The following is a 288358-nucleotide window of genomic DNA, read 5'->3' on the forward strand; positions in this document are numbered from 1 at the left end:
TAAGGTGGACGAGCTAACCCAGCACCAGAGGGAATACTGGCAGAGTAGCATCATGCTAACAGAGCTAACACCGGACACGAACGCCACATTGGAAGGATTTCACCTGCTGTGGGCGGACAGGATACAGGAGAGCAAGACTGAACACACTGGTGAAGAAGGCCAGCTCAGTCCTGGACCCTGTGGAGGTGGTGGCTGACAGGAGGATTATGGCCAAGCTGTCGTCTCTGATGAACATTTCTTTTTCTATATATATTCTGATAGATTAGATATATATTGACATAGAGTGGTCTAGACCAGTGTTTCTCAACTGGTGGGTCGCGACCCAAAAGTGGGTCGCGGACTCGTTTTGAGTGGGTCGCGGGCCTTTGGCTGGGGAAAAAAAAAATGTAAATGAAAATTGTGACACCATGCTTTTTACAGTGTAGAAGAAGACAATCAAAGTATTTTTTTTTCTAATGGGAAATAAGCATGGCTAAATGTAAATAATTCAGTGACTACATTAAATATGGACTTTATTATATTGATAAAAAAGGACGACAAGAACCTCAGTGTGTTGTGTGCACCGAGGTGTTGGCAAGTGAAAGTATGAAGTCAAAATTAAAGCGGCGTTTGGAAAGAAAACACTCTTCTCTCTTTTAATAGCATACTTTTTGTTCTAACATGTTATGTCATGCCAAAACTACATATTTTTGAATCTTTTTGAAACTAGTTCTCACTAGTTAGACTTACTTGTTTCATGTTTGTGCATAATATTCTTGAAACCTTGTTTCCCTAATATGCACTTTTTGATTTACATTAAAATGCAGCTAAAAGAGTGTAAAGGGCATATTCCTTTTTCTAGCATCGCCACTTGCTGGTCGTTTTGGGTCTACCATTACACTTGTTTATTTTGTGTGTTGGCATAATCTGATATTCGGTATCTCAGGTTCAAACTGCACCATCTTTATATTAAATCAATTAGATAAATTGAAAAATGTTCCTTGATTTGGGTCACGACTTATCCCTAAGGTGTGATGGTGGGTCCCGAAGCCAGACCAGTTGAGAACCACTGGTCTAGACCTCCTATGTTTGTAAAAGCGTCTTGAGATAACGTTTGTTGTGATTTGGCGCTATACAAATAAAGATTGATTGATTGATTGATTGATTGATCTTGGACTGGGCTCTGAGCATGTCATGGATTGGCCATAGCAAACATGAGCATATAAGTGTATCTGGTACCAGACCACCTCAGACTAAAGGTCAATGGGTCTCATTCACCACCAGTCTTAAGAAGACGTCTCCATGTGAGTAGAGCGCTAACGTGTTACAGCTACTGCTCTTTTATTTCCAACCAGAAGAGAGAAGGTCTATGTCCACACTCATCACTGACCTCAGTCTCATTTCTATTTCAGGCATATGTTCCCTTTCATATATTCAAATCCTGGTGATTCCCAAGGCTGCTACCTCAGGGGGTCTCCCTTTAAAACCAGCAATGACGCACTCACAACATAAAACACTGTGACTCATCCTTCATTGTTATTCTCACTTGTAGAAACACACCACACCATCACTACGGAGCCTGCAGTTGATCATTTCTAGGATTTTCACAGACTAAGAAGGACATGTTTGTGCTGACACAGGGCTTTGAGTGAGATGGTCTTCAGATGAACTTCAACAGCAACTCAGTGGCAGCTTTATATGTTGAAGTTAGAATGAAACACTGAGTACAGATTGTTGAACATATTCTATGGCAGGACTTCCATGTGAAAGACTAACTTCTAACAACAGCAAGCAACACTTCTCATGTTATAACTTGACCCTCATCATTCATCCTCCAGCGATGTGGCTGCAAGCATCCGACCTGCATCCTCAACTGATATTTCTCAGTATGTTAGCCTTAGGTCTTCACCCTTGGTTGGCCCAGGCAAGACCAGTTCCTGATCCACAGCTTAGATCAATCAATCTTTATTCATACAGCGCCAAATCCCAACAAATGTTCTCCTCAGACTCTTTCCAAACAGAGCAGGTCTAGACCGTACTCTATGTTCTATTATTAACAAAGACCCAACATCAAGACAGGATCAGATCCAGTCCCATCTTACAGACAGGACTCAGTCTGATCTCATCTTAATCCACCATGAGCAGAGCACTTTGCAGCGTTTAGCAAGTTACAGTGGCAAGGACAAACTTCCTTTAACAGGCAGAAACCTCCAGCAGGACCAGACTCATGTTAGACACACATCTGCTGAGACCGTGTTGGAGAGAGGGATAGAGGGAGATGAAGAGAGAGAGAGAGAGATGATAGTGGTGAGACGGATAGTAGTAGTTGTAGCAGCTGGAGTCTGGCATGTCCACAGCAGCAGAGATCCAGAGGAACCTACGAGACAAGGGAGCTCAGGGACTCCAGAAAGGTCTATGGTTAGTATACGTCATACAGGTTACATGAGCAGTCTCAAAGTTCTGTCCCATTCCCAGTTCTACAGTTTGAACCCTTACAGCCTCCTGCCCTCAATCCCTTTACAGGTGATGTCAATGAAGTCAAGAAGGGCTCAGGGTTCAGGTCTAGGGAGGACATTGAGATTGGGTCATCCTGTCCTCTTCATTTCAGCCCCCTCTCCCTTCCCACCCCATACAACACACTTGTGTACAGTGGCGTTTCTATGTGTGAAATATTGTAGGGGCAACAACCTCTTATATTGATATGCTACATACCAGGGAAACTGCAGTACTCTCGCTACTGATGTGGGTTTTTTTTCCTTGTCAGGGGGTCACTCATGTCTCCACAAAACACTCTGCAGAATATTTATAGCTAAAAAATGATGGCAGATATTTTTGTGACATTAAAAGTGAACTTAATCTGTTTGCACAGTTCTTAATGTTGACAACAGGAGGGACTATGCCTGATTTACCCCAATGACCAGTCACCACTGATTGTATGCAAGCCTTTAATTCCTGTGTCTGTGTCCTGCACTAAACTCCATCCTAGCAACACAAACAGGGAGACATTCAAACATCACAAAAAGCATTCTTTTGAACAGCACTAGATACTCAGACAGGAAGAAAGGAGCTGGGTAATATGGTTTTGTCTTTATTTCTACTTTCCTCCTCCTATCTGCGGCCTCCTCCTCCTCCTCCCACCTCTTCATGCTTTCCAGTCCTCTATGAAATGAGGACAGATACTGGAGGGTGTGGGGATGCACCAGTGAGCTCCATAGAAAATGTATTAGCAGCTCTGATACTGGCCAACCTAAACTGTGATTGCTGAAGCACTTTTTCATGGTGAGATGTCAAATGGATGTGTCATGCTTGATGAAAATAATTTGTACTCAGTTTCCTGCCCCCCCCCCCCCTGTGTTCATGTATAAGCTGTGTGTATGTGTGTGTTTGAGTCACCCAGCCATCTGCATGGGATTTTATGCTAATTAGGCAAGAATTATATTTATGTGTATTTACAGTATATATATTTTTTTACTTGCATCACTTGTAACATTAAAATCTCTGCACCAAGTATAACCTCAGCACTTCCAAATGTGCAGAGTAGCTCTCCTCCACTCCTCTAATGAACCACGGACACCCGGATTAATTCTACGACCTCAAACATGCACGCGCACACACACGCGCACACACACACGTACACACACACGCATATACACACACACACACACACACAGGGACTCAGATTATTTCACTTAGCAGAGTGTCTTCAATGAAAGAGTGAAAGGAAACTATTCAGTGTAATAAACTCAGCAGCCCATCAGCTGCATGAACTCTCATTAACTCCTTTAGAAGCAGACTGCCTTCAGATTTAATCACTGTGTTTGTATCCTGCAGCCATTCTTCTGAGACTCACACCAGTGGAGCGTGTCTGTCTTACAAGTCCATATGGCATTATCACCACCACCCCCGAACCCCACATCCTCATCAAGATCTGGATTTTTAGTAGGGGTGTAACGATTCATCTCCTACATCGATGTATTGATTTATATTCCTATGATCCGACTACATCGATCTGTGCTCGGCAAGTTGTCCTTCCAGACGACATATATGAATCTAACATCGTTTTAAAAGGTAATAAATGGATTGTATCCATACTAGGAAATAACACATTGGATTTAAGCACGGCAGACTTTATATGGATGTGTTTTTTTTACACTTTTAATGATAAAGACGTTAAACGTTACTCAGTTCAGGCTGCCTGTCTGTGACGTCATCACCACACGCCAGCAGACAACAAAACATAGCATGGAGGACGGCAGAGGAGAAGCCGGCGAGACAGAAATGATCAAGCCACCATTGTGGTCCAGCGTGTGGAAACACTTTGGCTTTTGCAAAGACAGAGATGTTCTAAATAAGTCGCTCTCTGTTTGTAGGATATGTAAAGGTCAAGTAAAGTTACCACGGCAACACCACAAATCTATCCAACCACCTCTCAATGCAGCAGCAGCGCAAGGTAACATCAGCTCTGCAGAAGCCTCAGGCCTCGTCAGCGTGTTTAGTCAGAGACTAGGACAAAACTCAGCTCAGGCGATCGTTGTTCCAAAGAATAGTTACACCCCTAATATTTAGTGTCTTGTACTGTTTAGATATTTCTGTGTTTGCCTGCTGTTGTGTGTTGGTTTCCCCGTTGGTTTCCCCCTTGTCCCCTTTCAAAGCTGGCCGTGGTTTCTCTCACCTAACCCACCTGTTCCTCACCTGCTGTAGTCAGTTCATATTGTGCAGTTGATCCTTCTCAGTGTTTTTCTTGTGTTGCATTGCTTCTGTTTTTTCCTGTGCCCCAGCACCTCAACTTGCCAGCCAGCCTCTGAACATCAGAACAGCTTGCCGCCACACAGCTGCCTCGGTTCAATCTGTGCTACCTTACTGGACGTCCACCAGATTTGTGTTCAGTATGTCTCCGATCTGCAGCAGGACTGTGGTCAGGCTCCGTGCTCTCTTGTCCATCAACACCCACCGGTTGTGTTTTCAGAATGCAGTATGGAGCAGGACCTCCGGACAGCTGGAGTCACGTGACCGAGGTTTTCCCGTGGTAATCACTAAATCAAGGATTCTCCTCCTCCTCTCCTCATCCATGTTGTCTTTCTGGTCCTCTGAAAACCTCTGACCTGTTGACTCCAGGCCTGGCTCCGCTCATCATGACTTTGGTTTGTTGTTGTAGTTAAGTGAAATACGATCTGGTGATAACACAGAGTGTTTTATTCTGAAAATTAACCGGATGTCCGTGATGAACCATGTCCGGTCCATCTCCGATCCCTCACAGCACTGGATCTGATAGGTTTCTATTCTAGTCAATGTGTTAACTTCCACTGGATACGCTCCGTTGCATTCAGGCTGCATCTCTGATCCGGCAGGTCTGAGTCCTCCGGATCAGATACACAAGACTTCTATTTTTGCTGGATGCTGGATCACGACGCATCAATCTCAACAGAGCAGATGGAGCGGGACAGGAAGTACATTTTCAGAATAAAACACTCTGTGTTATCAACAGATCGTATTTCACTTAACTACAACAACAAACCAAAGTCATGATGAGCGGAGCCAGACCTGGAGTCAACAGGTCAGAGGTTTTCAGAGGACCAGAAAGACAACATGGATGAAGAGAGGAGGAGGAGGAGGATCCTTGATTCAGTGATTACTGTGGGAAAACCTCGGTCACATGACTCCAGCTGTCCAGAGGTCCTGCTCCGTTGTGCAGCTGATCAGAGATGGACCAGATGGAATTCCCGTGTTACCATAATCATGTCATATAAAGGAGTTAATACTAACACTGCTGCCCTACTGTAAGCTACTGAACAGTGGTACTAAAATCAGCCCCTCATAATAAGAGTTAGCTCATTAAGCCACATTGGATATGATCACACCTCCATTTATCTCTGTCTGTGAAGCAGCTCTTTAAGGAGTCAGGTGACATTGAGTGGAGCACTGAGTGGGCTTTGAGAGACCCTGATCCTCGAACAGAGGAACAGACTCATGACATAAGAGGATGAGAGGAGGTCTTTGATAAAGTGCATGTATTCATGTTCTCTCTCTTCTGTTAGAATGCAATCTGAGGGTTGTTTGCTGAGGTTCAGATTTCAGAGCAGGGTTTGATGATAATTGATTCTGTATTTTTTTGTTTGTTGTTTTAACATTAAGAGGATTTACCATGGGTTAGTGCTTCTATACTATTAAATGGCCTAATCCTTAATCCACATGTAAACAAAGGTGTTTATCTGGACACAGCGGGGTATGTATGTGGAGATACAGTTTTGGAAGAAGGTTAAAATGTTAAGAGTTGATACACAAACACATTTCATTAAAAATATTCTTGATTTCAGAAGAAATGCAATTATACTAAAAATGAGCCATCAAATGTCTAACCTCACACACTCGTGCACAATTCAACACGCCACTTTGGGCCGATGACTAGCAGAGGTGGTGGGGGGGCTGATGGGAGATTTAGGTAGGGACAGGCGCACACTATACTCTTTATTATCTTTTACCTCTGAACATCAACTTGGTCCAACAAACTTGTTTTAAAGTGTGTTTTTAAACTGCCTCCTGTTTTGGATTGAGCTGATGTGGCTCAGTTAACTGCTCCTGCTCCTGCCTCAGATCTTCTTCTGTCTTGTCCTCCTTCAAAGCCCGGGCTGACACACAACAAAAAGGACTACTTCAATTTTAAACTTAAAGGCCCTGTGAGGAGTTTTGAACTGGCTGAGAAACAGACTGGAAATGATACTGATGCCTCTTTATAACCTTCAATATCAAACAAGTCCATCAGGGACAACACTGACACCTTCTCTGTTGTCATTTTTAATGCCTGAAACCGCCCTGAGGGGGTAGGTGTCAGACCAGATGATGGACATCTTGCTTCAGAAACAGCCTTTCTTTGACTGTTTTCATGGAAAATAATCACATTGCCTGATAGAGTTGACTGTTGAAGACAACAGGGTGAGGCTTTTGTTGAAAACACTACTTTTGCTTGTATAGGACAAGAGATAAGAGGTATCACTTTGTCCACAAGGGGGCGCCAGAATCGATACAAAACAAAAGTTCCTCACAGCACCTTTAAGTTTGAAACATTTCACTTATGCTTTAGTAATATATAGACTGCAATGACATGAACCATTTCTAATTCCTATTTATTTATAATTCCAAATTTAAAATCATCGCTGACTGGACAATAGCCATGGTATAATGGCGATGCACTTGGCCTAGAACTGGACAGTCTGGAGTCAGTGGCTGAGAGGAGGTCGATGGACAACCCCTCTCACCCTCTCCATGATGAGCTGTGGCTGATGGGAGCTCGTTCAGTCAGCGCATCATTCCACCACGGTGCAAGACTGAACGCTTAGTGCTCCTTAGTGCCCACCGCCATCAGACTGTTGAACAGTAATGGAGGCCACAGACTGCACCATGCTGACCCCCCCCATGAACAGATCCATAACATCCCTGCTCTGTCTGTCACACTCCATCATCCCATCCCGAACTCTCTCTTGACTGCTGCTGGCATTATAATGTATAATATACTGTATTATATATTTATCTTGCTATATAATATATTTTGTTAAATTACATTACTATTCTAAGTACAACTCATGGTCATATTACATACAAATATTCTTTCTATTTATTGCTTAATTTGTCATTACCAACCATAATCACACCATGTCAACCTGTCACTACTGAAACATTTTTTAATACTGCCTGTAATTACTGCTATTTAATTTAAATTCCATTTGTAACATTGTATATATCTAAATTGTACTCTAACTTTATTTATCTATTTTATTTTACTTATTTCTATTTTTATTTTATTTTTTATTTTATTTTTATGTGATTTTGTTTTATTTTTATTTTGTACTTATTTTGTACTTCTTCTTTCTTGATTGTACTTATGTCTGGGTTGCTGTAACAACTGAATTTCCCCCTCGGGGGATCAATAAAGTAATATCTTATCTTATCTTATCTTAAAAATATCATTAAGAAGTCTCACCTCTCCACTTTCTACACACAGTCCCTGCTCCCTGTCTTTCACCTTTTGGGGTGGCTGATGTTCCTAAAGACTTACGGACACAATAAATGATTCCAAAAAATGAATAAATAAATGTTCCCAGGTTTAGATATTCACTGCACAAGGTAGGACAGGCAGGGCAACAGTGTTAATTACTTGTTGTTTGTTAATGACCTTTCGTTCATGACCAAGACATGACATTAAAAAATCACACGTTTGACGTTAAAAACTCTGACGACATGCACGTTTTGTTTTTCATAATGAGACTGGATGGACTAAAATATCAGTGGTTGTCTGTTGGATATTAAGCATAGCTTCCCCCACTTTGTGTTCAGTCTGTCTAAAAACAAACATATTAATTCCTCACAGCGTTCATTTCTGTCAGTTAATTTCACAAGGTTAAAAATTGTCATTGTCACCATGTATCTTCCTCTGTATCACTGATTCTTTTCAATGAAGATCAGCGGCAGAGCCACAATCAATTACTGGGGTGACTTCAGTTTAATATTTGACATTTGCTGCTTGTTGCTGCTATTAACTTCAGTGTCTGTGTGTCAAAGCCTCAATTAGATCTGATTGTTCATCAATCAGAGAGCAGAATGAGAAAGACATTTCCTAGTTTTGATCAACTCTGAATAATCTAAGATGACAATGCAGCTGAGAGCGCAGGGAAGTGAGCGTCTGTCCAACAAACGGTGCAGTACAGCCCTTTCCAAAGCTTGATCCCTAAGGCAACTGGACTGGTAGAAATTCTTGAAGACGTTTCACCTCTCCTCCGAAAGGACAAGGGTCCTAAGTAGGGTGGTTAGTCTAGTTCCTGACAGTTGTTCTCCTATCACCTGACAGTCATTCAGTACCTCCTGGCAGTCGTTAGTCTAGTTCCTAACAGTCATTAGGGTGATGGGTCAGCTGTGAGTCGTTAGAGTCACATGGTCTCTGGTGTGAGTATGGTCTTAGTTGTTTTGACAGAGAATTTAAAACAGCATTGTATGTAGGAGACAAATGGTGTCTTAGTCCACCACCTCTGTTAAGAGAAGGGTGTTCAAGCTTAACATAGATGGCTTCCTTAACCCCTCTTTCATACCAACGCTCTTCTCTGTCCAGGATCTGAACCTTGCTGTCCTCAAAGGAGTGTCCCTTGTCCTTAAGGTGCAGATGTTCAGCTGAGTCCTGGCCTGAGGAGCTGGCTATATCGACCCACAGCTGACCCATCACCCCAGCAACTGTCAGGAACTAAGCTAACGACTGCCACAAGGTACTGAACGACTGTCAGGTGATAGGAGAATAACTGTCAGGAACTAGACTAACGACCCTACTTAGGACCCTTTAGTGACACCTGGACACACCCACGACTGTTAAGGCTGATTTATACTTCTGCGTCTCCCCTACGCAGCAGGGGCTGACGCGGACATGAGCCCCACATACTTGTGCGTTGGTGTGTCCGTGTCGAGCAGCAATTCTCTGCCGAAACACCTGAGGGCAGTGTGGTCTCTCTGATAGCCGGCCGCCTGCTTCCTGCCCCGCTACGATCTCTGTTTACTTTTCCACAGAGATTCAGAGCGTGTTATGTTAATCTACAGCTGATACATGTTGCTGTTTATCATACAGACATGATTACATGAAGAATAGAGAGGAGGAGATGAAATACACGGACGATGTGCGGCTGATGTCCGGGATCCCGGAAGTGCTGTAAATGCGGGAAAGACAAAGCCGTCGAGCGGACCAATCACAGAGCTTGCGGTCCGCGTCGGCTCTACGGGGAGTTACATTTTGGAGGAGGTGCACGTCAGCTACGTGCGTAGGCCACGGCGTAGGTACGGGAGCTACGCGGACCCCCGGCGTAGGCCACGGCGTTGATTCAACGCAGAAGTATAAATCAGCCTTTAGTGGCTTAAGGCGGATTTATACCTCTGCATCGAATCGACCTACGCACGTAGCTGACGTGCACCTCCTCCAAAATGTAACTACACGGACCCCAAGCCCTGTGATTGGTCCACTCGGCGGCATTGTGTCTCCCACATTTATATCACTTCTGGGATCCCGGACATCGGCCGTGTATTTCATCTCCTCCTCTCTATTCTTCATGTAATCATGTCTGTATGATAAACAGCAACATGTATCAGCTGTAGATTAACAGAACACGCTCTGAATCTCTGTGGAAAAGGAAGCAGGTGACTGGCTATCAGAGAGACCAAACTGCCCTCAAGCGTTTCGGCAGAGAATTGCTGCGCGACACGGACATATCGACACAAGTATGTGGTGCTCATGTCCGCGTCAGCCCCTGCTGCGTAGAGGAGACACAGAAGTATAAATCAGCCTTCACATTTTCTAGCTCTTCCCTAGTCTGGTCAGAACTGAAGAAGCCTTTCGGAGGAGAGGTGAAACATCTTCAAGAATTTCTACCAGTCCACGCCTTACGGATCAAGCTTTAGATTACCATGACCTGGATGACTGAGAACCTTCACAGACACAGTACATCCCTTTGCAGTCATGAACTGGCAGATGAGAACAAATGTCGGGCATACAGAGTGCGTCTATCATTTTTTGCTCTGTTTTGGACATGTGTGTTCATTACTCTTTCATTGAAATCAAAGGCTGCTTGACTTCCACACGTTAACAGTTTTAGCTCACTGAAAACGAGGGGTTTGGAAAACCCCCTCCAAAGTGGAGACTTTAAAAAATGCTGTTTTGTTTGTATTTGTGGGGACAGCAGAAATGGAGGTTTGGGATAATGCTGACATTATTACCTAAATTGCAAAGGGCAGTTGTATTTTTATGTGTATTTCTTATGCTCCATAAATCCAACATGGTGGGCGAACAGGTTTTTGTTTATAATGTTTGTTTATGTCTGATCGGTGTCATGTTTAAATGAAGTTAAGGTGTTAACTTAGATTCGGGAGCAGGACCACGCCTAAACCACACCCTCAATCACCTGACAAGCCTACTTAAACGTAGCAAGACTACTTAACCGCTCGTCTGTTGCTCTTCGAGACTGACAGACCGTGCATCACCGTTCTGATTTTGCGCTAAGCGTTTGAACTTACCATGGAACTGTTTCTGCACGACTCCGATGAGGATCTATATGACGAACCTTCCCGTACGGGGAGTCCTTCACCTGAAGAAGGGCAGTCTGACTTCAGCCAGGAGTCCCTGCCACGCCGCTTGCGCTCCGTGGTCCGCCTGCCGCGGCCGCGTCCTGTCCGGTCACGCTCCCCGAACGCGGTATCTCCTACTCCGGAAAGGAATCGGGCCGTGTCCCCAGCGTCAGCTGGAGCCGTGAACCGGGGGCGCCGCAGGGGCGGTCGGCGCCTGTCCTCTCCTCGCCTTTCTCGCCGCTCCGTCCCGGGCAATCCGTCGCGGGGTGCCGCGCCCTCCACCTCGGGGCCAGCCCCGCGTTCTCCACCCGAGTCCGACAGCAGGAACTGGACCGTTGCCCGCCTGCGACGGTTCCTCAAGTCGAAGGGCATCGTCTTCCACAGCAACGACAATAAGGCAAGATTGTTCCAGCTCTACACTTCTTCCACGACCGCTCCAGCGTCGACAATCAATCTTCCCGCGCTACCTGCTTCCTCACCAGGGCCAACCTCCGCCAGCGACGTCAGACGTGACGTCATCAGGCCTCGGCCGCTCTCCCAGCCTTTACCGGCTTCACCGGCTCCCCCTGGTGGGGAACAGGTCGTATCACCCCCTGTGCCTGCTCCCTCTGTGTCTGTCTATTCTCAAGCTATCTCAGCTTTCCTCTCATCCCTGTGTCCGCAGGCTGCACAACCTCCCCATGCACATGCATCCTTTCATCCTTTCATCCCTTCCTCTACCCTTCCTTCAGCCACTCCAAGCAACATGGCTTCTATTCCCCCTCATCCCACAATAGCCAGCTCCTCGGCTCCACCAGGAGCCCCTCCTCAGTTCAATCAAGCTGGCTATCCTCGACCCCCTCTTTTTCCTGCTGACCTGTCCTTTCCCCCCTCCCTCCCCATCCCCACCCCCTCCCTTCCCCAACACCCAAATGTTTTCCCTTACTCCTGTCACACCTACACTCTCGCCACAGCGGCTCCACCCGTCCAGCCGGCTTCAGTAGTTCACCGCCCCTCACCTGTCTCGCCCACGTTACGCCATCAGATTCTCTCTGGTAATTACGTGGACTTAGCACAGCTACTTCACCCGTCCATCATCGACACTAGTCAGCCTAGGGAATTGCAGACTATTTTCGGCCCCGTGCAGCTCCGTCACCCACTTCCCTCCAGGTCCAAGGACTTGACACCGGCAGAATTCGCCCTGGCCTTTTCGCTCTACCGTGACATTGTGTGTTCGGCCTTTCCTGCACGTAGGGCCGAGCTCGATGACTATTTGTCCATCATTCTCGACATGGCCCTCAGATTCGGCGGTACCGGTTTTTACAGTTACCACGTCCACTTCGCCAATCAAGCAGCCGGGCGCATACAGCAGTTTAATCAGAACACCCACTGGGGCGCTCTCGACTCTGAGCTTTACTGCCGCATCTTCGCAGCCCGTACTTCCCTCTCCTGTGAGTTCTGCGGGGCTCCCTCTCACCCTGCCACCTCGTGCACCGTTAGCGCTCCTCCACCCAGCTCGCGCCCTCCTTCTTCACGCCACCCCTCCATCTTCAACCGTCTGTCTCCCGCTGCACCTCCGCCTCCGATTATTCCCAAACCTCTGAGCTTACGCCCGGCCGCTAATGTTCCCATGCCAAAAGGGGTCGATAAAAGGGGACGGCCTGTCCTCTACCAATCCGGCAGGATGGTATGCAACAACTTTAACCACCTCGGCTGTAGCATGTCCAACTGTCGCCTCCTGCACGTCTGTTCCTTCTGCGGGGGTGCCCACGCCAGGAGCACTTGCCCGCACAATCCTACAACTCCAGCGGATTGACTAGCACGCCACCTCGACACACCCATTAAGGTAACGGTCCTCGCGGCAGCTTTGAAAGATCACCCGGACAGACAGTTTGTCGAATTTCTCCTAGATGGTTTCTCCCGCGGTTTTCATCCTGGCATCGACATTCTTCCGGACACTTCACATTCCTGCCATAACCTCCAGTCCGCTCTTAGGGAACCGGATATCATGGACTCCCTGCTGGCTGAAGAGGTCAGGCAGGGATTCATGATCGGCCCATTCGACAGTCCCCCCTTCCCCGTGTTTCGCGTCAGCCCGTTAGGCGTGGCCACTCGGAAATACTCCGGGAAAAAGAGGCTCATTATCGACCTCTCTTCCCCGCACGGTTCGCACGTCCCTAGCATTAACAGCGTCATTCCTGCCCCGGATTTTTCTATGCAGTACGCCACAATCGACCATGCCATAACCCTTGTCCGTTTAGCGGGCATCGGAGCCTGGCTCTCTAAAGCCGACATAACCAGTGCTTTCAAGATCCTCCCCATCCAACCGGCTTTCTGGCGCTACTTTGGGGTACGTTGGAAGGGGGCCTATTACTTTGCGGTGCGTCTCACCTTCGGTTGCAGAAGTAGCCCAAAGATCTTCGACTCCCTTTCTGAGGCACTTTGCTGGGTCCTCACGAACAATTACAGACTCCCGTACATTCTCCACCTCCTCGACGATTTCCTGGTGGTCACGCCGTCGTCCTCACCTCCCAAGTTCGGCCTCGTCACCCTCACGAAAGCCTTTGAGGAGCTCGGCGTGCCTCTTTCGGAGGAAAAAACCTCAGGGCCTGGCACCTCCATCGAGTTCCTCGGCATCACCCTAGACTCCATCTCCCTCCAGGCATCTCTGCCGCAGGAAAAAATTCAGCGCATCACTCTGATTCTCTCCAACTATCTCTTAGCCGATAGGTGCACCAAACGCCAGCTGTTGGCTCTCCTCGGTCACCTGAACTACGCAATCCGCATAATTCCTCAGGCCAGGTCTTTCCTCTCTAACCTCCTCACGCAAGCTGCAGCCGTCCCTTCACTTCACGACAGGATAGTGCTGGACAACGTCTGCAAAATGGAAATGCGCATGTGGCTACATTTCCTGTCGGCATGGAACGGCATCTCGTTTTTCTACAACGATTTCGTTTCCCGACCCGACGACATTCAGTTGTACACCGACGCAGCTCCCTCTGTCGGCTTCGGCGGCTTCTACAAAGGGCGTTGGTTCGCAGCCACCTGGCCTCCGGAGTTGAAGTCTCTCGACTCCGAATCCCGTTCTCCTTCATCCACTCTTCACGAGCTCTACCCCGTCGTCATAGCGGCCTTACTTTGGGGGCACGAATGGTCAAGAAAATCAATTCTCATACACTCCGATAACACAGCAGTAGTTGAAATCATAAACAAGGGCCGATCTCACTCCCCAGCCATCATGCCGTTTCTACGCAGACTCACATTAATCTCCGCCCACCATCAGTTCATTCTAAGAGCAGCTCACATTCCAGGATATCTCAACACCATCGCTGACGCACTCTCTCGTTTCTCTTTTCAGAAATTCAGACATTTGGCCCCAGAATCCGATCCGCATCCAGTACCAGTCCCACCGTTTTCAGCAACGATATTCAGCTAGCTCCACAGCTAGCTAACCTCTCTCTCATCTCACAAGAAACCATCCTCAACAGTCTAGCTCCAAGCACTCTCTCCGCTTACCTCACCGGTTGGAACTGTTTCAAATCATATCACTCCACATACCAGCTGCCCTTTCCGTCTCTGGACATCGTGTCCATCTGCAACTTCATCTCTCACGCTCACTCCATTCAGAAAATCCGGTCCACGTCCATCCAAACCTACCTCGCCGGCGTTAACTTCTTCATTAAACTGGTCACTGGCCTTCACTGCCCTTCCATCTCCCATTCCCACGTAACCATGCTGATCAAAGGTTTCAAAAAACAGGAACCTGCAGTCACCTCAAAGCGCCTTCCACTCACCTCGGACCTCCTTAGTCTCTGCATTCAGTCTCTCCGTTCAGGCTACCTAACCCCTACCATTGATTCTACCCTGGAATCCATGTTCCTACTGGCTTTTTTCGGTCTCCTCAGATGTTCCGAATTTGCCCCTACCTCTTCCGTCTTTAATCCTCACCATCATCCCAGATTATCCGACATCACTGTACACACCCCAGATTCTCTAATATTCACACTCCGACGCAGTAAAACCGATCAGCTCGGGATCTCCTTCCCAATCTACATCTTTCGCCTCGACTCTTATCTCAGCCCGTTTGAACCACTTACTCAATACATCAGCACTAGGTTCGCAGCTCTAGCATCTCCTCACGACCCACTCTTCATCACCGAAACCGGAAAAATGGCAACTCGATTCTGGTTTCACAAACACCTGCACCAAGTCCTCCGCATTTCAGGCATCACCTCCGAACACTACTCAGCCCACTCATTCCGCATCGGTGCAGCATCCACAGCAGCCAGGTCAGGCATCTCCGATAAAACCATACAGATCCTCGGGCGCTGGTCATCCCAAGCATATCACACATACATTCGCAACAGTCTTAGTGATCTGCGTCAAGCCCACGCTCAACTGAGCTCCATCTAATCCAACTCTTTTGGGGATCAAGATCAGCTCCGGCTAGGATAACGCTGAGACGTAATCCCCATCCTGAGTCTCCATCCGCTGGGCTATACGACGCACAATAAATCATTATATGTTCAAACTTATATTCTCGTGTGGCGTGGTCCTTGCTAGTGAAATGAAGTTAAGGTGTTAACTTAGATTCGGGAGCAGGACCACGCCTAAACCACACCCTCAATCACCTGACAAGCCTACTTAAACGTAGCAAGACTACTTAACCGCTCGTCTGTTGCTCTTCGACCCGCCCTCCCTCACCTTGCTCTGCTTCAATTGCCCTTTATCTTACCCCTTACTACTCAACGCTCTTTTGTGCCCTTGTCTAATTCCAGGTACTGCCTGGGATCAAGATCAGCTCCGGCTAGGATAACGCTGAGACGTAATCCCCATCCTGAGTCTCCATCCGCTGGGCTATACGACGCACAATAAATCATTATATGTTCAAACTTATATTCTCGTGTGGCGTGGTCCTTGCTAGTGAATTGCTTGTTAACAAGAGAACCTAGCTGTTCTTCGTCATTATACTGCAGAGGCTAAATAATGTTACACAATTTTAAGTTTTCCATTCTCTACTGTTTATTATTATTTGCAGCATGCTTAAGAAGATGCTCAATATGCATGCACACAAGGTTCCTCTATGGTGTTTGATGTGACAGACTGATTACACATTACGCTACTTATTAGCAGGCAGTGGTGGACAAAGATACATGTCTTCATGACTTCAGTCAAAGTATAGATCCTACTCCAATACAAGTGAAAGTTGTTCAGTCAGATTATGACTTGAGTTAAAGTCCTGGAGTACTTGAAGTATTCACAGTACTTTTTAATCCTCCCCTTATGTTGCGGGTCAAATTGACCCATTTAAAAAACTGATAAAGGTATTTTTTCACCATGAAACATCTTCTACTTGGCTTAATTAGCGTGAACAACATAAAATGAAAATGGTTCATTTCACACATTTGCAACCTCCCCTGCATGTTTATATTACATAGACAATGTTCGTGGGTCAATTTGACCCTGCAGTCAAAGTGGAGGCTAAAAGGAGTCGGAAGTGTCAAATACTAAATGTTTCTTTGCAACTGTGTGACAGATTCACTTTCCAATGTACATAAAAAAGTTTTGACATTAACTTTTATAAAAAAAAACCAAGTGAGTTATCCTCTTTGAACTATGATCTGTGAGAATTAGAGAGCACCAATGCACTAAATATTAATTTAAATGGTTAGTAATGGAGTTAATAATGAGATTCTAAAAAATGTAAATTGGGATTTTTTGGGGTTCTGTCACTTTTGAATCATTAAATATGCCACGGGTCAAGTTGACCCAGGAATATTATTGCTGTCCCTTAAAAAACAAACATAACAGGAGGGTTAAAATATCTCTAAACGTATTTTCACAAAGCGTGAGGTCCGTCAAAATGCATGGGTGTACATTCTTCTCTGTTCTGTTTATCTAGAAAACATGATTTCATATCTAAAAAGTCTACCATGACATCTAAACTAAGTTACTACAAGCACAGACAAGTTTACAATGTTCCTCTGGAATCAAAGCAGTGTGTTAGCTCCAGACCTCCACATGCTTTCTCAGGTTTGATGCTGATGTTTTGGAGGCTGTGATGAAGTTTGTGTGGTAAACAGATCAGAGATTTACAACAATACAAACAATCATTCTTTATTTCTAAAGCTCAAACGTGGGTTTAAAATATGGCCGTGGTGCTCAGGTAGAGAATCATCATCCTTCTCAGTCATAGCCATCATCACTACGACTACATGAACGCACTGATCTGAAGAACGTTTGATCTACGCTCAACCCAGGTACGGCTACACCACTGAGACAAACCAAACACAAGGACACCAACAGGTCACGGTCTTTGGGATCTGATTTCAGAAAAGAAGACTCATCAGCTGACTTCAAAGATAAAGTAGAGAGTAACTAGAGCACTGATAGAAATGTAGAGGAGTCAAAAGAATGATATTAGTCTTTAAATGGAATAAAAGTAATAAGTTCCCCAGCAAAAAAGTACAGATACTCAAAACATATATTTAAGTATATTTACTTTGTTACTGTCCACCACTGTTAGCATGGCATGCTAATCTGAGTGTTTCAACCTTTTCTTCATTGTTATAGGAAGAGATACATATTCATAACACATCCATCCATCCATTATCTTGACCGCTTATCCCGTTAGGGGTCACGGGGGGCTGGAGCCTATCCCAGCTGGCTTCGGGTGGAAGGCAGGGTACACCCTGGACAGGTCGCCAACCTATCACAGGGCTAACACAGAGAGACAGACAACCATTCACGCACACACTCACACCTACGGGCAATTTAGAGTGATCACTCAACCTGAGCATGTTTTTGGATTGTGGGAGGAAGCCGGAGTACCCGGAGAGAACCCACGCATGCAAGGGGAGAACATGCAAACTCCTCACAGAAAGGCACCCGCCCGGCCAGGGATTCAAACCAGGAACCTACTAGCTGTGAGGCAACAGCGCTACCCACTGCACCACCGTGCAGCTTCATAACACATCAACACATCAATAACATCACCTGGTCTGCCTACTTCCATCTTCGTAACATCAATCGTCTCCGCCCCTCCCTCACCCCCCACACTGCCGCCATCCTTGTCCACAGCCTTGTCACTTCCCGTCTGGACTACTGCAACTCTCTCCTCTTCGGCCTCCCTCACAAATCCCTCCATAAACTCCAACTGGTCCAGAATTCAGCTGCCCGTATATATTGCCTGAACCCCCTCCATCCACCACATCACTCCTGTCCTCCAACAGCTCCACTGGCTCCCTGTTCAGTTCCGTATTCAGTTCAAAGTCCTTCTGTTGACATTCAAGACCATCCACAACCTCGCCCCCCCCATATCTGTCCGACCTCCTCCATGTTCCCACTCCCTCCCGCTCCCTCAGATCCTCTTCCTCCATACACCTGTCTGTCCCCTCCGCCCGTCTCACCACTATGGGGAGCCGAGCATTCAGCCGCTCTGCTCCCCGTCTCTGGAACTCATGACCACCTCAACTCAGAAACACAGATTCTTTCCCCCATTTCAAATCACAACTCAAAACACATCTGTTCAAAACCGCTTACTCTGTCTGACTCTAATTGCACTGTCATTTTTGTTTCTATTCTTTTTCTTACCCCTTGTTAGTTTATATTGTTTTCATTTTTGACTCTGATTTTGTTTCCTTTAATGTAAATTCCTGTATGTATATATTTATATTTGTGCGGTGTCCTTGAGTGCCGAGAAAGGCGCCTTTAAATAAAATGTATTATTATTATTTATTATTATAAACACCTCTGGTGTTGAAAGGATTGTTCTGATAACATAGATACAATGGTGTTTTAAAATATATCTGCATACCTCTGAGGGTAACCTAAAAAAATGAAAGACCTGGTGGCCAAGGAAAGTATTATTTTCAACCTTGGTGACATTCCTGTTAAATGTGTGACAGCCTGTAACTCTTATACTAATCACTAATCACCTCATTGAATTCCTCTAAATAGAGAAAACATATTCGTTTAGGGCTGCACGGTGGTGCAGTGGGTAGCGCTGTTGCCTCACAGTGAGAAGGTTCCTGGTTCCAGGCATGTACCTTTCTGTGTGGAGTTTGTATGTCCCCCCCATCCACAGTCCAAAAACATGCTCACCAGGTTAATTGGTCACTCTGAATTGCCCGTAGGTGAGACTGTGTGCATGAATGGTTCTCTCTCTCTCTCCATGTGTGCCCTGCGATGGGTTGGGGTGTACCCTGCCTTCCGCCTGAAATCAGCTGGGATTGGCTCCAGCCCTCCGTGACCCCAAACAGGAGAAGCAGTCGAGATAATGGATGGATGGTTTTTCATTCAAACCTAATCATTTCCTATCGACTGAAACTGGGAGACAAAAGTTTTAATTTGTTGCTGATTAAAACTAGACTGAAACATAAAGGCAAAGAATTACTAAAATGTGACAAGAACTTCATAACATGTTGATCTGAGGACAAATCTTAAATCTAAAACAATGCCAAAACTAACAATGCGGTTAACAAAAATTCACCCTGTAGATGTCAAAATCTCATGAAAGCAAATCAACAACCTGGTTGGTCTTCTTCTCCTGTTTGCATAAACCCTTTCTTCATCATGTGCAAAGGCAACTGTTGCAGGTTCTCTAACTAATGCCAACATTTATACTTATACAGATATCAACCAGGATCCTAGCTATAAAAATGCTGTGCCAGCAAAGACCTGTAGCTCACCTCACACTGAGTGTTTTTGAAGCAGCACCTGGTACTTAGAGCCAGGTGCTGCTGGCTCTAAGTGCTCTAAAAAACACCTTTAGTGGACACGAGCCCTGAGGCTCACTGCTACAGCTGAGCAATCAACTAGCACACCTCGTTCCATAATGCAAGTTTCATTGAGCTGCTCGTGAGCTGATAAAACAAACACAGACGAGGAGGTGTGAAGCAAGACACACCGGGCCAGTGGACGTGCTGCGTTACAGTAATGTGGTTCTTGTTGACTCAATGCACTAGACCAGCGGCCCTCAATAGGCAGCCCCCCTGCCGGCCGTCTATTTGTGGCCCCTGAACTTTTATTCCTTCACTGTGTTTTGGTCGGGTCAGCGCGTGAATACTGGGACTTGTCTCCATGCCAACGAGACACTGAGAGCCTGTTACTGGGTCAATTAGAGTCCACTGCTGCGAGTGCAATTTTAACTTTCACTTTCGTTTTTGGAGCAGTTTACATATTGGCACGTTGCCTGCTGTCAAAGCCAAGATTGCACGAAAATGTTGTGTTCCAAATTTGCTGCTAAAAATAAAGTGTACACTGAAAATTGACAATTTAAAGAAGGATGGACTGAAACATTTGCATTCAGTCTCCCTCCAACCAGCACAAAACTCATGTCCTTAATATGCCAGGAGACTTTAGCCGTGACGAAAATTTCTAATTTTTTTCTAATTTGGGCACTATGATACGAAGCATAGGACTTTTAAAGAGACATTTCCTTAAAATTCAGAGGTGAGAACAACTAAAATAAAAGGCACTGAAATCTTCATATCAAGCTGCAAGCAGGATTCTCATCACATCTTTGACTCAACAACAAAAAGCAACAGAGTGCTCACTTAGATTGGCGTGGATTTTGGGTAAGCACAAGAAGCCATTCTCAGATGCAGAAATAATAAAAGAATGCATGACTGAAGTGATGGACACAATGTTTGAAGGCAAACAAAAAGAGGAAATTGTTACGGCTTGAGCAAAGGACCAGGACCCAAATGCAGAGTACAGAGAAAAAATTATTTATTAAGCAAAAAAACAAGGTTCAACTAAAGCGCCTTGCGGGTAAAAACAACTGAGAAAAAGTACAAAACTAGGAGTAACACAAAATCACCCAAAAAGGGGGAAAAAGGTTCTATCAAAAAACTCACAAACAAAAAACTAGGAATCAATCCTCTGGAAAAAACTTGAGATAAGTACACAGAAAGTGTGACTTGAATCTCCTCAGGAGCAAGGCTACAATGGGACATGGAGCATGCGGCTAGAGGAAATTATCTGGCACTGGAGGAGTGTTTGGTGGCAGTTTAAGAAGCCAGTGCTGATGAGAAAATCAGGGACAGGTGTGCCTGATGAGCCTCACTCCTGAGGAGACCGGCCCCGCCCCTACCCATGCAACCTGCAGGCAGAGAGAGAGAGGGTTAGGGCAAATAACAAAAATCAGGACCATAACAGAAATGAGAGCTAAAATTAAGCAAATCCCCCTCCATTATATTTGTTTTGGATTCATAACAAGGGTCTTGTTTTGTTTTATTCAACTACTATATAAGTAATATATTTTATTTTAGTTCATATTTTTGTTGTTGTTTTGAATGAAAAGGACATTCTGTTTTGAATATTACAGTATTATTGCATGTGGCCTGACCAACCTAAATAAATGGACCTTTGACTCATTCAAAAAATTCTTTGTGGCCCTTTAAAATTTGGATTTGAGTACCCCTGCACTAGACGATGCTGTTGCAAAGAGTCTTAGTATTGCGGGCGCAGAAATGGGGTCCCTGAATCTGCAGCCTCTGGGTCTGCAGACAAAGCATCCCAAGCTTACCCACAGGCAGTTTGTTGGCCTGAGAAAGATCGGGGCTCGCAACCCTGCTCTGACATGATGAGATAAAATAACACAAAACTTGAAGAAGAGCATGCAGCCTTTGTAGATTTGAAGTCATGCGTGGCTCTTTATGGTTATAATGTCCTTTAATTAAATCTATTTCCCACAACTTCCTGCTAGCCAAACATTATCCTGCTTATTACCCGGCTACTAACCTAAGATACAAACACGTAGTTAAAAACATTGATTAAAGATGATTTTCTTTCACAATTCTTTTTATTGATTTTGATATTACAGTGCATGTAAGCCTGACAGTGTAAAAACAAGTAGGTACAAAGAATCTGTGCACAAATGACAGCATTTCAATGCAACATATTGCAGCAATTTTACTGGCCTATTCACGACCATAACCCCAAGTCCCTCCCACCCAAAACCTCACACTACTTACATAAGGCAACAAAGACAAAAACAAAAAACAAAAAAACATAAAACACACAAACAGACAGACCAAATTAGGGACGATAGATAAATAATGGACTAAAAATGTAAAAGCTAGACAAACATTAAGGCATTAGAGATAGATAGGAGGAAGGGGGGGGGGGGAGAAAAGGGAAGATAGAGAGGGGAGGGGGGGGGGCAACAAAGCTTCATCTGGCTGAACAGTTGTTTTGTCTAAGTATTCGGTAAAGGGCTTCTAGGTCTAGTCAAAAGAATTCCTTGATCCTGCAAGTGAGAATCGGATCTTCTCAAGTTGAATATGACTGAGGATCTCCCTGAGCCAGCTGTTATGGGAAGGAGGGAGCGTGTGCTTCCACCTGAGCAGGATGAGGCATCTAGCTAGTAGAGTTGTAAAGGCTAAGACATGCCGTTGGGCCGCTGAGAGGTTGGGCACTCCAGAAGGTGGGACAGTGAGTGGGTCAGGGAGAAGGACTGTGTGAAATACTGTTCCCAGTGTACCAATAATTTGACTCCAAAAACCTTGTAGTTGTGGGCAGGACCAGAACATATGGGAGGTGATTAGCAGGTGAATTCTTGCATCTGTTACAAGTGTCATCAGTGTCCGGGTAGATTTTAGCCAGTCGTGCATTTGTGTAGTGTGCTCTGAATAAACCCTTACACTGCAGATTAAAGATGATTTTATTGATTTAAATGATTCATGTTTACAGTTTTTTTAAAATAGTCCCAGTGATTCCTCGTCAGTGATCGTTCCATGGTGATGGATTCCTCTCTGCCTGTTGTGGTGGATTGAACATGAAACTGTCCTCATTCAGCTCTCCTTCTTCTCTGAGCTCTGTGGTTCACACACCTTTAAAAAGAAACTAATGTCACAACTTTGAACCCTGCTGCTATCATCACCACCGCTCATGGTTTAACTTTCTTTGTAGAGATCACTAACCTAAAGTTTCTCTCACCTGCTCCACTCCTTCATCATATTGATGGACAGGATCCAATATGGAAATGTCCATAGTCTGCTGATTTAGCATGCTAACGGAAGCTAAAGGTTTCACCTCATACGGTCTATGGTGTCAACAACCAGAAGCTAAATGTGTCTGAACTCTTCTCTGTGGATTGATTTGTCTCTGGTATTGCTCATGTTAGTGAAAGTTAATAACCATCGTCAAGGGGTTAGGACCAATCAGAATCAAGCACATAGCTGGAAGATAAGTAAGAATAACTTTTGTTAATTTTGAGCAGAAATAATGGATTAACTGTTACAGAAGTTAATGTATTCTTTGATGATAAACAGTAAATCTTCTGACATGCCAAATGGATCAATCAGAACCCAACCTGAGGGGTTTCAAAAGGTCCTGGTCAGTCCAGGTTCACACAGTGAGTAGTTTGGAGTGATACAGCAGTCCTTCTGAGAGTAAATAATAGACTAAGACCTAGATAATGGGGGCTTGATCCAGGTTCTTCTTTGGTGGCTCAGGCTTGAACATTGAAGACTTCAGCGAGACTCAACCCAGGCTTCAGGTTTTGGTGACTCCACAGTCACAGGGTCGAATTCGTTAAGCGTAAAAGCAACTTACGGTTAGCTTGTAGAGCGACCATTACTCCCAGTGCTCTGATAACACTGCTGAGATTTTCACAAGCCACTGCTCTGGCCTTATTTTATTCTGCCTGAAGCCATGTGACACACAGACTCTCTAAACAAGAACACAGCTGATACTGGAGCCTTGAAAGCATCATTTTAAATGCAGCAGATGGCACACAGTGATGCAACAGCAGCTAAGCTATAAGGCAGTTCAGTCCAGAATGGATTTACAATGTGATGTACTCGCTGCTGTTTTCACTCCAGATCCTGTGTGCCCAGTTTTTCACTTCTGCTGGTACAAACTGAAGTTATACGTACATCCTCCTGTATGTGCTTCAATCATCTGATGTGAAATAATGACTGAGCTCTTGTAATGTAACACCTGTTAATGAGGAATCTGCAGTTAACATATCAAAATACATGATTATGCACCATCATATCAACAGATTAGCACACATTTGGCTGTTGCTGACTACAGCTGTTGCTGTCACCTCAATTCCATCCTTTGCTTCATACTAGGTCGACTGAAAGTAAGGATGAGTCAGCATTTCAATATGACGACCGCTGATGATGTAACATCGAGATAAAATAGGATACGATCTCGCCTGATCTCATCTTAATCCACCATGAGCAGAGCACTCTGCAGCATTTAGCAAGTTACAGTGGCAAGGACAAACTTCCTTTAACAGGCAGAAACCTCCAGCAGGACCAGACTCATGTTAGATACACATCTACTGAGACCATGTTGGAGAGAGGGATAGAGGGAGATGAAGAGAGAGAGAGAGATGATAGTGGTGAGACTGATAGTAATAGTTGTAGCAGCTGGAGTCTGGCACGTTCACAGCAGCAGAGATCCAGAGGAACCTACGAGACAAGGGAGCTCAGGGACTCCAGAAAGGTCTATGGTTAGGAACTTTAATGGGACAGGAAGAGTTAAAGTAAAAGACAGGCAGAGAGAGGAGAGAGAGGGAAAGACAGGATCCCAGTGTGCCAGTCTAAGCCTATAGCAGTATAACTAAGAGCTGGTCCAAGCCTGATCCAGCTCTAACTATAAGCTTTATCAAAAAGGAAAGTTTGAAGCCTACTCTTAAAAGTAGAGAGGGTGTCTGTCTCCCAGACCCTGACTGGTAGATGATTCCAAAGGAGAGGGGCCTGATAACTGAAGGTTCTACCTCCCATACTACTTTAGAGTCTTTAGGTACGATGAGCAGGCCTGCATGTTGGGAGCGTAGTGTTCTAAAGGGGGTAATAAATAGATGTAGTATCCATTACATCACCCATCTGTTTCTGAAGCCCTTTTTTGAAGCTGATCGTCGGCGGGTGCCATATTGGAAATGCTAAACTCAACCTAACTTATGTGGAGCTAGTGTGATGCAAGTGGACACTTAACACTTCTGCATATGTTGGAGGTAGCCGCTTGTTTATTACTGATCAAATACCAACTCCAGTTGCTTAATTTTGGTTTAAATTGGTAAAATGGGTTGCTTAGCTCCGCTCGAGTGGCTGCTTGTTGCAGCAGCTCTCTCTTTGTTGTTCTTTTTTCATATCTGTTTAGTTCTCTTTGTATTTGGAGCCTGTCATGACTTTTAATGACTCATTTGTTAGCCATAGACACCAAACTGGCTACGTTTGCAGTGGAGTTTTTACTATTTTTGTTCCTGTCTGTGTCCGGAGATCCTGCGTGTATCCATGGTAACATTGTTTACATATGAGATCAGCTGTTAGCTGCCCGTAGCATGTCGATGCTAAACGATGCTAGGCCTGATGTTCCCTGTGAGCTGAGAAGAAGGAGGCATGGATGACGTGCTGGTACTGAGGTGCAAGCTAAAAAAGACGACATGGACCTGTCCTTCCACCCACCGTTATGGGGACTGTAAGATCTATCTACGATAAGGTGGACGAGCTAACCAAGCACCAGAGGGAATACTGGCAGAGTAGCATCATGCTAACGGAGCTAACACCGGACACGAACGCCACATTGGAAGGATTTCACCTGCTGTGGGCGGACAGGATACAGGAGAGCAAGACTGAACTAACTGGTGAAGAAGGCCAGCACAGTCCTGGACCCTGTGGAGGAGGTGGCTGACAGGAGAATTATGGCCAAGCTGTCGTCTCTGATGAACATTTCTTTTTTAGATATATATTCTAATAGATTAGATATATATTGACATAGAGTGGTCTAGACCTCCTATGTTTGTAAAAGCGTCTTGAGATAATGTTTGTTGTGATTTGGCGCTATACAAATAAAGATTGATTGATTGATTGATTAATTTAAGTCTATTACTGAATGCTACAAATCATTTTATGTTTGCTAGCATAATAACCAAGGTGAACACACTGTTCAGTCCTCTGTGTTTGTGTGTGTGTGTGCGTGTGTGTGTTTGTATGCGTGTGGGTGCATGCGTGCGTGTTTGCGCGCATGTGTGTGTGTGTGTGTGTCTTGTTTGTGTCTAAGAGGGAGCAATAAAGAGATTAATATTTGCTGGAACCATGAGGAGCTGGTTTAAAGATAATCTAAAGGTCTTCCTCCGACACTGGAGATACACACTGGGAGCAAAATGGAGATCCTGCTGAGACACACACACACACACACACACACACACACACACACACACACACACACACACACACACACACACACACACACACACACACACACACACAAACACTAATCCCAGTAGCAGTATGTTGAGAGCAGTTAAATGGGTGTCATGTGGAGTTATTGGAACAGTAACCTTTCCTCCTGTTATTTATCCAGCTCAGACCTGCCATCAGAGCACGTGTTTCAGAGTCACATCAACACTTTGCAGCATGTTTGGGTCAAATATTATTCACAGTGGTGTTATAAAAATTAAAAATGCCAGGTGGGCCAGGGAACTTTATTTTAGTGAGGAGTAAAATACACTCAAATAACATAACCTTTATTTTTAATGAAATATAACAGAGATCAGAGCACACAGATATCAGGGAGCACTAGAGAGGCAGACAGACACAAGCCAAAGACTCACAGAGACCCATGCATGCACCAACACAGATCAGATCCCCAAGGGAAGGTCGACGTTACAACAGAGGAGCCAGAGGAGCTAAAACCATGACAAAGACCCAAAACAAATATCATTGTGACCCCCCACACCCCCGTCTGGAACACTGTGCTCCATTTTCAGGGATTTAAAGTTAATGTGGCTGAAAAAATACACACAGTTAAGGTAACTCAAAAGCCCTCTAATATCTGTGTCCTCTTTGTGAATCTGTAGCATCTATACCAGGGGCGTCAAACTCATTTCAGTTCAGGGGCCACATACAGCCTGAGTTGATCTAAAGTGGGCCGGACCAGTTAAATCATAACATAATAACCAATAAATAACAACAACTCAAACTGTTTCCCTTTGTTTTAGTGCAAAGAGTACAAGTACATTCTGAAACCATCACATGAACTATCTACAAAAACAGATGTTGTATTTTTCACCATGATGAGTCTCATAGTGGGCCAAATATTTGACTCTTTAAGCCCTGAGACCTGCTGCAAACACATCAAACACACAGGTTACACATTCACCTGACACAGAGTGTAATGTTTACATCAAAAGAACAGAGATTATAATAATTAAGAAGGTAAAGTTGATTATTTTGGACCCCTCAGCTCCAGCATGAACAGTTTGCTTGCTGGACAATGTTGTGTTAAAAGTTAGTGGATCATTTTTTAGAGCTCTAAAAAAAAGTCCCTGAAAAAAAAACGCCTTTAAGGTGCACTCCGTCAGCACTATGATTTTATGCGACCCCCAGAGGACAAATTTGAAATAGTAGTTACTTTTATTGAAAAATTGCAGTTAATGTCTTCTCTGTAATTTTTTCCGCGGGCCGGATTGGAACCTCTGGTGGGCCGGTTTTGGCCCACGGGCCGCATTTTTGACATCCCTGATCTATACCAATATACAAGATATCTCTGCTTGTTGCGTGATATATCTCATAATATCTTATTTTGTTCACAGAAAAGTAAGAACTTGACAAGCTGCACAGCTCATAACATTTCAAATCAGTGACTCATTTCATGGTTTTATAAGGGGTTGGTCTGACAGCATGGGAGTGATGGTAGAGGCCGGTTTTGAAGCTGCTGAGGTCTTCATGTCTCAGTTTATTGTTTTTTATTTGACCTCTGTGTTGTCAGGATTATTCCACTGAGAAACTAAATATCTTTTTAGTAGTTATTCAGCTTGGAACCAGCATTAGGACCAAACTCACTAGCAAGCTTGAATGCCGGAGTACAGCTGGTGAATGTTACCTCGCCCAGTCAGTCTCCAGTCTGCAGAGATACCACTCTCTGATCTTACATTGGACTTCCACCAGATCTGTGTCCGGTCCGGCTCTCTCGTCCGTCAACACCCACCCGATGTGTTTTCAGAATGGAGCACAGAGCAGTACCGTGACTGGAGTCACAAGACCAGCGGCTGTGGCTCAGTGGGTAATGTTGGTCGTCTGCCAATCGGAGGGTTGGTGGTTTGATCCCAGCTCCTGCAGTCACATACTGAGGTGTCCTTGAGCAAAACACTGAACCCCGAATTGCTCCCTCTGCTGTTCAGGGGTGTGTGAATGTGTATGAATGAAATAAGCTAACAGTGATGGTCTCTTACTATAGCAGCCTCTACAATCAGTGAGTGAATGTGCTGTGAATGGGTGAATGTGATGAGTAGAGTAAAAGAGATTTGAGTGTTCAGAAGACTAGAAAAGAGATATAGAAGCACAAGTCCATTTAGCATTTACCAAGGTTTTCTTCCTCCTCTCCTCATCCATGTTGTCTTTCTGGTCCTCTGAAAACCTCTGACCTGTTGACTCCAGGCCTGGCTCCGCTCATCATGACTTTGGTTTGTTGTTGTAGTTAAGTGAAATACGATCTGGTGATAACACAGAGTGTTTTATTCTGAAAATTAACCGGATGTTTTCATTTTGTTTTGGTGAAACCTGACTTCCTGTCCCGCTCCATCTGCTCTGTTGAGATTGATGCGTCGTGCTCCAGCGTCCGGCAAAAATAGAAGTCTTGTGTATCTGATCCAGAGGACTCCAACCTGCTGGATCAGAGACGCAGCCGGAACACAACAGAGTGGATCCAGTGGAAGTTAACACATTGACTAGAATAGAAACCGGAGCAGCGACAGATCGGAGATGGACAGATCTGGTGGAATTTGGCTGTTACTCTTTCTGGTCTCACAGAGCTAAAAGTTTCATCTCTGCTCTACACCACACATTTTATGCAGAAAAGCAAACTGACATGATCCACCTCTGCGTTTTGCTATCTCCCCCAGAACAGCTGGACTGTAGGTTCAGAGTCCCTGCTGCTGCTGTTGAAGAAGGACCAAGCATTAATCATTCAAGCTGCCCGCACAGATTATTAATAAGGCTCTTCAGATATCCAACCTCCTTAGAGCTGAAGAAACCATCTGATTGTGGATTCCACTAAAGCAAAGCTGATTTGTTTCTTGAAACATGTAAGCAGAGGATGGAGCAGGAGGTGAACGATTGGAGGGAGCTGGGAAATGTGATAACTTCCAGTACAGTGCTGGGTCTGGCAGTCAAAGAAAGGTGACTGTGATGCATTACTCCAACACAAAGACACCATTCAATACCAGGGGGCAGGGAAATTGATCTGCAGCTACCTCAGGGGAGCCATTGTTAGAGGCTTCCTTGTATTAAATGACAGAAAACAGCAGGAGATGAGAATGGGATGGGAAAGGAAGGCAAGGGGGTGGCTTTATAAGACAGTGGGGGAGGAGAAATTAAAAAAAGAGAGAAAGGAGGAAAAGTGAGAAGGAATGAAAGAGCAGTCAAAGGCTGTAGTTACAGTCAGGGGTTATCAAACCTTTATTGTGTTATCTGAGGGGTTTTTGGTGCTACGGCACAAAAGCCTTTCAAAGTCAGGTGAGCTTGTATTGGGTGATGAGGTCCATTGAGTCTGGTGGTTGGGATCTGTTAAAGAATGGAAACACAATATTCTCAAAGGAAAATGGGCATACCATCCCAGAGGTAAGCAGTCTACATACACCAAAGGAACAGAGACAGTAATATGTTTGCAAGTGGAATGAAAGTTCATTTATGTGAGAACTCAGTGAGTATTAAGGTTCACTTGTGCACATGATAAACGTTTACTCTTCTTTTGTCAGACACAGGAGATTAAACAACAGGAGTCATGAATACAGAGAGTTTTTTTTTATCTGTAATGTCTAGCTGGTCATGCAATACAATAACTCCAGGTCCACCAATACATGTGCCATTTGTGTCAGTGTGCATATTTTATATAATCATGACTTTAAGGTGATTTTTCCACTTAGGTGTGTCTTTTTGCGGGGAGTGCCACAACCTTGATTTCAGAGCGCTTCTCACCTGCGTTTACTGTCGCTCTAGGTTACTAAAGTCGTCCTGCGACACTTCTGCTGCCTTAAGTAGTGACCGTTGGAAAATTCATTCAAAACCTTTATTTAATCTCGAAAAGACATTAAAGGTGACATATCATGCAAAATGGACTTTTTAATGGTTCTCTACCTGAAATATGTTTCCCTGGCATGTCTACAAACCCCCTGAGAATGAAAAAAATCCATTCTGCCCCTGTTCTGATTTCTCCACCTTTCTGTAAATGTGTGTGAAACCAGCCGTTTCAGACTTCAGTGTTTTTGTTACGTAACAACAATATCCGGTCTGTCACGGAGTCAGAGCTCGGAGCTTGTTCAGCCCATAGACTGTATAAAATAATACTGAATCCCTCCTCTGTTTTTCATTAACTGCACAAATGTGTGCTAACAAGGAGCTTAGGAGGGAGGCATGCAAGTTGTAGGCTGCCTTAATAAACACAGGGGTCGGTTTTACTCCCCTCGTCTGCTAGCGCAAGTTAGCATAGCTACATAGCTACATGTCGTAGCTGTAGCTGTGTAGCAAGACACACGTCGACATACTGACAAATAAAACAACAAGAAACACTAAATCTGTGACCAATCCTTCAGAAAAGGTCCTGCTGCCTTTCTGGTAGAGGTCGGTTTTACTCCCCTTGTCTGCAGATTTGAAGATCTAGTGGATGATTTTTATTTGTCATGGATAAGTGCTAGCGCTAATTAGCATAGCCACATAGCTACATGTTCATAGCTGTAGCTGTAGCTGTGTACCAAGACACACGTCAACATACTGACAAATAAAACAACAAGAAACACTAAATCTGTGACCAATCCTTCAGAAAGGTCCCGCTGCCTTTCTGGCAGAGGTCGGTTTTACTCCCCACGTCTGCAGATTTGAAGATCTAGTGGATGATTTTTCTTTATCATGGATGTTCGTAGCTGTGTACCAATACACACGTCTACATACTGACAAATAAAACAACAAGGAACACTAAATCTGTGACCAATGGTTCAGAAAGGTCCTGCTACAGGCGCCTCTCCGTCAGGATCAGATTCTGGATCAGATTCAGAGGGTTGAAGTAACGTGATCTCTGAGCAGCCGTGTATATTCAGCCAACATGTAAACATTAGATCAACGTGCTGGAGAGCCGAGGCACATCCACTTCCTGAGGGGGCGTGGTCAGAGGGACAACAGAGTGTTCTGATGAGGACTGAAGAAGAGGGCTTTTCAGGCAGACCAAAATCTGATTTTCAAAGTGTTTTTTTGAGCATAAACTTTAAAGACATGTTTTGGGGACCTCTTAGACCAATATATATTGATGAAAAAAGCGTGATATAGGATAGGTTTCCCTCATTTCCAATGTCCTCTAGGTCACAGGCACATTAGAAACAACGAACAAACACAATCATTCACAAAACTACATATTAATTAAAACAGATACAGTTTGAGACACAGTGGTCTGACATCAAAGTCTTAACCTCTGCAGAAGAGGGAATAGATGTCAACTTTAAAGTCTGTTGGAGGGTATTACATGACTTAGGGGCAGCAATGGAAAATGCTGATCGACCCAGTTCAGTGTTAACTCGGGGGACTTTCAGAATGAGCCAATCAGAAAATGCTCTGTATGCTTCATACTTGCTTCATACTTTCATTCAATCGCATTTCTTCAAGAAACTGTAAAAAGTATTGATAAAAATCGTGTCAGAGCATCAGCAGCAGCTCTGAACTTTGAAATTATACCTTGAAAAAACGAGCGTGGTAACTTTTCTCCTCCATACAGACCTTCGCCATTGTTGTCACAAAGCTGATATGAGAAGTCAGGACACCTGGTCTCCCAAATTGTTATTTCCTGTTCACCAAACAAAAACGATCTTGTCATACGTGCAAATACAAATGCGTGAATGTTTTACGTTCACTTGCTCAATTCGCATGTCAAGACCACAGGGGAAGGGGGGGTTCCCTTCAAAAAGCCACTCTAATCTGTTGTTATAAAACAAGGTCTAGCTTGCAGAGCTTACTTCCTATAGGAAGTAAGCTCGTTGTACTATAGTACAACCGATAGCTGTATTCAAGTGACAGACAAAAGTTTGAACAACTCAGCAGATAACCCTCCTCCCTCTCTGTCCTCACAGTGAGCTCCTGTTTATTCCTGATCCCATAAAAACAGGTAGAGTCACAGAGTTCAGGAAGCTGCACAGAGATAGAATCAAAGTTTCCCAGATATTCTAGATGAATTAACCTCCGCTGGACATACGTCACATCATATGTCACTGGAGGATCTGCACAATGATTGGCCCTCAAGATTTGCTGGAGTTCCGCCCCTTCTCCTTCCTAATCAAGAAGTAACATTGACGACACGGCTGTGTTGCAACAGTTTTTAACTGAGGATGCTAATTGCTGGAAACGATGAATCACATTTAATTTGAATAGAAAATAGAAGCTGCCAGCGCTAAAATCGGCTGCAGTGCACACGGCACCTTCCTCAAACTTCCATGAGGCCTGGTTGGAGTAAAATGTAAGCTTTTGTGTTAACTGCCACAGCAATTTTCTGTAACACATCTATCTATCTATCTATCTATCTATCTATCTATCTATCTATCTATCTATCTATCTATCTATCTATCTATCTGTCTGTCTGTCTGTCTGTCTGTCTGTCTGTCTGTCTGTCTGTCTGTCTGTCTGTCTGTCTGTCTGTCTGCAACAGTGGCAAGATCTTTGATAGCCCCCCGTTTGGCCTGCCCTCTGATGCCCACTTCCTTGCCCAGTCCTGCTCCCCTGCCTCAGCAGCCAGATTGGCACACCAATTCCTTTCACATGCTTCATTGATGGCATCCTCCCTAGGGACTGTTGGCTCGACCATGAAGGCATACTGGCAGGAGTAAGACCAGAGGACCAGGTCTGGGTCTCCACCTGTTAGGAGTCCTTTAGGTCTGCAGTGTACCTACGTCCGAGGCTTTTCATGGGATGGGCTTCTTCAGGACTCTTGGTGTCGTCCATCCAATGTTTTCCTTGAGTTTTTCCAGCAGGCGTTTAGTTGTTGTTGTGATGTTCATCATGTCATCTGTGTATGTTCTGATTGGACATTCACCGCCAACCAACTACCCTGATGCTCTAATGATGAGCTCCTTCGTCATGGTGAGAGCAAAGGGTGCTCTGGTGCATCCCACCATTATCATGATCTCCAGTCCCTGCCAAGTGGTGGTACTGCCCTGTGCGATTACGCAGAACTGCAGGTCTTGGAAGTAGGCTTTGACCAGCCTTGTTGTGTTGTTGTCTTTTTGACAAAGCTTATAGTTAGAGCTGGATCAGGCTTGGACTAGCTTTTGTCATGCTGCTATAGGCCTAGACTGCCGGGGGAACTGGCACACTGACACACTGGGATCCTAGCTCACCCCCTTCCCCCACAACCCCCTCATCACTTACTTTAACTCTGCCTGTCCCATTAAAGTTACTAACCATAGACCTTTCTGGAGTCCCTGAGCTCCCTTGTCTCATAGGTTCCTCTGAGCTGCCGTAGACGTCCTCCTGCTGTGGACGATCTGGACTCCAGCTGATACGGACATGCTGGACTCCAGCGGCAACAGCTTCTACGAGTCGTCTCATCACTATCACTTCTCTCTCCTACTCCCCTCTATCTGTCTTTCCAGACCCAACTCGGTCGAGGCATGATGGCTGTCTAACATGAGTCTGGTTCTGCCTGAGGTTTCTGTCTGTTAAAGGAAGTTTTTCCTCACCACTGTAACTAGCTAAATACTGTGAGGTGCAATGCTCATGATGGATTAAGGTGGGGTCAGACTGAGTCTTACCCTGTCTTGAAGTTGGGTCTCTGTTCATAATTTGACATAGTGTGGTCTAGACCTCCTATGTTTGTAAAAGCGTCTTGAGATAACGTTTGTTGTGATTTGGCGCTATACAAATAAAGATTGATTGATTGATTGATTGATTGAATAAGTTGAATGCTGCTCACAGCACCTCGTGCACACTGATCCAAGATGTTGGCGAGGTCTAAAAGAGCCACATGGAGGTCCTTCTTTTCTTTTTTGGCTATCAACAACTGATGCAAGATGATGTTGGAGTGCCATTTAGGCATGTCTTATGCAACAAGGATGTTGACACCTTGACTCAATGTGTATGCTGATTGACTGACATTGGACCATTGGCAATAGGGTCAGCCTTCTCTTGCTCTTTACACAGCTGCTGGATAGAAGGTTTTAGAATGGTGACAGGACTACACTTTGGAAAACGAGTGATGCAGTGCAGTTTCACATAAATCAGGACACCTGGTCTCCCAAATTGTTATTTCCTGTTCACCAAACAAAAACGATCTTGTCATACGTGCAAATACAAATGCGTGAATGTTTTATGTTCACTTGCTCAATTTGCATGTCAAGACCACAGGGGAAGGGGGGATCCCTTCAAAAAGCCACTCCAGTCTGTTGTTATAAAACAAGGTCTAGCTTGCAGAGCTAACTTCCTAGTACAACCGATAGCTGGATTCAAGTGACAGACGAAAGTTTGAACAACTTATCAGATAATCCTCCTCCCTCTCTGACCTCTCAGTGAGCTCCTGTTTATTCCTGATCCCATAAAAACAGGTAGAGTCACAGAGTTCAGGAAGCTGCACAGAGATACAATCAAAGTGTCCCATATATTCTAGATGAATTAACCTCCGCTGGACATACGTCACATCATATGTCACTGGAGGATCTGCATGATGATTGGCCCTCATGGCGCGCAAGATTTGCTGGAGTTCAGATTTTCTTTACTCTTGCGAATTTGCTTTGTTCACGTATAATTTGCTTTTATGCTCTAATCGCGCAATTCCTACCACCCAACTTGTGTCACCTGAGCACATCGTCGACCTGTCCTTCCGCCCGCCGTTGTGGGGAGTGTGGGATCTGTCTGCGGTGGGGTGGACCGGGGGGAGTGCTGGCAGAGTAGCATCATGCTAACAGAGCTAACACCGGACACGAACGCCACATTGGAAGGATTTCACCTGCTGTGGGCGGACAGGATACAGGAGAGCAAGACTGAACTAACTGGTGAAGAAGGCCAGCTCAGTCCTGGACCCTGTGGAGGTGGTGGCTGACAGGAGGATCATGGCCAAGCTGTCGTCTTTGATGAACATTTCTGTTTTAAATATATATTCTGATAGATTAGATATATATTGACATAGAGTGGTCTAGACCTGCTATGTTTGTAAAAGCGTCTTGAGATAACGTTTGTTGTGATTTGGCGCTATACAAATAAAGATTGATTGATTGATTGATTGATCTCACATCTATTTGCATCTTTACACTGACTTTACATTTCATTCATTTGTATTAATGATTTTATTCAGGTTTGGTGTGAACTCCCCTTAAGACCACTGCTAGAACTAGGTTTTGTTTTGATCAGACATCTGCCTTCTTTTCCAACCATTCATTTAATTTTCCGTTTGTCTGTAATCAATAATGCATGATGTTTGTTTCTGGATCAGAGCTGAAGGTAATGCCGTGCCCGGAGTCATCCCTTGTCAGCTGAGCTTGCACACTGCCATTACCATTTGGGTGGCCCATTTAAGCTGTCAAACTCATTAGCTCACTTGTAAATGTTTAAACATCTCTCAGCTCGCCACCTCTTCTCCAACATGCACCTGTTCCCTGCAGCTCCATCAGTCCATGGATTTCCCTCAGCGTTCAGATCTGTTGGGGAGGAGAGACCAAATAAGAAAACTTACTGCAAATGATATGTACATTTACAAAACTTACTTTGCAGTGCATCACGCTGAAGCACCTTTAATGGAGACACAGGGACTGATTTAATCTGTTGCATTTTCTAAAGGATAAAAAAATAAAACAGTGATTTCAATCTGAGAAAGAAACTCATGTTAATCATTGATTTCATCTCTTTTAGCTGTCAAGGTGCAGCTGCTGTAGATCACTAACATTGGGGATGATAGTTGCCAAGAGACTTATTCTGAAGGAATGGAAGTCCCCATCCCTTCCTTCTTTTCAGGAATGGATCTCTAACATGATGTCAGTCATACAAATGGAGAGACTCAGGTTCCTACAATCTAACTCTGTGAAGACATTCTCAGCTATCTGGAGCCCGTTTCTTGCCTTCTTGAATTAGAGGGACATGTGATGGAAGTGGAGTATTTCTTTATATATGCCGACATGACACATAGCACTCCAGAGTACACAATTTAATTGGCAGCTTTGTATGTTTTTTTTATGTTTTTATTTTATTTCTATTTTTATCTCTGCTTTCTCTGTACATTATTTATGTGTGTATGTATGTGTATGCATACGTACATGTGTGTGCATCAGTGTTGTTTTTGGCAGCTATCTTAGTTTTAGTCTTAGTCTTTGGGACAAAAATGCTTATTAGTTTTAGTCACATTTTAGTCATTTCTATATGTGAGAGTTTTAGTCGCCGAAAACTCAAAAATGTTTTAGTCTAGTTTTAGTAAAAATAAAAAAGGATTAGTCTTTTCAGAAATTAATTACTGGAAATTATATAAAATCTGATATTGTTTATTTTTATAATAAACAATATCAGATTAATATACACAAATTGTTCTTTCTCATAGGCTAGATACTAAATACTTTGACTTTTAATACTTGTCTTGTAAGCGTTCCCCACAACAACATTCTGTCAATCAAGTGTTTTAAGTTTAAAGCATGTTTGGATGTGAATCAGCTGACTGCACACAGAGGAGACGCTCAGCTGGGGGCTGCAGCTGAGTGACAGGTCTCTTTTTTTCTCCTCCACCGGACTGATTCTGACCCGGTTGCGCTCCTGGCTGACACCTGACCACATAAACATGCTCATTTTTCTCAATAAGAACCAGTAGACAGAAAACTGGACACTGTGAGTCTAAAATATGAATCTGTTCAGTTGTCCTGTTGCAGTAAATCCACATGATGTCTGGGTCTTCACTGACTCTGCGTCTGTGGAGATTATTTATGAGTCTGCTCAACATGTTGATATTCAGTGTGTTGATTATTTTGTACACTTCAGTATGATCTGTTTAATACTATCAGTTATATACACTGTGTTGTGAAGGAAATTTTGATTTAGGGAAAAACACATTTGGCATTTGACCTGGAAAACGTTCATGTTTTTTTAATGGTTAATCAATAATTGATCGTTAACATTTCCAAAGACCGATCACAGAAAATACTTGAAATGTACATCCCTACTTTGTGGTGATTTTTAAGTGTTGATAAGGGTTTGTGGTGTTACCTCGTGAGGTAGAAACAGTAGCAAGTCAGGTTCTGCACAATACCTGACGTTGCACAGCATCTTCTTTTTTATAGCAGATTACTTGCTCAATAGGCAGAAATGTCATGCATTTTGAACGTCTTGACAGACCACTCACTAACTTTTTTCGTCCAGTCTCGTCTTGTCAACGAAAACTCACACACGTCTTGTCATGTTTTCGTCATCAAAGAGCCATGTTTAGCTCGTCACCATCTCGTTATCTTCATGAAAAAAAGGGGCGTCCACGAAATAATGTTGTCATCGTTGACGAAAACAACACTGGTGTGCATATGTGTGTTTTGATGTATATATGTATTTCTATTTATTTTATTACTTTTCTTTGTTTATTTTGTCATTTAAAATTATTTTTCAACTAACATTTTCTTCACTTGTTTTCTATTTATTTATTTATCTGTTTATTTTATTCATTTCATTTTTTATATTTTTTATTTTATTTCATTTCACATGTCTGAGCCCCTGTTTGATTCTATTTGTTTTGTCTTGTTGTTACACTAAAAAAGTTACAAATAAAATATATTAAAACATTTTTTTAAAAAGGTGCAGCTGCTGTAGGAGTATTAAGCTGTAATGTATGTGCATTACATAACTGATAAAGTGAGATACAGAAACACTGGATCTTTACACTGACATACTCCTCTTTTCATCCCCTCTTCTCCATCTCTGTCACACACACATATTAGGGGTGCAACAATACATGTGTCTGTATTGAATTGTTCAATACAGTGGTCAGTGGTTCGGTGCGCCCTGTGAATCGCTCTGTGCTGAAAGTTCAGTGGATCTGCGCTCTACTACTCTGGGCTGCATTGTCGAGCACAGAACCACTGAACTGCGCACGCCTCCCTTCAGTCCAAGCTGCTGAGACAGAAGTTATATGCTAAGCTAGCTCACTGCAACATGGCGAATGCTTTACTTTTACCTGAAACCGAAGGTCCTCTACCATCCTTCAAATCTGGCGTTTGGGACTACTTTGGTTTTCGTGTTAAGTCTGACCCTGATGGAAAGCTCAACGTGGACAAAATTACAACGGTATGTTGTAAGTGTAACACGATGCTAAACTACGTCAGTATAAACACAACAAACATGACAACACATTTACGCCAACATGACCCCCGTGTGAAAACAAGTGGAACCAGAGAAATAATGAAATAGCACACAGGCTACAAACTTTACCCGGGTCATTAAAGCTGGGGTTGGTAATCAGATTTAGATCCACTTTTTGTGATACTGGTTAAAATGATCTTTATGTCCTGATGGCAATCAATACATAATGTGTTCTTAAAAAAGAGGTAAAAAAAGCTGCTATCTACAGCCGGAGTAAACCTGGGAAAACACCAACCAATCACAGTTTTTTGGCTCCCCAAATTTTAAACCAATCAAATCCCGTCCAGCCGTTCTGCCCTCCTCCTGCGCGTACATTTCCCCGGCACTCCTCCGAGTCCCCGTCTCCTGCCTCTACTTCCCCTGACTCTATTTACTGCCCCTCTCGCTCGTCCTCGGGCCTGTCCCCTCTGACCTGATGAGGTGCTTTGCTCAGGACTGTAGTCCGGATCAGAGTCTAAAAAGCTCTCACCAACAAGCAGAAGAATTAATGACATTCAGTAAGTCCTACAGAAAATATATATGTATTGTAGCGTCCGTCCGGACGCTGTAGTGATGACGAGCCGATTGGTGAACATGTTGATCTTTAATAACCGGTCACTGTCGGCCGTGATCACGCCAACCAACAAAACAACAATCAATGTTTGAATGAATGAAGAACTTCTCCTCTTGTCTCTCCTCTCTCCCACTCACACACTCTACACCTCTCATGATGCCTTCACTGACTGTCAACACTGTAGGAATTAAGAACATCTACACTGAACATGTTTAACAAACAGTAGAGCTGTTACAGTATTATATATGTGTTATAACTTTTCTCCTGATATCATGTCACCAGTACAACTGGATAATGCTAGCATGACAGTTGTGAGTACTAACAGCAGCCATGTTTGTTTGTGTTTTTAACTTTCACTATGATAATGTTTTGGTGAGGACCGGTTTTGAATCAGTCACCATCATATGGTCGAGAATCAGCGGCGCTCGTGCATGTGAGCGGGGGGGGGGGCGTCGTTTTGGAGGAGCTCTGAGGGAGGAGGGGAGGGGTCAGACAGAGTCATGAGGAAATGCTACATTCAAATTCATGCTGGTTTTCCGAGACTACCAACCCCAGCTTTAAGACCGCCATTAGCACGTGATTCAAAGAGGGCAAACGAAATCGACTAGCTACTTTTATTTAACATGCGACCCTATACTGTTGTGCATAACTCCGGGTTTCAGAACATGCTGCCCACACTTGAGCCCCGTTACAAAATTCCTTCACTACAGTGGCCCTGAAGGACAATAGTAATAAATATTTCAGAAGGGCAAAAATACATTTCACTAAACAAAATACATTTCACAGAGCAAAAAGACATTTCAGAGATAACAAAATACATTTCAGAGTCACTCATACTTCACAAACCTATACTGCAGTTCCTGCTTTGTACAACAAGACAAATTAAATTGTGTTTTATTTACTGTTTGTTATTTAAACTCTGTTTGTTTTGAATGTTGTAAGGTGACCTTGAGTGCCAAGAAAGGCGCCTATAAATAAAATGCATTATCATTAAAAGCCCAATTAGAGACAGCAGTGTCCACAGCATGCAGTGTCCGCAGTATGCAGTAAGTATGCACAGCAGAACATGTATCCGGTATAGCTGCACCTGATACATCTAATTCAATTTAAAAACTGTACTTTTGCGTTGAAACTAATGTTGGTAATTTCAATAAACTACAATTTTAAAAAAGGCATGGAAATTCATCTTTTTTGTATCAAAAAAGTACCGAACCATGATAAAAATGTATCAAACCGAACCGCAAATTTTGTGTATCCTTGCACCCCTAACACACATATAAGAAGCTGATGTGGTGTAAGCAGTTCCTCCCTTGCATAGGCTTTGTTGTCACCCTGCTATTTCTGTACGTGTGTGTTTGTGTATGTGTGTATGTGTGTATGCACACAGCACAAGTCTGAATGTGCTTGTTATTTTGGTCTTCCCAGAGGCGGTACTTCACTTCACACTCATACCGCCCAATACTGTAGCTCTCTTGTGTCTGCAGATTTACACACATTTGCACACCTCAGATGAGTCCAGCAGTAAACACAGGCACAGAGGGGGAGAAGTATATCGCAGTGCTATTCTGCACAGAGCGTGAAAATCTCTGATAATTGCTCTCTGTCTGTGGTACATCAACAGTATATGGCCCGCTGATCACAGAAGTGCTGAAACACACAGACAGGCACATTGCTTACAATAAATGTAGTACTTCTAATTCATATTGCAGACTGGAAAGAGCTTTCAGGGACATCTGTATCATTGCCTTCTGCAAAACCTAGCTTGCTGAGTCGGTGCGTGATGCCGAGGTCAGCCTGGACAACTTTACCCTCATCAGGTCTGACAGAACAGGACAATCGGGGAAGATGAGGGGCGGAGGGATCTGCTTTTACATCAACAACAGATGGTGTAACAACATCAAGGTGCACCGCAGATCTCTGCGTCCCTTCTATCTCCCCCAGGAATTCCCAATGATCGTGGTCTGCTGTGTTTAAATGCCCCCAGGGCTAACACCAAGACGGCAGCGGAGCTGGTGGCCGAGGATTTTAATGCTATGATGGCAAAGTATTTGAGATTTGAACACATGCAGGCTGGACAGTGTACGACCATCATTTCAGCAGTTTGTGGATATTCCTATGAGGAAAGTAAACATCTTGGACCTGTGTTACGGTAATATCACCATTCTGTGCTCGTCCATATCCACCGCTCAGACTTGAAGACCACATCGTCATCTGTTTACTTCCGCTCTACATACAAGAACTGAAGCGCCACAGGCAACAATACTACAGCGCCCAACAGTGGTTGGAGGACGCCATCACTCATCTCCAGGGCTCCCTGGCATGCACTGACTGGAGCGTTTTGGATGGAAATCTGAAAGTTTCTGTCTTTACGGATTACATCATCTTCTACATAAATACCAGCATTCCTGTTAAAACAATAAAAAAGTATTTCAACTCCAAACCTTGGACTAACTCCAAACCTAACTCAACATAAAGACAGAGCCTAAAGGAAAAACACCAAGCCTTTAAGCTCAAGGACTGGGAAAGCCTCAAACTGGAAAACAGAACATAAATAAATGAGGTTTTAAGGGCAAAACTGAAACTCAAGGATAAACTGGAGTCTGAACACCAAAATGAACACCCAGCAGGCATTCCAAAGGGTGAACATCCTTACAGGATGCGAACCCACATCCAAACCCAACACCTGGGCAGTAACTGACCCAGAATCCTTCATAAAAGGACTGCACACAATCTTTACCCGTTTTGATTCGCTGGATTTTACAGCTGAGTGTGAAGCTCTGCTGGAAGCCCTCCCTCTACTGGAAGCAGTCCAGCCAACCCCCCTTCACAGAGGAGGATGTACGGCGCCAGCCCACTGAACCCAACCATTATGGACCTGATACCCTCACAGCCATAATATTGAAGTGCCTGGAGAAGCTCCTACTGAATGCCATCCTGCCAGTCGTCACCCCACACCTTGATCCCCTTCAATTTGCCTATAAGGTCACAAGGAGCACGGTGGACACGTTGGCCTGCATGCAGCATCTCCTCCTTCAGCACCTGGACTCTCCAGGTCACTTTGTCAGGATCCTCTTCGTGGACTTCAGCTCCACTTTCAATACCATCCAAAAGCTCCTGATCCAGAAGTTAGACCAGCGCAACGTCCCCTTCTGTCTGATCCATCTCATCCATAACTTCTTAAGTGACAGGTCTCTGCAAGGGACGGGCAATTATTTTGGTATATTCAAATATTCGTTCACTTTGTAAAAATTGAAGACTTACTTTGAATATTTTCTCATTTTAAAAGTACAATTTATCATTGTTTTTAAAGGTGCCTGGTTGTAATACAGTATTCCCTCCAGACGGTGGCTATAGAGCGTCTTAAATCTATTTGCTAACTGCATTAAGTAATAGAAGAAGAAGAACAATGATAACTGCATTAAACAGCAAAAGAAGAAGAAAATGTAAACCAACTATCAAATAGTATTTTGGCTTGAGATGCCCATCCCTAGTCTCTACTCCCTCTACACCAATGACAGCACCAGTCCATCACCTACTACCACATACCTCAAATACTCAGAGGACACAGTGATCATTTCTCTGCTTACAGACAACAACTCTGTCCTGGACTACCACAACACCATTACACACTTCACTCAGTGGTGCGATGATAACCATCTCCATCTGAACATCACTAAGACAAAATAATTAATAATCAGCCCCTCCTCACCTCAGCACTCTATCATCATCAACCATCAAGCAGCAGAAACAGTCGACAGCTTTAAATACCTCGGGGTAACATTGGACAATCAATTCACTTTCTACCAGCACATAAGTGACATTCAGAAAAGGAGCCATCAAAGACTGTCAGCCATGCTTAAACTGAAAGGACTCCCCAGTCTCCTTCTGCTGCTGTATCAAAGCATGATCCAATCCATCCTCCTGTTCTGTTCCACCTGCTTCTACAACATGTTCTCTGTTAAGAAACAAGGCAGAACCACCATGTCACAAGGCAGAAGTGTTGGTTTTAACATGAATCTATTGCACAATCTTTTAGGCATGCTTTTATACCTTGGGTTTAATGTGTTTTTATTGATTGCATTTGTTTTGTTTATATTTATGTGTCTCACTGGGTGTCCCCCAAGGGTCAGTTTTGGGTCCACTCCTTTTTATTATCTACCTCCTCCCCCTGGGCATACTCCTCCGTCACCATGGGGTCCATTTCCACTGTTACGCAGATGATACTCAGGTCTACATCTCCTCAAAACCCACCGCTGCCATTCCTCCCACTTCCCTCATCACCTGCCTTGCAGACATCCGGAGCTGGATGAGCAGGAACTTCCTGAAACTCAATGGGGATAAAACCGAGGCCCTGCTCATCGGCTCCAAATCCACCCTCACCAAATCTCAACACACCCCAGTCCCACCCATCTTCATCGACGGATTCCCTGTACCCTTCTCCCCTCAAGTGAAGAGCCTCTGCGTCATTCTGGACAGCACTCTCTCATTCGCACCACACATTCAAAACATCACCAGGACTGCATTCTTCCACCTCCGCAACATCTCCAGACTCCGCCCCTCACTGTCCCAATCCAGCACCAAAATCCTGGTTCACTCATTGGTCACTTCCCGTATTGATTACTGCAACGCCCTCCTCACCGGACTCCCCACCAAACTCATCAACAGACTGCAACTCATTCAGAACTCAGCCGCCCGGATCATCACCCGCACCAAATCATCTGACCACATCACTCCTGTTCTGATTAAACTTCACTGGCTCCCTGTCCAACACCACATCCATTACAAAAACCTTCTCCTCACCTACAAAGCTCTTCACAACCTGGCCCCCACTTACCTCCAAGACCTCCTTCATGAATACACTTCCCGCTCCCTCCGCTCAACCTCTGCTGGACTGTTAACAATTCCACCATCACGCCTCAGTACCATGGGTGCCCGAGCCTTCAGCTGCTCAGCACCCAGACTCTGGAACTCCCTCCCCCCACACCAGTCTGACTCTATAACATCATTCAAATCCCAACTCAAAACTCACCTGTTCAAACTGGCATATTCACTCTAAACTGGACTCTCTGCACCTCACTAGTTTTTAGTTTTTATTTATTACTTTTTGTTTGTTTGTTTGTTTGTTTTTATGATGTTTTAATGATGTATGATTTTATGATCTGTAAGGTGACCTTGGGTGATCGGAAAGGCGCCCAAAATAAAATGTATTTTGATTATTATTATGTATGTTTTTACTATCAATCAATCTCAATCAATCTTTATTTATAGATCACCAAATTACAACAAACGTTATCTCAAGACGCTTTTACAAACATAGGAGGTCTAGACCACTCTATGTCAAATTATGAACAGAGACCCAACTTCAAGACAGGATAAGATTCAGTCTGACCCCACCTTAATCCATCATGAGCATTGCACATCACAGTATTTAGCTAGTTACAGTGGTGAGGGAAAACATCCTTTTAACAGGCAGAAACCTCGAGCAGAACCAGACTCATGTTAGACAGCCATCATGCCTTGACCGAGTTGGGTCTGGAAAGACAGATAGAGGGGAGTAAAAGCGAGAAGTGATAGTGATGAGATGAGTCGTAGAAGCTGTTGCCGATGGAGTCCAGCACGTCCGTATCAGCTGGAGTCCAGATCGTCCACAGCAGGAGGCGGTCTACGGCAGCTCAGAGGAACCTACGAGACAATGGAGCTCAGGGACTCCAGAAAGGTCTATGGTTAGTAACTTTATATGATTTAACCTTCTGCCTTGAGAGACTGATTACAAGTTGCCTGCACCGGTCTAGCTTGTTACCTTCTGATGGACAGTTATCTGACGAATGAGGAGCCAAACAAACCCGACTCTCCAATTTCCAATCGTTCATGGTTAAACCCCGACAGGAAGTCGGCCATCTTTTTTTTCTCTGGTTTTTCACCTGATTCACAAGGGTACGTATTTAAGAGATCTCGCCTTAGGCCTTTTCTCTAATCAAGTCCAAACCACACACATTCTGTAGAAGACACACTGAAGATTCAAATTTGTTCGAGGCTTACCGTTCAGACTAAAATTGTGGGCGTGGCAGATGTTCAAGCGGTGCATCAAACGCACATCTCGCCATAAACAGGAAATCTCACCAAATCGTCAACACGCATTGGCCGTGCATCCCATTTATATATTTTGGGACGCTCTACAAAGAAAGTAAAAAATCTGCTCCAAAGCGCCCCCTAAAGGGTTAAAAAAAGGGTGAAATAACCCTCCCCATAGAGAATTTTTTTGGCTACGTGCATGATTTTCATGCATATTCAGGGCATCAGGACACACAAAAAAGCCTCTTGCACCCATATCCTAAAACCAACAGAGGGCCTTATTAGGGCCCGAGCACCAACTGCACGAGTGTGATCACTGTTTCAGCCTTGACCTCATAAAGTGCAGCACAGCAACACCTGCTGCACAACAGGCGTCGGCGCACAACAGGCAGTGCTTGTGCGAGGGCCCGCTCATAGCCACTTGCGGTTTTAATTATTATTATTATAGTCCCTTACTAAAGCAGCCTCTACCATCAGCGAGTGAATGTGGTGTGAATGTGACGAGGAGTGTAAAAGAGCTTTGAGTGGTCAGAAAGAAATGAGATGCAGGAGTACAAGTCCATTTACCATCCCCTCCTCCATCCCTGTGACTCTCACAGAAAAAAAAAAGATGCATTGCTTCCAAAAATAAACATCTATTTTAACGTTCTTACCAAAAGAAGAGGGAAAAGATGGTAATCTTGAAAACCGGTACATTGTGACAGCACTACTGTCGTTGAAACCTTCAGCCTGTCAAATCTGCTTCAGTTGGATTGTAATTCCACTGCTCGTCAACATGAGGTTTAAATGCTCAAATCTGGCTCACACTGTATACACTCAACATTTAACAGTCATTGAGTCATTACACACACACACACACACACACACACACACACACACACACACACACACACACACACACACACACTTACATCTAAATCCCCATCAAAAATAGGTTACCCTCGAACAGATGTAAAGCTCAAAGGAAATAAAATTCTGCCACTGGAGAGTTCCTCCACACACAGTCTGAACGTGGCCGTGTGCCCATGTCACTGCATCAGTGTGAGTCAGTACCGTGTGGTAATCAACATGCATGTCAGCCCATACATGTGCACACATGAGTGTGTTTTTTTCATGGATTCCATTTTATTAGCTATGGTTTACTTATCCTGCTACACAGACGAGAGGTTGGCATGCTGAACATGGAGCCAGCGGGAGATAAGGATGGCGTGTGTGTGTGTGTGTGTGTGTGTGTGTGTGCGTGTGTGTGTGTTTGAGAGAGAAAGAGGGATGAAATTAAACAGTAAGAGAGGACTGCATACTGCATACAGAAAGAGAGAAAAACAGTGGCTCAGAGAAAACGGAGGTGGCCTGTCTGGTGTTGACTGCAGCATATTTATGAGCCTCGGTCTACCAAATGAACCAAACTAGGGCAAACAGCCGAGGTAATCACAGAAACTGATGACAACTAGGCTGGTAAATATGCAGCATGACCTTCTTTGATGAGGTGAATCGCATGTGGGCTTTATGTATGAAATGTGCTACGATTGTAATTATAAACATGTTGGAAAATATTCATCTTTTAGTTATGACTGATGTCTAAACTGTGTATTGTTGTCACACTGCATTCTGCTCTGAAAGTTAAAGCAGATTGGAAGACTGTTTCATACTCTCAACTCATCATTCATTCCTCTATCTCTCCCTCTCTGTCTCTTCCTGATTTGGTGATCGGCTAATTATAGGCGTTAACTCCTTCAAGTGTTAAACCAACAAGATTGAGCCTCTGCTCTCCGGATGACCAATCATCCTGCTGCTGCTGCCAGAGATCTAAATCTGCTCTCCTCTCTTTCACCGGTCCGTCTCCGATCCGCTGCAGTCCGGCTCCGTGCTCTCTCGTCCGTCAACACCCACTGGTTGTGTTTTCAGAACACAGCACAGAGCAGGACCTCCAGACAGCTGGAGTCATGTGACCGAGGTTTTCCTGCTGTAATCACTGAATGAAGGATTCTCCTCCTCCTCCTCTCCTCATCCATGTTGTCTTTCTGGTCCTCTGAAAACCTCTGACCTGTTGACTCCAGGCCTGGCTCCGCTCATCATGACTTTGGTTTGTTGTTGTAGTTCAGTGAAATACGATCTGGTGATAACACAGAGTGTTTTATTCTGAAAATTAACCGGATGTTGTCATTTTGTTTTGGTGAAACCTGACTTCCTGTCCCGCTCCATCTGCTCTGTTGAGATTGATGCGTCGTGCTCAAGCAGCAACCTCCGGCCGCGAGAATTGAAGCCAATGCGTAAGTGTTAAAAACTGCAGTTCATTTAGTGTCCACTTGAGGCTGGCTCTGGAAGTACCAGAAACCACATATACACATATTCAAAGAAGACGATCTTTACAGCAGAAATAAACACGTTTAATGCTTGGTTCAAAAAACGAGTGTAGTCTTGATAGCTAATTTCTCAATGGGCACACACTGTACGGGGGTCAATATTTTTCATAACACAGCAATATTGAAGATATTAAGATTACGAGTTTTCTATTACAAGAGGCACAGCTGACTTGATTGACAGGTGGGAACACTGTAGCTGTTGGCCAGGAGGCTAAAGTCCCACCTCTTTACCTCACACTAGTTCGACAGAAGTTAGGTTGAGTTCAACATTTCCAATATGGCTCCCGCCAATGATTGGCCTCAAAACAGCGCTTCAGAAACAGATGGGTGACATCACAGAGACTACATCTAATATTTATATGGACTATGGTCGTGCTCCGGCATCCGACAAAATAGGTCTTGTGTATCTGATCCGGAGGACTCCGACCTGCCGGATCAGAGAGGCAGCCGGAACGCAACAGAGCGGATCCAGTGGAAGTTAACACAATGTCTAGAATAGAAACCTATCAGATCCAGTGCTGTGATGGATCGTAGACGGACCGAACAGGGATCTGGTGGAATTTGGCCGTAATGCTACAACCCTCCTCCACCACGGTCACCTCCAACCAAGCTCCATCTCCGCAGTTCATCCTGCATCCTTCCTTCACCACCACCACCACCACCTGTGTCCAGACCATGTGATGTATAATAAATGGACGTAGTATCTGTGACTTCACCCATCGGTTTCTGAAGTTTTGAAGCCGATCGTCGGCGGGTGCCATATTTGAAATGCTGAACTCAACATAACTGCTGTTGAGCTATTGTGAGTCAAAGAGGCGGGGTTTGAGCCTCCTGGCCAACAGCTACTTCTTTGAATTGGTGTGTATGTGGTTTCCTGTAGTTCCGGAGCCAGCCTCCAGGAACTACAGTTTGTAACACTTTCGCACTGGCTTCAGTTCTCGAGGCTGGTTCCCACTTGGTCCAGACTCTAGTAGGGGAATCCTGTCCTCCTAGTCCCCATGACCCCTTCAAGGACATAAAGATGTTACAATGAAGTCAAAGAATTCTCATTTTTTCCGAACTTGTCAAATAAATAATTTTCACTCATATTATCTAAACGTAGGAAACAAATAAGTGTCTGCTTAAAATGAAGTCTCTCCTGATTTAAATGTTCTTATGTTTCCTGTTGTGGGTGAAAAAGATCAGGACTGGGTTGCAGCAGCTATTCATGCCTGCTATTGAATTATTTAGTGGTTGGTTGATGACAAGCTATCTTTTATTCACCAGTTAATCTGTTACTCCTCTTTAAATATAAAAAATGTTAAAGCTGGTGAAGACTTTTCATTTGTAAATAACACTTTACTTCTCCATCTGTCTCACATTACACACTTCCTGTCACATCTGTAGTGACATGACGCACTGCATTGCAGGTTGAATGTCCTGTGGGTGGGTGCTTCCACACAGGGATTTTGAAACCTGTTACTCTGTTAATACACACCCACAGACACTGCAGGAGGACTAACACACTGGCACAAGCAGCAGGTTTGGGTTGTAGGGACGGATTGAGCCTCCAGGACTCTTTGGTAATGAGTAAACACAACCTTCTTCCTTATACAGTCAAAATGAATCAGTGTACAGAGTTGTATCCAGATGTGCTGCTGTAGGCATTACATGCTGAAACAAATTCAAACATCTGGCAGGTCATCTGGATTCCTCCAATCTGGTTGGCACTAGGATTGTTGCAATAACCGGTATTGACGATAGCTGTCTTAAAGGTGACATATCATGCAAAATGGACTTTTTAATGGTTCTCTACCTGAAATATGTGTCCCTGGCATGTCTACAAACCCCCGAGAATAAAAAGAATCCATTCTGCCCCTGTTCTGATTTCTCCACCTTTCTGTAAATGTGTGTGAAACGAGCCGTTTCAGACTTCAGTGTTTTTGTTACGTAACAACAATATCCGGTCTGTCACGGAGTCAGAGCTCAGAGCTTGTTCAGCCCATAGACTGTTTAAAATACAACTCAACCCCTCCTCTGTTTTTCATTACCTGCACAAATGTGTGCTAACAAGGAGCTTAGGAGGGAGGCATGCTAGTTGTAGGCTGTCTTAATAAACACAAAGGTCGGTTTTACTCCCCACGTCTGCAGATTTGAAGATCTAGTGGATGATTTTTATTTGTCATGGAAAAGTGCTAGCGCTAATTAGCATAGCCACATAGCTACATGTTCATAGCTGTAACTGTGTACCAAGACACACGTCGACATACTGACAAATAAAACAACAAGAAACACTAAATCTGTGACCAATCCTTCAGAAAGGTCCCGCTGCCTTTCTGGTAGAGGTCGGTTTTACTCCCCACGTCTGCAGATTTGAAGATCTAGTGGATGATTTTTATTTATCATGGATAAGTGCTAGCGCTAGTTAGCATAGCCACATAGCTACATGTTCGTAGCTGTGTACCAAGACACACGTCTACATACTGACAAATAAAACAACAAGAAACACTAAATCTGTGACCAATGGTTCAGAAAGGTCCTGCTGCAGGCGCCTCTCCGTCAGGATCAGATTCTGGATCAGATTCAGAGGGTTGAAGTAACGTGATCTCTGAGCAGCCGTGTATATTCAGCCAACATGTAAACATTAGATCAACGTGCTGGACAGCCGAGGCCACATCCACTTCCTGAGGGGGCGTGGTCAGAGAGAAAACAGAGGAGGACTGAAGAAGAGGGCTTTTCAGGCAGACCAAAATCTGATTTCAGTGTTTTTTTGAGCATAAACTTTAAAGACATATTTTGGGGACCTCTTAGACCAATATATATTGATGAAAAAAGCGTGATATGTCACCTTTAAAAAAAAATGAAATGTTGTTATCGTGCTGAAAATGAGCAGACGGTAATACTGTTTAATCAGTCAATCAATATATCAATCAATCAATCAACCTTTATTTATAAAGTGCCAAATCCTAAGAAACATTATCCTCAGACTCTTTCCTAACAGAGCAGGGCTAGACTCTAGGTCTATGTTCTATTATTAACGAAGACCCAACATCAAGACAGGATCAGATCCAGTCCCATCTTACTGACAGGACTCAGTCTGATCTCATCTTAATCCACCATGAGCAGAGCACTTTGCAGCATTTAGCAAGTTACAGTGGCAAGGACAAACTTCCTTTAACAGGCAGAAACCTCCAGCAGGACCAGACTCAACTAATGGTTCTGGGAATTGTTTGTGCAGTTCTGGTGACTGACTCTCTCTTCACCTCCCTTTGCTTGTGTTCAGATGAACAGTAAATGTGAGGATTCATCTGAGTTTTCAATAAATGTTGTGATACTATTGTGAACTTGGTCTCAGCAGATGTGTGTCTAACATGAGTCTGGTTCTGCTGGAGGTTTCTGCCTGTTAAAGGAAGTTTGTCCTCTCCGCTGTAACTAGCTAAATACTGTGAGGTGCAATGCTCATGGTGGATTAAGGTGGGGTCAGACTGAGTCTTATCCTGTCTTGGTGTTGGGTCTCTGTTCATAATTTGACATAGAGTGGTCTAGACCTGCTCTGTTTGTAAAAGGGTCTTGAGATAACGTTTGTTGTGATTTGGCGCTATACAAATAAAGATTGATTGATTGATTATTAAACAAAAACCCACTGTCATCTTCTTCATGTGATTCTGATACATATTTTTCAGAATAATAATCAAAAGTGAACAAAGAGGAAGGTCTAGGACTCATTCCCTTCATACACACCTGTCCTCTGGAATAGATGTGTGAAGGCTTTTTCCTTATTGAAGAAGGATGAACCATGACTAACACAAACAGTGTTAACGTTACATTAACATACTGTACATGCATATGAATGATACTCTTGTCTCATCTACCTAGAAGTTCAAAGTCAAATCAAAAGGGAGTTTTAAACTCTGTTGTTTGCTCTGAAGAGAGGTCCTTGATCGTACACACATTGACCACAGTGTTCAGGTTTATCCCATGATTAGAAAAGGTGAGGTTAATAGACAGAGACTCATATATTTGATAACACAACTACAGCAGCTCTGTAACTCTCTATACCTGAAATGGAGTCTTCATAGTTTGATAGTTAGACTGTCAGTGCTCAGCCTTGAGCTGTTAGCAGATGAAGAGAAAGGATTTCTTCAATGATGCTGGTTTTTAGTTAAAGGGGACACACGCTTCTCCTTTTACAGCGGAAGAGAAAATTAGCAGTGTGTGTACGGGAGAGTGTGTGAGCTGTGTGAGAACTGCTAACCTTGTGCTTAATGTAACGGTATTGAAGGTCAACTCAGCGTCAAGGTACCTTCAGTAATTAGGACTCCCACAGAGAGCCCAGCATCTGTGTCTCACTGAGCTACGTGCTTCAGCTCAGGCTGAGCTCACTAACATGTCACTTTTTACTGGTGAGGGCGATCAGCTGAAACAAGAGGGCAGAGTTATAAAGGTGAAGTAGTCCTTGAAAGAGAATCAATTGGGATTCCCTGATGTTGGGGTTTGGGTAACAGAATCATGACAGGGTGAGACAAAACCCTGACGCTAAGATCCTCCTTATTACTCAGCTACTATCTTAAGATTCAAACACGTAGTTAAAAACATTGATTAAAGATGATTTTATTAATGATTTATGTTTACAGTTTTTATAAATAGTCCCAGTGATTCCTCGTCAGTGATCGTTCCATGGTGATGGATTCTTCTCTGCCTGTTGTGGTGGATTGAACATGAAACTGTCCTCATTCAGCTCTCCTTCTTCTCTGAGCTCTGTGGTTCACACACCTTTAAAAAGAAACTAATGTCACAACTTTGAACCCTGCTGCTATCATCACCACCGCTCATGGTTTAACTTTCTTTGGAGAGATCGCTAACCTAAAGTTTCTCTCACCTGCTCCACTCCTTCATCATATTGATGGACAGGATCCAAGATGGAAACATCTGTAGCCTGCTGATTTAGCATGCTAACTCAAGCTAACGTTTTAGCCACAGAGGCCATGGTTACATGATGTTTTTTAATTTGGGATTAATTATTCAGAATTAAATAATTCTGAATTAAAGTATTCTCCTTCACGTTTACATGGAAATAGTCATTCTGAATTGAGGTTTACGTGGAAAACACCTTTAATCGTCTTTATTCAATTCCTCTTAAGGTCTGGGGGTTAGGAAGGGTTCTGATTGGACAGGGATGGGCGTGACATATTTACGTCTACTGGAAGAAAACAGACTCCAGTTCCTGCTTCTTTTATTTTCGGTTACAACATGGAAGACCACACAATAAGAACAATTAGACGCTACAATTAGACGCTACAGCTTTAAAAAGGTCCACATTTTTATGCTTCCATCCATCAACTCTTTTCATGGTATCCATTTCTTCTAAGGCTCCTATTAATTAAATAGTCTCGGTTCGAGTTCAATGCTTGCTTCGGGCGGCCATCCTGGAATATGTGCCCACCAGCGCAGAATATCAATCAATCAATCAATCAATCAATCAATCAATCAATCAATCAATCAATCAATCAATCAATCAATCAATCAATCAATCAATCAATCAATCAAGCTTTATTTATTTAGCACCTTTCATACAAATCAAATGCAACCCAAAGTGCTTTACAGTGATTGACAAACAAGAAAGAAGCAGAAATGAAACAATGGCAAGACATATTTGGGGACAATAATAATAATAAGAAAAATAGTAATAATACAAATTAAAAATAGAAACAGCATAAAATAAAATAAAATAAAATAGAGACCAATGCACACCAAAATAAAATATGTGTAATTAAATTAATTTAAAGCATCAAAATTAAGAATAAAAAATAGTTAAAATAAATAGATTTAAAAAAAGAGTAAGGATAAGAGTTGAAAAATAAAATTAAGGCTAAAAATATCAATAAAACTGAGTAGATAAATTAAAAAAGGAACTAATGAATAAATAAAATAGAATAAGATAAACAGTTAAAATTACTAAAATAATAAAACAACATTTAAATCAATATTACAGTAAAAGGTAAGTAATAAAATTGTTAAACCTTACATAAAAGCCAGACTGAATAAATACGTTTTTAGTTTATGTTTAAAAGTTTCAATATCTCTATCAGCTCCTCTCAGATCCTCCGGCAGGCTGTTCCATAGTCTAGGAGTAGTGTCTGAAAGCAGCGTCACCAAATGTTTTTGTTCTGCTCTGAGGAACAGCTAAAAGAGAGGAGCTGGAGGATCTGAGAGACCCTCCTGGTTTATATACTAAATGTATCTCTGAGATGTAATCTAGTGTGAGGCCATGCAGCGCCTTAAAAACTAGTAAAATAATTTTAGAATCAATACAAAAAGAAACAGGCAGCCAATGTAAACATTTTAAAGTAGGTGTAATGTGTGCTCTCCTTCTGGTCTATGTTAAAACTCTTGCTGCTGCATTTTGTATTAACTGCAGTTTGTTAGTTGTGTTCTTTGGAGGACCAGTAAGGAGAGCATTGCAGTAGTATAGCCTGCTGGTTATAAAAGCGTGCATTAGACTCTCTGTGTTCCTCAGAGAGAGAAACGGCTTCACTCTAGAAATGTTCTTTAAATGATAAAAAGCTGTTTTTTGATATTAAACGAACATGTAGTTTAAAATTCAAATCAGAGTCAAATAAAACACCAAGGTTTCTTGCTTCTTGGCTTGGATTAAGTCCATGAACATTTAGTGTGGAGGCCAGAATATGTGCGTCATTGTGACAGGACAAGGGAACGAGCATGTGCAGAACAACCGGAATTCATTTAAAGCGGAATAAACGTATGCATGATCGAGGAATTATTCAATTCAGATTTAAAATCAGAATAAACCAGACACTTACTTTGGATTTAAGTTTAATTCGGAAGGGTCATTTTCATTCAGAATAAGGTGTTTACAAGGTCATTTTTAATCTTTTTAAAGAGGATTACATTTATATTCTGAATTAAAGAGGAATTCAAAGTCTCATGTGAATGTAGCCATTGTTTTATGCTAACAGAAGCTAACGGTTTTATCTCACCTTACAGTCTATGGCAGGGGTGTCCAAACTTTTTTCAAAGAGGGCCACATATGATGTTGTAAGAATACCTGAGGGCCAGTGGCTCCTACTGAGACTTAGGAATCCCAAAAGTTATATATGAAATATTTATTTAATAACAATCATTTTAAATTTTGTCTCAATAAATCAGTAACTAGGAAGTCCTCAGTTCTCCACAAGCCATGTACACATGAGCAAACTTTATCTTCTTCTGGAGGAAAATGTTTTTCATTAGGGTCGGGCAATGTGGGAAAAATATTGTATCATTATTTTCCTATGGCAGGATCACGATCTAGATTTCATCACACTTCTTTTTCATGTTGTTTTTAAGACCTTTCTGACCAGCAGACAACATTTTAAGAACTAAATAATTCTTTTCCTGAGTTCTGAACATTTTTATGCACCAAATTTTGCCTTTTCTGCACAATGTCATAATTTGATCTTGTCTTGTGTCCTCTTTTTTGTCTTCCGAACTTTTAGTGTTCATCAAGAACATTTTCACATCATGATAAAAACATTAATTTGAAAACTTGTCAACTTTAAGAGTTCTTGTGTTTCTTCTTTATTGCCATCTTGCAGAATTCCCAGAGCTTTGGCTTTAGACAGGTAGTCCATATGAAGCTTTTTGAGACGTTTCTGGATTTACTTTAGTTTTGTTTGTTGAAAGAAACTGTGATTCATTTCTTTGCTATAAATAACACAATTTAAGATGGAAGCTTGGGGCCATAAATAAATGGACCTTGGGCCGCAATTGGCCCCCGGGCCGTACTTTGGACACCCCTGGTCTATGGTGTCAACAAGCAGAAGCTAAATGTGTCTGAACTCTTTTCTGTGGATTGATTTGACATGACGTGTGATCAGTTTGTCTCTGGTGTTGCTCATGTTAGTGAAAGTTAATAACTGTGGTCAAAGGGGTTTCGACCAATCAGAATCAAGCATCTTACACAGCAGGAAGATCAGTAAGAGAGCCGGGGAATATATAGACAGTAACATTGTAGTATATGTGATAGAAGTGTGTGTGTGTTCAGATCAGGTTTGGCGGGGCCTTAGTGTTAGGCTCGGCCCTACTCGTTGGGGGTCCATCGGGGCTGGGTGGGTGGCTGGTGTCCCTGTCACCCTCCGTCCCCCTGCTGCCCCCTCCCCTGTGGGGGCCTGGTCCGCGGCTGCCCTCGGGGCCGGGTTTTGCGGGGTTCCCTCGCGGTCCTCTTGCGGGGGTGGGGTGGCGCGCAGCTGGGGGGGTGTTACTACGGCAGCCATTGGGGTGTCCCTCCATGCCCCCGCGGCCTGGTCCATCGGTCGCGGGGCGTGGGTGGGGGGCGTGGCTGGGGGGAGTGGTCGGGCCGTCTCGGGGGGGCGGGGGGGATTGGCCCTGCCGCCTCCGCCCTCCTCCCGCTCCGGCGCGCCGGTTGGTGGGCTCTGGTCCTGGTCCTGCCCGTCTGCCTGGCTGTCTGCTCCTGGTGCCGGGCCCCCCACCTTTGGCTCCGTCTTGGGGGGCTGTAGGGGCGGTGTTGTGGGGGTGTCCCTTGGGGGGGCTGCGGGATCTCTCCCCCCTCACCCCCCTTTCCTCCTACTGGGTGACCTGGGGGTCGCCCTGGGTGCTCCGGCGGTACCTGTTTGCTTCCGGTCTGGGTCCTTGGCTCGTCCCCTGGCCTGGGTCTCCCGCGGCGGGTTGGGTCCTTCGGTCTGACTGCTCTCGCGGCCCGGGTGCCGGGCCGTACCGCTCGGCTGATCTGACCCAAGTGATTTCATCTGCACCAGTGGTGGTCTTGTTACACAAATAGAACACAGCACGGCGGCAACCCTCTGCGACCCAAGCTTCAGTAATGATTGTGGACACTAAGGGTTGCTTAATCATTAGTATCACCCCACGGATTTTTTTTTTTGGCATCATGATGAGATGGTCCCTCCCCATCTAAGTGTGTTAGGTCTCTCTCTCCTTCTCTCTCCCTGTCCCTTTGTATATCCTTATGTAATCTTTCTTTCACTTTCTCTTATTTTTTTTATTTTTTTTGCCCACCTAGGTGTGCACGCCCTCTTTTACAGAACATGATATTAGCTGTCAATAAAAGATAGGCCAGAGTTCTAAGAGGTATGGTGATGGTTGCATGCACACAGTCACAAGCACAGAAGAGAGAGAAAAAAAAAAGAAAAAAAAGAAGAAAAAAAAAAAAAAAAAAGAAGTGTGTGTGTGAACTTTCTTTTTTATGACTACCTACAAATTGAATGAACATTAAAGTCTAACTTGTTATCGTTAATCACAATCTAATTCATGCCTGAAAACAGCATTTGGTTTTCAAAATGTTGTGCTATCCATCCTTAACTTAGACAAGATAAAAGTATAAATATACAAATATATAAAGTATTGTCATTTTGTAAAGCATGGTATTGTAAGCCTATAAAGGGAGATGACAGTTAGCTTCCAGACTTAAAATACCTCATAACAGAAATAAATCCTCTAGTAGAAATACCAACTCACAGCAGAGTGTTTGCCATGTTAGAGTGAAAAACAGAGAGGCGTCTTTCACACCTTAACTCCTCAGAGAGACACTGTCAAGACCTCAACTCCTGCTCTGCTTTCTGTGTAAACAAAAGGAACGAGGACAGCAGGGGTACCTTTCCCTCTCCTCTCTCTGTGGATCACCAGCAGCAGCTCTGAAGGGAAATTAAGTCAGTGGTCAATCTAGTGTCCACATCACACCTCCTGTGCTGTCCCACAGATCTGATATAAATACTAAGAGACTCCTCAGAGAGACGTTTAAACAGTCTCCTCCCTGCTGCACGGAGGAAAGCAGTTTCTCTGTATATGGCAGTAAAGGCTGATTCTTCTGTATCACTGGACGCTTTGCCACAGGCTGTGAGGGTTCTTTATTTGGAAGTCCATTCGCTGACGTCTACAACATTCAAATGGAAAAGCTAGCATCTGTTTCTCCTTCATGCCCACAGCTGTGTGTTACTCCTCAGAGAGGTTTAGTGACTTAAAACAATACCTGCTTGGTGTAGTCAGGATTCTTACCTCATCTTGACAGCACTAAAATACTGCAAATAAACCATGTGTTTGTTTTAGAACTCTACGCTCCCAACATGCAGGCCTGCTCATCGTACCTAAAGACTCTAAAAGTAGTATGGGAGGTAGAACCTTCAGTTATCAGACACCTCTCATTTGGAATCATCTACCTGTCAGGGTCCAGGAGGCAGACACCCTCTTTACTTTTAAGAGTAGGCGTCAAACTTTCCTTTTTGATAAAGCTTATAGTTAGAGCTGGATCAGGCTTGGACCAGCTCTTAGTTATGCTGCTATAGGCTTAGACTGCAAGGGGAACTGACACGCTGGGATCCCATCTCACCCCCTTCCCCCCAACCCCCTCATCTCTTACTTTAAATCTCCCTGTCCCATTAAAGTTACTAACCATAGACCTTTCTGGAGTCCCTGAGCTCCCTTGTCTCGTAGGTTCCTCTGAGCTGCCGTAGACGTCCTCCTGCTGTGGACGTTCCAGACTCCAGCTGATACAACTAGTGTTGCAGTCAGGACCACATTAACCGAGACCAAGACATGGCCGAGACCAGAGTGTACCAAGACCAAGACATTTAGGGACCGAAACTGAGTCAAGACCAAGACCAGGGAAGGGCAAGACCAAGACAAGACCAAGTTCATATATATCAATGAAAAATCTCTCTTATCATGGTAATACCAGGGGCGCAGAGTGTATCGGTGGTGGTCTCGACTGGTCTTGATATAAAATACTCAGTACAAATGCTTTCGATTCCGAGACGAGACCGAGACCTTAAACAAGCGATCTCGAGTACTACAACACTAGCTACAACTACTACTATCTGTCTCACCACTAACATCTCTCTCTCTCTTCATCTCCCTCTATCCCTCTCTCCAACACGGTCTCAGCAGATGTGTGTCTAACATGAGTCTGGTCCTGCTGGAGGTTTCTGCCTGTTAAAGGAAGTTTGTCCTTGCCACTGTAACTTGCTAAATGCTGCAAAGTGCTCTGCTCATGGTGGATTAAGATGAGATCAGACTGAGTCCTGTCTGTAAGATGGGACTGGATCTGATCCTGTCTTGATGTTGGGTCTTTGTTAATAATAGAACATAGAGTACGGTCTAGACCAAGCGGCAAACTCCGGTCTCAAATGATGAAGCCAATGCGGAAGTGCTATAAATTGCAATACATCGAAAATCCGCTTGAGGCTGGCTGCAGAAACACCGGAAACCACATAGACATGAATGGGAAAAAGACGATCTTTACAGCATTAATAAACATGTTTACAGCCTGGTTCAAAAAACGTCTTGGCCCTACAACGCTAATCTCTCTAATGGCACACACTGTACGGGGGGTGAATTTTTTTCTAACGTGACGGTTCAGAAGATATTAAGGTTACGAGTTTTGCCCAAATAAGGACATGACTGACGTGACTCCCGGTCGGGAACACACAGCCATTGGCTAAGAGGCTCACACTACGTCACACTCTGCCTAGTTGAGTTCCACATTACCAATATGGCTGCTGCCATCGATTTGCTTCAAAACAGCTCTCAGGAACAGATGGGTGACGTCACAGATACTACGTCCATATTTTTTTCAGTCTATGGTCTAGACCTGCTCTGTTTGGAAAGAGTCTGAGGAGAACATTTGTTGGGATTTGGCGCTTTATAAATAAAGATTGATTGACGTGGGTTCAAAAAGATAAAGTAAAAGCCAGCATTGTCAGAAAGTCCCATCCTTTCCCATCCTTCCTTTCCAGGTCAGAAGAGGGATACACTAAGAAGTGTTCTGGGTTGCTGGTACGACCGGTTCAATGTGCTTTGAAATCTCTCCAAAGAAACTCTCAGGGGGCTAAATTAAGTTGAAGAAGCTGTTTATCTGTCGATGGTTTCCAGATGGAAATTCAGAAATATATTGGAAGGCTTTAAAAGTCAGAGAGTAAAAGTTTCATGGTGATGTGCTGCATCTGGAGGACCGAAAATCACCATCTAAATTCAGGAGCTGCTGCTTGGTGTGCATTTTCTGTTCTCCAACACATTCACCAGGACAGTGTGAGGTTATACAGATAATAGTACGTGTTTACATGCACCGCAGTAACCTGGTCACTGTAAACCTTAGAAATCAATTTCCTCTCCTCCCTCTGTGGAGTGACGGCTCAGTCCTTTTAAGTGTATTGTACAGAGTCTGTGAGAAACGCTGTTCAGCTGTTATAAGTGTCTTATTTGAGTTGTATAAGCTACTTTGTGTCAGTTCTAGTTTCAGGCAGGCTTTGAATAATAATACAGATTATTTTGTGTTTAAGGAGGGCAGCTTCTCGTTCTGTTTCTGTCACACACAGACGTACCCGAGTAGAAAGAAGAGCAAGAAACACAATTTATTTTACATATAACACAGAGATCTCTTTTCATGCTGGCTTGTCATTGGCTGGAGGCTGACATAACTGACATAAAAATAGTACCACTACGGCCAAATTCCACCAGATCCGTGTCCAGTCCTTCTCTGATCCTTCACAGCACTGGATCTGATAGGTTTCTATTCTAGTCAATGTGTTAACTTCCACTGGATCCACTCCTTTGTGTTCCGGCTGCGTCTCTGATCCGGCAGGTCAGAGTCCTCCGGATCAGATACTCAGGACTTCTATTTCTGCCGGATGCCGGAGCACAACGCATCAATCTCAAGAGAGCAGATGGAGCGGGACAGGAAGTCAGGTTTCACCAAAACAAAATGAAAACAAACTCCTCAAATACATGATTGCTCTGCAGGGTACCTGAACAATCACATTGTGAAGTTTGCAGATGACATGGCTGTGGTTGGACTGATCTCCAACAACAACAAGTCTTTGTACAGGCAGGAGGTGAAAGATCTTGAGGACTGGTGCAGATCTAACAATCTCTGCATCAATGTGAGGAAGACTAAGGAGATGGTGGTGGATTTTAGGAAGAGAGGCCGCACCCCTCGTCACCCCCTCTACATCGGAGGTGCAGCTGTGGAGATGGTGTCCACCTTCAAATACCTGGGCCTGCACATCTCCAATGACCTCATGTGGTCCACCAACACAACCAGCACCATAAAGAAGGCCCATCAATGCCTGTACTTTCTGAGGAGACTGAAGTGGGCTGGCCTCAGCCCTGCTGTCCTGACATCTATTTACCAGTGTGTGGTGGAGAGCACAGTGACAGCATCCATCACTGTCTGGTATGGGAACTGCTCTGTGGCTGACAGGAAGGCTCTGCAGCAGTGATCAAATCTGCTAAAAAAACTACAAACAGCAGCCTCCCTTCCCTGGAGGACATATATGTCAGCAGGTGCAGAGGCAGGGCGTCGCACATCATGGAGGACCCTACCAAACCAGCACACTGACTGTTCACCCCCCTCCCCTCAGGCAGAAGGCTGCGCAGCCTCAAAGCCAGAACAACAACGCTAAGGTGTAGCTTCCTTCCAGAAGCTGTGAGACTTGTGAACTCTCTTTAGGTCTGTTCTCTGCACTTTACCGCTGTGATTGCACGCACACATTACTGCACTTTACCGCTGTGATTGCACGCACACATTACTGCACTTTACTGCTGTGACTGCATGCACACATTACTGCACTTTACTGCTGTGACTGCATGCACACATTACTGCACTTTACTGCTGTGACTGCATGCACACATTACTGCACTTTACCGCTGTGACTGCATGCACACATTACTGCACTTTACCACTGTGACTGCATGCACACATTACTGCACTTTACCACTGTGACTGCATGCACACATTACTGCACTTTACTGCTGTGACTGCATGCACACATTACTGCACTTTACCACTGTGACTGCATACACACATTACTGCACTTTACCACTGTGACTGCATGCACACATTACTGCACTTTACTGCTGTGACTGCATGCACACATTACTGCACTTTACCACTGTGACTGCATGCACACATTACTGCACTTTACTGCTGTGACTGCATGCACACATTATTGCACTTTACCACTGTGACTGCACGCACACATTACTGCACTTTACTGCTGTGACTGCATGCACACATTACTGCACTTTACCGCTGTGACTGCATGCAGACATTACTGCACTTTACCGCTGTGACTGCATGCACACATTACTGCACTTTACTGCTGTGACTGCACGCACACATTACTGCACTTTCTCTCTGGTTTTAAACTACATTTTTATATTTACTTATTGTAGGCTTGAGGTTATGTATTTATTTCTTTATTTATAGAGTCTAGAGTTGTTATCTATTCTGTATGCTGCTGGACCTGAGTAATGTGTTTCATTCCTTCATGTTTTTAAATGTGACTGAATGACAATAAAATGAAGCTTGAAACTTGATCCTTGAAAAAAAAACCATTATAATAAATAAATTAAAATAAAATCAGACAAATATCAGAAACATAAAATAAATTCATGATAATAAAATAAATATATTAAATCAGATAAATATCAGAAAACCTAAACAAAACCAATACCATGAAATTAATGAAATCAAAACAGATAAATATCAGAAAAAAATAATATCAGAAAAAAATGAAACAAAATCAGTACAATAAAATAAATTCCTATTAATATCTGAAAATAAAATAAAATAAAACAATTACAATAAAATCGGATAAATATCAGAAACATAAAATAAAATCATGGTGATAAAATAAATTAAATTAAATCAGATAAATATCAGAAAAATAATATAAAATACAATAATTAAAATAAAATCCATAAAATAAAATCGGATAAATATCAGAAAAATGTAAAAAGAAAAAAAAAATAGGTAGAATAGAATAAAAACAAATATGATGCATAGACATTGGTAATAATAGTTATATTGGTAATAATGCAGTCCAGGGCTAAAAAGAAATGACTCCAAATTAAAAGCCAGATTAAAAAGGTAAGTCTTTAGTTTACTTTTAAAAACACTCGGAGAGCTCGATGTGTTAATGTCATAGACTGTATAAAATATGGACGTAGTATCCGTGACGTCACCCATCTGTTCCTGAGAACGGTTTTGAAGCAAATCGACGGCAGCAGCCATATTGGTAACACGGAACTCAACTAGGCAGAGTGTGATGTAGTGTGAGTCTCTTAGCCAATGGCTGTGTGTTCCCGACCGGGAGTCACGTCAGTCATGTCCTTATTTGGGCAAAACTCGTAATCTTAATATCTTCTGAACCGTCACGTTAGAAAAAAATTCACCCCCGTACAGTGTGTGCCATTAGAGAGATTAGCGTTGTAGGGCCAAGCCGTTTTTTGAACCAGGCTGTAAACATGTTTATTAATGCTGCAAAGATCGTCTTTTTCCCATTCATGTCTATGTGGTTTCCGGTGTTTCTGCAGCCAGCCTCTAGCGGATTTTCGATGTATTGCAGTTTACATCACTTCTGCATTGGCTTCATCGTTTGAGACCGGAGTTTGCCGCTTGGTTAATGTCCAGAGGCAGAGAGTTCAGAGGTTAGGGGCATTAAAGCAGAAAGCTCTCTCTCTCTCTCTGTGAGGGACACATGAGGAACATTTAAAGGGGTCGCTGGGATCACACATGGTAATCCATTCAGCTGTTGTTCCTGATACAAGGGTTCTTCCTGTTGTTGTTCATTTTGGAGTTTCTGGGACTTCATTATTTAACACTGACACTGTTAAATAGCACTGACAAGTCGTGCTCCATATACAAAATATAATGTGATGAAAAAAAGACGTGATTGAAGTTGAGTACTGCTTTTTAATGAAGAGGCTGGTCTCACTGCCCTCTCTCCAGTGGGTAATCCAGTCTGACACGACAGCAAACTGAAGCACACAGGACACTGACAGACTGACCATCCCTCTCAGCAAGACAGCACAACAACTCACGTCAAGCTCCATAATGCTTAGCTGCCTCCCCTCCCCTCCAAACACACACACACACACACACACACACACACACACACACACTGCTCTGTCTCCCTCTCTGTCTAGGGATGAACGGATCACAGGGAAAGAAAGTGCAGAACTTGCAGTGAAAGCAAAAAAAGAAGAAGTTTCTGCGACAAGGTGAGAGGCAGGGAACCGGCTTCCTGGGTCGCTCTCACATGGAATTAGAGTTGAGAGGTTTTTAGGGACAAAGAGGCTGAGTCAGTAAACAAAGGAGTATAATGGCTGACTCACAAACATTGACCCTGATGTTATTTGGTGCAACATCCAAAACAATGACTGGTTGGAATGATTCGTCAGGGGGGAAACAAAAATAGCCTCACAGTAAGAGCACACTTTGGTTTATTGAGCTGTTTCATTATAAAGCTGCATGAAAATATTTGGACTTTAAAATGTATGCAAAGGTTGAGCACCATGAATAAAACATGAAGGCAGCAGGTACTGTGGTCAAAGGAGATATGTTCAGGTCATGAGGCGTTTTTTGACAAGAGGAGCGTTACCCCTGAACTACGTGCATTTCGACCGGTGGACGCAGGGTCTAAATTTAGTTCAGGGGTAGATTATCTCCCGTGAAAAGCCCCTGCTAGGGGGGTAGTACTTTTCAAAGGTCCCAGGACTTTTAAGGGGCAGGGCCTGCAATGCTGAACGTGTCTGATTGGTAGATTAACAGCAGTGTTTTTATTCCTCCCTCCGTCCACAATAACATCACACACATCTGTGATTCTCTTGATTTCTCTTTCTTTCATTAGTTTTGATTTGTTCTATCTTTTTTGTATGTGTGTGTACTTTTCAAAAGAAGAAGCTGTGATTCTCTTGATCTAGCTGCTTGTAACAGTAGTCTTCTCTCAGCCCACTGGAAATGCGTCTCTCCTCCCAGTTTTAAAAGTGACCCTGTAAACTGGAGACCTTCAGCTGAACATGTCAGTGTTTGTGGAGTTTACACAGCTGTTGAAACACAGAGGGAGTTCCTGGGAATGCAAACTAGTTTAGTTTTTATTAAGATTTCAAAATATCCTCATCAGATATTTAATGATCGTCTAAAGACGTTTATGAGGGATGCATCCGGCTGAAAGTCTCCAGTTAACAGGGTCGCTGTTTAAATCAAAACACCGGCCGATCTCTGCCACGGCTTTTTGAGTTCAAAAGGATTTTAAAGGCGTGTTGAAACGTCTTTGCTACTCGCGCTTATCTCCTCTCACGTGTTGATTCAGTGAATCCATCTGTGATGAAATATAGCACCATCTAAAACAGACCAGCTGAGTCTCTTCATGCTAACAGGCTAACTGTTGTGTTGCTCATAATGATACCTGCCTGTCCGTCTGCTTCTATGGTGTCATCTGTGATGAATGGCCTCTGTCTTTGTTTTACTGCCCTCTACTGGTCTAGTGGTGTAGTGCATTTACTTTGTTTTTCTCCATACGTCACTGGCCTGATTTGCACAATCTACCCGGGACTTCAGCCCACGGTCGAAACACAGACAACAATGGGGGCACAGGAACCTTTTAGTTCAGGGGAAAGTAGTTCTGGGGGCTAAAAGACCCTGTGCACCTATGGTTATATGGGACAATGATATTCACTTTCTCATTAAGCATGGAAATGTGTGCTCTTGTACTTGAGGCTGTGGCCTTGAACATCAGGGGCTACTGTGGCCATATTTATTTATACCTCACTAAGTAGCTCGTCTCATATCTTCTGAAGTAAATATCATAACAACAGTCAGTCAGTCCATCCAACTAAAGATTGACTCACTGTCTCATCTCAGTTAGTAAAACCCTCTGTCTGAACACGAGTCACAGAGCCTCTCTTTGCTGGGCCTTCAGTCTGGAAAGCTACAATATGCAGGGAGAAGCTTCAGTCTCATGCAGAGCCAGATTAAAATTAGCTCCCTCGCTGTGAAAAGTTGAAGGAACAGAGTTTAACAGACAAACCTCGGGTTCCAGACAGCTGAGCACAGTGTGCCAGAGCCGCAGGACAAGAGCTCAATGTCATTTCACAGCTTTAAGAGGAGAGCCGGATGCTGCCGGGGATTTGGTGGAAGAGAACAAAAACAGAGGATGGTGAAGGGAGGGGGACTAATCCACATACATCACTGCCTGTCTGCCCACACACACACACACACATGCACACGCACACACACATTGAAGGGCCAAAGGGTCAGCAGTGTGTGCCTCGTTTAATTATGATGAAATATATGGCAGGAGCATGGACTGCACCCAGGTGCATACTGGGAAGACAGGCTGTCACCAATCTGTCAGTGCCTGTCTGCCGCCGCTCGGACACACTTCTCACCTGCACACTCACACTCACACTCACACTCACGCTCACACTGATAGCCATATTAAAATGATTCTGCATCATCTCAGTTTTGAAGGCTGAAAACATTCAAATCTAATTAAGAGTTGCATTAGAGCAGTGTCAAAAACTGGGCTAGTATGTTAAAGTGCTTCATACATGTAAATGTAACAGTATCATTACTACAATCACAGGGTATTCAGGAATACAGTTGTGCTCATAAGTTTACATACCCTGGCAGAATTTATGATTTTTTGGGGCATTTTTCACAGAATATGAAAGATAAGAGAAAAACTTTTGTTTCACTCATGGTTAGTGGTTGGGTGAAGCAAAATTTTTATCAAACAACTGTGTTTCCTCTTTTTATATCATAATGACAACAGAAACTACCCAAGAAACCATAACTTCTGCCAGGGTATGTAAACTTATGAGCACAACTGTATATTGATGACAGAAGCCATTCTGGTACTCCTACACTTGGTGGTTTTATCCCTTATGTTTATTAAGGACCTTTACTTGTTATTGTAATCATAAATTCAGGACAGAGCAGACTGTTCTTCCTGAGGAGACTCAGGTCCTTCAGTGTCTGCAGCAGGCTTCTGAAGACCTCCTATCAGTCTGTGGTGGCCAGTGCTCTCTTCTTTGCTGTGGCGTGCTGGGGTGGAGGTATCAAGACGGGTGAGGCCAGCAAGCTCAACAAGCTGGTAAAGAAGGCCCGCTCTGTGGTTGGCCTAGAACTGGACAGTCTGGAGTCAGTGGTTGAGAGGAGGTTGATGGACAACCCCTCTAACCCTCTCCATGATGAGCTGTGGCTGATGGGGAGCTCGTTCAGTCAGTGCATCATTCCACCACGGTGCAAGACTGAACGCTTCAGGCGCTCCTTTGTGCCCACCGCCATCAGACTGTTAACGGAGGCCACAGACTGCACCATGCTGACCACTAACTTAGTGTTACTGTTTATAATGGCACACTTGTTGAGAAGAAAATTTCAAACTGGCACTCGGTGTCACAAAGGTTGCTGACCCTTGCTCTACATCATAATAAATCATTTAGAATTTAGTCTTTAGCTCCTGTTACCTTTAACATAATGGATGTAAAATTGTCAGCCCACTCGCTCACTGTCAGAAGAAACATGCAGGTTTGAGCTCCACCTGTCAATATCAAACAGGATGCTACATTATCTAGTGATGGGAATTCCTGCTCTTTTTAGAGAGCAGGTTCTTTTGGCTCGGCTCACTATAAAGAGCCGGCTCTTTCGGCTCCTGAGTGGCTCCTCAGATTTGTTCTTGTTTGAATGAATGTATTACCTAAAATAATGTTAAATTATACATCAAATTAATTAGTAATGCAAAAAACATACATTATATCAAATGTGTATCATTTAAAAGGCTTTATTTATGTACTCAACATGGAGCAGAGTTCTACAGAAATTAAATTATAAAGTACAAAAAACAAGACTCATCTCAACTAGACAAAAAGGTCCAATCTCTGATGTCTGTATATAATTTATAAACTTTGAAACACCTTCATTAACAGCAGGTTCCCTTCACTGTCTTTATTCTTCACTTATTGCACTGATGGATAAACAGTTCTAATGTCCATGACCTGGATGACTGAGAACCTTCACAGACAGATCTAATGTGCCTTTGTAGTTTTTTGTGGACCCTGATTGATGACATTTTCACCTTGCACAGTCTACACTCTGCCTTTAAACAGTCTATGCCATGTGTCAAACTCAAGGCCCCCGGGCCGGACTTGGCCCACGGTGGCATTATCTTTGGCCCGCGAGATAATATCAAATTATTTATAGAGCTGGCCCGATGGTATTTTGCACGCACCACTAAAACTACAAGTCCCACAATGCACTGCATGTCAATCGAGGGCCCGCATGCGAGAGCCGTTACACGACTCCTCTCATCATCAGCCTTATGAAGCTAGTCACCTGCAGTCAACTTTCAGATATCCCTCTCCCCCAAAAACGGCTAAACGAAAGTAGGACTTTGAAAACAGGGGGGTTCAAGACAGGTGGGAGGCAGAGTATATGCATGTGCGTAACAGAGGAACTTTTGGGATTAAGATCAATGCATGGCACAACTACGGGGAAATATCTCTTTAAAGAGGTATCCAGATGTGTAAATGAGATGAGATGAGGCTGCCTTTGGATAAACGTGTGGGACTGACGACGGATTGAGCGCCCGCGAAGTGCAGGCACAAGAGTGGATTAGTGGGCAGGATCCGGGAGAAGATGTGGGAGGAAAACAGCGCAGGTGAGCTGACAGCTGACCACTGCATCATACATCAGGAATCACTGTGTGGCAAAGCCTTGAAAATGGACCATGTGATGAGCACCATAACACGAGCAGTTAACTTCATAAGAGCCATAGGTTCAAATCAGCGCCAGTTCAAGTCTTTTCTGGAGGAGTTGGGTTCAGAATATGGTGACTTGCCCCATCACACAGAGGTGCGATGGCTGAGCCAAGAGTGCTGAAAAGGTGTTTCGGGTTGCGTGAGGAGATCTGTCAGTTCATGGAGAGCAAAGGGAAAGACATAGCAGAGCTCCATGATACAAAGTTTCTGTGTGAAGTGGCGTTTCTGTGTGACATCACGAGCCATCTCAACGCGCTCAACCTGCAGCTTCAGGGGCGGGGCCGTGTGATCACAGACATGTACGCTGCAGTGAAGGCTTTTAAAACCAAGCTGCGCCTGTGGGACACGCAGATGCTGCAAGAAAACTTGAGCCATTTTCCGTGCTGCCAGACTACCTGTGTGAACAACTGTTCACACAGAAACAAAACATCTCACAGGAGTTGTCTTACTGATGAACACCTTCACAGCTCAGAGCCTGACCCCAAACATTGATGAACTTGCATCCAAGATGAGATGCTGAGTATCTGGCTTAGACTAGTGTGCATCACAGAGCAGCAGACTGAGCTTTAATGTTTCCTTTTTGCACTTCTTCTTGCTACCACAGGGCATTTTTGGTTTTTCTTTGCAGATTTTTTTTGCTAATGTTGTTGGCCTGTGGAAAAATAGAACGAAATTAGTAAAGCTCATTCATTAGATAAGCTGCCGATTGAGCAATAAGAAATGAATGCAACATATTTTTCATTTTTTTTATGTTTATAACTTAAGCTTTGCTAGTTCAATGTTCAATATGTGCAATAAGTTCATTTCAATAAGTTTTGCAACAAACATTAAACCAGTCCGGCCCTTGACTTGCACCGATTTTTTTATTTTGGCCCTCTGTGTACTTGAGTTTGACACCCCTGGTCTATGCCATTGAACTGTGTCTAAAGTTTACTCTGTTTCCTGCAGTCACTCGTTTTCTCACCTTTCCAGTGCGTTCTCTGTGTTGCGCACGTTCTCCCTCTCGTCTCCCTCCTGTTGGTGTGCTTACTGTGCTGTGTGTGTCTGTGACCCCTCCCCTCCCCTCTCTGCTCAATTTAGACAACGTGATTGGTCATTATCACATTATCACAACATTATCACAAGTCATGACAAACGTGAGATAGCGAGCCAGAGGCCTGAACCACCTGAATTTGTTTTTTCCTCTATATGGATTGGGTGGAGTAACATGTTTCATTTCAAACCTTATTGATTAACTACAGTTGAATTATATTGACATCTAGAATATAAGATTAACATGTTTACAAAGACCTGCTCAATTAAACAATCTGGTTGTGCTCATGCCCCCGTGATCATTTTTGTAGGGGTGCTTCAGCTTCTAACAACACCCATGCTGCACTCTTCATCAGCTCAACTGCCCTCCCTACAGCAAACAGCTGTTTGTCAAGGGATCAATTCTCATGAAACCATAGAAAATAACATTTAAAGCACAAGACTGAGTAAGCAGCTATCTTGAATACCTATCTCAACAGCCTCAGAGATGTGTAGTTGCCTCAGGAGGTGATGGAAACCTGAGTGGAGAAGAAGCCTGCTGTATGAATCAGCAGTTATTGACAAACTCTGTCACGCATCATCCATTCATGAGGCTGTTTTCATTCTTAATAAATACATTGTCATTTCCTGTTTTATTTTAGTACTTGCCTGTCTTGGGTTTCCCATCTTTAGTGCCAAACCCAGCCTAATTAGTTCTACCTGTGTCTTGTTATCCTAATTATCTGTGTACCTGTGTGTCTATCAAGCAGCAGCCTCTTGTGTTAGAAGTGAAGCCACTGCAGAAGTGCTTAAACCTGCAGTGCCATGAGTGTCCACTTGAGGCTGGTTTCAAACGATCAGGACACCCCCTTGACCTCCATACTAAAATGCCCCCCTTATACAAGTTTGACTACCCTGCTGACTAATAACCCCCCTTTATACAATCAGCATTTTAATTTGATGACAGCTTGGGTTTCTTTGGATTCACATTTGCTCACGTTGTGTGACAGAAACATCCTCCTGTCCACAGCATCAGGCTTCAGAGCAGCACAGCTTCATGTTATCACATTTCTTCCAGTGCTGAGAGCCCTCTCCAAAAGGCTGCGTGAGGCGGGGATGCACAGGTACTCTTCACAAGTTTCTCCAGTCTTTGGAAAAGTACTTCTTGTGTTTTCCACCAGCCAAGTGGACTTACATCACTGTCCACCTCAGGTGCCATCAAATAGCTCTTGATCTCTTTTCAGTCACAGTGTGCAGAGACTCACTTTCTCTGGCCCGTGTGTTTTCTTCAAATATCTGCCAAAAGACTTCTTTGTCTTTTCTGCTGCCCCTGTGTGAGTCGCCTGCTCCGTCTTCTGCTGCCATGCCCTGATCTGAAGCGGTTCAAGGGCCTGGGGCAGAGCTGTTGCCCTCTGTCCTCACAGTCACAAGTTCTATCATGGTCATTGTAGTGGTTTTTGAACCTGGGATCAAGTGTGAATACAAAACCGAACAGCTCATCTACACAGTCTCCAGTGCACTCAGTGTTCAGGTACTCCAGAACGGTTTGGTTGATTGTTTGTGTAAGGTCTGAGCTGTCAGACTCCACCGCCGGGACTTCAGTGTTGAACAAGGCCAACACAGGTTTGGAGTGAGAAACTTTCTTTTTCTCTCTTTTTAACATTCATCTGCTGAAAGTGGAAACTTTCTGAGTTTATTCAGTAAAACACTTTTTTAAGGGGTAGGTCTACAAGCATGATTTATCACATCACAGGTTAGAAGCCAGTCCTGGTACTGTAATCCTCTTACACTGGTGTGATATGCACAATCCACACCTGTAATACGTACGTATGTCTAGAGCCAGAGGTAATGTTAGGACTCTTAACATGATGTTAGTTTTTTGTTTTAAAAATATATCGGATATACATTAAACAAACTCTAATGTTTCATATACAGTCATGGACAAAAATAATTGGCACCCCAGAACATTTTTCAGAGAATACTCAATTTCTCCCAGAAATTGTTGCAATTACAAATGTTTTTGGTAAACACATGTTTATTGCATTTATGTGCATTGGAACAACACAAAAAAAACAGAAGAAAAAAGACAAAAATGACATAAATTCTGTCCTGGGCTGTCCTCTGCACTCCATAGAGGAGGTGGGTGAGAGGAGAATGTTCCATCATGGACAATCCCTCTCACCCCCTGCATGAGACTGTGGGGTCCCTGAGCAGCTCCTTCAGCAGCAGACTGAGACTCCCACCCTGCAGGACGGAGCGCTACCGCAGGTCCTTCATCCCATCTGCAATCAGACTGTTTAACACCAGCACTGCTGTGTCCCGTTAATCATCTGTTCTCATTTTTCATTCCACTACATGGAAGTTACTATGTGACTTGGCACATTCACAAATAACTACTGTATCCATCTGAATCGCACTGTTCTTCATACTGTGTATGTTTGTTTAAATAACCTGGTGCAATTTTTATCATGCAATAACTTACCTTATCTATTTATCAGATAGAAGTGTACATAGTGTGTATATATCTGGAATAGTTGACATATTTAATTTTATTTTATTTAATTTTATTTTATTACATTATATTTTACCCTTGTCATTGCTATTACTATTGTTATGATATTTTTTAACTATGTTAGTACATTGTTGAATTCTCCTGTCCCGTGTTGTAAGCTGCTGTAACAAAAGAATTTCCCCCAACGGGGGACAAATAAAGTATATCTCTATCTCTATAATTTTACACATAATTCCAAAAATGGGCCGGTCAAAATTGTTGGAACCCTCAACTTAATATTTGGTTGCACACCCTTTGGAAGAAATAACTGAAACCAATCACTTCCTATAACCAACAAACTTCTTATCAATCCATCAATCAATCTTTATTTGTATAGCGCCAAATCACAACAAACGTTATCTCAAGACTCTTTTACAAACAGAGCAGGTCTAGACCACTCTATGTCAAATTATGAACAGAGACCCAACTTCAAGACAGGGTAAGACTCAGTCTGACCCCACCTGAATCCATCATGAGCATTGCACATCGCAGTATTTAGCTAGTTACAGTGGGGAGGAAAAACTTCCTTTTAACAGGCAGAAACCTCGAGCAGAGCCAGACTCATGTTAGACAGCCATCTGCCTCGACCGAGTTGGGTCTGGAAAGACAGATAGAGGGGAGTTCTTGCAACAGCAATTTTGAGATCTCTCCACAGTTGTTCAATGGGATTCAGATCCAGACTCATTGATGGCCACTTCAGAACTCTCCAGCGCTTTGTCTCCAACCATTTCTTGGTGCTTTTGGGTCATTGTCCTGCTGGAACACCCATGACCTCTGACGCAGACCCAGCTTTCTGACACTAGGCCCTACATTGCAACCTAAAATCTTTTGATAGTCTCCAGATTTCATGATTCCTTGAACACAGTCAAGGCACCCAGTGCCAGAGGCAGCAAAACAACCCTCAAACATCTTTGAACCCCCACCATGTTTGACTGTAGGTACTGTGTTCTGTTCTTTGTAGGGCTCAGAGAATGACGTGCTTTTCATAAAAAGCTCTACCATAGTCTCATCTGTCCACAAAATGTTCTCCCAGAAGGACTGAGGCTTACTCAGGTACATTTTAGTTAACTCCAGTTTGGCTTTTTTATGTCTCTTTGTCAGCAGTGGGGTTCTGCTCGGTCTCCTGCCATAGCGCTTAATCTCATTCAGATGACGACCTACAATCCGAGCTGACACTTCTGCACCCTGAGTCTGCAGGACAGTCTGAATTTGAGTGGAAGTTGACTGAGGATCTTTATCCACCATCCAATTTTTCTCTTCAGTCCCCATCCAGGGAGATTCGCCACAGTTCCATGGGTTATAAACTTCTTGATTATATTACTCACAGTGGACAAAGGAATTCCAAGATCTCTGGAGATGCTCTTGTAACCTTGATTGTTCATATTTTTCCACAATTTTGCTTCTTAAGTCCTCAGACAATTCTCGGCTCTTCTTTCTCTTCTCCATGTTTGGTATGACACACACAGGCACACAAACACAAAGGTGGAGTCAACTTTTATGCACTCTAACTGACTTCAGGTGTGATTGCTATATTGCCAGCACCTGTTACCTGCCACAGGTGAGTTTAAATGAGCATCACATGCTTCAAATTATTATTATATTATTTACCCAACATTTTAAAAGGGTGCCAATAATTTTCTCTGGCTAATTTTTTGAGTTTTGTGTAAAATTAAGTCAATTTTGTATTTTTTCTTCTGTTTTTTGTGTTGTTCCAATGCACATGAATGCAACAAACATGTGTTTACCAAAAACATTTGTAATTGCAACAATTTCTGGAAGAAATTGTGTGTTTTCTGGGAAAATTCCAGGGGTGCCAAAACTTTTGTCCATGACTGTAGAAACAGGTCTGGAGGGATCTTTAAATTCCACCTCATAGAATCACCCAAACCCCTCACCAAGAGCAGTATGAAGTCTGTGTCCCAAACAAGGCTTCATACTGCTACTGATTACTCCAGTTAGTAATCGTCCACAGCTGTCCATTGTCAAGCAAACCATGCCGTCCTCCTGCAGTGACCATGTTGAACATCTTTCAGGCCTTGGGCGATGATGCAGCCTGAGTGGTCCTCTGAGAAAGTTTGCAAACAGAACATCAAGCAACATACATAATGCTCTGTTAATGAGAGGTTCGGCTCAGATGTTCTGATCGAACAGAAATCTGTTGATGAGACAGGATGTGAAACGTTCTGTAGTTTATGCTCCAGAGGTTTGAAACATGAATCATGCTTATACGTTGCTCTAAATAGTTGTTTGAAACCATCTCTGCCAGCGCTTGAACTGGCTCTGTATCCTTTGCAGTGTAATAAGTGACAGTGTTATTTCTTTCCATCTGTTGCTCTACTTGTTGTGAGGCACTCATTAGCAGAACGACTCTTCCAAAGGTTGCTGAGTGTGTTTTTGTTTGCTCGTACTTACCAGGGACCGTATGCACCTCCAGCCATTAGCGATGAAAACGGGCCATTTGTGCTAATGGTGGTCTGCATGAGCCAGGTTAGCGCCCCAACAAAGCATTACAATCCAATAACCTCAATCAATGTCCTCCCTCCATAACTGTCTGGCTGCGGTTCAAGACTGGATGTCTTTAAATGTCCTCCGTCTAAATCCAAATAAAACAGACTTACTGTTAATCAGACCCGACACCTTCACCACTGCAGTTCAACGGTCTATTGGCCCATTAAAACTAAATATCAAACCCACTGCAATAAACCGAGGAATCACTTTTGACCAGCACATGACTTATGACCATCAGATCTCCAAACTCAGTAGCGGTAGACCCCACTATTACAGGTTCTAACGGGAGGATTAATGCACCTGTTAGGCTGTTTAAAGGATAGAGGACATCGTGCTCATGTGTTACCATTTAAGACGAAATTATGTGAAGACAACAGATATTTAGGGATCGAAGGAATCCTTTGGAAAACTATGACGATGTTGAAATATACAGCAAATTTAGATTAAGGAGACACAACATAATTCTTAGGTAACCTACCAGCAACACCGTGAAGTGAATCCTTCCCAAACAACTCAGTTAACAAGTCCTCATCCTTCAATGGGGGGGCAGGCGGTCCTCCACCTGGACCACGTTGGTGCCTGTGCTTGTTGCTCAAAGCTGCTTTCATGTTGCTTATTTTATTTTGTAGGTCTTCTACTGTGCGCTCAGAAACACCACACACATTTACCCGGTTCAAGATCTGAAGCCAGACTTTCCCTTTCTCCTTGTTTATCTTTGAGGATTGACTTGCTGATAACAGCTGTTTGTTCATTCTAGATTCTTCTAATCAAATGTCCATTTCTTCTTCTGCTGAAACATTGTTTGTTCTTGATCTTCTCTCAGTCACAGCATTACCGCTCGCCATGTTTATTGTTGTTTATGCGTAGTAGGCATGTGCAGTTTGAATTTGTTGGATCAGGGTTTTCCAGGAGGTTCCCTGGACATATGACGTTTTGCACCAGCCTCACTTTCATGGCGCAATTAGTTAAATGGCCAATTATTTGCAGTCGTGCATGCGGCTAACGCTACATCCAAACGGGCCGTTCCATAACGGTACGTTACGACTAATGGTCCCGTTTGTGTAATGGCTGGATGTGCATACAGGCCCTGGTCAGTTGATGTCGAATGATGATTCCTGAAGCTGTCATGAGTTGACCTTGTTTAGTTTGAGATCATTCCTTGTGTTTTATCTGTCTTTGTTTCCTGTTTTATTTTGTAGTTCTTGCTCCCTGTGTTTCTAGTTTAGTTTTACTTCCTGTCCGTGTGTGTTTCCCTCCTTTTTGATTAACCTGATTAGTTTCACCTGTGTCCTGTGTTCACACCTGTGCTGGATCATTGTACATCCTGTTCATCTTCTCCTGTGTCCCCTGTTTGTTCTTGTCTCCTTGTGTTCCCTGGGTTTTATTTGGGTTTCAGTTTCTTGGATATTTCAGTAAGTTTTGTTTGCACCTTTTTGTTCTTCTGTTATTAAATCTTGATTTTTCTCCACATGGGTCCTCCTCCGTTTCCCCCTGAGTGACAGTATGATACAACACAGGACAGGGGACACAGAGGAACTAAATATACAGAGTCATCAACACAGGTGTGAACACAGGACACAGGTGAGACTAATGAGGGGAATCAAAAAGGAGGGAAACACACGGACAGGAAGTAAAACTAAACTGGAGACACAAGGAGCAAGAACTACAAAATAAAACAGGAAACAGAGACATAAATACAAAACTTAACAAATTCAACTGATGACAGAAGCTTGTCATATTCTTCATATTCAGTGCTGGTTCATTCAAAGAGGGTGAAACAAGTTAGCTGGTAAGCTGTCTTTAACAGCAACCACTTCCTGTAAAAGTCAACAGATTGGCGTCTTTTGAATATCTCCAATCTCTTTGAAGCCAAACCACCTCCATGCCAGTGAGGATGATCCACTTCTTCTTCTCCTTCTCCAAGTACATCTTAATAAGTCAATTCAAGGCAAGTGGTTTTCACTGTTTATTAACTTATTTTTAATATCAGCCATGCACTCAGCTATGCTAGCTTGGCTCATTTTTATGTGTGAACACTGTCTTAGAGGCTTGAACTTATTTGTTTTGTGCATGTCAACTCTCACGGTGTGTTATGAGTGTTTTTTGCAAAATGAGTGTTAACTCGATATTGTCATTTATTACCCGGCTGTCTTACTGATCTCCCGGCTGTGTAAGAAGGCAAGGCAAGGCAAGGCAGCTTTATTTGTATAGCGCATTTCATACACGAGGGCAACTCAATGTGCTTTACATTAACACATTAAAAGCATTGGAGACATTCAGACAGGCATAAAAGAACATAATTAAAATGACAAATATGATAAAACAGAAAAGAAAAGGAAAATTAGAAATATATTAAAAATTACATTAAAATGTTAATTTAAAGTGAGTTAAAATAATCTAAGATAGGAAGGCAGAGGTAAATAAAAAAGTCTTAATCTTTGATTTAAAAGAGGTGAGAGTTTGAGCAGACCTACAGCTTTCAGGGAGCTTGTTCCAGATATGTGGTGCATAATGACTAAACGCTGCTTCACCATGTTTCGTTCTGACTCTAGGAACTGAAAGCAGACCAGTACCTGATGACCTCAGAGGTCGAGGTGGTTCATAAAGTAGTAGCAGATCAGCAATGTATTTTGGGCCTAAACCATTCAGTGCTTTATAAACCATCAGCAGGATTTTAAAGTCTATTCTCTGACAGACAGGAAGCCAGTGTAGAGATCTAAGAACTGGAGTAATGTGGTCTACTTTTTTGGTCCTTGTTAGGACTCGAGCAGCAGCATTCTGTATGAGCTGCAGCCGTCTGATGGACTTTTTAGGGAGTCCTGTAAAGACCCCGTTACAGTAGTCTAGTCTGCTAAAGATAAATGCATGGACGAGTTTTTCTGCATCCTGCTGAGACATAAGTCCTTTAATCCTTGATATATTCTTAAGGTGATAGTAGGCTGACTTTGTAATTGTCTTAATGTGGCTGCTGAAATTAAGGTCTGAGTCTATGACTACACCAAGGTTTCTGGCTTGGTTTGAACATTTCATCATTGCAGATTGGAGCTGAGCAGTAACCTTTAACCTTTCTTCCTTGGCTCCAAAAACAATCATTTCAGTTTTTTCTTTGTTTAACTGAAGAAAGTTCTGGCTCGTCCAGTCATTGATTTGTTCAATGCATTTACTCAGTGTTTGTATGGGACTATAATCCCCTGGTGATATGGTGATGTAAATGTGTGTGTCATCTGCATAGCTATGGTATTTTATTTGGTTGTTTCTTATTATCTGACCTAAGGGGAGCATGTAGATGTTGAATAGTAGAGGCCCCAGAATGGATCCTTGAGGTACTCCACATACGATTTTCATCCGCTCAGATGTGTATTTACCTATAGACACAAAATAGTCCCGGTCATTTAAATAGGACTTAAGCCAATTTAGTACTGCACCAGAGATTCCCACCCAGTTTTCAAGTCTGTCCAGTAGTATCTTGTGGTCAACTGTGTCAAAAGCAGCACTAAGATCAAGTGATACCAAAACTGAGATTTTGCCGTTGTCTGTGTTTAAATGAATATCATTGAGGACCTTGACTAGAGCGGTCTCTGTGCTGTGATGTGATCGGAATCCTGATTGGAAGACATCAAAACAGTCATTTATCATTAGATAATTGTTCAGTTGTTGAAAAACAGCTTTTTCAATAATTTTACTTAAAAAAGGGAGGTTTGATATCGGCCTATAGTTGTTCATTTCTGATGCATCTAAATTGTTCTTCTTCAGGAGGGGGTGTCAAGAAGCTTGATTCTGATTGGTCCAAACCCCTTGACGACAGTTATTAACTTTAACTAACATGAGCAACACCAGAGACAAACTTTTCTGTGGATTGATTTGACATGACGTGTGATCAGAGTTCAGACACATTCAGCTTCTGCTTGTTGACACCATAGACTGTAAGGTGAGGTAAAACCGTTAGCTTCAGTTAGCATCAAAGCAAAGTTCAGTTAGCATGCTAATGCGGCAGGCTACAGACATTTTCATATTGGATCCTGTCCATCAATATGATGAAGGAGTGGAGCAGGTGAGAGAAACTTTAGGTTAGTGATCTCTCCAAAGAAACTTAAACCATGAGCGGTGGTGACGATAGCAGCAGGGTTCAAAGTTGGTCTCGTCTCACCCTGTCTGGATTCTGTTTCCTATTACCACCTACTAACCATACATTATTCCTTACATAGTCACATCATTTAGACAACAATGAAGATATCACACACCCCTATGACAACCAAATAGTTTACAGACAGAAGGGTAGCAAGCAATAAGGACACACGAACAGAAACAAGCTGACTGATAGGGCTGACATGGGGGGATAAGGAGTCAAATAATAGTAACTTAAAGCTGGGGTTGGTAGTCTTGGAAAACTAGCATGAATTTGAATGTAGCATTTCCTCAGGACTCCATCTAACCCAGGGGTGTCAAACTCATTTCAGTTCAGGGGCCACAGACAGCCCAATTTGATCTGAAGTGGGCCGGACCAGTAAAATCATAGCATCATAATAACCCTATAAATAACAAAAACTCAAAATGTTTCCCTTTGCTTTAGTGCAAAAAAGTACATTCGAAAAATGTACACATTTAACGATCTATCTTTTTACATAAACAGCTGTTGTATGTTGACTATTATGCCCCCCCCCCCCAGCTCCAGCATGAACAGTGTGCTTGCTGGACAGTGTTGTATGCAGGGGTGTAGTGCTAGTGCTATTAGTGACGGAGCACACCTATGACGTACACACATGTATGGTAAGCATGCACACGATATGTGGCTCCTTTTGTCGAAAATAGTGGATCCACTGCTCCTGCTTTTTCAAGTTTACATATATGATAACTTTAGTGTTGATTGGATCTTGAAGTGCTCTAAAAAGTCTACGCATTTCCACCGGATTATACAAACTGCAAATATTCTTTTTGGGGAGAAAAAGTCCCGGAGCGGCATTCAGATGCGCTCCGTCAGCACTGTGAATGTATGCGACCCCTAGAGGACAAATCTGTAATAGCAGTTACTTTTCTTGAAAAATTGCAGTTAAGGTCTTCTCTGTAATTTTTCACTTCTGGAAGTCATCTGCGGGCCGGATTGGAATCCCTGGCGGGCCGGTTTTGGCCCGCGGGCCGTGTGATTGACACCCCTGATCTAACCCCTCCCCCCCTCCCCTCCGAGCTCCTCCAAAATGACGCCCCCACTCACATGCAGGAGCGCCGCTGATTCATGACCATATGATGGTGACTGATTCAAAACCGGTCCTCAGCACATGGTTTGTGTTTTGCACTACGTCAACTCATGTCTCACTCAGCGGTAAGAAAACACCAAAACATTCTCATAGTGAAAGTTAAAAACACAAACAAACATGAAATGTACAGATTTTTTTTTTTGCAGCTTTTTTTACCTCTTTTTTAAGAACACATTATGTATTGATTGCCATCGGGACATAAAGATCATTTTAACCAGTATAACAAAAAGTGGATCTAAATCTGACCACCAACCCCAGCTTTAATCTAAAATGAGAAAGCTTTACAGAATTCACAGAGCTTTACATAAGGAATGCACTTACTCATATAATTTCCACAGGCAGTTCAAACTGCTCAAGTCAGCCTCTGCAAATACTGAAAGCTGCAGTGTCCAACGTCACTACAAGTCGAAGGACAAATCTTTTGACCACTCCTGCCCACTCACATTCAGAGGACACAGAAAATAAATGAACCACAGCCACAATCTATCTATCAGACTCCGGGCTCAGACGTCACTGCACAACAAAACACAAATGTTTTCAATATGTCTAAACATTCAAAGTTTCACTGACTCAGGAGTGGGCTGATAGATTCAAAAAAAAATCTGAATCCACAAAGTAACTTGAATTATCAGATGAATGTAGTTAAGAGAGAATTAAAGTTCTGTATGTCCCTCTGAGATGTAAAGCAGCAGACGCTTAATGCCTCTAAGTCATTGGTTCTTCAAAACTTTACCTACATGATATTTAAATGATTAGATATTTGAACTCTTATCAAATGTGTTTTTGGAAAGTTTAATTTAAAATGAGTGGATTGGACTACTCAGTGTTTGTCTTCAGTGTATGAATGATGTGTGAATGATATCTTATGCTGCTATAGGCTTAGACTGCTGGGGGAACTGACACACTGACACTGTGATCCTATCTAACTTACTTTAACTCTTCCTGTCTCATTTAAGTTCCTAACCATAGACCTTTCTGGAGTCCCTGAGCTCCCTTGTCTCGTAGGTTCCTCTGGATCTCCTCTCCTCTCCCCTTCAGCAGTCTACATCAAACTCACACTGGTGGAAAGAGCAGCAACAAAGAGAAAAGCAGACAAAGATGGAGAAGCCAAAGAAAAGGGGATATCACTGACTGGTGACCCATTTTTCAGACGCTGACTCTGAGGGCTGGAGCTAGGAGAGAACCTTGATGTGCTCTTCTATATATTACACATTTTGCTCACAACATTGGTCACGAGCAGCCATAAAAATAGAAGGTAGACATCCCCACCATGTTGTCAAACACATTTAAGAGGTGATGTTATGCTTCTTTATATTTTACAAACAAAAACTAATAATGTGTGCAAAGTTTCAGACTGTGAGGTAAACTAGTGCTGGAGTAATCCCAGGTTGTGACTGCAGGAGTGAGGTGAGATTTTCTGATATCACGAGAGTCACAGTAACTCTACCTGTCCCATTAAAGTCACTAACCATAGACCTTTCTGGAGTCCCTGAGCTCCCTTGTCTCGTAGGTTCCTCTGGATCTCTGCTGCTGTGAACGTGCCAGACTCCAGCTGCTACAACTACTACTATCCGTCTCCCCACTATCATCTCTCTCTCTCTTCATCTCCCTCTATCCCTCTCTCCAACACGGTCTCAACAGATGTGTGTCTAACATGAGTCTGGTCCTGCTGGAGGTTTCTGCCTGTTAAAGGAAGTTTGTCCTTGCAACTGTAACTTGCTAAATGCTGCAAAGTGCTCTGCTCATGGTGGATTAAGATGAGATCAGACTGAGTCCTGTCTGTAAGATGGGACTGGATCTCATCCTGTCTTGATCAATCAATCAATCTTTATTTGTTTAGCGCCAAATCACAACAAACGTTATCTCAAGACTCTTTTACAAACAGAGCAGGTCTAGACCACTCTATGTCACATTATGAACAGAGACCCAACACCAAGACAGGATAAGACTCAGTCTGACCCCACCTTAATCCACCATGAGCAGAGCACTTTGCAGTATTTAGCTAGTTACTGTGTTGAGGAAAAACTTCCTTTAACAGGCAGAAACCTCAAGCAGAACCAGACTCATGTTAGACAGCCATCTGCCTTGACCAAGTTGGGTTGGGAAAGAGGGATAGAGGAGAACAAGAGAGAGAGGAAGCGGTGATAGTGACGAGTAGTAGTAGCTGTTGCCGCTGGAGTCCGTATCAGCTGGAGTCTGGAACGTCCACAGCAGGAGGACGTCTACTGCAGCTCAGAGGAACCCACAAGACAAGGGAGCTCAGGGACTCCAGAAAGGTCTATGGTTAGTAACTTTAATGGGACAGGGAGAGTTTAGGTAAGTGATGGGGGACGAGAGACGTGTGTGTCTTGATGTTGGGTTTTTGTTAATAATAGAACAGAGAGTACGGTCTAGACCTGCTCTGTATGGAAAGAGCCTGAGGAGAACATTTGTTGGGATTTGGTGCTTTATAAATAAAGATTGATTGATTGATTGATTGATTGATTGATTGATTGATTGATTGATTGATTGATTGATTGAATGGGTGAATGTGACGAGTAGTAGTCTCACTGCACATCAGAGTAGAGTGGGATTGTGCATCTAGAAATGTAAACACCAGATCTTTGATTTTAAAATATTTTATTTCATAAACAATATCTAAATCGAACTTGTTTGGTCACATACACAGAAAGGATAGAAAATGCTTGAATAAGAGAAAAAACAATAAGAACCGGGCAGTCCTCTCTGCTCCTGGAGTGACGACTCATAAATAGGGCTCATCATGTGACGACGATGGTGAAGACTTAAAGAAAAGCCTGATGGTCAGAAAACTGTGCTACACATGGAAGATGCAGGTTCAAACACCTGCCCTGCAGAAGGTTCACATCCAACTATACCAGAATCCTGCTGTCACCACGCCTCTGACCTGCATGTGGAATCAATACACAGACGGTACACGCTTCTTATTTCTACGCTGAAGTTGCCTTATCTGCTACACTTGCTTTTATTCATATCAAAGATAAAGACAAATTAAATCTAGGCACCTTTATTATCTTGTTTTATTCTCATCTTACTACAGTGTGATTACAAAATAGAATCTTGTTTAAGACAAAACATGGAGGCAAGCCGTCAGTATCCCACAAACAGACATAAATAAATCTATCCATTGTACTGAAAGACAACATCTTGGACCATGGTGTCAATTGGAGCCAGAGAGTTCTCACTATGTTGGAAGACCTTCACCTGTGTGGCTAAACTATCATAAATGATCTCTACTATACATAGCCAAATATTGCAAATATTGTGCAAGATCAAATACACTGATTGTGCAAATAATGTGTGCTCCTCTACTAAAAAAGCTTGGACAGGTGTCAGTTTGTAGTTTTAGAAAATATTTCCCACGATAGAACAACACTAGGACGACACTAAGGAGGCGTTCGCTGTATAGAGTACCTTTTGCTGTAGATCATAAATAAATGATAAATGTCTTTTGTTAAAGAATACACTGAAATGCACATGTCACAAAAGCCATTCACTTAATTGAGAAAGAAAACCTCCACAGGCTCTGGACTGTGCCCCGTACGCTGGGAGGTTTCAGAACGAGCTGCTCCGGTGTTTCTCTCAGAGCTTCCGCTTGTCTGTACACTGAGATCCGTCCGTCCGTCTGTCTGTCTGTCTGTCCATCTGTCCGTCTGTCCGTCTGTCTCTCGTGTCTGGCTCACCAGTGAAGCTACGGGCGGTGAGACGTAGAGGAGGAATGACTGAGGGGTTTGGTGAGCTGTGCTGGGCTGGACGGTGCTTCACCACGCTGTGCCTGAGACAAACTGTGCAAACGCTACTGTGCTCTTCGTCCTCTGGGCTACGGGTGCTGGCACTGTGTGGTCAGTGCGGTAACGCCCCAGAGGAGGCTGTTGATGTGTCTTCGTGTGTGTGTGTGTATGTGTGTGTGTGTGGTACAAACATTGGCCAGGCAGTGATTAACTGGGGTCGCTCTTTGACCAGTCAAACTGTAAACAGGAGTTGAAGTCCTCAGCTTTATATACAGTCAAACAAAAAGAGAATAGAAAGGCAGATTTGACTCCCTCCAGTTCAGAGAAAGAGTTTCTCCTCCTCCTCCTCCTCCTCCTCCTCACTCTGAATGTCCTGTTTCTTTACCAACACAATGGCAGTCTGTGCATCCAGAGCTTTTTATGTTTTCTCCAGTGGCTGAGAAATCAGTCGTATGAGGTAACCAAGGAGTAGATCATACTGCAACACAGAGAGAAGACAGACGACATGAGAAGTGACACAAACTCTCTGATTGAACAGGCAAAGGAAATAGTGACAATTACATAACCGTTCAAATCATCTTATGGCCTGTTTGAAGCATTCCCATAAAACATTCAAGCAGTGTGTGTAAGTGTGTGTGTGTGTGAGTGTGAGTCAAATATTGCTCCCATGATTCATCTGGATACTGCTGTCTCAGCTGCCCGCAGATTTAATAGGGAGTTTGTTTGCGTACTTGAAAGAAGAAAACTGAGAAGTGGACTTATTTATTTCAGCTGCTGACAGAAGACTTTTATGTTTGACGTCTCTTTGAAGCTCCTCTGTCATCATCTGCATTACTCCCAGTAATGATGTGTTCACTCATGGAGTATTCTAAAGAAAGGTTTGTCCACTGATGCTGTCACACTGTTTCACCTGTGTGTGAGGGATCTAACCTGACTGATCTGTGGCTGTGGATGTTATAAAGAGGCCTGTGGGAGGTGGACACTGCTCCTACATTGCAAACATTACACATACTGCATCGAGTATTTCTGTTTGCTAACTTGACTTTCTGTGATTATGATTGAAATGAACTACTCCTTACTGATGGAGAACAAAACAACAAGGGAACTCTCAGAGCTGTATGTTGGTGTTTTACAGCTAATCCACACCTCTAAACCTATCTCTCTGAAGTCTTTGTGTATCTATGAATGTTCCACACTCCTAGCATGTGAAAATGTTACGCATACACCAAGCTTGTCTCTGACTTCAAAGTTGTTATTTTTTAATTTTTACTCTAGGGCGCCGTTTGTAAAGTTGTGCACACTGAAATTAACATAATAATAACATTTCTCCACGTTTAGCTCCAAAACGTCATGAATACAAAGTGTGAATTTTTAAGTCACTTTTTTTTTTATCACATCTAGAGCAATATTTTTTTCTTTTCATGTTTAATTTGTTGTGACAAATATATTTAAGTTAAAACCACTTTTAAATCTAAATATTAAATCTAAGTGATAATGTTAAATCTGAATGCTAAATCTAAATGCTTAATGTTAAATCTAAACCTAAATGTTAAATGTTAAATCTAAATGTTCAATGTTGAATCTAAATGTTAAATCTAAATGCTTAATGTTAAATCTAAATGTTCAATGTTGAATCTAAATGTTAAATCTAAATGCTTAATGTTAAATCTAAATGTTAAATATTAAATCTAAATGATAAAAATTAAATTTAAATATTAAATATAAATGTTAAATATAAATGTTAAACATAAATGCTTAATGTTATATCTAAATGTTAAATCTAAGTGTTTAATGTAAATATAAATGTTAAATGTTAAATCTAAATGCTAAATGTTAAATCTAAATGTTAAATATTAAATCTAAATGTTAAATATGAATGTTTAATATAAATATTAAATCTAAATGTTAATTATATATGTTAAATATAAATGTTAAATATTGAATATAAATGTTAAATATAAATGTTAAATATTGAATATAAATGTTAAATATAAATGCTTAATGTTATATCTAAATGTTAAATCTAAGTGTATAATGTAAATATAAATGTTAAACATAAATGCTCAATTTTAAATTTAAATGTTAAATATTGATCTGCGAACCAAAATATTAAGCTTGTATGCAAATTCACATAAATTCACAAAAAAAATCTTCATTAGCAATACAAACTTCAGTTCTCTGTACCATAGACCGGGTCAGTACTGACTCTGAGCGTTGTGAAATCTCTTTATGGCCTCCAAAACTGCCTTTTAACATTTTTAGCTAAATCAGTGCACATTATGGATGGCGTTCAGTCCGGCAAGTAACCCATAGGAGTCAGTACTGACAGACTGTGGTTGGGATATCTGTATCACTTTATGAAGCTTTTATTGTGGTACCACCGCTGGGCGGCAGTTTGAATTTGCATGTTATCTAAATATTTAGGATCGCAAAGCAACATTTAACATTTAGATTTAACATTTAACATTGATATTCCTATCCAATATTTAGATTTAACATTAAACATTGAGATTTAACATGTATATTTATATTTAAAGTGTAATATTTATATCTATATTTAACATTTAGATTAAACAATCAGCATTTATATTTAACATTTATTTTTATATTTATATTGAGCATTTAGATTTAACATTTAACATTTAGATTCATATCAAGAATTAATATTTAACATTTAGATGAAACAATCAGCATTTATATTTAAAATGTATTTTTATATTTATATTGAGCATTTAGATTTAACATTTATATTAATATTGAGCATTTAGATTTAACATTTAGGTTTATATTGCAAATTTCTATTTCTATTTAACATTTACATTTAGAATTTAACATTTAGATTTATACTGACTGAGAATTTTTATTTAACATTTATATTTATATTTAACGTTAAACATGAACATTTAACATTTATATTTATATTGAGAGTTTCTATTTAACATTTATATTTAACGTTAAACATTTACATTTAACATTTAGATTTATATTGAGCATTTTTATTTAACATTTAGATTTATATTTAACGTTAAACATTTACATTTAACATTTAGATTTATATTGAGAATTTTTATTTAACATTTATATTTAACGTTAAACATTTACATTTAACATTTAGATTTATATTGAGCATTTCTATTTAACATTTATATTTATATTTAATGTTAAACATTTACATTTAACATTTTGATTCATATTGAGCTTTTGGATTTAACTGTGATTTTATCTTAAATATTTGTCCTCAACAAAAATAAATGTGAAAAGATCACAAATGTTGCTTTAAATGTGATAAAAAATTATCTTTTGAAAATTCACACTACATTTTTACAACATTTTGGAGCTAACTGTGGAGAATTGCTGCTGTTATTTTCAGTGTGCACAACTCTACAAACAGCGCCCCACATTTTACCATGAGCTCATGTGAAAACCACACCCTTCCTTGCATGTTAGTGCTTTTTGATTACCGTATGAGAACAGGAAAAAGAACCTCTGAATGCAAAAGAAAGAGCCAAAGCCGATGGAAGCATCATGTAATGCAATGAGCATATACAACACAAGCATCAAGCACACATCTCTGCAGAGCGTCAAAGAGAATTCACCATGAAAGTCATGTTCTTTATAAACTGAGTGAACTCATGCCACGCTGTGATCAACATGTACAGCTCCTCCACACAGTGGTGCGAGTTCTCCCTGAAAAAGAAATTGATGAGTGATTGCATTAGACAACATCCAGCCAGAACCACAGATTGGAGATTCAACACTTATCTCACTGAGCTGTGACTTGACAAGAACAGATCAGCAGCTCGCTGACAGTAACAAGTGCTTCCAAACATCTGTGATCATCCCCAGAGCGTCTCCGAGCTCCCAACACCTCTGTTAAACTCTGCTGGTGAGAGAACTGCAAGTTCACTGGGTTGACTCATAAAAGCCTTGGACAGAGAGGAAATATGATGCAAAGAGAAGGAGAGAGGCAGAGCAGGAGTGAGAGAGAGAGAGAGAGAGAGAGAGAGAGAGAGAGAGAGAGAGAGAGAGAGAGAGAGAGGGAGACAGGGGAGGATGTGTTCGGGGAGGGGCAGACAGATCAAAAGTGAAAGGCTGCTTCCTCCTCAGGGACTTGACCTCCTCTCATTAGACCCTCTGGGAACTGGCTTCATCATTAGTACACTGACTTGTAGCTCTTTAAATTACAGCACCTTCCCTCTCTCAGTCTAATGAGACATTAACTCAACATTATGTAAGCTTAAATATGAGATACTGCAGCAAAGAGGAAGGATCAGTGGAAATATGTAATGCTGCTGCTGTTTATTAAGCTAGCTATTCATGATCATCACGTCGTCTTGAAGTAACTGAAATACACACACACAGTCGTATCTCTCCTTTAAATCTATAGAGAAGCTCTTAATATTCTTCAATTCATAAGGAATGATGTGCCGTGTCTACTAAGGTGTGCTCATCATGACTTTGGTTTGTTGTTGTAGTTAAGTGAAATACGATCTGGTGATAACACAGAGTGTTTTATTCTGAAAATTAACCGGATGTTTTCATGTTGTTTTGGTGAAACCTGACTTCCTGTCCCGCTCCATCTGCTCTGTTGAGATTGATGTGTCGTGCTCTGGCATCCGGCACAAATAGAAGTCTTGTGTATCCCGTTGCTTAGCGCCGCTTGAGTGTCTGCTTGTTGCAGCAGCTCTCTCTTTGTTGTTCTTTTTCATATCTGTTTAGTTCTCTTTGTATTTGGAGCCTGTCATGACTTTTAATGACTCATTTGTTGACCATAGACACCAAACTGTCTACGTTTGCAGTGGTGTTTTTACTATTTTTGTTCCTGTGTGTGTCTGGAGATCCTGCGTAACCATGGTAACATTGTTTACATATGAGATCAGCTGTTAGCAGCCCGTAGCATGTCAATGCTAAACGATGCTAGGCCTGATGTTCCCTGTGAGCTGAGGAGAAGGAGGCAAGGACGACGTGCTGGTTTTGACGTGCAAGCTAAAAAAGACGACATGGACCTGTCCTTCCACCCACCGTTATGGGGACTGTAAGATCTATCTACGATAAGGTGGACGAGCTAACCCAGCACCAGAGGGAATACTGGCAGAGTAGCATCATGCTAACAGAGCTAACACCGGACACGAACGCCACATTGGAAGGATTTCACCTGCTGTGGGCGGATGGAGGATACAGGAGAGCAAGACTGAACTAACTGGTGAAGAAGGCCAGCTCAGTCCTGGACCCTGTGGAGGTGGTGGCTGACAGGAGAATTATGGCCAAGCTGTCGCCTCTGATGAACATTTCTTTTCTATATATATTCTTGTTGAAATTCTCGTACTGTACACCTTTTTGTTTGCTGCTGAAACTCCATGAATTTCCCCGTTGTGGGACGAATAAAGGAGTATCTTATCTTATCTGATCCGGAGGACTCCGACCTGCTGGATCAGAGACGCAGCCGGAATGCAACAGAGTAGATCCAGTGGAAGTTAACACATTGACTAGAATAGAAACCTATCAGATCTGGTGCTGTGACGGATCAGAGACAGACCGGACACGGATCTGGTGGAATTTGGTTGGAAGCAGTGACCGTTAGGTCTGTTTTAAATGCTCTGGATGCTTCATACTTTACTCTTTTCATTCAATGACATTTCATGAAGAAACTGTAAAAACTAGTGATAGAAATTGTGTCATTGTTAGCAACATCAGCAGCCGCTCTAAATTTTGAAATCGTTCCTTAAAAAAACAAGTGTGATAACTTTTCTCCTCCATACGGACCTCCGCCATCGTTATTAGAAGTCCCACCCCTTCTTTATTCTGATTGGTCGGTGATCAAGAAGTGACTTTGATAGTGCGGTAGTGTTCCAAAACGTGAACTGACACAATCAGCTGACCCTGAGCATGTTATTTGCGCTGAGAACACTGAGTGCTGGAAATGCTGAATCCCAGTGGACTTGCGCAAAAAAAGTGAAGTGGTGGAGGCCTTGAGGACAAGAACCTTTTCCACCAAGCTTACACACTGTAATCCGTCTCCCTGGGACTGGAATGACTCCCTCCCCCATTTCATCCTTCTAGTATTGTATCTTTATTCTAATGTATGTAATTTTTTACTGTTGAGTGTTGCTTTTAATATTGCTATGTTGTAAGGTGACCTTGGGTGTCCAGAAAGCCGCCTATAAATAAAATGAATTATTGTTATTATTATTAAGAAGCGTCTGTATTACATGAGTAGTATGATCCTCCATTTGTCAAATTGCAACAGGATAGAGACATGGACTAAAATCTTTGTATAATCAAGTAATTATTTTTAATTTTAATTTAAACATAATTGTGGTATTATTGTGGATAATGCCGCTTATCACCACACACTGTGCCTTTAACTAGACGTTAATCATTCAGATCATTGTGAGAGGGAAAGTGATTCCTCTATTGATGATATCTTTTGTTTCCCACAGTGTTAATATTGGCAGCCTGTTAAGATTTAGTCTCAGTCTTTAGATGAAAATGTTAATTTTAGTCATATTTTAGTCTTTGATTTTTGTCAAGACATTTCCTCCCCTTTAAATAATTCCTGTAGTGGATCAGATATCGGTATCAGGGTTAGACCAAGTGTTAAAATCGTCAATATTTCACTCCTTTAACACTTTTGTGTAATATCTTAAGTGAAATAATTCAGCCTGTCACTGCTAAAAAGTCAAAAGAAAACATTCTTTTTTTTTTTTTTTTTAAGTTACATTTTTGGCTTTTTTGCCTTTATTTTACAGGACAGCTGAAGAGAGACAGGAAATGTGTGGAGTAGAGAGTGGGGGAAGACATGCAGGAAATGGTCGACCAGCCGGGAATCGAAGCGGCGACCCCTGCGACGAGGACTGTAGCCTCTGTATGTGGGGCGCTTAGACCGCTAGGCCACCAGCGCCCCACGAAAAGAAAACATTCTTGATGTGACCACTGTGACTGTATTTTGATTGTCTTGACTCACAGAAAAACCTGCAGTGACAGGCACACTGGACAGACAGACAGTCAGTTCACGGCACTCTGAAATGCATCTGCATCTTTGATGACGAGGAGTTGATCCAAACTTACTAACCGTGTCTGATGTTTCACCAAACTGGAATAAATCAAGCTCTGGATGCTGAGCTGTTTCAGGCGATAGCAGCAAAAAGGTCAAATATTAATCAGACGTCCCCCTGTTGTGTCTTTGTCACTAACACACACCGGGGGTAAAAATCCTCAATGAAGATGAGACAGATGCATGGAGGGGAGGAGAGCTGGTTCATAAAGCACACCTGCTGCAGGTAGAGACCAAGCTAACACTGATCCCCTCAGATAATAACTCAGCCTGTCACAGGAAGTCATCACGCCATCTTTAAAGATTAGACGCACAGCGGGGGAAACATGGATTCTGAATATCCGATGGTCCGCCACTTCCGTTTTTGTCTCATTAACAAAAACAAAACATACGTTCGTCAGAGTTTTTATTATCAGTGAAGCACTTTAGCTCATCATAGTCTCATTTTTGTCATAAAAAAGGAGTCATTGAACATCTATCATCGATAATGAAATGAACACTGGTTCCCCTCACACACTGCTAGCCCTTGAAGAACTTTGGGGTCGTGTCAATTTTGGCGCCTCCTGTGGACAAAGCATTATGTCTCATCTCTTTGCTGGTCTTGTCCTTTACGTGTGTCAGACAGTGCTTCCTGATTACAGTTTGATAATGCTGTCTTTTGAAAATCTAACACGCCAGCAGTGGGCCGTTAAATTGCTTTGTTTGGCTCCTCCCCTGTGGCGGCATTTACAGACACATTAAAATAACTACACAGAAACTAGAACTCATGTTGCTTGTAGTCTGATTTGCTTTAGTAGGTCAAAGAGAGGCATCAGAATTCATTCCAGTCTGTTTCATAAGCGGCTAAAAACTCCTCACAGGAGCTTTAAACTTCAGTCTGCTCTTTTTTTGAAAGTTATACCCAATTAATGCTAATTAGCTGTAGCTGATTATAATCCCCTGCTGCTGGCGGTGTTTGTTCTTTTAATTAGCCACCGGATTACCATGGACATCATAGACAGGGTGACTTGAGTTTGGTAGCTTGTTGTCTTACAGTAATAATATTGTTTTTTCTTACACAGCCAGATCATGAGCTCCAGCTCTCCTCTCTCATCCAGTCCACTGGCAGACACTCGCACTTGCTTGAACATTGAGATACAAGCGAGAACAATGAATGAACACATTTACTTCTGCTCCTGTGACCAGTGCATTTTGTTTCCTGACTTCTTATCAGTGCACGTCACATTTGTGTCATGTATCCATGATCCCAGCAGGGGTGTGATCACCCTTTCAGAAGTTAGGGGGGGGGGAATTGTGAGGGTTGCTAGGATTTTAGCACAAAACATTATTTTTTATCCTGTTGTTCGATTGTTCATGTATTTTGGCCTTTATTGATTGGACAGCTGAGAAATACAGGAAACGTGGGGAGCAGGAAGTGGGGGAAGACATGCAGCAAAGTGAAATGGCTAGGATCAAACCAGTGGACGCTGCGTCAAGGACTAAAGCCTCTTTACATGGGGTGTGCTTAAACTGCTAGGCCAAGGGCTTCGCCTTTCAACCCCCTGATACTTACAGTGTAGGGTTATTCTGAATGTATTGAGGAAGAGGTTATAAAGACGTTTTTCGGCTGGAGGGACTTTACCCCTGAACAAGGTGGGTTTTTTTCGACCGGAAGACCCGGGGTCTAAATTTAGTTCAGGGGTAGAAAAATCTCTCCCTAAAAAGCCCCTGCTAGGGGGGTAGTACTTTTCAAAGGTCCCGGGACTTTCGGGGGGCGGGGCCTGCAATGCTGAACGTGTCTGATTGGTAGATTAACCTCAGTGTTTTTATTCCGCTCACCGTCCACAATAACATCACACATTTTTTTTATTTCAAAATTTGTTTTGTCAATTTTTTTTTTCAATTTTTTTTTGTTAATTTTTTCTTTCAAAATTTTTTTTTTCAAAATTGTTGTCAAATTTTTTTTTTTTCAAATTTTTTTTTTCAAATTTTTCCAAAAACCATTCACAGTCATTGTTTTTTTTTCCATCTGTGATTCACTTGATTTCTCTTTCTTTCATTAGTTTTGATTTGTTCTATCTTTTTTGTATGTGTGTGTACTTTTCAAAAGAAGAAGCTGTGATTCTCTTGATTTAGCAGCTTGTAACAGTAGTCTTCTCTCAGCCCACCGTGAATGAGTCTCTCCCGATGTTCCGGTTTTAAAAGTGACCCTGTAAACTGGAGACCTTCAGCTGAACGTGTCAGTGTTTGTGGAGTTTACACAGCTGTTGAAACACAGAGGGAGTTCCTGGGAATGCAAACTAGTTTAGTTTTTATTAAGATTTCAAAATATCCTCATCAGATATTTAATGATCGTCTAAAGACGTTTATGAGGGATGCATCCGGCTGAAAGTCTCCAGTTAACAGGGTCGCTGTTTAAACCAAAACACCGGTCGATCTCTGCCACGGCTTTTTGAGTTCAAAAGGATTTTAAAGGCGTGTTGAAACGTCTTTGCTACTCGCGCTTATCTCCTCTCACGTGTTGATTCAGTGAATCCATCTGTGATGAAATATAGCACCATCTAAAACAGACCAGCTGAGTCTCTTCATGCTAACAGGCTAACTGTTGTGTTGCTCATAATGATACCTTCCTGTCCATCTGCTTCTATGGTGTCATCTGTGATGAATGGCATTAGTCTTTGTTTTACTGCCCTCTACTGGTCTGGTGGTGTAGTGCATTTACTTTTTTTTTTCTCCACACGTCACTGACCTGATTTACACAATCTACCCGGGACTTCAGCCTGCGGTCGAAACGCAGACAACAATGGGGGCACAGGAACCTTTTATTTCAGGGGAAAGTAGTTCTGGGGGCTAAAAGACCCCGGAACTCTTGGTCGACATGCACCGGAAGAGGAGACCTAGGGGTCCTCCCCTGGAACATATTGAGCATCCACTACTTAATTCCCTACATTACAGTGAATATTTTTGTGACCATCTGCAGTAGTCCAGTGCCTCTCATTCCTGCCGTCTCATGGTGCGTTCAGGATAACTTGAAAAAACAAGCTCAGACTTGTTAAAATGATTGAACGGCTGACAAAATCGATTCACAGTAAAGACAAGTGCAGGGGTCATAGGGGACAGTACAGCAGGGGAGGTGCCCCGCGTCCGCTACGCCCCTGGATCCTGGTATCAATAACATACAAGGTTTCACATGTAATATTAAGGTATAATAATAGAAAACCAAACATGTCTTCACGTAGGATTTATGCCATGAATCACAACAAGGCTGCTTCCTGTCTCTCTAAAAGTTTCCCATCCAGCTCTCCTGACAGATGTCGCTCATTTCACACTCCATTAGCTGCTAACATCTGTGCAGGTAATGAGCCACGCTTAACCTTGCATGGCCCTCATGTTTGTGAGTGAGCAAATAGAGAGGGCAGATTTTAGTGGGGGAAGAAGGGAGAAAAAAGCATCATAAGAAAAGTTAGACATGTAAGTGTAAAGCAGGATAGCACACAGGCAGCAGCATCCAACATACATGCTAGGACAAACAGAGAGAAGACGATACACCTGCTCTGCTTGCAAAGGGAAGCATCTGTTACAGAAAAGAATCACATGTCTGAGACAGAACAAGTTCAGGAGGAGAAGAGGAGAGAGGTTGAGGGGTCTGGGTCAAAGATCACACTCTGAGGAAGACTCCATTTGGCAGGCAGGGCGTCATTATCATCCAGAGCCAGAGGAGCTGCAGCTGAGGAGGGAGAGCCAGCACAGAGCTCACCTGGGGCCACAGCAGAATACTAACTTTGTCCACACAAGACCACTAGCAGGGAGTTTCTCTCCAGATTCAAGTTCTCTTCTTTTAATTATGATGAGCTATAGCGTGAATCATATGCGCCACATAAACGCCACCAAACAGGATTTTAAATCCCCCTCCACCCTGGTGAGGAGGTGAGAGCTCACGTCAGGCTGAGTATGTCTGGAAGAGCATGCACTGTCTTAATTCAGGGCACACTGTGGGGGTCTTTGCCTGTGTGTATTGTGAGGGTGTGAAGGATCTTTAGGTCACAGGTACAGCCATGTGGTGCGGGGGTGTGGTTGGTTTTGGCAGCAGTGGAAAGAGGGTTCACTGTCACAAGGCAAAGAAACAGCAACAAGCCTGAAGACGCAGGTTTCAGACCAATTCACTTCCAGTTCACCCGGCTCTGTGCGTCCACCTACCGTAAAGGTCAGCGAGTGTTAGCTCACTGCTCGTCCTGACCACGGCCAGGGATTTGTCTACAACGTGTGCAAGTGTCGCACATTTATGCTGCTTAAGGTGCTGAAGCCAAAACAACTTTAATTGCCTTGAGGGAAATGCTGACTTTATCTACAGACGAAGAGATGGAGCTGAGAACTTGGCACCATTTAATATATAATAACACATACCTCTTAGTAGGGCTGGGCGATAATTCGATAACAATAATTATCATGATATAACTTTTCTCAATATAAATACAATAAATGTTAGATACAAATTTGACATAAATAAACCTGTAATTACACCTCCCAACCACAATAGGTAAAGGGAGGGGGTGCTAGTGAGCCTTAAACACTAGATGCCACCCAACAATAGACAGAAGAAGAAGACTGCATTGAACAGCCAATCATGTTGCAGGGTGAGAGGTAGGCGGGTAGTCTGACACTTCATTAAATATACTTTCAGGATGTGGGTAAAGGAAGAGCACAGAGACAACTTCTGCTGTGAACACGTTTAATGTCCACCATGACTGTAGGACAACGGAACACTGAATAATGATGCATTCACTGCACTGTGGGAAACAACATCACTCTGCCTGTAACCCTTAGTAATCTTAAAGGGGAGAGCATAACTCAAAACAATACTCTATAAACTGACACACAGAATACAGTTTGATATATCTTTGTTGTAAATGTAAATCAAATTATGGAAATATTCTCAACCTGAGAAAAATAAGAATCTACAAACTAAAACTTCACAAAAATCTCATCTTCCATTAAAGACCTGCTTCCTGTTAGCACCGTCAGAAATGATGGATTCAAGAAGTTCATCAGAAACTAAATCCAGATACAAACTAACAAACTGTCTTCAAGCGACCGTAGAACAACTGAAGACTGAATAACCGTGATGCATTCACTGCACTGTGGGACACAACATCACTCTGCCTGTAACCCTTAGTAATCTAAAGGGGAGAGCACAACTCAAAACAATACTCTATAAAGTGATACACAGAATACAGTTTAATGTATCTTTGTTGTGGATTTAAATCAAATTATGGAAATAACCTCAACCTGAGAAAAATAACAATCTACAAACTAAAACTTCACAAAAATCTCATCTTACATTAAAGACCTACTTCCTGTTAGCACCGTCAGAAATGATGAACTCAAAAAGTTCATCAGAAACTAAATCCAGATACAAACTAACAAACTGTCTTCAAGCGACCGTAGAACAACTGAAGACTGAATAACCGTGATGCATTCACTGCACTGTGGGAAACAACATCACTCTGCCTGTAACCCTTAGTAATCTTAAAGGGGAGAGCACAACTCAAAACAATACTCTATAAAGTGATACACAGAATACAATTTAATGCATCTTTGTTGTAGATTTAAATCAAATTATGGAAATAATGTTAACCTGAGAAAAATAAGAATCTACAAACTAAAACTTCACAAAAATCTCATCTTCCATTAAAGACCTGCTTCCTGTTAACACCGTCAGAAATGATGAATTCAAGAAGTTCATCAGAAAACTAAATCCAGATACAAACTAACAAACTGTCTTCAACTTTCACTCAGGAGCAAAATTCTGACTTTACATTTAAATGAAATCATGATTTGATATTTATCGTGATAACATCATTTTCAATATCGCCCAGCACTACGTGTTAGCTTTTATCTTACATCATATGTTAGAAAAGCTTCTTTAAAAAAGTCGCACCATGATTAATAACCCCAACATTTAAAAAGTGAACGAGGACCCGGTGGAAAAGGAAGTGAGTTGACCATCGCCCTGAGGGAGAACAGTACCTGGATAATGCTGCTGCTGCTGCTGCTGCTGTCGACGGTCTCTAAAACAGCAGATTAATCCAGCATGAGCCAGAGCGGGACAGGATGGAGTGAGATGGAGAAGCAAGATGGGATCAGTTCAAGATGAGTCCTCAGTTTACATCCGGAAACAGCCTCACACACGCACAAGCACACACACGCACACACACGCACACACACCATGTAGAGTGTGCTGCTCAGCCGGTCCCACACACACTAAGACAAACACTCAGAGAATCAGAGACCACTTCTTCTTACTTTAGTGCCTGACTCTTGTGTATAAAGCTGCTCACTGCTTTCATTTATCATTTTACATTTATCTGGTAAAGTATACATTTAACTATTTAATATTTAATGAACTAAAATATGTCAAACTTATTGTCTGGTCTTTAAAATTCTGCTTTAATCCTCTTTATTGAACTAACATGATTAAACACACTCCCTCTGCTGACTGGTGTAGGCGCTGGCATGAAATGAATGAAATAAATAAGAGAAAGACAAAGTCTCTCTGATCCTCTTTTTAATTTCAACCACTCTATCATGCCAGGAGGGAACACACTCTCTATTCTCATCTTCTTCTTCTTCTTTGAAATATTACAGGATGTCTTAAAGAGTATGACTCGAAGTGCAATGCAAATTTACAAAGGATGAGACACTTTAACAAAGTTGGAGACAAATTCGAATTTTGGAAAACATTTTAACATTTTATAAAATAAAATTATATTAAACACTTTTACAAAGAACAAAACAAATTTACTGAATCAGAAACACTTACAAGGAACAGAACATTCTAACCTGTCCTGAAACAAAATAACAGATGGAAGATTCTGAAGGAAAGGGAATGTACAAAAAAAAAAATTCAAAATAAAAGACATCTGTTATATGAAAATGTGCAACAGCCAGGGAATTAATAACCTGTTTCCATATAAAGTATTTTGATTCAGTCTGATGTCTTGCCAATCGCAGCTATGTACGATTTGGAATTTCAAAACTAATGTGTATGCTAAATTTCCAATGGCTTTTATTTTGAAATTCCAAGTCAGATACATTATACACTAATAGGTCAAAAGTTTGGAAACACCTTCTCATTCAAGGGTTTGCATTTATTGTAAACACTGTAGACTAATACCAAAGACATCAAAACTATGAAAGAACATATATGGAATTATTGAATGACCAAAAAAGTGTTAAACAAAGCAGAATCTGTTTTATATTTTAGATTCTGTAAAGTAGCCCCCTTTTTCCTTCATGACAGCTTTGCACACTCTTGGTATTCTCTCAGTCTGCTTCATGAAGTGGTCTCCTGGAATGGTTTCTAATGAACATGAGCCTTGTCAAGAGTTCATTTGTAGAATGACTTGCCTTCTTAATGTGTGTGAGACCATCAGTTGTGTTGTTCAGAGGTAGGGTTAGTACACAATGGATAGTCCTATTTGACTACTGTTGTAATCCAGATTATGGTAAAACCAGATTATTTCATAGTTTTGATGTCTTCAGTATTAATCTACAATGTTGAAAATAACTAGAATAAATAAAAACCCTTGAATGAGAAGGTGTGTCCAATCTTTCGATTGGTAGTGTAGATGTGATTGGCAGGAACACATTTTGAATTTAGAATTTTCTGAATTAACTAATATTTACTAGTAAAGTTTTCATAAACAAAAACAATCTGCTCTGTTTTTCTGGATTATGAGGCACCTCAAGGCCACACAAGTAAGTAAACACACCTCAGGTGTTCAGTTGAATCCAGTTTAATTTTGGGTTTAAAACATTGGGAGACACAAGTGTCTCTAAGTAACATAGATGGCTTTGTTATTGGTTTGTCAACATTGCGCAGACACCTGAGGACTTAGCAGCTGTTGATTTTCAGGTAGGCGTCCCAATAACTCGTTCATTCAGAAAAATGGAGCAGATTTTTTTAGTCAGTAAAACAAGAACACTCCATGATAATTATCTCATTAATTCAGAAAAACAGAGCAGAGTTTAGTTTTCTCACGTGAATGCAATACGCTTCTGTACTTCTCTTATCAGTCTGAATCAAAACAGGGTTCTTAATGTCAAATATATATTAAGTCCCTGTCTGCTGCAAATTTTCATTTTACAGACATCTTTTATTTTGAAAATCTTTGGTACATTACTTTTCCTTCTAAATCTGAAGTTTGTAAATTTGTTTCTGGTAAAAATGTTCCGTCTCTTTAAAAGTGTTTCTGATTTTGTAAATTAGTTTTTTTAAGTGTAAATTTGTGTTTGCCTCTTTAAAAGTGTTTAATGTCATTCTGTTTTATAAAATGTTAAAATGTTTTATAAAATGTAAAAAAAAAAAATTTAATTTAAATTTGTGTTGACCTTGGCAAAGGTGTTGAATGTCATTTTGTTTTATAAAATGTTAAAAGAAAATCAAAAATGTAATTTTTTTCTGGCCTCTTGACAAGTGTTTAATGTCACTATAATGTTAAAATGTTTTCCAAAATGTAAACTTGTTTTGTTCTAGGTAAAATTGTTTAATGTCATTTTGTTTTATAAAATGTTAAAATGTTTTCCAAAATTTAAATTTGTTTTATAAACTGTTAAAAAAAAGTCCAAAATGTAAATTTGTGTTGACCTTGGTAAAAGTGTTTTATGTCAGTTTGCTTTATATAATGTTAAAATGTTTTCTAAAATGTAAATTTGTTTTTTTTAATTTAAATTTGTGTTGACCTTTGCAAAAGTGTATAATGTCAGTTTGTTTTATATAATGTTAAAATGTTTTCCAAAAAGTAAATTTGTTTTGTTCTTGGTAAAAGTGTTTAATGTAATTTTGTTTTATAAAATGTTAAAAGAAAATCCAAAATGTAAATTTGTTTTGGCCTCTTTACAATTTTTTAATGTCATTTTTAAAATGTAAATTTGTGTTGGCCTTGGTAAAAGTGTTTAATATCATTTTGTTTTATATAATGTTAAAAAAGTTTTTCCAAAATGTAAACTTGTTTTGTTCTAGGTAAAAGTGTTTAATGTCATTTTGTTTTATAAAATGTTAAAATGTTTTCCAAAATGTAAATTTCTTTTTTTTAATGTAAATTTGTGTTGACCTCGGTAGAAGTGTTTAATATCATTTTTTTTATATAATGTAAATATGTTTTCCAAAATGTAAATTTGTTTTGTTCTTGGTAAAAGATTTAATATAAATTTGTTTTATATAATGTTAAAAAAAAATCCAAAATGTAAATTTGTGTTGACCTTGGTAAAAGTGTTTAATGTCAGTTTGTTTTATATAATGTTAAAATGTTTTCCAAAAAGTAAATTTTTGTTCTTGGTAAAAGTGTTTAATGTAATTTTGTTTTATAAAATGTTAAAAGAAAATCCAAAATGTAAATTTGTTTTGGCCTCTTTACAATTTTTTAATGTCATTTTTAAAATGTAAATTTGTGTTGGCCTTGGTAAAAGTGTTTAATATCATTTTGTTTTATATAATGTTAAAAAAAGTTTTTCCAAAATGTAAACTTGTTTTGTTCTAGGTAAAAGTGTTTAATGTCATTTTGTTTTATAAAATGTTAAAATGTTTTCCAAAATGTAAATTTCTTTTTTTTAATGTAAATTTGTGTTGACCTCGGTAGAAGTGTTTAATATCATTTTTTTTTTATATAATGTAAATATGTTTTCCAAAATGTAAATTTGTTTTGTTCTTGGTAAAAGATTTAATATAAATTTGTTTTATATAATGTTAAAAAAAAATCCAAAATGTAAATTTGTGTTGACCTTGGTAAAAGTGTTTGTCAGTTTGTTTTATATAATGTTAAAATGTTTTCCGAAATGTAAATTTGTTTTGTTCTTTGGAAAAGTTTTTAATGTAAATTTGTTTTATAAACTCTTAAAAAAAATCCAAAATGTAAATTTGTGTTGACCTTTGCAAAAGTGTTTAATGTCAGTTTGTTTTATATAATGTTAAAATGTTTTCCAAAAAGTAAATTTTTGTTCTTGGTAAAAGTGTTTAATGTAATTTTGTTTTATAAAATGTTAAAATATTTTCCATAATATAAAATTGTCTTGATCTTTGTAAAAGTGGTTCATCCTTTGTTAATTTGCGTGGCACTTCCCAGCCCCCGTATGTGACTGCTGTCATTAAAAGTGAGAAATGCTGGAGCGGCTCTTGCTAACCCTGGAAGAGAGGTGAGTTTACTACATGTCTCTACTGAACATTTACACACAGATTTCATCATCTTCAAAATAACTCACAGACATAATAAAGCAGCACCTCATGTCACATGCTCGTGTCAATTTGAAGACGTCATTGACTCTTCTTCTTTTATCAAAACCAAACAAGCAGACACACAAATTGAATATCGTGTCATAGCAGAGGAACAACATTTCCCGTATTGCTCATGATGTTGCTTTTCTACCTGTGAGGTATTGCTGTGATTAACATGTTAACATACTGCCCTAAAAGACACAACAGCACATGTTTTCTCTTCAAAGTTGGGACCTTCAGCATGTGTTAAATGTTAAATCACAGCAGTATCACACACATACAAGAACAACTCCATGTTAAAGTTGCAATCCTTTTTGGTTATGGTAAAATTTGTAATGAAAAAATCTGCTTTAAAGAAAGTTCACCCAGCTGAGTGTTTGGAACTTAGCTTAGCTCATCAATATGGGAGTTTATCAAATCTGTGTTGGCCACATGGAAAACTGTTGGGGTCAAATTTATGTATAATAATAATAATAATAATAATAATAATAATAATAATAATAATAATAATAATAATAATAATAATGGTGCTCTCTGTCACATTCCTTTACATAGCATAACATGTAAGAAAAAATATAAGGATTGTACCTTTAAGTGTTTCCATTGATAAGACTATTAGAGGGATATATCCAGGTTCCACACACTGCAGCACCCACATGACACATGGGACAGAATCCAGAGTGATTAATAACAGCATCATTAGACATGGAGAGGAGCATTGATCACAGTATTATCATGAAACTGCATCAAAACATGCTAAAAACAAGCTAGTTAAAGCACTAACATTTTAAAACCATGATGTGTGTTAGTTTATTCCACTCAGCAGTCTGCTGGTGCTCGTCAATGAAGTAAAGAATCAAGTTCTCTTGACTTCACATGCACTAGTAGTAAAAGTGCTCCTAGTTATCCTCACAGGTCTACTCTATGTGTCAGAGTCTGCATGTGATAGCCAGAGAAATGGTTACTTTATTCAGAGATTTGCACTCACATGGCTTCACCAGCTCTGTGAAGTCAAACCAAGTTATTAACCATGAGATGGAGTTATGGTTTGAATCAAACATGTGAGTGTGTTTCTCCGTTTCCTCTTCTAAATGAGTCTAGGTCAAAGTTTTTTACAGAAGCTTATATTCTGTTTCATTTTTCCACTCTGGCAGCTGTAATCAGATTAATGTAATCTCTTTACATGTAATCCAATTATCTCCCCACACTGCCTGTCACAATGCGCTCACCAGTAGAGATAGTAGAAGAAGGAGAGGACGAAGAAGGACAGCTTGCACCAGGCCTCCTTCAGGCAGAACTTGAGCGTGTCGCCGTTCATCACGGAGGCCGGGTCGTAGAGCAGCTCTTTAGTGTCCGTTGGGGAGTGAAAGTACCTACCACAGGGGGGCAAAACCACATCGCGGGTAGTTGACCCGTTCCAGACCCCAGGGGTGGGGGCGGGACGAGCAGGAGGAGGAGGAGGAGGTAGATGTAGAAGATGATGGAAAGAGATGGGGAAGGTATGGAAAAAGATGGTATGATGAGTTAGGGTGGACACCGTCATGCAGCAGACATGGGTGAAATAGTTGCTTAACATGTGTGTGGTGACTTTTCATCAAAGCGTCCCCTTAACTCTGGTTTAGGCAAGTTACAGGCTTAGACTACACAACATCAGTTACTGCTCACACTTCCTGGTAGAGCTTTGGGTCAGGTCATGAGAGACAGTCATTCATTTTGGGGGCGTGTCCTAACAGGATATAGCAGCAGAATGTCTTATGTTTCACTAACACATGTCACTGATGTTGGCGACCAATAGAAGCACAGATTGCTCTTTAATACACAGCAGGCTGGTGTTCTGTTTAAAACAGGGGTGTCCAAATTTTTTTCAAAGAGGGCCACATATGATATTGTAAGAATACCTCAGGGCCAGTGGCTCCTACTGAGACTTAGGAATCCCAAAAGTTATATATGAAATATTTATTTAATAACAATCATTTTAAATTTTGTCTCAATAAAACAGTAACTAGGAAGTCCTCAGGTCTCCACAAGCCATATAAACATGAGCAAACGTTATGTTTTTCATTATTTTCCTTTGGCAGGATCAGGATCTAGATTTCATCACACTTCTTTTTCATGTTGTTTTTAAGACCTTTCTGACCAGCAGGCAACATTTTAAGAACAAAATAATTATTTTCCTGAGTTCTGAACATTTTTATGCACCAAATTTAGCCTTTTCTGTACAATTTCATAATTTGATCTTGTCTTGTGTCCTCTTTTGTGTCTTCTGAAGTTTTAGTGTTCATCAAGATCATTTTCACATCATGATAAAAACATTAATTTGAAAACCTGTCAGCTTTAAGAGTTCTTGTGTTTCTTCTTTATTGCCATCTTGCAGAATTCCCAGAGCTTTGGCTTTAGACAGGTAGTCCATATGAAGCTTTTTGAGACGTTTCTGGATTGACTTTAGTTTTGTTTGTAGAAAGAAACTGTGATTAATTTCTTTGCTATAAATAACACAATTTAAGATGGAAGCTTGGGGCCATAAATAAATGGACCTTGGGCCGCAATTGGCCCCCGGGGCGTACTTTGGACACCCCTGGTTTAAAGTCTAAAAGCACAGCTGATCTCTTTACATCGTTACTGTTGAAGTCATGCTAACTACTTAGACTTTGACACTGTAGCTCCTTATTTCCTATTGAACCACCTCACTCTTTAAAGTGAAAAAGGTTACAGAGATTATTATTTTTTTAATTATTTTGTAAATCTATTTTAATTACATTTTAATTCATTATTAATTCATTTTTTTATTTGTTTACAGTGCTTTAATGTGTTTCCAAAAGTGTCTAATGTGTTTTGATTGAGAGTGTTTTTATGAGTATTACAGTATTTAAAAAAAAATGTCTGATGTGTTTTTATGTGTTTATTTAAGATTATTTTATCGTATTTTATTATTATTTAATCTTTTAAATATGTTCTAATTACCTTTGTATTTATTTTAATTCAAATGTATTTATTAATTGTATTTTTTTTACAGTGCTTTAATGTTTCTTTTAATACTTAAAAAAAATGTCTAATTTGTTTTACGTGTTTAATTAAGATTATTTTATTGTATTTTGATATCATTCTACTTTTACAATATCTTCTAATTGCTTTTGTATTTATTTTGATTAATAATTTATTTATTTATTTAATTTATTTTTACAGTGTTTTTATGTGTCCAAGTATTTCTAATAAATGTCTTATGTGTTTCTATGTGTTTAATCAAGATTAACTTATTGTATTTTAATATTATTTTATTTTTAAAATATGTTATGATTACTTTTGTATCTATTTGGATTCATTATTTATTTATTTTGTTTTGTAAAGTTTTGTTTTATGTCTTTAAGAGTCTAAAAAAATGTCTAATGTGTTTGTATGTGTTTAATTAAGATCATCTTATGTATTTTATTATTATTATTTCATTTTTAAAATATGTTCTAATTACTTTTGTATTTATTTTAATTAAAAATGTATTCATTCATTATTCCTTTTTAGTGTCTCTATGTTTCTTAGTATTTTATAAAAATGTCAAATGTGTTTATATGTGTTTAATTAAGATCATCTTATGTATTTTATTATTATTTCATTTTTTAGTGTTTAATGTTCTTTGTGTTATATCACTGTGCAGCACTCTCATAAATGTTATTGTTCTTTTAAATGTGCTGTATGAATAAAGTGGATTGGATTGGATTACCATGTAGGCTCTATTAGCCTGCTGCAGGATCAACAGAGAAGTAGAATAATTACATGTTCACCCTTAGTTTTGCTAACACTGTTAACACTGTTAACTATGATGAAGAAGCTGCACATGGGCTGAGCTCTTAGAACAGGCTGATCATTTCAGTGATGGAGTTTGTCCAAGCAGCATTAAAGGTCTCATATAAAGGTGATGCTATTATAAAGAGACACTGTGCTGACTGGCTCTCTGAAAGATGTCTGAGGGGGACAAATGCAGAGAAGTTTTTAGAAAACTCTGCACACCGACCAATCAATTAGCTTGATCGAGGAGCTGTGGGGTGAAATATCATGTCAAAACTGTCATACACACCACAAGTAAAAAAATCTGAGCAACACATTAGTTTCAGGGAGAAAACAGGAGTTCTGATAGTCAGATTTAATGCTCACTAAAGATGGGAAAGTGATATAACTTTTAATTTGTGCATAATCCCTGACTGCTTTAATCCTCTGTCAGTTATTTCATTCTGCAAACACAGCTGTGTTGATTTTAGTCTGGCTTATGTGTTTAACTGAACACCTTTCTGTGACGATGTGCAGATGGCAGACGTGTGGAGTGTTGTGGTTACATCAGCATGTCTCTGAGTGGTATATGTTAAAATTGCATGATATAACTGTATGTGATAGGCCCTCGTTTAGGATTCAGTCTGTCATTGAGTGGTTGGCAAAGACAAACAAATGAGCACCAACTGTGCCCTGGACATTAGTGTTAAAGATATAAAATCAACCACTGTTTGTATCAGTCCTCTTTTATTAGAACAATGGAGAGACATTTGTGTTGGTTTTTGCAAACACAAAAGAGAGATTGTCTGGCTCAAACCTTTGACGTCTTGATTCTGCAACACTAAAGCCACAACAGTGCAGCGTGCAAATCACTCCATTACTTCACTGCAGAAGCCAATTCATCTTGTAGAACCTACAGTATGTTTTCCCTTTAGGTGGGCAACAGACACAAGGCTGAGGCTTTATCACTTCTGCAGTATCAGGCCTGCTTGGTTTGCTGATGACTCAAGTTTGGCAACTGTGCTTGCCACATAGACTGTATAGTAAATGGACGTAGAATCTGTGATGTCACCCATCTGTTTCCGTCAGTGGGAGCCATATTGGAAATGTTGAACTCTACCCAACTTCTGTAGAGCTAGTGTGAGGTAAAGAGGCGGGAAGTGAATAGCCTCTTTGCTAACAGCTACAGTGTTCCCGCCTGTCAGCCAAGTCAGCCATGCCCTTATTTGGGCAAAACTCGTAAGTTTAATATCTTAAAAAAATGACGATTATAAAAATAAATTCACCCCCCGTATAGTGTGTGCTGATAGACAAATGAGCTTTTCAGACCTAAAATGTTTTTTGAACCAGGCTGTAAACATGTTTATTTCTGCTGTAAAGATCGTCTTCTTTGAATGGGTGTGTATGTGGTTTCTGGTGTTTCTACAGCCAGCCTCTGGTGGGCGCACAAGGAACTGCAGTTTTTTAAATCTTCATATCTATATACACTATATCACCAAAAGTATTCGCTCACCCATCCAAATGATCAGAATCAGGTGTCCTAATCACTTGGCCTGGCCACAATTGTATAAACTCAAGCACCTAGGCCTGCAGACTGTTTCTACAAACACTTGTGAAAGAATGGGCCGCTCTCAGGAGCTCAGTGAATTCCAGCGTGGAACTGTCATAGGATGCTACCTGTGCAACAAATCCAGCCGTGAAATTTCCTCGCTCCTAAATATTCCACAGTCAACTGTCAGCTTTATTATAAGAAAATGGAAGAGTTTGGGAACAACAGCAACTCAGTCACGAAGTGGTAGGCCATGTAAACTGACGGAGAGGGGTCAGCGGATGCTGAGGCGCATAGTGCAAAGAGGTCGCCGACTTTCTGCACAGTCAATTGCTACAGCGCTCCAAACTTCATGTGGCCTTCAGATTAGCCCAAGTACAGTACGCAGAGAGCTTCATGGAATGGGTTTCCATGGCCGAGCAGCTGCATCCAAGCCATACATCACCAAGTGCAATGCAAAGCATCGGATGCAGTGGTGTAAAGCACGCCGCCACTGGACCATAGAGCAGTGGAGACGCGTTCTCTGGAGTGATGAATCACGCTTTTCCATCTGGCAATCTGATGGACGAGTCTGGGTTTGGAAGTTGCCAGGAGAACGGTACATTTCAGACTGCATTGTGCCAAGTGTGAAATTTGGTGGAGGAGGAATTATGTTATTATTATTGTGTGGGGTTGTTTTTCAGGAGCTGGGCTTGGCCCCTTAGTTCCAGTGAAGGGAACTTAGAATGCCTCAGGATACCAAACCATTTTGGACACTTCCATTCTCCCAACCTTGTGGGAACAGTTTGGAGCGGGCCCCTTCCTCTTCCATCATGACTGTGCACCAGTACACACAGCAAGGTCCATAAAGACATGGATGACAGAGTCTGGTGTGGATGAACTTGACTGGCTTGCACAGAGTCCTGACCTGAACCCGATAGAACACCTTTGGGATGAATTAGAGCGGAGACTGAGAGCCAGGCCTTCTCGACCAACATCAGTGTGTGACCTCACCAATGCGCTTTTGGAAGAATGGTCAAAAATTCCTATAAACACACTCCTCAACCTTGTGGACAGCCTTCCCAGAAGAGTTGAAGCTGTAATAGCTGCAAAAGGTGGACCGACATCATATTGAACCCTATGGGTTAGGAATGGGATGGCAGGTCAAGGCAGGTGAGCGAATACTTTTGGTAATATAGTGTATATACTTTGTGGCATTTTAAGTCTTTTATTGATAGGACAGCTGTAGAGAGACAGTAAATGGAGAAGTGGAGTGTGGGGGGAAGACATGCAGCAAATGGTCGCGCCAAGAGTCGAACCGGCGACCTCTGCGACGAGGACTACAGCCTCTGTTTGTGGGGCGCTTAGACCCCTAGGCCACCAGCGCCCTGAACTGCAGTTTTTAACATTTCCACATGGACTTCTGCATTTTAAGACTAGAGGTTGTTGCTTGGTTTTTCATGGGACCTTAAGCTCAAGCTAAACTTTTGAAGACCATATCTGTGTGAGCATTAAAGGCATCGCCATCCACTTTTAGTAGGTTTCAATTAACTAACAGAGTCTATTGAAAAAAACAAACACTGAGTACAGCTGATTTTAACCAACAGTAACACCAGTCAGACATGAGAAGCTCTCTGTGCCTGTGTTCCTGCTGATGTGTCATAAAGGGGGGGAAAGGCTTTGCAAAGGAGGATCTGATTGGTCTGACTTGTCTTATAATGCAACACTTACACAAGTTAAACAAAGTATGATGTCATATTTGAATTAATATTCAAATATATTTTCACCCAGGTCAGTTCTGCTCCTGTAGAAGTATCAGGGCTGGGGTCCATCTTATCACTCTAATCTCAGTCTGATTTTTAAAGACACATTTTCTCTCATAACTCAGCGTCTGATTACAAAACTGAGGAGGACTGCACCTTTAATACAGTCTGTGTTATATTGCCATTCTTTTAGCATAATAAATATATGTAAATTCAAACAGCTTATTCCAAGCTGAGTGAGATTAATGATCAATGTTAACACTAAACTTGGCAATAATTAATAGCAGAGTGAGTTTGGTGGTTTGTCGGATGTTTCCTGGAGCTTCTGCGTACACGTGAGAGTTGTTTCAACGAGGCTGTTCGGATTATGAAACAGGAAATAGTGATAGGATAACTGAGTGTTCAAGGAAATCACCATGAGGAAACACAGAGAGGGAAATCTAACTTCTCTGATTGCTGAGAGAGAGCTGTTTATGTGCTTATACACGATTGCCTCATTACTCTTTATGGGGGAAAATTTGCTTTAAATGGACCCCAGAGATGATACCAATGAACAGGATTCTGTAACAATGAAACATTGTGTATCAAGGAAACAGACCAGTTGCATGAAAGCTGTTTTACTCCTCTGGAAGGTAGTGAAGGCGACCAGGAAGCCTCCATCATTCTGCATGTGGTCTGTTGTGATCCAAACCCACAGATGGTTTATGTATGGCCGTTCTGGATAATGATCACTGATGGTTCATGACTATGGAATGATTTTGTTGTCATCGTTAAAATGTACATTCACCTCGTCTCCGTCATGAGTCATGCACGCATGAAGACTTCAGTTACTTTAGTTCAGAAGCATCCGGATGTATGATCAGTGTGACAGAAGGTTCTGAATGGATTACTGAATGTATATGTATGTATTTATAGAAGAGATGCAAAATGACTGAGGGAGAGCAAGCTTAGCTTCAAATCCACAAAATAAGACATCCAAAGAGTCGATCAAAGATAACATCATAGACAAGAGGAGAACAGTCAGGTGGCAAAAAAAGTGTCGCTCCAAATCTTAACATTAGAGATTTATAAAAACGCACAGATCAACCATCAGGTAAGAAGCATTTCAAACAGAGCCACAGCCTCTCCTTTCACTCCACTCTCACATTCACATGTTCATAGCTTTCATCCTCTATCCCTCTTTCTAGACCCAACTCGGTCTCAGCAGATGGCTGTCTAACATGAGTCTGGTTCTGCTTGAGGTTTCTGCCTGTTAAAGGAAGTTTGTCCTCTCCGCTGTAACTAGCTAAATACTGTGAGGTGCAATGCTCATGGTGGATTAAGTAGGGGTCAGACTGAGTCTTATCCTGTCTTGGTGTTGGGTCTCTGTTCATAATTTGACATAGAGTGGTCTAGACCTGCTCTGTTTGGAAGAGTCTTGAGATAATGTTTGTTGTTTCTTGGCGCTATACAAATAAAGATACATAGATAGACAGACAGACAGACAGACAGACAGACAGACAGACAGACTGACTGACTGACTGACTGACTGACTGACTGACTGACTGACTGACTGACTGACTGACTGACTGATTGATTGATTGATTGATTGATTTTTCCTTTAACAACCTGCTAACCATACATTATCCCTGACTTAATTACCCGGCTCTCTTACTGACCTTCCGGGTGTGCTGATTGGTCAAAACCCTTTGACAATGGTTATTAACTTTCTCTAACATGAGCAACACCAGAGACAAACTGATCACACGCCATGTCAAATCAATCCACAGAAAAGAGTTCAGACACATTTAGCTTCTGCTTGTTGACACCATCGACCGCAAGGTGAGGTTAGCTTCGGTTAGCATTGCTAAATCAGCAGGCTAAGGACATTTTCAAATTGGATCCTGTCCATCAATATGATGAAGGAGCGGAGCAGGTGAGAGAAACTTTAGGTTAGTGATCTCTCCAAAGAAAGTTAAACCATGAGTGGTGGTGATGATAGCAGCAGGGTTCAAAGTTGTGACATTAGTTTCTTTTTAAAGGTGTGTGAACCACAGAGCTCAGAGAAGAAGGAGAGCTGAATGAGGACAGTTTCATGTTCAATCCACCACAACAGGCAGAGAAGAATCCATCACCATGGAACGATCACTGACGAGGAATCACTAAAATCATCTTTAATCAATGATTTTAAAAACAACGGGTTTGTATCTTAGGTTAGTAGCCGGGTAATAAGCGGGATAATGTTTGTTTAGCATGAAGTTATGGGAAATAGTTATTATCAGAGAGTGTTTTTTAAAGCTCCTCAATACACCTTTAGTCGGTGCAAGTAACACAAAAGAAGTCTTATAGTTTGAGCATGATGGTAAACCTATCTGCAGATACAAAGATTAGAGCAGGAGAGGTAAATAGAGGAGCCCAAAGCACAGCTCTCCAAAGCTCAGCCTTTGCTCTGCAGACACCTCTCAGCATCACCTCATAACAACAGATTGTTCGATGCCTGCTGCCCGGCAAAGGTGTGAATCTGGCCTGAGAGCAGAACCTCCTCAAAAACATATGCAGGCTCTGGAAATGTGAATTCATAAGCTAGCATGAATCCACACACATATGCTCACACACTGGTCCTTATTTGTTGATGTGATGATGTTTTACGCTGTAACAGCTCACTGTCAGTGTCTTCCTCTTCCTCACTCTCCTCTGAATCACCTTGTCAATATTAGATATTTCTCCTATCACTCACAGGCTTTCTCTCTCGCCTCACAGTACCGCCTCCTGCTACTTCCTCTTTCATTTTCCAGCCTCCTCCATCTCTGTCTTATACTCTCCCTTCCCTCATTGTCTTCTCATCTTTCAGCTGTGCAGAAGGCAGCATCTGTAGCTGTTGGGCATCTGGCACAATCTCCAATTAATAAGACAGCGAGATGTTTTTTACCCTCTCCTCTCCTCTCCTCTCCTCTCCTCTCTTCTCCTCTCCTCTCCTCTCCTCTCCTCTCCTCTCCTCTCCTCTCCTCTCCTCTCCTCTCCCCTTCAGCAGTCTACATCAAACCCACACTGGTGGAAAGAGCAGCAACAAAGAGAAAAGCAGACAAAGATGGAGAAGCCAAAGAAAAGGGGGATATCACTGACTGGTGACCCATTTTTCAGACGCTGACTCTGAGGGCTGGAGCTAGGAGAGAACCTTGATGTGCTCTTCTATATATTACACATTTTGCTCACAACATTGGTCACGAGCAGCCATAAAAATAGAAGGTAGACATCCCCACCATGTTGTCAAACATATTTAAGAGGTGATGTTATGCTTCTTTATATTTTACAAACAAAAACTAATAATTTGGGCAAAGTTTCAGACTGTGAGGTAAACTAGTGCTGGAGTAATCCCAGGTTGTGCCTGCAAGAGTGAGGTGAGATTTTCTGATATCATGAGAGTCACAGTAAGTCTCCCTGTCCCATTAAAGTCACTAACCATAGACCTTTCTGGAGTCCCTGAGCTCCCTTGTCTCGTAGGTTCCTCTGGATCTCTGCTGCTGTGGACATGCCAGACTCCAGCTGCTACAACTACTACTATCCGTCTCTCCACTATCATCTCTCTCTCTTCATCTCCCTCTATCCCTCTCTCCAACACGGTCACAGCAGATGTGTGTCTAACATGAGTCTGGTCCTGCTGGAGGTTTCTGCCTGTTAAAGGAAGTTTGTCCTTGCCACTGTAACTTGCTAAATGCTGCAAAGTGCTCTGCTCATGGTGGATTAAGATGAGATCAGACTGAGTCCTGTCTGGAAGATGGGACTGGATTTGATCCTGTCTTGATGTTGGGTCTTTGTTAATAATAGAACATAGAGTACGGTCTAGACCTGCTCTGTTTGGAAAGACTCTGAGGAGAACGTTTGTTGGGATTTGGTGCTTTATAAATAAAGATTGATTGATTGATTCTTCTGCTGGGGATTTTTGGATTTTAGACACTGACACTTAATTAAGAAATACAACTTTGTAGTATGGCAACTGTGGTGGAAGCTTCTGGAGTGCCTTAAAGAGACGGTAGGTGTGGTGGGTTGAAGATCAAAGCCTTGGATTTACTTGTCTACGTTCACTTGAAGAGGAACAAACTCCCACAGGACTCTGAAGTAAAACTGATAAAACAAATTCCTTTAATCCACGGTTTTGTTAAACAATCTTACTGGATGATTCAAAGTCAAGTTTTCCTAAACAAAAAAATTATACTACGGTAAAGAAACCATGTGGCTCGGTCCTTAATTGATCCTCAACTGTCTGCCTCAGTCTCACCCTACCTCAACACTAAAGAGCTCTCTCTCTGTCTTAAAGCGACAGTAACGTAACTCACTGATGAAACAGCAATACCATGATGCTTTTATCAATCAATCATCATCAATCAATCTTTATTTGTATAGCGCCAAATCACAACAAACGTTATCTCAAAACGCTTTTACAAACATAGGAGGTCTAGACCACACTATGTCAAATTATTATCTGTATGGAAAATCCACATGAATGAAATCAAATTACTTTAAGCTGATTTTTAACACATTTTATAACTTTACTTATATAATGAAATCCCAAAATAAAGATGAACTTTCAACCCAAAATTATACAGATTATTTATTTACTTTTAACATGTATGAACGTAACTTGGCCCTTACAGTAGGTAAAATTAAGCTGAGGCTGAAATGAGGGGCTGAGATCTGTTAAAGCTGGGGTTGGTAGTCAGATTTAGATCCACTTTTTGTTATACTGGTTAAAATGATCGTTATGTCCTGATGGTAATCAATACATAATGTGTTCTTAAAAAAGAGGTGAAAAAAGCTGCTATCTACAGCCGGAGTAAACCTGGGAAAACACCAACCAATCACTGTTTTTGGGTCCCAAAATTTGAAACCAATCAAATCTTGTCCTGCCGTTCTGCCCGCCTCCTGCGCGTACATTTCCCCAGCCTGCACTCCTCGTCCCCGTCCCCTGCCTCTGCTTCCCCTGACTCTACTGACTGCCCCTCTCGCTCCACCTCGGGCCTGTCCCCTCTGACCCGATGAGGTGCTTTGCTCAGGACTGTAGTCCGGATCAGAGTCTAAAAAGCTCTCACCACGGGGCTCTGATAAGCAGAATAATTAATGACATTTACTAAGTCCTACAGAAATGTAGATGTACTGTAGTGTCCGTCTGGACGCTGTAGGGATGACGAGTCGATTGGTGAACACGTTGAGCTTTAATAACCGGTCACTGTCGGCCGTGATCACGACAACCAACAAAACAACAATCAATGTTTGAATGAATGAAGAACTTCTCCTCTTGTCTCTCTTCTCTCCAGCTCACACTCTCTACACCTCTCCTGATGCCTTCACTGACTGTCAACACTGTAGGAAATAAGAACATCTACACTGAACACGTTTAACAAACAGTAGAGCTGTTACAGTATTATATATGTGTTATAACTTTTCTCCTGATATCGTGTCACCAGTACAACTGGATAATGCTAGCATGACAGTTGTGAGTGCTAACAGCAGCCATGTTTGTTTGTGTTTATAACTTTCACTATGAGAATGTTTTGGTGAGGACCGGTTTTGAATCGGTCACCATCATATGGTCGCAAGTCAGCGGCGCTCGTGCATGTGAGCGGTGGGGGGGGGGGGGGGGCATTTCGGATGAGCTCCAAGGGGAAGGGGGGAGGGGTTAGACGGAGTCATGAGGAAATGCTACATTCAAATTCATGCTGGTTTTCCGAGACTACCAACCCCAGCTTTAAGATAAGTTCAGATTATTTGAGTGGTAATTATATAAAGCTACTACAAAGGTACCAGAAGGATGATGTAATGTCTTAGAGTTAGCATAATACACCTCTTTAATGTATCGTTTAGAGTGGAACATTAGGATGGCAAGAAAGGTTAGCTATAGAGAGTAAAGCCTCTGAGCAGACAGACTGATTTTAGGCTTTTGGATGAAAGTAGTGATCGTGATCCTTTAGAGATGAAGGATATCAGAGCCAAGACCTCCTCTCCTTGAGGTGCAGAGTGTTTACAGTCTGGCAAGCAACACACCCAAGACTTTATTTGGAGTGGAGAGAGGTCATATCTGTGTTGTTTTCTGTTCTCGTGCACACCACTCTTTTCAGATTTTCCTTTCTCTGTCAACTCTTCAGAGGCCAGGATATAAACCCTGAAGTCGAGGATGCACACACACCAAACACACTCACTCACACACACACACGCACGCACGCACATGTACAGAATTAATTAGTTACCTCCATGTGTTGTAGAAAAGCAGGGGGATGTTGAGACCCACAGTCAGCCACTCTTGGGCACAAAGGAACATGATGCAAAAGAGTCCATGGATGGAGTACTCCGGTAGCACCAACTAAAAGGAGACAGAAACAGGAGGAAGAGGAGGAGAAGTCAGAGAGGAGAAGAGTGAAGGAGTCATTGATTGATCATGCTGAAGCTGCAGTCAGACACCAACACTGAGTCAGTCTCTTCCTCCTCTTCCACAGTGTTAGCGATGAGGGTCACTTTCTAAAACTCAACCACAGGGCAGCTGGTTGGAGGATTCCTCATTATCATCTCAATGTCTGCAGGTGAAAAAAAAAAAACCTAAAGAATCCTCATTAGCATTCAAATCCTTAAACTAGCCTATATTTAGCCACCGCAAATCTGTCTATCTGCAAGCATTCCAAATGGCTAAATACCCCCATGTAGATTATTGAGAGCTTAGCTTCACAATGGGCAGCATGCACCAATGGCAGTGCTCCATTATTATCACAATAAGTGGAGTGCTTGGCCCCTCAGAATGCAGGAAGCAAGACAACCACCTGGCAAAACTGCACGGGTGACAATGTGTGTGAGTGTCCCCTCAGCAACAAGCGACAGTGGCTGTCTTTGTTCTCCAACACAAAGTTAAAGGAAGATAAACCAGCATGCTTTTGTGTCTGTGTTCAAATGATTATGCGCTTCCGAAACAGATGGGCGGCGTCACGGATACTACGTCCATATTTTATACAGTCTATGATATAAACCACTTCTTAACTTTTTAAATCCTAAGTGATGATAAAGAAGCAGTTTCTCTATCAGCTTGGTCGTTGTTTACTTCTGCTTTCTGAAACTGGAAATCCAGAGACGTCTGACCCAGCATCCTGCAGACCTGATCTAACAGAACAGTCATACTACATACTAAATTCAAACGCAGTATGCAGTACCTACTGCACACTACATTTATAGGTAGTATGTAGCAGGCCGTTTCAAAAACAGCCTTTGGGTTCCAGATGCTGTGTCCTCCGTGTGCTCCCTTGCCCCGTTTGTTCTCACCTGTGTCTCATCATCCTCTGATTGTCTGTGTGTTTAAGCCCTGTGTGTTCTCCCTCATGGTGCCAGTTCCTTGTGTGTTCCCTTATGTCACCTCATTCCAGCTTTCTTGTGAGTTTTTCTCTTGTTTGACCATTGCCTGTTTTAATAATCCTTGCCTTTTATCACAACTTCCTGCATGAGCCCACATTTTGGGTAAATTTATCTGTCAGGTTTGGTCATAAGTGACATGTCACTGCCATGACGTCAGTATGGAGGCACAGGCTGTTTTCGAAACCACCTGTTACATACTACCTGTGAATGTACTATGCAGTGCGTACTGATTACTGCGTTTCAAGGTAGTATGTAGTCTGACTGTTCTGTTGGCTCTGGTCTGCAGGATGCTGGGTCAGGTGTCACTGGATTTCTGGTTTCAGAAAGCAGGCGTAAACAATGACCAAGCTAAAGAACTGCTTCTTTAGCATCACTTATGATTTCAAAAGTTAATGGATTAAATGGAGTTTAATCATTTGTGTAATTATGGGAAGTTTCACATTACTTCACTGTAAATGTAACAGACCGTCCAACGTCTGGTACAACTCCAAGACAGTAAGTGGCGATACTGCACCGAACAAATGAGAAATCCAGCAACTTTTTCTGGTGTTTATGGAGACTTTTGGATACTGACGTGAAAGCATGTATCATTCTTACTCTTTTAAACGTGCAGTGGATGCTGCTGTGAGTCCCTCCTAGCTGCATTCAGAGCAGGAGGCGTTCACCCCTCAGCATACAGACTGCATCCATTTAGATAGTTAATGGAGATTGCTTCCATGCACATCTTGAAAATGTTCTAGTTGAAAATTTTTATGTTTTACTTTGATTTTTTTAGGCTCCTAAGGGCCTGATCTACTAAGATCCCAAATAACGAGCGCTAATTTGCGTGTGCAAATAATAATTTTGCACGTGTTATTTCTGGGCGTGTTGCGGGTGATCTACTAAGACTGCGTGCGCAAATGATAACGAGTGCAAAAGTGGTGTGGACCGCTCTATTTTAATGAGGATTTTGCGTGTGCTATCGGCTGTCACCATGTAGAGTTTGAGAGAACAGAGTGGTCTTAAGCGATAAATGAAGTTTGAAGTTATGGAGTTGGAGATCTTTGTGGAGGAGGGAAATAAACACATCGGTGAACTCCAGCAGAGACATCTCAGCGTTAGAAACACGATTTGGGAGGCCATCTGTGAAAAGGTGAATGATGTGAGAAAAAACAGAAGATCTGCCGATGAAATAAATGCATCTACTCTTCTCCAAAACGCAATCAGTGTTTTGATGGAGTTTAGAGAGCGATTTGATGAGGCTTCGTCTGCTTCTCTTGCTCTAGAAAAGTTAGGCGTCACTTGGAGGAAGACAGTCGCCTCACTGTCCCAGGGAGCAACTTTCGGGTGAACGTTTTCAATGCCTGATATCATCATCCAGCAACTGTCCCAAAGATTCACCAGCTTAAATGGAACTGGGAACATGTTTGAGTCAATTCACCCCAACACACTGCTGCAAGCACGAGATGAGGAGTTACGCAGAGCTGCCTGGTGCAGCTCAGTGAGCGCTCATTCTCCAAGTTCAAACTAACTAAAAACCCCTTGATGAGCACGATGGGACAGGAGAGACTGAGTGGACATGTCATGTTATCTATTGAGAATGACAGATCAAAGAAAATGGACATACAGTGCATCGTGGACAAGTCCGCGGAGCTTAAGGCTCGTCCAAACAGTGGTGAGTAGTCCGAGTACTTCATATTGATTTTTTGTTTGTATGTGAACATGTGGGCCGCTGTGCCAATTATACTAAACTTTATATCTGTTGATACAGTGACCTACTGTGCTCTCATTATATGAAAAAGTTAAAGTGGGTGTCAGAATGATGCGGTCGCTATCCGTGGTGCTGAACTGCTTTGAATTTGTGTTGTTTTATTATTATTACTTTGTTCTCTTGGTTTGATTGACTAAAACATTTAGTAATGCTTGTAAGTCCAGCTTTTGCGGGCATGTTGTAAAGCGATGTTATGATGAGCTTTACAGTGACCGCAGCCATGTGCTCGCTATCTGCTTCAGGATTGATAAATCACATTGCGTGTGCTAAATGATTACATTTGCATCTCCTCCTCCCAGTATTTTGCGCGTTCTGATGATCTACATGTATTCTGCATATTCATGAAGGCAAACACGCTAAATGATTTGCGAGTGCTATTTTGCTCATTTGACAGACGCAATCCTCGGTGCTCCCGGTTAGTACGTCAGCTTTGCGTGCGCTATCAAGTTTGCACGTGTTTTTATACACCTAAACCTTTAGTAGATCGGGCCCTCAGTGTAGTAAAAAACAAATTTAGAGTGTTTTTTTTAACCTCTTTTTGTCTCTCCCTCAACGTTACATGTCTCTCCTTCAGCGTCCATTACAATTCAAATTATGCAAATTAAATGATGACATCATTAAGCGACTTCTAGCAACTTTGAGGACAGCCAATAGCTACTTTCCTCACTGAGGAACTGGTCAGCTACTGAGATATGTTCCTGAATCAGCACAACATCCGGGTAGTTTTGACATACTGCAGATTTTGCTCTTGTTCACATACTACATACTGAATTTAGGCCAAATCAGTACGTACTGCTAGTAAAGAAGGAGGTTTGAAACAGCTAGAGTAACACGTATCAGCCCCCTCATACAACCCCATTTCCAAAAACAATTGGGATGCTGAGTAAAATGTGACTAAAAACAATCTGATGGTTTGCAAATTGTTTAAACACTATATCTAAATGAAAACAGTGCAAAGAAAAAATCTGTTTTATATGTGATCCCAGCAAGGCCTTTACAAAAACCTTGGGACAGGAACATGTTTACCACCATGTTGCATCAGCTCTTCATTTAACCCAGGAGACCAGTTTCTGGACTTTAAAGTGAAATGTTGTCCCATTCTTGCCTGATAGAGGATTTCAGCTGCTCAACAGTTCAGGGTCTCCTTTGTCTTGTTTTTAGTTTCATGATGCTCCAAATGTTTTCATTGGGTGACCCAACTGTTCTGAAACATATTGCTGGCATTACATTTAAAATGAGTATATATGTTGCATAAAACAGTTACATGTTTTCAGTTTCAATATTTGATCTGTTGTCTTTGTTCTGTTTTCATGTAGAATGTAAAGGATTTGCAAACCATTACAATCTGTACAGCGTCCCAACACGTGCTGAAAGCAGGTGTGAAGAGCAACGCAAACATCAGGGGACCACTGAAAGGATCACAGCCAAAGGACGAGGTCTGCTGCTCATAATCGAGCAGAAGGTTTTCACTTTTCAAAACACACTTTATGATTTATACCAATGCTCATCAATCACTTTCAGTTTCATTTAACTGGACTTGTTCACTGTGTCAGATTCAATCAGCTGTTCAGTGTTTATACCCTCCAACAGTAAATATCTGACAGCGGTGAATTTGAAAAGTCAGAGAGAAATAAGTGCCAAAAGAAGGTGAGGTACTGAGTCTCACTTTGGGGCAAACTTAATTTAAAAGCTGTGTGTGGAGCAGAGGAATCAGAGAGATATAGCACTCAGTGAAATAGAGGGAGGCATCGCCGTCTGCAGAAAGATTAGATTCATCAGCTGCCAGAAGCAGTCATTGAAAAACAAAAGAGAGCAACCATCCAACCCTAAATGTCCCCTTAACCAACTATTACCTATACACATGTCCCTCACCTGCTCCTGAGCTTTCTTTCTTTCACCAGCTCCTGTTAGTGACATTCTTTAAGACGTGTTTCCATTTCTGCATCACTTCGACCAAGAGTCCCAGGGTCTTTTAGCCCCCAGAACTACTTTCCCCTGAACTAAAAGGTTCCTGTGCCCCCATTGTTGTCTGCGTTTCGACCGCGGGCTGAAGTCCTGGGTAGATTGTGCAAATCAGGTCAGTGACGTATGGAGAAAAAAAATAAAAGTAAATGCACTACACCACCAGACCAGTAGAGGGCAGTAAAACAAAGAGGAATGCCATTCATCACAGATGACACCATAGAAGCAGATGGACAGGCAGGTATCATTATGAGCAACACAACAGTTAGCCTGTTAGCATGAAGAGACTCAGCTGGTCTGTTTTAGATGGTGCTATATTTCATCACAGATGGATTCACTGAATCAACACGTGAGAGGAGATAAGCGCGAGTAGCAAAGACGTTTCAACACGGCTTTAAAATCCTTTTGAACTCAAAAAGCCGTGGCAGAGATCGACCGGTGTTTTGGTTTAAACAGCGACCCTGTTAACTGGAGACTCTCAGCCGGATGCATCCCTCATAAACGTCTTTAGACGATCATTAAATATCTGATGAGGATATTTTGAAATCTTAATAAAAACTAAACTAGTTTGCATTCCCAGGAACTCCCTCTGTGTTTCAACAGCTGTGTAAACTCCACAAACACTGACACGTTCAGCTGAAGGTCTCCAGTTTACAGGGTCACTTTTAAAACCGGAACACCGGGAGAGACGCATTCACGGTGGGCTGAGAGAAGACTACTGTTACAAGCTGCTAAATCAAGAGAATCACAGCTTCTTCTTTTGAAAAGTACACACACATACAAAAAAGATAGAACAAATCAAAACTAATGAAAGAAAGAGAAATCAAGTGAATCACAGATGTGTGTGATGTTATTGTGGACGGAGGGCGGAATAAAAACACTGCGGTTAATCTACCAATCAGACACGTTCAGCATTGCAGGCCCCGCCCCCCGAAAGTCCCGGGACCTTTGAAAAGTACTACCCCCATAGCAGGGGCTTTTCAGGGGGGGAGATTATCTATCACTGAACTAAATTTAGACCCCACCGGTCAAAACACACGTAGTTCAGGGGTGAAGTTCCTGCGGTGGAAAAATGCCTTTAGATCCAGTATCACTCCCACTGAGGGGATTCAGAATGATGCCCTTAACTTTAACTAAACCCTAACTTGTGAATGAGTCGAGCACTGGCTCTTATTTATTTACTTCTTTCTGTACCTAAGCAGCAGATGTTGCTCCTTCTCATCGACTTAAAGAGTTGCATATTTTCACCTCAGATTAGAATAAGCATGTGCATATTATTTAGCTACCCCAAGTGTTGGCATGCAACAACAACAACAACAAAAACCCTGCCTGCCAACGACTCCAATCTGACCAATCAGATGGTGTGGTTAAAACTGCTTGCTATGCAAATCTCTCTGAATACCTGAATGACCCAAATGTCTCACTTCACTGATATGTGCAGCAGCTTTTCCAGCGCTGTATTTAATGTTAATCACAAAGAAAGCCACTTCATTTCTCATGTATATTTCAAAGCGTACAGGCCGGAGTATTGCGGTGCCATTCTGAAATGCCCTGCCTTGAACATTTCTCCATACACCGCCTTAACAAGGTTGCATGAATGATGCATTATTCAGATGGCCACATACCTCCTAATAACAGAAAAACACATTTCATGGAGTAGCACTTCAACAGCAGGGAACAAGAAAACTGCTGTTTGGACTAAAACTTCAAATATCCATTTGCTCCAGCAGGGAAGCTGCATGCACAAAGAAAAACACAGCAATGCAGCACGCATGCAGCACATGGACAAGGACACACTCACTGAGTCTCTGCACACGGACAAAGAGCTCATTAAAAAACAAACAGTCACACTGAGCTTCATTCTCTCTCTCCGTCCTCTTGTTCAAACCTCTGATGTGTGTTGGCTGACAGCACTCACATGAAGGTAAAAGCAGAATATGTCACTGCAGTATCCACGCTACACTAAAGAGTGCATCAAACTTTACTGACAACAACACGACAAACTGATTTGAACACAGAAACTGGACTTAAGGTGTCCCCATGTGGCTTTACCAGAGTATGTGAAATAACTTCAAGATATAAGGGATAATGTATGGTTAGCATGTGGTTGCTCCGCTCATTGCTAATATCACTGGAGAGGATCCAATATGAAAATGTCTGTAGCCTGCCGATTTAGCATGCTAACAAAGTTAACGTTTTAGCCACATTGTTTTCATGCTAACGGAAGCTAACGGTTTCCCCTCACCTTACGGTCTATGGTGTCAACAACCAGAAGCTAAATGTATCTGAACTCTTTTCTGTGGATTGATTTGACATGACGTGTGATCGGTTTGTCTCTGGTGTTGATCATGTTAGTGAAAGTTAATAACTGTAGTCAAGGGGTTTAGACCAATCAGAATCAAGCATCAGTAAGAGAGCTGGGTAAAAAGTTACATTAACACTTATCATGAAAGCACGTTGTATTCATCATCAGCATTCAATGTCTTCAAATAAATGTGGCTAACTTGTAATGAACAGCCCCCTGTTTATCAGAAACATGGGTATATATTGACGGGAGCCAATGAGGGATCATGTCCTTCTTACTTGTTGATTGGGGGAATTTGTTCAAGCCTGATCAGAATAAATCACAACTTGTCAGACAAGTTATAAACAAAACGTAGACTTGTCTGAATGTATGTGTATCAGTCAAGAACAAATGAAAGGACATTTTTAAAGACTGACAATAATTAATTAGTCAATTTAAGATAGGTACAAGTTGATATTTAAGGTCCCCTTGGCAATCACGTGATTTTGACTTCAGATCGGAGGCTTCTTTTTCCTGTGATTCAGAGATGACGCCTTATATTCCCATCCCCACCATGCATTCATCATTCCCAGTGTCAGCAGGATGGAGCTGCTTTAGATTTCCTGGCTGCTGTAATTGTTATGTAGCTCCCTGTTGTCAAACTCTGACGCTTCTCATAAAAAAAAAAAAATACAATTCAGAGCCTGGCCTCTCCCTCTCTCTCAATTCTAAACACTTCCCCCTCCCTGGAAGAGTCTGAGCATCAGCAATTTTTATTCCATATCTTATTTTCTATTCTATTCCTTTCTACTCATGTTTCCTCTGCAAGCAGCAACCTCCAGCTATGAGAAATGAAGCCAATGCGGAAGTGTTAAAAACTGCAGTTCCTCGAGTGTCCACTTGAGGCTGGCTCAGGAAGTACCGTAAACCACATACACACCCATTCAAAGAAGACGATCTTTACAGCAGAAATAAACATGTTTACAGCCTGGTTCAAAAGACAAGTGTAGTCTGGATAGCTCATATCTCTATCTGCACACACTGTACTGTAGATATTATTATCACTCAGTGGTTTCAAAGATATTAAGATTACAAGTTTGTACAATGAGAGGCACAGCTGACTTGATTGACAGGCGAGAACACTGTAGCCTCAACTCCACCTCTTTACGTCACACTGGCTTGACACAGGTTAGGTTGAGTTCAGCATTTCAATATGGCGACCAGTGTTGGGGGTAACGCGGTACAAAGTAACGCGTTACTGTAACAGGATTACATTTGTCTGTAACGCAGTAATGTAACGCGTTATTGTTGCTCATATAGTAATTACATTACCGTTACTAATCAAATAATGATCTCGTTACTTGGGTTATTTTAAGCTCTTCACCTACCTGCCTAACTTGAGGACCATAGACTGTGTAAATAAGAGGAGTACAGAACAACAAAACAAACGCCCCTTTTCATGAGCGACCCCGCGGTGCCCTCTGACCCTATTCACATGACGTGTCTGTGAATTAGGCTAGAGGTCATGGAGGGTGAGAGCGGAGACGATAGAGACGCCCAGATTAAAGCATCTTTCGAGGCATCTTTCTTTGGAGTTATGCACATTACTTCGACTATGTGACATGAAAGGACAAGAATTTGACGGTGAAGTATAGACTGTGCCCTGGACAGAAACAACTTTCCACCGCGACGAACTCCACGTCCAATCTGTCCAAACACCTGCAGAGGCAACATGCTAATACAAAGCTGGTGGCTAAAGACCCCCCGACCCAGAGTGATGCACAAGATAACAGCATGACACTGGTTAAACAGCCCAGACTGGATTTTAACCTTTTCGCAACATACTGGGCAAAATACAGGTAACCGGGAGCGGACGGCCACCGTCAGAAGTAATTGACTATCTGAAGTCAGGGTCAGAGTTTGAGATCCTGCACCGTTTCCCAGCAATTAAGACTATATCCATGAAATATAACACAGCAACACCTTCAAGTGCACCAGTTGAAAGACTGTTTAGCCTGGGCAGTCTTGTGCTGACTCTGAGGAGGAACAGGTTGTCTGAGAAAAGGTTTGAAAGACTCCTCCTCATGAGGTATAACCACTTCTTTGAGAAGCATGTTCAGTAAGAAGCCATGATCTGGTGAGTGAGCTACTGTATACGAGTGTTGAGCCTGTTAAATCGAAGTTAATGTTATTTCTCATATGCACGGCTTTTTTTCTTAAAAAGTCTCCTTGTTTAAAATCGTGATAGATGCCACTATCTCTAATTGCGTTGCAATTTTGGTTATTAATATTTCTAGCATATATTAATATGATTTTGTGTGTTTATAAAACAGGTGGTCATGGGTTGTATTTTAAAGACACCATGTTTGAAGTTACTTGTCTCATGTTCTTAAACAAGAAACAGACATTAAATGGTGACAAGAGTTTCCCATTTTTAAAATCATATTGTTTTGAGACAAGCCTACAGTGCCTGTAGCCTATATTTTGACCCGTTTTAATGTCCAGTGATGTTTGGACTGACAACTCTGCTGTTGCCTTGATTATATTAAAGAGCATAAGAGGTAGACCTTGTGTTTCCTTCTTTAACTAGTATTTGTGCTGATGATGACATATGTAAGATTTAAGTTTATATACATCTAAGGTCATTTTATGGAGTATTGCAAAAGTAATGTAACTAGTAGTGTAACTAGTTACTTTTGGCAGATAGTAACTAAGTAAAGTAATATACAACTTTTCTAAAAAGTAACTAGTAATATGTAATGCATTACTTTTTCTGAGTAACTACCCCAACACTGATGGCGACCATAGGTGATACGCTTCAAGACAGGACTTCAGAAACAGACGGTGACATCACGGAGACTACGTCCATTTATTGAACAGTCGATGCCCCTATATGTCAGAAAATTGTAAATGCCAAACATGATGTTTTTCACAGTGTGTGTGGGTAGGAGAGAGCCTTATTTTCATTTCAACACAGTGTCGTCTGGTGAGCATTCACATCAGTGTAAACAGCTTGTTTCTCTCTCACTGTTTAATGACACTAAAGTATAATAAAAACATGTTGGTGCTCTCTATCACAAACACACAAGGTGTACCACAGAACCCTGCCAGGTCTGGATCTGACCCAGAAACTCTCTGGAGGATTCATGGCTTTGTTCCAGTGCTCAGTCAGTGTGACAGAGAACACATATGTATAATATAAAAGATGTAAACGAGGAGGACGCTGCTGCTGATGGCCCTGCTGCAGCGCCGCTATGCTCACTGAACATGTGCATGCTGGATGTGTTTGTGTGGGTGTGTACGTGGAAGTATTCAAGCATATACATCCAATTTTCATGCTGCTGGGTAACAAATTATTTTCTTTCTTTATGTGCACACAATCTAGCAAATCCTCTAAAGCTGTGTTCATGTGTGTGTGTGTGTGTGTGTGTGTATGCTGACAGAAGGACCCATCTGGGACGCCGCCTGGCTGTTACAGGGGATCTGTTTCTCTGGATGTGGAGCCTGGGGGCTGCCCTTACACCCATCTGAGGCACCCAGCAGCAGCAGTACTGATGAGGCTCCATTCATGTGTTGGTCCATATTCAATCCTGATAAGTTTCCCATGATTCACAGCCTCACTGCACTTGGGAATACTTTGTTTACGAGTGAAACTATTCTGCACGTAGCGCTGACAGACAACAGTGGTTAGGGTTGTTTGTATTCATGTGTACAGTACTGTTTCTCATGCCCCACTCAAACACTGCAGCATGCTCAGTGGTCCAAGGCTCTCCTGTGGCTTCTCTGAATGTTGTCCTCAAGCGTATAGATTTGATGTGTAGTTGCAGAGAGCAGAGGTTGTAGGGTCAGCAGTGGAAGGGGAATGCATGGGTCAGACAGATAGAAGTTCAATCAGGGATGCTGGGTTTCATAACATTAAAAACTGCTTGGTTTCTAGTATTCCCAAAATGTGTTTCTCATCAAGCCTTGTTTGAAAGTCTAACAGAACAATACTTTTTCATTATTGCTTACTTGATTGCAGAGTCCTAGGCATGCAACAGCAAAGAGGGACACAAACAGAGCAGGTCTAGACCGTACTCTATGTTCTATTATTAACAAAGACCCAACATCAAGACAGGATCAGATCCAGTCCCATCTTACAGACAGGACTCAGTCTGATCTCATCTTAATCCACCATGAGCAGAGCACTTTGCAGCATTTAGCAAGTTACAGTGGCAAGGACAATGCCTGTTGTCTGCTGATTTAGCATGCTAACAAAGTTAACATTTTAGCCACATTGTTTTCATGCTAACGGAAGCTAACGGTTTCCCCTCACCTGACGGTCTATGGTGTCAACAACCAGAAGCTAAATGTGTCTGAACTCTTTTCTGTGGATTGATTTGACATGACGTGTGATCAGTTTGTCTCTGGTGTTGATCATGTTAGTGAAAGTTAATAACTGTAGTCAAGGGGTTTGGACCAATCAGAATCAAGCATCAGTTAGAGAGCTGGGTAAAAAGTTACATTAACACTTATCATGAAAGCATGTTGTATTCATCATCAGCATTCAATGTCTTAAAATAAATGTGGCTAACTTGTAATGAACAGCCCCCTGTTTATTAGAAACATGGGTATATATTGATGGGAACCAGTGAGGGATCATGACCTTCTTACTTGTTGATTGGGGGAATTTGTTCAAGACTGATCAGAATAAAAATGCTATATGCAAACACCTTATTTGGAACAAATTGGTCCAATCTGGCTCATTCAAAAAGACATTTCATTCTCATCAGGAGGGGGTGTTTATGCTGCTAGGCTTTCAGATCATTAGTCATGTAAACACTTGATCCAATCATTTCTTCCTAGTTGGGGTAAATCTGTTCTTACTGTGCATGTCAAGTTTTTGTTATTGCCCAAATTGATGGCAGGTCAGTTCTGCCAAAGAAATGTGTTTCTCATCAAGCTTTGTTTGAAAGTCTAACAGAACAGTACTTTTTCATTATTGCTTACTTGATTGCAGAGTCCTAGGCATGCAACAGCAAAGAGGGACACAAACAGAGCAGGTCTAGACTGTACTCTATGTTCTATTATTAACAAAGACCCAACATCAAGACAGGATCAGATCCAGTCCCATCTTACAGACAGGACTCAGTCTGATCTCATCTTAATCCACCATGAGCAGAGCACTTTGCAGCATTTAGCAAGTTACAGTGGCAAGGACAAACTTCCTTTAACAGGCAGAAACCTCCAGCAGGACCAGACTCATCTGCCATTTGAAGGGTTAGGCTGTTGACCGAGCTGTCAGGAGTGAAAACTTGAGAACAATACCCCTTTTCGACAGAGGCAGTTTCAGGGCCGGTTCAGAGCCGGCTCTCAATTGAGAACCAGTTTTCGGACTGCAAGTGAACCGGCTCCTGACCGGGAAAACCAGTTCCAGAGCGGCTCCAACTCTTTGCTGGTCTAGAACAGCGAACCGCTTACATCAGGGGCGAGGGGATGGGTTGCAATGATCAAAAACACAAACCCAACGTGTTTCCTCCATTGTCCTAAAGCAAAAAAAATCAAAGAGAGTAATGGATTCCAAGACAAAGCAGTGAACGGCCGAGGAGACAAGCTGCCGTTGTCCGCCATCGTTGTTGTTGTGAGGGAAAGCTTGCGCAAGCGCTGCTGGGAAAAGTGGTCATGTAAATCTAATGCCATGACGTGCCTCTTCCACGGGCACTAGTGGGCGGAAAAACAAACGGGTGCCGTGTTGGTTCGCAAGTTCATCCAGCTCTGAACCAGCGCAAGCACCAGCCCGGAAATACAACCCAGTTCGCATTGGTTAAAAAGAGGTACATAAGAATGTGAGAACACACCTCTAAGGCCCCGTCCTCAGAGTTTTACATCACTGAACACAGAGGTTTTCAAAAGTGCCCTACAAGGTGGACATTTGTGTATTCTCTGTTTTGTCATTTTCGTGTGGACAGCTAAAGACATATTCGCCCATTGCAAATGTTGTTTATATGTAGATAGCGACTGCAGGTTTGTTTACATCTGCTCGGTGCTGTTAGATTTCAAAGGAACCATCTCTGTCCTTCATCATTGTACTGCTTCACAACCATGAATAAATATATCAGTTTAAAGAACGCTGTTTACAATCACTGCTCACTCAAGGAGACGCTCAATCCATATGTTTATGATGTACTTCTATGGTGATGTGACAGACTGATCACACATTCTCACTTCCGTCTGGACTGTCATGCTCATGCAGGTGTTTCTCTGTTTAGTGTGCAAAGATAAATATAAATCTATGAAATATGAATTATGAATGAAATTGTACATTAGGGTGAAAAACGAGCTCATATCCCATTAATTGATTCACTGATATTATTATTATCATTATTATTGTTGTTGTAATTATTATTGTAATTTTCACTATTATCATTATATTAGTATTAGTAGTAGTATTAACATTATTTTAATTATTATTTTATTATTTTATCATTTCATTATTATTATCATTATTATGATTATGATTATTATTGTTATTAAACACCATGAATTGCTTCACTGTTGTTATTGTTATTATTATTATTATTGTTATAATATTATAATTATTATTATTATTATTAGTAGTAGAATACGTAGAATAAGAAGTATTAACGTTACTATTATCAATAATATTATATTATATAATAATAATTATTTTACTATTATTAACATTGTTATTATAATTATTATTATTATTATGATTATTGTAATTATTATGATTATTGTTATTATATACCACCAATTGCTTCGCTGTGTTATTGTTATTATTATTTTTATTATTTTTATTATTATTGTAAATATTATTATTGTTAACATTAATGTTATTATTATAGTAATTATTACTATTATTATTATTATTATTATTATTATTATTATTATTATTATAAGCATAATAATAATAATAATAATAATTATTATTATTATTATTATTAACATTGTTATTAAAATTACAATTATTATTATTATAATTATTGTAATTATTATGATTATTATTACATACCACCAATTGCTTCACTGTGTTATTATTATTATTGTTATTGTAGTAAATATTATTATTGATAACATTATTATTATTATTATTATTATTATTATTATTATCATTATTATAAGCATCATAATCATAATCATAATAATAATAATAATAATAATAATAATTATTATTATTATTATTATTATAATAATAATAATTATAATAATAATAATAATAATAATTCTTCAAAGTAGTGATGTTTCCACTCTGTAAAACATTTTTGTCCTTTTTCTACCTTCCTCACAACTCCTTCCTTCATCCCTCCCTGCAGAAGAAGGTGTGTCTGTTTATTCCCTTTCACTTGCCTTCTGCCCTCGGGCTTCCTCAGCCTTACAGCTCCCAGACCTTTTTCTACAGCTCACCATCCAACGCTCAGAATAAGAGCTCCAGGTCACACTGTTTTTACAGCCTGCCTGGACTCAATCTCCAGCTCTCAGGATCCAATTAGTGCGGCTACCTGCTCCACACTGCACTCTCACACTGAGGCGAGGCTGTGAGGAGAGCTTTTCAAAGTCTGGACTGCTCTAAGGGCGCAGGGTATGAACAGGGTCACCCAGAAATCCTCACAATTAATGAAGGAAGTAAACAAAGAAAAAAAGAGGGAGGAACACTTGGAGAGAAAACATGCAGAGTGTTTATTCTTCAAGTGAGAAAGCACACCAGCAGACCTCTCAGCTTGACACCACCTAGTTTGGCATCTCACAAACAGGTATGAGCACAAAGACCTCAGCAGGGCACCGTGACCCTGAACTAAGATTCACAGTTTTACTCAGACTTATAGCCTCTTGGTTCTACTTTGCATGAAATGAAACAAGGAGACACCAAGAACCTTCACAAAAGCAGAGACTCAGGTTTCACACCAGGCTATGTATGTTGTGTACAACAAACCCCCACCACCACTGATACCACCATGAAGGTTGGTGTGTTCTTAGTTAAGGATGTAACCCAATTTAAAATGGTGGTCTTGATGGCCGTCAGGGCTTTAGCTCTATGGTTTCTCTGGTCTTGCTGCAGCCAGAGGTTTACAGGACCTGCTGACAGGTGAATGAAACTTTGTCCGGCAATTTAAATCAGTTTGTTTTCACCAGCAGAGTGTCAGGAGGAAGTGATATATACACTATGTTTATAACCCGGCTCTCCTACTGATCCTCTGGTTTTGTAAGATGCTTGATTCTGATTGGTCAAAACCCCTTGACAACGGTTATTGACTTTCACTAACATGATCAACACCAGAGACAAACTGATCACACGTCATGTCAAATCAATCCACAGAAAAGAGTTCAGACACATTTAGCTGACTCCGTAGACTGTAAGGTGAGGGGAAACCGTTAGCTTCCGTCAGCATCATATTGGTAAACAATGTGGCTAAAAAATGTTAGCTTCGGTTAGCATGCTAAATTGGCAGGCTACAGATGTTTGGATCATGTCCAGCAACATTAGCAATGGCAGCGGAGCAGGTGAGAGAAACTTAAGGTTACCGGTCTCTACAAAAAAACTTAAACCATGATGGTCAAGGGTCAGGGTGGTCTCACCCTGTTGGATTCTTTTTCCCATAACAACCTGCTAACCATACAATAGCCCTTACATATTAATAGGGGTGCAACGGATCAAAAAAACTCACGGTTCGGATCGGATCACGGTTTTGAGTCACGGATCGGATCATTTTTCGGATCAGCAAAAAAAAAAGAAGAAGACAAGACAAATACAACTTTGTCCTCCATTTATTTTGTGAAACACTTTGCCCATTAAATAAAAACAAGATTCAACTCAAAATGTACTGCATGTGCAAAGCAGCATGAGGAACTTCAAAAGTTTCACTCCATTCTTCTTTCATTTGCTGATTTTCACCGTCCACTTTTCTTTGAGCTGCAAACTGTGAACACACTGTTTTATTCTAGAGTCCTACAGCTGGCAAAGTGCCAACATGTGAACTGCTCCATAAACCAAAGTGAAAGTTAAAAATTTCACTCGCAGCATTGAACTCTAAGTGACCCAGTAACAGCCTGTCTGCGTATCGTTGGCATGGAGACAAGTACCAGTAAACACACGGTGACCCGACCAAAACACAGAGTGAAGGAATAACAGTTCGGGGGCCACAAATAGGCGGCCGGATGTGGCCCGCGGGCTGCGTATTGACGGCCTCTGGTCTAGTGGGTGCGCAACGGAGTTTCATAACGTGGCTCAAGCACATTCAGCATTCACTGTATTTCACAGGGAAACCAAAATGCTCCCATACATGTGACTTAAGAGATGCAGGAGGGTTTTCAAGTTCCTCTGCTCCTTCACTTGCCATGACTACCGCTGCGCTTGATGAGTGAGTGTGGATTGAACATGCGGTCATCACGTGAACACGCGCAACTTTTTTCATCAACCTATCCGCAGACCACGTCCGTGGCATCCGTACGGATCACGGATCAACGATGATCCGTTGCACCACTACATATTAACAACATTTCAAAGATTGCAGAATTATAAAACAATGGTTGTATTATGTAGAAGAGTGGCGGCTGGACAATAGAGGGCACTAGGGCGCCGCCCCACCACCCACCACATTGCCAGACATAAAAAAATTTAATTAAATGAAATAATAAAATAATGTTCTGAACTATATGTATTTTTAGATGAGCATGATAAATATTGTATAGTTAATGATGAGTAAAGTTGTTTGGTTCATCTGTGTTGTCTGATTGGTGACGTGTTTTCATCCTAGGTGCAGAAATCTTTGGCCATAGACTCTGGTTAAAAGTTGTACATGCGCCGTAGCTCCTCTTCAATACAAGAGATAGGACCATGTCTGGGAGCGCCTTCCCTACCCACAGAGCTGAATTCAGCTGGATGGGGCCGACGTCACATCCGTCCTGTCAGAAAGTGCGGCTGATTGATCGACAGGTCGAGCCGGTCAAGCCAGTCCAAAGACAGAGGAAGACAATACACCTGGTCTTTTTAAACCAGGACCTGGTTTAGCAACAAGACTTTGCTAAATGCATGTAGTGAGGCTAATGCTTTATTCTGCTTTCCCTGCCTCCTTTTTCAAATGCCAGGATCTGACCCAGCATGGATTAAGACAGGTAGTACTGATTTGAAGCACTTTTCAGAAAAGACAAAGAAGCATGAACAAACTGGGATCCACATGGAAAATTAACTGTGACTAGCCATGTTTGGAAAAAGAAACATGTCATGTCAGCTTGATGAAGGCTACAGGATCTGTAAGCACACTGAGGAGGTTGACAAAAACAGGCACATCCTATCTAAAAATATAGACTGTGTCAAGTTCTGTGGTGTGATACCTTAGGACATGTTTGCTTGCTATTTTGGAGTTCTAGCCCCCCCTGGAGAAAACTCCACTAGCCACCACTGATGTAGACCTAGACTGAACAAGGGAGGTTAAACCCAAATCATTTCAAGTAGACATAAGAACTCCCACTCTCTCTCTCTTTCACTCTCTGTCTATCTTTCTGTACTTCAGTGCAGCGTAGTTGTTAGTACAGATGCATCTCCACACATTCCACTGTAAATCAGTACATAAATGAGCAAACTATCCACAAGTGTGACATGTCTGTATTTTATATCCTTTTTATAATTGAACAAAGTAAATATTCTAATGAAATTGAATTACTGGATTTCTAATTTTCATGAGTTGTCATTATCTTAGAAATGTAAACAAAAAAAGGATGGAATCTTTAACTTTACATGTAATGTATGGAGAAAATATTAAAGTTGACCTATTTTAAATAAATGACTTTTTTTAAATGATATTCTATTCAGGTGCACCTGTAATTTCCAGCACCAGTATATCATAAGTTATTAACCATAGACCTTTCTGGAGTCCCTGAGCTCCCTTGTCTCGTAGGTTCCTCTGGATCTCTGCTGCTGTTGACGTGCCAGACTCCAGCTGCTACAACTACTATTATCAGTCTCTCCACTATCATCTCTCTCTCTCTCTTCATCTCCCTCTATCCCTCTCTCCAACACGGTAGGTCTCAGCAGATGTGTGTCTAACATGAGTCTGGTCCTGCTGGAGGTTTCTGCCTGTTAAAGGAAGTTTGTCCTTGCCACTGTAACTTGCTAAATACTGCAAAGTGCTCTGCTCATGGTGGATTAAGATGAAATCAGACTGAGTCCTTGGGATTTGGTGCTATATAAAGATTGATTGATTGATTGATTGATCTTTTGCATCAAAGCTCCTGACTAATGGAAACATTTCCATTTTCATCATCTCTGCATTTCTGTTAATGTGCAAAGCAAACCTATTTGCAGGTGAAGACCTTGCCCTTGAGATGATTTCATCTTCAAGAAGCCTTTAGCGGTCCATTAAATTGTGGCACGTATAAGAGATACCTGAAAAAGCCCTAGGCAAGAATTTGTGGCCCTAGGATCAATAAGTATGCTACATGCAGCATTTCCATTAAAGGAAATCAATTTCAACTTACTGTTAGGGTCACCCCTTTGGTAAAGAGAATGACCTGTTTGTAATAAGAACTTATATTTTAATAATAATCTCTAATGATCCTGAACAGCAGTAATAGTAACAGAGTAGCACACAGTATGAAGCATATGATTGGAAAATACTTGCAGATGTATTATTAAAAAGCATGAAGTCTACTGCATGTGAAAACCTCAGATGTACTGAAGCTGCTTGGAAACTCATGCTCCTCTCTTCCTCCAATGCTCCACTCTCATGCACCCTCCTCTCTTCTCTCTTCTCCACCTAATTCATTTGGGTCCACTCTTTCATTCTGGATGAAGCTTGGATGTTCGTTTTAGCTGCAGCAGCTTTTCCTCCCCTGCTTTGAGATCAAAACAGACCCATTCGCAAATTACTGTCTCAAACCCCTCCAGGACGGAAAACTGGCAAAAAAAAAAACTACATATTTTACAACCTTTACATGATTCATGGTCCTCTGAGAGGCTGGGGAGTAGGGACCCAGGTGGTTCATTTAGTTGTTCAAACTGAATTCAGATTAAACAAAGCCCCCCGATAAGTAGGCTTCTGTTAGGCGGGGAACATATTTTCATTATCTTCATGCAGTTTAGTCAGAGAGGAAAAGGAAGGAGGAAATATTCATGAAACTCACCTCCAAATGCTTTCATGAAAAAACGAAGAATACTAGTTTGTGCTTTTCCACAAGTACAGTCATTGCCAAAAGTTTTGAGAATGACACAACTATTAGTTTTCACAAAGTCTGCTGTTTCAGTTTTTATAATGGCAATTTGCATATACTCCAGAATGTTATGAGGAGTGATCAGCTCAACTGCAATTAATTGCAAAGTCCCTCTTTGCCTTGAAAATGAACTTTATCACCAAAAACACATTTCCACTGCATTTCAGCCCTGCCACAAAAGGACCAGCTAACATCATTTCAATGACACACAGGTGTCACACACATTAACACAGGTGTGGGTGTTGATGAGGACAAGGCTGGCGATCAATCTGTCATGATTGAGTGACTGGACACTTTAAAAGGAAGATGGTGCATGACACCATTGTTCCTCATCTGTTAGCCATGGTTACCTGCAAGGAAACACATGCAGCCATCATTGCATTGCACAAAAAGGGCCTAACAGGGAAGTTTATAGCAGCGAGTAAAATTGCACCTCAGTCAACCGTCTATCCAATTATCAAGAACTTCAAGGAGAGAGGTTCAATTGTTGCCAAACAGGCTCCAGGGCGCCCAAGAAAGTCCAGCAAGCGCCAGGACCGTCTCCTGAAGGTGTTACAGCTGCGGGATCGGGCCACCACCAGTGCAGAGCTTGCTCAGGAATGGCAGCAGGCAGGTGTGAGTGCATCTGCACGCACAGTGAGGCGAAGACTTTTGGAGGAAGGCCTGGTGTCAAGGAGGGCAGCAAAGAAGCCACTTCTCTCCAGTAAAAACATCAGGGACAGACTGATATTCTGCAGAAGGTACAGGGACTGGACTGCTGAGGACTGGGGTAAAGTCATTTTCTCTGATGAATCCCCTTTCCGATTGTTTGGGGCATCTGGAGGAAGGCTTGTTCGGAGAAGACGAGGTGAGCGCTACCATCGGTCCTGTCTCTTGCCAACAGTGAAGCATCCTGAGACCATTCATGTGTGGGGTTGCTTTTCGGTCAAGGGAGTGGGCTCTCTCACAATCTTGCCTAAAAACACAGCCATGAATAAAGAATGGTACCAGAACGTCCTCCGAGAGCAACTTCTCCCAACCATCCAAAGGCAGTTTGGTGATGAAGAACATTTTGGGCCCTTGGCCAGGAAACTCCCCAGATCTTAATCCCATTGAGAACTTGTGGTCAATTCTCAAGAGGCGGGTGGACAATCAAAAGCCCACAAATTCTGACAAACTCCAAGCATTGATTATGCAAGAATGGACTGCCATCAGTCAGGATTTGGTCCAGAAGTTGATTGACAGCATGCCAGGGAGAATTGCAGAGGTCTTGAAAAAGAAGGGTCAACACTGCAAATATTGACTTATTGCATGAATTCTGTGTAATTCTCAATAAAAGCTTTTGATACTTATGAAATGCTTCTAATTGTATTTCATTATACCATAGAAACATCTGACAAAAACACCTAAAAACCCTGAAGCAGCAGACTTTGTGAAAATGTAATATTTGTGTCATTCTCAAAACTTTTGGCCATGACTGTACAACCCTCTTCTGTTCTTGTCAACTCTTAGTTATAGTTCAGGATCTGTGCACAGCAAAGTGCTGACCTTATGGTTACTTTTAACGCCTAGAACTGTTGGGTCAGTGTCTAACAAACTGAGACACTTACGAGGCCTGAGGTAGGGATGCGACAATCTGATCCTGGTATTGGAGATCGGTCTGATACTGACCCAAAAAGCTAGATTGGGAATCAGGGACAGAGGGCCGATCCATGTGGCTGATCCATTCATGTCAGCTCTATGCTATTCTTTTATAAAGTTATATTTTTGGGGCATTTTCAACTTTAATGGACAGGACAGCTGAAGAGAGACAGGAAATGTGGGGAGTAGAGAGAGAGGGGAAGACATGCAGCACACAGCCGAGCTTGGGAATCAGACCAGTGACCGCCGGGAGAAGGACTGCAGCCTCTGTAAATGGGGCCGTTGTTTGGACTGCTAGGCCAAAGGCGCCCAGCTCTATGCTATTCTATGTTAACACCAACCATTCGCCCAAACTACGTCATCAGTGAAGGCAGGTGTGGTTTATTACCTGGCTGTCTTACTGATCTTCGGCTGTGTAAGCTGCTTGATTCTGATTGGTCAAAACCCCTTTGACGATGGTTATTGACCCTCAAAAACCGAGACGGCCGCCGGCGGCCACAAATAGCTCTTCTTCTTAAATGTTTAATAACTTTTGAACCGCTGATCCTATCAACAAGCTTTAAAAACTCAGTTAGAGCGGACATTCTCAGCTTTTCATCGATACCACATTTGTCTCATTTGCATATTCAGCGGCTGCATGGTGACCGTGGTGACCGTGATGACGCCATCACATTTTGCAGCATTGATTCGTCAGGGAAACCTACGTAGTTTCTTCCTCTGAGCCAATTGGCAATGGGTGTAGATTCTTAGTCCCAACCCTGTGTATCGATTGGTTCAAAATGTAAATGTCCAGGATGTGTTTCACCATGACAACCTTCTGCTCCACCAATAAACGTGTTTTTTGGGGAAATTTGAATGTAAAGAGCAGAAAACAAGACGGAGAATCCGTATACAAAACCGGACAGCAAAATTGAACAGATTTGCACGTTATTTGAACTCAACACAAAATAAAAATGACAACACGAAGGTACACAACAGAAGAGGCACTGTGTCTAATTTTATCAAATTTTGCCGAGGAGTCATCTGATTCAGACGCAGACACAGCTGGGGCAGAGAGGAGGAGTGCAGCAGCTGCATCGATCCTTTCCAGGACATATATAGTATATATGTTTCTGTAATTTATGTGTATAATTGGTGAAGATCATCTGCACTTTTTGCTAATTTTTACCAAATAATTTACAGCTCTCTCATTATGTTCATAGTTAGTGAAAATAATTTGCAATTTGATTATTTGCACTAAGTGTATTTGGAAGTCTAAAACACCTAAGTACAACTTTCTAACAAAACAAAACAAAACTTACTGATGTTTTGTCTGAGTTCACAGTAAAAAATGACCTACATTTCCAGACGATTTTTAAAAAACTTCAGTGTTTTCATCCATTATCAGACAAAACTAAAGTAAAACTGGTACTTTAAAAGCAGCACAGTGAAAGATAAGGTTCTCCTGAATAAAATGATGTATGGTACTTGATTCTGAGTGCTTCAATAGGTTAGAAAAACAAAATAAATACAGGAGAGTCTGGCGCCCCCAAAAATGGTCTAGGTCTTTAAGGGTTAACTTTCACTAACATGGTCAACACCAGAGACAAACTGATCACAAGTCATTTCAAATCAATCCACAGAAAAGAATTCAGACATGAGTTGATGTAGTGCAGAACACAAACCATGTTCTGAGGACCGGTTTTGAATCAGTCACCATCATATGGTCAAGAAGGGGTTCGGGGGAGGGGTTAGACGGAGTCCTGAGGAAATGCTATATTCAAATTCATGCTAGTTTTCCGTGAATCCATCACCATGGAACGCTGACTGACAAGGAATCAATGGGATTATTCTCAGAAACTGTAAACATGAATCATGTAAATCATAAAAAGTGTTTGTGTCTTAAGTTAGTAGCTGGGTAATAAGCGGGATAATGTATGGTTAGGAGGTAGTTATGGGAAATAGAATCCCTTCAGGGTCAGGGTCTTGTCTCACCCTTTCGGAATACTATTTCTATTTTTTTTTTCAAGCGGAGGTTGCCGCTTGGGTTTGACATGCTGCTGTGTTTACAAAGAGAGGGAAGTTACGGTGAATTGCAGAACTGAAAAAGAATGAGGTGAGCATATTAACGTTGTTTGTGGACTTTCATGAATAAGTTGGAGAACGAAGCACATTTAATCTAACAACTAAACTAAAAATACTAAACCTGATCGGTGGGTCCCGGGACAGAAGGGATATTTCTATGTGAGATTAATACTCACAGTAGAGCTGGGTGATTAACTGAATTAATTTGATTAATTCGATTTTATTTTTTCAATCGATATGAAAAAAAATTAAATCTCAACATCGAGTTTAATGTCTCCCTGTCTCTCTACTATTTTGACCCGGTCCACGTAATACACACAGTCACCACACCAGGAGGACTGGCGCTGTATCATAAACAGACTGCGGTCAACATTCGTTTGTGCATGACTGATAGACGAGTAAGAGAAACACACAAACTCAGGATATACATGAGGGATGTGAGCTTGGTCTCTACCTGCAGCAGGTGTGCTTTATGAACCAGCTCTCCTCACCTCCATGCATCTGTCTCATCTTCATTGAGGATTTTCACCCACCCTGGTGTGCGTTAGTGACAAAGACACAACCGGGGGACGTCTGTTTAATATTTGATGTTTGACGTTGTTGCCGTGGTTACCGTAAAAAGCTCCGTGTCTACAGCTTGATTTAATCCAGTTTGGTGAAACATCAGACACATTTAGTAAGTTTTGATCAACTCCTGCATTTCAGAGTGCCGTGAACTGACGGTCTGTCCAGTGTGCCTGTCACTGCAGGTGCATTCAGGGACCGTTGTAAAAGAGCAATACAGCCCTTACATTGTGTTTATGGCATTTTTATTTGAATCAAGAGAATCAAAATATCTTCATAGTGGTCACATCAAGAATGTTTCCTTTTTACTTTTTAGCAGTTAGAGGCTAAATCATTAAACTTAAGATATTACACAAAAGTGTTAAAAGAGTGAAATATTGACTATTTGAACACTTGGTATAACCCTGACACTGATATCTGATCCACTACATGAATTATTTAAAAGAGAGAAAATGATTTGGCAAAAATCAAAGAGTAAAATGTGACTAAAACCAACATTTTGTCTAAAGACTAAGACTAAATCTAAAATAGCTGCCAAAATTACTAGTGCCCATGCAAGTGTTGTTAAAATGACCTCAGCAAAAGTTATATTGCCTATACAGTTATATGCTGATGTTTTGGCATCCAATAAAACATTTTTTTTTGAATTTTGTTTAATTGTGTTTATTTACACAGAAAAAATCGATTAAAATCGTGAATCGGATTTTAAGCTGAAAAAATCGAGATTTAACTTTTTGGCTATATCGCCCAGCCCTAACTCACAGTAGCTTCAATTTCAAACCTTTGATTTTTGTCAGGAAGTTTGTGAAATAATGTCAGTAACCTTTTTAATAGCTATATATCCACATCCTGACTGAAGTGGTTTATAACATACTGTAGGACTCAGAGATCGCAGAGCTACAGGGAGACAATCTTTCCCTTGAGCTGAACATCAAGGGCTCCCATTGAGCTTAAATAATAGCAGCTCACTGCAGCACTTTGCTGACGCCCTTTTACCCGGAGGGCAGCAGTGATAGGCATGAAATTGGAAGTGTCTTCTTTTTGCCATCGACTTGATGAAATTATTTTTCCACAGTAGGTGTGAGCCCCAGTCTTCAACATATTCTAAAAGCCCTCAAACATTTGAATAGAGTTTCAAGTCATTGTAAATCATTTATAGCTTCCACTTGAAATACAAAATAAGACTCCCTAAGAGTAGCTTCCTTCCTTTGACATGTCAGGAGTCACTCTGTTACAGCAGTGTCACTTCAAGTAAAGGTGGGATGACTCATTTTGTAATGAAAGGCTTGAGCTGAGTGTCATATTCCACTTGGAATACAGACACAGTTTCATGTCTTGTTGAAAGCTTATGACGGGTTGAAGGCCTTCTGAGAGATTAACCAACTGTACACAGAGGTCTTGAGACTAAATTACCCATCACAGTAACACCCTTCAGTATCCTCAGAGAGTCAATTAAATTAGCATCATCTTCAGAAGGACTTTTGGCCTTGTGGTGTGTAGTAAACAGAACGAAAACGCTACATGGATGTTTTCTCTATTACTTTTTCCCAACCTCCAAGGTCTGATGTTAATAACTGAGTCCAAAGAACAGAAAAAAGACAATTTAAAGCAGTGACTTGAATTAAAAAAAACCAACTGAAACACAAGACGTTAGCATCAAGCAGCAACCTCCGGTCTAAAAATATGAGCCAATGCGGAAGTGTTAAAAGCTGCAGTTCATCGAGGATCCACTTGAGGCTGGCTCCGGAAGTACCGGAAGTCACATACATATGAATGGGAAAAAGCTGATCTTTACAGCATTAATAAACATGTTTACAGCCTGGTACAAAAGATGAGTGTAGTCTGGATAGCTCATTTCTCACTGTCCTCTCACTGTGAGGGGGGTGAATTAAATTCTAATTTGTCAATTTCGAAGATATTAAGATTACTAGTCTTCCAATGAGAGGCACAGCTGACTGCAGGAACACTGCAGCTGTTGGCTAGGAGGCTCAAAGACCCGCCTCTTTACGTCACACTGGCTCCACAAAAGCAATATGGCTGCCGCCGACGATTGGCCTCAAAACAGCGTTCAGAAACAGATTGGTGACGTCACTGATACTACATCCATATTTTTTACAGTCTATGGTTAGCATTCATGAATTTTTCTCTAACGCCGTAGTTCAGTAGATATTAAGATTACGAGTTTTGTCCATTTAAGGACATGACTGACTTGATTGACAGGCGGGAACACAGCTGTTGGTGAGGAGGCTAAAGGCCCGCCTCTTCACCTCACACTAGCTCAACAGAAGTTACGTTGAGTTCAGCATTTCCAATATGGCTCCTGCCGACAATCAGCTTCAAAACAGCTTCAGAAACAGATGGATAACGTTATAGAGACTACATCCATTATCCATACAGTCTATGATCATAAAATGAAGGTCAATGTAGAGGTGCAAAAATGCTTTACCTTCAGTGTCTGCAGGAGACTGACGACAAGAGCCAAGGAAACCCAAATAACAATAACGTGTTGCCCATCTTTCAAACAAGTACAAAGTCTGTCAGAAAAAAACCAATGTTTGACAACCATACTATGTTCTCTCTTTGTGATGACTGCTGTGTGTGAGTGAGTGCATGTGTGTGTTTGTGGGCCATGAAATGCTAAAATTCTCTTCATCTAAAACTCCTAAAAAAAAGTTTGGAAACATTATTTTGGTATTTCGGTGTCACATATCGTTGGAAAGCCTGATTAGTCTCCTTCACAACGAGGTGTAACTTGTAAGGATGGTCCTTCTGTGGAATGAGCAGCACAGATAAACATGCGGGTAGCTGGACTTTTAAAGTAAATGTGTCTCTTAAACCTAATGAGATATTCCTTACAAGACACAAGACTAATACACTTTCTTATCTTTGAGTGTTTGCAGTGAAGATGACTAACCCAGGCTCATTGTTATGACATTTTGTCAGCAGATGATTACAAAATATGGAAACAGAGAATTTGTTAAAGAAAGAAAGAAAGGAAGAAAACAGAAAGTGTGACTTTTGACTCCACAACAAGCTGTTTATGAGACAAATACACAAGTCAATACTAACTCATTACAGCAGCACTGTGGGGACAATACGTCATTCAGACTGGACCTTACGGGTGGAATTTGAAATCCACCAACCTTGTGTCAGGAAAACTACTACAGTGCAATGTCCACCCATCCATCCATCCATCCATCCATTCATCCATCCATCCATCCATCCATCCATCCACCCATCCATTTTCTTCTGCTTATCCAGGGTCAGTCCACGGAGGCAACAGAACAAGCAGATCGACCCAGACATCTCTCTCCTCAACAACACTTTCCAGATCCTCCTAGGGAATCCCGAGGCGTTCCCAGACCAGGCAGGAGATATAATCCCTCCAACGAGTTATGGGTCTACCACAGGGCCTTCTCCCAGTTGGACGTGCCCGGAACACCTCTAAAGGGAGGCGTCCAGGAGGCATCCTTATCAGATGCCCAAAACACCTCAGCTGACTCCTTTTGATGCGAAGGAGCAGCGGCTCTACTCCAAGCTCCTGACCCTCTCTCTAAGGCTGAGCCCAGACACCCTTCAGAGGAAACTCATCTCAGCCGCTTGTATCCGCAATCTTATCCTTTCGGTCAAGACCCACAGCTCATGACCACAGGTGAGGGTTGGAACTTAGACCAGAGAACCATGGCCTCAGACTTCGAGGTACTGACTCTCATCCCAGCTGCTTCGCACTCAGCTGCAAACCACCCAAATGCCTGCTGGAGGTCCCAGCTCGAAGAAGCCAACAGAACCACATCGTCTGCAAAAAGCAGAGATTAAACTGTGATGCCCCCAAACACGAGACCCTCCTCCCCTCGGCTGCGCCTTGAGATCCTGTCCATAAAGAATACAAACAAGATCTGTGACAAGGGGCAACCCTGGCGGAGGCCAACACGCACTGAGAACCTGTCCAACTTTGTGCCAAGTATGCGGACACAGCTCTAACTTTGGTCACTTTCCATGCCCCCTCCAGACCCTTGCAAGGGTAAAGAGCTGGTCCTCTGTCCCACGGCCAGGACGAAAACCACATGTTCCTCCTGTATCCTGTATAAACAGCACAGCTTTTATCAAAAGATACATCAAATACTTAGTTTTATACCAGTCAATACATATATACATACATATATACATATATAAATGTCTGTGTTTTTGCATGTGTAGTCACACACACACACACACACACACACACACACACACACACACACACACACACACACACACACACACACACACACACACACACACACACACACACACACACACACACAAAAAAAAAATATGTAACCCCACAAAGAAAACCTCCATCTGTGCAGAGCAGCCAGCTTTTCCTGTTTCTTTGTGTCTTGGCAAACTTCAGAGTTTTATCAAAGTATGCAGGACAGGCCCTCAGTGGCCCCACACCAGACAATACACTTCACAAAGTCCACATCACCATGTCCACATCACCATGTCCACATCACACCAAACACACACACGTACACAAACGTACACACACGTACACACACACACACCTCACTATGTGTTTCAGGGAGATGTGAGGACGGATGTGACCTGCATGACGGACACACACACAGTCAGTGAGGGTGAGTCAGAGATAGATAGGAGGGGGAGGTGGAGGGACTGGGAAGGGGAGGGGGGACCTTTGTACTGAAACTTCAAAAGCATTATGGAACCACAGGGGAACAACCTCATCTCCTCCATCCCCTCCCAACACACTCCTCTGCAACCTCACATCTGATTGGCTGTAACTGGAGGAAGCAGCAGGCTTCACCTTGACTTCAGGAACATGAAGGTGGAAGGAATCTGTGACGATGAGGCTCTGAACTGAATAACGGTTAGATTCTCTCTCAGGTAATCAGTGGTGTAGTGCATTTACTTTTTTTTTCTCCGTCCATCACTGGCCTGATTTACACAATCTACCCAGGACTTCAGTCCTCGGTCGAGACGCAGACAACAATGGGGGCACAGGAACCTTTTAGTTCAGGGGAAAGTAGTTCTGGGGGCTAAAAGACCCCAGAACTCTTGGTGGAAATGCACCTTCTGACAGACACTACCATTTGGTTGAGTTTTGTTTTACATCTCTGTACATCACATTCTCCTCTACTTTGTGCTCTAGTATTTATCATTGTGTGTTTTTCGATACATTTGATCAATGATGGAGGGGCAAGCCCATTTAAAACATTAAAAACAAGACAGATGTCAGTATAGGTTAGACCACTGTCAATGTTTAAAATATTATACTTCCTGACTCAATAATGCAGTAATGGAAACAGAGAGGTTTCCTGTCTAAGATGTTGACGGTCTTCTCAAAGGGAGACTTGATGGGTTTTAAAGCGCTGGCTGTTGTGTGTCACCAAGTTGTAAAACAATAAGTGATGTGAGAAAATATCATTACATGCATATAGGCTTTTGCTGACCTTGAAGTGAGGGAAAGTCTTGTATTGCGTCTTAGAGCAGAAATGACTTCTTGAGGACCTTTTTCATCATTTATACACCAGCCTCTGATACTCACTGGATTCAATATTTGACCATCCTTCATGCAGAAACCCACCAGCTGTAATACATTTGATTGTTTCTTCAGTCAGTGTGTTTCATATCTCCCTAAAGAATAGTGTGAATCTGGCTTGGGAATTAGGATTTCATCACCTTGATACATTTGGATTCTTGGTTATCCAGTTGAAAGGTTCACCCCTGGTTCGTGCTCCACTTTAGATGAAGGCCTTTCCCAACAAACCCAAGACCTACAGTTAAATGTGTTACTGTTAGTCAGTCAGGCCCTGAGGCAGCAAAAGCAATCCCAAACCATTGCGTTTCTGACTCCATGCTTCTCATTTGGAATGAAGTTCGGCTGGAGAAACTCTACCTCATCTTCCTGCCAAATTTTTCTCTGGCACTGTAGCAAAAAACTTGTCTTTTCAGAGCCCGCTGCTCAGACATCCTCTGCATTACCAAGGTGTTTGTAGGAAACCTTCGTCATGCCCTGAAGTCCTTCCTAGATAGTAAGGCCTTCCTTCTGGCACACCTCCCATGCAGGTTAAATTGAGCAGCACTGTTCTGATTGTAGAGACATGCACACCAGCAGTTGCAAGGTTTCCCTTCACACTTCCTGGGCATGCTGACAGTAGTTTTTAACAGTCTCCACTTTAAGATCCTTGGCAATGATGAAGTCAGAATGGTTTGTAGGTCTTTTAAAGCCCCTTCTGAGGTCCTGAGGAAGCTCTCTTGATCAGGAAGAGCCAAAAAGCTGATTCCCAGCTGTCAGATTTTTAAAATATGACAAGGCTATTGCAATTTTGTTCGTGACTTTATATGTCAACTGTCAAAGTTGTTTCTCCACATGCCAACATAAGGTATAACTAACTCATTGTACGATTATGTGTGATGTAACTTGATGCATCAAGTCGTCCGGTTGTGTAAGATGCTTGATTCTGATTGGTCCAAACCCCTTGACGGCGGTTATTAACTTTCACTAACATGAGGAACACCAGAGACAAACTGATCATGGAGGATTATGGCCAATCTGTCGTCTTTGATGAACATTTCTTTTTTAGATATATATTCTGATAGATTAGATATATATTGACATAGAGTGGTCTAGACCTCCTATGTTTGTAAAGGCGTCTTGAGATAACGTTTGTTGTGATTTGGCACTAAACAAATAAAGATTGATTGATTGACTGATTGATTGATTGATTGATTGATTGATTGATTGATTGATTGATTGATTGATTGATTGATCACATGTCATGTCAAATCAATCCACGGAAAAGAGTTCAGACACATTTAGCTTCTACTTGTTGACACCATAGACTGTAAGGTGAGGTTACAATGTTACAATGTCATTTAGCAGACGCTTTTATCCAAAGCGACGTACATACGAGAACAAGAACAACACAAGCAAAGATCTAGACAAGAGGAAACAAGATCAGTAAGAGTAACAAAGTGCTTCAAGTCCATTTGGATGCAGGTCCTGCCAAGGTAAAAGGTAAGGTAAAACCCGTTAGCTTCGGTTAGCATCAAAACAATGTGGCTAAACCGTTAGCTTCAGTTAGCATGCTAAATCATCAGGCTACATACATTTTCATCTTGGATCCTGTCCATCAATATGATGAAGGAGTGGAGCAGGTGAGAGAAACTTTAGGTTAGTGATCTCTCCAAAGAAAGTTAAACCATGAGCGGTGGTGATGATAGCAGCAGGGTTCAAAGTTGTGACATTAGTTTCTTTTTAAAGGTGTGTGAACCACAGAGCTCAGAGAAGAAGGAGAGCTGAATGAGGACAGTTTCATGTTCAATCCACCACAACAGGCAGAGAAGAATGCATAAATTAATCTTCCAATCAAGGTTTTTGAAAACGTGTCTGTACCATAAGTAAGTAGCCTGGTAATAAGCGGGATAGTGTATGGTTAGCTCCATGTCAGGGTCTTGTCTCACCCTGTCAGTATTCTATGTCCCATATCCAGTCTGTTCTGTGCACCTCCATCACTGTCTGGTTTGGATCTGCAACCAAACTAGACAAACACAGACTGTAACGGACTATAAGGACTGCAGAAAAAAATCATCGGTGTCGACCTGCCCCCCCATCCAGGACTTGTACCGGTCCTGGGCCAGGAAACGGGCAGGTAGCATCACCGCTGACCCCTCACACCCTGGACACAAATTCTTCAAACTCCTCCCCTCCGGCAGGCGCTACAGATCACTGTGCGCCAAAACAACCCACCATAAGAACAGTTTCTTCCCCCAGGCTGTCACTCTGCTGAACACTAAACCATAACAGTGTCATACCTGTTGGATCAATACTCTCAATGCAACAATTCTCCAAGCAGAATTCCATATTTCTATTTATTTTATCATTTAACTATCACCTACATGTACTTTTTTAATATAAAACTACCTCTGCACTACTCACCACTGCACTATTATCATATTATTTTAGCCTGTACATATTAGTCATGCCTATTTGTTGTTCTGTTGTATTTATACTTGATGTTATTGTTATTATATTTTTATTTGTATGCCTTATTCTTATGCCTTGTGCATAGAGAGCACAGTTTACCTAAGTCAAATTCCTTGTGTGTTCAAGCATACCTGGCCAATAAAGCTGATTCTGATTCTGATCCTGATAACTGCTACCCATACAGTATCCCTTACATATCTTGGTTCTCCAGTTTGGAAATACTGCATTCTGTACCCCTATGTAGACCTTGTGTTGGACATGTTGTGTGTTCAGATAAATGATATTGTATGGACATATGGAGGGATGTATAATGAAGTGCTAAAAGTGTCGTCTGGATGGACAGATGGTACGCTCACCTCAGAGCTTTATTATTCTGCTACTTATCATTTTACTCAATTTCACATCACACAAACTGCCATTCAGATAAACAGCGAACTGCTGCAGTGCATATTTTAGGGCCTTTCATTCCTGCTTGTGTTTTCTGTTTGCTGACACGTTGCTGCAATATCAGCCAGGTGTTGGCAGATGGAGTGATTGCTGTGCAATACCTCTCCTTTCATGTGTGAGCACATCTTTCTTCTCAGGCTTGGCTACACAGCGATGAAGACACAGTGGGTAAAGCAGATCTGCACAATACTTTTCCTTACATAAATAATATTTTATCTGTCATGTAGAAAAAGGAACTGCAGCTCCTTTTTGAATCATATTTTGAATGTTTTTAAACCTCACAAACCCCTGCCCCTTCACCTCGGTCTACTTCATAATTAATGTAGACACTCTTTCATGAACACACTGTGAGGAGTGAGAGAACCCCTTTTATGCAGAGTTAGATTGTAGACCAAGCAGCAACCTCCGGTCTAAAAATATGAGTCAATGCGGAAGTGTTAAAAGCTGCAGTTCATCGAGGATCCGCTTGAGGCTGGCTCCGGAAGTACCGGAAGTCACATACACATGAATGGGAAAAAGCTGATCTTTGCAGCATTAATAAACATGTTTACAGTCTGGTACAAAAGATGAGTGTAGTCTGAATAGCTAATTTCTCGATGTCCTCTCACTGTGAGGGGGGTGAATTTTTTTCTAATTTGGTAATTTAGAAGATATTGAGATTACCAGTCTTCCAATGAGAGGCACAGCTGCCTGCAGGAACATTGCAGCTGTTGGCTAGGAGGCTCAAAGCCCGCCTCTTTACGTCACACTGGCTCGACAGAAGCAATATGGCTGCCGCAGCCGATTGGTCTCAAAACAGCTCTTCAGAAACAGATGGGTGATGTCACTGATACTACGTCCATATTTTTTACAGTCTATGTTGTAGACACACTCCCTGCACCTTCTCCCATACACTCAAAAAAGCAACATGGGTGTCTGCTTTATCAACATAAGTATAACATGTAGCTTCTATTATATTAATTCATGTTTAGTGGTTAAACATTTTAAATCATGTATTTTTAACATCCATCCATCCATTATCTTGACCGCTTAATCCCGTTAGGGGTCAGGGGGGGCTGGAGCCTATCCCAGCTGGCTGCGGGCGGAAGGCAGGGTACAACCTGGACAGGTCGCCAACCTATCACAGTATTTTTAACATGACATGCAAAATCCTTCAAACTACAAGATTGTTTCATGTCAACACAACCTAATGGGTTTAGGTAGGAATCCCATCTGAAATACCTCTCCAGAGCAGAAGGTGGCAGTAACGTGCGACAGGCCCTATTCATCAGCTGAGGTAGCATGTTTCTGGTAAAGAAGAGCCACTATGGGGAGTTGGGAGAGATCGCCTGGGACTGACTGCAAGTGGGGCGCTGGTGGCCTAGCGGTCTAAGCGCCCCATTCAACCATTCGCTGCATGTCTTCCCCCTCTCTCTACTCCCCACGCTTCCTGTCTCTCTTCAGCTGTCCTCTCAATAAAGGCGAAAAGCTCAAAAATATAACTTAAAACTTAAAAAATAAACTATCCATAATCATATTATACAAGTTATTGTGACCCAAGACAATGAAGTCAGATCCTACCTCAGTAAATATGTGGACTCCAGCAGCAACAGCTACTACTACTCGTCTCATCACTATCAACGCTCTCTCTCTCTTATTCTCCTCCATCCCTCTTTCCAGACCCAACCCGGTCTAAGATGATGGCTGTCTAACATGAGCAGTGGTGGACAGAGTCCCCGTCTTCATTGCTGAAGTCAAAGTATAGATACTCCATATCAAATATTACTCCAATACAAGTGAAAGTTGTTCTGTCAGATTATGACTTGAGTTAAAGTACTGAAGTACTTCCTTTTAAAAATACTGAAGTATTCAAAGTACTTCTTAAAATATCTCTAAACTTTGTATCTTCACAAAGCATGAGTGCAGTCAAGAATACATAGGAGTACATGCTGTTACATTATGTTTATTTAGAAACCATTATTTTAAATCTTTAAAAACTCTACCATGGAATAAAAACAGACACTAAGTTACTCCAAGCACAGACACCTTAGTTTGAAATGTTCATCTGGAATGAAACATTCGTTACATAGCTCAGCACTCTCTCAGGTTGGACAGTGAATGTTTGTACGTTAAAGCTGGGGTTGGTAGTCTCGGAAAACCAGCATGAATTTGAATGTAGCATTTCCTCAGGACTCCGTCTAACCCCTCCCCTCCTCCCTCAGAGCTCCTCCAAAACGACGCCCCCCCCCTGCTCACATGCACGAGCGCCGCTGACTTGCGACTATATGATCGTGACTGATTCAAAACCGGTCCTCACCAAAACATTCTCATAGTGAAAGTTAAAAACACAAACAAACATGGCTGCTGTTAGCACTCACAACTATCATGCTAGCATTATCCAGTTGTACTGGTGACACGATATCAGGAGAAAAGTTATAACACATATATAAAACTGTAACAGCTCTACTGTCTGTTAAACGTGTTCAGTGTAGATGTTCTTAATTCCTACAGTGTTGACAGTCAGTGAAGGCATCAGGAGAGGTGTAGAGTGTGTGAGCTGGAGAGAGGAGAGACAAGAGGAGAAGTTCTTCATTCATTCAAACATTGATTGTTGTTTTGTTGGTTGGTGTGATCACGGCCGACAGTGACCGGTTATTAAAGATCAACGTGTTCACCAATCGGCTCGTCATCACTACAGCGTCCGGACGGACGCTACAATACATCTACATTTCTGTAGGACTTACTAAATGTCATTAATTCTTCTGCTTGTCAGAGCCCCCGTGGTGAGAGCTTTTTAGACTCTGATCCGGACTACAGTCCTGAGCAAAGCACCTCATCAGGTCAGAGGGGACAGGCCCGAGGTCGAGAGAGAGGGGCAGTCAGTAGAGTCAGGGGAAGCAGAGTCAGGGGTAGGGGAGAGAAGGCCGGGGAAATGTACGCGCAGGAGGCGGGCAGAACGGCGGGACGGGATTTGAATGGTTTAAAATTTTGGCACCCAAAAAACGGTGGTTGGTGTTTTCCCAGGTTTACTCCGGCTGTAGATAGCAGCTTTTTTTACCTCTTTTTTAAGAACACATTATGTATTGATTACCATCAGGACAGTTTTAACCAGTATAACAAAAAGTGTATCTAAATCTGATTACCAACCCCAGCTTTAAGACAGAGTGGGAAACAGAGAGAACATTTCAAATGATACATATTCTTCATTTCAAAAACCTCTAACACAGGCTGAAGATATGACCATGGGTGCTCAGGTGGAGAGTTATAGCCATCATTACCACCTCTACATGAACTGTCTGATCTGAGTGATGCTCTGTGTTTGCTCCACGTTCAACCGTGGAGACGCCCGATATACAGGTAGGACTTAATCACTGAGACAAACAGAACTACACAAACACAGTTTACTGTCTTAAAATCAGATTTCAGAAAAGAGAAGGACATTCATCCGCTGACTTCAAAGATAAAGTAAAGAGTAACTAGAGCCCTGATAGAAATGTAGAGGAGTCAAAAGTATGATAATTGTCTTCTGAATGTAGAGGAGTAAAAGTAATAAGTTCAACAAAAAATAATACTCAAGTAAAGTACAGATACTCAAAACATGTACTTAAGTAAATGTACTTTGTTACTGTCCACCACTGAACATGAGTCTGGTTCTGCTCGAGGTTTCTGCCTGTTAAAGGAAGTTTGTCCTCTCCGCTGTAACTAGCTAAATACTGCGATGTGCTCTACTCATGATGGATTAAGGTGGGGTCAGACTGAGTCTTATCCTGTCTTGGTGTTGGGTCTCTGTTCATAATTTGACATAGAGTGGTCTAGACCTGCTCTGTTTGTAAAAGAGTCTTAAGATAACGTTTGTTGTGATTTGGCGCTATACAAATAAAGATTGATTGATTGATCGTAGACCCTTTGTCACGTTCACCTGTACAATCTCTTGTGATTAAACACAACTTGTCTTTGAATTTCTCTCTCTGTATTTCCTTTAGATCATGTTGGGGTGTTTTGATCTAGTAGTAGACTTTGTTTCTCTGTGATGTATCTGATCTCATTGGATTGTATATGATCATCCTGATAAAGGGGGCACTATGAAAGACCTCAGACACTTCTAGATATCAGTAGTTGGTTTGATATAGATTTCTCCTGACCATACGCAGCACCAGCTTGAGGAAATACTACTTGTTTTTTCACACTGCAGAATGTAACACAATCTCAGGAACAATACAGTATGTACGTGATGACTACAACCCTGGGAATCTGGGCTGTTTCCAGTGAAAGTCGTGCAGCACGCTATTAATATTCATTTCCTGCTGAGCCTAACAGTGCTTCTATTTTCTTGTCAAAGAGAGTTTCCCTTCCCCCCTCTCTTACCTCTCTTCCATCTTCCTCCAGATTCTCCCTCTTAATTTCTCTGTCTTCTCCCCCACTCCCTCCTCCTCACCTCACCTCCTCCCCATCTCTGTCTCCACCTCTCTCTCCACCTCGTACATCCTCTTTGATGGTAACGGTGTATGGGATTAAGGATGCACCGAGGTTGGTGTGAGCTCGTTATTCTGACTGGCAGAGATTCATTGACACGGCTCCTCACACAGAACATATCTCACATATCACACACACACATACAGTCCAGGTGTTTTTCTTTACTCTGTCTGGCATCGTTTTCATCTGTAAGTTGATTTTCTGATGCTGCATTTATCATTTTGTTCTGGAGCTCAGATTGTTTGATTCATTTTGTCTAACTTTGTTACAAAATGATGGGAAACATTAATACAGTGAAAAGCCTCAGCGCCATGTTTTCAGAATGTTCAAGGGGACAGGAATTATGAACTGTGAATGCTCATTGCTCCAGAAGGTTTATTTAAGCTCAGCTTCACTGATTCGTCCTGCTGCAGGAAACTGATTATATTGGCTGCAACCCCCCCTCCATAAATTATAGTCACTATGTAATACTATGACTTGATCCTCTTCTGTTTCATAATTACAAAAAAGTATTTAATTACATTTGGGAAATTGAAATTCCTAAAATTGAGCTGTTAATTTGATAACAGAGCTTTACATAACACTAATGATAATGTGGGTCATGTTGAGCATTTACAACATAGAGTTTTATTTCTATAGATGACATTACATCTGTACATTTCACCTCCATCTGCTACATTAAAGCTGGGGTTGGTAGTCAGATTTAGATCCACTTCTTGTTATACTGCTTAAAATGATCTTTATGTCCTGATGGTAATCAATACATAATGGGCCCGATCTACTAAAGGTTTGCGTGTATAAAAACATGTGCAAACTTGATAGCGCAAAGCTGACGTACTAACCGGGAGCACCGAGGATTGCGTCTGTCAAATGAGCAAAATAGCACTCGCAAATCATTTAGCGTGTTTGCCTTCATGAATATGCAGAACACATGTAGATCATCAGGACGCGCAAAATACTGGGAGGAGGAGATGCAAATGTAAACATTTAGCACACGCAATGTGATCTATCAAACCTGAAGCAGATAGCAGGCGCTGTTTTTGCGTCTATATTTAGCACGTTTGAAAGGCAGGTGCAAACTGGCACAGCGTTACGCACACATGGCTGCGGTCACTGTAAAGCTCATCATAACATCGCTTTACAACATGCCCACAACACGCGGGGCTTACAAGCATTACTACATGTTTTAGTCAATCAAACCAAGAGAACAAAATAATAATAATAAAACAACACAAATTCAAAGCAGTTCAGCACCACGGATAGCGACTGCATCATTCTGACACCCACTTTAACTTTCTCAACTAATGAGAGCACAGTAGGTCACTGTATCAACAGATATAACGTTTAGTAAAATTGGCACAGCGGCCCACATGTTCACATACAAACAAAAAATCAATATGAAGTACTCGGCCTACTCACCACTGTCTGGACGAGCCTTAAGCTCCGCGGACTTGTCCACGATGCCCTGTATGTCCATTTTCTTTGATCTGTCATTCTCAATAGATAACATGACATGTCCACTCAGTCTATTCTGTCCCATCGTGCTCATCAAGGGGTTTTTAGTTAGTTTTAACTTGGAGAATGAGCGCTCACTGAGCTGCGCCAGGCAGCTCTGTGTAACTCCTCATCTTGTGCTTGCAGCAGTGTGTTGGGGTGAATTGACTCAAACATGTTCCCAGTTCCATTTAAGCTGGTGAATCTTTGGGACAGTTGCTGGATGATGATATCAGGCATTAAAAACGTTCACCCGAAAGTTGCTCCCTGGGACAGTGAGGCGAATGTCTTCATCCAAGTGACGACTAACTTTTCTAGAGCAAGAGTGGCAGACTAAGCCTCATCAAATCGCTCTCTAAACTCCATCAAAACACTGATTGAGTTTTGGAGTAGAGTAGATGCGTTTATTTCATCGGCAGATCTTCTGTTTTTTCTCACATCATTCACCTTTTCACAGATGTGGTATAGCATGATGACTGTGTAGGCCCTAAGGCTGCTAACAACTTCATATAATAGGCAGAGTGAAGGCTCATGGCGCAATACATTAAGTAACAAAACAGAATCACAAAAGCAGACAGAGTCAAAGTCTGTGATAAATATATCGTAAATATTTAAACGTAACTTCAGGAGGTCTAAGGCATTTTCTCTACTTTTGCACGTCTGGATTTTTTGTAATAAGGCAAGTCTAATCTCATAGGAATGGAGCACAGCAATGTAATATACATCTTCTTTTTCAGAACAACCTGGGGATTCAGAATATCTATCTGTCACAGTCTGCTCACCTCCTCCCCTCTGTCAGTAATTTTCCACTCTCCTTGCCTCTGCTCCACTCTGCAGGCCAGCCACGCCCCCTCATCAGGCAACCCAGTTCACCTGCACACTCACCTGCTCCTCATCTGCAATCAAGCCGGTTTATAAGCAGCAGCCACTCTCCACCCCTTGCCAGATTGTTCTTTGACCTCAAGCAAGACTTTCCAGCGTTCTTTTCCGGACTGGTCTCCCGTTGCCGACCCTGCCTGCCCGTGACCATCCCTCCTCGCCGCTTCCCAGGAAAACACCTACGCCTTCTGTCCCAGACTACGAGTTCTGCCTTCACCCTTCCGGGGTTCTGCCTGTCCGTCCTCGTGGCCGTTTGGCGTCCTGTCCTCCTGCAGAGTACGAGTGAGTCTGTTCTTCAACTCTCTCCAGGATCTGTCTGTCACCTGTGCTTGATTCGTCAGGCTGTCATCGAGCCCCGAGAGACTCTATTCCCTACCTGTGTTCGAGGTAGAGAGACTATTCACCTGTTGCCCGTGTCTATTGAACTGTTCAATAAAGGTCATTACCAACTGATCTCTTGGCTTCCGATACTGCTTGTGGGTCCTAACTCAACCCATTACACGATCTTCAAATAATGAAAGTGAAGGTGAAGTCATTCCAGTCCCACAAAGACAAATAAAAGCGAGTAGGATTTTAAAAGGTGAGTTTTGAGGCGGTGGGAGAGGTGGAACTTTGTAAGTTCTGGGGGAGAGAGTTCCAGAGGCGGGGGGCCGAGCAGCTGCTTGCTCTCGACCCCATGGTGGCAAAGCGAGCAGGTGGGAGGGTGAGTTGGATGGAAGAGGAGGACCTGAGACTACGGGTGGGTATTTTGGTCTGGAGGAGCTCAATGAGGTCTTGAGGTTGTTGATGGCTTTAAAGGTGAGAAACAGAATCTTTAAGATGATGCTGTGTTTGATGGGAAGCCAGTAGAGTTGTTGCTGGACAGGTGTGATGTGGCTGGTGGAGGGGGTTCTGGTGAGGATGCGAGCAGCAGAGTTTTAAACCAGTTGAAGTTTATGGATGAATTTGTCTGATAAACCAAAAAGAAGGGAGTTGCAGTAAGCTAGGCGGGAGATGTAACACCAAGCAGATGACCATTCAAACTCCATGTTCAGTGTTTCCCCTACCATTATACAGGGGGGGGGGGGGGGGGGGGGGGGGGGGGGGGGCAATGTAATATACATCTTCTTTTTCAGAACAACCTGGGGATTCAGAATATCTATCTTCAAATAATGTAAGATGAAGACCCGAAAAGGCTTTACACCATAAATGCATTGTAAAAATAAAAGCAAAATTACAATTTTGGGAATAATATGTTGAAATCCATCTCTCGCTCTGGCTCTCGCTCTGGCTCTCGCTCTCGCTCTCATCGCTCGCTCTACCATGTGTGCAAATGTTTTTCCCCCTCTCCTTGGTATGAGTGAAAAAACACTGATCTTCTCAGAGGCACAGAAAACCCTCTGGGTGTCGCAGACTATACTGAGAGTACCACCAGAAAGCTAAGCTTCTCACAGAGCGTCTGGTTTTTACAGTAATTCTCTCGGTCATACGGTTATGATTTTAGACAAACTGTTAGAAAAGATTGTGTTTTCTGTCAGAAATATGTGTAACGTGTGTTACTGAGATTTGTAACAGGTACAATATTACTGAAATTGTCTTAGTAATGCGTTACATTACTGCCTTACAGCAAAAAGTAATACATCACTGTAACTGCGTGACTTTTGTAATGCGTTACATCCAACGCTGGTGTTTCTAAGTTTTCATAGTCTTAAAAGCTGCCTATAATTCTACAGCAGAATACAGTAACTCATGTAGTTCAGTACATGTCAGTGATTGAGGGCTGGAGACTGAAGTAGAGGAGGCTCTACTGAAAAAGAATACAGATGCAGTTAAAAACATGAAGGTGACATAGTTCATTTTAGACTGTATGAACTTTGAACTAGTTAATTTTTTTGTGTGAACTAGCACAACATTGATGACAATACATCTGAAGTGTGGGTAGTGATGTCAGCTAACATGATGATGATGGGACAAATAAATTCACAGTAAATACCTGAAGAACCCAAACGAGGACTAACAGAAACATGGATTCTGGGGCGCTGTTAGCCTAGCGGTCTAAGTGCACGCCTCATATACAGAGGCTTTAGTCCTTGTCGCAGAGGTCGCAGGTTCGACTTCTGACCTCTTCCATTTGCCGCATGTCTTTCCCGGCTCTTTACTCCCCACATTTCCTGTCTTTCTCCATCTTTCCTATCTAGTAAGAGCATGAATGCCCAAAAATTATAACAGTAAAAGAAAAAACAAACATGGACTCTACAGTAGCACTGACCGTACAGGATTACTAGCCTGAGCGAAGAGAAAGAAAGCAGAGGCTGAGAAAGTCTGGGACACCTCACAACAGAAAGTCACAACAGAAAGTCTAGCATGTTAGAAGTTTCTGTCTGCTTTCTATGATATGTTGAGTGTTGAGCTTTGGCAAAAACATCCCTGCCTTCATGGTGGATCAATCAAGGATTATCATTCACAGATTGAACAAAGATAACTATTGTTGATTGTTAGCATTTCCAGGTGACGTCCAGCCCCTCTTTCATTCAACCACATCAAGTCAGTTGTGTAATCTGGGATGTGTGTCCATCAAACTACTGTACAACACTAACTCATGGCTCTGTGATTGCTTTAACTAATCTTGATTTACAAGTAGTTATGAAACATAACTCCACCACCACATACTGTTCTTTAATCTCTTCCTCCATCTGGCTCATTTTGATTTTGTACTATTCTTTGCATAGATTATAGGTGTATGATGTCACTTTATGTGAGCAGAGTCACTCCTGCCTGATTGGGCGAACATAAAGTGGTCAGAACATGCGATCGTTCAGTCACATGGAAAACCAAACAAACCTTAATGAACAGTTAAAGAGCTGACAACAGTTTCACACCTTGTCTGCAGCAGCAGCAGTCCTCTGTTTCCCTCACTCTCACTGACTGAGTCAAAGTGGCAGAACTGTCAGTAGGCTGAGGCTTGCAGGCGTGTTTACATGAGTATGCAGTTACTTGCTCTAATTGGCTCCGAATGGGCATGACTCATTTACACTATAGAGGCGTTTGACCTCCAATATTTCCTTCCTAAGCTTGTTATACTGCAGAAAATCAGAGCATTGGAAAGCAATGATGACTTTTTCATGAGTTCACAACTGTACTTCTATTTACGGAACCTATAAAACCCAGTGCGATGAGTACTGCTAACCTAACTGCTGATTTTTGGATGGCTTATCTTCCTCTATCCCTCTCTCCAACACGGTCTCAGCAGATGTGTGTCTAACATGAGTCTGGTCCTGCTGGAGGTCTCTGCCTGTTAAAGGAAGTTTGTCCTTGCCACTGTAACTTGCTAAATGCTGCAGAGTGCTCTGCTCATGGTGGATTAAGATGAGATCAGACTGAGTCCTGTCTGTAAGATGGGACTGGATCTGATCCTGTCTTGATGTTGGGTCTTTGTTAATAATAGAACATAGAGTACGGTCTAGACCTGCTCTGTTTGGAAAGAGTCTGAGAAGAACATTTGTTGGGATTTGGCACTTTATAAATAAAGATTGATTGATTGATTCCTTCAGATGATAACTTCATCAAAGTCGTATCTCCAACTATTGGTAGAAAGCAGCACCACAAGCTCACTGTGAGCTTCCACATGTGATTCATGATGACAGCCCCAATCAGCAGCAGCTGCTGCACAACCGTCGGCTCCTCCAGACCTCAGGGCTGCAGCATTCCCCAACATGCACTCAGGTGTGAGGCCCGTTCACTGCAGCTCGCAGCTTTTACTTGCTTACTTTTGGATATTTATAGGAAATGGGACTTGTGTTGATGTTTTACACATCAAATATACATCCACACTCTGCTGTGTCACCGTCATCGTCTCTTGTCAACCATCTGATTGTTGTGTTCACTGAGCTACACCACTGCACAAATACCTTCAGCATATTAATGCATGACTGCACTAAAAATGGCATTAAAGGTAGTCAATGGGAAGCTTTATCAATCAATTCAGCACTCCTTTCTGTATCCAGTGTCATCCCCAAGCGGCAACCTCCGGTCTAAAAGTATGAGTCCAATGGGGAAGTGCTAAAAACTGCAGTTCATGGACGATCCTCTTGAGTCTGGCTCTGGAAGTACTGGAAGTCACATACACATGAATGGGAAAGAGACGATCTTTACAGCAGTAATGAACATGTTTACAGTCTGGTACAAAAGATGAGTGTAGTCTGGATAGCTAATTTCTCGATGTCCTCTCACTGTGAGGGGGGTGAATTTTTTTCTAACGCAGCAATTTCAAAGATATTGAGATTACTAGTCTTCCAATGAGAGGCTCAGCTGACTGTGGGAACACTGCAGCTGTTGGCTAGGAGGCTCAAACTCCGCCTCTTTACGTCACACTGGCTCCACAGAAGCAATATGGCTGCCGCCGCCGATTGGCCTCAAAACAGTTTGTGGCATCACAAGGGGACACGTGGTGGATGGATGCTTTTTAATCCAGGACTATCAGCATCCAGACAAAATGGCCACCGTTAAGCACACTGCAACTCCCAGCAGCCACCACTACCTGGACAGCTGCAGGTGCTTAAGAGCCTTGATTGAGGCAGGACAAAGGAGCTGGAAATCAGACTGGGAGAGGAGAGCACACGGCTGGAAGAGGAGAAAGAGCACTGGGAACTGAGCAAAGAGAAGTGACTGAAAGGAACCTTTTTTTTTTTTGATAACAGAGACTTTAAGTTGAACTGGACTGTTTTTTGATTACTTTTAAAAGGAACTATTTCTCCTCCTGGATGTTTTAAGTTAACATTGAGACCTTGTTTGAAGATTACCTGAGTTATCTGAGTTACCCCTCCTTCTGGTGAACCTGACCTGCGATTGTTTTGGATTGTTTTGGATTGTTTTTACACTTTCCCACCTCTTACCGCCCTAGAAACCTTTCATGATGTCACAAGTTCTTCAGAAACAGATGGGTGACGTCACGAATACTACGTCCATATTTTATACAGTCTATGGTCATCTCCCCAAAACCCAACAGTACGAGAGAGTGAGAGGAACTAGGAAAGGAGTAAGAAGGACAGATAGGAAAGAACACTTTGCAGTTTGATCTTACTATAAACGTTTCAAACTAGAAAAACAAACTTTCTAAAGGGGCAGACGGTGGGTTCTTGGTTTCCATGAAGAGTTTGTTGAAATGGTCAGAATAAGAAAACAAGCTGGTTTAACTAAATAATTTAAATAATAATAATTTAAATAATAATAATAATAATAATAATAATGCATTTTATTTATAAGCGTCTTTCTGGACGAATGGTTAAAAAAGGAGACTATTTCAACTTTTCTAGACTTGGAAGCTACTGGGCTCAAACCTGCCCTCTCAACCTTACCTTTTATAAAAAATGTAATTACAATACAGGGAATGAAAGATCATTTCATCGTCAGAAATACTTTGAAAACATGGAACCTTGTACGAAGACATTTTGGGATTATGAATAAGTATTCTGTTTTGGCGCCTATTTTCTGTAATCCTGATTTCGCTCAGTCCTGTTCAGATCTGGGCTTTAGAGCATGGAGGGATGCTGGTATTTTTAAAATACAAGACCTCCTCTCAGGTGGGACTATGAAATCCTTTCCTCAACTTGTGACTGATTTTGATCTTCCTCAAACACAATTTTTTTCATTATTTACAGCTTAGGAGTTACATCCAATCTGTTCCAATATATAAACATGGTTTGAATGTGAATCAACTTGAAATGACGGTACTTAAGGCCTCGTCTTTAAAGAAGAACATTCTAAGTTATTTATATACTCAAATGTTTGTTAAAATTCCTACTAGAAAGAGTAAAACAAGTTGGAGCGTAGATTTCGGGTCCCACTTAGATTATTTTTTTTTTATTTATTCAATTTATTTGTAAAGGGACCATGTACAATATTTAACATAAATGTCACCATCTGATGCATTGTACCAGAGTTAGCTTAAAGCTAATTTACATCTGCAGTCCCTTGGCAGGTCACAATTAAAACATCACATTGTAAAAACACTTGCTTGCACACGCACACACACACACACACACACACACACACACACACACACACATACACACACATACACACACACACACACACAATCAAACAAACAAACAAACAGTATGTATATCAAGTTAAAAGTATCAAATCAGTGGTTGCAGTGTTGAGTGTCCTTTAGCAGACTTTTCAGTTTGGTTTTGAAGTTGCTGAGAGATTCACTGTTCTTAATGTCCTCCGGTAAGGTGTTCCACTGAGTTGTGGCTTTCACAGAAAAAGCTGACTGCCCAAAGGCAGTACAGCGAAAGGGCACATTGCAATTTCTGAACGAAGAGATTCTTGTTGATTTAACCGAGTCCACTGACCGAAAGTTGATAAATTGACGCAGCGGAGGCGGGGCCAAGCCATTTAAAATCTTATACACAAGACACACATTTGAATACAATTTAAAATTCTCAAAGCTCAAAAGATGATGTTTCTCCAGTATCCTACAGTGGTGGTATTGCATGATGATGTAATGTGGAAAAATATTCTGTTAAATGCAAAGAAAATCACGTTCTAACAAATCCTATGAAACCCAATACAGAATGATTGACAGACTGCATGTTACCCCAGCTATTTCAAATAAATATTATTCTATGTGCTCATCATTTTATTGTAAATGTAAAACTAACTGTGATACTTATAGTCATCTGATCTGGTCTTGCCCTAAAGTTCAAAGTTTTTGGCAATCTGTCCAAATGGAAATTAAGAAGATATTTAAAATTGATGTTCCTTTAAACTCATTTAGTTTGGTATTGGGATTAGATTCAACCTATCAATGAAAACACAGATACATTCTTAGAATCGCTCTTTAATCGGCATGGCTTACTATTCTTCAGAAATGGTTGGATGAAGAGTCTCCTGATATTAAAACATGGTATGAAAAACTCATGTCTATTTATCCATTAGAGAGATGATCTCATGTTCTCTCTTGAAGTTTGTGTAACAGACTGGTCACCAATAGCAACTTCTCTGAAAGAAGAATGGGTAAGAGTTGTAAGTATAGGGGGATCAATTGTATCACATTAAAATGTTAAATGTATACAGTACATGTTTCAGGTTGTGATTGCTGCATGTACTAACACTGTAAAAGAAAAAATTGTCCTTTATTTTATTTTTTGTCCTGTTTTGCTTTGTTTTGATGTTTTCTGTGGGAGCATTATGGGTTTATTTTCTTTGAGTATTGTGAAATCTTTATTTAAGAATAAATATATTGAAAGAGATAACAGAGACTTTAAGTTGAACTGGACTGTTTTTTGATTACTTTTAAAAGGAAGTATTTTCTCCTCCTGGATGTTTTAGGTTAACGTTGAGACCTTGTTTGAAGATTACCTGAGTTACCTTTTTTTGTGATTGCACCTGTGGTTAAATAAACCCCTCCTTCTGTTGAACCTGACCTGAGATTGTTTTGGATTGTTTTTACACTTTCCCACCTCTTACCGCCCTAGAAACCTCTCATGATGTCACAAGTTCTTCAGAAACAGATGGGTGACGTCACGAATACTACGTCCATATTTTATACAGTCTATGGTCATCTCCCCAAAACCCAACAGTACGAGAGAGTGAGAGGAACTAGGAAAGGAGTAAGAAGGACAGATAGGAAAGAACACTTTGCAGTTTGATCGTGCAGACGATGGATTCTTGGTTGTCCATAAAGAGTTTGTTGAAAAGGTCAGAATAAGAAAACAAGCTGGTTTAACTAATAATATAATAATATTATTAATAAACTAATAAATAATAATAATGCATGTTATTTATAGGCGCCTTTCTGGACACTCAAGGTCCCCTTACAACCTAAGTAACAGTAAAAAACAACACTCAACAGTAAATAAATACATAAATACAACAGAATAACAATGCAATACTAGAAACATGAAAGTGAAGTCATGATGAAAGTGAAGGTGAAGTCATTCCAGTCCCACAAAGACAAATAAAAGCGAGTAGGATTTTAAAAGGGGAGTTTTGAGGCGGTGGGACTTTGTAAGTTCTGGGGGAGAGAGTTCCAGAGGCGGGGGGCCGAGCAGCTGCTTGCTCTCGACCGCATGGTGGTCCAGCGAGCAGGTGGGAGGGTGAGTTGGGTGGAAGAGGAGGACCTGAGACTACGGGTGGGTATTTTGGTCTGGAGGAGCTCAATGAGGTCTTGAGGGGCAAGGTTGTTGATGGCCTTAAAGGTGAGAAACAGAATCTTTAAGATGATGCTGTGTTTAAAGGGAAGCCAGTGGAGTTGCTTCAGGACAGGTGTGATGTTGCTGGTGGAGGAGGTTCTGGTGATGATGTGGGCAGCAGAGTTTTAAACCAGTTGAAGTTTATGGATGGATTTGTCTGGTAAACCAAAAAGAAGGGAGTTGCAGTAAGCTAGGCGGGAGGCGTAACACCAAGCAGATGACCATTCAAACTCCCACTTCTCACTTCTTCGGTAGCTACAGATGTCCTCCTCTCTCCGTGGGCTTCTTAATACTTCCCCCAAAAGGATGCAAACAATATTCTTAAAATCACAAATTTGATAACGCCTGACAAAACAAGAAATAAAAGGCAGCCATGCGGGAGTTTGAAAGACAGTCAGAAAATACCCTTGGCACCTCAGAAATAAGTCTGTAACGTGCTGTGCTCATCCTCTGCTGCCAATGTGTTACCTCATTACAACCCTTACCAAGGTGTATGGAGGGGGAGGATGGAGAGAAGAGAGAGAAGAGGGAGAAGGAATAGAGGAGGGAAAAAAGGGGCAAGACCGGCCAAAAAATGAAGGAGGGAAGAGCACTAATGAGTACATTCAGGTTTGCTCAGTTGCTGTGACAACACACAGCTCATTGCTTCAAGCCACAAGACTGCATATCTAATGACTAGCACACACGCACACACACACATTCAAGAATACACACACACTCACACACACAGTTGAGAGTACAGAACCAAGTATATCCCCCTCAAGCTATTGTCGTTTGCACGGGTTTTCAGGCGTCCAAAACCCATCAGAACAGAACATACTCCACTGAGAACAGAAGTGGCACGTGTCCATGTTCCTGCGTGTGTGTGTGTGTGTGTGTGTGTGTGTGTGTTGTGAAAACTATCAAATCGGCATGCCAACATAAAGAAATGCAGCCAGAGCTTTTAACCAAATCAATCAGGACCACCGTGCTGTGACTGAGCCAGTTGGAGAGAGCTGAATAGTTTCAGAGGAGGAGAGAGGAGCTCTGCTTCCACAATGCAGCAGATCCTCCTGCATCAGGACCTCAGGCATCCTCTCTGACAGGCCCAGCAACAAAGTGAAATATAGCTTGTGTATTTTCAGCATGAAGAACATTAACTGAAGAAAGATGGAGACACCTGATTTGATTGAAGAATAGGGGATTGTCACTTGAGGCTCTTGGCAGGGATGTTCTGTATTTCAGCGAGTGTGTTCTTCAATCACCTCGTACGCTGAACATGGAGAGACACACGGAGGTAGTGGTTGGTCTGTTTTGTGTTTTCCCATCACATACAACAGAGCCATGAGGTCAAGTTAGCTTCATTACTCAAGGTCCAGTTAGACGGGCTGTCTTCAAAATCGCCCACTACCCTCAATATGACATTAAAAAGGAAACTAAAGCATCATCCAAATCTCACATTACAATTATCATACCCTATACATTAACTCATGTTATTACCCGGCTCTCTTACTGATCTTCCAGCTGTGCAAGATGTTCGATTCTGATTGGTCGAAACCCCCTTGACCATGGTTATTAACTTTCACTAACATGATCAACACCAGAGACAAACTGATCACACGTCATGTCAAATCAATCCACAGAAAAGAGTTCAGACACATTTAGCTTCTGCTTGTTGACACCATAGACCGTAAGGTGAGGTGAAACCGTTAGCTTCAGTTAGCATCAAAACAATGTGGCTAAAGCATTAGTTCATGTGTATGGTGCTTATGTACACATTTTACTTACAGACAAATAATCTCCAAGGCAGCCAGTATCATAAACACGTTAGCAACAGCATGAATTCGACTCTGTCCGTCTTGGCCGTGTGTGCTCCTCATGGGAGATGTACCTGGCTAAAACTAGTGGTGCAACGGATCATCGTTGATCCGTGATCCGTATGGATCTCCACGGTTCGGCACGGACGTGGTCCGCGGATCGGTTGATGAAAAAGAAAAAAGTTGCGTGTCAACTCAACCGTCAAGCCCAGCAGTAGTCATGGCAAGTGAAGGAGCAGAGGAACTTGAAAACCCTCCTGCATCTTGTAAGTCACATGTATGGGAGCATTTTGGTTTCACTGTGAAATACAGTGAACGCTGAATGTGCTTGAGCCACGTTATGAAATTCAGTCGCGCACCCAGTAGGCCAGAGGCCCTCAATAGGCGGACGGCGGGCCGCATCCGGCCGCCTATTCATGGCCCCCGAACTGTTATCCCTTCACTCTGTGTTTTGGTCGGGTCACCCTGTGTTTACCGGGACTTGTCTCCATGTCAACGATACACAGACAGGCTGTTACTGGGTCACTTGGAGTCCACTGCTGCAAGTGAAATTTTTAACTTTCACTTTGGTTTATGGAGCAGTTCACATATTGGCACTTTGCCAGCTGTAGGACCCTAGAATGCATGAAAACGGTGTGTTCCAAGTTTGCAGCTCAAAGAAAAGTGGACGGTGAAAATCAGTGATTGAAAGAAGAATGGAGTGAAACTTTTGAAGTTCCTCTGCTCCTTCACTTGCCATGACATGAAATGCAGTGGATGACGCAGGACTGGGCCCACAGATAGGGTGCTTTGCACAAGCAGTACATTTTGAGTTGAATCTTGTTTTTTTTTAATGGGCAAAAGTTTACAAGTGTTTTACAAAATAAATGGAGGACAAAGTTATATTTGTCTTGTCCTCTTTTTTTTTTGCTGATCCGAAAAATGATCCTATCCGTGACTCAAGTCCATGATATGATCCGAACCGTGAGTTTTTTGATCCATTGCACCCCTAGCTAAAACCATAGCCTGTATAGTAAATGGACGTAGTACCCGTGATGTCACCCATGTGTTCCAGAACACTGTTTTGAAGCCAATTGGCGGCGGCAGCAATATTGGTAATGTTGAACTCAACCAGGCAGAGTGTGACAGAAAGGGGTGGAGTTTGAGCCTCCTAGCCAACAGCTATGTGTTCCTGCCTGCCAGTCAAGTCAGTCATGTCCTTATTTGGGCAAAAACTCAAAATCTTAATATCTTCTGAACCGTCACGTTAGAAAAAAATTCACCCCCGTACAGTGTGTGCTGATAGTGAAATTAGCTACGTAGAGCCAAGCCGTTTTTTTTAACCAGGCTGTAAACATATTTATTTCTGCTGTAAAGATCCTCTTCTTTGAATGGGTGTGTATGTGGTTTCTGGTGTTTCTAAACACTTGTTTTTAATGGTCATTTTCATGGAGAAATCAAGGGTTTTATCTGATTTCACAAGGGGGGCTAATAATTTTGACCTCAACTGTAGCACTGCTGCAGCTCCCCACAGCAGTCCCTGCACAGTGGGTCACATCTGCAAGGGCAGAGTAATTTGATGTGTGTACATGCATGCATGTATTGTCTGCAGCTTAGTATGTGTGTGTGTGTGTTTGGGTGCATTAGTGTATTTATGCCTGCAAACATACTGAAGAGAGGATGTCATCCCGAGGGGCCAGAGGAGGGGCCCCGAGGCTGGGTCCAACAACACTGATAACCAAGATCAGCTGTTCAACCAATGAACCTCCAGCATAATTCACATTGAAACATGCACACACACACACATTCATACACACACATGCATGAGGCGTGCAGGCGCAGTGTGACTTTCAGAGAGGTGGAGGGATAAACAGATGTCACATTAAAGCTGGGAGGAGGCCTCTTTTTCAGCCTCATACTGAGTCCTCAAGGCAAACTGTCACACATGTGCTCCCCCGCGCACACGCACACACACACACACACACACACACACACACACACACACACACACACACACACAACTCTGCAGAGCATGGCACAGAAGCTCTGAATCTCTGTCTCTTCTTTGATGTCAAATCAACACGAGGCAGGAACACAAAGGAAGCATCACTGTGCAAATCAAAAATTAATTAAAAAGCTTACTACTGAAACTAAACCTGCAGAATGCTGATATGCAGCTCCACCATCCCAAAAAAATAAAAAAGAACGCATTAAACTGTCGAGTGGAAGCAATGCATTTCAATTACTACATGAGGAAATTAAGACAAGGAATAAAAGGAGGTGTGATGACAATAATCAGAGTCATAGAAAAATGACATTTCCTGCAGAGTTTAAGGATTTAATTCAAAATTGAAACACGTTTGATTGTCAGTTATTATTTATGGAGCGTTTATATTACATTTCAGGTCATTATCATATTAATACCCTGAGGGAAAACCAAGGCAAGATGGCATCATCGTCTCTGTGCTTACCTTCCTCAGCAGGTTGCAGATCCTCTCAATGTTCCGGAGTCTCTCCCTCTGAAAGGTGACAGACAGAGAAAAGGTCAGTTCATAACTTTAACTCTGGTGTCCTAGTATCTAGAGTGAAAGTGGTCCTTCTGCTGTGTTTAGAAGGAAAGGAGACAACAATGTGTTTTACATGTGAAGAATACAGAAGACTGGACTCCCGGTGGCACGTGGGTGAAACTGGAGGAGTGAAAATTCAGCTCCCCATCGGGACAGAAAGACCATTTTAACCAGTATAACAAGAAGTGTATCTAAATCTGACTACAAACCCCAGCTTTAATCAAGGAGATTTATTCTTCAAGTGTCTCTTGGCACATAATAATGTCAGGGGGAGACGAAACGGGCCGCAGTGTTGCATTGCGAAGCAAAAAGAAAGAAGCTGACGCTGAAGATACAGGTTGTGATGATAATTCTATGCTAGCCTCTATCCGGGACACCATAGACTACGCCATGGCCAAGGCAATGTCTGAATTGGAAACCAAATTTTCCAAACAGTTGTCAGACTTCCAGTTCAACTTCCTAGAGGACATTAAAAAACAGATAGGTGAGATGAGAACAGACTAGGGATGTACATTTTAAGTATTTTCCATGATCGATTTTTGGAAATGTTTAACGATCAATTATCGATTAATTGATAAAAAACTAATTATTATTCTTACGTCAAAAACAATGCCAAATATGTTGTTTTCCCCCTAAATTGTATTTTCTACAGCAACAAAATGCAAATAACTGACAGGATTGAATACTGGTACATGTTTGACACGCAGAATATCAACGATCAGGCTCATTAAAATATTCTCCACGGACATAATCTTATAAAGTGAAGGCTGAGACTACTAACAGAAAAGTACTTCAGACTCACAGAGTCCAGTTTTCTGTCTACTTGTTCTTATTGAGAAAAACAAACATGTGTATTCGGTCAGGTGTCAGCCGGGAGCGCAACCGGGTCAGAATCAGTCCCGCTGGAGAAAAGCTCAGACGGCTCTGATGTTGCTGGTCTGTAAACGTAGCGTACTAGAATTTCCCACCTGTCTGTTGCCTTCGTATCCAAAGGATATATCCTGTTTAAAGTCGTCAACCTTTGTGTCCGTGTTGTTGTTGTTGGCAGCAGTTTTGTATTGATCCTCTTTTAAAAAGCACACGTGGAGACCTGACGCACAGCCGCAGCCTCCAGCTGAGTGTCTCCGCTGTGCACAACATCTTTAACAGCTGATTCACATCCAAACATGCTTTAAACTTAAAGGTGACATATCATGCAAAATTGACTTTTTAATGGTTCTTTACCTAAAATATGTTTCCCTGGCATGTCTACAAACCCCCCGAGAATGAAAAAAATCCATTCTGCCCCTGTTCTGATTTCTCCACCTTTCTGTAAATGTGTGTGAAACCAGCCGTTTCAGACTTCAGTGTTTTTGTTACGTCACAACAATATCCGGTCTGTCACGGAGTCAGAGCTCAGAGCTTGTTCAGCCCATAGACTGTATAAAATAATACTGAATCCCTCCTCCGTTTTTCATTACCTGCACAAATGTGTGCTAACAAGGAGCTTAGGAGGGAGGCATGCTAGTTGTAGGCTGTCTTAATAAACACAAAGGTCGGTTTTACTCCCCACGTCTGCAGATTTGAAGATCTAGTGGATGATTTTTATTTTTCATGGAAAAGTGCTAGCGCTAGTTAGCATAGCTACATAGCTACATGTCGTAGCTGTAGCTGTGTACCAAGACACACGTCGACATACTGACAAATAAAACAACAAGAAACACTAAATCTGTGACCAATCCTTCAGAAAAGGTCCCGCTGCCTTTCTGGCAGAGGTCGGTTTTACTCCCCACGTCTGCAGATTTGAAGATCTAGTGGATGATTTTTATTTGTCATGGATAAGTGCTAGCGCTAGTTAGCATAGCCACATAGCTACATGTTCGTAGCTGTGTCCCAAGACACACGTCTACATACTGATAAATAAAACAACAAGAAACACTAAATCTGTGACCAATCCTTCAGAAAGGTCCTGCTGCAGGCGCCTCTCCGTCAGGATCAGATTCTGGATCAGATTCAGAGGGTTGAAGTAACGTGGTCTATGAGCAGCCGTGTATATTCAGCCAACATGTAAACATTAGATCAACGTGCTGGAGAGCCGAGGCACATCCACTTCCTGAGGGGGCGTGGTCAGAGAGAAAACAGAGTGTTCTGAGGAGGACTGAAGAAGAGGGATCTTCAGGCAGACCAAAATCTGATTTCAACGTGTTTTTTTGAGCATAAACTTTAAAGACATGTTTTGGGGACCTCTTAGACCAATATATATTGATGAAAAAAGCGTGATATGTCCCCTTTAAAACACCTCCCTGATAGCTGAGTGTAATATGAGACCACATGATGTTTGTTCCACGTGACGGAAAATTGATAACAAAAATGTGTGTTTTGAGTCATTTCTTAACAATCAATTAATCGATAATCGATTAATTGTGGTCATCCCTAGAACGGACATAAACCAGAAGATGGAGGAGACCACAGGGAAAATAGAAGCTACTTTGCAGCGACTCGATGAAGCCAGGGTGCATTGGAGATAGGGGTGGGAACCGAAAACCGGATCCGACTTAGAACCGGTTCCAATTAATCAATTCCATCAGAATTGTACACCTCAAATGTTAACGATTCTTCTTAACGATTAATTTCCCAGCACAACGTCACGTCACGTCACGTCACGTCACGTCACGTCACGTCACGTCACGTCACGTCACGTCACGTCACGTCACGTCACGTCACGTCACGTCACGTCACGTCACGTCACGTCACGTCACGTCACGTCACGTCACGTCACGTCGCATTACGTCACACACTCTGTGACGCAGAACTCCTTCAACCATGAGGAAATGTGGAGAGGAAAAGCGTTTTTCCTCTCCACATTTAAAGTCTTTGAATCCAGGTTTGAGGGGTCACATCCGGACTCACGCAGCCGAGTATAAGGTCAACCTATTGTTCAGTATGTTCAAGTTGAATATGTTCTAGTGATGGGAATTCCTTCCATTCTTTTGGATCGGCTCACTACAAAGAGCCGGCTCTTTCGGCTCCCAAGTGGCTCCTCAGATGTTTTCTTGTTTAAATGAATGTATGACCTTAAATCATGTAAAATTATATGTAAAATGAGCAACTAATGTAATGAACATACATTATATCAAATGTGTATTATTTATGAGGCTTTATTTATATACTCAACATGGAGCAGAGTGCTACAGAAATGTATTATAAAGTACCAAAACAAGACTCATCACAATTAGACAAAAAGGTCCAATCTCAGATTGTATGTTTATTATTTATAAACTTTTAAACCCCTTCATTAACAGCAGGTTCCCTTCACTGTCTTTATTCTTCATATTGCACTGATGGATAAACAGTTCTAATGTCCATGACCTGGATGACTGAGAACCTGCACAGACACTTCTAATGTGCCTTTGCAGGTTTTTTGTGGACCCTGATTGATGACACTTTCACCTTGCACAGTCTACACTCTGCCTTTTAATAGTCTCTGCTGTTTCAATGTGTCTAAAGTTTACTGTTTCCTGCAGTCACTCGTTTTCTCACCTTTCCAGTGCGTTCTCTGTCTGTTGCACACGTTCTCCCTCTCATCTCTCTCCTGTTGGTGTGCTCACTGTGCTGTGTGTGTCTGTAACCCCTCCCCTCCCCTTTCTGCTCAATGTAGACACATGATTGGTCAAGACGCCACCATATGTCTTGCCAATCACGTTAGACTTTAACAGAAAAAGACAAGAGAAAAAAAAAACGTCTCCCAGTCAGGAGCCGGCTCCCGTCGCTCACTTCAAAGAGCTGGTTCTTAGAGCTTAATTGTTCGCGACCGACACATCACTAATATGTTCATGTTCAGTCTTGTGCAGACATCATTTTGGAAAAAGTAAAATGGTTCCTACTGGTGCAGGAGACTGTGTAGAACTACTTTTTCCCCCCTCAAAAAATACCCAGGAATCATTAGGAGAATTGATGAGGAATTGGATTGATAAGCAGAATCGACAAAGGCATTGACATTGATACAATCTTATCAATTCCCACCCCTAATTGGAGAGGTGGAATCCTTCAGCACGGATGTCAATGAGGCTTTAAACCTGATGCACAAGTATGGCGTTAAATTTGGCAAGCCCGTGAAAACATATACACGAGCAGATAATAATATTTTCACACGAGCAGATATGAAGTCCTCGCAAGGAAATTCAGCAACCGAGAGGTATTAAGGCAGCTGCGAGTGCGCATAAAAAAATTGAGATAGAGGAAGGGAATGACACTGCTTGTGATCAACAATTTGCACGAGCACAAATCAGCAACGGGTGGAAACAGTTTCTGTCTGAGAGAGGTCAGCGAGGCGAACACGCTCGTGCAGGCACCGCTCTGCTCTCCAAGCTGATTCTGCTCACACGAGTCACACTACTTCTGAGAGACCAAGTGACACACTGACCCTCTGATGATTGGTCAGCTTTGAACTTGACCACACTCACATGACCTCTGAACCTGAACCTTGATTGGCAGCTGTCACACAACAGCAGTGGCGACCACGACACATGAAGACATACATGTAAGTGAAGCAAAGAGATTGCTTTATTGAACAACCAAACACTTTAATCACTGTAATATGAAGAAGTATGTAAATTGGTACATATCTCATTTTAAGTAGGGATGCACCGATCCTACTTTTTAGGTCCCAATACTGATACCGATACCTGGGCTTTGGTATCTGCTGATACCGATACTGAACCACTGAACTGATCCAATCCCGGGATTGATTTAACAATCTCTATACCTTAATCTGAGGATAAAACTAAGAATCATGTTTTGGTGACTTCATGCTTTTCTGACTTTGAAAACCACATAAAATAAAAAAAATTAAACTGACAGTATCATTATTCAAGAGATTATAAATGTGTACCAGCAGTTTGGTGAGTTAATCTTCATAACCAATAGATATTATAACTCAGCTGTAAACCTCAGCAGTGGATAAGAGGAATTCAATATTCTGTATTGAACAAATGCTTCAAATGAGAAAATAAAAAATATATCAACGTAGTGTTTCCCACAGAAGTACAGTGTACCTGTGGTAGGAGGAGGGCTATTAAAATCATTGAATACATTATTACTCAGTCCCTCCAGGATTTCGTGGAATTTTCTGATTGTTGCGTCCCAAAAAGCCTGATTTTGCGACAGCTTTTTGAAAAATTGCAGTGAAAGTTGCAGGTTTTTTTTTTCTTTTTTCCTCCAATTACATCTCAGGGGCAAGTAAATACACTAAATTACAATTGTTTTTAGAAAACATTCTTGATGTGATCCCTGTATTTTGATTCTCTTGATTCACAGAAAAATGCCATGAAATGACTGTATTGCAACATTTACTTTTTTTTTTTTTTCTCTTGTCTGCATATATATTTCTGGTTTGTGTCATGTTTGTCACAAACTGTCAAATATTAATGCAATTTATTCTTGCAGCAAAAGAAAAGAAAGAAAACCTTTTTCTTCTGTGCTTGTGACTGTGTGCATGCAACCATCACCATCCCTCTTAGAACTCTGGCCTATCTTTTATTGACAGCTAATATCATGTTCTGTAAAAGAGGGCGTGCACACCTAGGTGGGCCAAAAAATAAATAAATAAATAAATAAATAAAAATGAAAATAAGAGAAAGTGAAAGAAAGATTACATAAGGATATACAAAGGGACAGGGAAAGAGAAGGAGAGAGAGACCTAACACACTTAGATGGAGAGGGACCATCTCATCATGATGCCAAAAAAAAAACTCTGTGGGGTGATACTAATGATTAAGCAACCCTTAGTGTCCACAATCATTACTGAAGCTTGGGTCGCAGAGGGTTGCCGCCGTGCTGTGTTCTATTTGTGTAACAAGACCACCACTGGTGCAGATGAAACCACTTGGGTCAGATCAGCCGAGCGGTACGGCCCGGCACCCGGGCCGCGAGAGCAGTCAGACCGAAGGACCAAACCCGCCGCGGGAGACCCAGGCCAGGGGACAAGCCAAGGACCCAGACCGGAAGCAAACAGGTACCACCGGAGCACCCAGGGCGACCCCCAGGTCACCCAGTAGGAGGAAAGGGGGGCGAGGGGGGAGAGATCCCGCAGCCCCCCCAAGGGACAGCCCCACAACACCGCCCCCACAGCCCCCCAAGACGGAGCCAAAGGAGCCACCAGGGCCGAGGGGGCCCGGCACCAGGAGCAGACAGCCAGGCAGACGGGCAGGACCAGGACCAGAGCCCGCCAACCGGTGCGCCAGAGCAGGGGGAGGGCGGAGGCGGCAGGGCCAATCCCACCCGCCCCCCCCAGACGGCCCGACCACTCCCCCCAGCCACGCCCCCCACCCACGCCCTGCGACTGATGGACCAGGCCGCAGGGGCATGGAGGGACACCCCAATGGCTGCCGTAGTAATTAGTAAGTATTGCAACATTTACGACGGTCCCTGAATGCACCTGCAGCGACAGAGGCACAGACAGTCAGTTCACTGCACTCTGAAATGCATCTTCATCTTTGATGACGAGGAGTTGATCAAAACTTACTGAATGTGTCTGATGTTTCACCAAACTGGAATAAATCAAGCTGTAGATGCAGAGCTTTTAACGGTCATATCGGCAACAACGTCAAACATCAAATAGTAAACAGACGTCCCCCGGTTGTGTCTTTGTCACTAACGCACACCGGGGGTAAAAATCCTCAATGAAGATGAGACAGATGCATGGAGGTGAGGAGAGCTGGTTCATAAAGCACACCTGCTGCAGGTAGAGACCAAGATAACACTGAGCCCCTCAGATAATAACTCTAGTATCTATAAATAACAACGTTGTCATGGTCACTTGTCCTGCCAGCTGTCCTCGCTCTTCACCCGTTCTCCATGCGTGTTTTGAAAAGTGCCGATCAAGTGAGGACTTATGTTTATGTTCCAAGGAAGTCAAATTGATGATGAAACCGATGACGTACAGGGGCTGAGATGAAGGGGATTGGTCAAATTTGCGGGAAAGTTGCGGTGATTGTATAAAATTGCAAGGCCGCGAAAAAAATCGCGCTGACTGGTTGAATTTGCGTTGATAGTTGTGATCGTGAAATCGCAACTTCCTGGAGAGACTGATTACTCTAATCAAGTCAAGTCAAGTCAACTTTATTTATACAGCACATTTAAAACAACCAGTGTTGGCCAAAGTGCTTTACAAGGTACAAAGTACATGAAGACAACAATAAACAACAACATAACAGGATATTAATGTCCTCACAAGGAGAAGGCCAAAGAGAAGAGATTGGTCTTCAACAAAGATTTAAAACATTCAACAGTGGGGGCCGATCTTAATTGGAGTGGCAAGCCATTCCAGAGCTTGGGGGCCGCTGCTGCAAAGGCTCGGTCCCCCCGGGTTTGAAGGCGACTTTTAGGCACATCCAGGAGCAGCTGGTTTGTTGACCTCAGGTTGGGTGCTCGGGTTGGGTTGTGAGCATGGAGAAGATCAGCCAAGTAGGATGGTGCCAATCCATTTAGGGCCTTGTACGTTAGAAGCGCAATCTTAAAATCAATCCTGTGACGGACTGGGAGCCAGTGGAGAGCACGCAGCACAGGTGTGATGTTGTGATGTGCTCCCTCTTTTTCCTGCCAGTCAGGAGGCGAGCAGCCGCATTTTGTACAAGCTGCAGGCGCTGAATAGACGCCATGTCTAAGCCCACATACAAAGAATTACAATAATCAAGACTAGAAGTAATAAAGGCATGTACAACTCTCTCTAGATCCTTAGCAGGGAGATATGCCTTCGCCTTCGCTATGAGTCTCAGCTGGAAGAAGCTGGACTGAACCACAGAAGAGATTTGTTTCCTAAATTAGAAGGCACTATCAAAATTAACTCCAAGGCTCTTTACTCTACCCAGCTTTGCCCTTACTGCTTCCCTTCTCCGCGTCTGATAGTGTGACAATATTAATCAGCAGCACATTTTATAAAGACGTCCAAATCACACAACTCAAGTTTCTGTAATCTTGCACTCCGATACCAGGATTGGATCAGTGCATCCCTAATTTTAAGGTAACTATTTCTAGGCGTCCAATCCGAATAGTTGTTGAGTTCAATATTAGTCACAGAATCTGAGGTGGACATGAAGAACCACAGTGCATACACTGCTCATGTATATGTTTTTACGAGCCATAAATCTAACACCCTACACTAGACTCAAATAGAATTGAGGTAAAAATTAAGGGAACTAGAAGGACACGCATGTCGCAACAATATCCAGATTTACGGAATCAAGGAGGGCGCAGAGGGAACCTCAACGGCTCACTTTGTGGAAAACCTTATAAAAGAAAGAATACAGAAGACTCCGAAGAGGTCCAGCCCTCAGTGCAGAGGCCCCGGGCTCAACTCTGACCACTGCTGCGTCTCTGCACATCACCCATCTGCTCCATGCAGCAGATAATAAGTGCAAGAATATGACATTTGTATATGTAAGTGTTCTTTGCATGAGTAACAAGCTGTAAAAGTGCTTAAATCAGCACTTGCCACAATGCTGACTTGAACAGCCATCATTACACGAGAGCTTTCAACACCATCATTAAATATTAAGTGATTCCTATAGCGACGCAATCTGGACATGACTGGCAGCCCTGCCTGTTCCACGGGGAGCGATGCATAATCTGGCTGCTCATAAATCATATATTGATCTGAGCGTCATGCTGTTTGTGCCTGTGCTAAGTCAATTAGACTTTCCTCTGTTGTGGGCTGTGAACATCAACAATGGGGGTCCATGGGAATGATAAGAATATAACATCATATCCAGGCTTACGCAGACCATCAAAGCCAGTGTGTCTAAAGCTGAGCAAATACACACAAACAAGAAAACAACAGCAACAAAATGAGAGGAAAGAGGCTTTAGTGATCTGGGTAAAAGCCTGTTTTGATGCAGTTTGAGCACTTTGTTTAACAGTGCAGATAAATCACTTTTAAATATGACCATGGGAAGTGTCTGTATACCATAACAGAGTGTGCTGCAGAAATAAACAAGTGAGTAAATACAAATAAAGATCAATTCATGCAATGGATATTCAAGGGCCGTAAAAAGAGCTGTACTGTTTAAACCACAAGTAATGAGATAAGGGTCCAAGGTGGTAGGAGCATGATTTAAAAACAGTGCAACCATTCAATGAAGCTCATCAAACAGGGAGACACTTCCAGAACTATTCATATCACTCTGTATCTCTCTATCGCCCTGTTCTTCTTCCGTGCTTCTCTCATCACCTGATCTTGTTATTTACTGTTTGAAGTATCCACCAATCAGGTGTCATCACAACCTTATCAACCAATCATCCTGCTGCAGCCAAACATTAAATCTGTTCTCCTCTATGCGCAGTCACTTTGTTGTTTCACCCCAGCTTCCTCCACTCCTCATCACTGCCCAGGCTCAGTTCTTCAGATGTGCACCCATCATCCCCACCAGTGTCTCAGCTTCAAGAGGCTGTTACGGACAAAAGGGTTTCTATTCTAGTCAATGTGTTAACTTCCTCTGGATCCACTCCGTTCCGTTCCAGCTGCGTCTCTGATCCGGCAGGTCAGAGTCCTCCGGATCAGATACACAAGACTTCTATTTTTGCTGGATGCCAAGGCATGACGCATCAATCTCAACAGAGCAGATGGAGCGGGACAGGAAGTCAGGTTTCACCAAAACAAAATGAAAACATCCGGTTAATTTTCAGAATAAAACACTCTGTGTTATCACCAGATCGTATTTCACTTAACTACAACAACAAACCAAAGTCATGATGAGTGGAGCCAGGCCTGGAGTCAACAGGTCAGAGGTTTTCAGAGGACCAGAAAGACAACATGGATTAGGAGAGGAGGAGGAGAATCCTTGATTCAGTAATTACAGGAGGAAAACCTCGATCACATGACTCCAGCTGTGCGGAGGTCCTGCTCCGTGCTCCGAAGGACCGGACATGGATATGGTGGAAGTCCCAGGTTATGCTTTCCTGCAGTCGGCCTCACCACCCCTTCAAAAGTATGAAGCTGTCATGATGAGGACTCATAAAATGAATGATTGTTTACTCCTAATGAAGCCTGTCCTTATTGTAATGTAGCTCAGTGAAGTACCTTGTAACTCTATCAATCAATCAGACCCCATCCTAATCCAAACCCCAACCCCGACTCCAAACCCATCCCACAATCCTAAGGTTAAGAACACAATAAATGCAACAATAATAATAATAATAACAATGAAAATAAAATAAATAAATAAAAAATAAGTTGCAGAACGAACTGAGGAAACGCTCTCATGATATCTTAATGAGGAAACACTGGAGGTAAAATAAGATGTTAAAACTCAACACAGGAAATGAAACTCACCAAAATAAAATACATTTCTAAGATAATAAAACACGAAAATATTTAACCATTAAAAGAAAATAAGATATACTTCAAATAAAAAAATGAATAAAATTTGAACTAGATAATAATAAATAAATAAATAAATAAACTAAAGTGAAATAAAACTGTTAGAAGAATAAAACTCTGAAAAAAAAAAACTGAAAACCTCTTGTCTCCTAAAAGCTGTTGTTCTAATTACTTTATGACAGTTAAAGTTGGAAATCGATGATGAGTCATCGATGGTTTATTTCCTCTGTCCTGTCAGTGTGCTGCTGCAGTCACACAGATACTGTATTTGACAGCTTGGCTTTACAGGGCATCTGCAGAGCAACACAGTTTGATTTACTGTTTGTGTTTGTTGTTGTTGTATGTGGAATTAAAGATTATTTTCCACTTTGGGATGAGTCACTGTCCCTTCTTTTGGCAGCCTTTAAGACAGCGAGCACCACTCAGCAATTGTTACACCAGGAAGGCTGCTTCTGTGTCTGTCTGTGTTCAACACTTTGAGTTCAGTGAATACCTCGTTTTAAAGGCCCTGGGAACCAAAATCAACAAAAACGTTCTACCTATGATATTTCAGACCATATGTAAATCCTAAAAACGATGTAAAAATATTAGAACTTAATTTTGATCCATATTCAAATATGTTCAATTACGTTTTTTAACATGTTTTCACACTGAGTTTTAAGTGGGCTGGTTTAACCTGATATTTATTATCTAATAAATATCTAACCAATCAGAAATGAACACTGAGTTACGTGCACACATGTTCAACAGAACTACTCTGCTCCTGCTCAGACCGTCTCCTGATGTCTCAACCAGCTCCCCTCAATGTTGTCTTAGCTGTTAGCTTGTTTGCTAATCACGTACTGTCTGTAATCTGTCTGTATAGCTGTCTCTCTGCTCTTTGCACCGCTGTGCTCGTGTGTCCCTGTCTGCACATCCACCGTGAAGATGACAGCTTGTTGTCGTTCTTCTATTTTCATAACTGTAGTGGATTTGGGGAAATTTTGGGACGGGTTGAGTTGAGCTGCGGCCGAGTGGCTAAAGCAGTCCCGCATGTGCTCCGTTCAATTCTCCAGGATCGGTTCACTAACTTTCCCCAGGAGCGGTTCACAAACTTTCCCCAGGAGCAGTTTACTAACTTTCCTCAGGACCGGTTCACTAACTTTCCCCAGGAGCGGTTCACATACTTTCTCCAGGACCGGTTCACTAACTTTCCCCAGGACCGGTCCACCAGCTTTCCTCAGGACCAGTTCACTAACTTTCCTCAGGACCGGTTCAATAACTTTCCTCAGGACCGGTTCACTAACTTTCCCCAGGACCGGTTCACTAACTTTCCTCAGGACCGGTTCACTAACTTTCCCCAGGACCGGTTCACTAACTTTCCTCAGGACCAGTTCACTTACTTTCCTCAGGACCGGTCCACTAACTTTCCTCAGGACCGGTTCACTAACTTTCCTCAGGACTGGTTCACCAACTTTCCTCAGGACCGGTTCACTAACTTTCCTCAGGACCGGTTCACTAACTTTCCTCAGGACCGGTTCACTAACTTTCCTCAGGATCGGTTCACTAACTTTCCTCAGGATCAGTTCACTAACTTTCCTCAGGACCGGTTCACTAACTTTCCTCAGGACCGGTTCACTAACTTTCCCCAGGACCGTTTCACTAACTTTCCTCAGGACCGGTTCACTAACTTTCCTCAGGACCGGTTCACTAACTTTCCCCAGGACCGGTTCACTAACTTTCCCCAGGACAGGATCAGTTCACTAACTTTCCCCAGGACCGGTTCACTAACTTTCCTCAGGATCGGTTCACTAACTTTCCTCAGGATCAGTTCACTAACTTTCCTCAGGACCGGTTCACTAACTTTCCTCAGGACCGGTTCACTAACTTTCCCCAGGACCGGTTCATTAACTTTCCCCAGGATCGGTTCACTAACTTTCCCCAGGACCAGTTCACTAACTTTCCCCAGGACCGGTTCACTAACTTTCCCCAGGACAGGATCAGTTCACTAACTTTCCCCAGGACCGGTTCACTAACTTTCCCCAGGACCGGTTCACTAACTTTCCTCAGGACCGGTTCACTAACTTTCCCCAGGACCGGTTCACTAACTTTCCCCAGGACCGGTTCTCTAACTTTCCCCAGGACCGGTTCACTAACTTTCCCCAGGACCGGTTCACTAACTTTCCTCAGGACTGGTTCACTAACTCTCCTCAGGACCGGTTCTCTAACTTTCCCCAAACAGCTCAGAGTTTAGACAAACAGCTCCGTCTGACAACTGGAGCCGAGCTCCTCTGCGTGAACATACTACACTTCAGCCTCCTCTGCTCCGGGTGTCCCATGGTCCTGATGCCCCGGAGACTAAGGAGTGATAAAACTAATAAATGGTAGAAGTCCTGATTCTGAAGTATTTTGTGACTCAGCACTCAGAGACCATTGTAAATGAATCATTTTCAGATTCTGGAGTTTTGATGTCTTTAGATTCAGAGTCAGACGGCTCAAACATGCAGGCTGTGAACTCTCTCTTGACCTGTCAATCAAAGAGTTAGGCCACACCCACACAGTCCTGAGAAATGCTCTGACCTGTGAGATGTTTTTTTTTATAGTAGTGAATGTTTATTTTCACTCAAATCTTTGTTGAAGCTTGATTACACATTACATTTTGATATTGTGTGAATTATGTGAATTTTAAATATTCCATTTACGTTTCCTGAGGCTTTAAAAGAAGTGTGCAACATTTATAGAGGTAGGTGTGTCTGCAGGATGTGTTAAACATCAATATAAGGTCATTTAACGTGCTGTGTTCAGAGTGTGTGGTCATAAAAATGAGACAGAACAGAGTAAGGTCTAAGAACTGTAATGTTCTCCCTTTCTTGACACATGCAGAGGTTGTGCTCTTAAATTGCCTGGTTCGTGTTCTTGAAGGTGTGATGCTAATCTGCTCAAACTCTTCAGGCCTGTGCTGTGCATCACTTCCTTAAGTATGCATGGATGAAAATGTAAACATGCATATTTGATTAGTGTTTTTAAGAAGTGCGGACTGCTACAGAGGTCTCTCCTTATGAATGTTTCAGAGACGCCTGCTCTGAATATTGAAAGCTGGGGTTACTGGGCAGGAGGCTGCAAACAAGTCTTAGTTCACAGTTAAACAACAACAATGCAGGAGACCATTGTTGTTCTGTATTATTCATTCAATTCTTTTGTGTGCGTGTGTGTGTGTGTGTGTGTGTGTGTGTGTGTGTGTGTGTGTGTGTGTGTGTGTGTGTGTGTGTGTGTGTGTGTGTCGAGACATGCCAACTTAAAGTAGCACAACTTCCACTGTCATCTCCTTTCAGCTTCTTGCGGGACTCTACCTCATTTCAAAGCGAGACAGTGAGAAGCATTGGGGGGAAAATGTGCACTCCCTTTTAACTTTTCATTATGATATGTTTCAAAGTACAAGCAGAAACCACTCCAGGTTCAGAGAGTCTGACTTTGAAGTGCAATGTTCGCCGGCTGCACGACAGGCAAAAAAAAGGGAATCCATGATTGGAGGGGGGGAATGTAGTTTGGGGCAGGATTTTGTATCGACAGTGTTGGATTAAATATTCTTTGCACGTGTGCAGAAGTCTTTCATGTTCTCTGAAAATATAGAACTGTAACCCTCCCTCTGTCCTCCACGCGACCTCAGCCGCTGCACTCATAAACACACAGCCATATATACTTAGATTCTCCATAAGCAGCCATGAAGGGCTTGGTCTGATTGCCAATTATCTCCACTGTTAATGTCTATTTCTGGATCAGACCGTGCACCTCAACGCGGACCAGACCGGCTCATTCCTGCACGACACCATCTGCATTAGCTTCATCTTTTAAACAGGGTTTAAAAGAGGACATGCAAATATATTCCACTTAAAGCAGTGTGTGTGTGTGTGTGTGTGTTTATTGGTGTACATGTGCACACACACCCGCAACTGTCTACTCATTAGCAAGCAATTAGGCTGATGCCTCTTTGAAATGTTACTCAACGAGAATTGGCTTGACAAGCGAGAGTTTCTGGGAAGTATAAACAAGAGTTGAGGAAAGAGAGAAAGAAAAGTGGGGAGACGGATGGTGGAGGGTTACAGACCTTTATTTCAACAGGCAGACCAATTAAGAAGTACGTTTTCACAGGACGTGTGTTGTGTCAGCATATCTGGACACTAAACCCCGAGAGATGGCGTGACAGAGGGTGTTCATAATGTCTCCGCTCCACTGGGGCAAAATGTGTTAAAATGCTGAGGAATAAATCCCCTCCTTCGACTCCGGTAAACCTTGATCTGGAGCGTGGGAAGACAGGCATGGAGCGGCGAGGGAGATGGAGTGATACGGGAGGAGAGGAGTCAAGGGGAACATTTAAACAGTGTGAAGAGGCTGGGGTCCTTGGTGGGATCCTGATGAACATCAATCAGCTCTGATAATGGGAAACACTGCTATAAGATTCACATTCATAAAACGTGTGAATACAAAAACACCCTCAGCTGACTCTCCCTCCCTCCGTCCCCGTCTCTGATTCCAGACACAGATATGATCTTTGCTCCCGGCTACATCTTTATCTCCTTAGAATCGAGCCATGTGAGCCTTAAAAACACTTCCATCTCAGTGAATTCACCTTCCTTTGTGTCTGTGTTATCAGAAAACTATATCAGAAATGTACAGTAACATGATACATGTGTACACGTGTGTGTTTGAAAGTCAAACAGCAGAGTGAACCAATAAAAATGAACTATTTCACATTCAGGGCCTGATCTACTAAGATCCCAAATAACGAGCGCTAATTTGCGTGTGCAAATAATAATTTTGCACGTGTTATTTCTGGGCGTGTTGCGGGTGATCTACTAAGACTGCGTGCGCAAATGATAACGAGTGCAAAAGTGGTGTGGACCGCCCTATTTTACGAGGATTTTGCGTGTGCTATCAGCTGTCACCATGGAGAGTTTGAGAGAACAGAGTGGCCTTAAGTGATAAATGAAGTTTTAAGTTATGTAGTTCGAGGTCTTTGTGGAGGAGGGAAATAAACACATCGGTGAACTCCAGCAGAGACATCTCAGCGTTAGAAACGCGATTTGGGAGGCCATCTGTGAAAAGGTGAATGATGTGAGAAAAAACAGAAGATCTCCCAATGAAATAAATGCATCTACTCTACTCCAAAACACAATCAGTGTTTTGATGGAGTTAAGAGAGCGATTTGATGAGGCTTAGTCTGCCACTCTTGCTCTAGAAAAGTTAGGCGTCACTTGGATGAAGACATTCGCCTCACTTAAACCCTACACCTTTACTCTGACTTTATTCTATCCACTATTTCTTTAAATGTGTGTGAGAAAGACAGAGGACGATGGAAAGAGTGCAACTACAAAAGAGAAAGTTAGGCGAGTTTTTTTACTGTAGTTTTCTACAAATGTGTGTGTACGTGTACGTGTGCGTGTGCGTGTGTGTGTGTGTGTGAGAGAGATAGTAAAAGAGAGAGATAGCTCTTTTATATTTGTTGCGTGTGAAGACTCTGCACAATGTGAGGTTCCTCCCCAGGGGAACAACCTGACAGAAACTGCTAATTAGACTGCTTGGTTCCAAGACAGAGATGGAGACAGAAAGAGAGGAAGGAGGAAACACTAAGTGGGAGATATAATGCAGGAAGGATTCAGGGAGAGATGTGAAGTCCTTCTGTGTGTGTGTGAGAGAGAGAGAAGGGGTAAGGAGAATAAAGACTGGGTTTGTAATCTGAAAAACTGTGATGATAAAGATTTTAAAATCGTATTCCAATGAGACGACAGGTAATGAAAAACTCATACAGAAATCACAAATAAAATGACATAAAGGTGATTACATGTTGGTTCCTTGTGTTTGCATAATGCTTTTTTTTAATAGCTTGAACAATAACAAGACAGAGCAAGCACTAGGTCCATGAAGGAAGAAGCACATTTGTCTCGCACATGCATGCAAACAGTGGAAAACTGTTAGCCTTTATGCTCCTGGTAGTCGCACAAAAGGTTGACATTGTCACATTTCATGTTTCTCAGCACCTCTCAGCTCTTACATATACGCACACTTCACCCTCTCTTTGGTGGGGCCTTTGAGTTCATTAATTTAAGAAGAAGATCCAAAACAAGCTTGTCAGCAGCCACAATCAATCAATCAATCAATCAATCAATCAATCAATCAATCAATCAATCAATCAATCAATCAATCAATCAATCAATCAATCAATCAGTCAATCAATCAGTCAATCAATCAATCAATCAATCAAGATGCTTTTCCAAACAGAGCAGGTCTACACCGTACTCTATGCTCTATTTAGCAGAGCACTTTGCAGTATTTAGCTAGTTACAGTGGAAAGGACAAACTTCCTTTCACAGGCAGAAACCTCCAGCAGGACCAGACTCATGTTCGACACACATCTGCTGAGACTGTACAAAGGACTAACCGGCAGCAGCCCTAAAACAAGCCAGATAGCAGCCAGCCCCAGGATTAAACAATCAGCAGCTAGCTACAGGACCAGCTTTTCAGGATCCAGCTAACACAGATGATGGTTATTCATGTGCAGAATCATTATCATTCTGGGTTACTCTCATGATGAGGGAAGGCGTATTTTTGGAGAAAGGAAACAAGACAGAACAGATTTACTTTCAGACTCACTCTGAACATTTCAGGGTGAGCTGCATGTGTAAATAAATCCCTGGAAATGTTCAAGGGTGAATGTTCGAAAAGGGTTAATGACTCTGGGAAACTTCCACATCGGTCCCAGGATTGTTCGCTTTCATAACTGATAAAAAGCAAAGGACCAAGGACTGACCCCTGAGGAACCCCGTAAAACAATGATTGTGTGGACAATCTGCCATTACCGATACCAACGCTGAAAGCCTTATTGTGGAGATAAGAATAAAACCAGTCTAAAACAGGGCCAGAGATGCCGACCCATTTGTTTCAGCGCTTGATTAAAAGTGAGTGGTCTATTGTGTCAAAAGCGGCTGAGGGATCTAAAAGAAATAAAATGGAAGACTGGTCTGAATCAGCTGCTAAAAGAAGGTCGTTTAACACTTTGAGGAGGGCAGTTTCTGTGCTGTGGCCTGCTCTAAAGCCAGACTGGAATTTTTCAAGTGAGTTTTCAGACATAAATGCAATGATCTGCTCAGCTTCAATTTTTTCAAGAAAGGAAGTTTAGAGATAGGACGGAACTTATTAAGGATAGAGGGATCAAGGGAAGGTGGAGGGGAATCTGATTAATTGTTTCCCATTCACCTCTTAAGAAATTCTTATTCATCCCTCTCATGCTCCTTATGTCTGTCTCTGTCCCTAATTGGCCTCTTTGACACACTGTCTCCTCCTCCCTCTTCTTCTCCCTCTCATGCATATGAGTCAATAAATAGTTCAGTGTGAGAAAGTCCATAGCTCTTAAGTCAAAGTCACCTCCAAACTCCCTCCTCCTGCTGTACTGTACTACCATGCATTATTAAGAGCCAACTGTGTAAGTAAAAGCCCAGAAGACCCCAGGGAGAGGGATTTAGAGGGCTGGAACCCATCCTAAAACAACTTCAGTGGAGGCAGATTCCCCACACTGACTGACACTAATGTGCGTGTTTCTCCACAACTTCTCCTAATTGCTGCTGTGCCAAGTTTGAGCATCATTGAAGCCCAACTAAATCACTAAAAGACAGGAGGCAGCAGAGGAAAGGATTCGGACAGAGTGTGCAAACAGTCTGAGAGTTTCACTGCAGCTCAAAGAGACGTCTGCTTCCTCTCACTATGCACTGACACTGGATGGACTGATGAACCATTAAAGGACAAAGGGGAACAAGGTGTACACATAAAAGTTAAGAGTCAGGCCACTTGATTATTCATAGGTGTGTTTTGGGCGTAATATGATTCAAACCAATCAGAATGTCAGATCTCATTCTTAGCAAACTACACGTCAGCATGTTCCACTGTGCACTGCCTTTATTCTTATCCAGACCGGGTTCAGGCAATATCTCTCCTTCCACTGCACCAGTGTTCATTTTGGCGTCTATTTTAGATTTAGTCTTCGTCTTTAGATGAAAATGCCTGTTAGTTTTAGTCTTTTCAGCCCTTTACTACGGTGGCCCTGAGAGCTCACAGCACTGCAACTTAAAGGTGACATATCATGCAAAATGGACTTTTTAATGGTTCTTTACCTGAAATGTGTTTCCCTGGCATGTCTACAAACCCCCCGAGAATGAAAAGAATCCATTCTGCCCCTGTTCTGATTTCTCCACCTTTCTGTAAATGTGTGTGAAACGAGCCGTTTCAGACTTCAGTGTTTTTGTTACGTAACAACAATATCCGGTCTGTCACGGAGTCAGAGCTCGGAGCTTGTTCAGCCCATAGACTGTATAAAATACAACTCAACCTCTCCTCTGTTTTTCATTCCCTGCACACATGTGTGCTAACAAGGAGCTTAGGAGGGAGGCATGCTAGTTGTAGGCTGTCTTAATAAACACAAAGGTCGGTTTTACTCCCCACGTCTGCAGATTTGAAGATCTAGTGGATGATTCTTATTTATCATGGATAAGTGCTAGCGCTAGTTAGCATAGCTACATAGCTACAAGTCGTAGCTGTAGCTGTGTACCAAGACACACGTCTACATACTGACAAATAAAACAACAAGAAACACTAAATCTGTGACCAATCCTTCAGAAAGGTCCCGCTGCCTTTCTGGCAGAGGTCGGTTTTACTCCCCACGTCTGCAGATTTGAAGATCTAGTGGATGATTTTTATTTATCATGGATAAGTGCTAGCGCTAGTTAGCATAGCCACATAGCTACATGTTCGTAGCTGTGTACCAAGACACACGTCGACATACTGATAAATAAAACAACAAGAAACACTAAATCTGTGACCAATCCTTCAGAAAGGTCCTGCTACAGGCGCCTCTCCGTCAGGATCAGATTCTGGATCAGATTCAGAGGGTTGAAGTAACGTGATCTCTGAGCAGCCGTGTATATTCAGCCAACATGTAAACATTAGATCAACGTGCTGGAGAGCCGAGGCACATCCACTTCCTGAGGGGGCGTGGTCAGAGAGAAAACAGAGTGTTCTGAGGAGGACTGAAGAAGAGGGTTTTTCAGGCAGACCAAAATCTGATTTCAAAGTGTTTTTTTGAGCATAAACTTTAAAGACATGTTTTGGGGACCTCTTAGACCAATATATGTTGATGAAAAAAGCGTGATATGTCACCTTTAAGAAAACACATGCAAAAAGACAAAACACAAGCAAATTAAGAAAACATCTTCATCAATTTGACAACACATGCGCAGCATTTAGAGAACGTGCTGCAAAGACCACAACACAACACATTAGAAAAACGCACTGCAAAGACCACAACACAACAGTAGTGTTTCCAGAGGACACTTAAAAGTGATGCACACGTCTGGACACGGTTGTTGTTGACGCAGATTTTGAGTCACAGCACTATTAAGGTTCTCTTACCGTCAGTGGTGTTGGAAAATGAGATAAAAAAGTAAGTGTTTTTGATTTATTTTAACAATGTGATCACATGATTCAGCCTATTGCAGTGATCTGCTGTTAAACTACAAGCATGTCCTTATGTGTGCATCACTTTTAAGTGTCCTCTGGAAACACTTTTGTTGTGTTGTGGTCTTTGCAGCGCGTTTTCTTCACATTGCTGCGCATGTGTTGTCAAATTGATGAAGATGTTTTCTTAATTTGCTTGTGTTTTGTCTTTTTGCATGTGTTTTCTTAAGTTGCAGTGCTGTGAGCTCTCAGGGCCACCGTACTTTACAGTTTGAGTCTAGTTTTAGTCGACGGAAACTCAAAACATTTTAGTCTTTGATTTTTGCCAAAACATTTTCTCTCTTTAAAATAATTCATGTAGTGGATCAGATATCGGTATCAGGGTTATACCAAGTGTTCAAATCGTCAACATTTCACTCCTTAAACACTTTTACTTGGGTAATGTCTTAAGTTAAATACTTCAGGATGTCCCTGTGATTGTATTTTGATTCTTGATTCCAGAAAAACGCCATGAAAGGACTGTATTGCACTTTTACGACGGTCCCTGAATGCACCTGTAGCGACAGGCGCACTCTACAGACAGTCAGTTCACGGCACTCTGAAATGCATCTTCATCTTTGATGACAAGGAGTTGATCAAAACTTACTAAATGTGTCTGATGTTTCACCAAACTGGATTAAATGAAGCTGTAGATGCAGAGCTTTTTACGGTAAGGGCGGCAAAAACAGCAAACCTCAAATATTAAACAGACGTCCCCCGGTTGTGTCTTTATCACTAACACACACCGGGGGTAAAAATCCTCAATGAAGATGAGACAGATGCATGGAGGTGAGGAGAGCTGGTTCATAAAGCACACCTGCTGCAGGTAGAGACCAAGCTAACACTGAGCCCCTCAGATAATAACTCAGCCTGTCACAGGAAGTCATCACGCCATCTTTAAAGACGCACAGCACAGGGGGAAACATGGAACATATGTTCCTCAGAGTTTTTATTATCAGTGATGCACTTTAGCTCGTCATAGTCTCGTTTTCGTCATGAGAAAATGAGTGGTTGACGAACATTTATCGTCATAATTCTCGTTAAAGAAATGAACACTGCACTGCATCCTGTACATGCAACACAAGCCACTTAGTGTTGTTCATGGATTGAAGTCACTGAAGCATTCGCAGAATAACAGAATAACCAATCAGAAGCATCCAAGTTGTCCATATTTGGTACTGAATGGAGTCTAACATCAGACTTTCACCAGATCTGTGTCTGGTCCGTCTGTGATCATCTGCGGTACAGCTCCGTGCTCTCTCGTCCATCAACATCCACTGACTGTGTTTTCAGAACGCAGCATGGAGCAGGACCTTCGGACAGCTGGAGTCATGTGACCGAGGTTTTCCTGCTGTAATCCCTGTATCAAAGATTCTCCTCCTCCTCTCCTCATCCATGTTGTCTTTCTGGTCCTCTGAAAACCTCTGACCTGTTGACTCCAGGCCTGGCTCCGCTCATCATGACTTTGGTTTGTTGTTGTAGTTAAGTGAAATACGATCTGGTGATAACACAGAGTGTTTTATTCTGAAAATTAACCGGATGTTTTCATTTTGTTTTGGTGAAACCTGACTTCCTGTCCCGCTCCATCTGCTGTGTCATCCGGCAGAAATAGAAGTCTTGTGTATCTGATCTGGAGGACTCCGACCTGCCGGATCAGAGACGCAGCCGGAAGGCAACGGAGTGGATCCAGTGGAAGTTAACACATTGACTAGAATAGAAACCTATCAGATCCAGTGCTGTGATGGATCGGCTATGAGGGTCTAGACCAACTTTGGACTCTATGATAGGCTTTGGCTGTGGCTAGTTATTGTGTTTTAATTAAATTTGTAATGAAGAATCTGTTCATTAAGATGATTGATTCACTCTTTACTCTTTGGCCTAAAGCTTTGTGAAACTAGTCTACTATCAAGGAGTGAGGAGACGAGAACATAAAAAACTAGTTTCTGCTGCATGACTTCAAATCAATGAACCAAAGGACAGAGAAGGACTGCAGCCTTGAAGAGGCAGATGTCCTGACGTGCCACATCAGCAAACTATTGACATCTTAACCAAAGCAATAAGACAATAATTGAACACATACAGGAAGTGTTTGTAATGAATGATTAACAGTGTGAAGAGGAGACCTACTGCATGGAGTGGATTGCCCTGATCGATCGGCACCTTGAAGTCAGCCTGGAGTTCATCAAATGCAGTTATCTGTGAGAGAGGAGGAGAAGTGATCAGTTTGTAATCAGCAAAACAGGATGACAGTAAACAACAATGTTTCACATTTTGAGCCTTTGAGCTGGAGCTTATGACGGGTGTCATTGGGCGAGAGGCGGGTAACACCGTGGATAGGTCGTCAGTCTACAAGGCTCACATGTAGAGACAGACGACCACCCATGCACAATACGAGCAATTTAGAGTCCCAATCAACCTTTTAACCTTTTCAATGGTGTCTTGGTATGGGTCAACGAGTCTAAAAAACAAAAACAGACTGCAGGCCATAGTCAAGATATGCAGCAGGGTTGCGGGCACACCCCTGCCTGACATGTCAAGCCTCCACCGAGCCAGGACCCTCAGCAAGGCCTGGTCCATCGTGGCTGACCCATACCATCCCCTTTTTCTTGAATTTCGCCGGCTTCCCTCGAAGATTCGCGATGCCGAATAGCAGGACGAATAGGAAGAGGAACTCTTTTGTACCAACAGCAGCTAGTCTGCTTAACAATGCCGCATAACTGTTGTTTCCAGTTGTTACTGTTGTTGTTGTTACCGTTTGAATGTTTTGATGTTGGTGTTGTACTGTTTTGTTTGTGTCACCGCTGTCTGAAAGACAAATTGCCCCCCGGGGATAATAAAGAAACCTTGAACCTTGAACCTTGAACCCGATGAGCATGTTTTTGGACTGTAAGGAATCTGGACATGCAAACTCCACACAGAAAGGCACCGCCCCGCTGAGGTTTCGAACCAGCATCACAAAAGCAACAGTTTACCCCAACAAAGCTTAAGTGCAGCGTGGTGCTCTGTTGGGGTCTGAAATGAAACTGCTGAGTTGTAAGCAGAGTCATGCTGCACAGACAGCGGTCCTGGTCTGTACACCCAAAACTAGACTGAGGGAACAACAGAGGAACTGACACTCTTACCCCTTTTCGACCAAGGCAGTGTCAGGGACGGTTCGGAGCCGGCGCTCAATTGAGAACTGTTTTTTCGTGTTTGGACTGTGAGTGAACCGGCTCCCAGCTGGGAAAACCGGTTCCAGAGCGGCTCCAACTCTTTGCTGGTCTAGATAAGCGTACCGCTTACGTCAGGGGCGAGGTGCGAGGTTGCCGTGATCAAAAACACAAACCAAACGTGTTTCCTCCATTGTCCTGCAGCGAAACAATAAAAGAGACTAATGGATTCCAAGGCAAAGCAGTGGTCGACCGAGGGGACAAGCTGCTGTTGTCCGCCATTGTTGTTGTTGTGAGGGAAAGATTGCACTAGCGCTGCTGGGAAAACCACTCGAGCAGGGGGGAAAAACAAACAGATGCTGTGTGTTGTTTATCTCAATGAGGTTGTCTCATTTCAGGCTTGGTGTGAGAAACATCGTCTCATTCTGAACACAAACAAAACTAAAGAGATGATATTTGACCCCAGGGTAGTCCGATCACATGACCCTGTTTTAATTAGTGATGGTCTGATTGAGCAGGTGGACTCTTAGGAGTATTTGGGTTTTCAGATGGATAACTTATTAAAGTGGAATGTTCATGTTGATTTCTTGTGTGCCAAACTGGCCCACAGACTGCATTTCCTTCATAGACTCAGATTGTTTGGTGTAAGTACAAGTGTGATGTTGACCTTCTATAATGCTGCCATGATATGGGATGGCAGCCTGGTTTGGCCGTCTATCTGTTAAATGTAAATCTAAGATTGACATTTTTTTAAATGTGCCATGAAAGTGATCGGTAAGAAAAATGACCTTCAAACTATCTTTGGAAAAAAACATTTCTTAAAAGGACTCTTCTCGTGTTCTTTATTCAGAATATGAATTCTTGTCCTCTGGAAGACGGTTCAGAGCGAGCAGATATAAAAGAAACCACTTCAAGCTCTCCTTCCTCCCTACTTCCATCACTCTACTCTACAAACAATCTGCACCAACATAACGCTCTATTATGAGTATGAGAGTTCACTTACTCTGCACTAATGTTCATGTGATGTTGCTTTTTACTTCCACACTGGTATCTTATTGTTATTTATTGTATCATTGGTATTGTTGTGTCATTGGTATGCCACAGTGACATGGTTTCTTATCTTTGACAGTGGGCATGTTATTGTAATATGGGTATGATGAATGCATTGATTGTGAGCAGCACTGCACTTATGTCCATGACAAATTTCCCCCCAGGGACAATAAAGTTTATCTTATCTTATCTTAACCAGCTCTGAACCAGCGCGAGCACCAGCCCTGAAATACAACTCGGTTCGCGTTGGTCGAAAAAAGCTAACAGAGGAGCATCAGATCTAAGGAACAACTTTATTAACACACGGCCATCAACAAACAATCACACCAGACATAGAATGCTAATGCATATAATTGGCTGTTACTACTTCCCATCATAATACATGACTTTCTCAGAGGGGTATAATACGAAGCCAGATTTGCGGTTATCGAGGTAACTTCAGGGTTAACTCTGGATTTTCAGTACTATGCAGGTGGTTCACTCCTTACCAGGGTGGATCACCATGGTTACTCATGCTGAACTCCTAACCTGCTCCGAAGCAGGTTATGCTCAGGATCAGAGATCAGTTTGGAGAAAACTCCGCCCACTGACCAATCAGCAAGGGGAGGGGGGAGAACTGAAATATTACATCTAAAACTGCCACACAAGACACAAAATCAAATCTGGATTGTGTGTTTAACTTCTTCATATTTTTCTAACATCAGTGCAGTGTTTGAAATTCATGTGGATGTGCTGACGGCAGACTGTCTGTGTCTGTGATTGGTCACATGTTACCTTCTCCGCCCCGTTCATGTGAACACGCTCAGGGTAATTCTGGATTGACTCAACATTTTGAGAACCAGCTTCCTGTGACAGATTAGCGTGATCTCCTTTGTCAGGTTCAGTGAAGCCGGATCAGGAGGAGATATCTGGGATATACTGAACTCGCTTCATAGTATACCCCTCAGGTCTGTTGTTTACAACATAAAGGTCACTATCTCACAACTGAGAGAACATTTTTCACACGTGTCAACAACAGTCGGTGGATGACGCTAGCCTTAACGTGGACGTGTATTTGTGGAGGACTTTCTACTCCTGTGTGACGGACGATGACATCACTATTTAAGCAGGTACATGGACTCAATACATAAGGATGAGTTCATCTAACAGGGGCACACATGCTACCTGAATCAACACCCACTGTGGAGCTGACTATCACTGGGTCAGTCTGCAAACACCTGATAGTACATTTTAAATGGTTAACACAGAAAATACTGAACCTGCATACTACAGGGAGAGGTGCTACAGGGAGAGGTGCACAATACGTGAGGTCATAAAAGAGAAAGAGACAAGTTTAATAAGTAGATCAACCCCGTTTTACTGTTTTTCAGTCAACACAGCACACAACAGGCCGTTTCAATTCAGCTGTGATGAAGGGAGATACGTTTTGAATAACACATACTCACAAAGCATTCATTTGGCTGTCATAAAAGCATTTCAGAGTCAATAACCAGTTGTTACACTTACACTATCAGAGGGTAATTCAGTAGATTTTCTGTCGTTGGCCAAACTTATTGCTTGAAATGTATAGAACTCATAACTCTAGTAAGAGCTGAACTTATATTAGGGCAATATAATAAATACTACTTATAAAAATAACAATAACAATAATAATGATAAAATAATGACAATAATGAAAATTATAATATCAAAAATAATAATAATAATGATAATAATAATAATAATGTAAATTATAATATCAATAATAATAATAATGATAATAATAATAATAATATCAATAATGATAATGATAATAATAATATCAATAATGATAATGATAATGATAATAATAATAATAATATCAATAATGATAATGATAATAATAATAATAATAATAATAATAATAATAATAATAATAATAATACAAAAAAAATACTACTACTAATAATAATAATATAAACAGAAATAATAATATTAATAATATCAATAATAAGAAAAATATTATTATAATTTCTATTATGATAATAATAATTAATACAATATAGGATAATATATTTTGCTGTGTTAGCGTAGCTTAGTTTGCTACATGTCTGTTGGAGGTAGCTTTGGTGGAATGAAGCTAAATTTAATGGAGACTACCACATTTCACAGGTATCTTGGCTGTGAATGAAGAAGACCACATTACCCCGTATACCTCTGCATCAAGGAACATTTCTTGGACTGTTACCAAGAAATGTTTGCTAAAACTGCTACCATAGACATATGGGCTGTGATACTTCACTTAATCATTTTCAACAGTTACATATACAGTTTGTATCTTAAAGAGCTCATAGTGCCCTATTACCCCTCTAGAACACAACGCTCCCAACATGCAGGCCTGCTCATCGTACCTAAAGTCTCTAAAAGTAGTATGGGAGGTAGAGCCTTCAGTTATCAGGCCCCTCTCCTTTGGAATCATCTACCAGTCAGGGTCCGGGAGGCAGACACCCTCTCTACTTTTAAGAGTAGGCTTCTAACTTTCCTTTTTGATAAAGCTTATAGTTAGAGCTGGATCAGGCTTGGACCAGCTCCTAGTTATGCTGCTATAGGCTTAGACGGACACACTGGGATCCTGTCTTCCCCTCTCTCTCCTCTCTCTGCCTGTCTCTTACTTTAACTCTTCCTGTCCCATTAAAGTTACTAACCATAGACCTTTCTGGAGTCCCTGAGCTCCCTTGTCTCGTAGGTTCCTCTGGATCTCTGCTGCTGTGGACGTGCCAGACTCCAGCTGCTACAACTACTACTATCTGTCTCACCACTATCATCTCTCTCTCTCTCTTCATTTCCCTCTATCCCTCTCTCCAACACGGTCTCAGCAGATGTGTGTCTAACATGAGTCTGGTCCTGCTGGAGGTTTCTGCCTGTTAAAGGAAGTTTGTCCTTGCCACTGTAACTTGCTAAATGCTGCAAAGTGCTCTGCTCATGGTGGATTAAGATGAGGTCAGACTGAGTCCTGTCTGTAAGATGGGACTGGATCTGATCCTTTCTTGATGTTGGGTCTTTGTTAATAATATAGAGCATAGAGTACGGTCTAGACCTGCTCTGTTTGGAAAGAGTCTGAGGGGAACGTTTGTTGGTATTATGCGCTACATAAATTAAGATTGAAAGACTGACATACTTCTATCTGGAAAGCTTTTACTGCAAACTTTGTTTTCATTTTGTCCTTCCATTTCAAATCAAGTTGTGATGCTAGAAAAGCTGATTCTAATTTTAAAAGTATCCTATACCATATGATGGAAAAGCATGAGAAATGTGGGATAATGGCAGCTTTATTCTTTCTTTTTTGTGATGTACAGACTGATTCATTAAAAATGCATGCTCGCTTTCTAAAACTGCTTCTTCAGATCTGTAGCCTTAAGACGTTAGGTTCAAAATGTTTAAATCTTATAGGAGCGTTTGTTGCTCCAGAATCATTTTGTCAACATAGGTTATGCAAGGGGTTAGGACCCAGAGGCACAACTTTGATTTCACCTTTAAAATAAGCAAACAGGTGCCAGGAGGGAGACGGGAACGCAGGTTCTGCAGCAGGATTGGATGACAGGAAGTCAAAAGCAACAACTCAAGGGAAAACAACACGGCAACAAGCACAAAGTTCAGGAAGTAAGGAGATGGGTATGTAGATCTGTTAAGTGACTCATGAGGGAAGTGAGAGAATGTGTTTAGGAAGTCTGGTGTAATAGCCTGAGAGTGTCAGGTGGGGGGGCATGAGGAGAGCAGGTCTGGGGGATTGTAAGGAAATACCACAGCCTGGGAGAAGTGTGCCGGGGATAAAGGTCAAAATCCTCATCCCTATATGGTGTCAGAAAAATGAGAGAGTGATTGCTAAACTTTATGTGGACGTCGCCTGAAGTCAGAACAACAACTTGAAGAGTCAGAGGAAATGTTATTAGACAGCTTGACAGACTTCATGTCATATTAAGAAGATAAATGGCAGACAGAAGTCGGGTTTGACTGAGAGAACCACTCCAAAATGAAGTACAGAAACAATTTCACTGAATAAATGTTCAATATTTTAATTATTTATTGTAACAAAATAATAATGAATGCACCATGCAATAAATAAATGTCCCCCACTTTATGAAAGCAAGAGAGAGGCCACAAGCAGTTAATGAAAAGAGACAGCCATGCCACAGAGCCGTCATTTCACAGCAGCGTCAAGGAGTGACACCACGGCATCATGCTTCCATTGTTATGTTAGAGACTATTGCTGTATGTAATGATCTGACGGATTACGTATCAGTGATCAGGACAACATATATGTGTGTAACTCCTCTTTTATTCATCAAGACTTCTGCAAACTTCCTCTCTGCTGTGCATGCTAAGAATTAAGACACAGGCAGAGAGGAGAGAGGAAACAAGGATGCATCAGGTAGAGAAATAGGACAAGCCCTAGCCAGTGGTTTGGATCAGTATATCATAGGGTTGACCCCAAAAGGTGCATTTCGACCAAAAGTCCAGGGGTCTTTTAGCCCCCAGAACTACTTTCCCCTGAACTAAAAGGTTCCTGTGCCCCCATTGTTGTCTGCGTTTCGACCGCGGGCTGAAGTCCCGGGTAGATTGTGTAAATCAGTCCAGTGACGTATGGAAAAAAAGTAAATGGACTACACCACCAGACCAGTAGAGGGCAGTTAAACAAAGACGAACGCCATTCATCCCAGATGACACCATAGAAGCAGACGGACAGGCAGGTATCATTATGAGCAACACAACAGTTAGCCTGTTAGCATGAAGAGACTCAGCTGGTGCTGTTTTAGATGGTGCTATATTTCATCACAGATGGATTCACTGAATCAACACGTGAGAGGAGATAAGCGCGAGTAGCAAAGACGTTTCAACACGCCTTTAAAATCCTTTTGAACTCAAAAAGCGGTGGCAGAGATCGACCGGTGTTTTGGTTTAAACAGCGACCCTGTTAACTGGAGACTCTCAGCCGGATGCATCCCTCATAAACGTCTTTAGACCATCATTAAATATCTGATGAGGATATTTTGAAATCTTAATAAAAACTAAACTAGTTTGCATTCCCAGGAACTCCCTCTGTGTTTCAACAGCTGTGTAAACTCCACAAACACTGACACGTTCAGCTGAAGGTCTCCAGTTTACAGGGTCACTTTTAAAACCGGAACACCGGGAGAGACGCATTCACAATGGGCTGAGAGAAGACTACTGTTACAAGCTGCTAAATCAAGAGAATCACAGCTTCTTCTTTTGAAAAGTACACACACATATAAAAAAGATAGAACAAATAAAAACTAATGAAAGAAAGAGAAAGCTCCATCAAACATCAGAGTGAGAAGATGATGACGGTGCAGCGGGTTGATCAGGTTGTTCAGCAGATGTGTCACAGTTCGTGTGTCTCCCTCTCATTCCCTCTGTGGTCCAGTGTGTTCCTCTACACTCCCTGACTCACACACTTTTAGGCGTGTTCTTGTTTTTGTGTATCAGGGCTCAGCGCTGCTCCATTGTCAGATCATCAACTGGTGTGGAAATTCAGAGCCACATTGTGCCCTTTCTGTGAGCCTGTATACTTCCCTATGGTTTAATGGACTGCACTTTTAAAATGTCTCACACTAAAGACCATTCACTTTAACACTGATATACTAGGGGTGACCCCGACTAAAGATTTGGTAAGTCAAATCTGAATTGTTGGATTTTGCCTGTAGTCGACGAATAGTTGAATGTTTGTTTGTTTTCTTCATTGATAGTCTGAATTATAGTGACCTAGTTCTGAGGGCTAAAAGACCCCGGATCTCTTGGTCGAAATGCACTTAAACTGTGATGCATCTGCTTAACAGTCTGATCAACCCGCTGCACCGTCATCATCTCCTCACTCTGATGTTTGATGGAGCTCAAATGTTCTCCAAGTCGCCCTTACACGAAGACATCATGTTCTCACATCCTTCATTTTAGAACCAACTCTTCCTCCTCCTCATCGCTGACACAATCTGCTGAAACTGCTGGAACAAATCAAGACTTCATGCCAGAGACTTCGACATGAGAACATCCTGAACCGGAGCCGTTTGATCTCGTTGCTCACCCACTGAAGCTCTAAGTTCTAATATCTAGTGATGAAGAATGGAGGTAAACACTCGCAACAGTTTCATCGGTGTTGCATGTGTTGCAAGGGAGGCACTACAAAGACAGATGTCATGGCTCGACTAGTTAGGCCTCAGGAGGGAAGTGTGTGAGCATGAAAGAGACCGAGAGGAGGAAGTGATATGAGTGTGTGAGTGTATCTGCATTTGAGCCACACTGTGAGTCTCTGGTGTGTGTGTGTGCATCACAAGATGACAGGGCAGCATCCGTGTGTGTGTGTGTGTGTGTTTCTCTACATGCTAACGGTAACAATGCATTGTTTGCTTTTCGATGAAGAAACAGTGGAATCAGTGACGTGTGGGTTTGTACATGTGGAAGTGTGTGTTTGCCCAGGATGGGGAATTAACATCAGAGAGACGGCAGAGGTTCGCACCAATCCCTGATTATTTCCCAGCGCTCGCCCCCGCACTGACAGGCAGCTCTTTACATGTTATTTCCCAGTGGATCCCAGCAGTGATCCTGGCTCATTGCCTTGCTCTGTTACTGTGTTAACCTCCTTCGGGCTATTTCTCATGGGCAATGGAAATGCACACACACAGACACACTAACACACTCACACAGATGCACTCCAAGTCTTCATGGGTGCATAAATCTGTGTATGTAAAGCACAGTGTGTGTTAGTGCACACTCCCATACATCCCTGTGTGCACCACATGGGAGGAAGATTAGAGACTGGATTTCCAAGAGGATGTCGGGCTTAAAGGATCATTAAATATAGTACACTTCTGCTCTGATTGTTGTTTCAGCTGTACCTTCAGATAGGAGGGTACTGGAAATAACTGCTGAAATGAGGAAACCTGACAACATTGCCAGAAGGTAATTTACACAATAAGGTATGCTGTAACTGCTGATATTGGTATGGAAGTATGGGCAAATAATAAATCTTTCCAAATAACAGGCCGATCAGATGAGGCTTAAAGCCTCTGGACAGGTAAATGGAATATTTAAAATTCACATAGAATATCAAAATGTAATGTTTAATCAAGATTCAACAAAGATCTGAGTGAAAATAAACATCCACAACTCTGAAAATACTCTGTTCAAGAACACTTTATTTTACAAGTCAGAGCATTTCTCAGGACTGTGTGGGCGTGGCCTAACTCTTTGATTGACAGCTCAAGAGAGAGTTCACAGCCTGCATGTTTGAGCCGTCTGACTCTGAATCTAAAGACATCAAAACTCCAGAATCTGAAAATGATTCATTTATAATGGTCTCTGAGTGCTGAGTCACAAAATACTTCAGAATCAGGACTTCTATCATTTATTAGTTTTATCACTCCGTAGTCTCCGGGGCATCAGGACCATGGGACGCCCGGAGCAGAGGAGGCTGAAGTGTAGTATGTTCACGCAGAGGAGCTCGGCTCCGGGTGTCAGACGGAGCTGTTTGTCTAAACTCTGAGCTGTTTGGGGAAAGTTAGTGAACCGGTCCTGAGGAAAGTTAGTGAACCGGTCCTGGGGAAAGTTAGTGAACCAGTCCTAAGAAAGTAAGTGAACCGGTCCTGGGGAAAGTTAGTGAACCGGTCCTGAGGAAAGTTAGTGAACCGGTCCTGGGGAAAGTCAGTGAACTGGTCCTGAGGAAAGTTAGTGATCCGGTCCTGGGGAAAGTTAGTGGACCGGTCCTGAGGAAAGTTAGTGAACCGGTCCTGAGGAAAGTTAGTGAACCGGTCCTGGGGAAAGTCAGTGAACTGGTCCTGAGGAAAGTTAGTGATCCGGTCCTGGGGAAAGTTAGTGGACCAGTCCTGAGGAAAGTTAGTGGACCGGTCCTGGGGAAAGTTAGTGAACCGGTCCTGGGGAAAGTTAGTGAACCGGTTCTGGGGAAAGTTAGTGAACCGGTTCTGGGGAAAGTTAGTGAACCGGCCCTGAGGAAAGTTAGCAAACCGGTCCTGGGGAAAGTTAGTGAACTGGTTCTGGGGAAAGTTAGTGAACCGGTCCTGAGGAAAGTTAGCAAACCGGTTCTGGGGATAGTTGGTAAACTGGTCCCGGGGAAAGTTAGTGGACCAGTCCTGAGGAAAGTTAGTGGACCGGTCCTGAGGAAAGTTAGTGAACCGGTTCTGGGGAAAGTTAGTGAACCGGTCCTGAGGAAAGTTAGTGAACCGGTTCTGGGGAAAGTTAGTGAACCGGTCCTGAGGAAAGTTAGCAAACCGGTTCTGGGGATAGTTGGTAAACTGGTCCCGGGGAAAGTTAGTGGACCAGTTCAGAGGAAAGTTAGTGGACCGGTCCTAAGGAAAGTTAGTGAACCGGTCCTGAGGAAAGTTAGTGAACCGGTTCTGGGGAAAGTTAGTGAACCGGTCTTGGGTAAAGTTAGTGAACCGGCCCTGAGGAAAGTTAGCAAACCGGTCCTGGGGAAAGTTAGTGAACTGGTTCTGGGGAAAGTTAGTGAACCGGTCCTGAGGAAAGTTAGCAAACCGGTTCTGGGGATAGTTGGTAAACTGGTCCCGGGGAAAGTTAGTGGACCAGTCCTGAGGAAAGTTAGTGGACCGGTCCTAAGGAAAGTTAGTGAACCAGTCCTGAGGAAAGTTAGTGAACCGGTTCTGGGGAAAGTTAGTGAACCGGTCTTGGGTAAAGTTAGTGAACCGGCCCTGAGGAAAGTTAGCAAACCGGTCCTGGGGAAAGTTAGTGAACTGGTTCTGAGGAAAGTTAGCAAACCGGTTCTGGGGATAGTTAGTGAACTGGTCCTGGGGAAAGTTAGTGAACCGGTCTTGGGGAAATTTTAGTGAACCGGTCCTGGGGAAAGTTAGTGAACTGGTCCTGAGGGAAATGAGCTGAGCATATGCGGGACTGCTTTAGCCACTCAGCCGTGATGTAAACTCAACCACGTCCCAAAGTTTCCTCAAATCCACCACAGTTAGGGAAATAGAAGAACGTCAACAAGCTGTCATCTTCGCGGTGAATGTGCAGACAGGGACATTCGAGCACAGCGATGCAAAGAGCAGAGAGACCGATATACAGACTGATTACAGGGAGCACGTGATTAGCAAACAAGCTAACAGCTAAGGCAACACTGAGGGGAGCTGGCTGAGACGTCAGGAGACGGTCTGAGCAGGAGCAGAGTAGTTCTGTTGAACATCTGTGCACGTGACTCAGTGTTTCATTTCTGATTGGTTGGATAAACATAAAAAATATTTATATTTATAATATAAATGAACTCTTCAACTGAAAGATTCTTCACAGGTATGTCACAAAACCAACATCTGCATGGTTGTGTACAGGACAGAAGGGAGATGAGCCTTCCTGGTGTTTTTTTTTTTCAACATGCAAAGACTCAAATAATCTGTTCCAGTTTGAATCCAAAGCATCAAAACAAGTAGCTCACACTGGTGTGTCAAAAAGCTCACTCATGTCTCATATGTGGAGCGTGTTGTACCTGACACTGAGACAGGTGTTAATGAAGAACCGTCTGGTTCAGAGCTCACTTTGAGCCCTTTGATATTAAAGGAGATGAGAGAAAAGTGCTGTTAGTGCTCCTGAGACAAGATGCCTGTTTCTGCTTTGGATGTGTGAAAGGTCAAATGTGGGTCATGCTCTTTAAACTCTGGATGTAAACGATATTATCAGCTGGTTTAAACGTAATCCTCATGTGGTATAAAGTGGTGCTTTGGGTTCTACTACCGGTTAGAAGTGTTTGGAGTGTGTACACAGAGAGGTCTACTCAAGGTATCCTCATCAGACAGCGGGATGTGTGCATTTGGTCAACAAACAATACAAGTAATAATACCTTTATTTCTATAACACCTTTCAAAAATCATGTTTAGATAAATCGTTTAGAAACAGCAGGACATAAAAACAAAGCTTGAGAACTCAACGGCAGAGAGAGCTTAGACAAGAAGTTAAACTAAAATCTAGGGATGCACCGAAAATTGGGCCACCGAAAATTTTCGGCCCAAAAGTGCATTTTTGGCCGAAAAACTTTTATCACCGAAACAACACGGCCGAATAAGTACCTGTAGATGTGTAAATGATATGAACAGGGGAGGAAAGGAAAGTCAGATAATATATATTTAGTAAGAAGCTACAAAGTCCTGAGTTCTGAACACAAAGAGGATTATGAAATCCTCTTCCTGTGGTCTCAGGCTCAGACATGAGTATAGTGTTGCATTGCAGACTTGTTTGATGGGGGTCACAGTGAGTTAACATATTTTCATTTGTGATCTCTTTTCATTTTGTAATGCAACAAAATATCATTACTAAAACAATCAACTAAATAAAAAGGAAAATTATGAATGAATCACAAACAAATTAAAAAATAAATGAATTCATTAATGAAGGAATCAATCAATAAATACATAAATAGGTATGTACAGTCATGGCCAAAAGTTTTGAGAATGACACAACTATTAATTTTCACAAAGTCTGCTGTTTCAGTTTTTATAATGGTAATTTGCATATACTCCAGAATGTTATGAGGAGTGATCAGCTCAACTGCAATTAATTGCAGTAATTAAGTCCCTCTTTGCCTTGAAAATGAACTTTATCACCAAAAACACATTTCCACTGCATTTCAGCCCTGCCACAAAAGGACCAGCTAACATCATTTCAATGACACACAGGCGTCACACACATTAACACAGGTGTGGGTGTTGATGAGGACAAGGCTGGCGATCAATCTGTCATGATTGAGTGACTGGACACTTTAAAAGGAAGATGGTGCATGACACCATTGTTCCTCATCTGTTAGCCATGGTTACCTGCAAGGAAACATGTGCAGCCATCATTGCATTGCACAAAAAGGGCCTAACAGGGAAGTTTATAGCAGTGAGTAAGATTGCACCTCAGTCAACCGTCTATCCAATTATCAAGAACTTCAAGGAGAGAGGTTCAATTGTTGCCAAACAGGCTCCAGGGCGCCCAAGAAAGTCCAGCAAGCGCCAGGACCGTCTCCTGAAGGTGTTACAGCTGCGGGATCGGGCCACCACCAGTGCAGAGCTTGCTCAGGAATGGCAGCAGGCAGGTGTGAGTGCATCTGCACGCACAGTGAGGCGAAGACTTTTGGAGGAAGGCCTGGTGTCAAGGAGGGCAGCAAAGAAGCCACTTCTCTCCAGTAAAAACATCAGGGACAGACTGATATTCTGCAGAAGGTACAGGGACTGGACTGCTGAGGACTGGGGTAAAGTCATTTTCTCTGATGAATCCCCTTTCCCATTGTTTGGGGCATCTGGAGGAAGGCTTGTTCGGAGAAGACGAGGTGAGCGCTACCATCAGTCCTGTCTCTTGCCAACAGTGAAGCATCCTGAGACCATTCATGTGTGGGGTTGCTTTTCGGTCAAGGGAGTGGGCTCTCTCACAATCTTGCCTAAAAACACAGCCATGAATAAAGAATGGTACCAGAACGTCCTCCGAGAGCAACTTCTCCCAACCATCCAAGGGCAGTTTGGTGATGAAGAATGCCTTATCCAGCATGATGGAGCACCTTGCCATAAAGCAAAAGTCATAACAAAATGGCTCGGGGAACAAAACATTAAGATTTTGGGCCCTTGGCCAGGAAACTCCCCAGATCTTAGTCCCATTGAGAACTTGTGGTCAATCCTCAAGAGGTGGGTGGACAATCAAAAACCCACAAATTCTAACAAACTCAAAGCATTGATTATGCAAGAATGGACTGCCATCAGTCAGGATTTGGTCCAGAAGTTGATTGACAGCATGCCAGGGAGAATTGCAGAGGTCTTGAAAAAGAAGGGTCAACACTGCAAATATTGACTTATTGCATGAATTCTGTATAATTCTCAATAAAAGCTTTTGATACTTATGAAATGCTTCTAATTGTATTTCATTATACCATAGAAACATCTGACAAAAACACCTAAAAACCCTGAAGCAGCAGACTTTGTGAAAATGTAATATTTGTGTCATTATCAAAACTTTTGGCCATGACTGTATGTGTGTCTATGTGTGGCAATTTTGTAATTGATTTATTCTTTGAAGCATTTAATAATTTATTTCGGTGTTTCGGTTTTCGGCCTTGGTTTCCTCATTTTCGGTTTCAGCCAAGAATTTTCATTTCAGTGCATCCCTACTAAAATCAGACGTCAAGAAGAAGAAAAACAAGAAGAACCCAAACAACAATTTAACCTGATATCACAGGCAACACAAGAACCAAGGCAACACAAGAACCCAAGAGCCCCGGTATCCCAAGAACCCAGGCAACAGCACAACCCAAGAGCCGCAACAACGCAAGAACCCAAGAACCGCAAGAACCCAAGAACCGCAACAACCCAAGAACTCAGACAACACAAGGAATAAAGCCTTAAAAGAGGGGTAAAAGCAATACAGATATAAAAACATTAATAAAGGTAAAAGGTTTAAAGATAAAAGAGATGAAATAAATTAAAATAGAATAAATGAAGGTTCAGAAGCTAAAAGATTACAAGAGGTAAAGACCTAAAAAGAGATAAAACAGTTAAATGAATAAATAAATCAAGATGAATAAAAGCTATTAAGGTAATAAATGAGATAATAGGAGAGTAAAACAATTAAAGATAAATACGATGAGATAAAAAGTAAAATGATAATGAAGGCAGTAAGATGATGAAGTCAAATAAAAGCAAGTCTATACAATTTAGTTTATAAGAAGTGATTTAAAAGATGATACAGAATCTGCCAGCCTCATCTCCTCAGGCAGACTGTTCCAAAGTCTAGGGGCACGAATTGAAAATGTCAGTCTCCTTTAGATTTAAGACTTTGGAGCAGCCAGGAGGTTCCCACCCGAGGATCTAAGGCTGCGGGTCCGCTTGTGGGATGTTAAAAGTATGAAAAATGGCTTAGAGCCAGACCCGTGTGTGCTTTAAAAGTTTAGTGCTGGTAAAACCCTCAATTCTGAATATTTGTATCACTGTAGACTAAGAATCCTGGACATAGGTTATGTCTGAGCTTTAGCGCAGCCACCTACCACTCAGCAGGGTTGTAGCTGTGGCTACTGCTGGAATGCTAAGGCCCAGCTACTCGGATGTATTCAAGCACAGATGACATCTAGTGCTGCGTGGTTTGGCAGTACTTTGATTTGGAACATGAGGTAAGTAAGCTGTGTCTGGTTAAACAGGCATAAACCAGCACAGGAACATGGATGTTAACTTGCTGTGTGGACTGAAGGCTGCTGGTGCTAGCTCTGCTAATGTTAGCCTCACTCAACATACCAGTTTGAGGTTGTGTCCCTGCCGACGCTGTGATCCTAGAGTCCTATCGAATAACTGATGCTGAACATCGACTGTTTTTCTGTTTTCTTACCTTTAGGACAGTCGGTTGATTAGATTTACATTTCTACTTAAAGGACCAAGATATGAGTTGTTTTGGAACATCTCTACAGATCCCTTCATCTTGCTTTCTTTGACCTGAAGAAACAGAAGCTCTACAACAAGATCACTCTCTCTGTAAAGCCCTTTTCAGACGTGCACAAAGTCCCTGAAAACACAGAAATGACCAGGATGAGCTGCGTGAACACAAACAGCTGATTTCACCTGGAAAATGACCCACCAGCCCTCTGGTATCATTTCAGGGTAAAGCCAGGGTGAGCAGGGGGGAACTCTTCTAGAAAATTCCCTGTGAATAAGTGATGATGTTTTATCATGTGTCTGGTGTTCTGTATGGTTCTGCAGCTTGGTGGAGCACAAATTGAAAGCAGAGTCATAATCATTTGATACCCCATGACCACTACTATCTACATTTGCATTGTCGGACTAACAGGAGCATGTTTTGAGACTCTATAAACAAACTCAGATTTTAGGAGAGGGGTTCTTTGATAGACTGACATGCTTCAGGATTCTGGCTCTACGCGTGCAAGACTACACTACCTTGAAAGAGTCCCAAGGCCAGGGAAGAGGAAAAGAAAATGAAGGGAGGGAAACTTTTTTCATAAAGTAGTCAACATTTTAAGAATACACTTAAAAAATTATTCCAGTAAAATGTTGAAAAGTCAAAAATGATGTAAAAAAATAAAGCCAATGGTTGCTGAGTGGTGTGCAGAAGCATAAAACTCCTTCTGGGTTGGAGTGCACTATCACTCACTTGCTCCCCCTGCCCTTTGTGTCGGTTTACTTGTAAATAAAAAGTAAACCCATTTTTAAAACCAATGGTTAGCATGTAGAAGTGCAACTTGTCATCTCCTCAACTGTGCAGTCCGTCATCAATCACTGCTGAGTTTCAAACATCCATGAGGTGCTGACTCAGCTGGTTTTCTTCATGATCTTATCTCCTCAGTCCCCTGACACAGGTGAGCGCTGTGAGGCTGATTCAAAAGAGGAAGGCAACAACACAGCTTTTAATGCTGCGTGTTTGTAGAGGCAACTCAAACAACCTGACCTCAGATGATGTGTCATCACACAAGGGATTCAAGTTACCAACACCTCCACAAAGATACCTGACTTTGACTTTTGTTTTGATTTTAACCAAGCAGCAAACTCTGGTCAAAAAATATGAGGCCAATGTGGAAGTGCCAAAGACTGCAGTTCATCAACGATCTGCTAGAGGCTGGCTCTGGAAGTACCAGAAACCACATACACACCCATTCAAAGAAGCCGATCTTTACAGCAGAAATAAACATGTTTACAGCCTGGTTCAAAAACAGAGTGTAGTCTGGATAGCTCATTTCTCTATCGGCACACACTGTACAGGGGTGAATTTTTTTATGACGTTACATTAGCTCTAAAGAACTTAGGTTGATTCAACATTTCCAATATGGCTGCCGCAGACGATTGGCCTCAAATGTTCACAACAGCTGCTTCACAGGTACAGCTATCTTCATCTGGACTACTAGACGCACAAGTCATTCTGAATGTTTGTCTGTGCCTTAAACTTTCACACTTCAGCTACAGTAAACACAGCACTCAGTAACTCTTGATACCTATTGATACTTCTCGGATGCTGCCGGAGTGTGAGCGGTCGTTCTCTGCCTTCTGAGTGAACGACATTTACGTTCCCGTTGATGAGATTTAAACTGATCGGTTTAGTTTACCGTTCTCTAAAATATAAGCGTGTTCAATAAACATGTTCATTTCAGCACGGTCACGCAAAACACTACAAACAGCGATGTTGAAAAATGAACCTAATGAGGAAAAGAGAAAAAGTGCAGTTCCTCAAGAGTCTCCTTGAAATTAGCTCCAAAGGCAGAAAAAGTCCAGTCTGGTCTGTCACATGTTAGAAAGCAGAGTTAAACATGTTTACAGCCCTGTTACATAGAACAGCCCTGGTCTCATTTCTTTATTCATAACAACTTTAATCCTCATCATGATGGTTTGTTGTTGTTGTTAAGTGAAATACGATCTGGTGATAACACAGAGTGTTTTATTCTGAAAATTAACCGGATGTTTTCATTTTGTTTTGGTGAAACCTGACTTCCTGTCCCGCTCCATCTGCTCTGTTGAGATTGATGCGTCGTGCTCCGGCATCCGGGAAATATAGAAGTCTTGTGTATCTGATCCAGAGGACTCCAACCTGCTGGATCAGAGACGCAGCCGGAACGCAACGGAGTGGATCCAGTGGAAGTTAACACATTGACTAGAATAGAAACCTATCAGATCCGGATCTGGTGGGATTTTGGCCATTAGACGATATCTGCTGCAGCTATGGGGGCCTAGATTTCAGTACCGGCTTACACTAAGGCTGGATATGTGTGCAGTGTCAGACCAACTTTGGACTCGGCTTTGGCTGTGGGTAGCTGTGTGTTTAATTGACATTTGGCATCAATAATCTGTTCAGATCCAGCGTTGTGACAGATCGGAGACAGACTGGACACAGACCTGTTGGAATTTGGCCGTCAGATGTGTTGATTCTTATTCCTTAAAGGCCCTGTGAGGAGTTTTGAACTGGCTGAGAAACAGACTGAAAATGATACTGATGCCTCTTTATAACCTTCAATAGCAAACAAGACCATCAGCAGCAACACTGACACCTTCTCTGTTGTCATTTTTAATGCCTGAAACCGCCCTGAGGGGGTAGGTGTCAGACCAGATGATGGACATCTCGCTTCAGAAACAGCCTTTGTTTGACTGTTTTCATGGAAAATAATCACAATGCCTGATAAAGTTGACTGTTGAAGACAACAGGATGAGGCTTTTGTTGAAAACACTGCTTTTGCATGTATAGGACAAGAGATAAGAGGTATCACTTTGTCCACAAGGGGTGCGCCAGAATCGATACAAAACAAAAGTTCCTCACGGCAGCTTTAAATTATATTTCTATAAATGATACTGCTCTCTTGAATCAGGAACCATTCCAGCAGGGAGACAGTTTTATCACAAGAGGACTGATAGCTGAAACAACAAGCAGACGAATCATGTAGTAAATGGGTTTTTCTCTTTGAGGGACAATCGATCCTAAAACAGAAACCTATCTGTCTTGACCTGAGGATGTTCAGTCTGTCATGATCAGAGGGATGTTTCCCCGGGAGCTGCAGTTCACATGACCAAGACTCAAATCCGTGACATGCTTCAAGGGTGATTCCTGCTTAATATTCTCTGGCAGTGGCTGTGGGTTTGTGTTTGCAGAGCAGTCCTATTTTGATGTGGAAGTTGACTTTGACAGACTGCTTTGAAGTCAAGGTTGGCTGGCAGCAGCAGAAAAGCAAACTGGCACCATCTTCCTCTCTCTAGGCACACAGAACTGGGCATAAACAGCATGTTTTAATTCGGACCATGGCTGCTTGTGGATTACCACCTTGTGCAGAGTTGTGTGTGTTTGCAACAGAGGGGAACAGAAAGATCGATGCTGCCTCGTTTGTAACATTATGTTGTGGGAATGTAAATTTCTTCAGTTCGTAGAAGCTGCAACAAACCATAAACATTCTCCATCGGGCCTTTAAGGTATTCATTTGGAAGAGAACAAGATTAAAAACAACAACAGCAATCAGAGAAACCTCCACTCTGATGTGTAAGACTACAAGATCTACTTTAATTATTCAAAGCCGTGTCTCAATTATTCATCGGGTCGATTTTCTGCACAACCATTTCTAACTAACCTCTGATGCAGGATTTAAAACCTGATGAAGCAGGTTCCACACACAGAGTCTGATCCACATAAGGCATGAGACATCATTAGTTCCTCTGCATTTACACACAGGCATGATGCAAACTTTACAACACTTTCAACACTGGCTGTCCAATATGCCCACGAGCAGGATTAACATTTCATCTTATCTCTATAGACTCAAATTTAGTGCCTCGCTTACACATGCCTGGTTTTTGAGTAAGCCTGCGTTGGACTTTATCGTGTGCCTTTAATTTCCCAGCAATACTATGTTTAAGGAAACAAAAGGGCAATCTAAATGTCTGGCAATAACCATTAAAGTTTAGAAGCCTTACAGACAAATCTAAATCAAAGACTCTGGCTCAGGCGAGGAGAGCCTGCTTTACATATTTATATTCTTTATGAGATGAGGAGCAAAATAAAAATCTTCAATTTAAGATCTCCTGCTGTACTCAAAGCATTAAAAAAACATTCCCCCTCAGGCAGATTTCCCAGAGGTCACTGGAGGTCCGTGTGCTCGGAGTTGGCTTGCGTTTTCATGGCTAACATGCTCCTGTCAGTGTCGGCCTGTATCTGTGCTGAACACCTTGGCAGGGGGAGACAGCTGGAGAAGGCAGCTACTCTGATGTTAATAAACACTGCTGGCACAGTTAACCTCCTTCTCCACTGTGACGAGATCAAATGAAACAAATCCCTTCCTCCCAGAAAACGGCTACATCAGCACTCTGTGTGCATGATTCAGCCGTCAGGGCCCGGCACAAGGGACTGAAGCTAGATCAAAACACATATGCATATCAGGGCCCCCTATATTCTCAGCCTGAGAACTGATGCTGCTGGTCACTACTAGTTCCTGTCATGGAAATACTGATTCATCAAACGTATTGGCAGCAAATGAGTAAATATTCTAAATTATATAGTATTTAAAGGTACAGTGTGTAGTATTTAAAGGTACAGTGTGTGGTATTTAAAGGTCCAGTGTGTAGTATTTAAAGGTACAGTGTATAGTATTTACAGGTACAGTGTGTAGTATTTAATGGTACAGTGTGTAGTATTTAAATGTGCAGTGTATAGTATTTAAAGGTACAGTGTATAGTATTTAACGGTACAGTGTGTGGTATTTAAATGTGCAGTGTATAGTATTTAAAGGTACAGTGTGTAGTATTTAAAGGTACAGTGTGTAGTATTTAAAGGTACAGTGTGTAGTATTTAAAGGTACAGTGTGTAGTATTTAAAGGTACAGTGTGTAGTATTTAAAGGTACAGTGTATAGTATTTAAAGGTACAGTGTGTAGTATTTAAAAGGTACAGTGTGTAGAGTTTTAAGGTACAGTGTGTTGTATTTACAGGTACAGTGTGTAGTATTTAATGGTACAGTGTGTAGTATTTAAAGGTGCAGTGTATAGTATTTAAAGGTACAGTGTGTAGTATTTAAAGGTACAGTGTGTAGTATTTAAAGGTACAGTGTGTAGTATTTAAAGGTACAGTGTGTAGTATTTAAAGGTACAGTGTATAGTATTTAAAGGTACAGTGTGTAGCATTTAAAGGTACAGTGTGTAGTATTTAAAGGTACAGTGTATAGTATTTAAAGGTACAGTGTGTAGTATTTAAAGGTGCAGTGTATAGTATTTAAAGGTACAGTGTGAGTATTTAAAGGTGCAGTGTATAGTATTTAAAGGTACAGTGTGTAGTATTTAAAGGTACAGTGTATAGTATTTAACGGTACAGTGTATAGTATTTAAAAGGTACAGTGTGTAGTATTTAAAGGTGCAGTGTGTAGTATTTAAAGGTGCAGTGTATAGTATTTAAAGGTACAGTGTATAGTATTTAAAGGTACAGTGTGTGAAATTTTGAGGTGCAGTGTGTGTTATTTAAAGGTACAGTGTGTGGTATTTAAAGGTACAGTGTGTGGTATTTAAAGGTACAGTGTGTGGTATCTAAAGGTACAGTATATTTTATTTAAAGGTACAGTGTGTAGTATTTAAAGGTACAGTGTGTGGTATCTAAAGGTACAGTGTGTGGTATTTAAAGGTACAGTGTGTAGTATTTAAAGGTGCAGTATGTAGTATTTAATGGTACAGAATGTAGTATATAAAGTACAGTACAATGGCAAGTTGTCTGGAAGGAGAAAGTGTGTTGGGAAATGATGCATTAGCAACAAGGAAAGTTCAATTAGAGCCACCACCCACAGGCATCTTCAGGAAAGGAGCTACATTTGTTGTATTCCTAAAATGGAGCCACTCCTGAACCAGAGACGTATGAACTGAACTGTTGCTCGGTGGTCTTAAGTTGTCTTTTCAGATGATGATTTAATCCACCAGGAAAGGACTTAGCACCTGCCCATATTTCCTTTGGCTTTTATTTTGAAAGGACACATCAGAACGACCTGTGATTGGCAGAACAGTTTGTTTCTCTCTGCCAAAAAAATCCTCTCACTGGACCACATCCGGATAACTTCCTGTATTTGGTCATTTCATTTCCGGTAGAATCCGCTGTTTGTAGTTTTGGGACTGGTAAAAATATTACGTCTCTTTAAAAGTTTTTCTGATTTCATTAAATGTAAATTTGTTTTGTTTTTGGTAAAGTGTTTAAAATAATTTGGTTTGATAAAATGTAAAAATGGCTCCAAAATTAAAATTTGTCTCCTAATTTGTAAGTGTTTCGTCCTTTTTAAATTTGCATTGCACTCCCCAGCCACCGTATCTTTGGCACAGTCTTGTATTTATTCTAGAAGACCTTTACTGCGGTTTCTGTCAAAAATCCAACCAGTCTCATGTAACAACATCAATAACCTTACTTACAGATAAGAATAAATAAAGCAAAGCAAGCTAAATGTTGCACTGCTGAAATGTAAAGAGTTGGTGAAGTGGAAATAAGAAAATACATAAAGGGGGAGCAAAGACTGCCCCTTGTAATCGTACATGGTACACACTGTGCAGTGAAACAATAGAAACTGTGTCGTCAGGATGATGGATGAGGGGCCAACAGGGGTTAATGAACACAGATCGATGCTGAGCCAACCCCACTATATACTGAGCGCCACCTCCATTATAGCCTCCGGAGCCTGGTGCCACAAAGCTCTGTTGACTGTTTGTTTCATTGAGATTACAATCAATTGTATCACCTCTGCATTTCTTCCCCCTGATGTCTTACTACGACACCTGGAGCACAAGCTTGCTCCTAGAAGTCACTGTTCAGGTATGCTTGGTATAAAAAAGACAGTGTGAATTTGTATGATATGACTGCTAAATGAAAATGGGACAATAATCCAAGCACATTTCTCTGTCCTTATTTTTTCTGTGGGTTTTCCAGGTTTGGCTTCCTCTATTACACCAAGCTTTAAAGGTCCCATATAATGAGAAACACATTTTTATTTGCCTATACATACACATATATTTTATTCATCCTCCAGCCTAACATCCCTGAGATTGTGGAAGCCAAAAAGCCTCTACTTTGTTTCTGTCGCCCTCCCTCTGAGAAAACAGAGCTTCTATGAGCCAATCAGCTCCTGTTGTGATGTAATGACAGGAGTCATGTACATCAGCATGCATCTAAAACCACTCCCACTCCTGGAACATTCCTCTTCCTTCTACATTATTGGGATTTTTCTTGGGTGTTGCAGAATCAAGATGTCAAAGCAAAGTCTGGTTGAGTGTTCTGTTATTGATGGAAAAACCAACACATGTCTATATTCTGTCCCAGAGGACTAAAGAACAATGTGGCTACAATGGTGCTATTTTGTTTGTTTGTGGTAACCTCTTCTTCTCTGACCCTTGAATTCACACCGGGAGCGCTGCATCGCCTTATGTCTAACACCAACCAATCACCGTTTTTAAAAGCCAAAATTTAAACCAATCAAATCCTGTCCTGCCGTTCTGCCCGCCTCCTGCTCGTACATTTGCCTCTGCCTCTGCTTCCCCTGACTCTACCTGACTGCCCCTCTCACTCGACCTCGGGCCTGTCCCCTCTGACCCGATGAGGTGCTTTGCTCAGGACTGTAGTCCAGATCAGAGTCTATAAAATTCAGATAAACAGATCTTTGAAAAAAAAAAAAATTATATATATGCACCGAGTTTATTTCAACGGAGCCCGCGCCCAGCATGCATCAAGCTAGACAGAGAAGATCGACCTAGACAGGAAGTCAGGCACACGAGGATCGCATGCAACATCCATTCAATTTCAAAATAAAACAATATAAGGACTCCTGAGCGTTTTAAAAAAGAAATCAGAAAAACTCATCAATCATGAATGTAATTGTTAACAGCTACAAACAGCCACACATCAGTGATCCATCCACTGTGACAGAAGGTAACAGGACTTTATGATGATCACTGAGTCAGAAGGTGACAGGACTTTAAGATGATCACTGTGTCAGAAGGTAACAGGACTTTAAGATGATCACTGTTAGAAGGTAACATGACTTTAAGATGATCACTGTGTCAGAAGGTAACAGGACTTTAAGATGATCACTGTGTCAGAAGGTAACAGGACTTTAAGATAAGATCACTGTGTCAGAAGGTAACAGGACTTTAAGATGATCACTGTGTCAGAAGGTAACAGGACTTTAAGATAAGATCACTGTGTCAGAAGGTAACAGGACTTTAAGATGATCACTGTATCAGAAGGTATCAGGACTTTAAGATGATCACTGTGTCAGAAGGTAACAGGACTTTAAGATGATCACTGTGTCAGAAGGTAACAGGACTTTAAGATAAGATCACTGTGTCAGAAGGTAACAGGACTTTAAGATGATCACTGTGTCAGAAGGTAACAGGACTTTAAGATAAGATCACTGTGTCAGAAGGTAACAGGACTTTAAGATGATCACTGTGTCAGAAGGTAACAGGACTTTAAGATGATCACTGTGTCAGAAGGTAACAGGACTTTATGATGATCACTGTGTCAGAAGGTAACAGGACTTTAAGATAAGATCACTGTGTCAGAAGGTAACAGGACTTTAAGATAAGATCACTGTGTCAGAAGGTGCCAATGATTATGGAATAGTGTTTTGGCGTGAAATGCCCATCCCTAGTTAGTCTGTTGTTCTCTCTATACTGGACCCAGCTGATCCCGGCTGCTCTGAGCTGAGCGATGCATCGAACATGCATCCTGTGCAGCAGGGCGCTTGCCGTCGGACGTAGCAAACACGCAGCACTGACGGCGCACAGGCTCCCTGTATAAATTGTGAGTGACTGCTTTAATTAGTAGAAAGGACTGACCACATAAAGTTACACACAAAAGGAAAGAAAGTAAGAATGACACTCATGTTTTAAGTTAACAGAGACAAGCTGTGCTGCAATACTAAACAAGAACAGGGCAGCGTACGCAACGACCAATCGTAAACATAAACACATCTGCAGTTGGCAGATTGTCATATTTCACAAACTCAGAGCAACCTGTGATATAAGAAAGATATGAAGAAGTTAAACACATCACCAAAACTAAAATCAACACAGCTGTGTTTGAAAAATGAAAGAATGACTGGCACATCAGAAAAAATGCTGAGTCAATGTGCAAAAATAGAGACTTCTCTTATCACTCTTCCATCATGACTGCAAGTTAGATCTGATTATTGTACCTCCAGTTATTCCCTGAACTGACTTTTTCCTCTGGTTTAAACGTGTGGTGTGTGTGACAGGAAGTGACACTTCAATTATGAAAACATGAGCAAAGGTATCAACCTTAAGGCTCTGATGTTAGCCTGTTTTAGACTCTGTAGGATCAACAACTTTCATGAATATTTTACTCATCCTATAGGTCAGTAAAGAGTCCTACAGTCTCTCCTCTTCCTCCCAACACACTCAGCTCAGAGCTCCACGTGATCAAACACATTGATTGTAATGCAGACTTTTTAAAAATAACCTTCTCTTCTTTTCTGTATCACACAGTCTGCACCCTCACCCCTCAGACTACTTTCAGACATCCAATCAGAGCAGAGCATCGTTATCATGGCATCACATTCAGGGCCCTGCATGGATAATGAGGTTAGAAACTAAGAGGCCGAAGGAAACTATGGACGTGTTGTAAAGAGCTACACATACCATTATATGGGACCTTCAAAGCCTCTGGTAACCCAAATCAACAAAAACGTTCTACCTAGGATATTTTTAGTCACATTTATATACTATTACATACAGCTCTGGAAAAAATTAAGAGACCACTGCAAAATTAACAGTTGCTCTGATTTTACTATTTATAGGTATGTGTCTGAGTAAAATGAACATTTTTGTTTTATTCTATAAACTACTAACAACATTTCTGCCAAATTCTAAATAAAAATATTGTCATTTAGAGCATTTATTTGCAGAAAATGGTGTTTTCAGATGTCAAATAATGCAAAGAAAACAAGTTCATATTCATTTTTAAACAACACAATATTAATGTTTTAACTTAGGAAGAGTTCAGAAATCAATATTTGGTGGAATAACCCTGATTTTTAATCACAGCTTTCATGCGTCTTGGCATGCTCTCCACCAGTCTTTCACATTGCTGTTGGGTGACTTTATGCCACTCCTGGCGCAAAAACTCAAGCAGCTCAGCTTTGTTTGATGGTTTATGACCATCCATCTTCCTCTTGATCACATTCCAGAGGTTTTCAATGGGGTTCAGGTCTGGAGATTGGGCCGGCCATGATAGGGTCTTGATCTGGTGGTCCTTCATCCACACCTTGATTGACCTAGCTGTGTGGCATGGAGCATTGTCCTGCTGGAAAAACCAATCCTCAGAGTTGGGGAACATTTTCAGAGCAGAAGGAAGCAAGTTTTCTTCCAGGATAACCTCGTACGTGGCTTGATTCAGACGTCCTTCGCAAAGACGCATCTGCCCGATTCCAGCCTTGCTGAAGAACCCCCAGATCATCACCGATCCTCATCCAAATTTCACAGTGGGTGCGAGACACTGTGGCTTGTAGGCCTCGCCAGGTCTCCGTCTAACCATTAGACGACCAGGTGTTGGGCAAAGCTGAAAATTGGACTCATCAGAGAAGATGACCTTACTCCAGTCCTCTATGGTCCAATCCTTATGGTCTTTTGCAAACCCCAGCCTGGCTCTCCTCTGCTTCTCATTGATGAAGGGCTTTTTTCTTGCTTTACACGACTTGAGCCCTGCCCCTAGGAGCCTGTTTAGAACCGTTCTTGCCGTGCACTTCACCCCAGCTGTCATTTGCCATTCTTTTTGTGGGTCACTTGATGTCATCCTACGGTTGTTGAGTGACATTCAAATGAGTTGACGGTCATCCCGGTCAGTGGAGAGTCGTTTTCGCCCTCTACCGGTCTGTAGCTTTGTTGTCCCCAATGTCTGCTGCTTGACCTTGTTCTTATGAACAGCCGTCTTAGAAATTTTAAGGATGGAAGCAACCTGACGCTCACTGTATCCCTCTGCCAGTAAAGCCAGAATTGAACCCTTCTTTTCCTCAGTCAAAACTTTTCTTTTCAACTCTTTTGGCATGGTAAATAGTTCTTTTTTGATTCCAATTACTTTAGAGGTACTACTAGAATTGTTTTTGCCATCCAGCTGGTCCTATTGCAAGAGAATAGTGATGACCTCAGCAGTGGTTTTTATACTTTTCCTCGTTAAATAAGATTTGTTTCAGGTGATCACCTAATCAGTACCTCATTAAGTAGAATGAGGTGTGCGTGTGTTGGAATTCAACATACACTGGAATGGAATGGCTGTCATACATGTAGAGATGCTGATTTCAGAAAAATGTGCAGTGGTCTCTTAATTTTTTCCAGAGCTGTATGTTTACAATATTAGAACTGAACTTTAATCCATTTATTAAAGTATTCTCAGTCAAGTTTTTGATAACGTTCTAACACTAGGATAAAGAAGGAGGGGCTAGGATATTTATGATGTAATAAATATCTAACAAATCATAAATGAAACAATGAGTCACATGCACACACAAGTGTCCCTGCAAATAGTATTTTAAAGCAGCCAACTATTCAATCCACATACTGTCATGACCCCACAGAGGGGTCACCCTGTCCCTGCACAGTCTCCTGAATGGGAGCAGGCAGGAGAGCGTCTGCTGATCTTTAAACCGTTTAACCATTTGGGGCTTTTATCTAAGATTAAATCTGTTTATCTTTTAATGATTTTGAGAAAGTGACACATGCCCCCAGGCCGTACTTTTGACACCCCTGTCTTAGACCAATATATATTGATGAAAAGAGCGTGATATGTCACCTTTAATCATTAGAAATAAAGGCCAAACTATAACAGTAAGACAGTCTCAGCTGGGTTGAATCTCAACTCTGCATGTTGAGAATCTTTTGTACACATTATACAGGACTGATCGTGTAATCATTGTTCAATCTGACAGGAAATGACCTGGAACTATCTACCATATTTTTATGACAGCATAAAACGAGTGTTGAGTAAATATTGAATGAGTAAATCATTTCAGACACAGCAGAATGCAGTAGTAACACGAACGTTAAGGGTACGCAGATTGTACTTCATCTTTATTTCATTGCTGTTATTAAGACATGAATAATCCAGATGAAGTCCCTTTAAGTGCCCTCTGCAGCTTCAAGCTTTTCTTCCTGAGCACAATCGCTCTGTTTCTCTGTCTCCTGTTAATTATTTGTTCTTGATCCTCTTTGAATCTCGTGTTGTCAGAAAGACTTGATCCAACTCAAGTCTGTTCCTCCACGCCATCAGGAAACTTCTGCCTCAGACAGAGAGCTGGAATTAATTTCCTTTCACCCTGTGTTCCTTTTGATCTCTCCCCATCTGTTTCACTACCTACTCACAGCTCTGCATCTGCCTTTCCATCCTTTTCATGTCTCATCCACATTTTGTACTTTGTTCCAGTCATTTATCCAGCAGCCCGATCTGTCCTGATCTCATCCTCCAGTAAGACAAATCTGTAGTCTCTCTGGCCTTTCCCCTTTTATTCTCCTCCACCCCATCACTCCTGCAGCTCCTGTCAGTCCTTCTCCTTTGGCAGTCTGCCTCACCCGCTTTCATCTATCTTCCTGTGACTTTGTCAGTCCTTTTCCTCAGGGCTTGAAGAGTACAAGAGTGGATGTCTGAGGAACAGGACTCAAGAAGGAGAAAGTGCAGGACATGCTTTCCCAAATATCTCTCCTCATTCTCTTGAGGCGTTTTTCAACCTGAGGAACTTTACCCCTGAACTACGTGCGTTTCAACTGGAGGAACCAGGGTCTAGATTTAGTTCAGGGGTAGTTAATCTCCCCCCTGAAAATCCCCTGCTAGGGGGTAGTACTCTTCAAAAGTCCCGGGACTTTCAGGCGGCAGGGCCTGCGATGCTGAACGTGTCTGATTGGTAGATTAACCTCAGTGTTTTTATTCCTCCCTCCGTCCACAATAACATCACACACATCTGTGATTCTCTTGATTTCTCTTTCTTTCATTAGTTTTTATTTGTTCTATCTTTTTTGTATGTGTGTGTACTTTTCAAAAGAAGAAGCTGTGATTCTCTTGATTTAGCAGCTTGTAACAGTAGTCTTCTCTCAGCCCACCGTGAATGCGTCTCTCCCGGTGTTACGGTTTTAAAAGTGACCCTGTAAACTGGAGACCTTCAGCTGAACGTGTCAGTGTTTGTGGAGTTTACACAGCTGTTGAAACACAGAGGGAGTTCCTGGGAATGCAAACTAGTTTAGTTTTTATTAAGATTTCAAAATATCCTCATCAGATATTTAATGATGGTCTAAAGATGTTTATGAGGGATGCATCCGGCTGAAAGTCTCCAGTTACCAGGGTCGCTGTTTAAACCAGAACACCGGCCGATCTCTGCCACGGCTTTTTGAGTTCAAAAGGATTTTAAAGGCGTGTTGAAACGTCTTTGCTACTCGCGCTTATCTCCTCTCACGTGTTGATTCAGTGAATCCATCTGTGATGAAATATAGCACCCTCTAAAACAGCACCAGCTGAGTCTCTTCATGCTAACAGGCTAACTGTTGTGTTGCTCATAATGATACCTTCCTGTCTGTCTGCTTCTATGGTGTCATCTGTGATGAATGGCATTCCTCTTTGTGTTACTGCCCTCTACTGGTCTGGTGGTGTAGTGCATTTATTTATTTTTTTCTCCATACGTCACTGGCCTGATTTACACAATCTACCTGGGACTTCAGCCCGCAATCGAAACGCAGACAACAATGGGGGCACAGGAACCTTTTAGTTCCGGGTAAAGTAGTTCTGGGGGCTAAAACACCCCGGAACTCTTGGTTGAAATGCACCTTTAATTGGATATATGTGGTAAGGTAAAACCCTCTACATTTGATCTCTCTTCCTGATATATTAAATCTTTCACCCCTCTGCTTCTCTCCTCCCTCCTTCAGACACATTGGTTTTGCTCCGTCATCAGCACACTGTAGAGACAGCAGCAGACGAGATGAGGGAGCATTACGCTTGTTCAGTGTGAATGCATCTTCACGCGACACCTCTGTTAAACCTGTGAATGCCCTGTACTTGTCAAAATCTCAGTGTGATGCAAAGTCATGCCGAGAAATAGGAGGGGACGCCAAAGACGGTGCAGCGGCACGGTTCCCCTCCAGATACATCAAGAAGTACGCGTGAAATCCTGATGCGGGGTGTCGCCTTGGTGTTATTCAAACCAGCCTTTGCTTTGAGTGTGGTAATGTAAGTGAATAAAGGAAGGCATGTTGTAAAGGAAAGGGTAAAGAGGAAAGTGGTTTGCAGAAAAGCTTTCCTGTCTGGCTGCCTGGGTCAGATCTATCCACCACACTGACTGGACTTTATGAGGCTAAGTGGTCCAGTGAAGAGATGTGATGGTCAGGGTCTGGTACTGATCATGAAGACAAATCATTACCAGGGAACTCTTTCACTTCAGCCTTCCACCTGAAGGTGGAACTGATTAATCCCTTCCAAAATAAATCCCACTAGACACCATGTTTGTCTGCAGGCACCACCAAAATAAAAGCCTCTCATATCTACACATGTAGAGAGTTAAAACTAGGGATGGGCATTGATTTTCAAATATTCAAATATTTGATCCCTTATTAAAAATTAGAGTTACTTTGAATATTTTCTCATTTTAAAAGTACAGTTTTTCATTGTTTCTACCGGTGCCTGGTTGTAATACCGTATTCCCACCAGACGGTGGCTATAGAGCGGGGGTCACTGACTGGCGGACCGCGGTCCGGGTCCGGACCCAGAAGCCATCCCATACGGACCCAGACCGACAGCCAAAACAGAGGGTTCTGATATAAAATCTGACGGGTGCTTCTGTTTCAACCGGTGCAGCTTTTGTTATCTTTATGATAGTGGTTTACCGGCGGAGGAAATGTACGGACCAATTGCATGCGAGTTAAGCCACCCCACGTGATACTACTCAGCCAATCAAATCTGTGCATTCCAGGCATTAAACATCACGACTATACAGATCAGACAGATGAGAGAGTTAGAGGTGAGTTACACAGGAAAACACGGCAGAAAGAAAAAGAAAGAGAGCGATAAAGTTAGATTAAAAAAAGGAGATGAACAGAGGATGGAGACGGAGAAATGGAGCGATACAGACGACTGTGCTGGAGAAAGTCTAGGAAATAAGGAACTAGTGATCCTCTCCATAAAAGAAAAGTGTGCAGAGAAAATACAGCATTTAATTCATAAAGGACATACTCATCTCTGTTCATACTCACCACTGGGAGAGCTAAACCAGCGTATCTCATATGAAACCGTGGTACTTATTAAATGAGTCAACAGGAAACACTATTTTGAATAAACAGACACACTCAGATCTGCAGTGAGTCCTGCATGATTGGGACTCCTGACTGCCATCTGTTTAGGAGTTTAGTTTAACACCTCAGAGTGTTTATTGATTTAAAGGTGACATATCACGCTTTTTTCATCAGTATATATTGGTCTAAGAGGTCCCCAAAACATGTCTTTAAAGTTTATGCTCAAAAAAACACTTTGAAATCAGATTTTGGTCTGCCTGAAAAACCCTCTTCTTCAGTCCTCCTCAGAACACTCTGTTTTCTCTCTGACCACGCCCCCTCAGGAAGTGGATGTGCCTCGGCTCTCCAGCACGTTGATCTAATGTTTACATGTTGGCTGAATATACACGGCTGCTCAGAGATCACGTTACTTCAACCCTCTGAATCTGATCCAGAATCTGATCCTGACGGAGAGGCGCCTGCAGCAGGACCTTTCTGAAGGATTGGTCACAGATTTAGTGTTTCTTGTTGTTTTATTTGTCAGTATGTAGACGTGTGTCTTGGTACACAGCTACAGCTATGAACATGTAGCTATGTGGCTATGCTAATTAGCGCTAGCACTTATCCATGACAAATAAAAATCATCCACTAGATCTTCAAATCTGCAGACGTGGGGAGTAAAACCGACCTCTGCCAGAAAGGCAGCAGGACCTTTCTGAAGGATTGGTCACAGATTTAGTGTTTCTTGTTGTTTTATTTGTCAGTATGTAGACGTGTGTCTTGGTACACAGCTACAGCTACAACATGTAGCTATGTAGCTATGCTAACTAGCGCTAGCACTTTTCCATGATAAATAAAAATCCTCCACTAGATCTTCAAATCTGCAGACGTGGGGAGTAAAACCGACCTTTGTGTTTATTAAGACAGCCTACAACTAGCATGCCTCCCTCCTAAGCTCCTTGTTAGCACACATTTGTGCAGGTAATGTAAAACAGAGGAGGGATTCAGTATTATTTTATACAGTCTATGGGCTGAACAAGCTCTGAGCTCTGACTCCGTGACAGACCAGATATTGTTGTTACGTAACAAAAACACTGAAGTCTGAAACGGCTCGTTTCACACACATTTACAGAAAGGTGGAGAAATCAGAACAGGGGCAGAATGGATTTTTTTCATTCTCGGGGGGGTTTGTAGACATGCCAGGGAAACATATTTCAGGTAAAGAACCATTAAAAAGTCCATTTTGCATGATATGTCACCTTTAAGTGTGTCATCAGTTATTCATATTATTGTATTTCTTTATTTTTTACCTCTGATTTAAATTGAACTACTCAGTTTTAAAAGAGACCTCATGAAAAATAACAGATCAAATGTCACTAGAATGTAAGCTTCTTTCAGGGATTTGAATTCATGTTTTTGTTATTTATATATCAATCATTTTGTGATCTTCTTTTTCATAATTTAATTTCCAGCACAAATGGTCACATAAATATTCACCAGAATGCAGGAGTTAAGTGTTAGATCCTCAAAATGTCCTGGGGGAGGACTCCCAGACCCCCCTCTGCCTCAGTATATTTAAATGAATCCTAAATTTTGGGTATCAGGTTTGAAAGGGAGGACTATTCTATGTTCCTCACCTCTGCCCCTCAAAGCAGCCAGAGTACACCACTGATCATTCTGCTGTTCAATCCTGTGTGATCAATAAGTGCACATGATTAAATGTAAGTGTGATAAAATCCATGTCATGAAAATCTCTCTCCTGTCAAACACTCAAAGTTGGAAACCCTGGTTTAAATATTTTTTTCCAAAGTTTTTGAATTGTACTGAATTCATTTAAGTTAACAGTCAGGTATTATTAAATGCAGATACAGTATATCACACTACATAGTTAGACATTATGACGTTTTGAACCTTTGCTTCAAGAAATTTTCCCTAACTGGGCCTCTTGCAGTTGTAGTTGAATACCCCTGATATACAGCGTCTTAAAGCTGTTTGCTAATAATTTGAATAATCGTCAAATAGATGCCGATAATTATCAAATTGTATTTTGGCTTGAAATGCCCATCCCTACTTAAAACCACGTACAGGTTTTCACAGCGTCTGATAAGGAGGCACTCTAGACATTTGGTGAAGAGCAACCTTTCTTCAATTCAACCAATTGTCGCCATCAAATCATTTTGATAAGTCAAGCAATGAACACGCCTTCTTATCACACGGCTCACCTGCTGAGAGAGAAACTGTGGGTCAAAGAAAACACATAAATAAAACTGAAGCTGGGTTTGTCTTCAACTCCATGAAAATTAGTGTTCATTGAGAAAATCATCAGAGCGGCTTGTGGCTACTTTATACCGTCACATTTGTCACCTATGTAACGTCTTGCCTTACTTCAGCTTTCTTTGAGAGTAAGTGGAGGGTCAGCAGCTGCCATGTCTCTTAATATACACCCAGACAAGGATTTATAGATTTCAAAAGAACACTTACTGGAGAAAACAAGTCCAATGGGAAACCCAGCTATGTGGTCCACCATGTCACTCTGCTGTTCTGCCCTCCGCCACATGGCCTGGACAGCCTCTACAGTCATGGCCAAAAGTTTTGAGAATGACACAACTATTAATTGTCACAAAGTCTGCTGTTTCAGTTTTTATAATGGCAATCTGCATATACTCCAGAACTGCAATTAATTGCAAAGTCCCTCTTTGCCTTGAAAATGAACTTTATCACCAAAAACACATTTCCACTGCATTTCAGCCCTGCCACAAAAGGACCAGCTAACATCATTTCAATGACACACAGGTGTCACACACATTAACACAGGTGTGGGTGTTGATGAGGACAAGGCTGGCGATCAATCTGTCATGATTGAGTGACTGGACACTTTAAAAGGAAGATGGTGCATGACACCATTGCTCCTCATCTGTTAGCCATGGTTACCTGCAAGGAAACACGTGCAGCCATCATTGCATTGCACAAAAAGGGCCTAACAGGGAAGTTTATAGCAGCGAGTAAGATTGCACCTCAGTCAACCGTCTATGGAATTATCAAGAACTTCAAGGAGAGAGGTTCAATTGTTGCCAAACAGGCTCCAGGGCGCCCAAGAAAGTCCAGCAAGTGCCAGGACCGTCTCCTGAAGGTGTTACAGCTGCGGGATCGGGCCACCACCAGTGCAGAGCTTGCTCAGGAATGGCAGCAGGCAGGTGTGAGTGCATCTGCACGCACATTGAGGCGATGACTTTTGGAGGAAGGCCTGGTGTCAAGGAGGGCAGCAAAGAAGCCACTTCTCTCCAGTAAAAACATCAGGGACAGACTGATATTCTGCAGAAGGTACAGGGACTGGACTGCTGAGGACTGGGGTAAAGTCATTTTCTCTGATGAATCCCCTTTCCGATTGTTTGGGGCATCTGGAGGAAGGCTTGTTCGGAGAAGACGAGGTGAGCGCTGCCATCAGTCCTGTCTCTTGCCAACAGTGAAGCATCCTGAGACCGTTCATGTGTGGGGTTGCTTTTCGGTCAAGGGAGTGGGCTCTCTCACAATCTTGCCTAAAAACACAGCCATGAATAAAGAATGGTACCAGAACGTCCTCCGAGAGCAACTTCTCCCAACCATCCAAGGGCAGTTTGGTGATGAAGAATGCCTTTTCCAGCATAATGGAGCACCTTGCCATAAAGCAAAAGTCATAACAAAATGGCTCGGGGAACAAAACATTAAGATTTTGGGCCCTTGGCCAGGAAACTCCCCAGATCTTAATCCCATTGAGAACTTGTGGTCAATCCTCAAGAGGCGGGTGGACAATCAAAAACCCACAAATTCTGACAAACTCCAAGCATTGATTATGCAAGAATGGACTGCCATCAGTCAGGATTTGGTCCAGAAGTTGATTGACAGCATGCCAGGGAGAATTGCAGAGGTCTTGAAAAAGAAGGGTCAACACTGCAAATATTGACTTATTGCATGAATTCTGTGTAATTCTCAATAAAAGCTTTTGATACTTATGAAATGCTTCTAATTGTATTTCATTATACCATAGAAACATCTGACAAAAACACCTAAAAACCCTGAAGCAGCAGACTTTGTGAAAATGTAATATTTGTGTCATTCTCAAAACTTTTGGCCATGACTGTACACCCAGACGAGGATTTATAGATTTCAAAAGAACACTTACTGGAGAAAACAAGTCCAGTGGGAAACCCAGCTGTGTGGTCCATCATGTCACTCTGCTGTTCTGCCCTCTGCCACATGGCCTGGACAGCCTCTACATCATATCTGTGCCACCCCAGGCTTTCCCGTCTATCAGCAGTGCATCTGAGGACTGTGTTGCTCACTCCCAGCTTTAATAACACTTCAGGCCCATTAGGGACAGTGGTTACAATGGAGGAGAATCACCCAAGCAGAGTCAGCCTGTCGAAGCACTAAGCTGTAAAGCCTGGGGGAGGGGGCAGTTCACCTTGTAGGTTAATTAAAACGGCGTCCTAATTGCTTCCTACGAGCACGTTTGGTGTTATATTCCATGTAATGTGATTCTGCTGATTGTTGCATCTGTTTGAAGACAAGTATCGAACATGTCGTTTTAATCCACATTGGGAATACTTTGGCCTGCCAAGTCATCAATATTTAACACGATCAATACATGTGTGAAAAAATAAACTGCTGATCTGTAAGAGTCATTGCATAGAGACTGAATCTGCTGACTTGACTCTGCCTGAACAAGATGAGGAAGTTATGTCATATCGAATGTGATGATAACTTCTCTTGCATCGTCTTTAAAGGACTCACTCACTCAGGAGCAGGGATACAAAAAGAGATCTGATCTTTGAAAAGAGGGGGAGAAACAAGCTGAGGTTTGTGATGCATTTCTAAATGCAATGAATAAAGTAGTAAATGACTACCTCTCACATTTAAAACATTAGTGATGACTCAGAAACAACATGGTCTGAGTTATTAAAATTCAAGGCATTATGAGGTTCAGTGGCTTAATGACAATGTCTGGAAATTCATGTTGAACCTTAGTTACTGTAGCAGATATTATGTGACAAACATGACAAAATGAGTAGCATGTAATGCTACAAATGCTGTGCCCAAAGGATATATTGGTAGATTTGATCATCGAATTCAGTTTCACTTTGTGTCTAGTTTATGATAGAGTGGTTTCATGGAATGAGCACATTCTGATCTTTCCTCAAATTAGCACCTACCCTGGCTCCCAATCAAGCAGCAACCTCCAGTCTCAAAATATGAAGCCAATGCAGAAGTGCTAAAAACTGCAGTTCATCAAACATCCACTAGAGGCTGGCTGTAGAAACACCAGAAACCACATACACACCCATTCAAAGAAGACGATCTTTACAGCAGAAATAAACATGTTTACAGCCTGGTTCAAAAAACGAGTGTAGTCTGGTTAGCTCATTTCTCTATCGGCACACACTGTACGGGGGGTGGATTTATTCATAACATGTCAATTTGGAAGATATAAATATAACAAGTTTTCCATTACGAGAGGCACAGCTGACTTGATTGACAGGCGGGAACACTGTAGCCATTGGTGAGGAGGCTCAGACCCCGCCTCTTTGCATCACACTAGCTCGACAGCAGTTTGGTTGAGTTCGGCATTTCCAATATGGCTGCCACCAATGATCGGCTTCAAAACAGCTCCCCAGAAACAGATGGGTGACGTCACGGATACTACGTCCATTATTTATACAGTCTATGGTTGGCACCCTGTAGCTTTTGACGAGGAGGCTAAAGGCCCGCCTCTTCACCTCAGACTAGGTCGGATGAAGTTAGGTTGAGTTCAGCATTTCCAATATGGCTGCCGCCAATGATCAGCTTCAAAACAGCGTTTCAGAAACAGATGGGTGACGTCACGGATACCACGTCCATTAATAAGTCTACCCTCCCCATACTGCACCAATTCCACTTCAAGGTCCTGCTCAAGCCCTCAATAACCTCACCCCCTCAAATGCCACTCTCCATCTTGCCGCCTCAGATCTTCAGATGCAGACCTCCTGTCCCCCCCATCAAAAAGACCAAACAACACACCTTGGGGGACAGAGGCTTTAACATCGCTGCCCGTACCCTCTGGATATCTCTCCCTCCAAACATCCACAACTCTGACTCACTTCAATCCTTTAAAAACCACCTCAGGACCTTCCTCTTCAAAAGACGCCTACAACACGTGACCTCTGACCCTCCACATCTCTGTTTGATGTATTGTTTTTCCTTTAAACCTACTCTTACATTACTCATAAGCAGGTTCAGGGATACTCAAAGTTGGAGATAGATAAAACAAAGTTAGTGTGTCTCAGTTTTCTCATGTCAGGCTCATGGAGGAGCATCATATCAGTGCAAACGTGGGGAATAGAGAGAATCAGTCCTATTCAGGGAGCTTCTCTGCTTCAAAACAAGTTGATGAAAAATGTATCAAGCCACTGAAAACGAGTGGAGAAGTAGAAAAGGCACATACATGAGAGCTAATTAACTTGAGATGTTGGTGTGATTGATTATGACCCATTAATTAGAGGTTTGTGCGGAGCTGTGTGCACTCATTAGTCATTCCCTGACTTGCATGACTCAGATGCTAATGTTACCTTTTGCCACACATTAATGTGTGAGAGTCAGATCAATTCTTCACGCCTTTGTTTCCTTTTCTCTGAAGACTGTCATCGTTTCCTCATCTGACTGTTATAAAGTATAGTGCACAAACTGCAATGTTATATCCATTAAAACTAGAATACTCTGAACCATTTTTCAGAAATAGAGGACCAAGTTTTATGCAATTTATGTAAAACTGCAAGATAATTAAATCCCTGTCTCATCTTTTGAAGCTTGTACTGTTTGTAACAGCCACAAGGCTTCATCCAGGCCGTCTTTGATCCCTCCTTACACGCTCTGAACTCAAAATGTACACTATGAGACCCTCATATCAGTCCGTCCTGCACGGCGGATACAGGAGAGAACGTTCTGGATGCATATCAAAATTGTGAATTAGTGTAACACAGGACTTCCACCCGAACCGCCTCCTATCAGCTGCGGACCGGCTCCATGCTCTCTCGTCCGTCAACACCCACCGGTTGTGTTTTCAGAAAGCAGCACGGAGCAGGACCTCCGGACAGCTGGAGTCATGTTCCCACAGTAATCACTGAATCAAGGATTTTCCTCCTCCTCCTCTCCTCATCTATGTTGTCTTTCTGGTCCTCTGAAAACCTCTGACCTGTTGACTCCAGGCCTGGCTCCGCTCATCATGACTTTGGTTTGTTGTTGTAGTTAAGTGAAATACGATCTGGTGATAACACAGAGTGTTTTATTCTGAAAATTAACCGGATGTTTTCATTTTGTTTTGGTGAAACCTGATTTCCTGTCCCGCTCCATCTGCTCTGTTGAGATTGATGCGTCGTGCTCCGGCATCCGGCAAAAATAGAAGTCTTGTGTATCTGATCCGGAGGACTCTGACCTGCCGGATCAGAGACGCAGCCGGAACGCAACGGAGTGGATCCAGTGGAAGTTAACACATTGACTAGAATAGAAACCTATCAGATCTGGTGCTGTGACGGATCGGAGACAGATCGAGACGGACCGGACTTGGAATTTGGCCGTTACACTGACAAATGATGCTGCCCTCTGATGAGCTCCTGATGTACAAACCAGACAGGAAGTATATGGACTGTCTTCATAAAGAGCTTTAGTCTTCTGACCACTCAAAGTGCTTTTATATTACATCACATTCATCCATTCACACCTCATTCCTACACTGATATTAGTGGTGCAACGGATCATCGTTGATCCGTGATCCGTACGGATGCCTCTCCACGGTTCGGCACGGACGTGGTCCGCGGATCGGTTGATGAAAAAAGTTGCGCGTGTTCACGTGATGACCGTTCAATCCACTCTCACTCGTCAAGCGCAGCGGTAGTCATGGTAAGTGAAGGAGCAGAGGAACTTGAAAAACCTCCTGCATCTTGTAAGTCACATGTATGGGAGCATTTTGGTTTCCCTGTGAAATACAGTGAACGCTGAATGTGCTTGAGCCACGTTATGAAATTCAGTCACGCACCCACTAGACCAGAGGCCGTCAATACACGGCCCGCGGGCCACATCCGGCCGCCTATTTATGGCCCCCGAACTGTTATCCCTTCACTCTGTGTTTTGGTCGGGTCACCGTGTGTTTACCGGGACTTGTCTCCATGTCAGATACGCAGACAGGCTGTTACTGGGTCACTTAGAGTCCACTGCTGTGAGTGCAATTTTTAACTTTCACTTTGGTTTATGAAGCAGTTCACATATTGGCACTTTGCCAGCTGTAGGACTCTAGAATGCACGAAAACGGTGTGTTCACAGTTTGCAGCTCAAAGAAAAGTGGACGGTGAAAATCAGCAAATGAAAGAAGAATGGAGTGAAACTTTTGAAGTTCCTCTGCTCCTTCACTTGCCATGACATGAAATGCAGTGAATGAGGCAGGACTGGGCCCACAGATAGGGTGCTTTGCACAAGCAGTACATTTTGAGTTGAATCTTGTTTTTATTTAATGGGCAAAAGTTTACAAGGGTTTTACAAATAAATGGAGGACAAAGTTAGATTTGTCTTGTCTTCTTTTTTTTCTTTTTTTTTTTTGCTGATCCGAAAAATGATCCGATCCGTGACTCAAAACCGTGATCCGATCCGAACCGTAAGTTGTTTGATCCGTTGCACCCCTAACTGATATCAGAGGCTGATGTGAACAGAGTCCATCAGTATTAACTAATCCCATTCACACACTGCTACCACAGCCACCGGGGGCAGTACAGGGTTAAGTGTCTTGCCTAAGTACTAGGGATGTACATTTTAAATATTCTCCATGATTGATCTTTGGAAATGTTAACGATCAATTATTGATTAGTCAAAAACAATGCCAAATACGTTTTTTCCCCCCTAAATTATATTTTCCACAGCAACAAAGTGCATATAACTGACGAGATTGAATACGGGTACATGTTTAACACTGACTATCAACGATCAGGCTCATAAAAATATTCTCTGTGGACATAAAGTCTTATAAAGTGAAGGCTGAGACTACTGATTGTGGTTTTGCTGCATCAAGAGAACTGAACAGAAAAGAACTTCAGACTCACAGAGTCCAGTTTTCTGTCTACTCGTTCTTATTGAGAATAATAAACATGTGTATTCTGTCAGGTGTCAGCCGGGAGTGCAACCGGGTCATAATCAGTCCAGCTGCAGAAAAGCTCAGACGGCTCTGATGTTGCTGCTCTGCAAACATAGCGTACGAGCAATTCCCACCAGTCTGTTAGCTTTGTATCTAAAGGTGGAGAAATGTCCTGTTTAAAGTTGTCAACCTTTGTGTCTGTGTCGCTGTTGGCAGCAGTTTTGTATTGACCCTCTTTAAAAAGCGCTCATGGAGACCAAGCGGCAACCTCCGGTCTAAAAATATGAGTCAATGTGGAAGTATTAAAAGCTGCAGTTCATCGTGGATTCGCTTGAGGCTGGCTCTGGAAGTACCGGAAGTCACATACACATGAATGGGAAAAGGACGATCTTTGCAGCATTAATAAACATGTTTACAGCCTGGTTCAAAAGATGAGTGTAGTCTGGATAGCTAATTTCTCAATGTCCTCTCACTGTGAGGGGAAGATATTGAGATTACTAGTCCTCCAATCAGAGGCACAGCTGCCTTCAGGAACACTGCAGCTGTTGGCTGGGAGGCTCAAAGCCCGCCTCTTTACGTCACACTGGCTCCACAGAAGCAATATGGCTGCCGCAGCCGACTGGCTTCAAAACAGCGTTCAGAAACAGATGGGTGACGTCACGGATACTACGTCCATATTTTTTACAGTCTATGGTAGAGACCTGACGCACAGCCACAGCCGCCAGCTGAGCGTCTCCGCTATGTGCAACACCTTTGACAGCTGATTCACTGAAACATGCTTTAAATTAAAACACCTCCCTGATAGATGAGTGTAATATGAGTCCACATGATGTTTGTTCCACGTGATGGAAAATTAAAAACAAAAATGTGTGTTTCGAGTAATTTCTTAACAATCAATCAATCAATACTCGATTCATTGTTTACATCTCTATTTAGGTACACTTTGGCATGTGGACAGCCACACCTGGGATTGAACCCCCAACTTGAGAAAAAGCCAACTCTCCCACACTGATCAACTCACCCCTCACGAGTTTGACAGAAAAGATATAAAGCTGCAGATGACAACATTTTACCATCGCAAGAAAGCCCAAGAAATATATCTGTCTGATTGCGAGGGAACTAAATTGCAAACATTTTTTTGTCATAGCAACATATTGAAACAATAATCATTCCACTTCTTGTTTAGTTACTACGGTGTGCTACAGACATGCCTGCTGCTATCCGTCTCACCACTATCATCTCTCTCTCTTCATCTCCCTCTATCCCTCTCTCCAACACGGTCTCAGCAGATGTGTGTCTAACATGAGTCTGGTCCTGCTGGAGGTTTCTGCCTGTTAAAGGAAGCTCTGCTCATGGTGGATTAAGATGAGATCACACTGAGTCCTGTCTGTAAGATGGGACTGGATCTGATCCTGTCTTGATGTTGGGTCTTTGTTTATAATAGAACATAGAGTACGGTCTAGACCTGCTCTGTTTGGAAAGAGTCTGAGGAGAATGTGTTTTGGGATTTGGTGCTTTATAAATAAAGATTGATTGATTAGTTACACTGACTGGTTTGATTCAACCCTCCTGATGCTGCTAAAAACAAACCTTTTGATCAAATGCCCAGTTTGACACCAGGGTTCAGTTTTTCCAGTTGTTACAAGGAAAACTTCTCCATATTAAAGAGAAGGACGTGACAGAGAGATGGATACCTGCCAGAGCAGCTGATAGAAGTGTAACAGCCAAGATGTCCCTGCACTTTGCAGGTGGCTGATGTTAATGTGCAGCCTGGGCTCTGCCTAACACTTCCACCGCTCCATATATTCCCACCTAAGAGCTGCTTCCCAATTATGTTCCTGTGCAATGTGGAGCCTAAGCTTATTATGTTGCATGTCTGTGTGTCACTGAATGAGAACAAGTGGAGGAGGCATCTCCTCTGTTTTTGCTGTCTTAAGCAGAATGCAGCAAAAGCCTGGTGCGATTTGGATTATCGCTGAACCACAAAATCATGTGTTCCATTGTGATCCTTCCACTCGTGCTGGATTCATATGTAATATAAAGTGACAGAGATGTTCTTGTCTCTTAACCATGAATCAAGAATAACTGAGATGGTTTCCAGTGTCTGGCTGACGAGCAGGCAGCCCAACTATTAACTGTAATTGCCAGTATCAGCTTCCACATGCATAAGGTCTGTTGCTGTTTCTATGCAAAAAGGCAGTCTCTGGGCGATAGGCAGAAAGTCCTGACCCAAATCTGTCTTTACATAAGGCTCTGCATGATGGAGATGTTGCTCAGGGAGCAAATAATTAGATTATTTAAACATCGTAATACAGTCAGTCATATTAGCAGTGGTGTGTAGCTCGGGCTCCATTAAAGGCAGAGGGCACAGAGCTGGGAGGATGAGAGAGGGGAGATTACACTCTACAAGATTTCCTAATTGATCCAGAAGGAAGGCACTTTAATTGATCTTGTTTGCAGCACAGGGTTGCAGGCATTTCTCCATCAAACTGCATGATCCTGCAGAGCAGCCCAATCAGAGGAGAACTGCTCAAGTAATGACAAAGTGCTGGAAACGGTGGATGAACGGCGGAGCAGGAGCCGAGAAACAGGTGTACACCTGCCACATCAAAAACCCCGCGATGACACACGCTGTGCATAAAATACACATTTCAATTAAATGAAGGCGCAGAGCTCGAGACTGATTGCGCGCTGATATCACACCTGGCATCAGGAATACACACATCCCTGATGATTCGATCAATCATTGGTCATCAAACACAAGAAGCAGACACTCGAAATAAAGCTATTTCAATACTTACGTGCCATATTGCAAAGAAGATCAGGGACACACAGAGGACCAGAGACAGCATGTAGCAGAAGGCAGCGAACGTGAACATAATTGAAAAGGGGAAACGGCTGATAATTTCCCAAAAAATAAGACCCCACGAAAAAACATCTAAAAGAAAAAAAAAGGGGGGCTGGGGGGGAGTCCAGGAGAAAGTTCTCACGGTGCCATGACAAGCCGATGAGGTACCAGCACCATGTTTTCGCCCCTCACTGTTTTTGCAACAAATTGTTGCAGAAAGAGCTCCGCAGATGACCAGCCGTGCGTCCTTCCACCCAGCAGCAGCAGCAGCAGCAGCGATGTGACGCGAGGCTCCTCTTAAATCAGTGCACTTTGCATGCTCACTGCTCGGTCTCCACAGGGTTGGTGAGGTGACCAAGGAATAGCGAAAAAAAGGCAGCAGGCTCCTCTGAGATGAAGGGAGTTAATAAGAGGAGGTTTTGCGCCACAGCATGCCGGGGAGGTGAATGTTTAGGTGATCCATTCGGCAGTGGCGGAAGGAGCTCTGACGTGTCGGAGCTGCTGCTGTGGTGATGGTGGTGGTGATCATTTTGAGGCAAGCTCCTTGCCAATTAATGCACAGGGCGTTATTAAATCCTGGTCCCTCTCCCAGACGAGCGTGTCAACAGAAGCGTGTGCACAGGACGCAGCTTTCTGCGCTGTCTGCGCTTAAACAGGTGGATTTAAAAGAGCAGCAGCCATTCTGTAGATCCGTGTAGGTAGTGTTGGTGATGTGTGTTAGTGTATGTAGTTAATATGTGCGCGTATTTCTGTTTTTACCATAACTTTATATCCAGGTCTGCAGGGCTGTGTGTGGAATCTGGAACATTTGGATCTAAAAGGTCCAGAAACATTTGAAATATTGACGCATTATTCTGGATTCACTGATTGATCCTCTTATGAGAAGAATACTTTGTGTGGAATTCTGTCTTCTGAGTCTGCTACCGTTTCAGAATCACTGAATTGATGTTTAACTGTGCACACAAAGACACTCACAAAAAAAGTACACATTCAGTCACCCAGCAGACACACCATGCATCCCAAATAGAGTGATTTTATCTTAGAAACTGAAGCGTGCAGTGATTATTTCAAGTGACTGATCTTTCTCCCAACATTAGGGAACTGTGAATTAATCACTAAATGAAAACGTGCACTGGCGCCATCGTCTGACTGCATGTCGACTTCATTATGAGTTAAGGGCATGAATAAAAAATAATAACAGAAGATCACAATCAAATGTCCAGAAAAAACACAGAGACAATAAAGTAAACTTGATGTTATGATGTTAACAGGGAACACAAAGTTCAATCCAAAGGCAGGGAGTTAAACACAACCACAGCATGTAGGCCTTTAACAAAGCTGCTATAGGCCTAACAACCTGTCAGCACTGAGTCTGTGGGAGACACTACCCTTTTTTCTTGCTTTTAACTGAGCCTTATTCAATCTTACTTTATTTATTTATTATCTAGTTCACATATTAGTCACTTTTTATGTGTATACTGTCTTATTTTAAATGATTACAGCCACATATATTATTTGTTCAGGTATTTTTTTATTATTTATTTATATATTTCGATTTATTGTGGATTATTTCATTATTTATTTAGTTATTAATTATATCTTATCATTTTAAGAGTTTTACAGATGACCTCTTAGCATTTTAATATTTTATTCTGTTTTACTTTGCTGTGTTTCCTTTCAGTGTAACATCACAGTTTATTTTACTGGTTTAATCTTTTAGTTATTTATCATCTTATTCTAATTACTTTTCTGGACTTTCAAAATCTTATTTTTCCTCCATTGTTTCCTCATTAAGATGCCATGACAGTTTCCTCAGTTCGTTCAGTAACTTCTTTTTTATTTTTCATTGATTGTTTAATTTTATTATTATTATTATTATTATTATTATTATTATTATTATTATTATTATTATTTGTATTTGTGTTTGTGTTTGTATTATTATTAGTAGTAGTAGTAGTATATCTTATTTCTTATTATGATTTATTAATTTATATTTTATTATTATTATTATTATTATTTATTATTATTATTATTATTATTATTATTATTATTATTATTATTATTATTATAGCATATATCATGCTCCTAATCTTACATTTGGATTGGGGGTGAGTTTGGGGTCTGGGCTGGTGTTGGGATGGGGTGGAGGGGTCTTCTTATTTTTTAAAATATTTTTAATGTATTCTATTTGTATTACTTTTATGTACAGCACCTTGTGTTACAATATCATTGTATGAAAAGCACCTTACAAATAAAGTCTAATTGATGCCCTTTTTCTTTATTTATAATTTTTTTTGGTTTTATTTTGAAAATCCAAGAAGACCCGGATTCAAGACATTAACTCCCTTCAACTTGACACCTCGCCTGTCGCCTAGCAACAGTTTGTGGCAGCTGGACCCTGGCAGGCTGTTAGTTCTGTCGGAAGTGCAGAGTGAGATCTTCTCCACAGAGACCCGGTTTAGTCCACAGTGAGGAACCTGTGAGTACCAGACCTCAGGGACACATCCTGCACAAACATTACCCTCATGATTGGCTGTTTATTTGTTGACCTTTAGTGTTCATGAGGAGAATCATTTAGCCTTCAGTTTTTAAAGCTGGCTCTGTGCTGAACTACATTACATTATTTAGGAGGTGAAAAACATGACCTGCACCTTTAAGACTTTTCATTTATAAAGCTGGTGTATTGGACGGTCAGCTTCCATAGCCTGTTAACCCTTTGAATCCTGAACCATCAAATAACTACCAGTAAATTAACATTATTTGAAAGTGGAGTGTTTAACCCTCAAAGACCTAGACGGCCGCCAGCAGCCACAAATAGCTCTTGTTCTTAAATGTTTAATTTTCACTTTTGCTTTTGTGTCCTAATTTATGATATAATAATATCTCTACTTACTCTCAGACATTTTTTACACACATCTACTTGGTCAGAAAATGAAATATAAGAATACACCAGCTTTTTCCACTAAAAAACGCCTAAGATAATACTATAATAAATGACTGTAACCTGCTCAGTAAAGGTTTGATAGTGACAAAAATTCATTTGGAAGTCAAAAACACCTAAGTACAACTTTCTAACAAAACAAAACAAAACTTCCTGATGTTCTGTCTGAGTTCACAGTAAAAAATTACCTAAATTCCAAGACATTAAAAAAAAAAAACTAATTATTTTTATGTATTATCAGACAAAACTAAAGTAAAACTGGTACTTTAAATGAAGCACAGTGAAATCCTGAATAAAATGATGTATGGTACTTGATGCTGAGTGCTTCAATAGGTTAGAAAAAAAAAAGAAATACAGGAGAGTCTGGCGCCCCCAAAAATGGTCTAGGTCTTTAAGGGTTAATGGACCTAAAAGAAATTAAATATCGGTGTCATATATGAGTTTTCGCAGTTTCTTCTTTTTTTAACAAACTAAAACATATAAAAACAACATTTTTAGCCTATTAAACTTTGAGTTTCCTTCAAATTTGCCCCAAGTAATTTCAAACCTAGAATTTTTGTTTTCCATATTGCACGACAACGTCATATATATTCTGTATCTACTACACAACAAAAAACACTTATTAATTGTATATTTTTTCTCTGATTTGTTCAGTTTTTATTGGAAATGAATAAGCAAAAGACAATTATTAACTAGGGAGCCATGGCAACATTCAACCAGTCATCAGTCATCATGATACAGCAGGTTACATATATAAAAATACAATATACATTATAAATATCTCAATTTATACTCTAAATATGCCTCATTATGTCATTTAAACATGTTCTTCAATAATAAAAGGACTGTATGTTGCTTTATGGAATAATGTATGAAATGTAATAATATGATGATAATAAATGTCCTTATATTCCTGCTGTATTCATTTTGATACACACATTTTCAACACGGTTTGACTATAAATTAAATGATGAAATAATAATTAGTTTAAATTGCATCAATCCAGTAACTATTCCTCTTTTCAGGAACAATTTGAAAGTTTTCAAAGCTGCTGTTTTGGATGTCTCAAGTGACGTCCTTCTGGTGCATGAGTTTTACAGCTCAACCAGGACAAAACAGACGTACTTGTCATCGGCTCAAAGGCTCAGAGAGAGAAGCTGGCCTCCACACTAAATGTTCATGGTCTTAAAACAGCCTTTTATCATTTAAAGAGCATTTCTAGAGTGAGGCCGTTTCTCTCTCTGAGCAACACAGAGAGACTAATGCACACTTTTATTACCAGCAGGTTAAACTCCTGCAATGCTCTCCTTACTGGTCTCCCAAAGAACACAATAAACAAACTGCAGTTAATACAAAATGCAGCAGCAAGAGTTTTAACATAGACCAGAAGGCCCATAGGAAAATACATTTAGAGAGGAGATCTCAAAAGTGTTTCATTTATGTCTCCTAGACAACAATGAGATCTGTTTGAAAGCAAAATGAGACTATAGCTGATGTCTCCTGTTTCTCATTCTTGCCTCCAGAGAAAAGTTGTAAAAAGTCTCAGCTTAGTCTCCCTTTCAGTTCAAAAGGAGATCTGGTCTAAATCTGAAATGATTCTCAGGTATTTCTCAAGTGTTGTGACTCCTTTTGAGCTCAGGGGGAGAAATCAGGGAGCTCTCTCAATTGTCTCAATCTAACCTCATCCATTTGTTTTTGTCAGACTCAGTTTTTGGGTCTCAAGTTGAGCTCAGATGGAGCAAAGAAAGAGCCTGAGCTCATCTTTTCATGAACATTTATAGTGCCCTGCAAAATTAACATTTCAATGTAATTGTCCACAAACTTACAATTCTCATTAAAACATTTGAACCACTAACAAGATCAGCTATTTAGATGTGAAATGATCTCTTCTTTGACTTCACAATATGGTCCTTCCTTTACAAGTCTGTTTGGAACAAAACCACTTCACAAAGATTTAGTGGATTTGAGAGAAACTGCAAAAGATAGAGATTTCATACAACAGGTATGACCGACCATTTATTTAAAATGTGGGCCGCAAAAGGGCTGACCAGATTTAGCCAGATTATTACAATTAAAGAGGTGGATTATTTTAGGCGCTGGTGGCCTAGCAGTCTAAGTGCCCCACATGCAGAGGCTACAGTCCTCATCGCAGGGGTCGCTGGTTCGAATCCTGGCCGGTCAACCATTTCCTGCATGTCCTCCCCCGCTCACTACTCCACACATTTCCTGTCTCTCTTCAGCTGTCCTGTCAAAAAAGCCAAAAATATATTTAAAAAAAGAAGAAAATGAGCCATTAATGAGATCTCTCATTTAAGTCTCAAATAAGACTCATGTAAGTGAATTTTAGGAGAAACTAATGAGAACAATTTGAAACTTGAATGAGACTGAAGTGAGAATCTCAATTTGGTCTCCAGAGACTTAGAAGAGAAAGCCTTGAGCAGTAAAATTTTCCTCTGGGGGAGACCACACATTAGGGCTGTTTTAAAATCATTGGCTGCCTGTTTCTTTTCGTGTTGATGTTGCTTCTTTACAGGCCTCCTTACTTCTCTTAAGACTGTGTAGTCTGACACTTCAGCCACACTCTGCTCTGCTCCTCCTGTGATGATACAGAATGTTGCCGCTGTGCAGCTTTTCGTTCTCGAGTGGCTGAGATCCCTCTTAACCTCATCACACATACACACACACAAACACAGGAGGAGAGTCAACCACTTGTACACCACAGCAGAGCCACTCCAGCATCTGCCTTTGTTGCAGTGACAGTGGACCACTTAGCCCTGACGGTGTGTGTCTCCCTCTGTGCATGCGGTAATACGACAGCACAGACGGCCTCGTGGGGAGAGGCGGCTGTGTGTCAGAGTGTCAGAGAAGGACATGGATTCATTCGCATGAATGAAGCGAATTCAATCGAGAGAGTTGAAATATCTGAACTCCAGCGAATCCATCGTGCCACGATAGCCAATCAGCGTGCAGATCACCCAGTGATGTGAGGTGTGACGTATGGACCAGCTGAGATTCCCTCATCTGGAATATATGGGACACTTTGATTGTATCTCTGTGCAGCTTCCCTGAACTCTGTGACTCTACCTGTTTTGATGGGATCAGGAATAAACAGGAGCTCACTGTGAGGACAGAGAGGGAGGAGGATTATCTGCTGAGTTGTGAAAAACTTTGTCTGTCACTTGAATCCTGCTATCGGTTGTAGTAGGAAGTTAGCTCCGCCCCCTTTAGCATAACCCACTTCTCCATTGAATGTCTGTGAGCTCAACCTTGTTTGATGACAACAGACTGGAGGGGTGTGGGAGCCCCCCTTCCCTATCGCGTATATTAGCATCTTGAGCAAGCGGCAACCTTTGGTCCAATGGGGAAGTGCTAAAAACTGCAGTTCATCGAGGATCCACTTGAGTCTGTCTCTGGAAGTACCGGAAACCACACACACATGAATGGGAAAAAGGCGATCTTTACAGCAGAAATAAACATGTTTACAGTCTGGTACAAAAGACAAGTGTAGTCTGGATAGCTCATTTCTTGATCGGCACACACTGTGAGGGGGTGAATTTTTTTCTAACGCAGCAATTATGAAGACATTTAGATTACGAGTCTTCCAATGAGAGGCACAGCTGACTGTTGGAACACTGCAGCTGTTGGCTAGGAGGCTTAAAGCCCGCCTCTTTACGTCACAATTGCTCAACAGCAGCAATATGGCTGATGTCACGGATACTATGTCCATATTTTATACAGTCTATGGTCTTGAGCACTAGTTTACACACGATTTTGACGTGCGAATAGGGCAAGAAAACACAAAACATTCTCCCGTCTGTATTAGCCTGAATAGCGCGATCGTTCCCATTCACAGCCACTGGGGGCAGTCTGGGGTTCAGTGTCTTTAGCATCAATCAATCTTTATTTATAAAGCCCCAAATCCCAACAAATGTTCTCCTCAGACTCTTTCCAAACAGAGCCGGTCTAGACCGTACTCTATGTTCTATTATTAACAAAGACCCAACATCAAGACAGGATCAGATCCAGTCCCATCTTACAGACAGGACTCAGTCTGATCTCATCTTAATCCACCATGAGCAGAGCACTTTGCAGCATTTAGCAAGTTACAGTGGCAAGGACAAACTTCCTTTAACAGGCAGAAACCTCCAGCAGGACCAGACTCATGTTAGACACACATCTGCTGAGACCGTGTTGGAGAGAGGGAACATATCTGGGTTCTACTTTTCCCAAGAAGCAACTGATACACTCCTGTCAGTACATACTGCGGTTTACTTAAATAAACATGTCAATAGAGAGAGTCACAGAAGCAACTAGTTGTACGACTCACTGGTCTCTGAGGGGACTAAAGGGACTTGAACACCTCTGGAGTCCCTCTAGAGGAAACTTGTGGAAGTTATTTTTCCTGTTCTTTTAATAAACTGTGTTTCTTGAATTTGTATTATGTTGCAGAAAGATGTCTGCACAGAATCCAGAACAGGGTGAAAGAAGAAGGGTGTTGACTTCTGCCAGCCTCCATCGACCCTCAGCTCGTACAGGCAGAGCTGATGAAGCCCGTCCTGCACAAGACCCCTCCCCTCAGACCGGTGAAGCCTTCAGAGGAACTAAAATACTAAATACCAGTAAGTCTATAAAACATCGTTTTTATTGTTTGATAGAAATTCTAACAAAATGTACAACTTCCATTTTTCTGTTTCCAAGTATGACATCACCCTAAGTCTGAATCTGTATGCACTCTTGTCCTCTTGTTTACAGATGGTGTGCCCTTCTGCCATGCAGTCGTTGGCAGCAGACCGTACTACTCCCCAGAGTACAGCCCTGACTTCCACAAGTTCAGCTCAACGTTACATCACATCACCTCCGGGTGTGTAGTGCTCCTTTGAATCTGTTCTACAGGGATGTCAGCTTGTGTTGTTTTTCCACTTATCCTGGTGTAATCTGTCAGAAACAGGTAACATCACAACATCAGAGTTTAAAGTAACTGAAGTGTTGAACAAGTCTTAAATGAGTATTTTGCTGTAATATACCAGAGATGTTAAGCAGGATTTTCAAATCTTCTTTTAGACTCATCACTTAGGATCTACTTGAGACTTAGAGATAATCTAAACGAGATATAAGAGGAGGCTAGCTTTCTGGTGTGTTTCACCAGCTCTGTATAAAGGCTGATTTCTATCATAATTACCCGTTAATATAAACACATCACCACAGCTGTCACCAATGCATATTCTTTGATTAAAGCAAGTCATGGATTAAAGGTGACATATCATGCAAAATGGACTTTTTAATGGTTCTCTACCTGAAATATGTTTCCCTGGCATGTCTACAAACCCCCCGAGAATGAAAAGAATCCATTCTGCCCCTGTTCTGATTTCTCCACCTTTCTGTAAATGTGTGTGAAACCAGCCGTTTCAGACTTCAGTGTTTTTGTTACGTAACAACAATATCCGGTCTGTCACGGAGTCAGAGCTCGGAGCTTGTTCAGCCCATAGACTGTATAAAATAATACTGAATCCCTCCTCTGTTTTTCATTACCTGCACACATGTGTGCTAACAAGGAGCTTAGGAGGGAGGCATGCTAGTTGTAGGCTGTCTTAATAAACACAAAGGTCGGTTTTACTCCCCACGTCTGCAGATTTGAAGATCTAGTGGATGATTTTTATTTACCATGGATAAGTGCTACCGCTAGTTAGCATAGCTACATAGCTACATGTCGTAGCTGTAGCTGTGTACAAAGACACACGTCTACATACTGACAAATAAAACAACAAGTAACACTAAATCTGTGACCAATCCTTCAGAAAGGTCCTGCTGCCTTTCTGGCAGAGGTCGGTTTTACTCCCCACGTCTGCAGATTTGAAGATCTAGTGGATGATTTTTATTTATCATGGATAAGTGCTAGCGCTAGTGAGCATAGCCACATAGCTACATGTTCGTAGCTGTGTACCAAGACACACGTCTACATACTGATAAATAAAACAACAAGAAACACTAAATCTGTGACCAATGGTTCAGAAAGGTCCTGCTGCAGGCGCCTCTCCGTCAGGATCAGATTCTGGATCAGATTCAGAGGGTTGAAGTAACGCGGGTCTGTGAGCAGCTGTGTATATTCAGCCAACATGTAAACATTAGATCAACGTGCTGGAGAGCCGAGGCCACACCCACTTCCTGAGGGGGCGTGGTCAGAGAGAAAACAGAGTGTTCTGAGGAGGACTGAAGAAGAGGGTTTTTCAGGCAGACCAAAATCTGATTTCAAAGTGTTTTTTTTGAGCATAAACTTTAAAGACATGTTTTGGGGACCTCTTAGACCAATATATATTGATGAAAAAAGCGTGATATGTCACCTTTAAGAAAGTAGCACAATTCTTTGTAATCAAACAAATCAAAGTTATCTATGACATGAAAATATCCGGTCTCCTAAACTTCAAAGATGAACTCTCATTGATGATTCTCATTATCTTGGAGTGCAGATTTCATAACTTGTGAGAAGTTGAACATAATCCTAGCAGGACACTGAGTTTACACACAAGAGAGAGAGATGTTGACTATATGGAAGAAAACACCATTAAACCTGTTTTTAATAACTTTGTCATAATATGTTGTAGAACTTCAGGACTTTCAATATTCTTATCAAAGACTCAAAATGAAAGTTTTTATCTTAGCTTCATAATAATAATAATAATAATAATAATAATAATAATAATAAATGATGTATTTATAGGGGCCTTTCTGGACACCCAAGGTCACCTTACAACATAGCAATAATAAAAGTAACACTCAACAGTAAATAAATACATACATGTATACATGTCATTTTTTCACTTTGCAAAGTCGTCCTGTGGGCCGGATTTGAACCTCTGGCGGGCCGGTTTTGGCCCTCGGGACGCACGTTTGACACCCCTGCATTAGAATAAAGAATACAATACTAGAAAAATGAAAGGGGGAGGGGAAGTCAAACATGTGTTAATATACATTTTGGAAATGTCTAAACTTGTCCCTTAGAGTGTGAGCTGAAGAGAAAGGTATTTACCAGTTGATTAGATGGACAGATAAGAAGGGGTCTGTTGGTGTGAGGGTCTCTGTGTGTGTGTCTATGTCTGGGTGCATCATTCTGTTACAAACAGTTTAAAGCTGCTGTGAGGAACTTTTAGCTTGTATCGATTCTGGTGCCCCCTTGTGGACAAAGTGATACCTCTTATCTCTTGTCCTGTACATGCAAAATAAGTGTCTTCTGAAAGAAAAACCTGGTTCACCCTAAATTTCCTTACATTAAACAGTAATAAAACCGAGGTTCTCCTTATTGGCACCAAATCCACTCTATCCAAATCCAACAGCTTCTCCCTCACCATTGATAACTCCTCCGTCTCACCCTCCCCCCAGGTTAAGAGTCTGGGTGTCATCCTTGACAGCACATCATCCTTTCAATCACACATCAATAACATCACCAGGACTGCCTACTTCCATCTTCGTAACATCAATCGTCTCCGCCCCTCCCTCACCCCCCACACTGCCGCCATCCTTGTCCACAGCCTTGTCACTTCCCGTCTGGACTACTGCAACTCTCTCCTCTTCGGACTCCCTCACAAATCCCTCCATAAACTCCAACTGGTCCAGAATTCAGCTGCCCGTATATATTGCCCGAACCCCCTCCATCCACCACATCACTCCTGTCCTCCAACAGCTCCACTGGCTCCCTGTTCAGTTTCGTATTCAGTTCAAAGTCCTCCTGTTAACATTCAAGACCATCCACAACCTCGTCCCCCCATATCTGTCTGACCTCCATGTTCCCACTCCCTCCCGCTCCCTCAGATCCTCTTCCTCCATACACCTGTCTGTCCCCTCCGCCCGTCTCACCACTATGGGGAGCCGAGCATTCAGCCGCTCTGCTCCCCGTCTCTGGAACTCATGACCACCTCAACTCAGAAACACAGATTCTTTCCCCCATTTCAAATCACAACTCAAAACATATCTGTTCAAAACCGCCTACTCCGTCTGACTCTAATTGCACTGTCACATTTTAATTTTTCTATTTTCTTACCACTTTGTTAGTTTATATTGTTTTCATTTTGACTCTGATTTTGTTTCCTTTAATGTGAATTTGTGTATGTATATATATATATCTGTGCGGTGTCCTTGAGTGCTGAGAAAGGCGCCTTTAAATAAAATGTATTTATTCTGCCCCAGCTATCTCAGCTTGGCAGTTAGATAACAGTTTCCCAAGAAAAACTCTGATTCAGGATTTTCCGTTTGTAGCTTTACTCATAAAAACTGTAAAACTGGACACACAAGAAAATATACATTAGTTTCACGCAAGAGAAACCATACAAATGTTACATCTCTCTCATGTGGTAACAGCGCTATAACGACACGAAACGCTAGCTTGATGCTAACATACATGGGAAATTGCATTGACATGCTAGTGGTTAGCATATATAGATTTCACTGTCGGCGGTTTTAAAATAGACTTTTAACCTTTATCACAAACAATCTGAAACAATGAAACTGAACTAAAAGCACTGTATATGAAAATACTTACAGGCAAATGTTTTCCAAACGCGATATAAGAAGGATTATGTTCGTACCATAGACTGTAAACAAAACGGTCCGTACCCATGGCAACATAACTACGGCAAGACCAAGGGTTCAAAATAACTCAAAGCTTTGCTATTACAGCTTTTAGACACTAGATGTCGTAGTTTGGTCACAAACATAACAAGGCAATACACTCCTCGCCTGGTATAACACATTATACCATTATACATTTTTCAAAAGCAACACAAGTTCTGAGACAGGTCTCAAGTACACCTTTGGAGTGCCCTGCTTGACTACCTTAACATCCACCTTCCGAACTTTTTTGTCCTCACTTGGAAAGACATCAACTACAATGCCAACAGGCCATTCATTTCTCTTTGCTTGTGCATCCTTCAGAAGCACCACGTCTCCTTTGTTCAGGTTTGGTTTGTCCACATGCCACCTTTGTCTTGCTTGAAGGGTCACCAGGTATTCCTGCCGCCAACGTTTCCAGAATGCATCAGCTAAAGTTTGGACCTGCTTCCATTGTTTACTGTGGAGATCCTTGAGGTCAAATTGTCCTGGTGATGGCGGCAACACAGTCTCAATTTTCTGTGTCAAGAGCATGGCAGGTGTAAGGACGGCAGGCATATCTGGGTCAGACGATACAGGGACTAGAGGCCTAGCATTCATAATTGCCATAACTTCGGACATGAGAGTGACCAGAACCTCGTGAGACATGTGGCAGGTGTTTCTCTTCAACAGCAAAGCGTCCAATATCCTGCGAGCCACACCTATCATCCTCTCCCATGCTCCGCCCATGTGTGAGGCGTGGGGAGGGTTGAATGTCCAGGTGCTACCTTTATCTAGAAGGTAAGTTGCTAGCTCAGGGTCCCCAGATCTTATTTGGAGCTCTTTGCAGGCACCCACAAAGTTAGTACCCTGATCAGAACGAAAAAGACGAACTGGTCCACGAATGGCTGTGAATCTTCTTAGGGCGTTTACAAAACTTGAAGAGGACAGAGACTCTAGAACTTCGATATGCACGGCTCTTGTCACCATGCATGTGAAGATGACAGCCCAGCGTTTATTCTCTGCAACCCCACCTCGGGTGCGCCGTGAGCTGACAGTCCATGGGCCGAACACATCAACACCGACACTTGTGAATGGAGGACCCGGGCTGACTCGATCAGCAGGTAAGCTAGCCATCTGTTGTTCCTCTACTTTTCCTCTTAGCCTTTTACAGATCACACATTTGTGTATGATGTTAGACACCAACCTCTTGCCTCCTATCAGCCACAAACCAGCAGAGCGAAGAGCACCTTCTGTTAGATGTCTCCCTTGATGTGCGACCTGCTCATGATAGTGTCTCACTAATAAGGTGGCGATGTGTTGTTTGTTGGGGACAATGATTGGGTGTCTCTCTTCCCAGGGAGTGTGTGTTGCAGGCATACGCCCTCCAACTCTCAAAAGGCCTTCTGCATCAACAAAAGGGTTCAGCTTCCTGAGAGTGCTGGACTTTGAGACAACATCACCCCTTGAGAGGGATCTGATCTCCTCAGAGAAGGCATCTTGTTGGGCACTTCTGATGATAACTGTTTTTGCCTGTGTCCATACTTCTGTCTTGCTGTTTGTATTTTTACTGCAAGACCTGGCTTTGTATATGAGTTTGACTGTAGCTCGGCAGAGGGCTTTCCAACTTGAAAAGCGCTCAAATCTCCGTGAGCCAAGCCGATTGACAGAGGCTTTGGTTATGAAAGCTGTGATCAGTGGACGTATATCTGCGTCGGCATCAGGTTCTACTAACTCAAAAGTCTCTTGCTTTAAGCAGGTGTCTCTGGACAGGAAAGTTGGACCTTGGAACCAGTTGGTGTGTGACAACTGGGCTGCTGACACAGAGCGTGTCCCATGGTCTGCAGGATTGTTTTCTGTGCTGACAAAGTTCCACTGTTCAGGTCTTGCGGATTTCCTGATGCGAGTAACTCTGTTGGTCACATACACGTAAAATCTTCTGTTTGTATTATGAATGTAGCCTAATACAATCCGGCTGTCTGTGAAGAATGTGACCTTGTGGATATCAATGTCCAGTTCCTCTGTTAATAGGTCTGCCATTTCAACCGCCAGTACGGCAGCGCAAAGCTCCAGCCGTGGAATGGTGTGTTGAGGATGAGGAGCCAGCTTTGACTTGCCCATGACGAACCCGACGTGAGTATGGCCCTCCTTGTCCACTGTTTTTAAGTATGCCACTGCTGAAATGGCCATGGTGGAAGCATCAGAGAAAACACAGAGTTCTCTGTGTTCAATGTAGCGCAAAGAAACAGGTACATATGCCCTTTTTATTTGAAGCTGTTCAAGCTCATGGACTGAGTCTGTCCACAGCCTCCACTGTTCTTCTTTCACAGCTGGGAGAGGGGCGTCCCATTCAAACTGTTCAGCTGACAACTCTCTGACTAAGGCCTTTCCTTGAATTGTAACAGGTGCTGCAAATCCCAGTGGGTCGTAGAGACCATTAACAGTGGATAGGATCCCCCTTCTGGTGAACGGCTTCTTCTCTCTAGATACACAGAAGGTGAAGGTGTCAGTCTGTAAGCTCCAGGTGAGTCCCAAACTGTGCTGAAGTGGCAAGGGGTCGATTGTTAGCTCCAGGTTGACTAGGTCTTTAGCCCGTTCTTCTGGGGAGAACGCATCCATCACCACACGGCTATTAGAGGCTATCTTGTGCAGCTTGATGCTTGACTCAGCTAGCATGTCTTTGGTTCTTTTCAAGACAGAGATGGCTTCATCATTTGTGGGGAAAGAGGCCAGGGCATCATCCACGTAGAAGTTCCGCATAATGAACTGCTTGGCTTCTGTACCATCTTCTCCTTCTGCATGTAGGGCTGCCTTCCTTAAGCCATAAATGGCCACTGCTGGAGAGGGAGAATTCCCGAATACATGAACCTTCATGCGGTATTCGGTGATCTGCTTGGTTGGGTTGTTGTCTTCAAACCACAAAAAGCGCAAAAAGTCCCGGTGCTCTTCATGGACAGTAAAGCAATAAAACATCTTTTGCACATCAGCCATCACTGCTACAGGTTCTTTACGGAAACGCAATAAGACTCCCAGTAATGAATTGTTCATGTCAGGTCCCTTAAGGAGAACATCATTGAGACAAAGGCCCTCATGTTTGGCACTGGAGTCAAATACTACGCGTATTTGGTCTTTTTTCTGTGGATGATAAACACCAAATATTGGAAGGTACCACCGTTCCTGTTCTGCTGTCAGTGTTGGTGCAGGCTCTGCTTGGTCTGAGTCGAACATTGTTTGCATGAATTTGAAGAAGTGATCCTTCATGCCCTTTTTCTTCTCCAGCATACGACGCAGGGATGTGAGACGATTGAACGCTTGCTGCCTGTTATTGGGTAAGCGTGATCTATTTGGTCTGAATGGCAGGGGTGCTACCCAGCAATTAGCATCATCCATGTAAACCTCTTTATCCATGAGGTCGAGAAACAACTTGTCTTCAACTGACATGCCAAGTTTTTCATCATGTGCTGTACTTTGAAACACGTCTTGTCCAAGGCTGTCTGTGTTGTATTTAGGATTGGATGCATGAAACATACCTGGAGGGGCGTGAGGCAGCACTGGAGAATGGATTTTCTCTTTTACCAGTATGTTGCTTGTGCAGGGTTCCAGCATCGAGTGACGGCCACTCATAAGCACATTGGTCTTGAAGGCACTGACGCTGTTTGTTTTGTGCGCTCTTCCGAGGCACACATCTCCAATTAATACCCATCCGAGATCGAGTCTTTGAGCAAATGGAGCGTTGTTAGGTCCATTACACTGTTCTCTGACTTTATGTGCTTGGATCATATCACGTCCAAGTAGGAGTAAGATGGATGCATCTGGGTCCGGAGCTGGAATCTTATCTGTCAGGCACATGAGATGAGGATAATATCTTGTTACCTCTGGTGATGGAATCTCAGATCTGTTGTCTGGCAACAAGTCACATTCAATCAAGGTAGGTAAAGAGATCTGGGTTTTGCCATCCAGAGACTCCACAATGAAGTTGCTGGCACGTCGGCCTGATGTCTCTACCACTCCTGAGCATGTCTTTAGAGTGTACATTGACCCTGTTCCCTGAAGGCCAAAGTGTTCGAAGAATTTTGATCTGCCTAGTGATTTGTTGCTTTGATCATCTAGAACAGCGTAGGTCTTCAGCGCTCTCTCTCTCTGTCCATTAGGGTACACCCAGACAAGACAGATTTTGGAACAGGATTTTGAGGCATTGACATCTCCGCAGATTTCTGTGCATCTAGACGTCACAGATGTACCGGCTACTGCTTGGTGCTCCTTGCCTTGCTGCTCCTCGCCTTGCTGCTCCCCGCCTTGCTGCTCCCTAGTGTTTGTTTGAAAATCAGTTTTCCATGGAGCGGACCCTGGGTGTAGTGCTGAGGGGTGTCTGTCACTATTGCACTCTTTGCACTGAACAGGTTTGTTGCAGTCTTTAGCAATGTGGGTGGAGGATGCACAACAGCGGAAACAGATTGATTTTTCCTTCAGATACGCCTTTCTCTCCTCTATTGTTTTGTTCCTGAAGCCACGACACTTTCTCAGAGGATGCGGCTTATTATGCAGAGGACACAATTTGTCAGGATCGCCATCTGAAGAGATTTCTGTCTTTCTTACAGTTACTGTTGATTTCACATGCTGGTTAAATGGCTGATAGTTGGGTGAGTAGCTTTTCTCTGTCTTGGTAGCAAACAGTGTTCCCGTTATGTTGGCAAAACTTGGATCATTACGCACCTTTGCTTCTTCACAAACAAAGTTCACAAAGACTGAGAATGGAGGATATGACACTCTGTGTTGCTCTTTGTAGCGTGATCCTACCGTGATCCACCTTTCTTGCAGGTTGTACGGTAGCTTCTGCACTATGGGGCTGACACCACGCGAGGTGTTGAGGTACATAAGGCCAGGTAAGTATCCATCTGCTCTAGCTGCCTCGAGTTCCATAAGAGTGTCTCCTAGCTGTCTTAACTTGTGGTTGTCTTTTGCAGTGATTTTTGGAAAATCATCAATTTTTTTCAGTAGAGCATCTTCAATTACTTCTGGTGAGCCATAGATGTCCTCTAATCGCTGCCATACCATCTGGAGGCCAGCGGATGCACTGTGAATATGCACTGCTCTGATTCTTTTAGCTTGCTCAGATGAAGATGGACCCAGCCATTTGCATAAAAGATCGAGTTCTTCTCTAGCAGAGAGTTTCAAGTCTTCTGTGGAGTTGATGAATGATGTTTTCCAAGCCCAGTAATTTTCTGGTTTATCGTCAAATGTCAATAAGCCGGAACTCACCATCTCTCGACGCATCAGGTACTTTGCTAAGTCGATAGCAGCGGATGGATTGGACGAGGTGGTGTCATGTAAGGGTGATGACTGAGCTGGATGAGACTGAGGAAGCACACATTTGTCACTTGTGTGCTCGATGTTATGAGGAGGCTCTCCATAGCCGTGAGAATGTCTCTCATTTTTAACAGTATTAGCATGCATTGTGTACAAAGCATCCTCTCTTTTGAATGAATGATGCGGGGCTAACTCAGCAAATGCATACTCACTGCTTTCACTCCGCTGCGTTTCACTATGTAGCACACAGCTTTTTGCTGTTTCACCATTGCCCATGGTTGGCTGGGATGCTGGTGGACGTGTGCCTACTGGTGGCTTTGCATCGGGTGGGGTTGTGATTGCATGTAGCGTATTAGCTGTTTGTGCACTCAGGTATGGCTGAAGAAAAGGATTTTGCACTGATGACTGTGTTGTAGCTCTTCCACTGGGGAACTCAATTGGGAACTGAGGCATCACAGGTCTATGCACTAGAAGAGGAGAGCCGAATTGTTGATACTCATCCTGTGCAGCTGCTTCCAACACATTAGCTTCTGCATCTGCGGCTGCAGCAGCTTTTTCCATTTTCAGCTCATGTAAGCTTGCTTGTAGTATAGCTTGTTGTTTTAACATTTCAGCTTCCTTTTTTGCAAATGAAAGTTCAGTGCGAGCAGCTTCTGCCTTTGCTCGTGCTCTCAGTGCAAGAGAGCTGGCTGTTGAGAGTTTACTGGCTCTAGAGCAGCTGGATATTTCTGATCTTGTCTCCAATAAGTCCATTTCTTCTTCATTATGTGTCATCATGACTGGTAATAGGTCTTCTCTTACAGCATGGAAGGCTGCTGGCTTGTTCAAAAAATGGTGCCTTTTTACTATTCTGCCCCAGCTATCTCAGCTTGGCAGTTAGATAACAGTTTCCCAAGAAAAACTCTGATTCAGGATTTTCCGTTTGTAGCTTTACTCATAAAAACTGTAAAACTGGACACACAAGAAAATATACATTAGTTTCACGCAAGAGAAACCATACAAATGTTACATCTCTCTCATGTGGTAACAGCGCTATAACGACACAAAACGCTAGCTTGATGCTAACATACATGGGAAATTGCATTGACATGCTAGTGGTTAGCATATATAGATTTCACTGTCGGCGGTTTTAAAATAGACTTTTAACCTTTATCACAAACAATCTGAAACAATGAAACTGAACTAAAAGCACTGTATATGAAAATACTTACAGGCAAATGTTTTCCAAACGCGATATAAGAAGGATTATGTTCGTACCATAGACTGTAAACAAAACGGTCCGTACCCATGGCAACATAACTACGGCAAGACCAAGGGTTCAAAATAACTCAAAGCTTTGCTATTACAGCTTTTAGACACTAGATGTCGTAGTTTGGTCACAAACATAACAAGGCAATACAGTATTATTATTATTATTATAACCTCATCCTGTTGTCTTTTAAAGTTTAGATTTATTGCACAATGTGATTATTTGCAATGAAAACAGCCAAAAAAGGGTGTTACTAAAGCGAGATGTCAATCATCTGGTCTGACCCCTACCCCCTCAGGGCGGTTTCAGGCATTAAAAATGACAACAGAGAAGGTGTCAGTGTTGTTGTAGATGGTCTTGTTTGCATTTGAGGGTCATAAAGAGGCATCAGGATCAATTTCAGTCTGTCTCTCAGCCAGTTAAAAACTCCTCACAGGGCCTTTAAGAACACATAATACAGCAAACCAACATATTTTTCAAACATTCCTTATATTGTATTAATTTTCACTGTCCTTTGTTCATGGTGATGTCCATAAGTCCTTTGGATGAAGAAAACATTTAATTGCATACATTTGGAAAAAGTCAAACACAGGGATCTGGACAGGAAGACAGCTCTTCCTGTGTGAATCTTGGCACACCTTTTATTGCAGGTTCACTTCTGATCTGTAGAGAGGCTCTTTTTAATAATAATAATAATAATAATAATAATAATAATACATTTTATTTATAAAAGCGCTTTAAAAGATTCTATAAGACACTTTACAAGAAAATAAATTATACAATAGGAAAGAAAATGAAAACAGTGCAAAAAAGCAAAGAAAAGCAAGGCAGCAATATAAAACAAAACAAGAGAAACAAACAAACAAACAAAAATTGAATCAATTATAGTTTAAAAGCCTTTGTAAATAGGTGGGTTTTGAGTCCAGATTTGAAAGTGGTGAGTGAGGGAGAGGATCAGAGGTGTAGGGGGAGAGAGTTCCAGAGGGTGGGGGCAGCGACAGAGAAGGCCCCGTCCCCCCAGGTTCGGTGCTTGGGTTTGATGAGAGGGGTGAGGAGGTTGGCGTTGGTGGAGCGGAGGTTGCGGGAGGGATTGTATTTCTGCAGGTGAGGTAGGAGGGAGCTAGATTATGGAGGGCTTTGTAAGTGATGAGGAGGATCTTGTACTGTATTCGGGAAGTGATGGGAAGCCAATGGAGGTTCTGGAGGACTGGGGTGATGCGGTCTCTGGAGCTATTGTAATTTGTTGAGGAGGGTGTTGGATGAACCGTAGAGGATGCTATTGCAATCTCTTTTGAGTTAAATGTCATCTTTATGATTCAATGGAGTGTAAAAAGGGAAGTAGGAGAGGTCTGTTTTTGGGGTGACCTGGTCTCTGGTCACCTCAAAGAAAGGAGTTTTTAATCCTTCATTTTGATGAAAGTCTTTCCTGGTGTTTTGAAAAACTCACATGCGCTGTCCTCGCTACAATATCAATCTACACGTGTGAATATTTTTTCTTTAACTTCAAATTCAGCTCACATGTGTGTGATTTTTTTTTTAGAAGTGAAAAATGACACATACAAGTTCAGATTTTTTATCCACAAGTTCTCAAATCACATTCTGCAGGTTCTCACATCAAGTCTACAAGCTCGTGCATTTTGCAACATATTTACCTTCATACCTGATGCAATGATTGAAAACTTACATGAGTAATTATAACACATAAAATAGAGACACACACAGGGAATCCTTGATGTTGAAACTTTTCCTCCTAAAACAAAGAAAGAGAAAACACCACTGCCAATACATTTCTAAAAATAAAATAATACATAAATAAATAAATACATGCATTTTGGATTTTATGAAACATTTGTGCAGACCCAAAGTCAATGATCTCTCAGCTGATCCAGCAGCTCCCTCATCATCATGCTGATGATGCTGCTGCAGAACAAGGGATGCTATGTTTGTCTTGGTGTACATTTCTTCTCTCTTTAACTCTTTAAAGCATTGTAAGTGGAGTGATATCTTTGAAAAGATGCTGTTAGGTCAAAGTCAGTGTAAACTCAGACATAATGAACCAGAGAACAGTACACAATTGTATCTGTGCTGTTGCAGTGGAGACATTTTACCAGCAGAGGGAGCCACATCCAAGTTTATCATGAGGTGGAGGAGAGCTTTGGATCTGAATGGGATGTTTTAGATTTGAGTTTCTGATCGCCAACAGCTTCAGGGTTGCAATACTGACATTGATCTATTATTTCTTTAAGGACTATGTCACATATCAGAGCAGACACCTCCAGTCCAGTCCAGCAAACCAAGACACGGTGAGTTTGAAACTTATTATTGATCCATTTCAACTCAAACATTGTTCTGCTCGCTGCTTTATTTGAGGATTTGGATGTCATCATTTCAAAGAACTCAAATCCCACAATGCATCCTGGTTAAAGCCAATTAAACTGTGTAGAACTGTGGAAAGAGCAGAGGCATGTTTTTGGTCCTCACAGTGTGCCGTATGCAGAGAAAAAGAGGCTCATGGACAAACTGGAGGAAGTCCAGGAGGTGAAGCAGCTGGATGAGTGGAAGCCTGCTGAAGACATCTTCACATCGGTGCTGAAAGGTTTAGATGATAAGGCCAGTAAATGGATCATCATGCACCATGAACTCACCTTTAACCAACATTTATTATACTGTGAATCTTCACTGAAACAGCCCCTGTATGTATAAATATAAAGTTTTCAGATAATAGAAACGTCTCCTCTTACTTTATTTGTTTTGCTTTCAGCTCATGATGACTCTGTGACATTTAAAAATGTGAATAAGACTGAATAACATGCTGTCCTCTGTCTGACACCTCCTCCATAAGAAAGAAGTACATAGTATTCTCTCTGTTGGTGTTGTTCACCTTTGAAGGCCATGAAATAGCATCAGTACTTACTTTAGTCTGTTACCAGCTGGAAACTCCTCACAGGAGGAGCTGTCATTTCAACATGCCTGGTGCATCTGCCTCAACAGATCTGTGATGATTACAGTTTCCTCTGTTTAAGTGTGAGCAGAGAACCAAGGTCAAATAAATGAATCTTTTTTCATTTATTTTGAGTCAAATCTCATCCAAAGTTTCCTCCTGACACGTGACACATTGGGCAGATCAATAATGTGTTTAAATTCTGGATGTAAATGCAACACTGTCTAAATAAGCTCACATCCAAAGGCAAGGCAAGGCAGCTTTATTTGTATAACGCATTTCATACATGAGGGCAACTCAATGTGCTTTACATTGACACATTAAAAGCATTGGAGACATTCAGACAGGCATAAAAGAACATAATTAAAATGACAAATATGATAAAACAGAAAAGAAAAGGAAAATTAGAAATATATTAAGAATGACATTAAAATTTTAATTTAAAGTGAGTTAAAATGAGCTAAGATAGGAAGGCAGTGGTAAATAAAAAAAGTCTTAGTCTTTGATTTAAAAGAGGTGAGAGTTGGAGCAGACCTACAGCTTTCAGGGAGTGTGTTCCAGATATGTGGTGCATAATGACTAAACGCTGCTTCACCATGTTTCCTTCTGACTCTAGGAACTGAAAGCAGACCAGTACCTGATGACCTCAGAGGTCGAGGTGGTTCATAAAGTAGGAGCAGATCAGCAATGTATTTTGGGCCTAAACCATTCAGGTCTTTATAAACCATCAGCAGGATTTTAAAGTATATTCTCTGACAGACAGGAAGTCAGTGTAGGGACCTAAGAACTGGAGTAATGTGGTCTACTTTTTTGGTCCTTGTTAGGACTCCAGCAGCAGCATTCTGTATGAGCTGCAGTCGTCTGATGGACTTTTTAGGGAGTCCTGTAAAGACCCCGTTACAGTAGTCTAGTCTGCTAAAGATAAATGCATGGAGGAGTTTTTCTGCATCCTGCTGAGACATAAGTCCTTTAATCCTTGATATATTCTTAAGGTGATAGTAGGCGGACTTTGTAATGGTCTTAATGTGGCTGCTGAAATTAAGGTCTGAGTCTATGATTACACCAAGGTTTCTGGCTTGGTTTGAACATTTCATCAGTGCAGATTGGAGCTGAGCAGTAACCTTTAACCTTTCTTCCTCCAAAAACAATCATTTCAGTTTTTTCTTTGTTTAACTGAAGAAAGTTCTGTCTCCTCCAGTCATTGATTTGTTCAATGCATTTACTCAGTGTTTGTATGGGACTATAATCCCCTGGTGATATGGTGATGTAAATGTGTGTGTCATCTGCATAGCTATGGTATTTTATTTGGTTGTTTCTTATTATCTGACCTAAGGGGAGCATGTAGATGTTGAATAGCAGAGGCCTCAGAATGGATCCCTGAGGTACTCCACACAAGATTTTCATCCGCTCAGATGTGTATTTACCTAAAGACACAAAATAGTCCCGGTCATTTAAATAGGACTTAAGCCAATTTAGTACTGCACCAGAACCTCTAAAGGTCTACAAAGACGGCCATTGTGGAGTTCCTCATGAATTGTTTAATCATGAAATGTAAAAACAGGTTGAACTGGTTCATATATATAGTTCATGTGAACTTACACTGACCAAAAACTTTATCTCAATATTTGTTCGTAAAATATGAAAAGAATAAAACCATCTATATGACCAAAGAGTACAAGGAAGTTTACTTTAAATTTTGACCATCTCTTGTTTGTTTTTTATGACTCAACTTTATTGGATTTTGAATTTTTAACAAAACATATCAACAACATACAGGACAAAATAGTGCCAAGCCAAAGAGTGAAAAAAAAAAAAAAATCACGATAAAATGTGTGACTTTGACTGGCATGAAAAATAATAAAAAACAAACAGAGAAGAAAATACTGTATCAAACAATAAAGAAAAAATAACAATAATAAAATAATGGGTAACACTTTATATTAACTACACACTTTTAAGCATTAATTAAGCATCAATTAATGCTTAACTCATCATCTGTAAAGCATTGTTCATACATTAATACTCATTTATATATCATGTACAAACACAGTTATAAATGTTTTATTATTCATGAATATGACTCTCTATAATGTGTTAACTAACTCTTTGTTCATACTTTAAAAATGATGGATTCACCAATTACAAATGAGCTATTATGGTCATTATAAAGCAGTTATAACACATTTACAGGTTATGATTCTAACATTTAGTAAGGGTTAGTGAACACCTTATTACATAGCAAATTATGATTAATTAAGGTAGTCACAAAGGACTTATAAGCTGCTTGTTCATGGTTTTGTGAGCTGATCTAAAGTGAGGACTTTTTATGCTTTACAAAGAATTCATTAATGAGATTTAAGACCAGCAGCACCTTAAAACACAGAAGTCACAGATATTGATTCAACAGAATAAGGAAACAGACACAACACATGGACTTAAACTTGTGTTTATTAAAAGGAAACAACCTCTGTATAAACTCTTCATATGAACTTAAAATACTCTGCAACTGAAAAAGAAATACTCTCAAACTTAAAGTGCTCACAGTGGAAAAACTCAAATAAAATATGACAAATCAAATATATAAAAAGACACAGTAACATTTAAACTGGCTGTATAAAACCATTTGTAAACACAAGTTAAAATGCAGCTGAAAACTGAACAATAACTTGGATTCTGTGTTTTAAGGTGCTGCTGGTCTTAAATCTCATTAATGAATTCTTTGTAAAGCATAAAAAGTCCTCACTTTTGATCAGCTCACAAAACCATGAACAAGCAGCTTATAAGTCCTTTGTGACTACCTTAATTAATCATAACTTGCTATGTAATAAGGTGTTCACTAGCCCTTACTAAATGTTAGAATCATAACCTGTAAATGTGTTAATAACTGGTTTATTATGACCATAATAGCTCATTTGTATTTGGTGAATCCATCATTTATAAAGTATGAACAAAGAGTTAGTTAACACATTATAGAGAGTCATATTCATGAATAATAAAACATTTATAACTGTGTTTGTACATGATATATAAATGAGTATTAATGTATGAACAATGCTTTACAGATGATGAGTTAAGTATTAATTAATGCTTAATTAATGCTTAAAAGTGTGTAGTTAATATAAAGTGTTACCAAATAAGGCACAAATAATGAGAATGACAAAATACCAGTATTAACAAGACATTTTGGACAAGTTAACAAGATGTCCAATGCACCACTGTCACATGCCCTCTACCCATACTTCACAAATAGATATTTAATCAAAGTTCGTCCAACAGTGTCCACACTGCTTCCTTTCAACGCACCATCGCCACACCTCCTGCATTCAGTTCAGAGCCCCAACAACCACACCGCAAAGTAAATGTCTTAATATTTTTACAAATACAAACAACTTGTTGTACAATGTACACATTATACAGTCTGGCATTCAAAAAAACAATCAGCTGGTGCCCAGAAGGTTCCCCTGTGGTGAGTGAAACCGCAGAAACTTTCCCCATTTATCATTATATTTTCCTACCTCATTTATTAGACTGTAGGATATTCTCTCAAAAGCTGCCACCCTGCCCAGTTCTGAGATCCATTCCCAAAATGATGGCCCTTCTACCGCTTTCCATTTTCTCATTATCATCTGTTTACCAATCATGATACTCGTTTGGATCCAGCTTGCAAGTGGTTTTACTATATGGACAGTATTTTGAGGGTTTCCGAGTATGTAAACACAAGGACAAAACACGTAATCTACCCCCGCAATTTCCGTTATATACTCCATCTCTTGTTTGTTTAAAAGGAAATGCTGTGCTATACGTTGAGATGTCAGAATTGACCAAATTATATTGAAGACTGACATGATCTTTAAATGTTTCAAATAGGTGTTTGTTTTTTCTGGGGCTGTAACAGCCTTTGTTGCAAAGAAAATTTATATTTTCAGTCAGCAATCTGTACTATTTTTCCTTTTAGCACAATAAAAGAGTTTTATAAATGCAGTAGAGCGTTGTGTCAAATTTACATACATAATGGGAATAATGGCTTTTGGGGGAAATTGTATGGCCCCCGGGTGCTTAGCTTTATGAAAATGTGGCCCCTGGAACAATATAGTTGAATAGCCCTGACATAAAGCCTGAAAATGAGCACACTACCCCCGCTGTGGTAGTCATGAACAGCAGGTGATAACCACTAAACTAACCTGGGAATACAACAGATCCATTATTTATACAGTCAATGTACCAAGAAAGTGCACTCTGCGTAACAATAGTTCAATATCATTAGTTTCAGTGCCCAGCATAATGCTTATTTAGGTCAAGTCAATACAATTAAAGTCCTCCCTTAAAAGAATCTGATCACAACAATGATTACAGCAGAGCCACCCAAAGTGCTGTGCTGGTTTCTGTGATCTGGAGCGACCACTGTGATAATGATTTAATCAATAATCCCCCATGTCCTCAAGCCAACCAAATAAAACAGAATTACTACTTCAATCTTGGATACTGTGCTGCAGCGTGTAGACGACTGTAAGATCCCTGGAGTCAGCAGTCCTTGCTTTATCAGCTGCTGGTGTGGTTAGACGACCCCACGGCTGTTTGAATGCTTTTACAGGTAAAAACCATAAATCTGGACTCTTTGAAAGTTAACTCAAGAAACACAAGGTGACGATGTTTGAGATAGTCTGCCTGTGTCAGGAGTCTGATCAATCAAACAATCAATCAATCAATCAATCAATCAATCAATCAATCAATCAATCAATCAATCAATCAATCAATCAATCAACAAACGTTATCTCAAGACTCTTTTACCAACACAGCAGGTCTAGACCACTCTATGTCACATTATGAACAGAGACCCAACACCAAGACAGGATAAGACTCAGTCTGACCCCACCTTAATCCACCATGAGCATTGCACCTCGCAGTATTTAGCTAGTTACAGTGGAGAGGACAAACTTCCTTTAACAGGTAGAAACCTCGAGCAGAACCAGACTCATGTTAGACAGACATCTGCCTCGACCGAGTTGGTGGACGGTAATGAGACAAGTAGTAGAAGCTGTTGCCGCTGGAGTCCAGCATGTCTGTATCAGCTGGAGTCTGGAACGTCCACAGCAGGAGGATGTCTACGGCAGCTCAGAGGAACCTATGAGACAAGGGAGCTCAGGGACTCCAGAAAGGTCTATGGTTAGTAACTTTAATGGGACTGGTAGAGGTAAAGTGATGAGGGGGTTGGAGGGGAGGGGGGGCAGGTAGGGGCCTTCTGACTGGGAAGAGACGACAAGATCATATCACGCCTGCAGTCACATGCTGGAGTGTCCTTGGGTTATAGTGACAAGGACAAACTTCCTTTAACAGGCAGAAACCTCAAGGGGATAGAATGAGATGGAAGAGAGAGAGATGATAGGGGTGAGATGGAATGTAGTAGTTATAGCAGCTGGAGTCTGGCACGTCAAAAAGCAGCAGAGATCCAGAGGAACCTACGAGACAAGGGAGCTCAGGGACTCCAGAAAGGTCTATGGTTAGTAACTTTAATGGGACAGGTAGAGGTAAAGTGATGAGGGGGTTGGAGGGGAGGGGGGGCAGGTAGGGGCCTTCTGACTGGGAAGAGAAGGCAAGATCATATCACGCCTGCAGTCACATGCTGGAGTGTCCTTGGGTTATAGTGGCAAGGACAAACTTCCTTTAACAGGCAGAAACCTCAAGGGGATAGAATGAGATGGAAGAGAGAGAGATGATAGGGGTGAGACGGATTGTAGTAGTTGTAGCAGCTGGAGTCTGGCACGTCCACAGCAGCAGAGATCCAGAGGAACCTACGAGACAAGGGAGCACAGGGACTCTAGAAGGTCTATGGTTAGTAACTTTAATGGGACAGGAAGAGTTAAAGTAAGAGATGAGGGGGTTGGAGGGGAGGTGGGGCAGATAGGGGCCTTCTGACTGGGAAGAGACGGCAAGATCATATCACGCCTGCAGTCACATGCTGGAGTGTCCATGGGTTATAGTGGCAAGGACAAACTTCCTTTAACAGGCAGAAACCTCAAGGGGATAGAGGGAGATGGAAGAGAGAGAGATGATAGTGGTGAGACGGATTGTAGTAGTTATAGCAGCTGGAGTCTGGCACGTCCACAGCAGCAGAGATCCAGAGGAACCTACGAGACAAGGGAGCTCAGGGACTCCAGAGAGGTATGGAGGTATGAAGCAATAATGCACCTGAGGTAGAGAGAGCAGGTTTTTTCCACACACCCCTGGCTAATCATTCCTCTCATCCAAAGACAAAAAGTGATGCGATTAAAACCCTAACCCTCACATCCTACTGCATCCAGTCTAGTAAGATCGTGTTGAATCCCAAGGCATCCAGATTTGGGTGTGAATGGTGTCATACCACATCAGTAGTTTCTAAATGGTAAATGTACTGTGTTTATAAAACGCTCTTTCTTTCACTCTCACCCACTCACACCACATTCATACCCCGATGGCAGAAGCTGCTTAGTTAAGCAGCCCAGAAGTATTAGCTAATCCTGTTAACATCACTGCTGGCACAACAACCAGTCAGTTTGTGTTGCTGCATAATGTATCTTTAGTGTTTCGCATGATTGACGATGTATCAAGATGTGTATATCGTGTTGGCCTCACACCAGAGATGCCTCACCTTAAATACACCCATCCAATCATCTTAAATCACAAACTGCTGCTGCTGCAGAGACAGACGTCTTCATCTGACAAATAGAAGTGTCACATCTTTATATACAGAATGAGGGATCCAACAATCCATCTATCCTGTAGCAGCAGGTTTAGTGAGTTGACCCAGACATCCCGCTCCCAGGCAACATTTCCCAGCTCCTTTGTTTGATATGTTAACCGTCCAGCTCACTCTGTAGCTACCCTGGTGTCTCTTCCCAGCTCAACACAGAATACCTCTAAAGGGAGGCTTCCTCATCAGATACCTGAACTACCTCAGTGTAAAAGAGCAGCTTCTTTATTCTGAGATGTCTGAGCCCAAACATCCTGAACCAAATCCACTCATTCTGGCCACTTGTATCCCAATTTTAACTTTCACTACCCAGAGACCGTGACCATGGTGAGATTTGGAATGTAGATTGGGTAACTCAGATCCTCCTTCACCAAGACCGTCCACTTCTGCTAATGTTGCATCATTGGAGATCCATTTGGTCTCAGACTTGGAGGGGCTGTTCTTTATCACTGGAGGACCCAGGGTCTAAATTTAGTTCAGGGGTAGTTAATCTTCCCCCTGAAAAGCCCCTGCTAGGGGGGTAGTACTTCTCAAAGGTCCCGGGACTTTTGGGGGGCAGGGCTTGCAATGCTGAACCTGTCTGATTGATAGATTAACCACAGTGTTTTTATTCTGCCCTCTGTCCACAATAACATCACACACATCTGTGATTCACTTGATTTCTCTTTCTTTCATTAGTTTTTATTTGTTCTATCTTTTTTGTATGTGTGTGTACTTTTCAAAAGAAGAAGCTGTGATTCTCTTGATTTAGCAGCTTGTAACAGTAGTCTTCTCTCAGCCCACCGTGAATGCGTCTCTCCCGGTGTTACGGTTTTAAAAGTGACCCTGTAAACTGGAGACCTTCAGCTGAACGTGTCAGTGTTTGTGGAGTTTACACAGCTGTTGAAACACAGAGGGAGTTCCTGGGAATGAAAACTAGTTTAGTTTTTATTAAGATTTCAAAATATCCTCATCAGATATTTAATGATGGTCTAAAGACGTTTATGAGGGATGCATCCGGCTGAAAGTCTCCAGTTAACAGGGTCGCTGTTTAAACCAAAACACCGGTCGATCTCTGCGATCACAGCTTTTTGAGTTCAAAAGGATTTTAAAGGCGCGTTGAGACGTCTTTGCTACTCGCGCTTATCTCCTCTCACGTGTTGATTCAGTGAATCCATCTGTGATGAAATATAGCACCATCTAAAACAGAGCCAGCTGAGTCTCTTCATGCTAACAGGCTAACTGTTGTGTTGCTCATAATGATACCTGCCTGTCCGTCTGCTTCTATGGTGTCATCTGTGATGAATGGCATTCCTCTTTGTGTTACTGCCCTCTACTGGTCTGGTGGTGTAGTGCATTTACTTTTTTTTTCTCCATACGTCACTGGCCTGATTTGCACAATCTACCCGGGACTTCAGCCCACGGTCGAAACGCAGACAACAATGGGGGCACAGGAACCTTTTAGTTCTGGGGAAAGTGGTTCTGGCAGCTAGAAACCTAGACAAACATCCTTCCTTCAACCCCCCGAAGGGTGTGATATTAGAGGTGGTGCAAGGGTACAGTGGCAATCAAGCATCGTGCATGGGCCTGCAAGATAAGCTAATATCCAACCAACCTGATTCCAAGTCATATACAGACACCACAGGCAGCAGCACACTCCTGCTGGGACCTGAGACCAGAGGTATGTCTGCATGGAAGGTAGTATTTCGGGATAACTCAAATGTGCGTGTGTGCGTGTGGGGGGGTAAGTGAAGTAGTGCTGGCCCATGATATTCAAGGCCAACAAACGGAAGCAGTTGCAATGATTAATGGGTCATCATCATATCATGTTCAGAATGTTTGTTTGTTGTGTTAGTTTGGGCTGAAGACTTAAGATAGTCTAGTTGTCTTTTTTTTCTTTTCCCCTAGTTTCAGATTTTCTACGTAGTTAGTTTAGGTTTTTGTTTTTCTTGTTTCTTAAATTTGGGAGGGTTTCATCTCTCATTAAGCTTTTGGTGTGGTCTTGTCCACCCTGAAGGGATTCTATTTCCCATAACTACCTTCTAACCAAACATTATCTACTAACCTCAGATACAAACACGTAGCTAGAAACATTGATTAAAGATGATTTTATTGATTTAAATGATTTATGTTTACAGTTTTTCAAATAGTCCCAGTGATTCCTCGTCAGTGATCGTTCCATGGCGATGGATTCTTCTCTGCCTGTTGTGGTGGATTGAACATGAAACTGTCCTCATTCAGCTCTCCTTCTTCTCTGAGCTCTGTGGTTCACACACCTTTAAAAAGAAACTAATGTCACAACTTTGAACCCTGCTGCTATCATCACCACCACTCAGGGTTTAACTTTCTTTGGAGAGATCACTAACCTAAAGTTTCTCTCACCTGCTCCACTCCTTCATCATATTGATGGACAGGATCCAAGATGTAAATGTCAGTAACCTGCTGATTTATCATGCCAACTAAAGCTAACGTTTTAACCACATTGTTTATAGTTAGAGCTGGCTCAGGCTTGGACCAGCTTTTGTTATGCTGCTATAGGCCTAGACTGCCGGGGAACTGGCGCACTGACACACTGGGATCCTAGCTCACCCACTTCCCCCCAACCCCTTCCTCACTTACTTTAACTCTGCCTATCCCATTGTAGTTACTAACCATAGACCTTTCTGGAGTCCCTGAGCTCCCTTGTCTCGTAGATTCCTCTGAGCTGCTGTAGACGTCCTCCTGCTGCGGACGATCTGGACTTCAGCTGATACAGACGTGCTTGACTCCCCTCTATCTGTCCAGACCCAACTCGGTCGAGGCATGATGGCTGTCTAACATGAGTCTGGTTCTGCTCGAGGTTTCTGCCTGTTAAAAGGAAGTTTTTCCTCGCCACTGTAACTAGCTAAATACTGCGAGGTGCAATGCTCATGGTGGATTAAGGTGGGGTCAGACTGAGTCTTATCCTGTCTTGGTGTTGGGTCTCTGTTCATAATTTGACATAGAGTGGTCTAGACCTGCTCTGTTGGTAAAAGAGTCTTGAGATAACGTTCGTTGTGATTTGGCGCTATACAAATAAAGATTGATTGATTGATTGATAACAGTTTTACAACAAGCAGAAGCTAAATGTGTCTGAACTCTTTTCTGTGGATTGATTTGACATGTCGTGTGATCAGTTTGTCTCTGGTGTTGCTCATGTTAGTGAAAGTTAATAACCATCATCAAGGGGTTTTGACCAATCAGAATCAAGCATCTTACACAACCGAAGATCAGTAAGAAAGCTGAGTAATAATCTGAGACAAACCTGCTCACTATACATTATTCCTTACATCACCTTATCAACATGTGATCATTGTGTTCCTTTGTGTCTGTGTACAGTCTTCTATGTTACTTCACCCTGATAGTCATATGTCTGATGTTATGAATAATGAATTGTTGGACACCTTAAGGGGAACAGATTTGGAGTTGAATGAGAACAGTAAAATGTTTGTGTGTTGAGAGAAGACGTGTTTCTAGCTGGTTGTAAAGGCTCAGAGTAAAAACTGTTCATGTGAAAACAATAACCCGACCTGTTATAGCTTTCATTTTACATAAAGAACTATCAACTGCACATTTGTGTGCACATACAAGAGCCAGATGAAGATCCTTTCCACTGTGTGTGAATTGATATGTAGATTAAACACTGAGGTGTATTATACCAGAACAAGTCAAGCCACCGTTGCCTCTTGAGAAATGATTTAGCTCAGGTTCAATGACAATGAAATTGCAAATGCAGTCATGTAAAACTGCATTTAACATAAAGTGCTGACACAGTTTTTATAGAGGCCACAAGGAGGACTGAAAACAGAGAGCATGATTTACTCAAACAGAAGCTGCATGTGCTTCTTGTACTTCTCATGCTGACGCTGAACTGAGTTCACTGCCAAAACTAAGGCTTGTCAACTGATGATAACCCTGAGTGAAGAAGAGAATACATCTGAATTTAAAAATTAAATCAAATGTTACTAATTAATGGTAATGCTCAGCACCTCTGACCATTAACGGTGCTGCTGTGGAGAGGGTGAGCAGCACCAAGTTCCTGGGTGTGCACATCACTGAAGACCTCACTTGGACCACCAACACCGCATCACTGACCAAGAAGGCATGTCAGCGCTTCTACTTCCTCTGCAAGCTGAGGAAAGCTAGAGCCCCTGCCCCCATCATGCACACTTTCTACAGAGGCACCATCCAGAGCATTCTCACCTGCAACATCACGGGGCCTGCACTGAGCCGAATGACCCTCCAGCGCATCGTGAGAGCATTATTTAAGTGATGGTGAACTGTACCTGGTACTAAACCAGAGGGTGGAATCCCTTTAGTTCAAGGATCTGGAACAATTAAATCCAATAACCTGTCCATGTTTTCACACTTTGAATCCATTAATAGACGGTTTCTTCCTTCTTTGCAGGAGGCTACAGCTGACGTGAACTTCCTCCTTTTGGCTCCCATTATATTTTTCAGCGTGACTGCCATCCGTCGAAACAGTAGTGCTGCACATGTTGCAAGTTTCCGGCTGAGTTGTTAGCAAAAGAAGCGTGACATGCAGCTAAACTGCAGAGCCTCTGTAGTTATCCTCCATCATGCTCCACCGGGCAAAAATGCACAGACCAGCAGGCGCTGATGACGTAGGAGACGCACATGGCTGTCGTAAACACAGAAAAGCACAGAACTGAGATGAATAGATCTGCCATATGGATCGGCACTATATATCGGCCCTTTGTCACCGACATCCGATCTAGCTTTTTGAGTCCGATCTGGCCGATATCCGATACCAGGATCGAATAGGTGCATCCCTAATTTACCCCAGTGTGTCCTAACATCCGTCTGGATATGATCGTTTGCTCTCTGGTGTTTGTTCCTGCTCTTTTCATTCCTCCCACTTTTTGCTCTATCTTATACAGGTGATGTCCTTTAGTTCCTTAATCCTAATATTTCTGCCATTCATTCATGCTACTGCTTCGAGTGATGGATTTAGCTTCAGTTTTACTGAAAGGTACCTCCATTATTCTGTTCTGTTTGAGAGATTCTTCTGCCAGAGAGTCTGCCATTTGTTCCCTTTGATGTCTCTGGGATCCAAATCAACCTAATTGCTGTCTCCATATGTTGTAGTCTCCAGTTGCTTTGGCCAAATGTCCTTATTCCTTTATAGATTTCCTGATCCACACTCCTCCTGACTGCTTCCATTTCTCTCCTTCTGCAAAACGAGTCTCCTCTTTGTTCTCCTTCACACACACACACACACACACACACAAGCCATAGGTGTCAGTAATCACTTTATCACCTTACTTTCTCTGTCCTCCGCTGGACCACACCCACTCTCCCACAAAAAACGGCATTCAGAGCATCTGTTCTGGCTGCCACAACACGTAGCTGCAGACTGGTGAGAATGTCCATGCTGACCCCTGTTCACTAGACCACAGATCAATCAAAGAAGGAAGCCTGGAGGAGCACAAGAGAGAGTTGAAGGTGTTGACTTTGCCTTCAAAATCCCAGATTCTAATCCAACTGAGCATCTGTGGGATAACCGAGTCTGATCCTTGGAGGCTTCAACACTTCCAGGACTTAAAGGATCTGCTGCTAACGCTGTGGTGCCAGATACCAAAGCACACCTTCAGAGGTCTAGTGGAGTCCAGGTCTCATCAACAACACAAGGCTGTGTAGACCTGATGAAAGGGGGGACTCACATACACAGAGAGAAACAGAACATTCATATTAAATCTCGTTGGAGAGGAAGAAAGAAAGACAACTCTCTGAAGCTGCTGATTTCTAAATGTGCAAACAGAAATCATGGAGTCTCTAAATCTGCTCCTGAAAGATGCCGGCCAACATCTCAGTCTATTTTCTGAGCTCCTCGGAGGTTACTGTCTGCCCAAACCTCAGAGGTAATACTCAGCACCACCACTAGATGGCAGTCTTTTATCTCCTTCTCTGCATGCTTCATGGATTTGTCACAGCTTTATGTGTTCTCAGCATGCTACCAATTTGCTGTCACCAATACAGAATGTACACACACACACACATATATATGAACTCTGCAAGAACACAACATCCCAGAATACCCGCTCTGTGTTTAAGATGAATCACGGATCGATACACTGCTGTCTGAAGCAGCAGTTGTCATCCTGTTTGGCTTGCTGCTCGTATGAATGTGGTGCCAGATGGTTTCCCACACTGCTGCAGGCAAAGCTGTGTGGAGGGTGGCCTCTGACACCAACACAGGATTTCTGTTTTTCTCTTTCAGCTTATTCTTTCTGAGCTTTCATGGGATAGAAAACATTGCACAGAAGGTTAAATCATTCATTACTACATGTGAGGAAGAGCTTTTTATTTATAGAGACATCAAAGCAGCTCTACCCACATCTGAAGGAGTCAGTCCTTTAAGACTTACTGTCAGACGCTGAGTGTTTAATGACTGATCAAGAAGAATCGTTCACGAGTATAACCAGAACTTATTGTGGGTTCTTATTGAGTTAGCTTGTCCTCCCTAAAAACTCTCCCTTGAATTTCTAATAAATATTTGGGCCAACAACTAGACAATAAAAAGTGTACTGTGTGTAAAATGTCAACTTTAAAGGCTGCACAAAGTGTCATGTGATCCACAAGAAATAAGTGAGTTATAAGAAAGACTCTTTTTATTTTCCATATTTATATACTTTTAAGAGTAGGCCTCAAACTTTCCTCCTGATAAAGCTTATAGTGAGAGCTGGATCAGGCTTGGACCAGCTCTTAGTGATGCTGCTATAGGCTTAGACTGACACACTGGGATCCTGTCTTTCCCTCTCTCTCCTCTCTCTGCCTGTCTCTTGCTTTGACTCTTCCTGTCCCATTAAAGTTCCTAACCATAGACCTTTCTGGAGTCCCTGAGCTCCCTTGTCTCGTAGGTTCCTCTGGATCTCTGCTGCTGTGGACGTGCCAGACTCCAGCTGCTGCAACTACTACTATCCATCTCTCCACTATCATCTCTCTCTCTCTCTTCATCTCCCTCTATCCCTCTCTCCAACACGGTCTCAGCAGATGTGTGTCTAACATGAGTCTGGTCCTGCTGGAGGTTTCTGCCTGTTAAAGGAAGTTTGTCCTTGCCACTGTAACTTGCTAAATGCTGCAAGGTGGATTAAGATGAGATCAGACTGAGTCCTGTCTGTAAGATGGGACTGGATCTGATCCAGTGATGTTGGGTCTTTGTTAATAATAGAACATAGAGTATGGTCTAGACCTGCTCTGTTTGGAAAAAGTCTGAGGAGAACATTTGTTGGGATTTGATGCTATATAAATAAAGATTGATTGATTGATAAACATGAGGTACTTGTGCTGAAAGAAAGGATGAGTTTTCAGTGGAGAAACCCATCCCACTACACCCTTTACTGATGGGTTAAGTAGCCGACTCCATGGCTCCTCATGTCCCCCAAAGCCTGAGATAGAAAGGACAGATGGGCAGAGAGAGCCAGCACATCACTGGGGTTATCTCGTGGGCTCCTCCCTTCCACTCTGGCGTCCCAGACCAACCCCCCTCCATGCCAGCTCCCACTGTCCATTATATCAACCAGCAGAACACCCCACTTTAACCAAACCCATACAGTACTGCCATGTTCAACGGACCCAGGCTCCGTACATGCAAGCTCCAGGAAGTGACAACACCAAGCTACCTACTCTAGCACCTGGACCCTAGCAGCCCTCATCACCCAACACACAACAAGAAGAGTCTGCAGCTAGATATTAGAAGACAGGGGAGGCAGAGCCAGGACGGGATGTCGGTCTAGGCTTGTGTGCTCTACCTCCCAACTACTGAATATTTCCTTAACTCTGTTTTGGCCCCCCGGCTGACTTTACTCCTCCTCATCACTAGTTTTAACTGCTTCATCTGACATTTCCTTTACTGCCCTTTCGCTCCTGCAGTTTGATCTTTCCCACCTTTTGATCTGCGTCTCTGTTCTTTCTCAGTGGATGACCAGTGGACCTCCAGACTTTCAGGTTCAGGTTCAGGTTCATTTATTTGTACCTGTAGGTAAACTTGTTTTGCAGCCAGTGTGATGTTAGGTCATTACAGAATTACAAGACAAATGTCAGACAGAATAAACGACTCAATGTGCTAAACATACTAAAATATCCTAAAACTAATATAACAATAAAAATGATAAAATCAATAGACATGATAAAATGATAAAATGACTAAAGGTTACATTTAAAAGGCATATCAGAAAACAATCAACCAATAAAAACTATAAAATCACATGAATAAATAAGACAATCTGGACTTAAAGGCTCTGTGAGGAGTTTTGAACTGGCTGAGAAACAGACTGAAAATGATACTGATGCCTCTTTATGACCTTCAATAGCAAACAAGACCATCAGCAGCAACACTGACACCTTCTCTGTTGTCATTTTTAATGCCTGAAACCGCCCTGAGGGGGTAGGTGTCAGACCTGATGATGGACATCTTGCTTCAGAAACAGCCTTTATTTGACCGTTTTCATGGAAAATAATCACATTGCCTGATAAAGTTGACTGTTGAAGACAACAGGATGAGGTTTTTGTTGAAAACACTGCTTTTGCATGTATAGGACAAGAGATAAGAGGTATCACTTTGTCCACAAGGGGGGCGCCAGAATTGATACAAAACAAAAGTTCCTCACAGCAGCTTTAAGTCTTTAAATTGGAGTTTCAGTCTGTGTGAGAAAATAAATGCTCTGGCTCGTTCAGCTCAGTAATAGCAGCAGGAACAAAGCTAGTTTTGTACCACTGTGTCCTGCACCTTGGGACTAAAAACTGTTGTCCAGAGTGAAGAAGCTGAAACTTGTGCAAGGTGTGAGGCGTTATTTAACACAGAGGTTTAGTGTACAGGGATGCTGCATATGCCTATGGCTCATCAATCAACCGGCTTGACCATCTAACAAACTTGTTTATTGAATTCCTTTCCTTTAGATCATCAATCAATCAATCTTTATTTGTATAGCGCCAAATCACAACAAACGTTATCTCAAGACGCTTTTACAAACATAGGAGGTCTAGACCACTCTATGTCAAATTATGAACAGAGACCCAACACCAAGACAGGGTAAGACTCAGTCTGACCCCACCTTAATCCATCATGAGCATTGCACATCGCAGTATTTAGCTAGTTACAGTGGTGAGGAAAAACTTCCTTTTAACAGGCAGAAACCTCGAGCAGGACCAGACTCATGTTAGACAGACATCATGCCTCGACTGAGTTGGGTCTGGAAAGACAGATAGAGGGGAGTAAGAGAGAGAGGTGATAGTGATGAGACGAGTCGTAGAAGCTGTTGCCGCTGGAGTCCAGCACGTCCGTATCAGCTGGAGTCCAGATCGTCCACAGCAGGAGGACGTCTACGGCAGCTCAGAGGAATCTACGAGACAATGGAGCTCAGGGACTCCAGAAAGGTCTATGGTTAGTAACTTTAATGGGACAGGCAGAGTTAAAGTAAGTGATGAGGGGGTTGGGGGGAAGAAGGTGAGCTAGGATCCCAGTGTGTCAGTGTGCCAGTTCCCCCGGCAGTCTAGGCCTATAGCAGCATGACAAAAGCTGGTCCAAGCCTGATCCAGCTCTAACTATAAGCTTTATCAAAAAGGAAAGTTTTAAGTCTACTCTTAAAAGAGGGTGTCTGCCTCCCGGACCCTGACTGGTAGATGATTCCAAAGGAGAGGGGCCTGATAACTGAAGGTTCTACCTCCCATACTACTTTTAGAGATTTTAGGTACAACTAGCAAGCCTGCATGTTGGGATCGTAGAGTACTAGAGGGGTAATAGGGCACTATGAGCTCTTTAAGATACGAGGGTGCCTGATTTTTAAGGGCTTTGTAGGTTAAAAGAAGGATTTTAAATTCTATTCTACATTTTATTGGGAGTCAGTGTAGAGAAGCTAACACTGGAGAGATGTGCTCCCTCTTCCTAGTTTTAGTCAATACTCGAGCTGCGGCGTTTTGAACTAGCTGAAGAATCTTTAGAGACTTATTAGGGCAGCCTGATAAGAGGGAGTTACAGTAATCTAACCTGGAGGTAACAAATGCATGGACTAGTTTTTCTGCGTCGCTCTGAGACAGGAAGTGTCTAATTTTAGAAATATTGCGCAAGTGAAAATAGGCTGACCTTGAGATTTGCTGAATTTGGGAATTGAAGGATAAATCTTGATCAAATAGGACTCCTAGATTCCTAGCCGAGGTGCTGGATGCCAGACTAATGCCGTCTAAGGTACTTATATTATTAGAAAAAGTCTCTCTGAGGTGTTTGGGGCCGATAACAATCACTTCAGTTTTTCCTGAGTTTAGCAGTAAGAAATTTCTGGTCATCCAGGTCTTTATGTCTTTTAGACAAGCAACTAATTTAGATAACTGATAGAGAGATTTGGCCAAACCATGACACTGAAGAAAAGGACACAACAGATTCAATGCAACATGTAAAAACATGCTCATAATAGCTCGATCAATGTGAAAGAATGCAAGTTTCCTCAAACAGTGCACATGCTGGTGAGCCTCTTTAAAAACTGCGGCACAGTTCCCCTCAAAGTTCAGTTTCATGTCAGTGGCTGTCCCAAGGTATTTATACGTTTGCACACGTACACTGCGTGCACAATTATTAGGCACATGAGTATTTTTGTGAATTTGTTAAAAACTATGTTAACAGTCGTTTTCAAATTTGTCAAGAAGTCAGATAGTGAATATATTTCTTCAACTGTGTGGTTAAAATGATGATTTTCACATTACGTTGGCTGTATTTTTAAATAAATGCAGAATCTGCAGAAATGAACTGGCCTGCCTGCTCACCTGATCTCAACCCGACTGAGAACTTGTGGTCAAAACTGAAGAAAAGAGCCTCTTTGGAAAGACATACAAGGTACAGCTCACAGAGTCAGCAGAGAAGTCATCAGAAACTAAATCAGTGTACAGTGACCTCTGACCCTCACTGAAAGAAAAGGAGGTTATATTGGACGTTTGAGAAACACTTTAGATTTGAAATGTTTTAAAGACATTAACAGTTTTATTTTGTCCACAAATGTAAAGAAAACTGTTGTTTTTGTTGAAGTTTGAATACAGTTGTAGTAAATATTATTATTCTCAATCAACAGAATGTTTAAAATGGTGCCTAGTTTTTAATTTTCACAAGTTATATGCTCTTATCACCAACTTGAATAATAATTAGTCACACTCATTTCTGCAGATTCTGCATTTATTTAAAAATACAGCCAACATAATTTGAAAATCATCATTTTAACCACACAGTTGAAGAAATATATTCACTACCTGACTTCTTGACAAATTTGAAAACGACTGTTAACATAGTTTTTAACATATTCACAAAAATACTCACGTGCCTAATAATTGTGCACGCAGTGTATAAATACCTTGGGACAGTCACTGACATGAAATGAGACTTTGTGGTTGATGTTGTTCAAGAATAACTATCCCTGTTTACCCTCATTGAACCTTTATCAAATAAAAATACATGTTGTCTATGTGTCACTTCTAGTTCCATGTGAGCTCTGTTTCTTCTTCAAGCTCCTCCTCAGCAGACGTCCACATCATCTCCTAACTCCTTCAAGCTCCTCCTCCTCCTCAGGATGGTTCAGCAGAACGTATTAACCTAAATCAGTGCTGTGTGAAAGTCCATCACAAAGGAGGACATGGATTAAAATCACCTTGACGTCTAAAATCTATTATAGATAAAGCTCTCATACACACGAACAACACCCTTATAAATAACCAAAAGCATACGTCATAAAAGATGTAGTCCCTTTCTTCTCCTCCATAGATCTGTTTAACACCATTCACTGTGAAGAGAGAGACGTGCTCTGTGGACATCCCTAGATGTGATTTCACTCTGCACAGGGACTTTGACATGTTGCATGCAGGGCGGCCTCAAACGGCCTCAGTGACATGCCTCCCATATGACGTGAACTGCTGTTAAGTTGTGGAGCCTCACTGAGCATGCAAAGGAACCTTGCTGGATGATAAAAAAGACTCTGAATTAGTCGTGAGTCATGCCAGCCAACGAGCACAGGCACATTACGTCCCAGTATCCTGTTTTTGCAGCGTGTAATTCCCGAGGTTGTGCAGCTCCTCGTGTCACCTGCAGCTTTTCTGTTGGTACACTATGTGACAGACTATAGAGAACTCGATTAGAGCCCTGGCAGGGAGAACAGTGATCTGCTGAAGCGTTGCCTGAGTGAGCGAGCGAGCTTTGCTGCAAAGTCACAGCATCCCCTCTCTCTCCCCCAGCAGAGGATCTCAGAGAAACACGGTGACATGCAGCACAATCGGTTGCACCAATCTGAATATCTATCACTTGAGTTGTATGCGCTCAGAGCCCCGGCCAAACCGGTCCAGGATTGATCCAGTTTTATTGTTGGCTGTGAGTTTGTGAGCCTTCGGGGTTGTAGCGGCAAAGAGGAGGCGTAGCACACTGCCTTTCTTAATGTGCCAGCTAGCATCAGGGCCTATCTGTGTAGGACACAGCCTGCTGGATCAGCATTTCCATCACAGAGACAGAGAGAGAGAGAGAGAGAGAGAGAGAGAGAGAGAGAGAGAGAGAACTGTATCTTAAGGTTTAAGTCAGGCCAGCAGCATGAGAAAGTCTCAACTGTGTTACCTGTTATTTCTGTCCTCCATCTTTAAAACCACTGGGGTTGGACATTTTAAATACTAGTTATCTAAGTTGAGTCCCTCATAAAGCAATTATTATTATTTAAAACAGCTGATTATCCTAATAAACCATCCTTTTTTAAAGTTATATTTTTGGGCTTTTATTTGAGAGGACAGGAAATGTGGGGAGTAGAGAGCAGGGGAAGACATGCAGCAAGTGGCCGGGAGTCTAACCGGCGACCTCTGCGACGAGGACATAGATTGTTTGTATAATGGACAGCGTTGCTCCGCCTTTCCCCATGGTACGGTTTTGAAGCCAAAATATCCCGTTCCAGAACGCTGCCATCTTGTAAATTTTCTGCAGCCAGAGTCTGCGCAGTGGGGAATTTGTATGTTTCCACGGTAATAAGCTCCACCCTACAGCATAGCATCCCGAGGTCCTACGGAGTTTCTCTCTACGGCAGCTGTCAATCAAAGTAAACCCGGAAGTAAAACCCCGTTTTTTAACTCTAATAACTAACAAAAAGAGACTTTTCAGAAAAAAGAGGCCTTGAACACAAAACAGTCAAATAATAACTACATATCACCACAGCAAACGGATGTGAGAAACATTTGTACCACGTGTATTTATTTTTTAAAGTTTAAAGTTTTAAAGAAGACATGCTACATTCAAATTCATGCTACATTCAAATTCATGCTACATTCAAATTCATGCTAGTTTTCTGAGACTACCAACCCCAGCTTTAAAGGTGACATATCATGCTTTTTTCATCAATATATATTGGTCTAAGAGGTCCCCAAAACATGTCTTTAAAGTTTATGCTCAAAAAAACACTTTGAAATCAGATTTTGGTCTGCCTGAAAAACCCTCTTCTTCAGTCCTCATCAGAACACTCTGTTTTCTCTCTGACCACGCCCCCTCAGGAAGTGGATGTGCCTCGGCTCTCCAGCACGTTGATCTAATGTTTACATGTTGGCTGAATATACACGGCTGCTCAGAGATCGCGTTACTTCAACCCTCTGAATCTGATCCAGAATCTGATCCTGACGGAGAGGCGCCTGCAGCAGGACCTTTCTGAAGGATTGGTCACAGATTTAGTGTTTCTTGTTGTTTTATTTATCAGTATGTCGACGTGTGTCTTGGTACACAGCTACAGCTACGACATGTAGCTATGTGGCTATGCTAACTAGCGCTAGCACTTATCCATGATAAATAAAAATCATCCACTAGATCTTCAAATCTGCAGACGTGGGGAGTAAAACCGACCTCTGCCAGAAAGGCAGCAGGACCTTTCTGAAGGATTGGTCACAGATTTAGTGTTTCTTGTTGTTTTATTTGTCACTATGTCGACGTGTGTCTTGGTACACAGCTACAGCTACAGCTACAGCTATGAACATGTAGCTATGTGGCTATGCCAATTAGCGCTAGCACTTATCCATGATAAATAAAAATCATCCACTAGATCTTCAAATCTGCAGACGTGGGGAGTAAAACCGACCTTTGTGTTTATTAAGACAGCCTACAACTAGCATGCCTCCCTCCTAAGCTCCTTGTTAGCACACATTTGTGCAGGTAATGAAAAACAGAGGAGGGATTCAGTATTATTTTATACAGTCTATGGGCTGAACAAGCTCCGAGCTCTGACTCTGACAGACTGGATATTGTTGTGACGTAACAAAAACACTGAAGTCTGAAACGGCTGGTTTCACACACATTTACAGAAAGGTGTAGAAATCAGAACAGGGGCAGAATGGATTTTTTTCATTCTCTGGGGGTTTGTAGACATGCCAGGGAAACATATTTCAGGTAGAGAACCATTAAAAAGTTAATTTTGCATGATATGTCACCTTTAAGTGAAATAATGCTGTTTATAATTGTTTCACTATATGCCAGTGCGGTATTACACAAAGTCTGGAAGATTAAGATGGAGACTCTGTGATGTTACCTAATAAAATATATTTTTTAAATAGTTGAAATATGAAGCATTTTTTAGTAAGGCTACCAACAACACTAAAAACAGCTGCCAATAATTTATCATATTCACTTGTTCCTGAGATGTTATTGGGGAAAAAGCTTTAAAAATGCAACCTTCCCTGCAATATTTTCAAAAAGCTGTCACATCATCAGACTTTTTGGACCGCAGCAATCACACAAAGAAAACTGGAAATCCTGGAGGAACTGACCTATCATTGCTTCTACTCCTCCCTCTATATCATCTGCTCCTGTGTGTGATTTTCATTGTTTCACTTTGATTTTGTCTTTCGATGAAATCAGACGCCTTGTGACTTTTTAAAATTCAACAAAGGATCGCAGCAAAGTCAGCATCCCTTACATCAGCGTGTCAAATACAGCCCCCAGAGCCGGCGCTGCTGCCAGAGAGGAGGAGAACAGCAGACAGAACAAGGCCGACTTCGACACAGCTTGAAATCCCTCCACGAGTTCACCTTGATGTAAATGAGCAGCTAATCAATAAACAACATTAAAGCAGTAACAATAGGCTTGGCAAATTGCCCCTTTAAAGGCTCTCGGGGGAATGGGGTTCATTTATTTAAGAGCTCATTTGCTGCTGTTGTGCTGCTTTAGTCGTGTTATAGACTGAAAGTTTGAACTGTGTTTCTCTTTTCTTTTCTCTCCCTCTTCTCCTCCATCCCCCCATCCCACTGTCTCCCTCGGACTCATTTGTTCGGGTCGGTGTCTGTTGTGCAGGCGAGGGCTCCCGGTGCATGTTTGACTTTGATTCACCTTTCTTATTTGACTCGGCTCTCTTTGTAAAGTGGTATCAGGGGTGTTTATTCTGCTTCTGAGACTGAACCGAGCTTAAAGGGCAAAAGAACAGGAGTCACTCAGGACCCATTCTGCTAATGAAGACGGATGAGTCAAGCAACAGTATACCTCCACACACAAACACGTGCACTTTGTTTCTATTGAATGCCATTTCTGTTTTCTGTGCTTATTTTAAAGTGTCTGATCAGACCCTCTGTGACGTGAAGCCATCATTTCTGAGACATGCGATGTGTTAGATGATCGGTTGGTGTGCTTTTATGGAACATTTGAATCTAATTTTCTGGACAGAGTGTTGAAAATATTCTTTATATGTTAATTAATGAAGCTGGACTCGTTTATAAAGTGTCATCTGACCTTTTCTGAATGAGATAAAATAAATAATTGACTTTTAAAAATGCAGCAGACTGAATTAACATGAAAATACATTTGATGTCGATAGGTTAGAAAAGGTACATAGGGATTATTTAGTGACACAAACAAGTTATGGGGACTGGAGAGTCTGCTTTTGGTGAAGGTCGGGGTCAATGGAGGCAAAGCAAATATAGACTACAAGATCCTTCTTATCACCTCCATATGATCTCCTTCATACCCACACTCTCAGATCTTCTTCCTCCACGCTCCTCACTGTACCTCATCCTCATTTGACCTCCATGGGATCTGGAGCATTCAGCCATGCAGCCCCCCTACTTATTATCATTAACATTATTACTTTTATTATCATTATTATCATTATTATTATTATTATTATTATTATTATTGTTGTTGTTGTTGTTGTTGTTGTTGTTGTTGTTGTTGTTGTTGTTGTTGTTGTTGTTGTTGTTATTATTATTATTATTATTATTATTGTTATTATTGTTATTATTATTATTGTTATTATTGTTATTATTATTATTATTATTATTGTTCTTATTGTTATTATTATTATTATTATTATTATCATTATTATTATTATTATTATTATTATTATTGTTGTTATTATTATTCTTATTCTTATTAAACACCATCAATTGGTTCACTGTTGTTAATATTATTATTATTATTATTATTATTATTATTATTATTATCATTATTGTAATTATTATTATTATCATTATTATTATTATTAATAATAAACACCATCAATTGCTTCACTGTTGTTATTATTATTATTATTATTATTATTGTTGTTGTTGTTGTTGTTGTTGTTGTTATTATTATTATTATTATTATCATTATTATTATTATTATTATTATTATTATTATTATTGTTGTTGTTATTATTATTATTATTATTATTATCATTATTGTTGTTGATATTATTGTTATTATTATTATCATTATTATTATTATTATTATCATTATTATTATTATTATTATTATTATTGTTGTTGTTGTCGTTGTTGTTGTTGTTGTTGTTATTATTATTATTATTATTATTATTATTATTATTATCATTATTGTTGTTATTATTGTTATTCTTCTTCTTCTTCTTCTTCTTCTTCTTCTTCTTCTTCTTCTTCTTCTTATTATTATTATTATTATTATTGATAGGATTATATGTTATTTACTATTGATAATTTGACTGCTCTCTTTCAGAAGTCTAACCACTCACATCATACTTAAAGTAGTGGGCTTTACCACAGAAACCTGCATGGACAAATCTAAAACTGGAGTCATGTTTTGAAGCTTGAGGCCACGGATCAAGATCTGGTATTTGAAGAGAAGGGAGTAAGCACGTGCCTTTGAATAATACTGACTGAATTAAATAATGAATGAATGAATGAATGGTTCACAAAAGGACAAAGGCCAGAGCCCATCCTCAGCTTTGCTCACTTCAATTAGTTACTCTTATTCTTACCCTTTTTTGAAAAACTATTTATTTTAACTATTTTTTTATTCTTAGTTTTAATGCTTTAACCCTTAAAGACCTAGACCATTTTTGGGGGCGCCAGACTCTCCTGTATTTATTTTGTTTTTCTAACCTATGGAAGCACTCAGCATCAAGTACCATACATCATTTTATTCAGGAGAACCTTATATTTCACCGTGCTGCATTTAAAGTACCAGTTTTAAATTTGTTTTGTCTGATAATGGATGAAAATACTGAAGTTTTAAAAAAAAAATGTCTTGGAATTTAGGTCATTTTTTACTGTGAACTCAGACAAAACATCAGGAAGTTTTGTTTTGTTATAGTATTATCTTAGGCGTTTTTTAGTGGAAAAAGCAGGTGTATTCTTATATATCATTTACTGACCAAGTAGATGTGTGTAAAAAATGTCTGAGAGTAAGTAGAGATATTATTATATCATAAATTAGGACACAAAAGCAAAAGTGAAAATTAAACATTTAAGAACAAGAGCTATTTGTGGCCGCCGGCGGCCGTCTAGGTCTTTGAGGGTTAATTTATTTTAATTACACATATTTTATTTTGGTGTGCATTGGTCTCTATTTTATTTTATTTTATGCTGTTTCTATTTTTAATTTGTATTATTACTATTTTTCTTATTATAATTATTGTCCCCAAATATGTCTTGCCATTGTTTCTTTTCTGCTTCTTTCTTCTTTTTCAATCGCTGTAAAGCACTTTGGGTTGCATTTGATTTGTATGAAAGGTGCTAAATAAATAAAGCTTGATTGATTGATAGTAAGTTATTTACTTTGCTGATTCAGTTTTTCAGTATAAATACTAAACCAACTTTAACATATCACAGTTATCGACCCAGCAGTGTATCACAGCAGCTCAAATGAGTCCCAGACAGAGCTGCACATACATTTGGCATGCTAAAATCATGTTCTCAAAGGTTATGTACTTTTCAAAAAGACATTACTCTATGAGTTAGAGTTAAAAAAAAGAATGAGGACTGTGAGCTAACTTAAAGTATCCTCACCTGAAACGACACCACTCCTCCTTCAGCTCTGTCTCTCTGCTGATGAGTCCTGGGTGGGATGTGAAAGCAGCTTCTTCCTTTGAGGATGTGTTGTAACGTTCTGTTCGCCAGTTCTTGTTTCTCTTCCCTCTCATTCGTTTGACCTCATTATCAAGCGTATCAGTCTAAAGCAAAGATGGCCTCCAGCAAAAAGAAAAAAGGCTTTAATGTTTAAACCTGAGCTCATCCAAAGGAATGCCTGGTTTTAACCCGGGGAACAGATCATTGCTCACGGGTATGAGACAGCAACTAAACACAAAAACGCAATAATTGGTACGGATGAGAATATGGGCCACAGAAAGCACAGAAATGAAGAATAATAACCACAGAGATAGAAATATAACCACAGAGAGGAAGATTTACTCTGCTTTCTTCAGAGTTACAGCATTCATATGCTTTCTTTTTCAGAGGTTTAAAATATGGCCGTGATGCTCAGGTAGAGAATCATCATCCTTCTCAGTCATAGCCATCATCACCACGACATGGACGCACTGATCTGAAGAACGCCAATAGTTTACGGTCTTTGGGATCGGATTTCAGAAAGAAGACTCATCAGCTGACTTCAAAGATAAAGTAGAGAGTAACTAGAACACTGATAGAAATGTAGAGGAGTCAAAAGGATGAGATTTGTCTTTCAAATGGAGTAAAAGTGATAAGTTCAGCAAAGATAATACTCAAGTAAAGTACAGATACTCAAGTAAATGTACTTTGTTACTTACTGACACTGCCTACATGTGTAAATGGAGAAGACTCCAGCTGCTACAACTACTACTGTCTGTCTCACCACTATCATCTCTCTCTCTCTTCATCTCCCTCTATCCCTCTCTCCAACACGGTCTCAGCAGATGTGTGTCTAACATGAGTCTGGTACTGTTGGAGGTTTCTGCCTGTTAAAGGAAGTTTGTCTGCACCATCGACTGTAAATAAAAATGGACAGCGTTGCTCCGCCTCTTCCTGCTGTACGGTTCTGAAGCCAAAAAATCCCGCTCCTGGGCGCCGCCATTGTGCAGCCAGAGCCTGTAAAGCCACTGTAATAAGCTCCGCCCTACAGCGTAACGTCACAAGTCGCTGTGTGTCCTTTGAAGTTTCCCTCCACGGCGGCTGTGAATCAAAGGAAACCCGGAAGTAAAACCCCGTTTTTTAAACTCTAATAACTAACGAAAAAGAAACTTTTCAGGAAAAAGAGGCCTTGGACACAAAACATTCAAATACTAACTACATATCACCACAGCATACGGATGTGAGAAACATTTGTACAATGTGTATTTATTTTTTAAAGTTTGACTGCTCCCCCATTCAAATGAATTGGGGAGACATATTTTTTTTACCTATACTGCAGCCAGCCACCAGGGGGCAGTCACACCGCTGAAAGCCTCAACACCAGCCACCGGAGCCTCTCCCTTGGTCTACACAGTCTTCAGATAACATTCAACATGATTTGGTGCTATATAAATAAGTAGAGGTGTAACGATTCATCCACTACATCGATGTATGGATTTATATTCCTATGATCCGACTACATGGATCTGTGCTCGGCTAGTTGTCCTTCCAGACGACATATATGGATCTAACATCGTTTTAAAAGGTAATAAATCGATTGTATCCATACTAGGAAATAACACATTGGATTTAAGCACGGCAGACTTTATATGGATGTGTTTTTTTTACACTTTTAATGATAAAGATGTTAAACGTTACTCAATTCAGGCTGTCTGTCTGTGATGCAATCGCCACGCACCAGCAGACAACAGAACATAGCATGGTGGACGGCAGAGGAGAAGCCGGCGAGCCAGAAATGATCAAGCCACCATTGTGGTCCAGTGTGTGGAAACACTTTGGCTTTTACAAAGACGCAGATGTTCTAAGTAAGTCGCTCTCTGTTTGTAGGATATGTAAAGGTAAAGTTAAGTTACCACGGCAACACCACAAATCTATCCAACCACCTACTAAGGCGCCATGGGATTTCACACAACGCCGACCGTCCAGGCACCTCTTGCAGCGTTCATCAAGGTAACATCAGCTCTGCAGAAGCCTCAGGCCTCTCCAGCATGTTTAGGCAAGGCAAGGCAGCTTTATTTGTACAGCACATTTCAAACACGAGGGCAACTCAATGTGCTTTACATTAACACATTAAAAGCATTGGAGACATTCAGACAGGCATAAAAGAACACAATTAAAATGACAAATATGATAAAACAAAAGAAAAGGAAAATTAGAAATATATTAAAAATTACATTAAAATTTTAATTTAAAGTGGGTTAAAATAATCTAAGATAGGAAGGCAGTGGCAAATAAGAAAGTCTTAATCTTTGATTTAAAGAGGTGAGAGTTGGAGCAGACCTACAGCTTTCAGGGAGTGTGTTCCAGATATGTGGTGCATAATGACTAAACGCTGCTTCACCATGTTTCCTTCTGACTCTAGGAACTGAAAGCAGACCAGTACCTGATGACCTCAGAGGTCGAGGTGGTTCATAAAGTAGTAGCAGATCAGCAATGTATTTTGGGCCTAAACCATTCAGTGCTTTATAAACCATCAGCAGGATTTTAAAGTCTATTCTCTGACAGACAGGGAGCCAGTGTAGAGATCTAAGAACTGGAGTGATGTGGTCTACTTTTTTGGTCCTTGTTAGGACTCGAGCAGCAGCATTCTGTATGAGCTGCAGCCGTCTGATGGACTTTTTAGGGAGTCCTGTAAAGACCCTGTTACAGTAGTCTAGTCTGCTAAAGATAAATGCATGGATGAGTTTTTCTGCATCCTGCTGAGACATAAGTCCTTTAATCCTTGATATATTCTTAAGGTGATAATAGGCTGACTTTGTAATTGTCTTAATGTGGCTGCTGAAATTAAGGTCTGAGTCTAAGACTACACCAAGGTTTCTGTCTTGGTTTGAACATTTCATCATTGCAGATTGGAGCTGAGCAGTGACCTTTAACCTTTCTTCCTCCAAAAACAATCATTTCAGTTTTTTCTTTGTTTAACTGAAGAAAGTTCTGTCTCGTCCAGTCATTGATTTGTTCAATGCATTTACTCAGTGTTTGTATGGGACTATAATCCCCTGGTGATATGGTGATGTAAATGTGTGTGTCATCTGCAGAGCTATGGTATTTTATTTTGTTGTTTCTTATTATCTGACCTAAGGGGAGCATGTAGATGTTGAATAGTAGAGGCCCCAGAATGGATCCCTGAGGTACTCCACATACGATTTTCATCCGCTCAGATGGGTAATTACCTATAGACACAAAATAGTCCCGGTCATTTAAATAGGACTTAAGCCAATTTAGTACTGCACCAGAGAGTCCCACCCGTTTAGTCAGAGACTAGGACAAAACTCGGCTCGGGCCAAAAACATCACGGCAGCAACAGGACTCTAGGACTGTCCAGTATCAAGGGATTTATTTCACAGTCACACTGGTTGAATTTTTGACTAAAAAGTTACTGAATCGATTTCAAGTCACTGAATCGTTCGGATCACATCGTTCTAAATGAACCAATATCGTCTTCTAATCGTATCAGCAACCACGAATCATGATACGAATCGAATCCTTGTTCAAAAGAATCATTGCACCTCTATAAATAAAGATTGATTGAAGATGAGCTATAGAACAGAGGTGTCATTTTGGACACATGGGGCAGCTCCTCACATTGCCTTTAATCAGCATTTAACAGACAGGATAAAGGACCTGACTAGAAGCTTCATCTGCTGGCTATTCAAAAAGGACACTTTTAGCTAACTTGTTCAAGCTCTCTTGTAAATATGTAATAATAATGTATTTTATTTATCAAGCACTTTACATTTGGAGCAAATCTCAAAGTGCTACAGGGCATAATAGAATGGCAGTAAGAATAAAAGCAGGGTTAAAAAACAAACAGTAGGATGCAGACACTTGTTAAAAACACTGTAGTTGAATAAAAACAAGTAAAAGCAGCAGTCAGACAAAAACTATGGATAAAACCAGGGAAATAAAAACTAGGGAAATGCCCTCTTGTGAGTAACTTTCTCTTCATGTTGATTTTGCCCCCCCCTCGTCTTTAAAGTGGTACCTCTCAACTATCAACTTGCTGAACTTGTCCAGTTTTAGAAAAACCTCATTTAAAGAATACTTTAAGTATTTTAAGATACTGTTGGGAGTGATAGATACTCTAAGCCTCCTCTTCTTTCCTTTCTTTTCTCTTTATTTAGACTGCTTCTCATGGGGAACACAAGGATTTGGTTCAGTCATGTGTGGTCTGTCAGATACTTTAAACACATCTTTCCTGAGGTGCGCTCAGAGAAAGTGTTTGGTTTCCTTTAAATGACGTGTGGAATCTTGATTAAATACCCTCTATTATAATCATGCATTTTTCTTACAGATAATCCTGTGCTTCTTATTATGTTCATGTATTCCTTGCTCATGTATTCTTCTTTTTAACAATTGTATCAATATGTTTTTCATTATACTTGATTTATTGAAGTAGCCTGTAATAGTAAGGCGTAAGGTCAGAGATCTGTGCAAATATCCGCACAAAGGTGAAATCGAGGACAGAACCCCCAGTTCTGCAGTTCAAGGCAGGTTTAGCCCGGATGTGGTTTCACATCTTCAGCCCCCACTGCCTTGCAAAAGGCCAAAAGGCCCACCATGGTCTCAGGTTGCAGTTGAATGAGAGCTGAGGGGATTTTTTTGGTGACATGATGATGAACGGTTTGTACTATGATAAATGAGCGCCTTGTGATTACATAAATATTCAATGGTAACGATGTATGCTTTCTTAAGATTTTTTTGATAACCGCAAGTGTTGTAAGTTGTAGACGTATGCTTTTTGTAAACCGCTAGACCGGGGTAATGTCTCGGTTGTTTCCAGAGTACAATGTTCACCTGACATGACCCTTTGCTCACCCTTGATTGCAACTCACCCACACCTGTCACCCCCCCCTTTTTCTCCCCCTCCCTTTGTCTTTTCATTATGAACAACTGTATTAAGATGACACGTACACATGTTTCCCCCCTCCCTTTCTCCTCCCTTATGTTTGAAGAACTATAAAGTATTGAGCATCTCTGCCATTCGGCGGAGAACTTCAGATGCTCTTGAGTATGCTGTAACTTCTCTCTCATGCTGCATGAATAAACTTTGTGTGTAAACTTTTATACTGAGTTCGAAGCCTCATTTCTGGTCACTGCTCCGCTGGACGATCGCCTCACTGCTGGGTCACCCTACCACAGACGTCACATGACTGCAGCTGTGATGAGACCAGGACACCAACATGGATAATTAGGAAGAGACACACCACCCAGTGATACCCATGAACTTTGGAGAACCAGTCTTTATCTTTTAGATTCAACTGAACCCAAATAAAAAAAAGAAGCTTGAACTTACAGACGAAGTCTGGGCTCACCACTCACCACCACACTGTCCAGAGTAATCCAGCAGACCGGCCGGCAGGTGAGCTGTCCCAGCCTATTTCCATTCATCAGAGTCGGTCCCTTTCTTTAAATCTTGTCTATGGTTCACTCTTCATGTTAGGGCTGTTCATTCATACCTCTACTCGGGGCAGTCCGTAACAATGCAAAGATACATTTATCATAATATTTAAAGCATCAGACAGTATTTAAAGACCTTTAATGTCCCTGTGACCTGATATCAAGCTCCATGTTTGATTTCAGGATTGTCTGTTCCTTCACTCTGACCTTGTGTGAACATGGAACTCTGTTTCTCAGGTTTAAAGGTGACATATCACTCTTTTTTCATCAATATATATTGGTCTAAGAGGTCCCCAAAACATGTCTTTAAAGTTTATGCTCAAAAAAACACTTTGAAATCAGATTTTGGTCTGCCTGAAAAACCCTCTTCTTCAGCCCTCCTCAGAACACTCTGTTTTCTCTCTGACCACGCCCCCTCAGGAAGTGGATGTGCCCTCGGCTCTCCAGCACGTTGATCTAATGTTTACATGTTGGCTGAATATACACGGCTGCTCAGAGATCACGTTACTTCAACCCTCTGAATCTGATCCAGAATCTGATCCTGACGGAGAGGCGCCTGCAGCAGGACCTTTCTGAAGGATTGGTCACAGATTTAGTGTTTCTTGTTGTTTTATTTGTCAGTATGTAGACGTGTCTTGGTACACAGCTACAGCTACGACATGTAGCTATGTGGCTATGCTAACTAGCGCTAGCACTTATCCATGATAAATAAAAATCATCCACTAGATCTTCAAATCTGCAGACGTGGGGAGTAAAACCGACCTCTGCCAGAAAGGCAGCAGGACCTTTCTGAAGGATTGGTCACAGATTTTGTGTTTCTTGTTGTTTTATTTGTCAGTATGTCAACGTGTGTCTTGGTAACACAGCTACGAACATGTAACTATGTGGCTATGCTAACTAGCGCTAGCACTTTTCCATGATAAATAAAAATCATCCACTAGATCTTCAAATCTGCAGACGTGGGGAGTCAAACCGACCTTTGTGTTTATTAAGAAAGCCTACAACTATTATGCCTCCCTCCTAAGCTCCTTGTGAGCACACATTTGTGCAGGGAATGAAAAACAGAGGAGGGGTTGAGTTGTATTTTATACAGTCTATGGGCTGAACAAGCTCCGAGCTCTGACTCCGTGACAGACCGGATATTGTTGTGACGTAACAAAAACACTGAAGTCTGAAACGGCTGGTTTCACACACATTTACAGAAAGGTGGAGAAATCAGAACAGGGGCAGAATGGATTCTTTTCATTCTCGGGGGGTTTGTAGACATGCCAGGGAAACATATTTCAGGTAGAGAACCATTAAAAAGTCCATTTTGCATGATATGTCACCTTTAATGGTGATGGTTCAAGTTCACTCCCAGAACATGATTAGAGAAACCAACAACTTCAACATGTGCAATCCATCAATATTAAAACTTCATATTTCCCTGATCCATTTACTTGTTTGTCTTCTTTTTAAAGAGGCAAGTTAAACACTATATTTTATTCATCTTTGTCAGTAGAACAATCTCCACACAAAATATATGATTAAAGTAATAAAATCTGTCTTGATAGGAGAAATTATTACTGCCGACAAAAGCTGTACATATTTAAAGTGCAACATGACCCCAGTGACTCACTGTGTAGGAAAAGCATTTTAAAGGTTTCATTCAATTAAATCAATGAGTTAATACACTACAGTACCTTCTGGAGTCTTTCCATCTTTATTTGACTTCCTCTTCTAAAACAGAAAACTGGAAGGAACGAAGCATCAGGGAGTCCCATTCAAGTTCAATATGAATAAATATGGATCTAAAGTTCAGTTTGGTCAATAAAGAAGACGAAAATGTTTCTTCATCTACATATGACGGACCTCAAGCTTTTAACTACCAGCCTGTTTGATGTCAAAGAGAGCAGGATCAGTGCTAGCTTCTCTTCACTGGCTCCCAATAAAATGTAGAATAGAATTTAAAATCCTTCTTTTAACCTACAAAGCTCTTAAAAATCAGGCACCCTCGAGCTCATAGTGCCCTATTACCCCTCTAGATCTCTACGCTCCCAACATGCAGGCCTGCTAGTTGTACCTAAAATCTCTAAAAGTAGTATGGGAGGTAGAACCTTTAGTTATCAGGCCCCTCTCCTTTGGAATCATCTACCAGTCAGCGTCCAAGAGGAAGACATCCTCTCTACTTTTAAGAGTAGACTTCAAACTTTCCTTTTTGATAAAGCTTATAGTTAGAGCTGGATCAGGCTTGGACCAGCTTTTGTCTTGCTGCTATAGGCCTAGACTGCCGGGGGAACTGGCACACTGGGATCCTAGCTCACCCCCTTCCCCCCAACCCCCTCATCACATACTTTAAGTTACTAACCATAGACCTTTCTAGAGTTCCTGAGCTCCCTTGTCTCGTAGATTCCTCTGAGCTGCCGTAGACGTCCTCCTGCTGTGGACGTTCCAGACTCCAGCTGATACGGACGTGCTGGACTCCAGCGGCAACAGCTTCTACGACTCGTCTCATCACTATCACTTCTCTCTCTTACTCCCCTCTTTCTGTCTTTCCAGACCCAACTCGGTCGAGGCATGATGTCTGTCTAACATGAGTCTGGTTCTGCTGGAGGTTTCTGCCTGTTAAAAGGAAGTTTTTCCTCACCACTGTAACTAGCTAAATACTGTGAGGTGCAATGCTCATGATGGATTAAGGTGGGGTCAGACTGAGTCTTACCCTGTCTTGGTGTTGGGTCTCTGTTCATAATTTGACATAGAGTGGTCTAGACCTCCTATGTTTGTAAAAGCGTCTTGAGATAACGTTTGTTGTGATTTGGCGCTATACAAATAAAGATTGATTGATTGATTGCTTGATTGATCAGGAGACATGACGGCCACACGATAGACAGGAAGTTGAGGAGCAGTGAGACCCAGCGGAGAATGACCTCCGGACAGCTGGAGTCATGTGACCAAGGTTTTCCCACGGTAATCACTGAATCAAGGATTCTCCTTCTCCTCCTCTCCTCATCCATGTTGTCTTTCTGGTCCTCTGAAAACCTCTGACCTGTTGACTCCAGGCCTGGCTCCGCTCATCATGACTTTGGTTTGTTGTTGTAGTTAAGTGAAATACGATCTGGTGATAACACAGAGTGTTTGATTCTGAAAATTAACCGGATGTTTTCATTTTGTTTTGGTGAAACCTGACTTCCTGTCCCGCTCCATCTGCTCTGTTGAGATTGATGCGTCGTGCTCCGGCATCCGGCAGAAATAGAAGTCTTGTGTATCTGATCCGGAGGGCTCAGACCTGCCAGCCGGAAGCGGATCCAGTGGAAGTTAACACATTGACTAGAATAGAAACCTATCAGATCTGGTGCTGTGACGGATTGGAGACGGACCAGACACGGATCTGGTGGACTCTGGCGGTGTGTCTCTGCTTGTTAGCCCTGTGATGGACTGGCAACGTGTCCAGGGAGCCTCTCGCCCAATGACAGCTGCACACATTATAAAGGGTGTCCTCAAGCGGCAGCCTCCAGTCTTTAAAGATGAAGCCCATGCAGAAGTGTTATAAACTGCAGTTCATGAATCAGATCTGGTGCTGTGACGGATTGGAGATGGACCGGACATGGATCTGGTGGAATTTGGCCGTAGCTAGCCATATCTAACACTAGTTTATCATAATGCAGTGAAGGTACAGATGATGGAGGAGACAAGCTGATATAACAGGTTTGTCTGTGTAGCTGTACTGCTTTGTATCTGACTCAGTGAGGGGCTCAAGCTCTCCTGTATGCACGCGTCCAGTTCACTGTATAATTTAATACATGATCACCGTCTCTTCATCACAATTAAGTATTATAGACTACTCTGAAATGCTTGTGGTTTAGAGCATATCAATGAAAGCATGCAGAGACATTTATAACGTGGATCTGTTTGTTTATTATTGTGTCTAATTCTACAGTCTGATCAGAGACTCCAGTCTGCAGTATAGTCCTGATTTAACTTTGTCACTTCAGTCTGTAATCATCCTCCACGCTGCACCTCCTACAGCTCTCCCTGTGTGCAGCAGCATCTCTGTGGGTTTGTTTTTTTTAAGTCTGATGAAAGTGAGAGAGGGAGACAGAGAAGGAGTGATAATAGTATCCTGATACTTTGTTTTATAGATGTTTGTGTTGGAAAAGTCAGCCTGTATTCTCTCCTGTTCCTGCTCATTAAGCAGATGCAGAGAGGGAGAGTCTCTGATGTGACATAATGTGACGTGATGCTGAAGAAAAGACTGAAACGACTACGTCAGGTGTTGTAAAACATCCAAATGCAATTATAAACTTCCTCAGCAGCTACTTTCAAACACAGTCATGTCTTAATGTTGTAAAATAATTTCCTTCAAAGTTCACAGCTACATTTTGTTGTGTCTTAAACACAGACTTTAAAGCTTGAGTGGGTGTTTGACATAGAAGTGCAGGAGCAGAGTCCATGTGGACTGAAGCAGACTTTCAGACAGCCTTAACACAAGTGGTGTGACATGAGGTGCCGTGGGACTACCTCTGCATCTGTGTTGCGTGACACATGGAGACGCACCGCTGAACCCCCTCTAAGAGCACGTGGTCCTGTCGTGTGATGTTTAGATCTTCACTCCTCTGAAGGAGCTCTGTGAAGCTGTTCAAACATGGAACAGCTGTTATATTACTAAATGTTAATGTGGACTATCACACAATCTTTTCCTGAACCTGCCGTGCCTTCAGAACTGTCTCATCATGGAGAGGTTTGCATGAATTGTTATTGCCCTTAAGGCTGTCAGAGTAACAGCAGTCATTATGGGATACCCAAACAGGGATATTAGAGATTAAGTCTTAAAATGAAGTGTTGGACACTAATGTAGTCATAACATGGTATGTGATGAGTGAACACAGTCTCAGCAGATGTGTGTCTAACATGAGTCTGGTCCTGCTGGAGGTTTCTGCCTGTTAAAGGAAGTTTGTCCTTGCCACTGTAACTTGCTAAATGCTGCAAAGTGCTCTGCTCATGGTGGATTAAGATGAGATCAGACTGAGTCCTGTCTGTAAGATGGGACTGGATCTGATCCGGTCTTGATGTTGGGTCTTTGTTAATAATAGAACATAGAGTACAGTCTAGACCTGCTCTGTTTGGAAAGAGTCTGAGGAGAACGTTTGTTGGGATTTGGTGCTTTATAAATAAAGATTGATAAAGGTATGATACTAAAATATATTAGAAACAGCTTCTTACACCAACAAAAACAATCCATTTAATTTCATCTTAATTCAACTATAAGAGGATCAAATATGAAGTTCTGAAAATCTGCGTCCCACTCAGGGTAAATAAATATGAATCCATGTGTATTATGTTGTGAAATGTCCCTTTATTAATGTCAGCTGACAGTTTGACAGTGGAGACATGACAGAACGTGACTATCTGGTGTGTTTCTCCAGTTACTGATATGCTTCGGTCTGTTCTCTCATAAAACAAAGGCTTATAAGATCTCAAGTCTGACTGTGTGACACAGTAAAGTAAGAACATGTTGAATTAAAGACATTATGATGCTCAAAACTAAACCAGGACCTGATATAAGATGTGATTATCATTAGTGTCCTGTACACTGTAAACCCAAACAAGTTGAAATGACTCAAAATTATAAAATACAATTTCAGTTTATTTAATTGTTTTCTTTCTTTTTTTAAATTTTCAAGTTTCCCAAATTCAAATGTATTAGTTTTTATATTTTAAATTCATACATACTAGATCAGGGGTGTTAAACTCATTTCAGTTCAGGGGCCACATACAGCCCAAGTTGATCTAAAGTGGGCCGGACCAGTAAAATCACAACATAACAACCTATAAATAATGACAACTCTAAATTTTCCCTTTGTTTTAGTGCAAAAAAGTACAAGCACATTCTGTAAATGTTCATGATGAACTATCTTTCTACAAAAACTCTTGTATTTTCTGCCATGATGAGTCTCACAGTGGGCTGAATATTTGACTCTTTAAGCCCTGAAACCTGCTGCGAACACACCAAACACACAGGTTACCGAATGTAATGTTTACTGCAAAAGAAAAGATAGATTATAATAATGAAGAAGGTAAAGTTGACTATTTAGTGGATCATCTTATAGTGCTCTAAAAAGTCTTTATGAATCTCAACCGGATTATGCAAACAGCAAGTAGCCTAATCTATTTCCTCACTTTAAGAAAAAAGTCCCAGGAAAAAAAGCGCCTTTCAGGTGCGCTCCGTCAACAATATAATTTAATGTGACACCTAGAGGACAAATCCGAAATCGCTGTTACTTTTATTGAAAAATTGCAGTCTTAATGTCCTCTATGTAACCCTTTCATTGTGCAAAGTTATTCCGAGGGCCAGATTGGAACCTCTGGCGGGCCGGTTTTGGCCCGCGGGCCACATGTTTGACACCCCTGTACTAGATGAAACTGAGTCCATGTCATGGTTTGGTTAGTTTAGTGTGTGTAGTTTGTGTTGTCTGTTAAAGGAAGTTTGTCCTTGCCACTGTAACTTGCTAAATGCTGCAAAGTGCTCTGCTCATGGTGGATTAAGATGAGATCAGACTGAGTCCTGTCTGTAAGATGGGACTGGATCTGATCCTGTCTTGATGTTGGGTCTTTGTTAATAATAGTACGGTCTAGACCTGCTCTGTTTGGAAAGAGGTGTGTTCACTCTGCTTGCTACAATCATTTCAGTATATTTGTCTGAAGGAATCAGTGCAGTAGTGGAAACTATCCTATTCTATAGAAATAATAAAATTCAGTGTTCCACAGTTTCCCAGTAAAAATAAGAATTAGCAAAAAAATAAACTCAAATGAATAAAAAAATTCATTTAGCAGAATGATCTACTTTAGAGTAATGAGTGAAACATGTATTGGTTTATTAATGTGCAGATCTTTGCCCAGAGTGTAAATATGGGAGAAGTTATAACTGCAGGCGTTATTATTATTAATATATTAAAGTATTCATTATTATTGTTTGAGGTATGAAACTCTTCAGTAGTATCATTAATTTTATGAACGTGAAGATGTCAGAAACCGAATTGACTAAACACGGATCATCTTTGTTCACTTGAAAATAAAGATTGTGATATCTCAACATGTTTACTTCAGTCTGAAAACAGTCCTAACTCCTTCTGAGGAAGTCATGCATGTTAATCAGACTTTATTATTGATGACATGCTTGGATAACGAATGAATGGCAATGATCCTGTGGTTTTTTTTGTCCTTAAAGCGTTCTTC

The 288358-nt window shown here is 41.9% G+C and overlaps 2 protein-coding genes across 2 annotated transcripts; one reads left to right on the forward strand and one right to left on the reverse strand.

Annotated features, from left to right (window-relative positions):
- Nucleotides 1-11952: 11952 nt before the first annotated feature.
- Nucleotides 11953-15557, forward strand: LOC117823776. Its single transcript, XM_034699005.1, has one exon. The coding sequence runs from the start codon at nt 13055-13057 to the stop codon at nt 14480-14482; it is 1428 nt and encodes a 475-aa protein (XP_034554896.1). The 5' UTR covers nt 11953-13054; the 3' UTR covers nt 14483-15557.
- A 66262-nt stretch (nt 15558-81819) lies between these two features.
- cnih3 (cornichon family AMPA receptor auxiliary protein 3) lies at nt 81820-230312 on the reverse strand. Its single transcript, XM_034700215.1, has 8 exons — nt 229622-230312; nt 186914-186982; nt 164818-164865; nt 113538-113650; nt 101499-101642; nt 100858-100912; nt 96027-96067; nt 81820-83444 (listed from the first exon to the last, which is right to left on the reverse strand). Exons 1-6 carry the CDS (start codon nt 229697-229699, stop codon nt 100885-100887), a joined length of 480 nt encoding a protein of 159 aa, XP_034556106.1. The 5' UTR covers nt 229700-230312; the 3' UTR covers nt 81820-83444; nt 96027-96067; nt 100858-100884.
- Between the last annotated feature and the right edge of the window lie 58046 nt (nt 230313-288358).

This window comes from Notolabrus celidotus, chromosome 13 (genome assembly GCF_009762535.1).
Source record: "Notolabrus celidotus isolate fNotCel1 chromosome 13, fNotCel1.pri, whole genome shotgun sequence".
NCBI classification, from domain to species: domain Eukaryota; kingdom Metazoa; phylum Chordata; class Actinopteri; order Labriformes; family Labridae; genus Notolabrus; species Notolabrus celidotus.

Excerpts from the sequence above, each read along its gene's own strand:
- LOC117823776 (XM_034699005.1), top strand. The coding sequence starts at position 13,055 with ATGGACTCCCTGCTGGCTGAAGAGGTCAGGCAGGGATTCATGATCGGC.
- cnih3 (XM_034700215.1), bottom strand. The coding sequence starts at position 229,699 with ATGTTCACGTTCGCTGCCTTCTGCTACATGCTGTCTCTGGTCCTCTGT. Across the intron at positions 164,866-186,913 it reads AGGGCAATCCACTCCATGCA|AGGGAGAGACTCCGGAACAT; the intron begins GTAGGTCTCCTC and ends GTCACCTTTCAG. Across the intron at positions 101,643-113,537 it reads CTTTTCTACAACACATGGAG|GTACTTTCACTCCCCAACGG; the intron begins GTAACTAATTAA and ends CCCCTGTGGTAG.